The 288358-nt window shown below is 39.1% G+C and overlaps 2 protein-coding genes across 2 annotated transcripts in view; both read left to right on the forward strand.

Annotated features, from left to right (window-relative positions):
- Positions 1 to 29886: 29886 nt before the first annotated feature.
- Positions 29887 to 205539, forward strand: MAN1A2 (mannosidase alpha class 1A member 2). The gene is made up of 13 exons (XM_058538907.1): positions 29887 to 31442; positions 72750 to 73005; positions 86772 to 86868; positions 98758 to 98876; positions 104754 to 104834; positions 117724 to 117818; positions 140714 to 140837; positions 145292 to 145385; positions 164890 to 165005; positions 168789 to 169008; positions 174740 to 174912; positions 178477 to 178592; positions 202971 to 205539. The coding sequence occupies exons 1-13, from the start codon at positions 31141 to 31143 to the stop codon at positions 203101 to 203103; spliced, it is 1926 nt and encodes a 641-aa protein (XP_058394890.1). The 5' UTR covers positions 29887 to 31140; the 3' UTR covers positions 203104 to 205539.
- Positions 205540 to 278805: 73266 nt separating this feature from the next.
- TENT5C (terminal nucleotidyltransferase 5C) overlaps positions 278806 to 288358 on the forward strand; it is a 22205-nt gene continuing 12652 nt past the window's right edge. Inside the window, exon 1 of the mRNA XM_058538909.1 lies at positions 278806 to 278893. The gene's annotated coding sequence lies outside the window, so the exon portion shown is untranslated. The remainder of the gene's footprint in view (positions 278894 to 288358) is intronic.

Here is a 288358-nt window from a genome sequence, read left to right on the forward strand (position 1 = left end):
ATTCCCAAGTATGCATGACCAAGGGGGGCAGTTTCTGAGTGCCAGCTGCATTAGCAAGCTGGAGATGATGTGTACAAACACTCACAGGAATTCGTGGAAACAGTGAAAGAGTGGAACCCAGGAAAGACTGGACTCACGGCACTTCAGCCAGGAGATGGGGAGAGGGCGTTGCAATTTGGGTATAAAGGCCCACAAGGCCTCACAGGTTGGTGAAGTTTGAATATTATTATGTGTTATGGTTTCTTCCAGGATTTTTGTGAATCCTAATGCTGTACACATAGGTAGCAAGGACTAATTATTCCCTCTAAGAATTATAGTCAATTGGTATTTGGTAATGACAGTGATATTGTAGGAGGCCTAATGCATGGAAATAGATGTGGATTCTCAGTTTGTTTGGGAGTGCCAGGAAACAGTGAAGAGCCTGAAATTAAAAACATCTAACAGTCTTCTTTAAAGACTCCAGAAAAGAATAAAGTGCTTGGCAAGTTTTTCAGAAAGTAAGAGAAGGCAAATGGAGCCTTACTAGAGCTTAATTACTTTGCATTCCCTGGAGAGATAAGTATCTGGAAAGTGGTCTTTCAGCCCTGCCTTCTCTACCCTGAATACTGCATTTCTGCAAAGACTGAATCTCTTCCTGGATCAAGACAGGCAACGAATGTCAGACAGGACCAGAGTCCTTGGGTAAAAGATCACTCAATGGATTTAAACCTAAGCAGGCCACCTGCCATATGCACATAAGCTCATGCTCTGGGATGTGGTTTCCACTGGTGGAAACCATGGAGGGGTCAGGGGCAAAAGCTGGTGTGTTCCTCAAGAGTATTAGCACAGTGCTGGGGGAAAAAACATTTAAACTCTGACTAGGGAAAACCACTCAGACACAGCAAAAACGGCAGGTACCAGAAGTGAAATACTAACAGCACCAAACACAACCATGACAATAAGTCACAGGTACTGATTGCTTACTAGGTGTTAGGCATAGTATGAAGCACTTGACAAGCATTATCTCATTTAGGAAATGGAAGGAGGTTAATGGAGAGCCTTAGAGGCTCGACATTTGAGTCATACATATCCTAAGTCATGAGGCACCTCAGTAAGAGTGGCTAAATGTTTGAGAACTCTTGAGCAGGTATTTGGGAGTGATATCAACTGTAGAGCTACACAGGCAAAATTGCTAAATCATTAGCCAAAAAAGAGAAAAAAAAAGCTTACCTATTAAAACTGGAGACCTTATGATGGAAAAATGATACAGAAGAAGGTCTAGATCAGGCTTTCTGTGAACAAACAATTATTGGGGCTGCCTTGAGCAGGGTACTTCAACTGCAACTCCAGTTGCTAGTCCAAGAACAGGCCTCTAATTCCCTCCAGCTGTTAAGACGTGGGACAGGAAGCAAGGAGTCAACCAAACCAACTGGAACATCTACTGAAGTGCCAGGAAGGCAAAGGCCTGACCTCAGATCTAGGGCTTCTGAGAAGGTTTATAGGTGGCCTCCTGCCAGTCACAAGGTTCAAGCTTCCAAGAAGAAGTTCAGGGAGCAGTGCCCAGAAAATTGCAAAACAAAACTGCCCTTTAATGGGTTATCAGTGTAGGAAGCAAGGCTACATGAAAAAAGTCTGTGATCAAGAAGAAAACCCATCTTTAGTATTCCCAACATAAAAGAGCATCAGAGAGTCAGACATGGCAAAGTGGCCCAAGATGTGAATTGGCCCCATCCCTCACAACAGCGGTCACTAGGCGTGCAGAGATTGGAGGATATCAGAGTACAGGCAGAAGGAACAAGGAGGGATCTGGTGTTCAAGTGGTGCAGGGCAGTGGACAACAAGCAATTATTACCTTATTACCGCTCAGTCACTCCATGACCTACACCGACCCACCTCCGTTAATAAGGATTGGGTGGATTAGGATTACGTGGTTTTGGCACAAAGGTTTTACCCCTACTCACTTTGGAATTGTGAGCGCAAGGCTTGAGTTTTTCTGAAGGAGAGGAAGAGGTAGATGTGGATGGCAGTGGCTGTGTGCCTGAAGCGAGGAGGCAGGACCAAGAAGAAGCTGCATGGATAAGAACCTGCTCCAGTTTATTCAAAGTGCTTGCCCCACGCTGCGACAGCAGGCTGGAACAGAGATCTGGGAGTTCTCCCCCGACTCCTGCAACTGAAGCCTACAGAGAAGACAGGCTTGGGAAGGAGCCAAAGGCTTCTACTCTTGAGGATGTTCCAACTGGATCCCCAAGAATAAACTTAGAAATCTTAGAGAGTGCCACTGCTGGATGAAAAGAGAAGTTGAGGACAATGTAAATCCCTAACACCAAATTTTCCCTTTCTGCAAATAGGACTAAGTGGTCTTCAGGGAAAATAGGATAAAGAGAGCTGCGTGACCTTTTTTCCTTCAGGGAAAATTTTACCAAGTTTGCATTGCTTGGGATTAATGAAATCACCTCAAATAATTCCTAATTAATAAATGTCAAAGTCTTGATGTTCCATGGCCTATATGCTTCTTCATGGCTGAGGGAGGAAAATGGGAAAAAGAGAAAAATAAGTGTAGGTTTTTTTTTTTTTTTTTTTTTTTTGCTGAGGAAGATTAGCCCTGAGCTAACGTCCATTGCCAATCTTCCTCTTTTTGCTGAGGAAGATGGGCCCTGGCCCCTCTTCCTCTACTTTATATGGGATGCCGCCAGAACATGGCTTGACAAGCAGTGCGTTGATCTGCGCCTACTATGCAAACCCAAGGACCCTGGGCCGCCCAGTGGAGCGCGCAAACTTAACTGCCACACCACTGGGCGGGCCCCATAAGTGTAGATTTTAGCACTCTGAATAGGCTAATTAAACCAAACCACTGTACCCAGACTGTCTGCTGGAACACCAGTGATTTTTGGTGTCTATTTGTAGAGAGGCTTGTCAAAACCCTGTGATTGCAGGGAATTAAAAGAGACCATGAAATGGTCTGTGTGTCATTTCAATTGGAAAAATCTGGAAGTAGAATGACTTGCATCTAGACCTAGATGTTATTAAAAAATATGCTTTGAAAACTAACATGTGATGCTGTAAAGCAATAAGAAAATAACCAAAGTTGATGGAGTGATTCTAGGCTGGTATTTCCCAAATGTTGAGGTGCTACCACCCTCAATATTTTGGCCATTTCTTTGTACTTACTTCACTTAACCCATTTTTCTTTAAACTGATCTGCACTGTAAACTTACATATATCTTTTTAAAGAAGAAACTTCATATCATGACTGTAAAAAGAAAACCGATATCACTTGCCAAAATTGGATGTAACAATAAAAACCAGTGTTTACGTAATAAAAACCAAAACAATGTTGTAAAACTCTAGCTGGGTACAATTACACGCCAAAGGCTCTCAGCCTGAGGCCTGCTCTCTCTTTTAAAAAAGGAGATTAGCAAATGATAACATACAAGGACCACATGGAAACTTTTTCCTTGAGGTAATCAGCAGGGCTGAGAGAGAATTGGAAAGGGACTAACAATCTCTCTATGTGATTTGATGTCACTTAGTGTCCGTGTCTGGGTACCACTGCTAATGGTCTCCGGTGCCACTTACGTCCAAACCACGGTTTGTGTGCTGTACACTTTGGGAAACACAGTTCTTGGCCCTCCCAAGATGAAGCAAACCTCATCCACCCTGAATGGAGTAGAAATAAGATGAGGAATCAGAGAAAGAAGGTATAAAAAAGTCCAAAAAGCAGATTAGGAAAATTATGAAGCAGAAGCAAAGCGGGAGCAAAAGACAAACAAACATAAGACAAAACATACAAGAGGCTGAGAGGATTCAAACTCCTGTTTGAATGGAAACAAAGACAACTAACAAGAGGAAGAAGAAAAGCTCTTTAAAAACAAAGTGGCTATGAAGTGACATCACACACAATCAAGATAAGCGCGAGCAGAAAGGCAGAAAGTTATCCAAATGAGCATGTGGGTCAACTCTGCAGGCCATATCAACTGTTATTCACTTACCTCTGTCCCTGAGGGGAAATGGAGGAGGTGCAGGGGAGGTTGTCATTAGACACCTCCAATTGCCCTCTTCTAGGTCATCTCATGGTAGAGCTAGCTGGCTGAGGTGATAGGACCGACTGGCCAGTCAGGTGTTTCAGCTACTTTAAAACAAACACATTCTTCATGCCTCCCCTCTACCCCTGGGAAAAAAATCTGAATTTGTCCAGCTGAGTTTTGCTACTCAGATAGCTATTTTTATTTTTGCATGTGGAATGTGAATTACCCAACACTTAATTTGTTTTTCTAGAAGGTAATAAAATGTGATTTATAACTGGTAGGGTCAGTGGCCAGAGAGAGTGATAAAATTCCAAACCCAAAGCATTGGTATTCAGCACCTTTAGCTATTCTGCCGTATAATCTAGTTTACAGCAAAGCAAAGACGGCTCGCTTGGGGATCCTATAGTTGTCACTTATGTCTCGGAAAATAATTTCTAATGATTGGGGCAGGGTAAATAAACGGAAGACCAATAAAGCTCAAGGTAAAAGCTATGCTTATATCCCATCAGAAGCTACACATATGCTAACTAACATAAAACTGTGTTTTGTTGCTTTAAAAATTCTACCATCTGGGTTATAACAGTGACTCAACACAATAAACATAAACATGTAATAATATACTTAATATATACGTAATATAAAAATATGTAAATATACATATTTTTTAAGCATCAAAATGCTGTTTTTCCAGTACTGTTCCAAATGTGCTTTTCCAAATTTTCAAAGTCCCTTCCAATTTTGGTTTGTTCTCACACTGACAGAATAAAGCAGAATGATAAGCCTTCCTAGATTTTAATATAAATTTTTAAAAAATAATAGTTTATATTTAGATAGTGCTTTGCAGTCTATAGAGTATTTTTTTCCCATACATAACTTATCCTCACTGATTTCTCCATGACCCTATGAGGCAGGTAGACTTTACAAAGGAGTTAACTGGCTCAACAAGATTAAATAACTTACCCAAACTCACACAGCCAGTAAATGAAGTTGACGTTCAAATTGAGTGTGGGTTGAAGCTGGTGTGTTGCCAGAGGAGGAGAGGCTGGCTGTCTCCTCCGAGTCCTCACAGGTGGCCTTACTTCACTGAGACTCCAGGTTGCAAGCTCTGTTCCTAGCTTGTTAATGTCAGAGAATTTTGCTGTCAAAGTCAACTGAAGCACGCTGACCAAATCCGTAGGGGACCGAAGTCTACACAGAAGGCTGGTTTATTTATTGTGAGAAATATTACTACCTTGTGAACCAGATAGAATGCAGTTGCTGGCACACCACAGTACTCTCTCCCTGTGGGCAGAATTACAAGGGATGTCAAACTAAAATTGTGAGACTGAATGATGGGCATGAAGGGAGGGGAGGAGGCAGATGTTGAGGAGTGGGCAAGGAGAAAAATGACATGTATTGACACTTACAATCTGACTATCATTATTGTTATCAATTCCATTACTACCGGGACTTATTATCATTATCTGTCCTATTCTAGAAAGGAGGAAATTTAGACATAAAGAGATTAATTGACTTGCCCAAAGTCACACAACTAGTCTGAGAGACAGGATTCAGACCCAGGTCTATCTGCTTTCAGGCCTCTTGGACCTCCTAGGAGGGAATGTGGTAGTGATTATACGGGATGGTGGTGATGGTGGAAGAGAGGGAAGAGGAAGGAGAAAGAGAAGGTGAGGGGGAAGCAGAGGGGAAGAGAGGAGGAGCAGTGTGGAGGGGGAGAGGTAGGATAGAGATGAGGAAGGGAGAGAGAGGGAGGGGATCAAGGAAAAAAGGAAAGAGGAAAGTGAAGAGACGGGGGAAGGAGAGGAGGGCCAGGATATAGGCTCTAAATGAAGTAAATCTCAACACTTTCTAGAGGCACCTCACAGTAACTCGAGCGTGAGCAATCAGCAGGGCAGGGTGGAGAGTGCTGCTCTGGTTGGTCTGTGCTACCCTGGGGAGCAAGGCTATCTTTCTGGGGCCAGAGGTGGGGTGAGAGCATTGCGGGGAGAGCCAGGTAGGCATTGCCGCAGCTAGTGCCAGGGTGCAGATCTTATTCCGTCTTGTGATTGGGCTAATCTGCCATTGGGGATTTGTAGAGCAACTAATGACAAGAAGAAATTCTAGCCCAGATCACTTAGAAGTGACTGTACTGTATCACGAGACCACTAATTTGGGATCCTGGCCTCGCTGTTAATTTTCTAACTTAAATACATCATCACTTAAACTTTCTGAGCCTCATTTCCCCATCTGTAAAATGGAACTAAAACTACTTACCTACTTTCCTTATAATATTTAATATTTCTTAAGCACTTACCAGGTGCCAGCACTGTGCTCAGTGTTCTCTCTATAGGCACTGTTGTTTTTAACACTTATAACAATTTTGAGATTCACAAAATAAATTATGATTAGACTTGTTTTATAAATGATTAAAATGAGGCTTAGCGAGGCTGAGTATCTTGCCCGAGGTGGTACTGGTGTACCTTTGTTATAAAAATCTCCAAGATTTAGCCTAAAAGTTTTTTGACTCAAAGAATAACTTTTTTTTTTTTTAATCCTAGCCCATGGCACCACGGGAACCTCATGAGGAGTAAAGCATTTGTTTGGTTTAATTTCTAGATACTGCCTCTTGAGATGGTGTTCTCATACTTGAGCCAGAAGCTACTTGTTTTGAATCACAGCAAAAAAAAAAAGATGGAAGAAAGCACTTCTCATATAGAAGGTTGGGGGATACAAGCTTGCAAGGAGTAGATCTGTCCGGGATAAAACCACCATGTTAAGGGTCAGGTTGATTCCCTTTGGGTCTCGGCTCTTTGACCACAGCATCAGTGAATTTACTTAGCCGGATGCTTCATACAAAGCCCAAGACATTTAAACGATGTCCTCTGAAATGTAGTCCTCTCCGTAGTGGAGCAGGTCTGCCAGACTAGTCCTGGTTCAGGACTTGGATTTAAAGTTTTCAAAAACCTTTCTGAAATTCTTTTTTGAAAGGTGACAGAAATACCCTATTACTAACATATAATTTGATGAGCAGTCATAGGGGACCCTTATCTCTGCTCCTTTTGTAATTTTATAGCTTCCATATTATTTTTTAGAGGTTTAAATATATCATCTCTTCAGGACTCTGTAGATTTTAATTACCAGAGCAGCTACATCAGTTATTACCAAAAGCAGAGCGACCTTATTTTATAATTGAAACAAAGCTCAAAGCTCGGCCCCGGCAGAAGGCAGTTAATAGGTCATTCCATCAAGATTTATATGTACTTCGCGGACTGAGAAGAATTTCAGAGAGGGTAAGTCAAACTTAGGGATTCGCTTACCTTGAATCACTTCAGGCAAATTAAGATTTCCTCCCGTTTGAGGCCGTACCTGGTTAAATGAGGTTTGTTTTTTATGAAGACTCCAAAAAACACTACCCTTTAACAATTTAGAGAATAGTAAATACAGCAACTAAATTTAATATACCTATAGAGGAAACAAAAAACAACCACAAAGTTTTCTTTTGTTTTAGCACAAAGGTAGCTTCATGTGGGACTAGAGAAACAGGCAGTGTTTCATAATTGCATTTATGCACCTGACATAAGAAAATATTCCTCCAAAGAGAAAGCAAAAACTTGGACAGAAATAGCTGGGTGTTGGAGGGAGGTGGGTATGTGTGTAGGAGAGGGTGAGGGGCTCTCTTCTATTATCTCTTGGATTTAACAATAGCAATGGCAACCCACGTTTCAGCTCACTTTGCCGCTGTGGAATTCTCGAGGGAAAAATCTGCCATTAAAATCCTCAGTCTCTGCATCTCTATTCCCACAGCCGCTATCCTCTTCCTCAAAAAAATCTGTTGCTGGTGGCTTTGCTATGATCCTTTCTGGTGTGGGTTTTCTCTCTGGAATAACAGCTAAATCAGGAAAAGGTCTTGACCATAGCTCACTGCTTCAGTGACTACCTCGAGGCCAGCTGGGGACCGGCAGCTCAGACTCCAGCCAGTCGCCACAGATGCAACTGCTTTGAAAAGCAGGTTCCCGTTCCCGCTAACCTCACGCAGAAAAATGAAAATGGGAAACGCAGTGATATTTTCTTCAGTTTCCTCCTGCTCATTCTAGGCCATAGAACCAAGGCAACGTATGATTGGAGTGAAACGAGGTTTTTCTTAGCAAATAAACATTCCACATGCAGAATCAGTACAAATGTGGTTTAGAGAGTATTCTAGAAAACATTAAATGGCCATTCCTCGTCTTCCTATCAGTGAGGGGCTGGGGTAGGGGTTGTAAATGCTTGATGAGAATAGGCCTCATTATTCTTGCTTTTGAATATAGCATTCGAATGTATATATGCTTTACAAACTGTAATTTTGTCGTCATGGATAGAAGTCTCCCTTAAGCATATTTTGGGTGAGATACGAGGAAATGTGGTTGTTGTGATGTTTTGGGATCTAATTAAGACAATTAGAATTTTCTGCAATACAGGGTATCCTTCGTCTGTAATATGAAGCTCAGAGCACCTTTCCTCTTAGGGAGGGATATCAGGAGGGCTGGGCCTCGAAATGAGAAAGACACCAAGAACAAGTGAAATGGAAGTGGCAGTTTGCTACCAAACATAATCCACATCTTTTAGCCCTGCCACCGTGAATATACCTTTTCCGAATAACCTGCCTTACTCCCGGCTCTCTCTCCCCCACAGCTCACTCTGTCTGTTAATAGTCTTCTGTACCCGCCTGAGTGGCTGTGTCCCATCAGTGGGGGAGCTCGCTGGGGCCTGCAAGCCTAAATAAGCAGAGAGAGGAGTTACCCAGCGTAATCCTGCCACGAAATCACAGCGTTCTCTTCACTGTGGGACGGGCAAGGGCCAGGCTCCCTACAATCCAGATGCCATGTGAACCAGCAGTAAATATCACCCTGATTAACCAGACTGAGAGAGATGCTGCTTAGCCCAGGGAAGCCTCAGAAGAGCTCAGCCTCAGAAACCAGATTCTGGAACTAGATGGTACGTCAGGACCGGGGCCAGCCCTGCCTGGCCAGTGGGAGAGAAGGCTGGTATCTCAGGAGGCAGTTCAGTGAAGTGGTTACAAGTCCAGGCTGTGGGGTCAGACAGCCTGGTTCCTACTAACCAGTTGATCCTGGGCACGTTTCTAAACCTCGATAGTTTCAGCAGCAACCCTGAGTTTCCTTATCTCTAAAATGGAAATAACCGTGTTCTGACAATTATAAGAGATAACATGCACAAATTGTCTGGCATGTAGTAACACTCAATAAATGTTAGATGGTATCATCATCAAAAGCAAAACAGACACAGATTTTTCATATGGCATCTGATGTGTGACTGACGGTTCTTTTGTCCCTGAGTCCAAGTTCTTGGAAGCGTGAGCAGAAGGGCATGTTTAGCTGGGCTTTAAATTACGTCTGTTACTTCAGTTCTGCAAATGTTGATTTTGTGTTGGATTAATTTCTGTGCAGAGGACCTGAGATGAAAGCAGGCTCAGTTCTCAGTTGGGCATTTTTCCTTTATGGTCTACCTGGTCTCTATAAGTCGTCTAATGAATATTAATGAATCAGTATTAACAAATGTCTACCCGAAAGAATTGCAGAGCAGTAACCTCTGTCCTGTCATCCTGTCTCCCCTGTTTTCTGGTGTTTTTTTTTTGTGTGTGTGTGTGTGTGAGGAAGGTCAGCTCTGTGCTAACATCTGCCAAGCCTCCTCTTTTTTTTTGTTTTTTGCTGAGGAAGACTGGCCCTGGGCTAACATCTGTGCCCATCTTCCTCCACTTTATATGGGACGCCGCCACAGCATGGCTTGCCAAGCGGTGCGTCAGTGCGCACCTGGGATCCAAACCGGCGATCCCCAGGCTGCCACAGCAGAGTGCACACACTTAACCGCTTGCGCCACGGGGCCGGCCCCTCTGGGGTTTTGATGGTGACAATTATGGCTATAACATCCATTTTTATTAAATAAGAAAAGAGACAAAATTAGGAAAATGAGTCTTGGGCGCACTTGGCTGTGCTGCTTGTTTAAACGTGTATTAACTAGTAATGTTAACTTTGTTCTGGGCACTGTGCCAGCTGTTTGCCTCGTGCTCTATCCTTTATTCATTGCAAGAACCTACCAGGAAGTAATTTTAGCTCTACTTTACTGAGGATCAGAGAAGCCAAGTAGCCTGCTCCAAGTTACACAGCTGTGAGTGGCAGAGTCCTAACCCATCAATAGCCAGACCTATATATTCACTCCTCAAATATTTTTGGAGTGCCTGCTACGTGTTATTATTCACTGCGCTAGGTGCAGAGGACATAATGGTGAGCTAGACAGATCCAGTCCTGGTCCTCTCAGAGCTTCCAGCCTGGAAGACTGACAGTAAATAGGCAATTGTAATTCAAGATCACGATACAGAGAGTGTTCAGTGGAAAAGGCATTCCAGGCAGGAAGAACAGCCTCTGCTAAGCCCCAGGGGCGGAAAAGAGCAAGGCCCTTTTGGGGAACTGCAAGTAATTCACTGAGGTGTTAAGTGTTGTGTAACAAATAAAGGCACAGGCAGAGGACTGTGGGCTCTCAGGGAAGGAGGCCACTCTCTGCTCAGGGAGAGTTAGGCTGAGTTTGAGTTTATTTGGCACATTGTGCTGTTGGACTCTCTGATGTTTTCCAAAGCAGTAATATTAGGCTTAAAGGATGATTATGTTTCATTTCTTTGATTAGAACTTTCCTAAAAAGAGCAGGACTCCAGGTTTCTCCAAGGTTGTTCCGTGTTCCTGTGCCTCAACATGAGCCGAGGAGCAGCCCTGACTGGGTCACAGCACATCAAATTCACCAAAGAAGTTATCAAAACAAGACACAGTGTGTGTATGTGGGCCCAGTGTAAGGTCCTAATGTCCCAGAGGAGCAAGACGTCTCTCCTAAAAATATCAGTCAACCCTGTACATCTAACACTGTGCCGGGCTATGTTCTCCAGCTGCACAGGGACCAACTTATTGCGTCTTCGTAATAACCCTTTGAGGTAGAAGCAATTACTCCTAATGCTTCAGATGAGGAAACTGAGGCACAGAGAGCTTAACCAGGTAAGACAACCATGCTCACACAATGAGCAGGTGCTGGAGCCAGTGTTTAAACCAGGGCAGCATGGCCCTAGAGTCTGTGCTGTTATTCACAGTCCTGTACCTCCTCCTCCCTTCCAACTCTTGGAAGTGTGCTCGAATTGCCAAACATTCGTGAAATCATCTATGTAAATTATAGAAGTTAAGCCATAGTTTCATTTTCTGGCAGAATATGAATTTAAACCATTTATAGGCAATCTTGTGGATAAATCTACCACCACCCACACCCGCCTCCAGTGCTTGTGACTCACTACCTCTATACCTTCGTCAAACAACCAGATGTTGTAAAGCTGTTACTTTCAGTGGAGCAGTAAGCAAAGGCATCCTGCTCAAACCTTGATGATCTTTCACAGAACTGGAGTCATTGCCTGTAGGTGGGTGTTTTCTTCACCCAAGCCTGAACCCTGGCTCCTCCTCAGAGAGCTCCAGACAGGCTCAACCTAAGGTGGATGGCAGTGACATGTGGCAGCCTTTTGTTCCCAGTGAAGCACCTTAGGGGTTATTTCATGACCACGTCCTGCCCCAGGAGATTCTAATTTTGTGTCTCAGGGAAGGGGCTGGGGCATGCAGATTAAAAAAAACAAAAACTCCATGGGTGATTATGATATACAGCTAGAATTGAGAACCACCGGAACTGATCAATCAGTTGGGGGTCATTAATCTGCCTGGTTAACAGAGAAAGGTGAAGAAAGCCTGACACCAATGAGGACGACAATGATGATAATATTAATAATAAATTAAATTAGTTGAATGAATGAATGAATGAAGTAATGCTTCCATGAAGCCTTGGGATTTAAATGCTCCCAGACTAGTTCATTAGAATTGAACATAGAGTTCCCTGCCTTTGTTGGGCCACAATCTCATCAAGAGACCGATCTCTTTTATGGAAAGTTACAACCAGGGACCTCTGTGTCCCTCACCCATAATCTACTCGAAGCTCTGTGCCCCTTGGTCCATCTTCCCTCCAGACTTTATTCGGATTGCTCCCCAGTGTTCTTTTTTCCATATTTATGCAGTGCTTAGCTTGATTGCTTACCTTGGGGTTAGTGGTTACCCCCCAGCTCTGCTTTTATCTGCATAAGGAATTTCTGCTTCTCCTGTTACATTAGCCTAAGTGAACTTGAGGCCCAGGAGATGCTGTGATTAGCATTTTCCCCACTGCCTACAGGAATCACTGGGAGAGAAGTTCAGTTTAGATGCAGAGAACAACTTTGTATGAGATAGCAAGGCACACATCTGAGGAGTCTTCATTTTCCCCAAATTCATAAAAAAAGATAATCAATGTCTTGTGGGGATATTGGGTATTTTGCTGAAAATTTAAAGAAAGCACTAAAGATTTTTCCAGCTTCCTTGTTGTTATGCTATTATAATGATTAACATTGCTACTGTGGAAATGATATAATTAATTTTTTTCCTGTTGGGTGCTGATTCTACCTTCAAATCTTGATGAATCTTTCTGTGTAGTGTCTACAAATCTTGAGCATTATTCACATCTCCTGTGCATCAGTTTCTTTCTTCCTTGAACTGAAGGAAGTACAAAGTACAAAGATTTGAATTAAAAATTACCACTAACACAAAACCAAAAATAATAAAGCCCTCAACTTTAATACATATCTGGCTCAACTGGAAATATAAAGAGCTAAAATTTTATTGCTGTGGCCTAATTTTTTCCATGCTGTTTAAAACTAACAAGTTGTTATGATTTTGAAAAATAGCGGAAAAGCATTGCAAAACTGATGCATTATATCAGTTCTTTCAGCTTACACAATAGGGAGGAAGAACCCTACGACATCTTGATAGCAGGACCTCTGTGATTTTAGCATTTCTGTTAAGAGAGAGATGTCTATATAGCATGATGGTAACCAAATCTTGTTTTAGGTTGAGTGATATAGCAACTGGCCCTAAAGGAGAAGAGCCCACCTCACTATTTTCCTTGCACTGCCCCTGAATGCAGAGGGATGCAATTAAAGAAGTGATACGGTCTGAAGTGAAATTATATGATAACGGTTCGTAATAAACAGCAGACTCCGTGTGTGAAATTTAATGCAATATTAGCCCTCAAGTAAGTGTTAACTTTAAACATCAGACACAAAAAAGATTTTGTCTTTTCAAAACACGTCTTTGCCATCATTTGAGAGGCAACACTGGAGTTACACATCTCATTATGGCTGTATTATTACCAGGAAACTTCCAGTCTGCAGACTCCCAAGCAGATTCCCATTAAGGTTCCAAAGTGTTTCACGGCTGTTTGAGCAGTCCTGTTCTGGATTACAGGCTCAAACTTTACTCGATGCATTAGAATGTTAGGTTGAAATTGCACAGCACATTTGGATCTTTTTAAAATCCCGTTTGCATTTTGGAATGGCTGTAAAATAAATACAAAACCTTAAAATTCAAAATTGGAAGTCTTAAGTTCTTTACACTTTTTTCATGCTTGAAGCTACTAAATAAAGTGCCTTTGGAATAATAGCTCTTTAATTTTCAGCATTTATAAGTAACCTCAGTTTGGCTGTATAGTATGTACACCTGTCCCAACTTCAGTCAACATGAAATCATTGTTCTCTGAAGGATAAACACACATCGTAAACTCTAACATTAGTTTAATTAATAACAACTGGGAAAAGGAAAGGAGTTATGTGCCAGGAAATTTACAACTTTCTGTAAGAATTCACAGGTCAACAGATTGGATTTACTTATTCTTAATACCAGCTGTGCATTAAGGAAAGTCATGACTACTTTATTATTTGAGTAGCTAGGCATATAGTTGTGTTTAAAAATCCATTATGTATAGAAAAGTATGAAAATCTGCAATAAAAATGTAACTAATCTTAAAGGACTATTATTATATGGAAAATGGTTATTTAGAATATACACACATTTTTCTGGTATTGTTAAAGTGTAATTTCCCCCCTGATTATTGAAACATCCCCTAAGCACCAATAGTTTAAAATAGAATACTTTTTGATAGACATCTTTTAAAATTGATTTACATGCTCCTTGTATATTGAATACAATTTAACCTTTTAATAAACCAGTTTGAATGTCAAATTGCGGGGCTGAGAGGTAAGAGGTATAATCCGAAAAAAGGAAACAATATCTTCTCCCCCCCAAAAAAACCTTGCTCTTCCTCCTCATTGCCATGCATCAAGTTTTCTAGGGCAGGAATATGGATGCTATCTTTGATCTCCTCCCTGCTATCCAATCAACTATGCTATCTGAATCCCTCTTGAGATGCCTGCTCTTCTTCTCCGTCAATGACACTACTATAGTTCAGGCCATTACTATCTCTTGACTAGGTGGTAGGAAGAGTTTTGTAACTGGTCTCCCTGCCCTTACGTAGTGGGACCACCCTGAAGTCCATTCTCCATTGTATAGCCAGAGTGATCCTTCTAAAACTGCACATCTGATCTAATCATTCCTCTGCTCAAAACCCTTTAAAGCCTTTCTATTGCTCTCAGAATAAAAGCCAACTCCTTAATGTGGCCTCCTTAGAGGCCCTTCATGATTCAATCTCTATTCTCTCTGTTTTTTGTCTGCTTGATCTAGCTGTGTCGGACAGAGTGTTAATCTCCCGCTCAGACGGTGGGCTTGTCAATTTCTCTTCGTACTTCTGGTGGTTTTGCTTTCTGTAACTGAAAACTATGCCATTAGGTACGTTCAACTTCTTGATAGTGACTCTCTTTTCCTATTAATACATTTGGTTTAAAAGACTTTTTTGTCTGATACTAAAAATGCTTCATCAGCTTTCCTTTTGACAGTATTTTGATAATTTATCTTTTTTTATCCCCTTATGTCCCATATTTCTGTGGTTTAGTTTTGTGTGTCTTTTGCTAGCATTATATGCCTGAATGTTATTTCAAACCAATCTGATAATGTCTTTTAATAAGTAATTTAAATCTGTTTAGTTATTGTGGTTGCTGATATATTTGGACCTAATTCCACTATTTTGTATGTGTGTTTTGTTTGACATGTCTGTCTTTTCTTCTTTTTTTCTGTCTTCTATTGAATGATCAGTTTTCTATATCAAATCTCCCCAACCCTTAGCCACTCTTCTCTCTCTGCAGGTTTAGAAGCTCTAGATCAGTTTTTATTAATATAAAATATCTTATAGACAAGGTATTCAGACAAAGTCATTATTTCTACTCTTCTAAACATGACAAAGGCTTTAGCCTGCTTAAACTACCTATTGTTAATTTCCTTCCTTCTTGTTATTTTTTTAACACTGAAGTAGTTATTTTTAATTCTACCATCACATTTTATTAATTTCCTCCCTCACTAGTATCGCTTGTATTCTATGCTTTCCCTCTGGGCTTATTTTTCTTATTGGGAGAAGTACATTCTTCAGTAGTTCTTCTGGTGTAGGTCTCTGGGTGGTAAACTCTCTCAGTCTTTTACAATTGAAAATGTCTTTGTTTTACCCTCTTCCTTAGGTGATAGTTTATCTGGAAATCAAATTTTTGGTTGACAGTGTTCTATTTAATACTTTTCAGATATTCAATTGTCTTTTTGTTTCTGATGTTGCTTTTGAACACTCTAGTTATAGTCCCTTTGTAGATAATCAGTGTTTTCCCTTTGGTAACTTGAGATTTTATCTTTATCCTTATTGCTCTGTAGTTTCATAGAGAAACAATGTGACAAAAGTATCAGTTTTTTATTTATCTTGCTCAGTACACATGGTGTTCTGATGTTTTGATTAGAAAACCTTCAGTCATTTCTTTCTTATTTTTTTTTGAAGTATAGCTTCTCCACTCTTCCCTTCGATTTTCAGTTTTTCCTTCTAGAACTCCTATTAGACATGTTGGAGCTCCTCAGTGGAAACCCATAACTATTAAAATTTTTTTCCACGTTTTTCATTCTCTTTATTTTTATATACTGTTTTCTGGGTGAATTCTCAGTACATTCCTTTAATTCATTACTTTTTCTCTTCATCTTTGGCCGGCTCCACAGTTAACCCCATCTATTGACTTTCTCATTTCAATGATCAAATTTCTATTTTCAAGATTTCTGTTAGTTCTTTTTCATATTTACCTGTTCTTTATTCAGCTTGTATCTGTTCCCTAATTTCTTATCCTCTTAAAATGAGTGCTATGCCTTAATTAATTACTTTGACAATACAAAAATATTAATTTAAAAAATCTCTGTCATTTCCATAGAATTCATTTTATCTGGAGTAAATTCATGTTCTGAGCATTCATTTTGTTGGCCATCTTTCTTAGCATTAGACATCTGTATGTGTTTGCAATTTGGTGGTCAAGCTCATTTTGAGTGGGAAGTTTTTATTCACATTTTTCTGTCTTGTTTTAGTTTAGTGCTGTTTGTTTTCCTCTCACCCCCTCTGTGCTCACCCCTCCATGTTCAGTGATTTTTGCCTCCACCTGCCTCCCTGGACCTCCATTCTAGAATCAGATCTAATGTTGGCATTTTTTTTTTTTAATTTTTTGTTTATTGCAGTAACATTGGTTTATAACATTGTATAAATTTCAGGTGTACATCATTATACTTATATTTCTGCATAGATTACATCGTGTTCACCACCCAAATACTAATTACAACCCATCACCACACACATGTGCCTAAGTATCCCTTTCACCATCCTCTCCCCTCTTCCCCTCTGGTAACCACCAATTCAATCTCTGTCTCTATGTGTTTGTTTATTGTTGTTATTATCTACTACTTAATGAAGGAAATCATATGGTATTTGACCTTCTCCCTCTGACTTATTTCACTTGGCATAATACCCTCAATGTCCACCCATGTTGTCACAAATGGCTGGATTTCATCGTTTCTTATGGCTGAGTAGTATTCCATTGTGTATATATACCACATCCTCTTTATCCATTCGTCCCTTGATGGGCACTTAGCTTGCTTCCAAGTCTTGGCTATTGTGAATAACGCTGCAATGAACACAGGGGTGCATGTATCTTTATGCATTGATGTTTTCATGTTCTTTGGATAAATACCCAGCAGTGGAATAGCTGGATCATATGGTAGTTCTATCCTTGATTTTTTGAGGAATCTCCATACTGTTTTCCATAGTGGCTGCACCAGTTTGCACTCCCACCAGCAGTGTATGAGAGTTCCCTTCTCTCCACATCCTCTCCAACACATGTTGTTTCCTGTCCTGTTAATTATAGCCATTTTGACGGGCATGAGGTGATATCTCATTGTAGTTTTGATTTGCATTTCCCTGATAGTTAATGATTTTGAACATCTTTTCATGTGTCTGTTGGCCATCTGTATATCTTCTTTGGAGAAATGTCTGTTCAGGTCTTTTGCCCATTTTTTAATTGGGTTGTTAGTATTTTTCTTGTTGAGATGCATGAGTTCTTTATATATTTTGGAGATTAACCCCTTATCAGATGTACGGTTTGCAAATATATTCTCCCAATTGTTAGGTTGTCTTTTCGTTTTGTTGATGGTTTCCTTTGCTGTGCAGAAGCTTTTTAGTTTGATGTGGTCCCATTTGTTTATTTTTTCTATTGTTTCTCTTGCCCATCAGACATGGTGCTTGAAAATATATTGCTAAGACTGATGTCGAAGAGCGTACTGCCTATGTTTTCTTCTAGAAGTTTCATAGTTTCAGGTCTTACATTCAAGTCTTTAATCCATTTGGAGTTAATTTTTGTGTATGGTGTAAGAAGGTAAGGGTCTACTTTCATTTTTTTGCACGTGGCTATCCAGTTTTCCCAACACCATTTGTTGAAGAAACTTTCTTTTCTCCATTGTATGTTCTTGGCTCCTTTGTCGAAGATTAGCTGTCCATAGATGTGTGGGTTTATTTCTGGGCTTTCGATTCTATTCCGTTGATCTGTATGTCTGTTTTTGTGCCAGTCCCATGCTGTTTTGGTTGCTATAGCTTTGTAGTATATTTTTAAATCAGGGAGTGTGATACCTCCAGCTCTGTTCTTTTTTCTCAAGATTCCTTTACCTATTCGGGGTCTTTTGTTGTTCCAAATAAACTTTAGGATTCTTTGTTCTATTTCTGTGGAAAATGTTGTGGGAACTTTGATAGGGATTGCATTGAATCTATAGATTGCTTTAGGAAGTATGGACATCTTAACTATGTTAATTCTTCCAATCCAAGAGCACGGAATATCTTTCCATTTCTTTGTGTCTTCTTCAATTTCTTTCAGCAATGTTTTATAGTATTTGGTGTACAGATCTTTCACCTCTTTGGTTAAGTTTATTCCTGGGTATTTTATTCTTTTTGTTGCAATTGTAAATGGGATTGTATTCTTAATTTCTCTTTCTGCTACGTTGTTGTTAGTGTATAGAAATGCAACTGATTTTTGTATGTTGATTTTGTATCCTGCAACTTTACCGTATTTGTTTACTACTTCTAAAAGTTTTCTGGTGGATTCTTTAGGGTTTTCTATATATAAAATCATGTCATCTGCAAATAGTGACAGTTTCACTTCTTCCTTTCCAATTTGGATCTCTTTTATTTCTTTTTCTTGCCTGATTGCTCTGGCTAGGACTTCTAGTACTATGTAAAATAGGAGTGGTGACAGTGGGCATCCTTGTCTGGTTCCTGTTCTTAGAGGGATAGCTTTCAGTTTTTCACCATTGAGGATGATATTAGCTGTGAGTTTGTCATATATGGCCTTTATTATGTTGAGGTACTTTCCTTCTGTACCCATTTTATTCAGAGTTTTTATCATAAATGGATGCTGTATCTTGTGAAATGCTTTCTCTGCATCTATTGAGATGATCCTGTGATTTTTATTCTTCGTTTTATTAACACAGTGTATTACGTTGATTGATTTGCAAATGTTGAACAATCCCTGCATACCAGGAATAAATCCCACTTGATCATGGTGTATAATCTTTTTAACGTATTGTTGTAAGTGATTTGCTAGTATTTTGTTGAGGATTTTTGCATCGATGTTCATCAGTGATATTGGCCTGTAATTTTCTTTTTTTTGTGTTGTCCTTGTCTGGTTTTGGTATCAGGGTAATGTTGGCTTTGTAGAATGAGTTAGGGAGCTTCCCCCCTCCTCAATTTTTTGGAAGAGTTTGAGAAGGATAGGTATTAAGTCTTCTTTGAATATTTGGTAGAATTCACCAGGGAAGCCGTCTGGTCCTGGGCTTTTATTTTTGGGGAGGTTTTTGATGACTGTTTCCATCTCCTTCCTGGTGATTGGTCTATTCAAATTCTCTACTTCTTCTTGATCCAGTTTTGGAAGGTTGTATGATTCTAAGAATTTATCCATTTCTTCCAGATTGTGGAATTGGTTGGCATATAGCTTTTCATAGTATTCTCTTATAATCTTTTGTATTTCTGTGGTGTCTGTTGTAATTCCTCCTCTTTCATTTCTGATTTTACTTATTTGTGCCTTCTCACTTTTTTTCTTGGTGAGTCTAGCTAAAGGTTTGTCAATTTTGTTTATCTTTTCAAAGAACCAGCTCTTGGTTTTATTAATTTTTTCTATTTTTTTTTTAGTCTCTATTTCATTTATTTCTGCTCTGATTTTTATTATTTCCCTTCTTCTACTGATTTTGGGCTTTGTTTGTTCTTCTTTTTCCAGTTCCTTTAGGTGCATTGTTAGGTTATTTATTTGAGCTTTCTCTTGTTTGTTGAGATAGGCCTGTATTGCTATAAACTTCCCTCTTAGAACCGCTTTTGCTGTATCCCATAAATTCTGGCATCTCGTATTTTCATTTTCATTTGTCTCCAGGTATTTTTTGATTTCTTCGTTGACCCAGTCGTTGTTCAGTAGCATTTTGTTTAATCTCCACGTATTTGTGGCTTTTCTGATTTTCTTCCTATAGTTGATTTCCAGTTTCATACCATTGTGGTCAGAAAAGATGCTTGGTATTATTTCAATCTTCTTAAATTTATGGAGACTTGTTTTGTGGCCTAATATGTGATCAATCCTGGAGAATGTTCCATGTGCATTTGAAAAGAACGTGTATTCTTTGGTTTTTGGATGGAATGCTCTGTATATATCTACTAGGTCCATCTGTTCAAGTGTGTCATTTAAGGCCAATGATTCCTTATTGATCTTCTGTTTGGATGATCTATCCATTAGTGTAAGTGGAGTGTTAAAGTCCCCTACTATTATTGTGTTACTGTCTATTTCTGTTTTTACGTTTGTTAATAATTGCTTTATATATTTAGGTGCACCTACATTGGGTGCGTAGATATTTACAAGTGTTATATCCTCTTGTTGGATTGTTCCCTTGATCATTATGTAATGCCCTTCTTTGTCTCTTTTTACAGTTTTTGTTTTAAAGTCTATTCTGTCTGACATGAGTACTGCTACCCCAGCTTTCTTTTCATTGCCATTTGCGTGGAGTATCTTTTTCCATCCCTTCACTTTCAGTTTGTGAGTGTCTTTAGGTCTGAAGTGTGTCTCTTGTATGCAGCATATATATGGGTCTTGCTGTTTTATCCAATCAGCCACTCTATGCCTTTTAATTGGAGCATTTAGTCCATTGACATTTAAAGTAGCTATTGATTAAGTATGTACTTGCTGCCATTTTTACGTATTTTTTTTCTCAGTGTTTTAGTAGTCTTTCTCTGTTCCTTTCTCCTTCTATACAGAATTGATGGTGTCTTTAGTTTGACCTCTGTCTGAAAGCTCTACTCTTTAACTCCCCTCCTCCTTCATTTTATGTTTTTGATATCATATCTAACCTCTTTTTTGTGCATTTTGTATCCATTACCCTTTATCATGGAAATAGATAACTTTTCCTATTTGTAGTCTTCTCTTTTCCCCTTAAATCAGTCCCTTTAACATTTCTTGTAGCACTGGTTTCTTGGTGACAAACTCCTTTAATTTTTGCTTGTCTGGGAAATTTTTGATCTCTCCTTCCATTTTGAGTGATAACCTTGCTGGGTAGAGTATTCTTGGCTGTAAGTTTTTTCCTTTTAGTACTTTAAATATATCATGCCACTCTCTTCTAGCCGTAAGGTTTCTGCTGAGAAGTCAGCTGATAGCCTTATGGGCTTTCCTTTGTATGTAACTTGTCTCTCTCTTGCGGCTTTTAGGATTTTCTCTTTGTCTTTAATTCTGGACATTTTGATTATGATGTGTCTTGGTGTGGGCCACTTTGGGTTTATCTTGTTTGAGGCTCTCTGTGCTTCCTGTACCTGGATGTCTGTTTCCTTCCTTAGGTTAGGGAAGTTTTCATCTATTATTTCTTGAAATAGATTCTCTGCCCCTTTGTCTCGCTCTTCTCCTTCCGGGACACCTATAACACGGATGTTAGTGCGCTTGATGTTGTCCCAGAGGTCCCTTAGACTGTCCTCACTCTTTTTCATTCTTTTCTCTTTTACCTGTTCAGCTTGGGTAATTTCTTCTAGTCTTTCGTCCAGCTCACAGATCCGTTCTTCTGTATCCTCTACTCTGCTTTTGAGTCCCTCTAGTGAATTTTTCATTTCTAGTATCATATTCTCCATTTCTGATTGGTTCTTTTTTATATCTTCCATTTCTTTGTTGACATTCTCACTGAGTTCATCTATTCTTCTCCCCACATCAGTGAGCATCCTTAACACTCTTAGTTTGAACTCTCTGTCGGGTAGGTTGCTCATTTCTGTTTCAGTTAGTTCCTTTTCTGGGGTTTTGTCCTGTTCCCTTACTTGGAATGTATTCCTTTGCCTCCTCATTTTGCCTCTTTCCCTGTGCTTGTGTCTATGTATTAGGTAGGTCAGCTACGTCTCCTGCTCTTGGATAGGTGACCTTATATAAGTGGTGCCTTAGGAGGCATGCAGTGTGCTTCCCTCAGTTCTCAATGTTCCAGGGGTGACCCCTGTGTGGGCTACGTGTTTCCTTCTGTTGTGGCCTGTTTGCTCTCCCTGTAGGTGCCAGGGAGGCCGAGTTATGCTCCTGGTCAGCTGTTGTAATGCTCAGCTGTTTGTAGTTGTTGTGGGCCCTTCAGTCTCTTTATCAGGTGTGGGGAGCCCCAGCACAGTTGGCTGCAAGTTCTAATACCACATTTGTGTGGCAGTATTTCTTTTAAGTGAGTAGGCCCCCAGCATGGCAGGTTGTTAGGCTCAGGGCCTTACAATTGCTATAAGCCTCCAGCCTTTAGGTCTCTTGTCTACTCTCTGAGGATTGCAGCTGGGTGAGACTGGCCTCAGGCACAGGATCACCCAACTGTTTCAGGCTTTGTAAGGTGGGGCAAACCCCCTATGTCTTTGAGAAGCACAAGTCTTCTGCAGCTGACAGGCCCTGCCACCCACAGGTCCACACACACAGTCAACACAGTCCTGCCCCATGTGCTTGCCCTGACCTCCTCAAGTGGACCCAGTCTCTCCACGGCAGGAGCCCCACACTCTCCACCACCGTCCCACACTCTCCACCCGCTCCTTGTGCAAGCCCTGCCCCACAGAAGTGGGCTCAGTTGCCAGGCTGCAGAAAATCCAGTGACCAATCTATGCAGGCCCATGAGTTGCCTGAGGGCTTGTTGTTGGGTGGGGCCAGTCTCTAGGGTGGGCTGCCTGCCCTGGCTGAGCTGGATTAAATCGGTGCTCTAGTGGGTGGGGCAGACCTGGGCTAGCAGGCCCCAGGGAGAATTCCAATGGCATCTGTGTCAGCACGCCCACACCAGGCCATAACAATGGCCGCCACCAATGTCCCAGTCCCTGGAGAGGTCTCACCTCTCACCGAGATGCACTCAGGGCCTATCAGGTGAGTCTCTTTTCACCACAGCACTGTGCACCTTTCTTTCTGGTAATTTTAGGTTGCTTTCTGAAACAAGTGAGTTTGTGCGTGGGCCCTTTAAGAGCCAGTTTTAATTTCTTTGTAAACCAGCCTTTCTGGGGGTATTCCCCAATGTTTTAGTAGCAGGCAAAGTCAGATATTATGCCACTTGTCTTGATTGTGCTGGGTCCACCAAATGCCCACAGTGGGAGTGCTCCCTGGCTCAGGGCCCCGCTCCTCCAAGGAGGGCTGTGTACCTGTGGGCTGCTCCCGGGCAGCTGTGAAGCTGGCGGCTTGTGAAGGCAGCGTTTTTTCTCTCCTGAAGGGAATTTCTTCCTCCACCACCTCAATTGGGATTGTCCTTAGTTGCAGGAGTTCCTCTTATCCAGTTTTCAGTTCTCCTTCAGGGGTAATTATTCCACGAGTAGTTGTATATTTGCTGTGTCCGTGGGAGGAGGTGAGTTCAGAGTCTGCTTATGCCCCCATCTTGACTTCTACCTCTAATGTTGGCATTTTGATGCTCCTACCTACAGTGATGCTGAGGATATCGCAGAACCAGTCACTTGGCTAGCTGCTTGGCTTGGTTCCCAATTCCAAGGCTGTGTCTTTGTCCTTCTCCTTCCCTAAGCAGTGGGTTGCCAGCAGTTTATTTTCAGCCTCCTTTCACTAGCTCCTGACTTCAAGAACAAAGCCTGGCTCCTTTCCTCCACCTTGTTTGGAGCATCTTAAGTTCTTGTCACCTTGCTGGAGTCAAAAATCTTGGCTTTCGAACCTGAGACCCTGGTGGGCCTGTGGCCTCAGACTTGCTAAGTGCTTTCTGTTTTGGTTCCATTTCTGATCTACAGAAAGGGTTATTTTGTTTCTGAGCCTGGTTATATCTTTTTTGTTTTCTATTCCTGCATTTTAACTATCATTAATATTTGCGTGGAGTAAAGGGAGTGGATCAAAGCATGACCTTATTGTACCAACTTGAGCAGAAATCTTTCTGTTTACCGCTCTGGCTTTCTCTCTGACCATCCCTTCCTCTACAATCTATGTTCTAATCATAGTTAATCACTTTAGAGGATCAATATATTGCATGCCTTTTCTCCTGCCTGCCTCCCACGGACTTTTGATGAAATAAGACATAGAGCATAGTCAAGTGGAGACTTTTAAAATATCAGCTTTATTACAATAAGCTAATAAAGAACAAGGGTCTAGATCTGTAACTCAAAAGAGCTTGCCAACACTCTGTTGACTCCCAACCCCCACAGAACTTAGCCTCAGAATAGCCCACCAAAGGGGAAGGTTGGGTCTGCAGGGCAGACATGTTTACCCATAGTAGGTACTGGTCTGGGGTAGAATGGAAACAAGAGAATAAATCCTCAGTAACTGGGGCGTTTTAGTAGATTAGCTCTATCCAGTCAAGAACTATGAGCCAGTGAATGTAACAGTACTCACCAATCAAGTAACTCACTCCTGAGTGTGAATGATAGTGGTGTAAGGAGCCAAAAGTTATATTCTAATGGAACACTCTCCTACTCTCCCCGCTCCATGGGAAAATGAGGCTGAGGGAGAGGAGGTTCCCCTAACACATGCCATGCTCTTTCTCCTTCCTCCAAGTCTTTTCCCATGTTCTTCCCACGTCTTTCACCTGCCAATTCCTACTCATCATGATGCCTTTAATAAAAATAATAATAAATATTTATGGTATCTCAACTATGGGGGAAGCACTATCACATGCATTATCTCCTTTGATCCTCATAACAATCCTATGAGGTATGTGTTGTTATTTTAATCTATGGATGAAGAAACTAAGCATAAGGAAGGTTTCCAATGTTTCCAAGACCACACAGGTAAATAGTGGAGACAGGATTAGGCCCAGGATTCTCTAGTTCCTATATTCTTTTATTCCTCTAGCCTATATTCTTTTCATCATATGCAGCTGCCTCCCATGTTTTATTCATCTTTGAATATCTAGAACACAGCATACTACCAGCAGAGAGTGGATGCTCAATAATATTTAATAAATGAATATATAAATCAGTGAAATATATTCTCAAGCTAACTGCCTGGAGTGGATTAAAAACAACATTAATATGAGGATTTATAAAGAACAGTTAACCTCCTTTGGCATCAGATTTCTCTTTATAAATGTGGATATAGAATCCAATTTTGAAGGTTTCTGTAGGGGCTGCTAAGTTTGATATATCTCTGCTGTCACTTTCAATTTTAGGTCTTCTTCCCTTGGATGCCCAAGAAGACAGTTGCTCTCTCTTGGTTCTACCCCACTTTTGTCCCTGGCCCAAGCCTGTTGACCATCTGAAAGAGTGGGTTCCTTCTGGTCCCTGGTCCCTTAACACTTGTAAAACTACTGATGCTTCACATACTACCGGCAGCCATAGCACCTTCATGCAAAGACATGCTGTGTATTAGTCAAGACTCTTTACATGGCAAGCCACAGAAACTAATTCTGACTGAAAAAGAAATCTACAGGCTTGCAAAGTTCAAAGAAGAGAATTTCAAAGCATGAACTAGCCTTAGATATGGCTGGATCCAGAGCAGAAGTAGATTTACTGTGAGCCCAGTGAAGCTTAAGCTTATGGGTTCCTCCTTGTTTGGCCCTGTCTTAGCCACTGGGAGAGGCCCTAGCAATGTGTTTACAAAATCATATGTTTTTCTAAAATTTGAAAATTTTGTAACTGCGGGCCCTCCAGGACCAGTTCAACTAACCCCATCTCTTATCAACAGAGTGATTAAGAATTGCCTTTCAGAAAATTTGCAAAGTTACGTAGCCAGAGCATGTGCAGAAGAAGAAATCTTGACTTGAAATGATCGCAGCACCAAAGATTCTCCTCCCCACGGAACCAAAAGACGGGGACGTGACTGGAACTTAAAAGTTGGAGTCTTAGCAGAAGCCAGCGATCTGCCAGTCGGGAGGATCTGGTGATAAAATTCCTTCTCCACCTCATCATAAATGTTTAGAACCTTACCATAAATGCTTGAAGCCTATCAATCAAAACCTGTCCTGCCAGTGTTTCCACGTGCCAGCCTGTTCTCCCTATCCTCTTAAATTTCTCCCCAAATCCTGAATCAGGGAGACAGACATGAGGGCACAGGCCCCCTGTCCCCCTGCAGATCCATCTCGCAGAATAAACCTGATCTCTTTTCCCAAAGGCTAATGCTGTAATTAATTGGCTTGTTTATGCCCATTCGGCAAGAGAACCCCAATTTTGTGTGGTAACAATTTCAGTTTCCCAGTTCAAGAGTATCGGGGGATTAGGGTCAGGCAAGCTATTTACTGGCAGAGTAAAGCAGGGGAGGGTTCTGGATAAGTGTCAGGAAAAAGCAGCTAGGGGTGCCTGTGCATGTTCTGCTTGCTGCGTTGGAACACCACCCTTCTTTCCTCCTGCTTAAATAAAGGCTCAACTCAGGTGGCACTTGATCCAGGAACCTTCCCTAACACACTGCCAATCTCCCTACCCTCACTCTGGTGCCCCTTCAGTGCTCACATGAGCCCCCGGGGCTTGATTCTAACAGCACTCTTCCCTGTCATGTAATTGTCAGTGCTCACCTATCTCTCCACACCAGACCTGAAGCTCACTGAGAGAGGGATTTGTACTTCACTAAATCGCTGGCACCTAGTAGAGGGTATGTCATACAATGGTCCTTATAACAAATATGCCTTTTATAAGCAAGTGAGCCTCAAATACTTTGGCTCAGAGAGACAGCTGAAGCTTTTTTGGCTTTGTTGACTTTCACAGAGCTAACCTGAGAGCTTCATAACATTGAACTTCAGCTTATCCCTGACATTTGAGGAAAAAGGCTTCATAGAAGAATGCAAGAGTGGAGAGAGCATGGCCTAAGCCTGGTTATTTCTCTGTACATTTAGTGGTCATGTCTGTTAATTTCTCCTTGAACATCTTCCTTGGATACTTTGTGAACCAGTTGAAACTAAGAAGGAACAGGTTAAATAAATCAAAAGCCTATTTTTGTATACCAGCTGTATTTTTTTTCCCTCTAGCATATGAGTTCATTTTCACTTAAAGCAGAGCTAGATGGTGTGTGTGTGTATGTGTGGGTATAATAGATGTTAAAATTGTTTCAATAATGGAAAAGTTACCATATGATTGAACAAATACAAATAACTCACATTGCAATACATAAGTGGATCTCAGTCATGGTCCTATAAATCCGAAATATGTAGGGGAGAATTTTGTTTTGTTAGGAATTTAATAATTCTAATTTCCTAAAATATTAATTAATTTATATGGATTTGTAAAAGGGAAATCACTTTATCTGCCACTTTGGAATCTTGTTTATGCCTTTGATCAATGAAAACGAAAAATTCTCTTCACACTCTCTAGAACGAGATTCTTCCCTGTTGCGTATAGATATATGCATATATATATTCATTTATTTCACGTACTCTCTGCTTTCTGTTGCTTGCCCTCGGATGTGTGTTCACCTTGATACAACTGAGTCCACCTATTTCAAATCTGACCTTAACTTTGAGAAGTTGAGAAGCACCAGTTTCTTTAAAATTATTTATTTAATTATAAAAGTAACACATACAGAACATATAGGGAAAAAATCATATGTAATGTCAACATGTTAACACAACGGCTATAATCTTTTTCAAATATTTCCTTTTAATCTTTTTATATGCATATTTTTATATAATTGTAATCATAATTTATGAATAAATTTGCAACTTGCTTTAAAAAACCCCCAGCAAAACAGTACTGATTCTTTTAAAATTCATTTGAGAGGGAACTAGTCTTTAGAAGAGAATACACACACACACACACACACACACACATACACACACACACACATGCACACACACAATACTTTTTGATGCTGGTGTAGGATTACAATAGTCCCCCTATATCTGCGAGGGATACGTTCCAAGACCCGCAGTGGATGCCTGAAACTATGGACAGTACCAACCCTATATATACTCTATTTCTTCCTCTACATACATACCTATGACAAAGTTTAAAGCATAAATTAGGCACAGTAAAAGATTAACAACAATAGCTAATAATAAAATAGAACAATTATAACAATATAATGTAATAGAAGTTGTGTGAATGTGGTCTCTCAAAATCTCTTACTCTACTGTACTCACCCCTCTCATGATGACGTGAGATGATATGTGATGAGATGGAGTGAGGTGAATGACGCAGGCATTGTAACACAGCATTAGGCTACTAGTGACCTTCTAACCACATGTGAGGAGGATCATCTAGCTATAATGATGTCGATGGTTGGAGATCCAACAAAGGGATGATTCACGTCCTGGGTGGGACGGAACAGGATGGCTCAGGATTTCATCACGCTACTCAGAATAGCACGCAATTTAAAACTTATGAATTGTTTATTTCTGTAATTTTCCATGTAATATTTTCGGACCACAGTTGACTGCAGGTAACTGAAAGGACGGAAAGCAAAATTGTGCATAAGGGGGACTACTGTATAATGAAATAACTGGGAACACCATCAATGGCCTTGGAATTGCAGACTGCAGTTGGGCATGTGCAATAACCCCTAATTTAAACAATGATGTTTTTACTCTCCTGAAGGAAAAATGAATTTTGCAAAACAAGTAAGGGCAATAAATAGGAGGGGTACATATAAGCCTTCTTCACTGGCTGTGAAGTTGAGCCTGCTTAAGTTACACTTGTCAACTAGCTTATGGTATTTTTCATATAATTGATATCTCTGTGGTTAATGATTTGGTGTCAACCTAGAAATATTCACTTTTCAAGACTGGTAAGCATAACTCACTATTTCATTTAGAGGTCAATATTTATTTCCCCTGAAATTCCCCTCTATTTCACAGAAAATAATAACTTCAACAGTAGGAAACCAAAGTGTTTCTTTTCCTTTGGCTTACAGAGAGGCGCAGCATTAGAAACTTATAAAATTGGCTCATTTTATAAAGACACACTAGGAAGGCAGGGAGTTTCCTACATTTACTATTCATGAGTGTCCAGCACAAATCTCACTTTGGATTGGGCACTCTTTACTGCCAGCCTGACTGGGTGAACTCGTGACAGGTGGCCTTTAACATTTTTATGTCTTTATTTGGTGAAGCAAGGTCAATGACAATGACTTCTTTTGTCATATGGTAGGTAGTTAGACATGCAGACCTTTTGGAAATAGTGTAGACTGGAATGCACTTTGAATTGTGCCAACGAACATGAGGAGTTTTTGCTTAATTTTTAACCTAAGGCTGACCTTTCTTCCCCTGCCATTTAATTTCTCCAATTCCCAGTTACCAGTAAGGATGTGCTGAGGGGATGACAACTTATCTTAATATTAGAATAAAACACAATCTGCAAGTAAATTGGAAGCGAGAATATATATTAGAGAAACTTTTTGTACTTAATCACATGGTTCTTCTCAATACTACGGATAACAGAATTGACTCAGATTGCTTTTAAGCCTGAATTTAAACAATACTGTCTTTTTGGATTTTAGCACCTCCTCCTTCATACTTTTCTCTTTTCTGCGAGGGGTGGTGGTGGGGAGTGTGAAGAGGACGGCGCCAGAACGTCTTCCAGAAATTGAATTAGGAGCAGGCTGCTGTCATATAGGGTCACCTAGGTTGCTATCATAGACTCCTCAGGAAGCAATCCTAATCAAAAGGGCAAGATCGCCATTTTATTTCTAACACACAGCCTGGCACATAGTTGGTGCTCAGCACTGAAGAATCAAGCCTGAGGTACCCAACAACGTGCACACGGACTGCATGGAAGACGTCTGAGACCCTGTCATTGAGCACTAGGGACCAACAGTCTATAATGGAAGACAAGACTTCCACAGAGCAAGATTAAACGTTAACCTTAGCCGTCAGAACCCGTTAATTCCAGTAACCCTTAATTGCAGTAAACCTTCGCGACCCGAACCCTCCTCCTTCTCGCCCAAAGGCCGGGTCAAAACAGCTGGCGATGGCAAAGCGCTTGGCACTGGTGAAGTTATGACTGAAGCGCAGACGGGCGACCTTCTCCCCTCGCGCGCCCAGACGGCGGCGGCAGGCTCTCGGGGGGCGCGCGGGCGGCGGAGCCCGCAGCGGCGCGAGGGCCGAGCGCGGGCGGGGGAGGGGCGGCGGCGGCGGCGGGGCCGGGAGCGTGCGCGCGCACCTCACACTCTGCCGCCCGGGGACGCCCACTCGTGAGTCGGGGCCGGCAGGCCGGCTCGCGCCATCCGCCACCCGCACCGCGGGCCCTCTCAGGCGCGTGCCCAACGGGTTTCGGCGCCCGGCCGTTCTGCGCTCTCTGGGCCGAGGGAGGCAGGGACGAGGCCCGGGCCGCAGCCCCGCACCGCGTAGACGCGCTGCCTCTCCCGCAGCCGCCGCCGCTGCGAGCGAGCCGCTGCGAGCGACCGGAGGCAGCGCGGAGGAGGCCCCACAGCGGCCGGCGACCGGGAGGAAGGAGCCGGAGCCGACCTTTCCCCGCCCCCGGCGCCGCTGCTCCCGCGCGCCCGGGGCCGCCGCCTCCCCAGGGCTGGGCGAGGAATGAGCAGGCGCCTGCCCCAGGCTCTCGGACCGAGGGGCCGCGGCTCGGCTTCTTCCCAGCGGCGGCCTCGCTCGCGGAGCAGGCGCCAGCGCTGACTTAACCGGCGGCGGGGAGGAGGAGGAGGAGGAGCCGGGCGGGGGCCGCCGCGCCTCCCTTCCCCCCGCGCACGCCGGCGCTGCTCAGTGGCCGCCGGAGGAGGAACTTCCGTTCCTGACAGAGCCGGGCGGTAGCAACAGCGGCGGCGGCGGCCGCTGCGAGGGCAGGTATTTCGGACGCGAATGCCCTTCGCGCCGGCCGTCGAGCGGCAGCGTCGGAGCTCGCGCGGGGGTCCGGAACCTGGGGGCAGCGTCGGGAGGCGCGGGCGTCCGAGACCCGCTGCCTCTCCTGGCGCCGCTGCTTGGGCTTCAGCGAGGTGGGAGCCCTTCCTGCCTCCCCGTGGGCGGACCTCCGAGCAGACCCTTATATTTCCACCGCTGAGGTGAAGAGATCCTGGAATCGCAGCCGCAGAGGGGGTTAAGTGGACCTTCTACAACTCCTCGCATCCTCATCAGGCTCCCTTTTGGGGCGGGAGAGCACATTGGAGCATCTCGCTGGGTGCAGGAATGGAAGAACCCACCTTGCATCGTCCCTGCAGTGCTGCTTGCCTGTTCTACCCTTCGGAATGAAGAGGGGACTTGTAGTAACTCGAGGAGGTACTGAAAGCCAAATGGCAAAGAAAATAGAACAGTAAACTAGTGATCGTTTGGGGGCCGCACGCGTTTCTGAATGTAATTGGACGAGCGTGAAAGAGGTGCCCTATTAAAAAAGCACAACAGTCCTTTAAGAGGAGAAAAATTGAGTTTCCCCATTTTTGCCAAGATTTTGAAGACCGTTCAATGTATTGTGCATTTGATATAAGATGAGAACTTTATAAAATATTCTAAGAGCGTAAACGATGACTACCCCAGCCCTGCTGCCCCTCTCCGGACGAAGGATACCACCTCTGAACCTGGGGCCGCCTTCCTTCCCACATCACAGGGCCACTTTGAGACTCTCTGAGAAGTTTATCCTCCTCCTTATTCTAAGTGCCTTCATCACCCTGTGTTTTGGGGCATTCTTCTTCCTTCCGGACTCTTCGAAACACAAACGCTTTGATCTGGGTTTGGAAGATGTGTTAATTCCTCATGTAGATGCCGGCAAAGGGGCTAAGAACTCTGGAGTCTTCCTGATCCATGGACCCGATGAACATAGACACAGGTTTGTTTATTTCAGAAGTTCTGGTATTAACATTTGGCAGAGCAAGGTATGGCTTATTGCGTCAAATCGGTCATTTTTTCCCATTGTAGTTTTGAATGTAATTTTCCCTGAGTTGTAAGAGTTGCATTGTTATTTCACAACTGAATTCTTCTAATTTGAGCAATGAAATACATTTCAAATTAGAGATCATTCAAATAATAAGTTTAAAATGTGAGACATAAAACATCAAACTAATGTATAAACATTAACTTATTTAAAAATAATTCAGAAAGATAGCGTTTTAACATATGGTTGAATAGAACCATAAACTGAAGGACGCTTAGAGCCCCATCTTAAGTCCAGGTCCTTCGTTTTATATAGGAGAAACATTTGTGCTCAGAGATGTTGTGTCTGATGTGAAAAATTGGAAATGGAGATATGCAAACTTAATCTAAAGCAATAGGAACGTATGCTGTGCCTTCCTTTCTTAAGAATGTGTTGCATTCAGTCATTGTGCCACCCTGGGAAATAGATCCATAGAATCCTGACATCTCCTATGGGTTTGTTCTTTCCCAAAGGGCACTCATTCTCTGGCTGGTAGTTAAAGCTTAGTAGTGAATCTTAGCTTTTTAGGAAGACAAACATGAGCAGAATATACCTATCATTTCTTACCATGCAAAAATATCCTGATTTTTGTTATTTTCAGGGGATGTGTTTTGGTGTTCTTTACAGAATCAGTTAAGTTAAAAGATACCTTTGAATCTTAAATCATTTCACTTTGTGAGTCTTGTAGACAAGATTTGATTATGTTTTTTAATTTAATTTTGCTCTGATTTTTTTTTTTAATGTGAAGAGATGGAGTATGTCAAGTTAACTGTTAGAATTTGGTTGATTGAAGAGTTAGCATTCTTTCAAATCATCAAATCTGAAGTGAGCTCTTGGGAGAGTATACCCAAATTAGGATAAAATGGGAGCGCTAGTTACATTCCCTTTAAGTCATTTATGTAATTTGTATCAAAAGAAGAGTTTGGGAAAGGACTCTACTTTTTTGAAACCTACATTTTTTTTTTTTTTTTACCTGTTAAATCTTTCCCCTTTTTTCTCTATTTCTTAAAATAATTTTTGAGTATGTGAAAAAAATCATATACTTGAATTCTGTTTTCACCTGACTTTAGTTTTAACTTTTTATCAAGCACCAGGTTTTTGAAAAAGCTTAGCTTCAAATGTGAACAAAAGTTAAATACTTGGGAAAATGCACTGTTGTAATGAAAGCTGGTTTTTCCTTTTTCTCAATCTAGTTAATTCATTATTTGCTTGTTGGTTCTTTGACTTTTGGCTGAACCTTATGGAGTAGTTACTTCTGAAATTGTTTCATACCATTCTCTTGTCACTAAATTAATATGGACCTTTTGTGATCTTTTTCAACTTGTGTACCCTTTTGCATTTGTTTCTTTTATTTTGCCCTTTGCTCTTTGTGACTTCGAGAAAAATCTGACATGATCTGTGAAATATGTTGCTGAAAAATTAACACTGAAAGTACTGTTTTCCTTGAAAATCTTATTTCTCATGGTCTTTGTAAAGCTATATAATATTTGAAAAAAAAGATGTAATGTAACGTTAAAATTATTTAACACTATTATAGTAATCTGTCATGTAGTAAACAGTTTCCTTTATATTTTAAGTGTGGTCTAAAGATTAAAAATATATGACAACATTCTAGTTTAAAAACATTCACATAGAAAAATTTTCAATTGAGTGGAGTTAAAATTTAAATTTTGAGAGAAACTACAGATATATGTATTTTATTCACATTTTTAAAAGCCTACTTAAATCTCTTAAACAAGAATTCTTAAATTTATATAGCCCATGAATACATATGCTTGTGTATTGCTATCCTAAACTATTGGGTTCCTGAGTTGGGGGTGAGAGATTGGTTATTCTGATGGTGAGGGTTGGTGACTGAGCCAAATCCTGAGTTTTGGATAGTAAGAGTCCAGATAACAAGTGGTATATATGAGAATTAATTCAAATCTGTTTGGTTCCTGAGTTTTGGAAAGAAAGAATCCGAATATTGTGAAAGTTCAGGTAGCGAGGGATGCCTGTATTATCTCTTTGCATATTTCTGTGATTGTATCAGTTTATTTTTATATTTGCTTAGTGTGTTATCAATTGTCGCTTACCATATCTGAAAACACAGTTTGTAGTGATAAGAATTCTTCTAATTTGAGCAATGAAATACATTTCAAACTGGAGATCATTCAAATAATCAGTTTAAAATGTGAGACATAAAATACCAAACTAATGTATAAACATTAACTTATTTAAAAATAATTCAGAAAGAGCATTTTAACAGAATTAGTTGGTACTAAGATCATACCTATTTTGGGTGTGGTCAAAAAAATCTTTCTTAATTTGGAAAATACAAATTGATAATTTATATTAATTTTGTATGTGTGGAGAAGGGTGCAGGATAGAGGGATGAGGAACCTTCCTTTAATGCATAAATAATGAAAAATAAATCATGGCCATTATTTCTTAGTCACAATATTTAAGAGGTATTTGTTGACTGGCTTTTCTTTATTAATGAATTATTTTAGTATAGTAGTTAGGTGCTTACGCTCTGGAGTCAGACTGCATGGATTCATACCTTAGTTTGTTATTGATTAGATATGTGATCTTGGGCAAATTTTTACACTCTGTGCCTAAGTTGCTTCCTCTGGGTGACAATGGCACCTACTTTACAGATTGTTGTATTGAATGGGATAGTACATGCAAAGTGGTCAACATAGTTCCTAGCATTTAGTAAATGCTCAATAAATATTAGCTATTATTATTATCAATAATTATAGTTTTAATTGAATATTTTAATTCTGAGTCTACTTACCTTTAAATACTGTGCATGTTTCTGAAAAGTTGGGTAGAGATTAATTAATATTTTAAAAGTACACCAGAACCTTATTGTCTAAAGGAACATTTTATAACCCAACCTAGTTAGCAACAAATGTGTATTGTATATCTACTGTGTGTCAGGCCCTGCTTTTGTGGAGCTTCCTATCTAGGGGGGATGATGGGCATTAAATAAATAAACTTATTTTTGAGGTGTGATGAGTGTTATGAAATTGTGCTCAGTGCTATTAGAGCACATAATGGTGTGATTTAGCCGGTGGGGTGAGGGGGTGGGGGGCAGTGGGAATAGGGAAGGGAAGGCTTCGTTGGGGAAGCAATGGCTCAGAAACTTAGAACAGGTAGGAGATCCATTGCTAAGTGAAGTAGAGATGTGGGAGAAAGTGGTCAAAGCAGAGGCACAACATGTGTGAGAGCCCTAAGGTAAAAGAGCTTGGCATCATTGAGGATCTATGAAATGTTCAGTATGCTTGGTGTTGAGATTAGTGGTGTGGCACTAGGTGAAGGCACTGGATGGGGGAGGTAAGCCTCCTTATTGTTGTTTGAAAAGTTTGAATTAGTTGCCAGCATTCACGTATCAGGAGATTTCACATTAAAGTCTGGATTTCTGATTTCTCTTGAAAAATTAGAGGATATGGCAACACCCAGGTCTGTACTTTCAGATGGCAACACTCAGTGGGATCTGGGCAGCAGCTACTCCGTCTAGAGGGGCATGTGCTCTTCATTTTATGCCACTCAATTAAGTTGCCAGATAAGTAAATCTATCTAATGAATGAATATTTAACCTGGTTGTTGAGTTTGGAATCCCTAGGCAGGATCCTGGAGAGTTTGTAGTTAAGTATTTTGGTTTTTATCCAGGTACTATAGGAAGTCTTGAAGGGTTTTCATTAAAGCAAGGGAATGATATAATCGTTTTTTAAAAATTTAAATCCAGCGTTTGCAGTGTAAACGCTGGATTGGCGAGGAGCAGGAGGAAATGTAGTGAAAGCAGATGGGGGGACCAGGTCACAGAGGATATTGGCTTAGACCAGAGCGGTGATAGTGGAGGAGAGAACTAGTGGAGAAAAGTGGTGGATTCAAGAGATGTTCAGCTAAGTTTCACAGAAGTTGGTGTTTGATTGAATATGGGGGCTAAGATAGAAGGAGGGAGGAGTCCAGGATAACTCCCAGTTTCTGGGTGACATGGCTATGGATTACTAAGAAATATACACTATATTTAATTAATATTTTAATTTATAGAATTGATATTACATGAATTTAAGATAAAGTATCTTCATGAGAAAATCTTTGTTCCCTTCTATTAAGTGGTTCATAAATAATCCAGAGTTTTCAAACAATATGTACCTTTCAGATGATAATAACATAAAATGTGTAGTTTGATGTCGATGATAGTCATGTTTAGCATCTGTGATTTTAAAGTAACCAAAAACAGGTATTGGTTGTAATGGACATGAATGTTGTTATAAATATACACTGATATACATAAAGTATCGTGTTCATAATTTGTGTACATAATAGACTTATCTAACTAAAATTTTACTTATTAATTTCACTTTTTTGAAACTGACATTGGGCTTTGTGGTTTTGTTTTTTAAATATTTATTTGAATTGCCAGTAAGTTTCATCCTCTAGTCAGGATTTTGTGAGTCTGTGTTGAGTACTTGAGGGTCAGGTGTATGTTAACTTCTGATAGTTTCCTCACATGGAAAGAACATAGGCTTTGGAGTTAGGAGGACCTAAGGTTGCATCTTGGGTCTACTAACTAGCTGTGTGACATTGTACTAGACATAATCACTCTAAACCTGTGCTGGCCAGTGTGGTTGTCACTAGTGACATGTGGCTATTGAACTTGACATGTGGCTAGTCCATATTGCAGTGTGCTTTAGTGAGAGTTTCTCAAGTTTTTTTAATCTACTGATTTGTATTTTTTGCTTGATTCAGTTTTGCTTTTTATTGCTAGTAGGGATTTTAAATCTCACTATTATGATTTTAATTTTCTTACTGTCTTTCCTCATCTTATCCCTCTTTCATGCCTTTTTTCCCCTATCTTGTTTTTTTATTTTTTTGTTGGTGAGGAATATTGTCCCTGAACTAACATCCCTGCCAGTCTTCCCCTATTTTGTGTGTGGGACGCCGCCACCTCATGGCTTGATGAGTGGTGTGTAGGTCCATGCCTGGGATCCGAACCTGCAAACACTGGGCTGCTGAAGTCGAGTGCGTGAACTTAGCCACTGTGCCATGGGGCTGCTCCCCCTATCTTGTTCTTCACTTAGGGCTTTCTGCTCCTGTTTTGGGGAGGTCACATCATTTTATCCTTTAAGTCTGATGGACTTTCTCTTGTAATATATTTACCCCCACTGGCTCATGGTTGTTTTTCCTACTTCCCTTTACTCAAATGTGAGTAAGGTGAGGTCTGTTTAAAGTTGATATTTATCAACAATCTGTGATGTAGGTGCCTTTGTTGCTTTTTTTTTTGGTCTACTTACGTATTGAGTGAATACCCTTTTCAGCTCTGTAGTCGGAGAACACATTGATCTGTACAGCTCACAGTTTATTTTACTCTGTTTTGCTATGACAGTGGCGTCTTTAGGCCTCTCAACTGTTTTGGTGCTGGAGTAGATATTTATGTAATTCCCAGATTCAGAGTACAATTGGCAGCTACTGAGATTCTTCTTGCCTTGTCCCTTACCACCCAGAGTACAATTTTTCAGTCTGCTTCTCATGCACTTACTTCCCCCATCCTCCAGGAGTTGTTCTCTGACAGAACCTAGCTAGTTAGATAATAAGGTAAGAATTGGGAAGAGACTGTGGGGAAAGGCAAGTTGAACAGTGCTCTGACAGCGTGGAGATCTCTGTCCCATTTTCTCACTGGGGCAGACCCTTGGGTCTTGGAGCTAAGTTACAGGTGAGGTAGAGTAGCTTGGGCATTTTTTGTTTCATTGAGGTTCTGTACAATCTAGGTATGGTTGTAATTTAGTAAAGAGCTCTTCCAGATTTTGACATGATGGCTCTTATTTCTTTGATAGTCTGCATTTTTATCATTTTCCGCATCTTTCGTAAATATTTAGTGGAAGAGGCTGTATTTTGGGGCTGCTCACCAGATGACATTTTGTATACTCTTATTTAAAGTCTAATTTTGATCCTAAGCAAAGTGACAGTGACTTTGTTTTTATTAATTCAGCATTATAAAATCACTGAATATATCAGTATGTTTTTCATTCTTCTCAGAAAAGAATAAAGTGTTAGTATGGTATGGTTCAAGTTCAGAATGCCAAGGTATAAGTCCTGATTTTCATGTTTGGTCAATGAGTGTTGAAAATTCCAGGAGACGACATATTGTACAATGCCCCAGAAATTGAATGTTAATAGGTGAACAGTATTTACTGGATGAAGTTAAATATTTCAAAGAAATAGAATTTGTTCAAGGGTTAGTTTATTTGCTTTAAAAGCTATAATAGCCTTCCCAGAATTTTTCCTAGGTTTTATAAGAAGTGTTCTAGGGCTACGAAATATTTATTTACTCTTATTTACTAATATTTCTTTTGAATTTTCTTCTTATTAAAGGATCAAACACAATCTTAGAATATTCCTTCCAAATTATTAACATAGACTTATCTAGATCATGAAGCATCTATAACACATAGTTTAAGATTAGATTTTATTTACTTTTTTTCTTTTTTCTTTTTTTTTTTTTTGTGAGAAAGATCAGCCCTGAGCTAACATCTGTCAGTCCTCTTCTTTTTGCTGAGGAAGACTGGCCCTGGGCTAACATCCATGCCCATCTTCCTCCACTTTATATGGGACGCTGCCACAGCATGGCTTGGCAAGCGGTGTATTGGTACGCGCCTGGGATCCGAACCCGTGAACCCTGGGCCGCCGCAGCAGAGTGCACGCACTTAACTGCTTGCGCCACCAGGCCAGCCCCTAGATTTTATTTTTTATCATCATTATTTATCGTAAATCTGTGCTTGAATTACCTTGAGCGATTTACATTTAATCTTATTTACTAATAGTGTTCTCTTACCTACAGGGTTCTTGTTAATATTAATTTACCCATTAACAGCTGAGATTGCCCAAATCCACATATAGATTTATTCCCTTACCTCCTCTGCCTTTAGGTAGTCTGTTTCCCATGTACTTCTTTCTCATGTATCATCTGTGATTGCGTATTTCCAGTCATTTGCGTACTTATCTCTCTCTCCCAATAGAACATGGGCTCCTTGAGGGCAAATGACTGTCTTTTATTTATCTTTTTTTTTTGATGAGAAAGATTAGCCCTGAGCTAACATCTGTGCCCATCTTCCTCTATTTTATATGTGGGACGCCTGCCACAGTGTGGTTTGATAAGTCGTGTGTAGGTCCATGCTGAGGATCCGAACCTGCTAACCCCAAGCCACCGAAGTGGAGTGAGTGAACTTAACCACTATGCCACCGGGCCAACCCCCTTATTTATCTTTATATCTCCAATGGTTGAAGTACATTCAGTCCTTAAAAAAAGTATATACCTATTGAATAAGTGATGTTCATGACAAAGTGACAGATTCAAGAGAGGGTATAAACAAAATGCAAGGGAGTCTTGAGAGAGAAGATGCAAAAGTAGGAGGAATGATGTCTTAAAGTGAGAAGGATACAGTCTTTATAATAAAGACCCTTTTGTAAAAAATAATTTAAAAAATTAGGGAATAATTTGTATTGGTCCTAATCTAGAACATAACTTAATCCTACAAATGTATCTAAGGTATTTTGCATACCCTCACATTGAACTTCTCCTTCTTTAGGAAAAAAGGAAGAAAACAATAGAGACTATGTGATAAGTGTTTTCACATATTTAACCTTTAGTCTTCACATCAAATCTGTAAGTTAGGTACTACTAATCTCACTTTTACAAATATGGTACTGTAAAATTTTGATCATGCTGAAAGTTGGAGAGTTGGTACCACAGAAGCTAAATGTCTATTCAAAATCAGTAGTACATGGTAAACATTAATTTAATTGATTAACTGGGTGAACTTCATGTTTACTGTTGTTTGAAAATTATAAAAATGTTTAACTTATGGTTTGAGCTGACTCTACATATTCATTAGCTAGGAAAATCATTTTGTTACTTTCATTTTCCATAATTATGCAAATTCTGTCAGAAAAGTTTATTTTGATTGCCATTGAATTTTTGCTGGAACTTTCTCCTTTTAGAACGTGGCTGTAGTGAAGAATGTATTTTCTGATTAGGTTTTAGGATTTATTATAAAGAATAATCTCCTTTAAAGGACATTCATTCTCGTGATCTATCTTGGAATTTTATGTAGTCCAGAAGGAAGGCATCATTGTATATTTAAAAGAACATTGGGCTCAGTATTAAAGAGATAGGGTTTCTAGTTTCAGCATTGTCCTTACTTTTTGGAGTGTATTTAAATAAGCTATTTAACTTCTCTTTGCCTTATGTATGAAATGAGGGAATTGATTGAATCCCTAAAGATTTCCTCCAGCTCACGCATATGAAATACTAGTAATTTTATGAAGTAGGGAACTGAAGAATGTGTAGTGATTTAGTTCAAGACATCACAAATACTGTGAAAATAAAACATATTATAAATAGGATTTAGCAGTGTCATTTTTATATATAACAATTAAGATTTTTTATGTATGTATAAAATAAATATAAAAATGACATAAAAATCATTTTATAAATGAATATAATTTATTTATATTATTATATGATTGTTTATATACAGTCGTGCACTGCACAACGACATTTTGGTCGATGACCGACCACATATATGACGGTGGTCCCATAAGATTAGTACCGTGTAGCCTGTCTAGTAGTATAGCAGGCTGTACCATCTAGGTTTGTGTAAGTATACGCTGTGATGTTCTCACAGCAAAGAAATTGTGTAACAATGCATTTTTCAGAACATATCCTTCATTAAGTGATTTGTGACTTATAAACCTGTACCAATTTAAAAAGTGTAAGTGAATGAAATGCTGTTTTATACATTCTTGTTTCTCATAAGCTTAAAAGTATAATTTATTGAACATTTTATATGCCAACCTGAAGGTAATAGGTATATTTATAAAAGTATTTCCAGGTGTCATTTTTGAGCCCAGTTCACAATTACGTCTCTTAATTTGTTATCTAAGACTTTAGGATAGATTCTGTGGAAAACAAGAGTCCTGAGGCAAAATTTTCTTTGATTTAAGACTGTAATTTCCTAACCTTAATATTGAGAGATGCCATTGAAAGTGTCTGTTCTCTTTTGTTCTCCATATCTTAACAAGAACTTTAGGGACAAGATATATAAATAGTTAAAAAAAAAAAAGGATATGAAGTAATCTGAAGACTACAATGGACAATGTTTGTATTGTTTTTCCTTTTACAGTTTTGACATTTACATATTTATAAAATCGACCTCTATTACTTATGCAGATCTCTTGGCCTCTCCTTAGTGGTATTGATGTTACCATTAAAAAATATTGGTCACATTCATTTATTCAGCAAGTGTTTTTGAGTTATTTATTATGTGTCAAGCATTATCCTGAGTATTGGGGATTATTGCAGAATGTTATAGAAGATTACTTTTGACTCAGAGATTACTGAAAAATTTGAATTTTAGATTCAAATCTTAACATCATTCTTAAAGCATATATTATCTGTGGAGTCCGATTCTAGGGGTCTTAGAGAAACCTTTTCACCTAATTGAGGCTCTGGTACATGCATTTAGGTCATTGACATTTTTTGAGAGTTCAGGTAAGTTATTGCTTTATTTCTCCTCTTTGTTTTTTTCTAACATGCATTTATATCATTAATTTATGCATTTCTGGCATATGGACTGGGTTATGTGGAGATAAGATGCTGTGTTCTGAAGCTTTTTTCAATCAGGAACCAGACCCTGGCATCTGAAAAAATATGCCAGTCATTGTGCTAAATTGAGGTGTGGCACAATTGTATGTAAGTATCTAAAACCATTTATATACAGCTATATATGGTTATAGTTGTACATTTATTTATAAAGTTATACGTGCATACATGACCTCTTCAATTACTTGACAGTAAGGTGGTATCTGATATAAAGTTTGTATCTGTTTGGTGTGTATCTGTTTTGTTTATAATAATAAATATCTTTCTGTTAATTTTTGATGCCATTAATGAACATTTGCTTTTTCATGACCTGGATCTTTTTCCTCTACTTAAGAAGATTGTTAATACCTAGGGCGCAGTGAACATTGAGCAGCTGGGCTCCTCTTGTGCTTACACTGTTGGTCTAAGTGTAAATTAATAGAATTTTTGTGGAGAACAATTTAGTAATACCAACTAATTTAAAGTACATATTCTTTGATTCAGCAATTCTTCTAAGAATTTATCCTTGGGACATCTTCACATTAGTGCACAAAGAAATGTTCGAGAAGGTCCCCTGAAGCTATAACATGACATATTGTAAATGATCTAAATGTCTGTCAACAGGGGATTAGTTAAATAAAAGATAATATATCCCAATATATAGACTTCTTTTTTTTTGAAAAAAAAAACCCTTATGGATCTTTCTGGTTATTCCCAAAAGTACCACACCATTTTAATTTTATAGTTTTATAATAGTGTGTTTTGATATCTGGTATAAGTCCTTTGTATCTTTCTTGTTTTTTAAAAAGTAAGCATGTATAAATGTATTAACAGAGAGTATTAATGTCACTGTACTCACTATTTCAAATGTTAACATTTTCCTATTTTAGTTCAAGATTACCCTTCTTGAGGTAAAGCTCTAGTCTGAGTTTGACGTGTCTTTCTCAGTACATGGTTTTATACTTCTACAGTATATATATTGATGTAAATTATATATATAAATAAATATAAATATATATAATATATATTTGTGTATTATATATACATTACATATATGTACTATGATAGTATATATATTACATATAGTATATATTATATAATGTATTATATATTATATGTATCATTCTGCAAGTTTTTTTTTGCTCAACATCTTTTAGTGATTTATGTATGTTGATATATATTGGGCTCTGGTTCAATTCCATTGTATGATTAAACCTCAAATTATTTATATATTCTCCTGTGGCTAGATTTTTAGGTTAATTCCATATTGTTACTGCAAAAAATTCTTGTACATGTGTTCTTGGGCATATGTGTTTTTTCTTCAAGGTAAAAACTTAATAATAGAATTATTGAGTTGTAAAGTATGTGTATCGTTGACTCTAAATTTTGTTGCTAAATTAGTTGGTAAAGTGGTTGTACCAATTTATACTCCAACTTGCATATTGCAAACCATGATGTTGTTAGATTTGAACAATCTTTACCAATCCAATGCTAATTTTAGTTTTTATTTCCCTGATTACTAGTGAGGTGGAATTTTTTAAAAGGTATTTATTGATTATTTGAATTTCCTAGTCTTCAAGTTGCTCGTTCACATTTTTTTTTTTGGGTTGTTCTTCTTTTTCTTATTTATTTGTAGGTATTATTTATACATTCTGGGTGAATTCTTTGTTATAAGCATTACACACATCTTCTTGCAATGGATACCTTATTTTTATATTTTGTTTATGGTGTTTTTAGTGTTATAGAAGTTTTAAATTTTAATGTAATTGAAATTGTCAGTATTTTCTTTTATAGTATTGCTTTTTGGATTTTGCTGAGGGAATGCTTTTCTACCCTCAAGTTATAGTGTTCTATATTTTCAATTCTAGTAGTTTTAAAATTTTGTTTTTCACATCTAGGGATTTAATCTACTTGGTTTTGATTTTTGTGTATGAAGAGGTAAAGATAGAATTTATATTTTTTCAAATGGGTGTCCATTTGTTCATTTGCTACTTATTGAAGAGTCTGTCCTTTCCCATGGATTTGTAATGTAATTTCTGCCATATAACAATTTTTCATATTTTCCTAGGTTTGTTTCTGGCTTCTCTATGTCCATTTATTTATTTCTGTTGTATTAGCATAGCACACTGTTTTAATAATAATATGTGAAATAATAAATGTAGCTTTAGATAAGTCTTGATAGTAGATAATGCTATGGACTGAAAATTCAGTCCTCCCAAAATTCATATGTTGAAATCTTTGTCCCCAGTGTGATGGTATTGGGAGGTGGGGCCTTTGGGAGGCAATTAGGTCATGAGGGTGAAACCTTCGTGAATGGAATTAGTGGTGCCCTTATAAAAAGACATGAGAGAGCTTGCTTTCTCTCTCTAGGCTCTTTCCACCATGTGAGAAGTCAGCAGTCTGCAACCTGGAAAAGGGTTCTCACCAGAACCCGACCATACTGGCACCCTGATCTCAGACTTCTAGCCTTCAGAACTGTGAGAAATAAAATTTTTCTTGTTTATAAGTCACTCAGTCTATGGTACTTGGTTATAGCAGCACAAACTGAGTAAGACAGGTAGGGTAGGTTCTTCTACCTTGTTCTTTAAAATTGTGTTTGCTCTTCTTGATTCTAAGCTCTTCCATAAGTATTTTTTTTTTTGATTGAGGTAAACTTTGCATAACATAAAATTAACCATCTTAAACAATTTAGTGGCATTTTATATGTTCACAGTGTTGTCAAACCACTACTTCTATCTAGTTCTAAAACATTTTTGTATCCCAAAACCATACCCATTAAGCGGTTACTCCCCACTCCTTCCTCTCTGCCAGCCCCTGGCAAACCACCAGTCTGCTTTCTGTCTCTAAGGATTTTCCTATTCTGGTAAATATTATTACTTATGTGGTAAATATTTCACATAAATGGAATCATTCTATATAAGACCTTTTGTGTCTGGCTTCTTTCACTGAGCATAATGTTTTTGAGACTCATCCATGTTGTAGCGTGTATCAGTACTTCATTCCTTTTTATAGCTGAATAATAATTCCATTGTTTATATATATACAATTTGTTTATGCATTCATCTGGTGATGGACATTTGGATTATTTCTACCTTTTGCTTATTGTGAATAGTGCAGCTGTGAACATGTTGTATGCATGTATTTGTTTGAGTACCTGTTTTCAGTTCTCTTGGGTATATACCTAGGAGTAGAAGTTTTGGGTCATATGATAATTCTATGTTTAACTTTTTGAGGAACCGCCAAATTGTTTTCCATTGCAGCTGAATCGTTTTACCTTTCCATCAGCAATGTCTGAAGGTTCCAATCACCTTCTCATCAACACTTAAAAAAAATTATATCCACACTAGGAAGTGTGTGTGAAGTGGTATCTCACTGTGATTTTGATTTGCATTTCCCTAATGACTAATGATGTTGAACATCTTTTCATGTGCTTATTGGCCATTTGTATATCTTTTTCAGAGAAATGTCCGTCCAAGTTCTTTGTCCATTTTTACAATTGGGTGGTTTGTCTTTTTGTTGTTTAGTTGTAAGAGTTCTTTATGTTTTCTGGATACTAGACCCTTATCAGATATATGGTTTGCAAATATGTTCTCCCTTTCTCTAGATTGTCTTTCACTTTCTTGATAATGTCCTTTGGTGCAAAATGTTTTGAATTTTGTTAAAGGCCAACTTATTTTCTTTTGTTGCTTATGCTTTTGGTGTCATATTGAAGAATCCATTGCCAAACCAAGGTTGTGAAGATTTATTCCTCTTTTCTTAAGACTTTTATGATTTTAACTTATATTTTTAGGTTGTGGATCCATTATGAGTTTTTGTATATGGTGTGAGATAGAGGTCTAACTTCATTATTTTGTACGTGGCTATCCGGTTGACCCAGCATCGTTTGTTGAAGAGACTATTTTTTCCCCATTGAATAGTATTGGTACTCTTGTTGAAAATCAGTTGGCTATACATGTATGAGTTTATTTCTGGACTCTCAATTCTGTTCCATTCATCTATATATGTTATCCTTATGCTGCTACCACACTGTTTTGATTACTGTAGCTTTGTAGCAAGTTTTGAAATTGGGAAGTGTGAGTGCTCCAGTGTTGTTATTCTTTTTCAATATTGTTTTGACTATTTGGGGCCACTTGCGGTTCCTTATGGATTTGAGGATCAGCTTTCCAGTTTCTGCAAAAGTAGCTGTTGGAGTTTTGATAGGGATTGCATTGAATTTGTAGGTCACTTTGGATATTATTGTCATCTTAACAATATTAAGTTTTCCAGTCTGTGAGCTCTGGACATCTTTCCATTGTTTAGGTCTTCTCTGATTTATTTTGGCAGTGCTTGTAATTTTCAGTGTACAATTGTTTTACCTCTTTGGTTAAATTTATTCCTAGATATTTAATTCTTTTGTATGCTATTGTGAATGAAATTGTTTTCTTAATTTCCTTTTTTTTGGATTTTTCATTTCTGATTTGTAGAAACACAACTGATTTTTGCATGTTGTTCTTGTGCCTTCAACTTTACTGAATTCATTTATTAGCTCTCGTAGTCATTTTGTGGATTCTTTGGGATTTTCTGTATATATAGGATCATGTCGTCTGTGAGTAGAGATAGTTTTACTTCTTCCTTTTAATTTGGATGCCTTTTATTTCTTTTTCTTGCCTAATTGCTCTGGCTAGAATTTACAGTATGATGTTGAATAGCAGTGGTGAAATCAGGCATCTTGGCCTTATTCCTGATCTTAGGGGGAAAGCTTTTGATCTTTCACCATTGAGTTTGATGTTAGTTGTCAGTTTTTCATAAATGCCCTTTATCATGTTGAGGAAGTTCCCTTCTGTTCCTAGTTTGCTGAATATGTTATTATGAAAAGGTGTTGGATTTTGTCAAATGCTTTTCTGCGTCGGTTGAGATGATCATGTATTTTATCCCCTTTGTTCTATTAATATGGTGTTTTACATTGATTTTTAAAAAATTTTTTTTTATTTTATTGAGGTCATAATAGTTTATAACATTGGGAAATTGCAGTTGTACATTATTATTTGTCCGTCACCATCTATATGTGCCCTTTTACCCCTTATGCCCACCACCCTTAACCCCCTTCCTCTCTGGTGACCACTAATCTGTTCTCTTTGTCCATCTGTTTGTTTATCTTTCATATATGAGTGAAATCATATGGTGTTTATTTTTCTCTGTCTGGCTTATTTTGCTTAACATAATACCCTCAGAGTCCATCCATGTTATTGCAAATGGGACAATTTTTTCTTTTTTGATTGCTGGGTAGTATTCCATTGTATGTATATATATACCACATCTTTATCCATTCATCTGTTGATGGGCACTTGGGTTGCTTCCACATCTTGACTATTGTGAATGATGCTGTAATGAAAATAGACGTGCATAAATCTCTTTGAATGGTTGATTTCAAGTTCTTTGGATAAATACTCTGTAGTGGGCTAGCTGAGTCGTATGGTATTTCTATTTTTAATTTTTTGGCAAATCTCCATACTGTTTTCCGTAGTGGCTGCACCAGTTTGTGTCCCCACCAGCAGTGTTTGAGGGTTTTCTTTTCTCCACATCCCCTCCAACATTTGTTACTTTTTGTCTTGGTGATTATGGCCGTTCTAACGGGTGTAAGGTGATATCTCAGTGTAATTTTGATTTGCATTTCCCTGATGATCAGTGATGTTGAACATCTTTTCATGTGCCTATTGGCCATCTGTATATCTTTGGAAAAATGTTTGTTCATATCCTCTGCCCATTTTTTGATCTGTTTGTTTATTTTTTCTTGTTGAGTTGTTTATTTATTTTGGAGATTAACGCCTTGTCAGATACATGATTTGCAAATATTTTCTCCCAGTTGGTGGGTTGTCTTTTCATTTTGTTCCTGGTTTCCTTTGCCTTGCAGAAGCTCTTTAGTCTGATGAAGTCCCATTTGTTTATTTTTTCTTTTGTTTCCCTTGCCTTAGTAGACATGGTATTTGAAAAGAACATTGATTTTTTTTTTTATGTTGAGCCACTTGTGCATTTCTGGAATAAAGTCCACTTGCTTATGGTATATAATCCTTTTAATAATGCTGTTGGAATTTTGCTAGTATTTTGTTGAGGATTTTTGCATATATATTTATAAGGGTTATTGGTCTGTAGTTTTCTGGTGGTGTCTGTCTGGCTTTGATATCTGGGTAATACTGGCTTCCTAGAATGAATTGGGAAGGGTTCCCTCCTCTTCTATTTTTTTGGAAGAGTTTGAAAAGTATTGGTGTTAATTCTTCTTTAAATGTGGTAAAATTCACCAGTGAAACCATCTGGTCCTGAGCTTTTCTTTCTTGGGAGGTTTCTGCTTCCTGATTCAAGCTCTTTTCCTGTTGTAGATCTATTCAGATTTTCTATTTCTTCTTGAATCAGTTTTCATAGTTTGTTTCTAGGAATGTGTCCAGTTCGTCTAGGTTATCTAATTTGTTAGTGTACAATTATTCATAGTATTCTCTTTAATCTTTTTTATTTCTGTAAGATTGATAGTATTGTCCCCATTTTTATTTCTGATTTTAGTTATTTGCATCATCTGTTTTTTTCTTTGTTATTTAGATAAAGCTTTGTCAAATTTGTTGATCTTTTCAAAGAACCAACATTTGGTTTTGTTGATTCTCTCTATTTTTTTTCTATTCTTTATTTTATTTCTACTCTAATATTCATTTTTTTTCCCCTTCTGATAGCTTTGGGTTTAGTTTGGGTCTTCTTTTCTAGTTCCTTAAGTTGTAAAGTTACATTATTAATTTGAGATTTTCTTTTTAAATGTTGACATTTACTGCTGTGAATTTCCCTCTGAGCATTGCTTTAGTTGCATCCCATAACTTTTGGTATGTTGTAGTTTTGTTTTCCTTCATCTTGTGTTTTCTAATTTGCCATGTGATTTCTTCTTTGACACATTGGTTGTTTAACAGTGTGTTGTTTAATTTCCATGTAGTTTTTGAGCTTTCATTTTTCTTCTGTTAGTGATTTCTAACTTCATTCCATTGTGGTCAGTGAAGATAGTTTGTATGATTTAATCTCTTTATATTTATTGAGAATTATTTTGCTGTCTAACATATGGTCTATCTTGGAGAATGATGTTCCATGTGCACTTGAGAAGAATGTGGATTCTGCTGTTGTTGGATAGAGTGTTCTATATATGTGTATTAGGCCCAGTGTACGTTTATAGTATTGTTCAAGTCTTCTCTTTCCATATTGATCTTCTGTCTAGATCTTCTAACCATTATTGAAAGTAAGGCGTTGAAATCTCCAAGTGTTATTGTAAAATTGTCTGTTTCTCCCTTCAATTCTATCAGTGCTTACTTCATATATTTTGGGATTCTCTTGTTTGGTGTGTCTATGTTTATAATTTTTATATCTTCTTGATGAATTGACTTCCATATGTATTTTAGAATTAGGTTATCAAGATCTCATCCTTTTGATTTCTAGTTTCCCTTTAGTACTTCCTATTGGCTGACCCTTATAGGAAACCAGCTGACGAAAGAGAGAGAGGTAATTTTCAGAGTCTAAGCCCTAGTATCGTGAAGCAGAGTATAGAAAAGTGGATTTGGAATTGAGGATTTTGGTTTACTCACTGGTGCTCTCTGGTTACTTTGTTTTTAGTATGTCGAGTTTAATTAGGTCTAGGTGAGCAATCAGTGGAGCAGTCTGTGAGGGGCCTCTTCTTTGCAGAATTGGAGTTGAATAGTTAGCAGCTCACCTCAGGCAAATTGGATGCTTATTGCGATGGGCCTTTTCTCTGGAGAGCCCTGCAGTCTCCCTAAGGTGATAGTTTTAAACTGGATAGATGATCAGGAGGACCTTTTCCCAGGAGTGACTGAGGAAGGCCCTCTCAGCCTATGCTGGAAGTTATAGCAGTTCTCAACTCAGGCATGTGAATATCCTTGAAGGAGAGCAGGCTCTGTAAGTTATTGCTTTGCTAGGTCCCAGTCTGTTCTCAGATTCCTGAAAGTACCTTCTATATGAGTGAGTAATAGTAAATAATAATTATGGGCTTGTCGACTGCCTTCCTGCATTCCACCATGTTCTCATTTATGCCGTATTCATAATAACTTGGGGTTCTAAGCATGTAGGTGAGACTTCTCTATTTTGCAGTGGTGTTGGTAGGTCAGAATTTTTCTATTCTGCATTGGTTGAATTGTCTTATCAAGAATTGAGAAGGAGAGAGTCAATGGCATGTGCGTAGGTCATAGTCCCAGAATACTTCTCTGTTTGCATTAAAAAGAATTGTAGAAGAGGAATCTTGGATAAAAACAGTAGAAACCAACTGTAATGCATGTAAAAAAGGTATTTATTGGAAGAATATTGGTTGGCTTTCAGAATTGATATAAAGTGTGGACAACTAGGTTTGGAAGATAGTCCAGCATTGAAGGAAGTCAGGTGTGCAAAACCATAGTGAAGGTTAAGGAACAGTTAGTGTACCACTGTCAGTGCTGCTGGTCACTGAGCACTGGTTATGGCTTTGTTACTTATGGACACGGTATTCCTCTGCTTTCTGAGTGATTTCTAAAATTGAGTCCTTGTTTCTTTATGTCACTTACTCCAGATCTCGAGTCCCAGCCAGAGCATCTGATTGCCTAAATGTAGGTGATAGGCCCTTGCCTTGCTGTTAGATGATAGAAAGATAAAGTATATTGAACCTTCTGGCTTCTATAGGAAGAGAAGGGATTCTGCTATCAATATACTGGTGAATTCCTGAATTTAGTTAGGGGATTACATACTAACATCTTAAGAAACATAAAGTGAACTGAAAAGAACCCTAAGTTTTATTACAGTGACTTGTATTATAGCAGGGGATAAGTTCTTACTTGTGCTGTACTATGTAGAAATGTAGATATAAATAGTCTTTCTAGACTCTACCCTTTCAGATACTACTCCCTTTAGAGGGTTCTTGGAAACATGGGGGTATTTTTTGGTTGTCACGATGATGGGAAGGGTGGCACTGTTAGCATTTAGTGGATGGGGTCCAAGAATGCTAACCACTCCACAGTGCCCTGGCGATTTCACACAACAAAGAATTGAATTATTTTGCCCTAATGCCCATAGTGCATTTGAGAAATACTAGATTATATGGATCATCTTAATAAAGGGCTACAAATTATTACTGGCCTCCTTTGCTTCACTATCTGCAGTCTCCAGCTTGAGCATTATTTCTCACTTCCTTGCTTTACTTCTTGGTGTCTTTCCTTAGTTCAAGGGAATTGATTCCTTTTCAAGCCCCCCCAAAATTTAAAATCTGGCTCTAACACCATATACAAAAATTAACTCAAAGTGGATCCAAAACCTAATGTAAGAGCTAAACCTTTAAAACTCTTAGAAGTAAACTTAGGAGAAAAGCTTCCCGACATTGAATTTGGTACTGGTTTCTTTGATATGACACCAAAAGCGCAGGCAACAAGAGAAAAAAAACGGGTAAGTTGGACTTCATTAAAATTAAAAACTTTTATGCCGTTTTCAGTTTGTGGACTGCAGGGCTTGGAGCTGAGGGTAGGAGTCTGTCTTAGTCTGCTTGGGCTGCCATAACAAAATACCATGGACTGGATGGCTTAAATAACAGAAATTTATTTCTCACAGTTTTGGAGGCTGGAAAGTCCAAGATCCAAGTCCAGCAGGGTTTGGCTTCTGGTGAGGGCTCTTCCTGGCTTGCAGATGGCCACCTTCTTGCTGCATTCTCACAGGGCCTTTCCTTTGTACTTGGGGCCAGGGGAGGGAGGGAGGAGAGAGAGGGGAAGGAAGAAAGGAAGGGAGATAGGAAGACAGTGGTGGTTAGAGTTTCAATATATAAATTTTGAGGGACACAAACATTCAGACTAAGAATGTGTCTTAGTGTCTTAGGGATAAACCAAATAAATCTAGGCAGACCACAAAAACAAGTTGTCAGTTTGAAGGTGCTGGATGGGAAAGGAAGATGTGAGCCAATAAGACAGAAATTAGAGAAACAAGAAGAGAAGGAAGATTCAAAACCAGAAAATGGGAAGGCAGAGCTTAGAGAAATTACCTGGAACAAGCAGAGGTGGCTACAGCATTTGTTATTGGGTCTTACTGCTTTAGGTGTAGGCAGGGGGAACTTGGTAAAGTTGCTTACAGTGAAAATAGCAGCTTTGGGCCAGGGGCTGCACTAAAGCCTGAATGGATAATGTTTTACTCCATACGAAAATAATGAGTGACGTCACAAAACCATTTTACAAAGAACGTTTTAAGTAAACTCTTTTCATGTCTTGAGAGATGACTTACAGTGACATTTTGTTTTGAGCTGATGATTTCTTATAATCAGCAATCTAGTATATTAGTGTTGTCTCTGGCGTCTCTCCATTTAATGGTAACTTTTTGATGATTATATATGATTTTTTGGGAGAGGATCTTTACAATAATTAGAAAATAATTCAACTTTTATCCTTAACGCTTCTTTAGTCAGTCAAAAGGACTACTTAAAACACCAAATCATCCTCTAAGACCAAAAAACAGTGCAAGTCTTATAAAATATTGAAAGCTGAAAGAAAGAGGAAGGAGGGAGTTGCTGTGTGCATGCTAGTTTCTTCTTTTTCCTTTGAGTTTTATACCCATTTTCAGTTTCTGATTCATCGCAGGAAGGCCAGGCTTTGTTTTATTTAGAACCTGTAAACTGGGGTAGTGATTTTACTGTTTTTTTTTTATTATGTATTTTTAAGCTAAAACAAAACAATTTGAAGGTCTTATAAAGTTTGTTTTATAATGGGTTTTTACATATATGGTTTAGTTATCTGTGTGTCTGCATTATATATGGTTAGATTTTAATCTCAGGCTATAGGTAAACCTGAGGGAAGAGAAGTGAATTGACAAAACATGTTTTTTTGCCTTCAAAATAACTTGTAAAAATTGGCTTGGTTAAAAACAAGATACATGAGAGAAACAACAATCAAAACAATCACATGAAGGAAACAGAAGCTTATACAGCACTATATTTATTGTAGGTGGATGAAATAGTATGGCCGACATAGATGACCAACTTGGAATAATACAAAGTCTGAGAGACATGATGAGAATTAAGGTGGCATTCCATGTGATCATTCATCCATTCATTTATTCATCAAATATTTATTGAGTACTGTGTTTCAAACAGTGGCGATATAATACAGAGTAAGATAATGCCCTAAACTCAAAGAGCTTAAGGAACTCACAGAAAAATGGTAAATACGAAAATAAGATTTATAAATAAGGGGCTATCAGAAGAGTGGCAGCAGCATCATGGCTGCATAAGACATTGCTCATTTTTGTCCCTTCCACCACCAACAAAATTTCAGCATCCATCCATGAACAAAAGTGCCTTTGTGGGTTCTGTGGGATCCAGCACCATACACCAAGGGATCCAGGCGTCTCACCCACCCATGCATTGGATAACAGGCAGACAGACCTCAGTCCCAGCTGTGGACCCTTCAGTGGCCTGAGAACTGACTATCCTTTCTGGGCTGCGGTCTGGAGCCCCTAGAGAACACTGACTTAGACCATCACCCATGGATGAGAGAGCCTTGGTGGACATCCAGGTTTCTGGAGAATTTCCAGCACTCCATTGAAACAAAAAATATGAGTTTGGACTCACTGGAGTAGGTAAGAGGAACAGCTTGATTTTACCCAAATCACCCCTTTCCCTCAAGGTGGCACAGCTTATGGCCAAAAGAGCGCATCTCAGCCTGTGATTTCTCCCACTGGGGTAAGGAATAGTAGGTGAAGGAGTATCCAGCTTCCCCAGCTGTGCAGGATGCTGCCAGAGAGACTCATTTTTCTCTCATCTCATCCAGAGTATTAAATTGGGAGCTCCATGATGGGGGGGTGGGGGGGGATGAGAAAAGACTGAGAGAGTGGCAGTAGATAGGACTCTTGGAGAACGTTAAAGGGACGTGGATCCTATTGACTGCTTCATGGACTACATCAAGAAGCCCATTCACAAGTTGCTGGGAAAACCTCACCTGCAGATTCCCCCAATTGGCCCATAGGCACCCCTGGCATCCCATGTGTCTCACTCACACACTCTCCCACTCTGCAGTTGGTTCTCTGTGCATGCTTCTGAGGCAGTGGTGAGAGTGAGGTTTGGCACACAGGAATCTGTGGGCCAGGGAGAGATCACAAATTTGAGCTGTAGTGCCACCTTTGGGAAAACAAAAGAGAGACTGTCAACACTTGGCCTGATGCATTGCAGGGTTGAGAGAAGGCATATGGGCTTAAGAATTCTGTGACAAGAAGGAAGAAGAAGCATGGGGCAAGCGTATCCGTAGAAGGTCTGAGAAAGCCTCAGAATCTCTAACAGGGCCAACAGAAGGTATTTCTCCCCAGAAGGCAGTAATGAAGACTGGAGGAGGTAACTGATACTTCAAATGCAGCGATGGGAACATAAAACCCCAAGGACCATGAAAAACCAAGGAAACGTGACACCACCAAAAGGTCACAATAATCTTTCAGTAACTGAAACTAAGGACATGAAGGTCTCTGATTACCTGATAAAGAATTCAAAATACCTACTTTAAGGAAACTCGGTAAGCTATGAGAAAACACAGACCAGTTAATGAAATCAGGAAAACAGTAAATGAACAAAATGAGAAGTTTAACAAAGAGAAATCATAAAGATATAGCAAATAGAAATTCTGGAGCTGAAGAATTTAATGAATGAATGGAAAAAGGCAGTAGAGAGCATCAGTAGCAGAATGGACCAAGCAGAAGAAAGAATCTGTGAGATAGAAGACAGGACCTTTGAAATTGTACAGTCAGAGGAGAACAAAGAAAAAAGAATGAACAAGAGTGAAGAAAGCCTCCATGATCCATAGGATATGATCAGAAGAACCAATTTGAGAATTATTGGTGTTCCAGAAGAAGAGCAGGAGAAGGGGACAGAAAGCTTATTTAAAGAAATAATGACTGGGAGGGATTTGGATATCCAAGTTCATGAACCTCATAGGTCAGCAAACAACTAAACCTGAGGAGGTCTTCTTCAAGACACATTAAAATAAAACTGTCAAAAATCAAAGATAAAGAGAAACCAGAAATAATAATGGGGGAAAGCTGGGAAATTCACAAATGTATTGAAATTAAACAACACATTCTTGAACAATCAGTGAGTTGAAGAAATCCAAAGGGAAATCAAAAAATATCTTGAAAAAAATGAAAATAGAAACATAGCATACTGAAACCTATGGAATGCTGCATAAGCAGTTCTTTTTGTTTTTTTTAAAGATATGTTCCACTTCTCTGCCAGATATTTATTTATTTGCTTATTTATTTATTTTTGAGGAAGATTGGCCCTGAGCTAACGTCTGTTGCCAATCTTCCTCCTTTTGTTTTTTCCTTTCTTCTCCCCAAAGCCCCAGTAGTTAGTTGTATGTCATAGTTGTACATCTTTCTAGTTACGCTATGTGGGACACTGCCTCTGCAAGGCTTGATGAGCAGTGCGTAGGTCCATGCCCAGGATCTGAGCTGGCGAACCCCAGGCTGCCGAAGTGGAGCATGCAAATTTAACTGCTGTGCTACCATGTCGGCCCCAAAAGCAGTTCTAAGGGGGAAGTTTATAGTGATAATCACCTACGTTAAGAATAAAGAAAGATCTTAAATAAACAACTTAATTTTATACCTCAAGGAACCAAAGAAAAAGAAGAAACTAAGCCCAAAGTTAGCAGAAGGAAGGGAATAACAAAGGTCAGAGCAGAAATAAATGAAGTGGAGACCAGAAGAACAATAGACAAGATCAACAAAACTAAGAGCTAGTTTTTTGAAAAGATAAACAGAATTGACAAACCTTTAGCTAGACTAAGAAAAAAAGAGAGAACTCAAATCAGAAATGAAAGAGGAGACATTACAACTGATACTGCAGAAGTACAAAGGATCATAACAGAGTACTGTGAACAATTATACACCAACAAATTGAGTAACCAAGAAGAAATGGATACATTCCTGGAAACATACTACCTACCAAGTCTGAATCATGAAGAAAAGAGAAAATCTGAACTGTCCAATAATGAGTAAGGTAATTGAATCAGTAATAAAAATTTTCCTGACAAGGAAAAGCCCAGGACCAGATGGTTTCACAAGTGAATTCTACCAAATACTTAAGGAGGAATTAATGCCGATCCTTTTCAAACTCATCCGAAGATTGAAGAGAAGAGAATATGCACAAACTCATTTAACAAGGCCAGCAGTACCCTGATACCAAAGACAGATAAGGATACTACAAATAAAGAAAATTACAAGCCAATACCCTAATGAATATAGAGCAGAAATTTTCAAGAAAGTATTAGTAAACCAGATTCAACATCACATTAATAGGATCATACACCATGATCAAGTGGGATTTATCCCTGGGATGCAAGCATGGCTCAAAATATGGAAATCAGTATATGTGATATGCCACATTAATAGAATGAAAGATAAAAGTTATATGATCATTTCAATAGATGCAAAAAAAGCATTTGACAAAATACAACATCCTTTCATGATAAAAACTCTCAATAAATTGGGTATAGAAGGAACATACCTCAACATAATAAAAGCCATATATGACAAGCCCATAGCTAACATCATACTCAACAGTGAAAGGTTGAAAGCTTTTCTTCTAAGAACAGGAATAAAACCAGGGTGCCCACTCTCACTCCTATTCTACACAGTATTGGAAGTACTAGCTAGAGCAGGCAAAATAAAGAAATAAGAGGCAACCAAGTCAGAAAAGAAGAAATAAAATTGTCTTTGTTTGCAGATGATATAATCTTAGTATAGAAAATCCACCAAAAAACTGTTAGAACTAATCAATGAATTCAGTAAAGTTGTAGGATATAAAATCAACATACGGAAATCAGTTATGTTTCTATATGCTAACAACAAACCATCTGAGAAAGAAAGAAAGTAATCCCATTCACAATAGCATCAAAAACAATAAAATACTTAGGAATAAATTTAACTAAGGAGGTGAAAGATCTGTACACTGAAAAACCACAAGACTTTGATGAAAGAAATTGGAGAAGTCACAAATAAAAGAGATCCCTTGTTCATGGATTGGAAGAATTAATATTGTTCAAATGTCAATATTACCAAAAGCCGTCTATTCAGTCAGTGTAATCCCTATCAAAATTCCATGACGTTTTTCACAGAAATAGAAAAACAATCATAAAATTAGTATGGAACCACAAAAGACCCTGAATAGCCAAAGGAATCCTGAGAAAGAAGAACAAAGCTGGAGACATCACACTTCTTGATTTCAAACTATGCTATAAACCTATAGCAATCAAAACAGTATGGTCCTGGCATAAAAATAGACACATAGACCAGTGGGACAGAATCAAGAGCTCAGAAATAAATCCTAAGATATATGGTCAACTAATATTTGACAAGGGAGCCAAGAATATTCAGTGCGGAAAGGTGTTGGGAAAACTGGCTGACCACATGCAGAAGAATGAAATTGCACCCCTGTCTTATACCACTCACAAAAATTAAATAGAAATGGATTAAAGATTTAAACATAAGACCTGAAACTCTAGAGCTTGTAGAAGAAAACAGGGAAAAAGCTCCTTGACATTTGTCTTGGCAATGATTTTTTGGAAATGATACCAGAGCACAAGCAAAAAAGCAAAATTTAATAGCTGGACTACATTACACTAAAAAGCTTCTGTACAGCAAAAGAAACATTCAACAAAATGAAGAGGCAGCCTATGGAATGGGCAAAAATATTTGCAAATAATACATCTGATAAGGGGTTAATATGCAAAATATATAAAGAACTCATACAACCCAGTAGCAAAAAGCCACACAGTGCAATTAAAAAATGGGCAGGGGAACTGAATAGACATTTTTCCAAAGGAGAAATACAAATGGCCAAAAGGTACAAGGAAAGATGCTTAACACCACTAATTGTCAGGGAAACGCAAATCAAAAGCACAATGAGATATCACCTCTCACCTGCTAGATCTGGTTTCAAAAAGACAAGCGATAACAAGTGTTTGGGGGGATGTGGTGGAAAGGGAACCCTTGTGCACTGTTGGTGGGAATGTAAATTGGTATAGCCAGTATGGAAAACACTATGGAGGTTCCTAAAATGGAACCACCGTATGATCCGGCAGTCCCGCTTCTGGGTATACATTGAAAGGAAGTGAAAGCAGGACGTCTAAGAGATATCTGCACTCCCGTGTTCATTGCAGCATTATTCACAATAGCCAGGATATGAAAACAACCTAAGTGTCCCTCAACGGTTACAGGGATAAAGGAGATATGGTATATATACACAATGAAATATTATTCTCCCATGAGAAAGAAGGACATGCTGCCTTTTGTAACAACATGCATGGACCTTGAGAGCATTATGCTTAGTGAAATAACTGAGACAAAGACAAATACTGTAGATGTCAGTTATAAGTGGCATCTAATAAAGCTGAACTCATAGAAACAGAATTAGAATGGTGGTTACCAGGGGCTATGGAGGGTGGGGGAAATGGAGAGATGTTGGTCAAAGAGTACACACGTCCAGTTATAAGATAAAGTTCTGGGTGATTATGCGTGATTATTATGGTTAATACTGTATTAGATACTTGAAAGTTGCTGAGAGCAGATCTTAAATATTCTTATCATGAATAAGAAATGATAATTATGTGACATGATGGAGGCGTTAGCTAACACTATGGTGGTAATCATTTTGTAATATATGTCTATCCATCAACATGTTGTACACCTCAGATTTACACAATGTTCTGTCAATTATATCACAATAAAGCTGGAAAAAAAAAGATGGGGGAGTATAGAGAATGCTGGATAGTGATAACATGTGAGTGGGATTTTGACGAATGAGCATGAACTCATCAGGGCAGGCGGGGAATATAGACAAATTCCAGAGGAGGGGTTACCATGTGTATAATCTGAAAGGTGCAAAATTGCAAAATGTTAGAGAATAGTCTGAAGCTTGAGCATAGGGTATTTCTATGCTAGGTATTTTCTAGCAGGAAATGAGGGCTGGTAAGAGAGGCTGAGTCCTTTGTAGAAACAGGGATTGCCTGCCATACTAGGAGTCTGGACACCATTTTTTAGAGAAAAGAGAATAGTAGTTTGTTTCAGTTTTTTTTTTTTTTTTTTTTGGTGAGGAAGATTAGCCCTGAGCTAACATCTGTCACCAATCCTCCTCTTTCTGCTGAGGAAGACTGGCCCTGGGCTAACATCCATGCCCATCTTCCTCCATTTTGTGTGGGACGCCACCACAGCGTGGCTTGACAAGCGGTGCATCAGTGCACGCCTAGAATCTGAACCTGTGAACCCCAGGCCGCTGAAGTGGAGTGTGTGCACTTAACCGCGAGGCTACTGGGCCCGCCCCTGTTTTTGAGTTTTAACAGATAAAACGTGCACAGCTATCCCAGTCATAAATGCATTAAAGAACCAGTATTACCAATCTTAGTATCTTCCTAGCCTAAAGAGGTAGAAAAGAGAACTGATATTGATCAGTTCAGTAAACATTAATTGCTGTTTGGTAGAGGCTTAAAGATAAGTAAGAATGTGCCCGTGCCACAGAGTGTAACTATCTTATTTAGTGCAAGATACACTCTTCAGAAGTTGAGGCATTTCACATTCAACAACAGTCCCCGACTTATGATGGTTCAACTTAATGATTTTTCAACTTTAGGATCATGCAATTTTATGCATGATAAATAGGAGCCATTCTTCTAACTGAATTTTGATCTTGTCCTGGGCTAGCAATATGCAGTACGATGCTCTCTTGTGATGCTGGGCAGCGGCAGCAAGTCCTCAGCTCGCAGTCAGCCACGTGATCACGAGGGTAAACAATCGATACACTTAACGACGATTCTGTACCCAGACCACCATTCTGTTTTTCACTTTCAATACAGTATTCAATAAATTACATAAGATTTTCAATAACTTATCGTAAAATAGGCTTTGTGTTAGATGATTTTGCCCAAGTGTAGGCTAATGTAAGTGTTCTGATCGTGTTTAAGGTAGGCTAGGCTAAGCTATGATGTTCAGTAGGTTAGGTGTATTAAATGCATTTTGGACTTATGATATTTTCAACTTATGATGGTTTATCAGGACATAACCCCATCCTAAGTCAAGGAAGATCTGTGGTAGATATTATTTAAATTTTATTGCTGAGGAGATTAGGGCATACAATTTAACTTATTCCAGATCACATAGGTTTCAAGTTTTTCTGATCACACAGACCATAGAAGCACAGACAACTGATACTTGTCAATTAGTCTATAGAATATAGCATAAGTAAATATAAGATTTTCATTAGACTTTTGAAATGTTGAAAATATCTCAGGGATCTTCATTGTTACCATCAGGGAATCCTAATACTCTCTGGATCCCAGACTGGAACCATTCTTTTTCAGTGTAACTTACTATTTTGTTTGTTTTTGACTTCAGAATACAATCTTTGAGGAGACAATTTCCTTTATGAACACACAGTATTATATCCTATGGCTATTTAGTTGTTTCAATTACCATTTCTGCAAAAGACTACTTTCTCCACTGAATTGCTTGTGCACCTTTTATATGTGTGTCTGTTTTTATACTCTCTATTCCATTCTGTTATTTGTGTGATTTAATGCTAATATTACACTGTCTTGATTACTGTAACTTTATAGTAAATCTTGAAATCAGGTAGTATAAGTCCTCCAATTTTGTTTCTCTTTTTCAAAGTTGTTTGGCTATTCTAGGTCCTTTGCATTTCCATATAAATTAAAAATCAGCCTTTCAACTTTTCTAAAAAAGCCTGTTGGAATTTTTGTTGGTATTGCATTGAATGTATAGATCAATTTGGGGAGAGTTGATATCTTAACAATATTGAGTCCTCTGATTCCTGAACATGGCATATCTTTTCACTTATTTAAGTTTTCTGTAATTTCTTTCAGCAGTGTTTTGTAGTTTTAAGTGTACAGGTCTTGCACATTTTCCTCTAATTCATCCCTAAAATAATTAATATTTTTTGATGCTATTGTAAACATTCTAAAAATTTCACCTTTTGTTTTGTTCTTTGCTGGTGTTTAAAAATGTAACTGATCTGTGAATATTGAGCCTGTATCCCGCAATTTTACTGAACTAATTTATTAGTTTTAGTGGCTTTTTTTTTTTTTAATTCCACGGGATTTTTCTGTGAATAAATACAGTTTTACTTCTCTTCTGAAGTGGATGCGAATTTTTTTTTTCCCTATTGCACTGGCTAGAACCTCTAATACATTTTTGAATAGAAGTAGTGGTAGTGGGCATCCTTCCTTTGTTCCTCATCTTAGGGGGTGTTCAGTCTTTCACCATTAAGGATGATGTCAGCTGTAGGTTGCCCTTTATTGGATTAGGAAGTTCCCTTACATTCCTAGGTTGCTGAGAGTTTTTATTAGGAATGGTATTGGATTTGCTCAGATGCTTTTTCTGTTTCCACTGAGATGGTCATATAGTTATTTTCTTTAAATAGTTAAATTCTTTAAATTTAAATCTTTAAATTTAAATTTAAATTAAAAAGAATTTATCAATTCTTTTCTGTTCATATGGTGAATTACATTGTTTGATTTTTTTGAATGTTGAACCCCATTTGGTCATTACATATTATTTTTTTAATCACAGAAGTAGTTTTCTGTGTTCATGAAAAATAATAGTCTCTAATTTTATTTATTTATCTATTTAGTCTGGTTCTGGTATCAGGGTAATGTTGCCCTCATGAAATGCAGTATTGAAGTATTCTCTCTTCAGTTTCCTGAGTTTCTGTAGAACTGATATTACTTCTTTCCTAAATACTTGGTAGAATTCACCAGTGAAATCATCTGAACTGGAGTTTGGTTTGTGGAATGGTTTTTAACTACACATCCAATTTATTTAATAGATATAGGCTATTCCCATAATCTAGGTCTTCTTGAGTTCATTTGGGTACTTTTTTTTTAAATAAGGAATGTAAATTGTTGAATTTCTGGTGTAACATTAATGATAGTACCTTACTATCATTTTAATATTTGTAGAATTTTAATTCTGCTACTTTCATTCCTGTTATTGTAATTTGTAACTTCTTTTTTTCCCCCCTTTTATCAGTATTGTCAGAAATTTATCAATTTTTTTTATCTCAAAGGACCAGCTTTTGGTTTTATTGGTTTTTCTCAATCTTCTGTTTTCTATTTTATTTCTTTTTACTTTTATCTTTATTATTTCCTTTCTTCAGCGAACTTTCTCTTTTTTCTTAAGTTAGAACCTGAGGTCCTTCGTGTAAGATCTTCTTTCTTTTCTAATATAGCTTGGTTAATGCTTTGACTTACCCTCTGACCTTTCTTCTTGTCTTCATATAGACATTTAGTGCTATGAAATTTTCTTTAAGGATTCCTTTAGCTTCATCTGCAAATTTTGATATGTTTACATTTTCTTTCAGTTCAAGGCACTTTCTAACTTCACTTTTTGAAAAAATAGCTTTTTTGAGATACAATTCCCATACCATAAAATTCACCCACTTAAAGTATACAATTCTGTATACACATTTATATGCGACCATCTAGTCATTTATAAGCAACCATCTACAGTCATCTAATTTCACTTCCGATTTCTTTTTTAACCCATGATTACCGAGAGGTGTATTACTTAGTTTCCAGATATTTGGAGATTATCCAGATACCTTCATGTTATTGGTTTCCACTTTAATTCTATTGTAGCAAACAACATACTGTGGATGGTTTGAATCCTTTTAAATTTGAGCCTTGTTTTAAGGCTCAGAAAATGTTCTATATTGGTAAACGTTCTGTTTGCATTTCAACAGATTGTGTATTTTGTTGTTGAGTATTGTGTTTTATAAATGTCAATTAGGTCAATTTGGTTGATAGTGTTGTTTGTCTTTTATGTCCTTACTGATTTCCTTCTGCTGCTTTTATGAATTGTTGAGTGAATGGTGTTGAATTTACCTACTATATTGTGGATTTGTCTACTTTTACTTTTATTTCTATCAGTTTTGCTTCATGTGTTTCAAAACTTTATTAGATGTGTGATGTTTAGTGTTGTTATAGTTTCTTGGTGTATTGACCCTGTTATTATAAAACCCTCTTTATCCCTGCTCTGAAAGCTACTGTCTGATATCAGTATAGCTGCTCCTGCTTTTTAATAAACGTCTTTATTGAAGTATACTTTACATACCATAAAATTCACCCAAATAAGTGAACAGTTAGGTGAGAGCTTCAGCTGCCTCCTGTAGGCTGATGATTTCCAAATCCATGTCTTCAGTCCTGGGCATCTTAACCTGTGAGCTTTGTTGGCTTTTTAAACTTAGCATGTCTAAAACCATACTTACTTATTTCTTTCTTACTCTTTCCCTTTATTCCAAGTCACTTTTTCTCTATTCTCTGTCTAGTTAATGGTCCCCTTTCTATCCAGTCACTGTAGTGAAATCATCCTTAACTCCTTTTCCTTTTTATGTTTAATCACTTACCTAGGCTTGTTGGTCTTGCCTTTCTAAGGTATCTGATATTTGGTTCTTCTTCTCTGTATCTATTTTATTTTATTTGTTGGTGAGAAAGATCAGCCCTGTGCTAACATCTGCCAATCCTCCTCTTTTTTGCTGAGGAAGACTGGCCCTGGGCTAACATCCATGCCCATCTTCCTCCACTTTATATGGGACACCGCCACAGCATGGCTTGCTTAGCAGTGCGTAGGTGCGCGCCCGGGATCCGAACCTGTGAACCCCGGGCTGCCACAGCAGAGCGCGTGCACTTAACCACTTGTGCCACCGAGCCAGCCCCTGTATCTGTTTTAGATAGATTTTATTAGGCCTTTGTCATTTTTTGCCTAGGTGGCTGCTGTGACCTCCTAACTCCATTTCCTACTTCCAGCCTTGTATCATCTCCCTTTTTACCTCCTCCTGCCAAGTCAATCCTGAGGAGGTATTTTTTCCAGGATTTAAGTACAGGTATACCATTTTCAAGTAAAAGTTTTTTAGTGGCTTGCTTTTGTCCTCAGGATTCAATACAAACTCTATTCATGACTGAGCTTTTGTTTTCTCTGGCTTCCTTGTTATGCCCAGTCTGTTCTACTCTACTGCACCCTCTCCCACCCTGCACACTGTACTTTAGTGGCCGTACCAACTTATTTGCTAACTGGTGTGTTGTGTTACTTCTTCCATATCTTTGTATACTCTCCCTTCTATGCCTGGCATGCCCTTATTTTCTTGATTTGCCTGGTAAACTAGTGTTTTTGCTTTTAATTTCTATTTGAAGATCGTGCGTTTCTAATACTATTTTCCTGTGTAATCTGTTTTCAAGTCATACTTGTGTGCTTAGCAAATGCCTGTTTATGGATATCTTACCTCTTCTCTCTAACCTGTGGTCACTGGTACCCCACCTGTAGTTATTTACTTCCTCTGTTGTGATCCACCCGTTTTGTACTTGCTTTGTTTACATATCTATTAGATTGTGAACTCCTGTGGGCAAATAATGTGTCTTATTTTTCTTTGTATTCCCTGCACCTAGCTCAGTACCCCTCACATTTGGTAAATGTTTGTTGATTATCATTGAATTAAGCTGAAATTAATTCAATGACTGGTAACTATTGAGTTAACCTGAATTTAGCATTAAATCAAACTAAAATCCCCTAAAACCCAAGATAGATTAATCTATAGTAGCTCTCTCTGTGTAAACAAAATCTGTTAATAGACACATAAATGACTTATATCTAACTAAATTTAAGATCGAGACAGTGAGTTTGTGTTGCTGGTCCGTGAGCTGCCTTATTAAAGTAGGAGCACTAAAGAACTAGGTAGTTTGTGGGAGCCACATGATCAAAGTAATTGAATTTGGTATAGAAGCGTGAAGGTCAATGGATTTCGCACTGTTTCACTTTGAATCTCTTTGAGCCTCTTTCAGGTGCTTGACCAATTACTTGCTTTGAGAAACAGTTGGGCTTTTCTATTAACATGTTTTCTTAAGAATGGGATTCACTCTTATGGAATAGGGAGTCCAAATGTGATAGAATTTGTTCGGTTTGGTGCTTAACTACAAATCAGTACACCAGAAAGTGCGTGGTTTAGCTTTTATTTGTCATTTGTATGACTGTGTTATTTTGTGCAAATAGAGTATATTCATTTGCTATTGAGAATCATCTTAGACTGTATTTGTGAACAACTCTGTTATTATAGTTGGCACTGTTTTACCACTTGGTTTCCTTGAGTTTAAGGAGTTCTTCCTCCATGACCTTGAAGGAGTGGTCTTTGGAAGGTCTTAAATTCCTTGAGGCACTTGCCGCTAAGCTCTGTAGAATACTGTTATTTCAGTATTTTCTGGACCAGTTACTGACTATACTGTAGCCATTTCCTAAAACCGTGCTTGGCCTATAATTGTGCTAAGTAGCTATTTACATAACTGCTTCAGCTATTTTTGTTGTACTTTCCTGGATCCTCTGAAATTTCTTTAGAGTGTTATTAAAATATTAGGATGTTTGAAAAGGTTATTTAATATCTAACTTTGTCATTAAAGAAAAGGCCATTGGATAGGCCGTTGTCATTTATCTTTTAAAAGATAGCATTACATTGTTGATTCATTCAGCATGTTTTTTAGTCAGTACATAGCGGCCTTGGTGAGTTATAAGAATTTGGAGATTAGTAAGAGTCAATTTAGTGAAATTGACTTACAATGGTTGAGAGTAGTTATCTGCCAAAGTCTTTAAGGGCCATCATGTATCTTAAATCTAAATCAGAAGAACACGGTCTGGAAATCTTAGCAATGAAATAATGGATGTGAATGAAAGCTGATGTGAACAATGGTGATACCATAAGAGGAGAGAATGTATCAAGAGAAGTTTAAATGCTTGGAGTCAAGAAAGATGAGACCCAATGGGTAGAAAGTGAAGGAAATTACATTTACTGAGTGCCTGCTGTTTGTCAGATCATTTCTTTCCCTTCCTTGCTGCACTCTTATTTATAATAACTTAAAGATTCTTTGGATTTTCTATGTAGAAATCACATTACCTGTGACAGAAGAAATTTTTTTTAAACTTTCTTTTTCTTATATTTTTATCTTATTTTCATTTTCTTGTTTTACTTCGCTGGCTAGGACATCTAGTACAATCAACTAGGAGCTGTGATAGTGAGCATCCTTATTTGTTTTCCTCATTTTGGAGGGAATGCTTCTAAAGTTTCACTATTAAGAATGATGTTTGCTATAGTTTTTGGAAAATATCTTTTATTAGGTTGAAATTCTCTTTTGCTATAAGATTTTAAGAATGGGTGTTGAATTTTATCACTTTCCTCTCTGTTTCTACTGAAGGATTTATAGTTTTTCTTCTTTAATCTGATAATAGGTAAATTACATAGATAGGTTTTTCTCATGTTAAACTATCCTTATTTCTGGGGTAAGTCCAATTAGTTATAATGTATTATCTTTTTTTCTATTTTTTAATGTTGCTGATTAACTTTGCTAATATTTAAAAATTTTTTTAAAATCTGTGTTCATGAGTGAGCTTAGCCTGTGATGATTGTTTTTTATCCCTAGTAATCATTCAGTTGAATTGGAGGTGTTTGGCAAATAGTCGATGGCAATGTCTTAGACAGTGTTAGAAATTTGGATCTGGAGTACTTAGTAACCAGGTAAAGGCTGACCATATGTATTTTGATATAATAGTTGAGAAAATGCAGTTGGATGATGTTGAATAGGAAGAGTAAGAACAGAAGTGAGGATGGAAAACAACATTTTTGGGGTGTATTGACCATGGTAAAGCCAATGATCAGAAGCTTGTGAGGAAGAGGGCATTTCAAGGGAAAGATAAATATAGCTATAAATTTTTAACTATAGTGGATAGAAGAGTGCTGTGAGGTTAAGAAAAGTGGAAACAGCAAGTGTAGTACTGTGAAAAAAGTATAGCGGTAAAAGGAAGGAAGGGGCATAAATGAAGGTGGAGGCGGAGGCAGTTTTGAGGGAAGTTTTTATTTATTTATTTATTTTTAAAGGATGGGTGAGGCTTCATATTTGTAGGTGAAGAGGAAAACTCTAGTAGAAAGGGAGAAAATGAATATAAAGGGGAAATATTTGTATATCTGCTTAAATCTTTGTGAAACAAGATTTCAGTGTAATTTTATGTATCCTTACGTAATCTAGGGTTGTATTTGTCCTTCAGAATGTTTCCAAACGTGATTTATTTAAATACTCTAATTAGAGAAAGAAATCTGTCACTTGGTTAGTTTATTTCTGGCAAATCAACCCTCAGATACTAATGAGAGTCTCAGGGAAAGAGAACATCTAGGATGGAGAGCGGCTCAGTTAAGAGTAGGTCATTTACTAGTCATAAAAATCGCAAAATAACAGTGGCTTAAAGGTAGAAGTTTATTTCTGATCTATAGGGCAGTTTCAATAAAGGAGGTTGAGAAATAGAGTTTTTATTTGGCAGGAGCCTGTGCTTAGGGGCTGTAGGACTACGGAAGAAAGGAGAAGAGATATTGAGAGTCAGGTATTAGGATTTACACAGTAAGAGACAAACTCTGAAATAAAATTTATCTCTTCTGTGAAAGGCAATATTTGCATAGTGTTTAAGAAGTCAAAATGCATGTGTTTGTATCTAGGCTATTTACTAGCTCCGTGACCCTGAACACAGTACTTAATTTTTTTCTTTGTGCCTTAATGTTTTCCTAATAAGATGGAGAACAGTGTTTAATAGAGGGTACATGATTTATTGGTATGAGGATTAAATAAAATAATCTAAGTAATTGACTAAGTCAGTGCCTGGTACATCTAAGCCACAATTGTTAGTTTTGTTTTCACATGCCTTTGCTTTTGAAGGACCAAGGGTGTGTGCAAGGACAGAACCAAACCAAAACCAAAACAAGACAACAAAAACACCCAAAGCTTTATGTTACTTACAGGATATCAAAAAGTGTGGTAATATTACATATTTAGATATAATTGAAACAAGTAATTTCAGATCTCATGAGAACTTGTAGACTTAAGACTAGATTTTCCTGGAAACCTTAGAAGGTACTCAGAGTTAGCCACAGTCCTCCACAAGACCACCCTCACTTCTGACACCACCTGTAATTTCAGGGGGCTTCCAAAACCACTCTCAGGTTCGATAATTCGCTAGGACTCACAGAACTCACTGGAAGCTGTCATACTTGTGAAAGGATTGTAGATTACAAGGAAAAGGTAGAGTTTAAAATCAGCCAAGGGGAGAAGCACATAGGGTGAATTCTAGAAAGTTTCCAAATACAGAGCTTCCAGTGTCCTCTCTTTGTGAAGTAAGGATGTTATTCTCCCAGTGTCAATGTCTGATAATACATATTGTCAACCAGGTAAGCTCACCTGAGCTTTGGTGTCCAGAGTTTTTATTGAGGCTTCATTGTGTAGGCATGATTGATTGATTGCCCACATGATTGAACTCAGTCTCTAGGATACTATGTGACCTGGAACCCTCACCCTAAGTCATATTGTTGGTCTTTCCAACATGACCAGCCACTACCCTAGGACTGTTGGATGTGACCAACCCCACCATAAACAAGGACACTTCTATCAAGTATGACAGGTTACCTTCCAGAAGCTGAGGATAAAGTCCAGACTTTTCTTTGGGCAAGGCCAAATTCTTTACTACACTGAAAGATACAAGGCACTAATGAAAAGGAAGACACATTTACAAATGGAAGTTCAACATGAGTATGATATCAAAGTTAAAAAAAAAAAATCTTAAAAATATGTAAGTAAAAGATCATCCAGGTGAAAATAAACATCCAAAAGAATTGACCCAGCTGGTGTAATTTAAAATCTAGAAATTTGGCCACTAAAACAAAATTTGAGGGGCCCCTTGAAAGGAGACCAAAATGAAAATAATTTAAGATATACAAGGAAGAAAACTAGCTAGAAAATTTGTGGTGCTGCTAAATGATTATTGTGAAAAGATGCTCTTAAAGAAGAAAGAGAAATTGGGAATAAAGTGCATTCTTTACTTTGGTAGGTGGGGGGATTGCTGCATTCACTTCTATTTTGAAATAGGTTAGAGGGGTTGCTATAATTTAATGGCTGACGTGTATAGAACATTACAATTTACTAAGTACTTTTACTTACCTTGGATCCCACTATTCGAGTAGTAATATAGTCAGGGTAGTATTAATACCTATTTTCCTGTCTTTCTTGAAGGAAGTACTGATCTTGGGGGTTTTTTCGTGGTTTGTGCCAGGTTGCAGAGGGACTCTTGGGGACAGAGCTGGAACTAGAATCCTTGTCTCCTGACTTTTGGATTAAGTCCTTTTACTTTAAGCACTTTTTTTCCAACCACTAAGTGATTCTTCTTGGCACCTAGTTAACAAGACGTCTCTCTGAATTCCTTGGACTCGCGTTCCTCTCAGGGACTAGGCTACTTGGTCTTTCTTTGAACTCTAGTTCATGTTGGTTATTCTGAAATGGTGAGTATAGTCACTAAACTCTTAAACAAATAATTCTTTTTGAGAATGTAAATAAATTTATAGACATTTTAGATTTTCAGAATGTCTTTGAATAAACCTCTGCACAATATGGTATTGTATAGGTTCTGATGAACAGTGTTTGGCTACCATAACAATAACTAAAGTGGGATAAGGTGACTGGGGCTTTCCTCTAGAGCACTAAAATTTAGAAGGTTCAATTTTTTATTTTTAAAAATGATTTTTAAAAATTGTGTAATTTGAAAATTATTCACACATACATGTTGCTATCAAATCTGCTTCTTTACTTGTAGAGAAACAATTGATCTTAGCATTTAGTTAGAAGAAGAATAAATGAAAGTAGGCTTCCCTGCACTCATGGCCACTGTGCCTTTAATTTCTAAGGCAATCCCAAAGGCCATGAGTGCTGTTCTAGACACCTGGACAAAGGCCAGTGCTGGCAATGGAGTCAGGAAGGTAGAGAGATGGCACAGCTCTCTGCCAATTCTATGAGTGGCAGGCCCCATTTTAAGAGCATTTGGTACCCTCTAAATCCTTGGGGGTTTGCCCAGAAGCGTTCTGTCACCCAGTGCAGGGAAGCTGAGAAGTAGCAAGATGTCATTGGATGTTGGTCTTGGTCCTGAGGACGCTGATGTTAGCTCAAATCTTAGATGGCTCTGTGTGAGCGTGTGTGTGTGTGTGTGTGTGTGTGTGTGTGTGTGTGGTAGGGGTGATGGTGGTGAGGAGGAGAGTAGATAGTAAGGGAAGGAAGGAAACTGAGTTGATAATGACTTTTCTGTACTCTTAGACTCATGTGTCATCTCATCTAATCCTCAGAACAATCTTGTGAGGTTGGCAGGGGTTCTTTTTTCACAGACAAGAGAAGGAGGCTCAGAGAGGTGACATACATCTAATGTCACAGAGCAAAAAAGTGGCAGGGTTCTACCAAAGGCTTGGTCGATGGCATAGTTTTAGGCATTTCCTCTACGTCAGTGTGTTCATAGCGTGCTAAAACGGGTTGTGTGCAAAAAAAGGGGACTGTGACTAAATAAGTTTGGAAAGTGTTGTGTTAGACAGGCATCTCTATTGTAGAATTTCTCAGAGGCTTTAAAATACCCATGTGCATTCTGAAGCTCTGGAGAGGGGATGTGGAATGAGTTGTGGCCCATATTCCTTGGCCCCTCAGGGTGGGCTCTGAAAAGTGGCATATAATACCCGACTCTTTATAGAGGTTCACTGGTGGGTGAAGATATTTCCACAGTGATGCCTACAAGCCATTGTAAATATGGTGAGGGCTTCCATGTGCCATTCAGCAGGTAACATGGTGCTTGGGGCTAGAAATGGCAAGCTTGATTCCCTGTGGAGACTCTCCCACTGGTTATCAGGACAGAAACTACCCTTGAAAGAACCAGTCATCCCTGTTTGTTATTGCTCTTCTTCCAGGCTTAGTCCCAGGCCCTCTGCTTTCCTGACCCTATGTACATGCTTGCTCAGTGAGCTAGTGAGTTGGGAAAATTCTCAGCTGGAAGTGACAGAACAGCCAACTGACAGTTACTCCACAGAATCTGAAATCTGGGAACTGGCAGTTGAGGGCCCTGGCTGCAATTCAATAATATCAGGAGGCATTTTCCCTCTTTCTCTTCTTCCCTGAACAGTGTTGAACATTTGTCCCAGGCTTGTTGCCTCTTGATTGAAAGATGACTATCACAGCTTTAGGCCTCATAACCACATTAGAAGACAGGCATAGGTGGTTGGGTAAGTTTGTTAGTAGCTAAAAGGCCCTTGTCTCAAATGGCTCCATTTTTTAATCTATAAAGGAAGATATTTCTCGGTAGTCCTCTTTTGTCTCTTTGGTTGGAATGGGGTTATGTGGCCACCCCGGCTGCTAGGCCATCTGGGAAAGACTTGCTGGGCATAGACGGATTATGATCTGTTCTCTGGGGCTAGGCACAGTGTTTTTCTGTTGGTGAGGAGAGGGGGAGGGGGATTGGAAGGCTGTTGGTGGTGCCTGCCTGTGTCTACCTTGGTTATCTTATCTAAGACTTCATTCTGCACCTGTGTGCTGATGATGCCCTCATCTGCCTGAGTCTCCTGAACAGATCAGCCCAGAATTCCTCTTGGATGCATTAAGGGCCAACCTTGGCTCCTCCCTGCCGGGTTCTTACTATATCTAGTCTGTCTGCAGGCCCTCCGGATTCTTTCTTGCTACCAGAGTGACTTTGTGTGTTTCTGACTTTCTGGCTCTGCTGCACTCCCCCTCTTTTCTCTTTCCTGTTTTCCTCATCAGCCCCTTCTTACTGCTAGCAATCCAGTGTTTTCTCTAAAGATTTAACATTTTATTTTTAATATTAGGCTGTAAATTAGTATTTTTCTCTTTTGATGTACAGTTCTATGATTTTCAACACATGTACACATGCGTGTAACCACCACTATAATTAGGATACGTAACAATGCTATCATCCCCAAAAAACTCTCTTGTATTATTACTTTATATGCCCTCTATCCATAACTCCTGGCAACCACTAATCTATTCATCATCTCTATATTTTTGTGTTTTTGAGAATGTCATGTAAAAGGAATCACAACCTTTTGAGACTTCTGCTTCTTTCACTCACATTATACCTTTGAAATTCATTCAAGTTCTGTGTATGAATAGTTTATTTCCTTTATTGGTGAGTAGTATTCCATGGTGTGGCTATACCACAGTATTAACAGTGGTCTGTTTAACCATTTACTTGTTGAAGGACATCTGGGTTGTTTCCAGTATTTGCCTGTTACAAGTAAAGTTGCTGTAAACATTTGTGTTTAGGTTTTTTTTTCAAGTTTTGTTTATTGTGGTAAAATATACACAACATCAAATATACTATCTTAACCATTTTTATCTGTACAGTGCAGTGGTATTAAATACATTCATGTTGTTGTGCAACCATCATCACCATCCATCTCCAGAACTCTTTTCATCTTGCAAAACTGAAAGTGTATACCCATTGAATAATAACTTCCCATTTCTCCCGTGCCCCAACCTCTGCCAACCACCGCTCTACTTTCTGTCTCCATGATTTTGACTGCTCTGAGTATCTCACATAAGTGGAATCATACATTATTTGTCTTTTTGTGACTGGCTTGTATATAGGTTTTTGTATGAACATAAGCTTTCCTTTCTCTGGGATAAATGCCCAGTGCAGTTGTTGGATTCTATGATAGTGGCATATTTAGTTTTTTAAGAAACTGCTAAACTTTTCCGGAGTGGCTGTACCATTTTACATTCCCACCAACAATGTTATAAGTCTAGCTATTTACAGAGTTTGATTAAATTTCCGGAGAATTAAATTTCTGGAGAGGTGACTCGGGTGACTGTTGGGTTAGATGTTTACCCTCAGAGTAGTCATCGTTGGCTGATTTTGGCAACAGTAACTACCACTCCTGTTTTTATTCATGTAGATTGGGGTGGAGGTGGAGAGAACATTGAACTCGAACAAAAGTTGGGTTGGGTGGAAGCCCAGTAGGTGTCCACTGCAGTAGTGATTTCCAAACCTGTGTGCACACCAGAATAGAGGGGAGCTCTTAATAGTACAGATTCATGAGTTTCGTATAGACCTGTTAAATCATAGTATGTCTTTTTAACAAGGGCACAAGAGAGTTTTAAGTAGTCATGCCCACATCAGTTGGACCATTGTGCTATAAGATCTGTGGTAATTCCAAAATGTAAAAGTTTTAGAAGCATATGATGTACTATATAACAAATGAAACATTTCTCATCCTTTTATCTTTTCCGCTTATCTCTTTCTTTGACCCTATGTTTATATTTTTGTCCCCTCTTGATATTTAATTCTATTTTTTATTTTCTCTTCCCCATCTAATTTTTCACTGGTTTCTCTCTCTCACTCTCTCTTTTTTTTTTCATGTGTCTACTGATAAGTTACTGATTGCTATTTTCTCTGTTCTCTCTTGGCCCTGAAATTGTAACTTTCTAGGTTCTCTTGTCTTCCACTGTGTGAAATATTTGCTCTTCGGCATCCAGAGTTCATTTTCTTTCTCATACCGAGATATATTTATCTATTCTTTGGGCAGGTAGATCTGAGGCTCTCTCACAGATCATTCTTCCTTTTTAATGGCAGGAGTAGAAAGCAACTGTCCGGGTTTGGTGGAGAAAACTTTAAGTTTTCAATTATGTTTAAGGATTGATGTTCTTAAGGGTCATTTTTACTAGTCTTTTTTTCTCCTCTTCTTACAGGGAAGAAGAAGAACGTTTGAGAAATAAAATTCGAGCTGATCATGAGAAGGCCCTGGAAGAAGCAAAAGAAAAATTAAAAAAGTCAAGAGAGGAAATCAGAGCTGAAATTCAGACAGAGAAAAATAAAGTAGTCCAAGAAATGAAGATGAAAGAGAAAAAGCCCCTGCCACCAGTCCCTATACCAAACCTTATAGGAATAAATGGTGGAGACCCAGAAGATAATGACATAAGAAAGAAAAGGGAAAAAATTAAAGAGGTAATAAGCTGAGATTTGTGATATGAAGTGGTTATGGATATGTACCTGACTGGACTTAAATATATATATTTATATATATATATATATATATATATATATATATATTTGTACCATCTATGGTGTCCTACTTTGATTTTGTTTGTTTGGGGGTCAAAGTTGTAGTTCAGTTTCTAAGTTGGCAGTAAGGGCTAGAATTCTGTCTCTTTCTTAATATTGATTATAATACAATTATTGGACACTTAAACATTGGATATAATGTTGTTTGGATGGTTACATCACTCACCCTGTGTTCAGAGATCTTTTGATATTCAGCATTTTATAAATAATGGAGAATAGATCCATAAATAATTTATCATTGACTAAGAAATTTCTTAAGTATTTAGTTACAAGGGACTCTCTTAGATACTATGCAAATCTTTTCATAAACATGTTTCTGAAGAATTAGCATTATATCTGCTATCTTTTAAGGAACATGTCATGATACCTCTCAACCATATTGCAGTCCTTCCAAAGAGTCTCAGTGGGTTGAAGAATGGGGAAGGATTGATCTCAGAATTTTTGAAATTTGTTTAGTCTCAGAAGTGTTTCAAGTTTTTATTCTAGGAATTACTTGGAGATAAAGAGAATACCAGAGGGGGGAAAAATCTAGTGAATATTTCAGTTGAACTTTGTTAATTAGAACTCTTGCTAATTCTGGGCAGAGTTTGCAGTTGTATGACCTATGAAGAAAAAGATTTTTGTCAGAGTGTAATAGCATCAACAGTATTTCAAAGGGATTGTTTATCATAAAATAGGACAATAAGTTTAGTTCAAATAGTCAAATATCTATTTGGGTATATTCTATTAATGAACATGGAAGATTTAGCAGATATTTTAAGCTTGGCCTTATGAGTTGTTATAAGACTTTGACTTTGAGAGCTGTATTCTGATTTTACCTCACCTTTGCAGTCTGTATTTTATGCACAGGCTGCTTAAGGCACTTCCTTTGTACATTGATAGATTTTTGTTGGGGGTAGATAGTGTTGGGGAGACATTGATAGATTTTTTTTTTTCAGATGCCTGACCTGCTTTTTTTAGATGTCATTAGAATTAATTGAATTACTTTCTCATGTACAAAATAATTCAGATAGATAACAGTGTGCATTTAGGGCACCCCAATACCACCCATAGGCTCAGTGATTCACTGGAAGTATTCACAGAACTCAGAAAAGCTGTTCTATTCATGGTTTTGGTTTATTATAGCAAAAATATACAGATTAAAATCAGTAATAGAAAAGGCACATAGGACAGAGTCCAGGAGAGACCAGGCCCAAGTTTCTAGTTTCCTCACACAGTGGAGTGATATGGACAATGCTTAATTCTCCCAGCAGTGATGTGTGGCATTGCTAACCAGGGAAGTGCACCTGAGCCTGATGTCCAGGTTTTTTATTGGGGATTCATTATATAGGCTTGGCTGACCTTAGTTCTCCAACCCATCCAGAGGTCAGGCTGATACCTTGTGCCCCTAGGCCCCCACCATAAATCGCATTGTTAGCATAAACTATCTGACAAGGCCCAAGGTTTCAGATAAACAAAGATTCTCTTAAAAGGCAGGATAATAAAGGTTTAGAGGTTATTTTCCAGGAGCCAGGTATAGGACAAACCTTTTTATGGGATGTGCAGGGTTTGGTCAACCCAGACCTACTGTGTTAATCTTTTAGAGCACACCATATTATCCAGTGTTCTTGTAATCACCATAAAACATGTTAAAAACCCCTGTGTAGGCCCCTGTTAAACATTATGGTTACTGACTTAGCAAGCAGAGAAAGTTGAAACCTACCCTGCAGGGGAAGAAGCTAACAAGAGGCAAGGTGATATGAACTGCAGAATACCTGAAAGTTTCAAGAATTAGAGACACCATTTACCTCCTATGTCAAGGGTATAAAATAAAGCTGGAAAAGGATTTTTTGTAAGTTTTAAAAGGAGCTCTTAAACCGTAGATCCTCAGTTCTCTAGCTTGTATATCCTGGCTACTGTCCTCCCTTCCCCAACAGAAGTCCAAAAGGTTACCTTTTGTTGGGATGAATTAGAGAAGATCTGAATCTTGGGAATACTCAGGTATGGCTGAACGAAAAGGGCAGAGGTTGTTCTAAAAAATAAAGACAGTGGTGGGGGTGGAGGGATTTAAGTGAAAAATGCATTCTGACTATTGAGACACTTTCTCCTGCTTAGCTCTAAGAATTCTGGCAGCTAGGTTTATATTCAATAAGCAGGAGAATGAAGGACTTCTCTCTGGGGAGGCTGGCCCAAGAGAAAAGACCTACACTATTAGTGAAACACGCCTGGATTTCACCTGATCTCCCTAAGATGAGGCTGAGTCAACAAGTCTTGCTCATTTACTGCCAGCCTCTGATTATCTTGTAAGTGCTTCACTCTTATGTGAGAAGCAAACCAAAGATCACCAGACATTTAAGGAAACTCTCTCACATGAGAGAACAAAATAGATGGAAGAAAGGAATTCAGAGGATACGAAAACAATACAGGGAGCAGAAAAAATATATCAAAAAAGAACATCTTTGGAATGACAAAAAAATTAACTTCATGAAATGAAAAGTTATAAAAAGGAACATTTACAGAATAAGAAAGGGCTCTTGGGAATTAAAAATGTGATAGAATTACAAAATTCAGTAGAAGAGTTGGAGGATAAAATTGAGCAAATCTCTCAGTAGGACAAAAAGATTGAGAAAACCAGAAAAACGATAAGATCAATCCAGAACATTTAACAAGTGATTGTTAGGTGTTGTAGCAAGAGAGTAGGGGAAATGGAGGGGAAAAAGTCAAAGAAACAATTAAAGAAAATTGGCTGAAACTAAAGGATGTGAGTTTCCAGATTGAAAGGACCTGCCAGGCATCCAACACAAGGAGCAAAAAAAAAGGCTCCTACCGAAATTTTAGAAAAAGGCACACAAAAAACAGATCCTAAAAGTTTACAGAGAAACAAAAATAGTTCCACCCAAAAGATTGGGATTGTAGATAATGGCACATCAGATTCCTCAACAGTAATATTGGAAACTGGAAGAGAATGGAGCAAAAGACTTAGAAAGAGTTATATATTCAGGCAAATTATGAATCAAATCTTAGCGTAGGGATATTTTTAGACATTTTCTCAGATTGCTAGAAGGAAATATGCTTTAGCACAAAAATAGAAAGGTAAGGGATTTTGGAAATGGGATCTGTCTCTAGAGAAAAAAAGGAAAGGCATTTTCAGGATTGTGAATAAGGGAATTAGCAGGATGACAGCTGTGCTTCAGGTTGAGAGAACAGAAGTCCAGTAGGAGGGTAGAGAGCTTCAGGAAGGATATGTCAGACAATAAAATGGCACTGATGGTTTTTCTGATGTGTTGTATTATATTGAGACAAGTTTTGAATCTCAAGTATAATTTGGAAGTAAATTAATAATTGTTACATTAAAAACTAAGCAAACAAACAACGACAACAAAAACACTAAACCGGGCCCTCCCAGTGGCACAAGCGGTTAAGTGCACGGGCTTTGCTGCGGTGGCCTGGGGTTTGCCGGTTCGGATCCCAGGCGCACACCGACGCACCGCTTGGCAAGCCATGCTGTGGTGGCGTCCCATATAAAGTGGAGGAAGATGGGCACGGATGTTAGCCCAGGGCCAGTCTTCCTCAGCAAAAAGAGGAGGATTGGCATGGATGTTAGCTCAGGGCTGATCTTCCTCACAAAAAAAAACAAAAACAAAAACAAAAACACTAAACCCTCAGACCAGTAGTTAACAGCAGGGAAAACAAAAGTTTTCCAAGTTTGTTCAAAAGTAATTTAATAATTATAATAACTATATTGGGAGGATGTGGGCCAGGGAAATATACATGGGGAAGTATATGTGGAGATGAGTTGATAGTGGTATAAGAGAGCTAAATTATCTTAACTATAGGAGAATATTGTAAATATCTAAAACTTAAAAAAAAAATCAAGAAATAGCACTATAAACTATATTTAGAAATATAGTGGTAAATGGAAAAAACAGATGGGAGAGTTTAGATAACTGGCTCAAGAGAGTGGGAATTACAAGTGGGGAAGTTATGGCAGGCTATTAGATTTTTTAAAAATTCAGCTTTATTGAGATATTAAGTAGTACTGGTGAGTTTTGACAGATGTTACACCTGTGTAACAACAACTGCAATCAAGATGTGAATATGTCTATAATCTCTAAAACAGTTTTCTTGTGCCCCTCTCCCATCAGACAACCCCATTCCTTGGCCCCAGGCAAACACTCATCTGCTTTTAGTCATTATAGATTAGATTTGTCTTTTCTAGAGTTTCAGCCAAATGGAATCCTAATGTTGGTGATATTTTGTTTCTGGGCTTTTTGCTCAGCGTAATATTTTTGAGATTCACCTATGTAGATTGCACATAAAGGTAATTTTTTCTTAGTAGTATTCCATTGTATGAATATACTATGATTTGTTTTATTCATTCATTTCTTGAACAGTTGTTCAACATTTGTTTCAGTTTTTGACTATTTTGAATAATGTTTCTATGAACATTTGTGTATAGTTTTCGTGTGAGCACATATTTTAGTTTTAGTTTTGACATTTCAGTCTGTAGTCTGTTGTGACTTAATTTTTGGTTTATTGTTTGTAGTAAGGGTCGTGCTTCATTTTTTCCCCATAGGGCTTTCTAATTGTTCCAGCACCATTTGTTGACAAGATTATCCTTTCCTGATTGAATTACCTTGGAACTTTTGTTGAAAATTAATTGACAAAATCAATAGGTTTTGAGTCTCTTTCTGGACTCATACCTATTCCGTTAATCTGTATGCATATCCTTAATGTGAATATAACACTGTGTTCATTACTTTAACTTATAGTAAGTTTTGAGATCAGGTAAGTCCTCCAAATTTGTTCTTTCTTTTTTTATTTAAGTTACAAGCATGTTGCTGAATTCATTTTTTTTAATTGAGGTAACATTGGTTTATAACATTATATGACTTTCAGGTGTACATCACTGTATTTCATCTTCTGTATAGACTGCATCTTGTTCAGCACCAGAAGTCTAGTTGCCGTCCGTCACTGTACACGTGTGCTCTTTTACCCTGTTTATCCTTCCCCCACCTCCTTCCCTTTTGGTAACCACCATTCTGTTCTCCATGTCTGTGTTTGTTTATCTTCCATATATGAATGAAGTCATATAGTAATTGTCTTTTTCCATCTGACTTATTTTGCTTAGCATGATATCCTCAAGGTCCATCCACGTTGTTGCAAATGGCAATATTTCATCTTTTTTTAAGGCTGAGTAGTATTCCATTGTGTATGTATACCACATCTTCTTTATCCATTCATCCATTGATGGGCACTTAGGTTGCTTCCAAGTCGTGGCTATTATGAATAATGCTGCAATGAACATAGATGAACATATCTTTTCGACTTAGTGTTTTTGTGTTCTTTGGATAAATATCCAGAAGTGGAATAGCTGGATCATATGCTAGTTCTAGTTTTAATTTTTTGAGGATTCTCCATACTGTTTCCCATAGTGGCTGCACCAGTTTACCTTCACACCAGCAGTGTGGGAATGAGTGTTCCATTTTCTCTACATCTTCTCTAAAAATTGTTATTTCTTGTCTTTTTAGTAATAGCCATTCTGATGGGCATGAAGTCATATCTCATTATAGTTTTGATTTGCATTTCCCTAATAGTTAGGGATATTGAACATCTTTTCATGTGCCTGTTGGCCACCCATATGTCTTCTTTGGAAAAATGTCTGTTTGTATCCTCTGTCCATTTTTTGATTGGGTTTTTTGTTTTTTTGTTGTTGAGTTGTATGAGTTCTTTGTATATTTTGGTTATTAACCCTTCATGGGATAGATGATTTGTGAATATCTTCTCCCAGTGGGCAGGTTGTCTTTTTGTGTTGTTGATGGTTTCCTTTGCTGTGCAGAAGCCTTTTAGTTTGTTGCAGTTCCATTTGTTTATTTTTTCTTTTGTTTCCCTTGCCTGAGGAGATATGTTCAAAAAGGTACTGCTAAGACGGATATCAAAGAGTGTATTGCCTATGTTTTCTTCTAGGAGTTTTATGGTTTTGGGTCTTACATTCAAGTCTTTAATCCATTTGGAGTTAATTTTTGTGTATGGTGTAAGATAATGGTCTACTTTCATTTTGCATGTGGCTGTGCAGTTTTTGCAGCACCATTTATTGAAGAGACTTTCCTTTCTCCATTGTATGTTCCTGGCTCCTTGTTCTCTGTCGAAGATTAGCTGTCCATAGATGTGTGGTTTTATTTCTGGGCTTTCAATTCTATTCCATTGATCTGTGTGTCTGTTTTTCTGCCAGTACCATGATGTTTTGATTACTATAGCTTTGTAGTATATTTTGAAGTCAGGGATTGTGATAACTCCAGCTTTGTTCTTTTTTCTTAGGATAGCTTTGGCTATCAGGGTCTTTTGTTGTTCCATATAAATTTTAGGATTCTTTGTTCTGTTTCTATGAAGAATGTCATTGGGATTCTGATTGGGATTGCGTTGAATCTATAGATTGCTTTAGGTAATGTGGACATTTTGACTATCTTAATTCTTCCAATCCATGAGCACAGAATATCTTTCCATTTCTTGTGTCATCTTCAACTTCTTTCAACAGTGTTTTAAAGTTTTCAGTGTACGGGTCTTTCATCTCTTTGGTTAAATTTATTCCTAGGTATTTTATGCTTTTTGTTGGGATTATAAGTGGGAATGTATTCTGGATTTCTCTTTCTGCTAGTTCATTGTTAGTGTATAGAAATGCAGCTGATTTTTGTATGTTAATTTTGTACCTTGCAACTTTACTGTATTTGTTAATTATTTAATAGTTAATAGTTCTTTTGTGGATTCTTTAGGGTTTTCTGTATATAAAATTTTACTTCTTCCTTTACAATTTGGATACCTTTAATTTCTCTTTCTTGCCTAATTGCTCTGGCTAGGACTTCCAATATTATGTTGATTAAGAGTGGTGAGAGTGGGCATCCTTGTCTTGTTCCTGTTCTTAAAGGGATAGCTTTCAGTTTTTCACTGTTGAATATGATGTTAGCTATGGGTTTGTTTTGTATGGCCTTTATTATGTTGAGGTACTTTCCTTTTATAACCATTTTATTGAGAGTTTTTATCATAAATGGATGTTGAATCTTGTCAAAATGTTTTCTCTGCATCTCTTGAGATTATCATGTGATTTTTATTCTTCATTTCATTAATGTGGTGTATCACGTTGATTGATTTGCAGATATTGAACCATTCCTGTGTCCCTGAAATAAATCCCACTTAATCGTGGTATGATCCTTTTAATGTATGTTGTATTCAATTTGCCGCTATTTTGTTGAGGATTTTTGCATCTATGTTTATCAGCGATATTGGCCAGTAATTTTCCTTCTTTGTGTTGTCCTTATCTGGTTTTGGTATCAGGGTAATGTTGGCCTCGTAGAATGAGTTAGGAAACTTCCTGTCCTCTTTATTTTTTTGGAAGAGTTTGAGAAAGATAGGTATTAAATCTTAGAATGTTTGGTAGAATTTACCAGAGAAGCTATCTGGTCCTTTTGTTGTGGGGGAGGTTTTTGATTGCTGTTTCAATCTCTTTACTAGTGATTGGTCTATTCAGATTCTCCATTTCTTCTGATTCACTTTTGGGAGATTGTAGTTCTAAGAATTTATCCATTTCTGGGTTATCCAGTTTGATGGTTGTATAGCTTTTCATGGTATTCTCTTATAATTCTTTGTATTACTGTGGTATCTGTTGTAATTTCTCCTCTTTCATTTCTGATTTTATTTATTTGAGACTTGTCTCTTTTATTTCTTAGTGAGTCTATTTAAGGGTTTGTCAATTTTGTTTATCTTTTCAAAGAATCAGCTCTTAGTTTTGTTGCTCTTTCCTATTGTCTGTTTAGTCTCTGTTTCATTTATTTCTACTCTGATTTTTACCGTTTCCCTCCTCCTACTGAATTTGGGCTTCGTTTGTTTTTCTTTTTCTAGTTCTTTTAGATGTAGTGTTAGATTATTTATTTGAGATTTTTCTTGTTTCTTCAGGTAGGCCTGTATTGCTATAACCTTCCTTCTTAGTACCAATTTTTCTGCATCCCATAGATTTTGGTATGTTTTATTTTCATTTTCATTTGTCTCCAGGTGTTTTCTGATTTCTTCATTGATCCAATAGTTGTTCAGTAACATATGGTTTATTCTCTACATATTTTTGACTTGCCCAGCTTTCTTCTTGTAGTCGATTTCTCGTTTCATACCATTGTGGTCAGAAAACATGCTTGATAAGATTTCAGCCTTCTCAAATTTATTGAGACTTGTTTTGTTTCCCAACATATTGTCTCTCTGAGACTGTGCCACGTGTACTTGAGAAGAATGAGTGTTCTGTTGCTTTTGGATGGAATGTTCTATAGATATCTATTAAGTCCATCTGGTCTAGTGTTTAATTTAAGACTAATGTTTCCTTGTTGACTTTCTGTGTGGATGATCTATCCACTGATGTTAGTGGGGTATTAAAGTCTCCTACTATTATTGTGTTGCTGTCAATTTCTCCCATTAGGTCTGTTAATAGTTGCTTTATATACTTTGGTGCTCCTATGTTGGGTACATATATATTAATAAATGTTATGTCTTCTTGATGGATTGTCCCCTTTATCATTATACAATATCCATTTTTTTTCTCCTGTTATCTTTTGTGTTTAAAGTCTGTTTTGTCAGATGTAAGTATAATTACACCCACTTTCTTTTGGTTGCCATTTGCTTGTAGTATTATTTTCTATCCCTTCATTTTGAGCCTATGTTTGTCTTTAGAGCTGACACGGGTCTCTTGGAGGCAGCATATTGTTGGGTCTTGTTTTTTAATCCATCCAGCCACTTTGTGTCTTTTTATTGGTGAATTCAATCCTTTACATTTAGGATGATTATTGATATATGAAGGCTTAATACTGCGATTTTATCTTTTGTTTTCTGGTTGTTCTGTATCTCCATTGTTTCTTTTTCCTTGTGTTTCTGTCTTCCATTTCAGTTTGGTGGTTTTCTGTGATGTGTTTCTCAGTTTCCTCTTTTTCTATGTTTTGTGACTCTGCTCTGAGTTTTTGTTTTGTGGTTACCATGAAGTTGGTATAAAAGATCTCATGGATGAGATGGTCCTTTTTCTGCTGATAGCATCTTATCTCCATTAGCCTATGCAGCTTCTATCCTTTTCCTTTTCCCCTTCTGTGTTTTTGTTGTCACAAATTCCTTTTTGTATTATTTGTTACCAAACTGAAGTGGTTATAATTATTTTTAATGCTTTCTTTCCCTTTGGCCTTTCTGTTATAATTAAGTGTTTACTAACCTATTCTTATATACTATTGCAATTTTTTGATTCTATCTGTCTGTTTATCATCTTGCTTAAAGCTTTGTAAACCTTTGCTTTTTTGTTTCAGGTAGAAGGGCACCTTTCAAGATTTCTCATAAGTCAGATCTAGTGGTGATGAACTCCCTCAGCTTTTGTTTGTTTGGGAAAGCCTTTATTCTCCTTCATATTTGAAAGACAACTTTGCTCGATAGAGTATTCTTGACTGATAGTTTTTATCTTTTAATATTTAGAATATACCATTCCACTCTCTCCTGGTCTATAGAGTTTCTGCTGAGAAATTGCTCGTAGCCTAATGGGGGTTCCTTTGTAGGTTATTATTTTCTTTTCTTTGGCCCCCCTTAGTATTCTTTCTTTGTCATTGACTTTTGACAGTTTTAATATAATGTGTCTTGGAGAATGTCTTTTTGCGTTGAGATAATTAGGTGTTCTATTATCTTCATATACTTGTATATACAGTTCCTTCCCCAGGTTTGGGAAGTTCTCAGCAACTATTTCTTTAAATAAGCTCTATGTTCCCTTTTCCCTCTCTTTTCTTTCTGGGATACCCATTATCCTTATGTCGTCTTTCCTAATTGAGTTGGTTATTTCTTGTAGAATTTCTCCTATTTTTAAATCTTAGTCTCTGTCCTCTTCTGCATAATTCATGTCTAAATTTCTGTCTTCAGGCTCACTGATTTCTCTCTTCCATATGGTCTGCTCTGTTTCCAATGCTTTCTCCTTTATTCTTCAGCTCATTTAGTGTGTTCTTCAGCTCCAGAATTTGTTTGCTTTTCTTTAGAGTTTTAATCTCTTTGGTGAAGTACTCCTTCTGTTCATTAATTTATTCCTCAGCTCATTTAACTGTCTTTTTGATTTTTCTTCTAACTTGTTAAGTTTCTTCATGACAGCTATTTTGAATTCTCTGTCACTTAGATTGTAATCTTCTGTGACTTTGAGTTTGATTTCTGGAGAATTGTCATTTTCTTTTTGTGATACTGTGTTACGATAGTTTTTCATGGTGCTTGATGTGTTGTTTCTCTGCTGTACATTTGTGATAGCAAACACCTTTCTTATTTGTGTAAGGCTTTGTTTACTTTGAGTCTAAGCTGCTTGTTTTTGTATATGAGAGCCTGTGTTTTCTACCCTCTACTGCCTGTGCCAGAGGTGTTGTCAGTGCCCTTGTTGTGCTGCTCATGCCTTCGAGGTTGCTGATGCCTTCCTGCTTACAATGTTGCTGCAGTCGTGGGTGTCACCACCAGGGTCACCAGGCTGGTGAGCACCTCTGCTGCTTCCAGGGTCACCTGGGTTGCAGGTTCCCCTACTGTGGCTGGGGGGAGAGGGAGAGTAGGGCGGGAGCTGGGGTCATGGGCACCTCTATCACATCTGAGTTTGTTGGGTCTGCAGGCACCACTGCTATGGGTGGCAGGGCCGAATTGGTGGGTATGTAGCTGGGAGATTTGGGTCTTGGGCTCTGCTGTTGCTGTCTCTCCATGGGCTTGGGTGCTACTGCTGTGTGCACCACTTGTGCTGCTGCTCCTGGGTTTGCTGGGGTGCTGGCACTGCCACTGCTGGGGGCACTAGGTTCGCAGGTGTCACTGCTGCTGCTGGGTGGGCTGGGATTGTGGGCAACACCACCACTTCCATGTGGGGAGGGACACCTGCGTTGTGAGCACTGCCAGGGTTCCTGCAGCCTTTGGTCTTGTGTGCCGGTGCTGTTCCTTAAACCTCAGGTCACAGGCGGCACCGCTGCTGCTGCTGGGGGCCCAGGGTCTTGTACGCAGTCCCTACTGCTGGAATGGCCAGTTTTGGAGATGCCACCACTGGGGGAAGGAGAGGGGCTGAGTTGCAAGTGCCTCTGTGGTTCCTGCAGCCTCTGGTCTTGGGTGCCGGTATGATTCCTAGAACCTCAGGTCACAGACACCACCACCACTGCCAGGGGTATTGGGGTCTTGGATGCAGCCCCCACTGCTGGGAGGGCTGGAGTCGACAGCACCACTACTGGGGAAGGGGGCTGGGTCACAGGTATCATCACAGTTCCCAGAGCCTCCAGTCACAGGTGTTACCGCCATTCCTTGAGCCTCTGGTCACAGGCACAGGCACAGTTTCTGGAGCCTCTGGTCTCGGGAGCTGCCACCCCTATTCCTCTGGTTCCACCACCTCCAGGAGGTATAGTCCACCCACCTTCAGATGTATGGATGTATGGATCTCGCAGGCATTCTGGTGTGCTATGTAGAGAGTCCTTTGTTGGTCTGTGGGTATCCTACGGATTGTAACTTAGAGGGGAAAGAAAAGGGAACAACTCACTCCACCGTGATGCTGACATCACTCCGCAACTTTGTTCTTTTTAAGAATTGTTTTGGCCAGTCTAGGTCCTTTGCCATTCTAGAATTAGCTCTCCTGCAAAAATAAAAGGTTGATGGGACTTTGATTGGGAGTTCATTGAATCTGTAGATGAATTGGGAAGAATTGTCATCTTAACAGTATTCATTCTTCCATTCCACGAACATGTTATATCTTTCCACTTATTTAGGTTGTCTTTAATTTCTCTTAGCAGTGTTTTGTAGTTCTCAGTGTATAGTTCTTACACATACTCTCTTATATTTATTCCCAAAGTAGTTTATGTTTTTTGATGCTATTGTAAATGGAATTGATTTTTAATTTCCATTTCTTTTGTTCATTACTTGCATGTAGAAATATATTTGATTTTAGTTTGTAGATTTGTATGCTGTTCCTTTACTGAAGTCATTTATTTTTTCTAGTCACTTTTTTTTTTAGATTGTTTAGGATTTTCCTTCTACATAGTCAAGTCCTCTGAATGGAGGTGCTTTTCCTTTTTCCTTTTTTATTTTTATGCCTTTTATTTATTTTTCTTGTCTTATTGCACTGGCTAGGACTTTTGGTACATTGTTGAAAAGAAATAGTGAGAATGGACATACTTGATTTGTTCTAAGCTTTAGGGGTTAAGCATTGTCTTTTACCATTAATATGATGTTAGCTGTACATTTTATGAAGATGCCCTTTAGTAGACTGAGGATGTTTCCTTGTAGTTATAGTTTACTGAGTTTTTACAGTGAATGGGTATTCAATTTTGTCAAATACTTTGTCTACATCTATAAAGATGATTGTGTGATTTTTCCCTTTTATTCTGTTAACATTGTGAATTATATTGATTGGTTTTTGAATGTTAAATTAGTCTTATATTCTTGGGTTAAACTGCACTTGGTCATTATGTAGTATTCTCCTTGTATAAGCTAATTTTTGTTAAGGAATTTTGCATCTGTGTTTTTGAGATACATTGGTTTTTTTGTTTCCTTGTAGTGTCTTTGCCTGGTTTTGATGTCTGCGTAATGTTGGCTGCAAAAAACAAGTTGAGAAATGTTTTAATGAGTAGTATACCATTAAATAAATAGATTTTTGGTACACCACAGTCTACTATTAAATAATTCAGCTGATATATAATTAAATACTCTGCTATTGTGTAGCTTAGAACTCCTTGGATTGTAAGAAACTCAGTTCAAATTAGGTGATAATTAAAAAATATTTATTAGCTTAGTGGCTCTTAACGAAGGCTTCAAGCTTTGCTGAATCCAAGTCTGTAGATGTTGTTGTCAATAGTATGCATCTGTCTCTGTCTCTTTCCTTTGTTATTTAGTTTCTTCATGGTGGGAGTTAGCCCCCATCAGCTGCAGGATTATATATTATGTACACCTTGAGAGTGCAAAATGAGAAAGTCCCTTTGTCTCCTAGTGTTTATAGCAATATGTGTAAAAGGACCTGATTGCCTCTACTTGAGTCACATGTACCCAATCACTTTGTCTAGATCAGGGGTTGGCACACTACAACCTGCAGGCCAAATTCTGCATGCCGCCTATTTTTTAAGATAAAGTTTAATTGGAACACAGCCATGCCGGTTTGTTTATGTATTGGCTAAGGCTGCTTTTATGCTACAACAGTCAAGTTAAATAGTTGCTGTACAGGCTGTATGGACTGCAAAACCTAAAATATTTACTTTACAATAAGAGTTTGCTGGTCTTTGGTCTAAAGGTGAGGGGTTCTTTAGCCAGGCTTTGTTAACTGGTTGTGGAATCAGAGCCCCTTGATTGACAGCTCTATCAAAATCACAGTGAGAGAGGAGGAGCTGTTTCCAGAAGGATTGCAGTTCCTAGAAGGAAAGAATGCTAGATAGACACCTTTCTCCCCAGTAAAAAGAACTTGTCTATTACATCCAATTTTTTCTTCTGTTGTGTAGACCAAGTTTAAACATGGTTATGTGTGTTTTCATACTGACACAGATATTAATAGAATAATATACTAATGTAGGAGATATAGGAGAATGTGGAAGGATACAATAATAGAATCCCTAAATTACATGAAATATAAAGATAATAGTCTGTGAATAATGTATATTGATGGATTATAATTTTTCTTTTCCCAGATGATGAAACATGCCTGGGATAATTATAGGATATATGGGTGGGGACATAATGAACTCAGACCTATTGCAAGGAAAGGACACTCCACTAATATATTTGGTAAGTTTACTTTTTCTAATTACTATTTATGTTTTCTACCTCCATTTTAAAAATAGAACTTAACTCTGTAAGTACTTTCTAAAACCTGACTATTTCTCTGGAACAATAATTTGAAGCAATATGTATTTTTTTTGTAAGTTTCAGTTAAGATTTAGTTATGATTGCTTTGGAATACACAGGTAAGATTTTCTATTTACATACAGCTGCTTTCGTCATGTATCAGAGTATTTTGAAGCTTCTTCTGCCTGTTTTTGCTTTAATATCAGGGAGGGTAGGTACCTATTTTTAATTTTTTTTCTTCAACACAATATCAATTCTGATACACATTATAGAGGAGGAGGGGAAGGATAGGAAATTCCAGTAGTGCTACATATGTTAAAAAAAAGTAACATGCCCAAGGTGATTTGCTTGGTAAATTGAGTTAGTTATGTTGTACATTCATAGTTACAAGGCAGAAATTAGCAATGTGAATGTGGATGGAGGTCTGGCGAAGAACTGTGTTAAACTTGAGTTCTCGCTCACTTTCTACCTCTCCTGAGTTCAGTCCACCTGTTAAACTTCTCAGTTTAAAAGAGCAAGTTTCGTTACTTAATTAACGACTTCTACTTAACCCAAGGATAAGTCTTGAGAATTATCAAGCTGTTCTTTATAGTCTTCACTTTCCTCCCCCATTTTAAATGCTTCTTGATGTGTTGGATATCTTTTAAGTAATGATAGGTGGTGGCAAGAAATTGTTAATGGGGTAAGAAGGCACATGCACTAGTCATATGCAATGCAGTTGTCTTTACTAATTGTAATGCACTACCACAGTAGTCCAAATAACAGCATTTTTCTTTGATTGTGACTCTGTGGAAGAATTTTTCTAGTGCTATGATTTCTCTTCTAATTTGTTCTTTGCTTGGTTGTTTGCTGTCAAAAAAATGACTGAAAAGATAATTTTTCCTGGGTTTGAGAGTTGTTGGAATGCAGGAATAATGGAAAAAATTTTTCTTTAGGTAATCAAAGACACCAGAGATCTCATAATAAGACATTTAATTTGGCAGCTATCATTTAAAGTTTATTTCCTCAGCAGAGGTTACAGATTGAAAAGTTCCCGTTGTTTGTGGATGCCACAATATGAGATATTAGTGCAATAAAAGACATTATATTTAATAATTTATTAAAATTAGATCCTATCTTCAAGTAACTTATCCCTTTATATCAACTCAGTGTTAAACCATGAGCCCTTTTAAAGGATTGGAGTATAAACATGTATTGAAAATAAGAGTTGGATGTTAATTTTCTGCTTGTTTTTTTAACCTTGTTTCTCAGAACATCTAATGTATTAACGTTTATCAGATAGATACTGGTCCTAGGCAAGGTGCTAGGTAAATAATATACATTATTTTATTTAATCATTGCAATAACTGTGTAAGGAAAGATTGTTTGCTGAATTTAAATCCAGAAGATAAATGAGCTTTCAGCTAACTTTTAAAATTGCATTCCTTATAAATCAACATAAATCTTTTCTTTTAGTAAGCAAAAGGGATGTTTCTTTCTTAACGTAATTTTGTTAAAGTTCTAATGGGGAAGTTTTGGCTTAATGTTTTTTTCTTTTTAAAAATAATAGCATTTATTTTTTTCATATACCACTATTATTTTTTATGAAAGGTGGTTTTTGTGGTAATTTTGTCAGACTTCTTCAAAAGTAAACTTTGTAGATCACTATTTGATTAGGTTGGTAAATAATGACTGGGACATGGCAGGTTCAGATTATTGTCAGGTGAGTTCTTGTCTTCTGGTCATTAGGAGCACTTAAGTTGATTTACTGGGTAAACTGAGAGTTATTTGTGAGAGCATAGAAATTAAAGGAGGTTAGAGTTAGGGAGATTTTACAAAATGAACTCTTTCATTCTGAGTTCAATGGGGACAGAAGCAAGATTTTGCCAGTTTTGATCCTCCGTTTCAGAGGGATCATCATGTAAATGAATAGCAATTGAGTATATTCCAATAAAAAGTTTTACTTTCTTTGTTGCCAGTCTGGCGTGAAGTCAGTTATTTGCTTTAGAGATTCTGTAATTGGGTTTGTGAATAAGACTGTATTTTCCTTTAGAACAATAGTCATATACACATTAATAGTAACAACATCAACAGTACTTATATAGTGCATACTGCTGTGGATTGAGTAGTATCCTCCTGCAAATTCATGTGCTGAGGCTCTAACCCCTAATTCGACTGTATGTGGAGTTAGAGCCTTTAGGAGGTAATTAAGGTTAAATGATATCATAGGTGTGGAGCCCTAATCAGATAGGGTTGGAGCACTTAAGAGGAAGAGACACCTGAGCTCTCTTTCCCCATGCACATGCACCAAGGAAAGGCCATGTGAGGATATAGTGAGAAGGTGGACACCTACAAACCAAGAACAAGGCCCTCACTAAAAACTAGAACATTGATCTTGGACTCCTAGCCTCCAGAACTGTGAGAAGATAAATTTCTGTTGTTTAAGCTCCGTAGTTTATGGTATTTCTTACAGCAGCCCGAGCAGACTAATAAATGTACCATATGGCAAGGACTGATTTGAGCGATTTATGTGAATGAGCTTATTTAGTACCCACAACAAACCTGTGAGGCAGGTGCTGTTATTATTGTTCCCATTTTATAGATGAGGAGACTGAAGCACAGTTAGGGTTAACGAACTTGCCCAAGGTCATACAGCTAGTAAATAATGGAGCCAGGATTTGAATCCAAGCAGTCTGATGCTGAGGTCTGTGCTTCTAACTGCTATTTTATACTGCTTCAGTAAACTTTAAAGATAGAAAAAAATTAATACCAGCACATGGGAAAAATCCAGTGTGAGAAGAAAAGTATAGTGAAATGGTAGAAAAAGTGAAAATGCAATCTGTAGAATTCTCAGTAGTCAAAAGTAGGTGCTTATATCTTTTATTGAAATTTTTGAGTGGTTACAAGTTTTTCCACCCAAATAAGCTAAGTAGAAATGGATCCTTTAATGTTTATTTTGTCTTGTTTTTAGATATGCAGTTAGTTTATTAAAAGATTAATAAACAAAGCTTAAGACTTGGTTTCCCACTTAGTCGCTTCCTTTCCTGCATCTCATATTCTTGCTAGTAAGTATGATTTGGGATTTTTTTTTAAATTGTTTTTTTTCCTTTTTGTTTAAATAGAAGAAGTCTAAGAGAGAGGCAGTAGTTCTGAGTGTCTCATTTGACATCCCAAATTCACTATGCCTTTACAGAATCTGAATCTTAGAGGTGGAGGGAACTTGAAAAGTCTAGCGTCTCTATTACTGTAGGAACATATAGGCAGGTATTGAACATTTACTTGCAATATTCTAGATTATAAGGAAAACAACTTAAAACATGTCCTTTTCCTTTTTCTTAACCTTATTAAAAAATTCTTTTATATGGTAACTGAAGTCAGTGTTCCTCTGACTTCTGTCAAGTTAGCCCTTGGCATCACAGGATTCTTTATGTGCAGATAAAAGAAAATCCATTTCAAAATGGCTTACACTAAAAAAGAAATTTAATCAGCTCAATGAAGTCCTAGAGTAGATCTGATTCCAGCTAAGCTTTTTACTTTATCTCTATTCTCTGTTTTCCTCTGTTTGTTGATGTCTTCAGGCTGGCTTCTTAGGATGGCTGCGGCAGGTTGAAACTTCCTATCTTCACACTAAACATCTGTAGAAAAGAGAACGCTGTAGAGAAGAGAGCACTTTGTTTTCTTAGAAATTTCATTGTTTCTTGTTGTCTCTAACTGGGTCTTTGGCCCATCCTTGAACCAAGTGCTCTACCCTGAAAGATGGAATATATTCATTTGGTTTTGCCTAGTTAGAGCTCACCCCTGGAACTTGTGAGTGGGGAGAGGGAAATGTTGCTGGACCTAAGTTAGCACTGATACTAATTTTTGCACCAGTGATTAATAGAATGAATTCTTTTTACTTATTCTGGGGACTTGAAAGAATTTTGTTAGGGATAGATCTTTTTACATTTAAAAGAAAGAATTTTGATTTGGAAAAGAGTATTTTTTGACTTTGCAGTGCTTTTTGAACTATGCCTTTATTTTCCGTGTGTGTGTATGTGTGTGTGTGTGTAGATTTGTTTTGTTATTTCTAACTTGCTTATGATTTCTAATATTTTATTGACGATTTTTGTGTTGTGATTCGGGAGGGATATTGTTTTGTATTTTTCTTGTACTGTCTGTCTTGTTTTTGTATCAGCGTAATATTGGCCTTACAAAATGCGTTTGGACGCATTCTCTGCTCTTCATTTTTATGGAAGAGATTGTTTAATATTGGTTTTATTTTTTCCTTAAGTGTTTGATATCATTCACCAGTGAAACCATCTGCCCTTGGAGATTTCTTTTTTCTGGGAGGTTTTTAAACTGCAAATGTAGTTTCTCTAATTGCAAGGACCATTCAGTTTATCTGTTTCATCTTGAGTGAGTTTTGGTAGTTGGTGGTTTTTGAAGAATTGGTCTGTTTCATCTAAGTTGTTGATGTTATGTGTGTAGAGTTGTTTGGAGTATTGTCTTGTTATTTTTTGAATGTCTGTGGCAGCTGTAGTGATAATCCCCTTTAATTCCTAATATTGGTAATTTATGCTTTCTTTCTTTTTTTCTTTGTCAGTCCTGCTAGAAGTTTATCAATTTTATTGGTCTTTTCAAAGAAACAGCTTTTGGTTTCATTGTTCTTTTTTATATTTTCTTTATGTTTTCAATTTCTTTGATTTCTGTTCTTTATTATTTCATTTCTTCTACATAATTTGGGTTGATTTTGTTCTTGCTTTTCTAGTTTCTTGAAGTAGAAGCCTAGATTATAGATTTGAGATCCTCTTTTCTGATGTAAGCATTTAGTGCTATAAATTTCCTGCTAAGTGCTGCTTTAGCTGCATACCAAAGATTTTGATATGTTGTGTTTTCATTTTCATTAAATTCAATATGTTTTAAAACTTCCCTTGGGTAAGTTAATTTCTAAATGTTTAGAAATTTTTATTTTTCTGTTATTGATTACTAATTTAATTCCATTATGATGAGAGAATATGCTTTGTATGATTTCAGTTCTTTTAAATTGTTTAAGATTTACTCTGTGACCCAGAATATGGTCTATCTTGGTGAATGTTCCATTTTTGCTTGAAAAGAATGTGTATATATATAGTTACTGTTATTGAGTGTAGAATGTTCTGTTGATGTCAGTTACATCCCATTGATTAATGAAGTTGTTCAGGCTTCCTCTATTCTTGCTGATTTTCTCTCTGGTAGTTCTGTCAATTACTGGGTGAGGGGTATTGAAGGCCCCAACTCTAATTTTGGATTTGTTTCTTGCTTCTTTCAGCTCTGTCAATTTTTTCCTTCATATATTTTGAGGTACTCTTGTTAGGTGTTCACACATTTAGGATTGTTATGGCTTCTAGGTAGCACCACCAAAACCCTAATACCAAAACCAGACAACAATATTACAAGAAAAGGAAACTGTATACCAGGTCTAATGTCCCTCATGAACACAGACACAAAAATCTTTAACCAAATTTTAGTAAATCTAATTCAGCAATATGTAAAAAGAATAATACCTCATGACTAAGTGAGGTTTATCCTGGGAATGCATGGTTGGTTTAACATTTGAAAACTAGTCAATGTAGTTGAAGTTATTTAGGAAATAAAAGAGAAAAAACATATGATCATCTCAGTAGATGCAGAAAAAGCATTTAACAACCCTCAACATCCATTCATGATAAAAACTCTGGGCTAACTCGGATTAGAAGGGAAATTTCTCAACCTGATAAAGGGCATTAAAACACCCCCCCACCAAACAAAACAAATAGAAAAAAATTCCCACATACTTAATGTTGAAAGACTAGACACTTTCCCCTAAGATTGTGAACTAGGCAAGGATGTCTTTGCTCTCCTACTTTTATGTAAAATTGTACATGAGGTCCTAGCCAGTGCCCTAAAGCAAGAGAAAGACAAAAAGAAGTACAAAGATTAGAAATGAAGAAGTGCAACTATTTTTACTTGTAGTCAGCATCATTGTTCGTGAAGAAAATCCTAGAGAATCTACCAAACAGTAGTAAGAAAATACTAGAATGAATAAACAAATTTAGTAAGAGCATAGGATACAAGTTCAATATACTGAATAATTATATTTCTGTATACCAGAAAGAAATAGTTATAAATGCAATGGAAAAATAATATCATTTGCAATAGCATAGAAAACATGAACTATATGTGGATGAATTTAACAAGATATGTGCAAAACCTGTACTCCAAAAACTGATTGTTGAGAGAAATTTAAAAGGTCTTAAATAGATAGAGAGATATGCCGTGTTCATGTCTTGGAGTACTCAATATTGTTGAGATGTCAGTTCTCTTGAAATTCATATTTAGATTTAAAGCAATCCCAATAAAATTGACTTTTCCGTATAAATTGATAGGATGATTCTAAAATCTATATGAAAGCACAAAACATGTACAGTAGTCAAAATAACTTTTAAAAAAGAAGAACAAAGTTGAGGGATTTACACTACCTGATTTTAAGATTTACTGTAAAGCTGCAGTAATAAGGACAGTATGGTTTTAGCATAAGGATAGACATAGAAATCAGTGGAAAAACATAGGAATAGAACTGCATATACATGGTTAATTTTTTTACAACAGAGGTGCTAAGGTAATTCAGTGGGTGAAAGGATGGTCTTTCCAGCGAATGGTGGTAGGTCAACTACATACATATTTGTGTAGGAAAATAATGAACCTCGACTCTTTCTTCAACGTTGTATACAAAAATTAACTTGAAATGGATTATAGATTTAAACATGAAAACTAAACGTATAAAACTTCCAGTAGAAAGCTTTTGAGAAAATCTTTGTGACCTTGAGGTAGGTAAAAAGTTTTTAGAATACAGAAACAATAAACCATAAAAGAAGAATATTGATAAATTGAACTTCATGAAAATTAAAAAATTCTGCTCTCCAAAAGACATTAAGAAAATGAAAAGGCAAGCCACAGACTTGGAGAAAATGTTTGTGGTATGTATATAAGGATGTATCCAAAACATAAATAATTCTTCACCAAAGAAGGAATATGAATAGCCAGTAAGCACATCAGTCACCAGGGAAATTAAAATTCAAATCACAGTGCAATATCCTACACACCCATAAGAATGTCTAAAATTTAAAAGACCATCAATACCAAATATTGACAAGGATGGTAGAATAACTAGAACTCTCATACGTTGCTGCTGGGAGTATAAAATGGTACACTTTTTTGGAGAGCAGCTTGTCAGTCTCTCATAAAGTTAAATATAAACTTATCATACAGCTGAGCAATTCCACTCCTAAATATTTTCATGATATTCACAAATGAGATCAGATAGTAGTTTTATTTTTCTAAGTTAGATTTTTGTATCAATAGTATGCAGAATTCATAAATCAAATTTTAAGCTCTCTTTTCCTGTGTTCTATAAAAGTTTAAGTAGGAGTTACCATCCTTAAAATTAGAGTAGAGTTTATTCTGTGAAACTTCCAGAGTATGGTACTTTTTTTTTTTGTAGAGGGTGGCTCTTTGAAAACGTCTCAAATTCCTCTGTTTCTTGGTCTGTTTGTTTAGACTTTCTGTTTCTTCTTTCATAAGTCCAAATAGTACCTATTTTCTTAGAAAATCATCAATTTCATTCATGTTTTCAAATTTATTGGGAAGATATAACTAAAATGGGCTTTTTATAGTTTTTGTAATTCCTCCATATCTGTCTGTTGATGCATTCTCGTTTCTTATTTTGTGCTTTTATATTCCCTTGACTGCTTTTTTTATTTAAAAATAAGTTAGTGGTAGATTTATTGTATAGTTCTTTTCATAGAACTATCTCTTGAATTTATTATTTTGACGGTTTTCTTCATGTCTAATTCATTAATTTCTGACTTGAGCTGTTCTGATTCTTCGAATTTGTTGCTCAAGTTTAACATTCTTTTTCTTCCTTCCTTAGTAGAATGTTGTGAATTCAATTATTTTCATTTGTTCTTATTAAATAGTATAAAATTTCAAGTTATGAGTTTTTCTCTGAGAACTGCTTTGGTTGATTCTTATGTTTTCATTATAGATTTTTTTTTTGCTGAGGAAGATTCATCCAGAGCTAACATCTGTTGCCAATCTTCCTCTATTTTGTATGTGAGCCCCCACCACAGCATGGCCACTGACAGACAAGTGGTGTAGATCTGCATCTGGGAACTGAACCTGGGCTGCCGAAGCAGAGCACTCTGAACTTAACCACTAGGCCGCCAGGGCTGGTCCTCATAATAAATTTTTATAAATGTTTTACATATTCTGCAATGTCATGTTTTACTTCTTATTTGACCCAAGGGTAGTTTTAGACCTTTTAATTTTTTCTACTTGAAATCTTGAGTTGTCTAAGTAAATACTCATAGTGATAGCCAGTAATTTCAATTTTGCCTTTCTCTTCCTTGGGCACTTACAGGACTAAATAAATAACTAGAGAACCGAGGAGCATAACTACCTATAAAAACTGAAATAAGAGCAAAAACAGGTACTCTTATGGATTTAAAATAAGCATGATAAATATTTTGGATGAAATACTAAAATAAAAAGAGAGACATATTCAAGTGATTATGTAAAAGATAGGGATATATTGGTGATTAAACGGCTTGATAAAGTTTTTGTTGTCTTAATAAAAAGCTAAGGAACTAGAAAAGTATGTCTGTAATAACCCAGAACAAATGTTCTAGTTAATATCAACATGAAGGGAACTGAGTGGGGAGAAGACAAAGGAATTTATCAGAGCGTGGTGGAGTACTTGTCTTGTTGCAGGAAGATATACTTATTGATAAGTTGAAGAAATTATTAGGAGCACATGAACAAGAAAATGTGATGTAAGTTAAGGATAACCATTTGAAGAACAAATCTGGATAGCTTTAAACCATCAGAAGAAAATGCTATTTATCTGGTAGAAAAAGGAATAGAAGAAAAAAGGAAAGAAAAGGAAGAATAGTAAATGGAAAAATATGAACTAAGTAATATTGAATGCTGACTCCTAAAATGTCACCAAGGTAACTTGTTGATAAGACAAAGCTGAGTTTAATGTTTACTTAGTGTTAAAGGGGAGATCACTACCTTACGAGAGCCTGAGTAGCCTGTAAGATGAGCAAGGACAAAGTTGAGATGTTTATTGAGATTTTAAGTCTAGTTTAACATGGGCCTTTCAGTTGGCAGAGGGGGTAGGGGCGGGATCCTTGGTTATGATTAGGTAAGGATCATGGTATAATAATTTAGGATTGATAAGTGGAGAATTCAGAGGCAAGGGGTTCAGAGGTTTGGGGTGTAAGCCATCATTTGATACTTTCAAGAGTTGCTGGGTCTTTCAGAAGTTCCTGGAATGAACAATAAACTTATTTTGCAACTTGAATCCTTCTGGGCAAGAGTCTTCTGGAAAAGTAAACTCATGTTGATGAGGACAGTATAATAGTAAAGTCATGTTAATGTAGATAGTAAGCTGTGTGGATGATTTTATTCTCAGAAGATAGGAATAATAATTGCATTTCTGGGGTTGGGGAGGACCCATCTGCTCCCAGTTATTTATTTTTTACTATGCTGCTAAATTTGTTTTGCCAGTCTTTTATTCAGGATTTTTGCAGTTATATTCATTAGTAAGATTGGCCTGTTTTCTTGTCATGTGTTTACAGTATCTAGTTTTGGTATCAATTAGACTAGCTTTGTTAAATTAGTTCCTCCCTTCCTGAAACATTTCCTTTAAGATCAGGATTATCTCTTTCTTGCAGATGGGTAAATCTTATTAATTTGATTTTCTCTACTCACATTTTGTTTTATGACTTACTTTTTCAGTATGATCCACCTGCTTTTTGATTGTTAAGGATTATTATAGTTTTTGTTTCACTGTGGTTATCTAGCCTTGTACTTTTATTATTATTTTTAAGTATATTTTTTGCCCTTTCTATGAATTTGGACCAGAAAAGCAAGGTTGTCTTATGACTCATTATCATCTTGAACCCACCACCCCCATTTCTTGAATTGATCCTCTTTTTGTACCCATCTCAGTTAAGTAGATAGATATCTCATATTCTGACCAGGAAGAAAATTGAGGAGAATTATAACTTTCGTTTTCCTTTATCTTCTATTAGGTATCAATGTCATCTTTAGGAAAATATATTAAACAATGTATATTATCTGTTCTTGTGGAATAGTAAACCATGTTGGGTATTCTTTTGGTCTTTATATTCCTACTTTGGTTTACTTTTCTTTTTTTTTTGGTGAGGAAGATCAGCCCTGAGCTAACCTCTGATGCCAATCCTCCTCTTTTTGCTGAGGAAGATTGGCCCTGGGCTAACATCCGTGCCCATCTTCCTCTACTTCATATGGGACGCTGCCACAGCGTGGCTTGACAAGCAGTGTGTCAGTGTATGCCCAGGATCCAAACCTGCGAACCCTCTGGCCGCCGAAGTGGAGTGTGTGCACTTAACTGCTGCGTCACCAGGCCAGCCCCTTGGTTTACTTTTTATATGTAAAAAATTAAAATAGACCTTATATAAAGCCTATCTTTTTTTTTTTAATATGTTTTTTTTTAATTGATGTTTTAATGGTTTCTAACATTGTGAAATTTTGGGTTATACATTTTTGTTTGTCCATCACCATATATATGACTCCCTTCACCCCTTGTGCCCACCCCCACCCCCACTGCCTCTGGTAACCACAGTCCAGTTTTCTCTGTCCATGTGTTGGTTTATATTCCACATATGAGTGAGATCATACAGTGTTTGTCTTTCTCTTTCTGGCTTATTTCACTTAACGTAATACGCTCCAGGCCCATCCATGTTGTTGCAAATGGGACGATTTTGTCTTTTTTTATGGCTGAGTAGTATTCCATTGTATACATATACCACATTTTCTTAATCCAATCCTCAGTCGAGGGACACTTAGGTTGCTTCCACTTCTTGGCTATGGTGAATAATGCTGCAATGAACATAGGGGTGCATAAGCCTCTTTGGATTGTTGATTTGAGGTTCGTTGGATAGATTCCCAGTAGTGGGATGGCTGGATCATAGGGCATCTCTATTTTTAATTCTTTGAGGAATCTCCACACTGTTTTCCATAGAGGCTGCACCAATTTGCATTCCCACCAGCTGTGTATGAGGGTTCCTGTTTCTCCACATCCTCTCCAACATTTGTTGTTTTTTGTCTTGGTGATTATAGCCATTCTAACGGGCGTGAGGTGGTATCTTAGTGTTGTTTTGATTTGCATTTCCCTGATGATTAGTAATGTTGAACATCTTTTCATGTGCCTATTGGCCATCTGTATATCTTCTTTGGAGAAGTGTCTGTTCATTTCCTCTGCCCATTTTTTGATCGGGTTGTTTGATTTTTTGTTGTTCAGTTGTGTGAGTTCTTTATATATTATGGAGATCAACCCCTTGTCAGATGTATGCTTTGCAAATATTCTCTCCCAGCTGGTTGGTTGTCTGTTCATCTTGATTGTGGTTTCATTTGTCTTATAAAAGCTCTTTAATCTGATAAAGTCCCACTTGTTTATTTTTTCTTTAGTTTCCCTAGTCTGGGTAGGCATGTCATCCGAAAAGATTCCTTTATGATCAGTGTCAAATAGTGTGTTGCCTATATTTTCTTCTATGAGTTTTCAGGTCTCACCTTCAGGTCTTTGATCCGTTTTGAGTTAATTTTTGTGAATGGCGATAGCACATGGTCCACTTTCATTCTTTTGCATGTGGCTGTCCAGTTTTCCCAACACCATTTATTGAAGAGACTTTCCTTTCTCCATTGCATGTTCTTAGCACCTTTGTCGAAAATTAGCTGTCCGTATATGTGTGGTTTTATTTCTGGGTAAAGCCTATCTTTTTAATTTCAGTTTTTTCCCCCCAAATATAGGAAGTTCACAAATGGGTGCTACCATAGTAGATGCTTTGGATACCCTATATATCATGGGACTTCATGATGAATTCCGAGATGGGCAAAAATGGATTGAAGACAACCTTGATTTCAGTGTGGTAAGTATACAATTGATAATTTCTTCAATTGACTGAAAAGACACAGTGTCTAACCATAGTAGTTTTGAGCATTATACTAGCAATTTAAGGAAATTGTAAGTCCCCTTTCTTCTTTTGGGATTATCAGTTGTTTAATTTTTGTGTAAAATACACACCCTTTCTCACTATCCTCCTCTTACTTTTCTTGCCCTTATCATTTGAGGCAATGTATTAAGTGTGTTAAGGCAATAGTTGGGGGAAAAGCACGTTGAATTAGAAATATCAGGAAACCATAAAATACTTTATAAATAATAAATGTTTTCTTAATTTTTTGAGATTTAATGATTTGGCACAGCTTTGATGAGCCTCCGTAATTAGGCCTATGCCCATCCTTCCAGCGTTTTGGCATAGTCGTTAAGTGGTACTGCTTAGGTTTGAAGCTCAGCACAGCTACATTCTAGTGCTACTTGGGAAAGTTCCTTACTCTGAAAATCTGTCATAGAATTGCTATCCCATTACAATATTGTGAGGATCATTTGAGATAATCTGGTACACGTAAGTGTTCACTAAATGGTAGCAATTCTTTGCGTTATTACTAGTCTTAACCTAAAAGATGTGTGGAATTTTGTCATATTCATTATCATCTTCCATGATATTTGTGTTTGCTGTTCCTTCTGACTGTAGTCAGAAGTCACTCCTTCTCTGTGTCTTTTTCTCTTTGGCAGACTCTGCATCATTCAAGTTGTGATTTAAATCCATAATTATTTCTTCTCTGATGCCTTTCCTGATGCCAAGTAGATAAAGACTGATTGCTTTCTTTTATATTATTTTAGCAATTTGAATATATCTCAATTAGAACAATTTTTATTATCAGTTAGGTTTAGGTTTGGCTATGAATGGCAGAAAATCCAAAATAAAATAGCTTAAAGAAGATAGATGTTTTTCTCTTTCATGCAAATCAAGTATAGAGATAAGCAGTGTAGGGCTGGTTTGGGTAACTCCTTGATGACCAAGAACCTAGGAACCTTTGTTGTATTGCTCTGTCAATTTCATGGTACAAAATGGTTCCTCAAGATAAGGTGGATAAACCTTCCAGCTGTAGAAAGGAGGAAGGGACAGAGGAAAGATATGCGACTGTTGTTTTAAGAACACTTCTCGGGAGTTGATTACCCCATTTTTACTTGTATATTATTGAACATATGGCTCCATCTTACTGTAAAGAGAGGCTGAGAAATGTAGTCTTTTTTTTTTTCCTGTAGAGCTATGTAGCCCTTATAGGTTGTGCTTTTTGTATCTTGTTTAAGAAATCCCTACTCCAAGGTCATGAAGATATATTCCTATATTTAATTCTAAACGTTTTAAAATTTTGCTTTTGCATTTAGGTCTTTAATCTATATGGAATTGATTTTGTGTGTAGGGTGAGATAGACAACTATCCATTGATCCTAGCACCATTTAGTTCCCCACTATTTATACATGCCACATTAGTCATATGTTAGTCATATTAGTCTGTTCTTTTCTACTGGCTTTTCTCTTTATCCCTATATAAATACTAAACTGTCTTAACTACAGTATTTTTATAGGAAGCTTGATATCTGTATCTGAATTTTGATATCTAATCTTGTTCTATTAGGAAATTATCTTAGCAATTCTTAGTTCTTGATTCTTTTTTTTTTTTTAATAATTTTATTTATTTATTTTTTCCCCCAAAGCCCCAGTAGATAGTTGTATGTCATAGTTGCACATCCTTCCAGTTGTATGTGGGACGCGGCCTCAGCATGGCCGGAGAAGCAGTACGTTGGTGCGCGCCCAGGATCCGAACCCGGGCCGCCAGCAGCGGAGCACGCGCACTTAACCGCTAAGCCACGGGCCTGGCCCTCTTTATTCTTTTAAGCTCTAGAAAACTGCATTGAAATTTTGATGAGGATTGCATTCAATTTACAGATTAAGTTGGAGAGAATTGGCATCTGTGCGATCTTAAATACTCCTGTTCATTAACATGACAGCTTTATTATGCCTAATAATTCACTGGTACATCAGTGTTATCAGTTAGCTTAATCAGGAACCAGAACTATACTATTTATTTTAATTAGAGGATTTAATGTTTAAATTGTTAACCAAGTAATGGGGAACTGAAAAGGGAATATTGTGGTATTACAAGTGGTAGTAACTACAGTAAACAGCTACCACCCCTGGAACTTTGAGAACAATGGGAACAGGTTGGGTTCATTAAAATTTAGTAATTTGGGACTCAGTTTCTGGTACCTTAGGGGTTCTTAGAAGGGCTCTCTCAAAGCTGGGACTCAGACCTCTGAGGAGGGGGTACACAGCTAAAGCTTGGTATCTCTAAGGGGCACAATGAGGCTGATTTGGGGAATGTGTATGTGTGGCAGGGGAACTGTAACCTGGAACCAACTTCCACTGCCAGGGTGAAGAACCATGGCTGGTTTGACACTTTCAGAAACTCGAGGTAAACCGGAGGGAATAATAAGTCCCTTCTTCCTCCAGCCTTCTATTATCTTTGTGGAATCTCCCATTGGCAGGGCCTGTAAGGGCCAGCTGGCAAATGAGAAATGAATTTGCAGAGTTTCAATTCTAGGATACTGAAGTAGAGTATAGAAGGATGGATTTGAACCTGAGAAAAAATAGCTTAATAATCAGCACAGTCATTTTCCATCCCTTTACTTTTAACCTTTCTGTATCATATATTGTAGATGTATATTTTGCATATAGTTTATATTTGCATTTTGTTATTTTTTCCAGTCTTGGAGTCTTTTAACTGTTAAGCTGGAAATATTTACATTTACTATGGTAACATATATTTGGAGTTGGGTCTTTCATCTTTGTTTTGCTACCTGTATGATTATTGTACTTTTCATTTGCTTTTATTTTCTTATTTGGGATTAAATTACTTTATATCTCTTTTTTTCCTCTACTAGTTTTCAGTTCATGTCTCTTTTTCCCTCTACTGGTTTGACATTTATACTTTCCATTTCTAGTCCTTTTGGAGTTATCCTTAAAATTTTAATATATATTACTTATCAAAGTTTAAAATTAATCAGTTTTTCTGTCGTCTTGAATAACATAAGGATCTTAGAATGCTTTACTTTAGCTCATACTCCTCCTGTCTTATGTTTATGTGTTGTCTAGCTGGTCCCAACTTGTATTTGATACTTCCAAATTAAGTAATGAATAAATAAATATCTTTATTGAATGCCTCCTCTGTGAGAGACACTGTTCTAGATTCTGTGGATATAGTAATGAACAAAACATAATCTTATCTCTTTCTTGAGTTTATTCTCTAGTTTTGGGATAAAAACAGTAAATAAACATTCAAGTTATATATAGTATGTCAGTTGGTGATAAGTGCTGTGGAGAACAGTAAAGAAGAGTAAACAGGATTGGAGTAAGTAGTGATGGGGGTTGCTATTTTACATCGGTGGCTATTGAAGGACTGTGTTTGGTGAAATTTCTGAGAAGAGACCCAAGGGAAGCCGCTCTCTTCTAGTAGATATTATAGCTGAGTATAGAATTAGAGCTTGGTGATTATTTTCTCTTAATCTTTTAAAAGTACAGTTCCATTGTCATCCTATTTCTATTATGCTATTAAAAAGTTTGCTATCAGTCTAATTTTTAAAAGGTAATCTGTCTTTTTTCTCTTGTTTCAATATTTTTTTTTTTGCTTTGTTGTTCTGTAATTCCATTACCATGTGTCTATATGTGGGTTATTCTTTAAAGGACTCATAATATTTCATCAGTCTAAGGATTTATGTTTTCATCAATTTAGGAGGATACTCAGTTATTACTCCTTTGAATAATGCCTCTCCCTCATGTCCCTCTACAACTTCTCTTATCTTCTGTCTCTCTTGTGAGAGAAGTATGAATTTTACAAATAAAGAGTTATATAGTAATCAGATGATGATCAAGTGTTAATTGGGGAAATAAGGGTAAGATATATTACTTATGAGAGATTACTTCACTATTTTATATCGTGTGGTCAGAAGAACTTTCTAATAAGTGACATTTGCTCAGAGACCTACAGAGTAAGTGTAAAGACTGACACAGGAGTGAGTTTGACAATTCTGGAACAGCAGGTAAACCCATTTGGTAATAATAAAGTGATTCAAGGGGATATTGGTAGGAGATAACGTCAGAGAGGTTGTGGGGAATCTGATTATGTTGGGTCTTACCAGTCGTTTTACTCTTGAGTGTAACCAGAAATCATTGTAAGAGTTTGCACAGAGTAGTAACCTAAGGTGACTTAAGATTTAAAAGGCTTACTCTAGCTTAGGGTACTGAAAGAATAGAGTGTAGAGAAGGGGATAAGGATGGAATCAGGGAAACTGGTTAGAGGGTTATTGTTCTGGTGAATGATAGAGGCCCTCCTCCCTTTTTCTCTTCCTCTGTGTATTTTGTGAATGTTTGCTATGTGCCCTGCAGTATGCTATATATTGGGAATATATGAAGTAATAGAAAACACTTTGCTTTCAAGGATGGGGTGGGGTGAAAGTTATGTTATTAAAAAATTACAGGATAGGGGCCGGCCCGGTGGCGCAAGCGGTTGGGTGCGCGCGCTCCGCTGCGGCGGCCCGGGGTTCGCTGGTTCGGATCCCGGGCGCGCACCGACGCACTGCTTGGCAAGCCATGCTGTGGCGGCGTCCCATATAAAGTGGAGGAAGATGGGCACAGATGTTAGCCCAGGGCCGTCTTCCTCAGCAAAAAAAGGAGGAGGATTGGCGGATGTTAGCACAGGGCTGATCTCCTCACAAAAAAAAAAAAAAAAAAAAAAAAAATTACAGGATATTGTGAACTTTCTATCTTAGAGAAATATACTTGTGTTAGCAAATGATGTATTCTGCCTATGAATGTTGGAAAGACTTCAGGGTAATATATATTTACTTTTAATTTTCATTTAAAAATTAATTATGAATTTTATTTTTATATTAGTCAATTATATATAATCTGTGGATTCTTTGATCATATTCTCTGCTACTTCTACTTTTCTTTCCATGTGTTAGCATTTTTCTCAGCAAGATTTATATCCATATCTGAATACAAACATACAGACTCTGTATAGTAAGTTTATTAATAATGCTATGTTTGTGGCAAATTTTCTTCTGTTGTTTGCGTTTTAAACTTATTCATGATTTTTTTCTTATAGGTAATTTACATTATGGGAACATTCAAGTCTATCTTCATTTATTATCAATACTATTGATTTTATGCTTACAAAGTACCTGTTTTCTCAAGAAAGTTTATATATTGTCACATTTTTTCTACTTTTTATTGTAATTTTTCTACGTTTATTTCTAAATCATTTGGATTTTATTTTGATATATATGTGAAATGAATATCCAAATTAATTTCTTACCTAGGAGCCAGTTTTTTTAACATTATTAATTGAAAAATCCATCATCCTACCATTATTTTTGGTGCCTCCTTTACCATTTATTAAGTTATTATATATACTAGGAAAAATATTTAAAATTGATGAGGCGAGAGAGAAGTAAAAATGGACAGTATACTGTAGTGATTAGAACAGAAGGGAAGGGACCAGTAGAGAGGGTGCTATTCCAGAATTCAAGAAGTGGAGGCTTTCATGAGGAAGGGAGAATAGTCCACAGCATCAGATATCTTGATAATTTCACAATAATATGTAAGGTACATGAAAATTGCCCATTGGTTTTGGCAATTAGGAAGCCGTGGTGACAGTAATAAGAGGAGTTTCAGTAACATTAACGAATGGGAGATGAGATTGCAGTTGGATGACACGTGAAGATATAGAAAGTGGAAAAAAATTCTCCATAGGGTGTTTGCAAGAAAGGTATGAAGTATTGAAAATATTTTGAAAACTGTAAATCTTTATGTGTATGTGAATATTTTCAATGTGTTTTCACAGAATTCCGAGGTGTCTGTGTTTGAAGTCAACATTCGCTTTATTGGAGGGCTCCTTGCAGCGTATTATCTTTCAGGAGAGGAGGTAAGCAAAATCAAGTAATATTTTGTTTGTTTTGGGGGAAGGAGTTGTGAATAGAATTTAATAAAATGAAAGATTTCCCTAGCAGCATATCGTTTTTCTAAATTGTCTAATATTGAACTAATCTAAAGGTTTCTCAAAGAAGTGGATGCTTCAGATAGAACTGTTCCTTGGGAATAATGATTTTTCCACTTTGAGAATCTCAGTAAAACATAAATTCATCACAGATCCTAGCTTAATATACACCACATCTCCTTTGCAGGAATGGTCCTTCTCCAGAATTTTGCTGTTGCAATTAATTACATGATTGAAACGAAAGGAGAAAAGAAATTAATAAGACCAGAATTAGGGAATGAATCAGAAAGAATGAATATGGATCCTTCTAAGACCAAAAATTAATTAATAAAACTGCCTATTTGGAAATTGAATGAAGTTTATTGCTATAAATTGAAAAAACAAAATATAACAACAACAACTCTGAATTCTCCTTCCTGGAAGTCTTGATGTAATACTCACAGACACACTTGAGACCTATGGTGATGGGGTAGTGGGTGTGGGAAATTCCTTTTTACTACTCAGATAGGTTAAAGGATGGGATTGGAGAGTGGGAGAAAGAGAAACTAAAGGAAGAGATAATAAGTCATTTGTTTTTCATTTTCTGAGAAACTTCTTTGCGTATATATTTAATTGGTTAGTCTAAATGATTGTAAGAGCTCTTTGCAAATTTAAGAAAATTCATCTTTTGTTATATGTGTTGTAAAAATGGATTTCTATGTTATCTTTAGGTTTTTTTTTTTTTTGGTAGTTAACTTTAAAGTAGTCATTTTTAGGATTTTTTTCCTTTAGAGCTTCTAGATTTTGGTCCTTAGAAAGCCTTCCCTATGTCTGTGTTATTACAAAATAAAAATTGCCAGTTTTCTTCTGGGTTTTTATGATTTTATATGCTTTTTATATATTTCATCTATCTTTGTGTGCTTGTGTGTGAAAGAATGAGATATCCATGTACTATTATTTTTTTAGAAGAAATATGTTTGAAGATGCTGATATTTAATATATAATATTAGATAAATACATTTTATCTTATTTAATGTGTAATTTTACTGTCAGACTTTATTATGTAACTTGATTAAACCTCCAACCTGTCTTTCTATTGTCAGAACACTTCAGTTCATATTTAATAAAATAAACAAGAGTGATTTATATTCTGATGAAGAATTTTTCAAACTTCAGTGTGTATCAGAATCACATGGGGTGTCTTGTAATAATGAAGACTCTAAGCCCTACCCACAAGACTGTGATTCAGTTGGTTTAGTGTGGAGACCATTATTTATGTTTTCTATCAAGTACTCCTTGTTAAAGGTGATTTTGGAAATGGTGGTTATATACTTTGAGAAACTCTGACCTTGCTTATATGAATAAAATCATTGTAAATTTATTGATAGGATTTTTTTTAGTCAGGCTTATTGAGGTATTACTTATTACATAGAGCAAAATTCACTCATTTTAGTGTATACTTCTATGAGTTTTGATAGTGCATACAGTCTAGTAACCACCAGCACAATCAAGGTATAGAAGAATTCTATCATCCTAGAAAATTCCCTTTTACCACTTTATAGTCACCCCACCTGCTACTGCCAGCCTCTGGTAAGTACTGATGTGTTTTCTGTCCCTACAGTTAGGAATACTGGCTTCTTTCAAGTAGCACGATGCATTTGAGATTTATTCGTATATTTAATAATTCATTTCTTTTTACTGCTGTATGGTATTCCATTATGTGGGTATAACACAGTTTATAGTTTTGGAGATTATGAATAAAGCTACTATAAACATTTGCCTATAGATTTCTGTAAGACCATAAATTTTCATTTCTCTTGGGTAAATATCTAGAAGTAGCATTGCTGGATCAAATAGTAAGTATATATTTAACTTTGAGAGAAACTGCCAGACTCTTTTCCAATAGTTGCCTTCTATCATGACTAGTATTTGGTATTGTAAGATTCTTTATTATTTTTAGCTATTTTAACAGGTGTGTAGTAGTGGTTTTATTTTGTTTTTCTTATTGAGGTTTTATTTTACTTTTCTCTGATGACAAATGATGTTGAGCACCTTTTTCTGTGCTTATTTGTCATCCATATGTCTTCTTTACATGTCTGTTCAAATTTTTGGCCATTAAAATTTTTGTTTGTTTTCTTCTTATTGAATTTTGAGAGTTCTTTGTATATTCTGGACATAGGTCTTTTGTCACTATATATTTGCAAATATTTTCTCCCTGTCTGTGGCTTGTTTTTTTAGTGACTTAGCAGTATCTTTTGAAGAACTGAAGTTGTTACATCTTGAAGAAGTCCAGTTTATTAGTTTTATCTTTTATGATTCATGCTTTTGGTATTATATTTAAGAAATGTTTGCCTAATCCAAGATCACAAAGATTTTCTCTTACATTTTCTTCTAAAGGTATTATAGTTTTACTTTACTTATACTTTTAAATCTGTAGTCCATTTTGAGTTAAATTCTATATATGCTATGAGGTATAGGTTGAGCTTCATTTCATTCCGTATGGATATCCAGAAATTCTAACACCATTTGTTGAAAAGACTATGTTTTCTCTATTTAATTGGCTTTGAACATTTGTTGAAATCAGTTGACCAGTGTGGGTCTACTTTTAGACTTGTTGTGTTGATCTGCGTGCCTATCCTTTTGCCATTACCACATTGTGTTCATTATTACAGCTTTATGTAAAGTCTTGAAATCAGGTTGATTGAGTTCTCTGGCTTTGTTCCTTTTCAAAATTGCTTTGGGTATTCTAGTTACTTTTATTTTCTGTGTAAATTTTAGAACCAGTTTGCTGATTTCTACAAATATCCTACTGGGATTTTGATGAGATTACATTGAATTTATAGATCAGTTTAGGGAAAATTGATATCTTAACAATTTTGAGTCTTCCAATTTATGAGCATAACATATCTCTCCATTTATTTAGTCCTTCTTTAATTTTCTTCATTGGTGTTTCTAGTTTTTAGCATACAGATCTTATATGTATTTTGATAGATTTATACCTATTTTATGTTTTTTGGTGCTGTTATACGTAATACTGTATTTTTAAATTTCAATTTCCAATTATACGTTGCCAGTATATATAAATACAGTTGACTAAAAAAAACTTTTAATAAAGACTTTAATTTTCAGCTGCCTCAAGACATTTGTTTCTCTCTAGATAACCTCCTGATACTATAATTTTTTTTAAAAGTTTTGGTAAAATGTACGTAACATAAAATTTTCCATTTAACCATTTAAAAGTATACAATTCAGTGGCATTAAGAACATTCACATTGTTATGCAATATACAATTGATTTTTATTTTGACCTTATACTGAGATTTTCCTAAATTCACTAATTAATTCTAGTCACTTTTAAATAGATTTTTTTTTTTTTTTTTTTTTGTGAGGAGATCAGCCCTGTGCTAACATCTGCCAATTCTCCTCTTTTTTGCTGAGGAAGACTGGCCCTGGGCTAACATCTGTGCCCATCTTCCTCCACTTTATATGGGATGCCGCCACAGCATGGCTTGCCAAGTGGTGCGTCAGGGCGCACCTGGGATCCGAACTGGTGAACCCCGGGCCGCCGCAGTGGAGCGTGCGCACTTAACCGCTTGTGCCACCGGGCCGGCCCCTTTAAATAGATTTTAATAGATTCATTGGGAATTTCTTTGTAAACAATCATGTCACCAGGGAGTAGAGATATTTTATTTCTCTGTGTAGAGAAGAGTTTTATTTGCATAGTTCTTCTGTTGCTTTTTCTTGCCTTACTGCATTGCCTAGAACCTCCACTACAAAGTTGAATGGGAGTGGTGAGAGTGGACATCCTTGCCTGGTTCTTGATCTTAGGGAAAGAGCGTTAGTCTTTCACCGTTAAGCCTAATGTTAGCCATAGGTTTTTTGTAGATGCCCTTTATCGTCTTGAAGAAGTTCCTTTCTATTCCTGATTTTTTTTAAAATCATGAATGGATGTTAAATGTTATCAGATGTTTTTATGGCACTTAATAAGATGATTATATGATGTTTCCTCTTTATCTGTTGATATTATGAATTACATTGATTGATTTTTTTTTATGTCAAACCAACCTTGCATTTTTGAGTGGAAAGCCCACTTGGTCATGGTGTATTATCCTTTTCATATATTGCTGGAATTGATTTGGTAATGTTGATAATTTTTTGCATCTGTGTTCATGTAGGATATTGATCTATAGTTTTCTTTTAATATCTTTGTGTGTGTGTGTGTATTTTGTATAAGAGTAATTCTTATCTCATAAAATGAAGTGGGAAGTGTTTCCTCTTTTTTTTTTTTTTTAACTGGAGAAGTTTGTGTATAATTTGTATTATTTCTTCCTTAAATGTTTGGTAGAATTCCCCAGTGAAGCCAGGTGGGGTTGGAGTTTTTTGTTTTTGTTTTTTCCCCCCAGTATAAAATGTATTCAGTTTTTTTGGTAGATATGGTACTGTTCTGGTTATCTCATCTTGAGTGGCTTTTGTAGTTTGTGTGGCTTTTTTAGTTTGTGTATTTCAGGGAATTTGTCTGTTTCCTCTAAGTTGTCTAATTTGTGGGCATAAAGTTGTTTGTTATATTCCATTATTATCTTTTTCATATCTGTAGGATCTTTACTAGTGTCCCCTATTTCATCTTCTCCTTTTTTTGTTGGTCTGGCTACAGGTGTATTGATATTACAATATTAATTACAATACAGTATAAATAACATTCTTTTCAAAGAACTCATTTTTGGTGTCATTAATTTTTCTGTTTTTGTGCATTCAATTTTATTAATTTCTGCTTTTATCTTTATTTACTTCCTTCTACTTGCTTTGGGGTTAAGTTGCCCTTTTTTTCTTGCTTTCTTACATTTGGAGCTTAGATCAGTAATATGACAACTTTCTTTTTTTTAAATAAAAGCATCAATGCTATAAATTTGCTTCTCAGTCCTTCTTAAGCTGCATTCTGTGAATTTTGATTTTTTTTCCTTTCACTCAAAATATTTTCTAATTTCTCTTTCTTTTTGATTCCTGAGTTATTTAGAAGCATGTTGTTTAATTTCCCAATATTTAAGCATTTTCCTGATATCTTTTTATTATTGATTTCTAGTTTAATTATTTAATGAGCAGTGAATAGAGAAGAAATCTATTGAATTTGTTGAAGTTTGTTTCATGGGCCAGAATATGGTTTATCTTAAAAAGAATGTTTGAAAGGATGTGTATTCTGCTATGCTTATGTTAAAATATCAATTAGGTCAAGCTAGGTAATAGTGTTGCTCAGATCTTCTGTGGTTTTACTGATTTTATGTCTGCTTGTTCTGTCACATACTAAGTGAGGAGTCTTGAAGCCTCCAACTATAATTATGGATTTGTCTGTTTCTCTTTTCGGTCCTATCGGTTTTTACTTTATGTATTTTGGAGGCCTGTTCTTAGGTGTGTACACATTTAGGATTGTTATGTCTTTGTGGTGAATTGATTCTTTTGTTGTTTTTTAAATTTTCTCTTTATCTCTGGTCGTAGTCTCTGTTCTTAAGTCTAGTTTGTCTGATACTGATATAGTCACTCTGGCTTTCTTTTAGGTAGTGTTTGCATGGTGTATCTTTTAACCTATATGCTTTCATATTTAAAGTTGGTTTTCCTGTAGAAATATTTGACAATCTGTTTTTACTTTGTGTTAGACCATTTACATTCAGTCTAACTGTGATACAGTTATGTTAAAATCTACCACATTATTAGTTTTCTATTTGTCCCATCTGATTCCTTGTTCCTCTTTTCCTTTTTTCCTGCCTAGTTTTGTATTATTTTTTGTGGTTCAATTTTATCTCTATGATTGACTTTCTTTTTACACTCAGATTTTTTTAGTGGTTGCCCTTGGTTTACTATGTACATCTTTAATTAATCCTGATTTACCCTTAATCAGTATTATACTGCTTCACTTATATTGTAAGAACCTTACAACAGTATATTCTCAATTCTTTTTTTCTCCTTTGTTGCTATTGTTTGTTATTATACATTTTTTAATGCTAAAAACTCATAGTACATGGCCACTAATTTTTGCTTTAGATGGTCAGTTATTATTTAGAGCTATTAAAAATAGAAAAGAACATGCCTTTTTATCTTCATTTCAGTCATTTTCGTTGGTCTTCATTTCTCTGTGTAGGTTCAGGTTTCTGTCTGGTATATATTCCTTTTGTGTGAAGAGCTTCCTTTAACATTTTTTGTAATGTATGTCTGCTGGTAGTGAATTCTCTCAATTTCTGTTATTCTGAAAGTCTTTATTTCTTCTTCATTTTTGAAAGATATTTTCTTTGTGTATAAAATTTAGGTTGACAGTTTTTCCTTTCAACACTTTAAAGATATCACTGCATTATCTTATAGTTTGCAAAGTTTGTGATGAGAAGTCTGCTAATTCTTTGTTCTTCTGTACGTAGTTTGTCTTCTTTGTCCTTTGGCTGCCTTTAAGATTTTCTGTTCATATTTTGTTTTGTATGAAGAGTCTGAGTGGTTTTACTTTTCCTTTTTTTGGAGGGGTGAGTGGAAGGACTCATTTATCTTGCTTGAGGTTCTCTAACGTTCTTAGATCTATGGTTTGATATCTTTATTTTTGAAAAATTCTCAGTCATTATCTTTTAAATACTTTTTTTTCTGCCTCCTTTGTCTTCTGGGATTTCTGTTACAAATAGACTATTTCTGATTGTCTCAGAACTTTTGAATTCAGTGTTCTTTTTTGTCCCACCCACTGCTTTTTTTCTCCTTGTATTCCAGTTTGGGTAATTTTTATAAACCTATCTTCAAGTTTGCTAATTTTTTCTCAGTTCCATTGAATCTACTTTTGAGCCTGTTGAAGACATTCTGCATCTCTGTTACCTTGATTTTTAAAAAAAATTATTTCTAGTGTTTCATTTGACTTTTACAGTTTCCATTTCTCTGCTAAAATTCCTCATTATCTTCATGTGTGTTTTCCGCTTTATCCACTAGGTCTTTTAACATAGTAATCATAGTCATTTTAAATTCTGCTTGTTTCAGCCTCGCTGAGTCTGGTCTGTTACTCACTTTGTTTCTAGAAAGTGGATTGTTTTTTCCTGCTTTATTAGGCATTTCATAATTTTTCATTGAATGCCCAATATTCTGTATGCAGATGGGACAGTAAAGACTAATATTTATGCCTGGAATAGCGTGCCTGTGCTGGTAGCATTGGGAGTTGAGTCAGTTTACTTTGGAGTTGAAAGAGCTTTGGGTTTTTTATTGCTAAGACTAATTTCAGTGTACTACCAGCTTCAAATTCCTCTGACATTACCTTGTAATTAGAATGGGCTTGGTTTGCAGGCAAGTTTTTCTGAATGATCTTGCTCTACCCTCCACTTTAGTCATTCCCTGAATGTCTGCGCCTCAGGGGGCCCTCTCTCTGCACCCTTGCTCTTCCCCCAGCCATGGACGGTGTTGCTTGTTACTCCATGCTTCCTATCCTTTATGTCTATACTCTTCTGTTTTGATCATGAATTCACACCGGTAAATAGCTTTAATTTCTACCCATAAGAAACAACATAAGGTTCATTCTAGCTCTCTGCCTTTTCATATTTCTCATTCTTTTTTTCTGATAGTGAGAAACCTGCCTCCTATTATTCGTAATATATTTAGCTGTTTGCTTAGTCCTGCTGCATAAAACCACTTTCCTGACCTCACCAGGCTGCTGCCTTGTTCAGTGCATCTTCCTCACGTGGACCTCTCTTGGACTGTCTCCCATTTGCTTGGCTGGCTTCACTTTCCACAGGTTGGTCCTAATTTCTCTCCAGGACATTGCTGCCCACCCTAGGCGTAACTTCTGGGCACAGACACCTGACTTCAGGAGCTTCTGGAGTGAATTATTAAAAAATGAAGGGAGAAAGAAAACAGAACTATTTTCATGCCTTAAACTTCAGAATTCTTTTTTCCAGGTTAGGCATTTATAAGAGGTCCTTGAGATATGAGAGCATTGTTTTTCCCTTACTTTCATTTTTATCTGGCTATGTAGAGGAAGTACTAAGTTTTTTGGGTATAGTTGACATACTTGATTAATTTTCATACCAAAAGGCATATGATTCAAAATTAGTTATGAGCAGCTTATGAAAGAAAAGCGTCAGCTTTGGCTGTTTCACGTTTGTTTCACATTAGGCTCCGTATCTGAAGGTTGAAGCAGAATGTTGAAATTTTGGTTGCTGTTGTCATAGGAAAACACCAAAATGCTGAAGAAGTATTTCGATTTTTGCAATTTTTATGCCTCAAGAAGAAACATTTTGGGGTGGAGGGAAGCGTATGTACTTGAGAGTTAGAGGTTTGAGTCCCTACTGTGCCTCCCTTTCATCATGATATTTGGCAAACTATTTACCTTCTATAACTTAAATTTCTTCATCTATGAAAATGTGCAAGAGTTCATTGAGAGTAGTTATGAGGATTAAATTATGTGAGAGTGCTTAACATAACACCTGACTCAATAGATATTACTTTACTTTTCTTTGTCCTCTGACTTTTCCCTATGTGGTAAATATTCTGTGTTTCTAATGGGTGGGGAATCTTTTTACTTGTTTAAAAGTAGAAATCATAATTTATTAGAATACAGTCTGCTTTACTAAAAAGTAAATAGAACATTGGGGCCGGCCCGGTGGTGCAAGTGGTTAAGTGCGCATGCTCCGCTGTGGCGGCCTGGGATTCGCTGGTTCGGATCCCGGGCGTGCACTGACACACTGCTTGTCGAGCCATGCTGTGGCGGCGTCCCATATAAAGTAGAGGAAGATGGGCACAGATGTTAGCTCAGGGCCAATCTTCCTCAGCAAAAAGAGGAGCATTGGCATCAGATGTTAGCTCACGGCTGATCTTCCTCACACACACAAAAAAGTAAATAGAACATGTTTTACTTTTCTGATTTTCTTATACAATAGAATTTTACTTTTTTGCTTCTTCATTTTGCATAGAAAGCTCTGATCCATATCTGTTCTGGGAAACCAACAATAAATCCCTGCACTCTGCTAAAAATAAATAAAACATAGAAAAATAATTTGAACATGATATTATTCTAGTACTGGATAGGCAGTAAATTCCTACATCTCACATAAGCCAGAAAATTAACTATAATTTATAACATGGTATAGTGCCTTTCTTATATTAAGGTAGTATGTAACTAGAATAAAGAACATTTTACATGCATCCTATTTTCTTATATTGAGAACCAAATGAGGGTTATAAGCCATCCTAACAAAGTATTCCTGTCTCCTGTTGATTTATTAATATCCTAAATGTGAAGCTTTATCATTTTATTTTCTTAGAACAAGGCTATTTATATTAAATATTCACAAGTTAAAAAATCTTGATGATTTATTATGTTTATTTGATGCTAGCTTCAAATATATGGCATTTCTTTTACAGGATTGTCTCTTCTCATTTTTTAATGGTTATCAAAGTGGCATCCCTTCCTGAATAAGATAACAACATAATTTATGTGGATAACTGCATCCAAAATCTGTCAGATAAAAAAGAGAAATGATTATGTGGAGTTTAATATGTTTCACAGATAATAAAAAACAAAATAAGAGAAACAACAACAATAAAATCTCTCTTTACCAAAACAAATATACTCTATTGCCTATATAAGTAAGATCGTTTCTGAATAAGTTCAGGGATATTTTCTGAGACAAATAGATTACCCTTTTTTGACCTAAAGTCTTTAAAGTTCTGAATAAAAAAAGAGAAATGTTAGAGTATTAATTTTTCTGGTTTAAATATTAGCCATTATTGTCCTTATTGTCCTAATTCTCATTTTATTTTTGAAAAACCTGATTTTGCTCCAGAAATTGCTGCTATTCCTCCTGAAAATTTGACCTCTTCATTTTCTATAGACGTGCTGGTAATTGGACAAAACTTTTCCAGTAAGCTTTGCTGACCCAGATAACATTTTTAAATGTACTCTCCAACATTTTCCTCTTAAATGTGTGAGTTCATCTATATATTTGTACACACTCATACATGTTTAAAGTCACAATACGAATACCAATTCACAGTTGATGATTATGGTTATGATTACTGGTTTGATAAATCAGCAGAGAGAGTTTGGAGCTACCACAGAAGCTAGAAATTTAGGGATGAAATTCATGATAAAAGGGAGCTACGGAGGAGGAGCCCCCAAATTCTACATACATTAAACTATGTATTTAGACCACAATGTTTTATTTCCCTATATGTTTATAGAGCTATACTGTAATTTTCCGCCTGAAGCAGATTCTCCCTCTTCCACGTTCTCTGTAAAGAACTTGAAGGCCCAGCTCAAAGATTATTTTACACAACTCTATTGAGGTTAATTTACATACAATAAAATGCACCCACTTTAAGTGTATAGTATGTAATTAAATGTATAGTCTGAATTTTAACAAATGTATGATAAGCTGTTGGAGGGAATACAAATGATACAACCTTTTTGGAAAATAATTTGGCAGTGTCAAGTATACATTTAAAGCTTAGAATACTCTTTGATCCAAGTTAACCCACTTCTAGGAATCTATTACCTAAAAGTAACAACATGGATGCATAAGGTATACTTACAAGGATATTTCATTGTAGTGTTTGTAGTAGCGAATGTTTGAAAAGACCTGAATTGTTACATCTGTTACTGTAGAGTACTGTGCAGCTGTGAACGTAAGTTTGATATATTTTAACCAGGAAAAATATGCTTGATATATTCAGCAACAAAAGCAAGTTATAGACCAATAGTTACAAGTTATAGCTTGGTGTGTGTGTGTGTGTTCCATTCATCCAGTCAGTTAGCCATTGCAGTATTTTGGGCAAGAAATAATGGCAGCTGGGACTAAGATGGATTGTAGAGATGAGAGATATAAATGATTTCAAGGTATTTGTGAGGTAAATTCAAAAGGATTGGGTGATATTTTGGAGGGAGAAATGAGGCAGAAGGAGGAGTTGGTCCTGTCTCCAGGTTTCTGGGTTTTGGTACTTGACTGATGGTGGGACATTTAATAGATAGTGAACATTTTAAGAATAGTAGATTGGGAGAGGAAGATCTTCAGTTTATTTTAAGTATTTTGAGTTTGAGGGGATTTTGCTATATATGTAAGTGGAAATAGATAGTAGACAGTTGTAATGGATCTGGTGCTCGTTGGAGAAGTCTTGACTAGAGAGATGAATTTGAGAACCAGTTGCTGTGTAGCTGATAACTGAAAACAAGCACAAGTGAAATTGGTCAGGGAAACACTTTAAGAAGAGAAGGGGACCTAGATTCAAGCCTCAAGAAACAGAACGTTAAAGGTCAGATATGAGGAGGATGAGTCAGTGAAGAAGGCAGGGAAATTGTGGGATTATTGAACACAAGGGAGAGAAGTATTTTAAGGAGGAACTGGTCAATAATGACTGAAAATGCTCTTTGCTCATATGTGTGGCTAATTGTTAGCAAGAGCCATTTCAGGAAAATAATGGGCGCAGAAGCCATGCTGGATTAGGTTGAGTGAGTGGGAGGAGAGGAAATGGATACAGTAAGTTAGACAATTTTTTAAAAATTGGAAAAGCTTCTTATGTTATTGTGTTAGTAGCAGGAAAAGATAGGATAAAAATCCAACTACTTAAAAATTGTATGTATGTACAGAAAAAAAGAGGGTAGAAATAAAATAATAATGAGTTCAGAATAGAGGAACTATGTATGAATTTTAAAGTTTTTCCTTTTATTTTTTTCATTTTCCTGGATTTTTAAAATAAGCAAATATTTAATAATAGATCATAACAAAATATGGATTATTTATTTATTATTTATTAGTCAGGGTCCATTTAAGAGACAGAAACCATGACAGTTATGTGAACAGAGAGAATTTAATATAAAGAGTTATTACCTAGGCATAAAGTTAACTGGGTAAGTGCTAGATTCAAAAGAATAGTCTAAGGTATTGTGGAGGTGGCTCCTGAAGGAAGCAATCAAGGCTGAGAGATTATGGGGGAGAGATTTTAATTTCTGAAACTTAGAAACTTTAAGAGGAAGTGCTGTGTTCTAGACCTTCAATTACTTATTTGAAGAATCTAATAATATTTTATCAAACACATTTGACTGCAGTGAAAAGATGGAACCTTAAATTGGTTGATCAATTTGAAATCAATTTGAAAGAGAATAGGCTTGAAGCACATAGGAAAATGGAGCCACTTTTCCTAATTGGATATGATGACCCAATCTTATTTTGGAGTCTCTGAAGTCAATAGTCTCCAAAGTGAGGTACACAAACCTACCTGTTGGGATATGTTAAGAATATTAGAAATTTTACTGTATATGTTTTGGTAATAGTACATGGTTCTAAAAGTTTGGAAACCACTGATACTTTGCAATTTATTGTTTTGGGTAACAAAAAGAGCAATTGGGACAGAGAGGTGAAGCATTTATAACACTCAAAGTAAACTTGAAATGTGAACTGAAACATTTTCTTTCCTTTTAATAATGTGGTTAAATCTTGATGGAAAATGTTGAGACATAAACATGCTTATAGTAATTCAAGGGCATTTATCCAAATTGGGTTGTATCTCTTTTTTTGTTTTGTTTTAATATTTGTACTAAGCTTTTATACCATGGATGAAAATTTCATAGCCTAATGTTTTCTCTTAGATTTTTTTGCCAGCTGAAAATACAGATAATATCAACACCAAAACTAAGTCCTTCTCTTTCAATTAATTGTAGTTGCTTTCCTCAGTGTCCAGCTTACATTTTCTCTGATTGCTGTATGCTCCATGGTACCAAAGAGATGCCTTTTTCCCCCCTTTACTTCTATGTATCCAATACATTGAAGTATGCATCCTTTGAGAGATTAGCAAATACTTAGTGATGGCTATAATTTACGAATATTCGTGTTTTACCTCAGATATTCAAGATTAAAGCAGTCCAGTTGGCTGAGAAACTCCTTCCTGCCTTTAACACACCGACTGGTATTCCCTGGGCAATGGTGAATCTGAAAAGGTAAATTCTGTTTTTATGTGGTTATTCCTGTTTTAAAAGAATTAGATTAACTGATTTTTTGACCTTTTTAGTCATAGAAATTTCTAATGATTTGCCTCTACCTTACTTTTTAAGACTTAAATTGTTTTTCTCTGCATATATGCAGAAGTATATTTCTTTAAAACATTTTCTGATTTTTTTAGATATGTTCTTTACTTTGAAACAGTTCACCTGCTTTAACTGTATTCCAGTTTCTACTGCTTGTTTCTCTAAATCTAAATTTCTATTCCTCACTTATATGGTTATAAAATATTTATTTCTTTTATTTGCTTATTCATTTCCATTTAGTGCTATAATGTAGTCAAAGTGCTTTTCTTCTCTTGTTTTTTGTACCCCACCTGTTGATCTTCTGAGTCAAAATTGGAACACAGTATACCTTAAATTCAGGGCGTGCTGTTGCTGAATGTCTTATAATGATAAGGGAAGACGTAATTTGTGATGTTGACTGTAGCGTCCTTATTATAGTATTTACACTATTGAAGTTCAAAGTGAGCTCTTAAAACATTCTTTGTAATCTGTTTTGTTCTAATAGAAAACACTGGTTTCACTTACAGAAATACGTGAAATGTTTTCTTTGGACAACTTTGTAAGTCATGCAAAGATATACAATAAAATTTGAATAATATCAACATATTTTAGCTGACTGAAATTTTTGCTGCTCACTTTTTCTCCAAATGAAATTTATTATTCATCTTAATGTTGAAGCTTGGAAATTATGTGAAAATTTGACTTTTACTCCCTTTGCCCCCAGATCCTTTAGAACAAATTTAGGAGCATTTATTTTTCTGGAGGCATGATTCTGTGACAACTTTATTTGGGAAAACCTAATCTACTTTAGTCATTTCTTTCTAATAGAGAACTTTATAGAGTTTAGATTTACACTGAGAAGTCAGCATTTAATACTGAACATTAAATCTAACTTTACTATTTTCTGATTTCATGCACTACATATAATGTAAATGACCTCATTGTGAGGAAAAAGCTGCCTGGGGTTCCAGAGCAACCTCGACAAAAGAATATGGCCAAATGATGTGCTTGTGCACATACCTGTTCTCTTTCTTTAGTTTCATGACGGATTTTCTGATGTTTCCTTAAGTACCATTGTCAGAGTCATATAACTTTCTTAGATAATAAAAAATGAAAGTAATTTAAAATTTAATTCTGAGATGAAGAAAGGCTGCAGGACATTTTTTTTTTTGTCTATGTAGAAGAAGAGAACTGAAGAATTAAGCTTAAACTGCAAAACTTCAAACTTAGATTGAGATGAAAGATTTTCAAGCATCATATCTTGAACATTTTATAGGTTTAATTTTCATTTAGTTTCTTTGTATACGTACTAATACATATTTTACTTGAGTTTATAGATTATAAATGTAATTAACTATTTTTTAAAAGTTATTTTTTTCCTCTTTTTTTGGTTGAGGTCTATACATGTCCCACATATAGGCCTTCGTCCTCTCTTGCTGCCTGAAAGCCAACCCATGTTAACAGTCTAGCATGTGTGTCTTCTACGATGTGGTGCAGTGTGCAGTAACACAAACATGTATACTGATGGAGCTTTTAAAAATTTTTATGGTTTGTTTGGATGCTTGCTTTTCTACTTATTTTTCTCACTCAGGAATATCTCATGGACTATCCCATATTCCAGGTCATCTGATAAAGCTTTAAGTCAGTCTTTGGGATGACTACATATTGGAACGTAGGGTATACTATAATACATAGGTTAGGTAACCTATACATAGGTTATACCATAATTTATTCAGTCATTTCCATATCAGTGGTATTTCTTTCCATTATTTTGTTACCATAAACATTGTAACAATGGTATCCGGTTATATATGTGCTTGTATAGTGGGGATTTTTCTCTGGAAGTGATTCTCAAGAGTGTGACTGCTGGATCAAAAGGCATATGTCTTGTTCATTTTTATGGCACAGATTCCAAAGTGTGGGATTGCTGGATCAAAGGGTATATATGTATCTTTAAATTTAATAGTTACACCCAAAATGTTTTCCAAAATGACTGTAGTTCATCATATTTCCACTTACAATGTGTGAGAGTATCTAAATGTCTGCAGGTATAAGTTCTGTTTACTTGTTGACAGACAACAGATGGCTATAAAGTGTTACTCATTGTTATTTTCGGTCTAGTGAATTTGAGGATCCTTTTTTTTTTTTTAAACTTTATTTGTTTTTCCCCCCAAAACCCCAGTAGATAGTTGTATGTCATAGTTGCACATCCTTCTAGTTGCTGTATGTGGGACTCGGCCTCAGCATGGCCGGAGAAGCAGTGCGTCGGTGCACGCCCGGGATCCGAACCCGGGCTGCCAGCAGCGGAGCGCATACACTTAACCGCTAAGCCATGGGGCCGGCCCCTTGAGGATCCTTTTCATAAATTTGTTGGACACTTAGATTTGCTTTTTTGTGACATACCTATTCCTAAGTGTTCATTGAGTTGTCTTTTTATAGTTAGTTTGTAAAAGTGCTTTGTAGATTATAGAATTAATTCTTTTTTCCCTGTTGTATTACTTGTCTGTTGTCTTTATTTGCAATAATTTTTCATTCATATGTTTTAGATTTTTATATATTCAAATATGTCTTTTATAACTTTTGGGTTTACAGTCTTGGTTAAAAATATTGTTTCCACCATGGGGCCAGCCCAGCGTAGTGGTTAAGTTCACACGCTCCACTATGACAGCCTGGGGGTTCACAGGTTCGAATCCCAGGCACGGACCTATGCACTGCTTCTCAAGCTATGCTGTAGCAGGCATCCCACATATAAAGTAGAGGAAGATGGGCACAGATGTTAGCCCAGGGCCAATCTTCCTCAGCAAAAAGAGGAGGATTGGCATCAGAGGTTAGCTCAGGGCTAATCTTCCTCACCAAAAAAAAAAAAAAAAGTCTCCACCTATATTTTCTAGTCTTTTAGATTTCCATAAAATGTTTTTACAATATTGCTTTTTAAAAAAAATTCATCAAGTATGATGTTGTAGATTTCTCATCATTTGCCTTTATCAGATTGAGGAAGTTTCTTCTATTGCTGTTTCACTGAGAGTTTTTTTCATGAATGGGTGCTGAGTGGCTATATATATATTCAGCCATTCCTTTTCATGAATGGCTATATATATATTCAGATTTTGTTTACATTTTTGTCAGTTTTAATTAATCGTATTTTTAAGGAATTTCTCCATGTCACGTAAGTTATTAAATTTTTGGGTGTACAGTTGTACATATTACTTTCTTATGCCTTTCATGTTTCTAGTCTTTGTAGTGATAACCCCTCTTTCATTCCTGATATTGGTATTTTGTGTTCTCTCTTTTTATCATTCTGGGTAGGCATTTGTCAATTTTGTTAATCTTTTTAAAGAACTAACTTTTGTTTTTAGATACATTGAGTTAACATTAGTTCTATTTTTTTGTTTTCTGTTTCAATGATTTCTGCTTTATTTTATTGTTTCCTTCCTTTTCCTTATTAGAGTTACTTTGCTTTTTTTTTTAAGCTTTTTTAAGTTGGAACCATAGGTCTTTGATTTTAGACCTTTCTCTTTTTTTCCCCCTAATAAGCATTTTTTCCTGTAAGAATTTTAAAGCTATAAATTGCCCTCTAAGGACTGCTTTGGCTGCATCCCAGAAATTTTAATATGTTTTTTTTTCATTATCAAAAAATATTTTCTAATTTCCCTTAGGAGATCTTTTTTGACACATTCAGTTATTTATAATTATGTTGTTCAATTTGCCAAATTTTAGAAATCTTGGATATCTTATTGTTTTGATTTCTAATTTAATTTAATTGTTACCAGAGAAAATACTCTGTATTTCAGTTCTTTTAAATTTATTGCAACTCGTTTATGCCTCGGTATATAGTCTTTGTTGGTAAATACATAGTCGTGTGTCGCTTAATGACAGGGATACGTTCTGAGAAATGCATCGTTAGGTGATTTCATTGTTGTGTGAACATCATAGAGTGTACTTATGCAAACCTAGATGGTATAGCCTACTACACACCCAGGCAATATGGTACTAATCTTATGGGAGCACCATTGTATATGCGGTGAGTCATTGACTGAAACATCATTATGCAGCATGTGACTATACTTAAAAAGAATGTATATTCTACAGTTGTTGGGTATAATGTTTTATATTATATTGTTAACCTATAGGAGGTTATCAATAAGGTTAAGGTAGTTGATAATGTCATTCAGATCATCTGTTTCTCCTGATTTTTAATTAAGTCAATCAATAAATTAATTGAATTAATTAATGGTATGCATGTTTTATGAGTTGCTAAGATGAGGTGTTAAACTATTCCAACTGTGATTGTGGAATTGTCTACTTCTCTATTTCTGTCAAGTTTTTGCTTCATGTATTTTGAAGCTTTACTCTTAGGTACTTACACATGTATGATATGTCTTTGGTTTCACTCTTTTATCATTTTGATGTGTCCTTCTTAATTTCTGGTAATATTTTTGTCTTGAAGTTTGTTTTATCAGAGGTTATTGTAACTCCTCCACCCTTCTTATGCTTACTGTTTTCATAGTATATCTTTTTTGAGTCATTTGTTTTCAACCTCACTGAATTGGTATAATTATAGTTCTTCTTTTAGAAACAGCATATAGTTGGGTCTTGCTTTTGTTTTCCAGTCTGACAGTATCTGCCTTTTAGTTAGAGTGTTTGATCCATTAACATTTAATTTAATTATGGATGCAGTTTGATTTAAGTTCTCTGTTATTTCTTCATTTCTCTTTTCCTAACTTCTCTTGAATTGGTGAATATGTTTTAGAATTCTATTTTAATTTATCCATTAGTGTTTTTATTTAATGTATTTATTTTCTTTTTTTTAGTGATTGCAACAGGAATCACAGTGTACATAATTAGTTTTCCAGTTAACAGAGTTAATATTTTACCACTTCATGTAAAGTATAGAAACATTTCAGCCATACCTATCCATTTACACCCATCCTTTGTGTGCTATAGTTGTCAAGTGAATTACATCTAATATACTATAAATCTCAAAATACATTGTTAAAATGTTTATTTAAACAGATATTATTTCAATGAAATTGAGAGTAATACTAGTCTGATATTTATCCAGGTGTTTACTATATCGAGTGCTCTTCATTTCTCTTTGAAGATCTGAGTTTTAATCTAGTATCACTTCACTTCAGCTTTAAGAACTTTATTTAGCATTTCTTGTAGTTCTAATATGTAGGGGTGAATTCTTACTCTTCTTCCTTGTTTGAAAAGTCTTTGCATTCATTCTTAAAGGATGTTTTTAGTACATGTGAGATTTTTGGTTGATGAGTTTTTTCTTTCTACACTTGGAAGATGCTGTTTTGCTCTCTTCTGGTTCCCATTGTTTCTAAGTGAGAATTTGAATTGTTTTATATATAATGTCTTTTTTTCTCGGAATGCTTTTAAGATTTTCTCTTTATTTTTGGTTTTCGGCAGTTTGACTAATAAGATGGGCCACAGTGTGGTTCTTTATGTATCCTGCTTAGGCTTCGCTGAGTTCATACACAGAATTGGGGGCTTCTCCTCTCTGGCTTTCTCCTCTCCAGGATTCCTCCTCCCTCTTTTTTCAACAGCTGTAAGAATCAAGCTTCTGATTCTTCAAGATAGAAAGTCTGCTAGTTTCTATCAAATTTTAGCTGTTCTGCCTACTATGGACTTTGTCTTTGGGCTAAAAGCTATAAGAAAATGGGTAACTTACCCCATTTTCTTGCCTATTTTCATAGGTTTCTACTATCCTTAGAATGTGTCTGCTTTTCTTCATTCTTCAGTGACTCAGGTCATTGTTATTTTGTATTTTGTCCAGAATTTATGTTTTTTTTCCTGCAGGAGAGACAAATTCAGTCATTAGGAGATTTCAGGGTGTTAATGGGAGTAGAAGTTAGAAAAATTTTGTTGGATTTATTCTTAGATTCTTGATTTTTTAAAATACCATTTACTGCTGGAACATAGAATACACTTGCATTTGTAAACTTATTTTGAATTCAGCAATTTTGCTGCATTTGAATTCTCTTGTTAATATCAATAATTTATCTGAGATTATTTTCCATTTAGTTTATATTATACAATCATGTCATCTGTGAATAAGGACAGTACCTTTCGCCCCGCCCCCCCTTTTACTGTACTGGCTAGGACCTACGGTACAATATTGAATAGAAATGGAGATCAAGGACTTTCTCGTCTTAGTAGAAAGTGAGATTTTCACTGTTAATTATGATGTTAGCTATTGGTTTTTTTGTAGATAACTGCTATCAGGCAGTTTAAGGCAGTCCTATTTATTTCTAATATTTTAAGACTTTTTAAAAATCTTGTATTGTTGAGCTTTTTAAAGCTATTTTGCTGTAGTGATTGAAGTGTTAAGAATTTTGTTCCTAGATCTTTTTATTGCAGCCATTTACATTGATTTGTTTTCCAGTGAGAAACCATTATTAAATTCAAGGAGTAAACCCAATTTGATCATGATATACTATCATTTTGTTTGCTAATATTTTGTTTAGGATCTTTGCATCTTTTTTTTTGCATATGAGATTGGTCTATACTTTTTCTCTTAATAGTCTTATTCAGTGTTTTTTATTTTTTATTTCTTTTAAACTTTTTTTTTTTATAATTTTATTTATTTATTTATTTTTCCCCCAAAGACCCAGTAGATAGTTGTATGTCATAGTTGCACATCCTTCTAGTTGCTGTATGTGGGACCGCGGCCTCAGCATGGCCGGACAAGCGGTGCGTCGGTGCGCGCCCGGGATCCGAACCCGGGCCGCCAGCAGCGGAGCGCACGCACTTAACCACTAAGCCACAGGGCTGGCCCTGTCTTGTTCAGTTTTGATATCAAGGTTGTGCTTCTCTTATAAAACATGTTGGATAGTGATCCTTCTTTTTCTATTCTCTTGAAGAGTTTGTATAAGAATTTTGTTTTATCCTCAGATGCTTGTTAGAGACTTCTGGTAAAGTCTCTTGGGTCTAGAATCTTATTTTGAGAAAGTTTTTATATTGCTAATTTAATGTCTTATATTACTTAAATAAATTACATTAGATAATTTGTTTTCTATTTTAAGTAAATTTTAATAAGGTATAGGGCTCTGTCCATCTGATATAATACATTATATCCTGGTATTATTTGTTTACTCTCTGTATTATCTATTTCTCTTTATAATTTATATTAATATCATACACTCAGTAAAGGATGGCATTTAATTTTTTTCTAGATACTGTAGATATTTTGAATGAAAAGACACAATTCTCACTTTCAAAGAACCAATCAGGGCTATGTGGTTGTGATATTCAGTGGAATGACACATGGCAAGTACCCAAATATTATGTTATAATGTAGAGGGCATCAGTGTGCAAGCGACCTGAAATGAGATCATCAGAGAAAAGGAAGTTTACTTTCATATAAGAAGATCAGGGCTTTTTCATGGAGCAGTTTAGTTTGCTTTTGTAAAGGAGTAAGATGTTAGTAGATGATACAGATGGGGTAGGGCATTTTGAGTGTAGAAAATAATTTAACCAAAAAGAGATACACAGATGAGAAAGTATAGGGGAGAAACTTGGGCTTTTAGAGGAAGGGCTGGTGATGAAATATGTGAGAGCAGTATATATGAACCTCCAAATGCCTCAGCCAATCCTTTAAGTATGGAGATTTATAAAAGGGCAGAAGTGCCATTTCTATAAAGAGGCTTAACCTTTAACTGGAAAGCTTGCCTTGGAGTTACTGAGATAAATTTCATTATCAGGAGACTGAAGGAAGATCTGGAAAGTGTATTTGAAATTCTCTCAGAAAAAGTAGCAAGACATATATGGGGCATAAGTAAAGAAGGTTTAGACATCATCAATACCCCCTAATTTGGAGGGATAAGTTGCGGGACAAACTAGAAGCACTTTTCTTGGCATCCTTTGCCCTCCTGAAGGCAACAACATTCAAAAGCAATGATACTTAACCCTTACACTAGATTCAGTCCTCTTTCTATGTACATCCGTCAACAGAACCGTGCCTGTTTTGTTCACCACTGTATGCTTAGCACTTAACATGACAACTACATGCATCGTGTGCAAATAATAATTATCCCAGACAAAAGTCTGGTAAGCAGTGTTATGATTCTGACATGGTTGGCAAAAGCACAAGGAATGAAGCTAAGCTGAATATGCAGAATAGAAGCTGAGCCTAGCAGAAAACCATATATGGAAGGCTTCATTAAAAACAGAGAAGGAACCACACAGAGATTAAATTTCCCAGCCAGCAGTTTCAGCATCCTCTATATAACCCTCAAACTGCTGTATCACTGAATTTCTGCATCTTGACCACAGAAGGGAATTCTGTTATCATCCAGTGTTCATTGAAGGATTCTAAGAGGAAATTGTCTACTGCAATTTTGGATGAATACTTAGCTTGAATTGATCTCTCATTATTCAAGAAGGAGTACGTGGGTAAAAATTAGGACCTTTATAAAGATTTTACACCTTAAAATTTTGAGAACCCAATCTAAGAGGCAGAGAAAGCAGGCATTTGACAAAGTTTTACTTCAGGAAATATTTAAATTTTAAACATATGCTTCTCTTGAATTTTTCAATCATGTTGAACGTAAAGATCTTAAATTTAAAACATCATGAATAAAATTTAAGGGAAGTAAACTAGGAAAAATGTTAGTGGCAATAATAGTATTGATAGCATATGAGTATCATTCTTAATATATAAGTAGCTTTTTCAAACTATTAAGAAAAATACCCACCAATTATTTAAAAAGCTGCTAAATACATGAATAGTAATTCAGAAAAGAAATACAGTTGAAAGATGAACATAAAAAATCTTTAACCACTGTAGTAATCAAAAAAGTTTAGATTTAAAATAAGATTCCAGGGCCAGCCCCATGGCTTAGTGGTTAAGTGCGCGTGCTCTGCTACTGGCGGCCCGGGTTTGGATCCCAGGCACGCACCGACGCACCGCTTCTCCAGCCATGCTGAGGCCGCATCCCACATACAGCAACTAGATGGATGTGCACCTATGACATACAACTATCTACTCGGGCTTTGGGGAAAAAAAAGGAGGAGGATTGGCAATAGATGTTAGCTCAGAGCCGGTCTTCCTCAGCAAAAAGAGGAGGATTAGCATGGATGTTAGCTCAGGGCTGATCTTCCTCACAAAAAAAAAAATAAATAAATAAAATAAAATAAAATAAGATTCCAATTTTTTGCCTAGAAAATTGACAAAAAGAGAATGATGTTATTTAGGATTGGCAGAGTGCGGAAATGAAAACCACATCTAGTCGTTGGAATTGGAAATTTGAGTAACTCAGAAGGTAGATTGGCAGTAGCTTACAGAAACCTTGAAATATGCCTGCCCTTTGACTTTGTGATTTCACTTCTAGAAATTTATCTTAAGGAAGTAAGTGAAAGTATGCACAGAGGTTTAATTGTAAGGATGTTTCATGGCAGTGATGTTTATATTAATGAAATAGAATGAAACACATTAATTACAGAGGAGGGACATGTGCATATGGTGGAATGTGACATAGCCATTTGAAAAGATGTTCTGGAAGTGAATTTTTGAAGAAAGATAATGTTTGTGATGTATTAAGTGAGAAAGCAACATATACAAGAATATGACCCTATTTGTATTAAATAAACATACTCTATCATGCTGGCTACCCGCTTCTAAGTAGGAACCAGAATTCACTTTCTTACTGTCTCTTCCCTTTCTTCTCAGACTACACAAGCAACAGTAAAATAGATTCCTCCCTCCCTCTCCTTCCTCTCTCTCTCCCTCTCCCTTTCGTTTCCCTCTCTCTGTCTCCACTCACCCCCATTTTCTCTTTTCTTTTTATTTAACTAGATGTTTTAATTGAAAAAAGAAATACATGTATTGGGTGAATGTACATGTATTAAAATAGCATATATTCACTATAAAGTAAGCTTCGATTCCAAACCCCTAGCCCTTCCAGGAAACTGCTATTACAAGTTTCTTAGGGGCCGGCCCCGTGGCTTAGCGGTTAAGTGCGTGCGCTCCGATGCTGGTGGCCCGGGTTCGGATCCCGGGCACGCACCGACGCACGGCTTCTCTGGCCATGCTGAGGCCGCGTCCCACATACAGCAACTAGAAGAATGTGCAACTATGACATACAACTATCTACTGGGGCTTTGGGGGAAAAATAAATAAATAAATAAAATTATAAAAAAAAAAAGTTTCTTAGGTATCCTTCCAGACATGTTACGTACTTATATATGCACGCGTGCCCTTGTATGTATGTATCGTTTGCTTGCCATTTTCATTTAACAATAGGTCTTCAGAATTGTTCTATTTCAACACCTTATATATAGTTACCTCATTCTTTATAACATACCTCATTCTTTATAAGAACTTCATAATAGTATGATTATAAAAACACCATAGTATATTTAAAATGAATCTCCTATTAATGAACTGTTAGGTTATTTCCAGTTTTTTGCTATTAAAAAATGCTAGAGGAATTAGTCTGCATATGTTGAGAATCGTGTGTGTGCATATTGTGTGTGTGCATATGTGTACATGTAAATGTGTTCGTATATCTTTGGTAGAAATGCTGGACCAAAGAGTTATGTGAATTTTTTGTATTGATAGACACAAAGAGGATATACCAGTTAACATGTCCATAATAAGTGTGTAGGAATGCCTTCTGGGGCCTGCCCAGTGGCATAGTGGTTAAGTTCACACACTCTGCTTCAGCGGCCCGGGTTTCACTGGGTCGGATCCCAGGCGCGAACCTGTGCACCACTTTCAAGCCATGCTGTGGTGGCATACCATAGAAAGTATAGGAAGATGGGCACGGATGTTAGCCCAGGGCCAATCTTCCTCAGCAAAAGGAGAAGGATTGGCAACAGATGTTAGCTCAGGGCTAATCTTCCTCACACACACACAAAAAGAATGCCTCTTATCCAACATTTTGCAAATACTGTTTATTTTTATTTATCAGATAAAAAATGAAATCTTATTTTAATTTTTATTTCTTTGATTTTTGAGTGAGTTTGGATATATTTTATTCAGTGCACAGCCTTTTCATGTCCTTTTCTGTTTTCTGTTGGATATTTTAGAAGTCAATCGTTAAGACATTTTGTATACTAGCTAAATTAGTACTTTGTCATATATATTGCAAATATGTTTTGCTATTATTTATGAGAATTTTTTCTTCAAAAATTTCCATCTTTTTCTGTACAATAATGGTTTAATTTTTTCTTTTTTGTCTTTGATCCATCTGGAATTTATTGTGGTGTAAGAAAGAAGATAAAAATTGAGCTTTATTTTTTTTTAAATATTTACATTATTGCTCTGACATTACTTATTGAATAATTCCTCTTTGCCCACTGAAGTAATAATTTTATGATAAAATATAATAAAGTATAAAATGTATTTCCATATTTTTGTTAATCTATGTCATAGACTATCTTCTATTGCATTAATTAATGTGTTTATTTTAGCTCTAGTTTATTGATTTAATTATTATACTGTAATTGGCTTATTGTCTGATAGTACTAGTCCCTTTGGTATCCTGTATTTCAGTATTTTCTTAGCTGTTCTCACGTTTATTTTCTTTATATGAAATTTAGAATTACTATGTCTAGTTTGTTTTTGTGATCTTTTATATTTTGATTGGGTTTGCATTAAACTTAGAAATTAATTTAGGGAACATCTTTACATTAAATCTTCCTTCCCTATAATAAGTTATGTCTTTTCATTTATTGAAATCTTATTTTATGTCAGTCAGTAGAGGTTTTTTTTAAGGCCTTTTTATGTAGATTCTGAACATTTCTTAAATTCACTTCAAAAATGTTTAACCTTTTTAATTTTTATTGATAATCTTTTTTGATGCAAAATACTAGAGGAAAACATGGAGAATGATTTTATTTATGTAATTTTGAGGCATGAGGCTTTCCTCACATGATACAAAGCCTGGAATTTGTACATCCTTTATTCAACAAAAGATTTATTCAATTGTTAGACCTGTCTCATTAAAACCAAGAATAAGACAGTGTTTAACATTTTACTGGAGGTTTTAAGAAGTGTAACCAAATAGCAAAAATGAGTAAAGATAATGGATTGGAGACAAAATTGTAATTAATTACAGATCATATGATTGCTTTCCTTGAATAAAAAAGATGATCGATTAAAAAACTATAAGACTAATAAGAGAGTTGAGTAAATTGGCCAATTAAAAATTAGAACATCTTTTTGAACACTGAGGATATTGGATTGAACTACAGAACGATCATGCCTTAGTAAAGAGCTAAACTAGCCATAGAGTAAGGCAACTGTAGAACTATCCTAGCAAAGTCGGAAAACAATCCTTGAAAGAACTAAGCTATCCACAAGTTATTTAATTGTCTCTCAAAAGAAAATTGAAAATGCTTTAAGGAAGAAAATAAAATTCAGATATTCAACAATGTATTTTCATACTGTCCAGAATCTAATAAAAAACTACTAGTTATGCAAAGAAGCAAGAGAATGTAACCCATAATCAGGAGAAAAAACTGTCAATAGAAACATACACAGAAATAACAGAGATGATAGAGACGTCAGTAAAGGACTTTAAAATAGCTATTTTAAGTATGCTCAAGGATTTAAAGGAAAATGTGAACATAACAAGAAGAGAGATTTTAAAAAAAGACCTAATGGAACTTCTAGAGCTGAGAAATGTAAGAAATAAAAAATTTGCTTGGCAAGCTTTACGGGAGATTTGACAATGCATCAGAAAAGATCAGTGAGCTTGAAGACATAGCAATAGAAACCACCAAAACTGAAGCACAGAAAGAAAAATGCAAGGTGGAGGTGGTGGGGAAGAACATGGCCAGTGACCTGTGGGACAATATCAGATGTTTAACATATAATGGACATACATAAAATGGAGTAGTTGGGGGCAGGGGGCAGGAGGAGTGGCAGAAAAACTGTTCGAAGAAGTAATGGCCAGAAATTTCCCAAATTCGATGAACAAGTATGAACCCACAGATCCCAGATGCTTGATGAAACCTTAACAAGGTAAATATAAAGAGACATAATGAAAAATCAATGAAAAAGAAAAAAAAAAACTTAAAAACAGCCAGAGGAAAAGAGACATACACAGAGAACAAGGGTAAAAATACTGCTGGCTTCTTGTCTGAAGCAGTGCAAGCCGGAAGACAATGGAGTGCATCTTGAAAGTGCTGAAAGAAAGAAGTCAACCTAGGATTCTGAACCACTAAAAATATTCTTTAAAACTGAAGGTGGAATTAACACATTTTTAGACAAATAAAAGCTTAGAGAATTTATTGCCAGCAGGCCTCTGTTATCAGAAATGTTAAAGGAACTTTTTAATGACATGGTAAGGGAGATCTACATAAAGAAATGAAGAGCAGTGGAAAGGGAAATTATGTGAGTAAATATAAAAGGCTTACTTTTTTGTTTTGGTCTTAGAGTTTTATTTAAAAGAAAATTGACTGTTTAAAACAAAAATAATAACTTTGCACTGTGAGGTCTATGATATATGTAGAAGAGAAATGTGTGACCACAGTAGCACAGAGAATGGTATGCAGATATGAAAGTATGCTGTTGTAATTTTCCTACATTACATGTGAAGTGGTATGATATTTAAAGGTATAAGTTAATGATGTGTATTATATCCTTCAAGCAGTCACACATACAAAAATAAGCCAGTGGAGAAACTGGAATACCGATATACCTTGGAGATATTGTGGGTTCAGTTCTAGACCATCACAATAAAGCAAATTTCGTAATAAAGCAAGTCACACAAATTTTTTGGTTTCCCAGTGCACCTAAGAGTTATATTTACACTATACTGTAGTCTATTAAGTGTGCAATAGCATTATGTCATAAAAAACAGTGTACTTATCTTAATAAAAAATACTTTCTTGCTAAAAAATGCTAGCCATCGTCTGAGCCTTCAGCGAGTCGTAATCTTTTTGCTGGTGGAGGGTCTTGTAAAAAAGGCAGTATCTGTGAAGCACAATAAAGCAAAGCGAAATAAAATGAAGTATGCCTGTACTGAAAAATACTCAATATAATGAGACAGGAAAGGAGGACTAAAGAACTGAAGAAAAATAGATATCAAAATATCTATATTTATAGGAAAAAATATCAAAAAAGCATGATGATAGACTTATGTTGATGGGATGTCAGATGGTACAGCCACTTTGGATAACAGTTTGGCTGTTTTTTAAAAAAACTTAACATAGAATTATTATATGACCCAGAAATTATACTCCTAAGGTATTTATATGCCCAAGAGAAATGAAAACGTATGTTTTTATGAAGGTTGTTCATAACAACCTTATTCATAATAGCCCCAAAGTGTAAACAACTCAGATGTTTATCATCAGGTGCACGACTTACTAGTTATATTCCTACAATGGAGCACCACTTAGCAATAAAAAGAATTGAACTACTGAGGTGGCAGTTTGGATGAATCTCAAAGACATATTGCATGAAAGAGTCAAACACAAAAGAGTGGGGAGAGAAGTCAAGATGGCGACGTAAGCAGACTCTGAACTCACCTCCTCCTGCGGACAGAGCCAATTTACAACTACTCGTGGAAAAATTACCCTGGGGAGAGAACTGAAAACTGGATAAGAGGAACTCCTGCAACAAAGGATAATCCTGCCTGAGGTGGAAGAGGCAGAAACTCCCTTCTGGAGGGAAAAAACACCACCTTCACAAGCCGCCAGCTTCACGGCCGCCCAGGAGTAGCCCAAAGGTATGCAGCCCTCCTTGGAGGAGCGGGGCCCTGAGCCGGGGAGCACTCCCACTGTGGGCATTTTGTGGACCCAGCACAATCGAGATGAGTGGCATAATATCTGACTTTGCCTGCTACTAAAATGTTGGGAAGTACGCCCAGAAAAGCTGGTTCACAAAGACATTAAAACCGGCTCTTAAAGGGCCCACGCGCAAACTCACTCGTTTCAGAAGGCAACCTAAAATTACCAGAAAGAAAGGTGCACAGTGCTTTGGTGAAAAGAGCCTCACCTGATAGGCCCTGAGTGCATCTCGGTGAGAGGTGAGACCTCTCCAGGGACGGGGACATTGGTGGTGGCCATTGCTGGTGACTGGTGTGGGCGTGCTGACACAGATGCCATTGGAATTCTCCCTGGGGCCTGCTAGCCCAGGGTCTACCCCATCCACTAGAGCACCGATTTAATCCAGCTCAGCCAGGGCAGGCAGCCCACCCTAGAGACTGGCCTCACCCAACAACAAGCCCTCAGGCAACTTGTGGGCCTGCATAGATTGGTGACTGGATTCTCTGCAGCCTGGCAGCTGAGCCGACTTCAGTGGGGCAGGGCATGCACAAGGAGCGGGTGGAGAGTGTGGGGCAGTGATGGAGCATGTGGGGCTCCTGCCGTGGAGAAACTGGGTCTACTTCAGGAGGTCAGGGTGCGCACACGGGGCGGGACTGTGTTGACTGTGTGTGTGGACGTGTGGGTGGCAGGGCTCGTCAGCTGCAGAAGACTTGTGCTTCTCAAAGACCCACATAGTAGGTTTGCCCCACCTTCCAATGCCTGAAGCAATTGGGTGCTCCCATGCCTGAGGCCAGTCCCACCCAGCTGCAATCCACAGAGAGCTGACAAGAGACCTAAAGGCTGGAAGCTCACAGCAGTTGTAAGCCCCTGAACCTACAACCTGCCATGCTGGGGGCCTACTCACTTAAAAGAAATACCGAAACACAAATGTGGTGTTAGATCTTGCAGCCAACTGTGCTGGGGCTCCCCACACCTGATAAAGAGACTGAAGGGCCCACAACAACTACAAGCAGCTGAGCATTACAACAGCTAGCCAGGTGCATAACTCGACCTCCCTGGGCGCCTACAGGGAGAGCAAACATGCCACAACAGAAGGACACACGTAGCCCACATAGGGGTCACCCCTGGAACATTGAGAACTAAGGGAAGCACACTGCAGGCCTCCTAAGGCATCACTTATATAAGGTCACCTACCCAAGAGCAGGAGACGTAGCTGACCTACCTAATACATAGACACAAGCACAGGGAAAGAGGCAAAATGAGGAGGCAAAGGAATATATTCCAAGTAAGGGAACAGGACAAACCCCAGAAAAGGAACTAAATGAAACAGAAATGAGCAACCTACTCGACAGAGAGTTCAAACTAAGAGTGTTAAGGATGCTCACTGATCTGGGGAAAAGAACAGGTGAACTCAGTGAGAATATCAACAAAGAAATGGAAGATTTAAAAAAGAACCAATCAGAAATGAAGAATACAATACTGGAAATGAAAAATTCACTAGAGGGACTCAAAAGCAGAGTAGAGGATACAGAAGAACGGATCTGTGAGCTGGACGAAAGACTAGAAGAAATTACCCAAGCTGAACAGGTAAAAGAGAAAAGAATGAAAAAGAGTGAGGACAGTCTAAGGGACCTCTGGGACAACATCAAGCGCACTAACATCCGTGTTATAGGTGTCCCGGAAGGAGAAGAGCGAGACAAAGGGGCAGAGAATCTATTTCAAGAAATAATAGATGAAAACTTCCTTAACCTAAGGAAGGAAACAGACATCCAGGTACAGGAAGCACAGAGAGCCCCAAACAAGATAAACCCAAAGAGGCCCACACCAAGACACATCATGATCAAAATGCCCAGAATTAAAGATAAAGAGAGAATCCTAAAAGCCGCAAGAGAAAGACAAGTTACTTACAAAGGAAAGCCCATGAGGCTATCAGCTGACTTCTCAGCAGAAACCTTACAGGCTAGAAGAGAGTGGCACGATATATTTAAAGTACTAAAAGGAAAAAACTTACAGCCAAGAATACTCTATCCAGCAAGGTTATCACTCAAAATGCAAGGAGAGAGAAAAAGTTTCCCAGACAAGCAAAAATTAAAGGAGTTTGTCACCAGGAAACCAGTGCTACAAGAAATGTTAAAGGGACTGATTTAAGGGGAAAAGAGAAGACCACAAATAGGAAAAGTTATCTATTTCCATGATAAGAGGGTAATGGATACAAATGCACAAAAAAGAGGTTAGATATAATATCAAAAACATAAAATGAAGGAGGAGGGGAGTTAAAGACTAGAGCTTTCAGACAGAGGTCAAACTAAAGAGACTATCCATTATCCATTCTGTATAGAAGGAGAAAGGAACAGAGAAGGACTACTAAAACACTGAGGAAACAAAAAGGTAAAAATGGCAGCAAGTACATACTTATCAATAGCTACTTTAAACGTCAATGGACTAAATGCTCCAATTAAAAGGCATAGGGTGGCTGATTGGATAAAAAAACAAGCCCATATATATGCTGCATACAAGAGAGACACTTCAGATCTGAAGACACTCACAAACTGAAAGTGAAGGGATGGAAAAAGATACTCCATGCAAATGGCAATGAAAAGAAAGCTGGGGTAACAATACTCATATCAGACAAAATAGACTTTAAAACAAAAACTGTAAAAAGAGACAAAGAAGGGCACTACATAATGACCCAGGGAACAATCCAACAAGAGGATATAACACTTGTAAATATCTACGCACCCAATGTAGGTGCACCTAAATATATAAAGCAATTATTAACAGACATAAAAAGAGAAATAGGGGGCCGGCCCGGTGGCGCAAGCAGTTAAGTGCGCGCGCTCCGCTGTGGCAACCCGGGGTTCGCTGGTTCGGATCCCGGGCGCGCACCGACGCACTGCTTGGCAAGCCATGCTGTGGCGGCGTCCCATATAAAGTGGAGGAAGATGGGCACAGATGTTAGCCCAGGGCCGTCTTCCTCAGCAAAAAATGAGGAGGATTGGCGGATGTTAGCACAGGGCTTATCTCCTCACAAAAAAAAAAAAAAAAAAAAAAGAGAAATAGACAGTAACACAATAATAGTAGGGGACTTGAACACTCCACTTACACCAGTGGATAGATCATCCAAACAGAAGATCAATAAGGAAACATTGACCTTAAATGACACACTAGAACAGATGGACCTAGTAGATATATACAGAGCATTCCATCCAAAAACCGAAGAATACACGTTCTTTTCAAATGCACATGGAACATTCTCCAGGACTGATCACATATTAGCCCACAAAACAAGTCTCCATAAATTTAAGAAGGTTGAAATAATACCAAGCATCTTTTCTGACCACAATGGTATGAAACTAGAAATCCACTATAGGAAGAAAATCAGAAAAGCCACAAATATGTGGAGATGAAACAACATGCTACTGCACAACGATTGGGTCAATGAAGAAATCAAAGGAGAAATCAAAAAATACCTGGAGACAAATGAAAATGAAAATACGAGATGCCAGAATTTATGGGATATAGCAAACGCGGTTCTAAGGGGGAAGTTTATAGCAATACAGGCCTATCTCAACAAACAAGAAAAATCTCAAATAAACAATCTAACAGTGCACCTAAAGGAACTGGAAAAAGAACAACAAACAAAGCCTAAAATCAGTAGAAGAAGGGAAATAATAAAAATCAGAGCAAAAATAAATGAAATAGAGACTAAAAAAAAAAAAGAAAAAAATTAAAACCATGAGCTGGTTCTTTGAAAAGATAAACAAAATTGACAAACCCTTAGCTAGATTCACCAAGAAAAAAAGTTTTTGAATTTTAAATTATATGACTGTATTACATCCCTCTCCCAATTAAATGAAAATGTAACAAAAATGAGATTTCACCTTAAAATCAAAATTAAATAAACCTGTTGCATTCATATTCTGCCAAATAAGGAAGGTTTTAACTTTTTTTTAAACACTTAACATCTGTTGTAGATAAGGATGTGGGAAGAAGACCATTCTTACATTGTAGCTTTACTTGTAAACTGCATCTTTGAAGAACAGTTTATCATTATGTATTAAACGCTCTTAAAATGTGTTCCTTTTGACCTAGCAATTCTACCTCTGGTAATTTACCCTAAAGAAATAAATTAGAGGCCTGGACTAAGCAAGATTTATATACGAAGTGTTGTTTATCATAGCATATTTTATAAAAACAGAAACACAAGTACACGTTGAATGTCCAAGAGGAAGATGATTGGTTAAGCAAATTTTAGTAGTTCATAAGATTAAATAATATGCTGTCACAGGGAAGATATTTACATTATACTAAACTGAAAAAATCAAGATGTGGTATCATATAATGAGGGTAACCATACAGTGTGTTATTCGTAAGTGTACAATTCGAGAATGAATGGAGGAGCTAAAATAATTAAAATAATTTAATTTTTTTCTTTTTTTTGTGAGGAAGATCAGCCCTGAGCTAACATCCATGCTAATCCTCCTCTTTTTTTTTTCCTGAGGAAGACAGGCTCTGAGCTAACATCTATTGCCAATCCACCTTCTTTTTTTTTCCCCCAAAACCCCAGTAGATTTTTGTATGTCATAGTTGCACATCCTTCTAGTTGCTGTATGTGTAACGCGGCCTCAGCATGGCCGGAGAGACGGTGCGTTGGTTCGCGCCCGGGATCCGAACCCGGGCCGCCAGTAGCGGAGCACGCGCACTTAACCGCTAAGCCACGGGGCCGGCCCAAAAATAATTTAATTTTTAAAGTATTTATTTAATGACTGAAAAATTGGCTTCATTTTATTGAATGGTCTATAAAATAATCCCATTCAAAAACTGTTTTCCAAAATAAAATCATTTCTGAACAAAAAAAGACGTACATCCTGGTACATTTATCCAGATTTAAAATTGACACCTTCAACTGACTATTTTGTATGCTTTTATTTGAAAAAATATTCTCTCTACAGTTGCTCAGAATAAATTCTGCTTAAAAGCAGGATATTCTCAATTTTAAATTTTTGCATGTTAAAATGTATAAACATTTCACACCAGATATTTTCACACATGGCATTCCTTTGCTTTCATTCAGAGTACCTTCTACAATTTTTACATTGAAAAATAAAACTTTTTATTTTTAATATTTCTTCCAATTTAAATGATGCAAAAATCATAAGTTTTCAATCAAGTTTAGCATTTTAGATTGTTCCTGTGAGGCTGTGTGGAAAATAAAAAGTGAAAAACCTTGTTTAGAATTTAGTATTTTGAAAAATGGTTAAATGCACTATGAATGAAACTTTCATTTGGGACCTTTGGCCAGAAAGTTTTTATAGGGAAGAGTGAGCTGTTGGACCTCCTTGGGGCTTTGTGTTTATATTCAACCACACTATAATCCATTCACCATGCTGATGCCTAGGTAATCTTTCTAAAAGGTATGCTTTATTCCTGAAATATTATGTTCCATTCTTTAAAATCCTCCATGACTTTTCATCACACTAAAAATAAAAATTCTGAAATTTTACCATGGCCTACAGAATTCTTACATAGTCTGAATTATACCTAGTTCTCTAACGTCATCCTGTATCATTCACTTGCCCTTCTTGAGCTGGCCACACCAGCCACCTTCTTTTTCCTCAGGGCCATTGCATTTGCTGTTTTCTCAATGGGAATTCTCTCCTCCAAGATCTATTCATCACTGGCTCCTCCTCGTCATTCAGGTCTCAGTTTAAATTGGGTCATTTCGGAAACATTTTCTTTGAACATTATTCATAGAGTTTTTCTTCTAATTCACTTTCTATCACTAGTACTCAATATTTTATTTCTCTATTTAATTTTCTTCATAACAATTATCACTATTTAAAATGCTCTTGGGGCCGGCCCGGTGGCGCAAGCGGTTAAGTGCGTGCGCTCTGCTGCGGCGGCCCAGGGGCTGCAGGTTCAGATCCCGGGTGCGCACCGACGCACCGCTTGTTAAGCCATGCTGTGGCGGCGTCCCATATAAAGTAGAGGAAGATGGGCACGGATGTTAGCCCAGGGCCAGTCTTCCTCAGCAAAAAAGAGGAGAATTAGCATCGGATGTTAGCTCAGGGCTGGTCTTCCTCACAAAAGAAAATTTATTTATTTAGGGAGCAGGAATGTTATATGTCAGGTTCACTAATGTATCTCCCAGAGCATAGTAGACACCTAGTATTTGTGAAATGAATGACTGTCCCATACAGTTACTATATCCATATTTCTTCCTTGATTCTCATGTCTAGCTACAAAAAAATTTGTTAGAGGTGTTTGCCTACTGTAATTTCAAAGACAAGGTAAAAATAGCACTAAACAATTAAAAAACTTTAAGCAAGATAGTGATATGTCCTGATCTCTATTTTAATGTTTTCTCAACACAGATAAATAAATTATAGCATATTGAATTGCCAGTATACAGGTGGATATAAAATGAGAGAAAGATTTATATTTTTACTTTCTCTTTAAGTAGAAAAGACCCTAGAGAATGGTTTAGAGTTCTAGTAGGAATAACCCATGAACTCTGCTACTGGAGTAATTAATCTAGACTTGCAGTTCCAGCCATGGAATAGCTTATATCAGACTAACCCTCCCACCAAAAACAATCATAAAAGCTAGACAAAATGGTGTGAAGGCATTGGAGGGCAACTTAACTCAGGTAGGACTTGAGGGACTGTGATCCTAAGAGAAGGTCGTCTCCATATAAACATTGAATTCTTCCCTGAGGGCATGTTCTAAATCATGGTGCAGAGCAATAGAGGCCAAGCCTAAAGTGGTGGTCGTTTGGGGCAGAGAAGATTATGCTCAGGTCTTGGAGCTACCAAAAGGGCTGAGATGTGAGGGACAGAATCTCAAGATGGAAGGAATTGCAGAGGTAGAGCCCAAAAATTTATGTATAAATTTCCCTCAAGTTGTTGGCCGATTCTATAACTGCACATGCATGGGGCAAGACTCAAGGAAACCAGAAAACAGCGTTTGGAGGCTAAAGGGCAAAGGAGAAAATTAACAGCTATGTGGTACTGGGGAGACAGAGGTCGGTGTTTAAAGCTGCCAAGGTGGAGGGAGGGCCCTTAGTAAACACCCCGGGTTTTCAGCTGAGATGCCAGAGAGCCACTCCCTAGAAGTAGAGGTAAAACTGAAATAGACTACCCTTAACAAAGCTTAAAACCAAGGTAATCTGCTTGTGCTCAACCTGTGTTTCAGAAGAAACTTAACCTTCTTAGACAGAAGATAACATCCAAAGCTTCTATACTTTTTCATTTATGTGGTCTGGCTTCCAATAAAACATTATAAGGCTAAAAAAAAAAGCAGAAGATAGCTTAGAGATATACTGCACAAATAAAATGTACACAAGATTATTCATTGTAAAAGTCTTCATAATAGCAAGATATTAGAAATATGCCAAAGGACCACCAATTGAGGATTGATTAAATAAATTATATCTATTCATATAATGCAGTAGTTTTCACACAGGCACTGAATTAGGGGCAGGACAGTTCTTCATTGTATGATCCTGTGCTGTTACATCTTTGGTGCCAGCACAATAAATGCAAATTAAGACGACTCAAAATTTTCTCACACATTTTCGTATGCCTCTGGGGTGGCGCATTCCAATTGAAAATTATTAATGTCATGGAATTCTGTGCAGCTGTAAAAAAACAAAATGAGAAAATTGTTTATGAACTGATATAGAAATACGACTGAAGTCTATCTTAAGAGTAAAATGCAAAATACAAAGAAGTAAGTATACTTTGTTATGTTTTAAGAAAGGAGGAAAATAATATATATTTGGATTGCTTATATATGCATCAAAAATTCTGTACTAATACATAAGAAGCTAATGAAAGCGATTATATGTGGGGCCTGGTGGGGTGAAGAGAGAGAAGAATGAGGTAAAATATATTTACTGTATGCTTTTCTGTATTTTGATTTTTAAAACACGTAGATGTATTACCTGTTCAAAAGATTTTAAATTAATAAAATTTTACATATAAGTAAGCTATTTTGTTAGATATAATCATTTCTAAGAGATTTATTTAAAATTTATGTATTTACTTAAAAAATGTTTTGGTTTTTTCCTGTCTCCTTTTACCTCTGCTTTCATTCAGTGGAGTAGGGCGGAACTGGGGCTGGGCATCTGCAGGTAGCAGCATTCTTGCTGAATTTGGTACACTACATATGGAGTTTGTCCACCTCAGCTACTTGACTGGGGACCCAGTTTACTACAAAAAGGTTAGTTTTTTTGCCTTCTTTTCTTTGTTTATTATAAAAGAGTCTTTTAAGCTTTACCCAAATACTTGATTAATGCTTAGAAGATGTTTGCCTTTCTAGAAGTATGTTTATCAGGACTCTGGCCTTCTTTTTCTTTTTAAATTATCTAAAGAAATGTCCCATTTAGAACATATTTAAAATATTTACTGTTATTTGAGAAATTGTAACCACTAGCATGTTTTTAAAAAATTCCATTGCCATCTGTATTTAGCATTGTGCTGAAGTTCCTCATCAGCATGGTAAGACAAGAAAAACAAAATGAACAAAAAATTTAAGAATTGAAAAGGAAGGAAGACAACAGTAATTATTCACAGATTATATGACTACCTAAAACATTAAGACAGTCTACGTTTAAATTAGTAGAAATAAGAGCTTAATATATTTTTTGAATAAAAGGTCAATGTAGATATTAAAAATCAGCAGCATTTCTCTGCACCAGCTACAGCAGACAAGAAATTATCATTTATAAAAATATACCTTGTGTGGTGGCAACAAAAGTGTAAGTTTCCTACAAGTAAATCAACAAAAGATAAACAAAGTTCAAAACTGTTGAATGACATTGAAGAGGACCTAAATAAATGGAGAGATGTATCGTGTTCATGTATAGGTAAACAATATCATAAAAATGATCTATAGCATCAAGTCAATGCCAATCAAATCCCCATTGGCTTTTTTTTTAAAGGAAAACTGTAAAAAGTTGACTAGACACAGAATTTATATAGAAGAGAAACTTTCATGATACCCCTGAGGAAAAACATTTTGGGTGGATTTGCTTTACCCACTTTTCAACACTGACAGTGTAGTAGTGATGCACAGAGACAAATTGATGAATGGAATAAATAGCCCTTAAACAGACCCATATATAAGTGGAAATGTTACGGCAAGTGTAGCATTGTAGATTATAACAGTTAATTCCAGGAGCATTAAATGCTTACATTTAAAAGATGAAAACCTAGTAATGTTGAAAATACATATACCCTTTAACCTAACAGTTCCACTCTTTGTTATGTATGTTTACATCATATACGTGGAAGCATTGTTTGTATTAGCAATTTATATAATAAAATCAATACAGCAGTAAAAAAATGAATTGTTATATTTATCAATTAAAAGGATATGATACAACTGTAATAAAGTTCAAAACAAACAGAGCTGAAAAATATATTGCTTAGGGATTCAGAAGTGATTTTAGTAAAATCAAGATAATGACAAACATAAAATTCAGGACTCTGACTACATCTAGGACAAAGGCAGTGATATATGAGTGGGTAGCAGTAAACAGCATCAAAGGTGTTTGTAGTGTTGTATTCTTAAATTGGAATGTGAGTAGACTCTATATATATTCCTTTCTTTGTATGCAATATTTTGTCACTTGAGAAGAATTTTTAGGTAAAGATAGCAAAATGAAGCCAGATCACAGAATTTCTCCTTTACTGACTAAATGAACAATAACAACAAAAATAGTAAAGACCAGCAAAAATTCATCAACAGCAATGAAAGAAGGAAAGGCTGCAACCTCATGTCATAAACATGTGACAGCCAAAAAAAGAAGAAAGAGATTTCTGGCATGGTACTTAAGTTTGTTTCCCACCCTATCCGGAATCCTTACTGGGCAGAGAAAGTGAGTCAACAAATTCCTGGTATTCTCTATTAATATTACAAGGGAGACTGGTGCCTAGGATGTCCGATATACAATTGCCCACAGCTCCAGAGGGGTTCTCACCTTCCATCCTCCTTGAACACATAGGCTTCAGCAAATCAGACAATACACTGGTACTCCGAATCTCAGATTGTATCCAGGAGGGGAGGAATACCCGCCACACACAGTAAGAAGGAATTCAAGGACAGTTCAACTAGACAATATCAAATCAAAGTTCTGGTCAGGGCTGACCCTGTTAAATGTGAGCAAGATGAAAAGAGAAAGCATGGAAATTATGCAAACATTGCAGGAAACAAAAGCAAGGTGGTAAGTAGTATGTAAAAGACTGACAAAAGAACCTAGTTTCAAATTTTAAAAAGTCACCATGAATACTTCATTCTATTACAGAAATTGAATTCAACAAAATAGGAACTCAAAAATAAAACAATAAAATGATACAAAAAGATTGAAGAGCTAAAGAAACAAATTGAGACCTTAAATAATATATTTCTATAAGAAATAAATGAAAAAGAACAAAGAACTTACTGAGCATAATTGAAAACTGAATTACTGACATGGGATAATAGCAAGAGATAATCATAGTGAAAACAAGGAAAAAGATTAAGCAATTAATAAGATGATAAATTCATAAAGCAGAGATAATCTAACATATGGTATTTCTGAAGTGGAGGCGCTAACACACATAGGAATCAACCTAAAAGCAACAAGAAAGAGAAACAGAACTGTAAACTCCATTTTTAACAAAAGTAAGAGAAACTTGATATTTCACATCACAAAATAGGAAAAAAGGTTGTCCTAAGCAATCAGAATCAGAGAGAAGTTTGAGAAACTGAAGAGAGGATGTTTACGGCTGCAGATTTCAAAAATAAAAAGGCAGTAGAGCACAGTTCTCTAAAGTAACTGGTACATCTTGAGGTACAAAACCAAAATCCTCGTTAGCAACAATGAGAACAGGATCACAAGCTGATGGTGGATGCTCCTTTGGATCCCACTGAACAAGATGCTCTTGAGAAGCTAGAAAAATAGAATTCAGTGAAGACTTACAGACAAGCTGTATTTTTGCCTGCAAACTTTGGTGAGGGAAGAGAATAAATGACAGCTTCTCTCTTATGAGCAGTGCTGCATTGCCAGTCTCAGTTTTGTGGGGAGAAGCAAAGGCTGAAAAAGCACATTCACATCTGGACTCTACCTGGCTTTTTATGTCAAAAAACTCTTATGAATAGCTGGTTCAAGAAAAATAGTAATGAGTAAATCATCCAAAAAGAAGTACAGAATTTATATACAAAAATATTACCAGAAAAAAAGAGGGAAGGAACATGAAAAATAAATTATGGCCAAAAAATACTTATCAGAAAATAGCAATTGAAAATGCTGACCAAACATCACCATGAGAGAGACGATAATGGAGCTTTCATCTCTATAAAACAAGTATATATTCAAGAGTTACAAGTGCTCGGAGACAATAAGATATGATATCAGTAACAAAGTATAAGAAAAAATAAAGTTATCAGCAAAATGAAGGCCAAAATGGAATCAATACAAAGAAAGTTTTCAAAATATGGTAAGGGACTTAGAAGACAAACTTGAGACAAGTTACTAAACGTGTGGAAATCAAAAAAGAGATAGATAAAAAGATTTAGAAGAGAGGCAGAGAGGATTCAATGTATGCATAATTTTCAGAAGACAAAAGAAGGTTAATTTTTTCATCTTTGCTGACGACCTCATTCCGAACCGACTAAACCTGGTTTATGAAATTATTCAGACTGAGATTGTTGTACACAGAGTCGGTCTCAAACATGAAAGAACACAGGTAATGTAGCATCCCTGAGCACATTTCTAAGATTTCATGATGACAAAATCCAGCCAAATGAAAGATGATTGGAAACTTTGTGTTAAAAGGATTAGTGCTATGCTCAGAAAATAGTGAAGTATATATAAGGTATGTGGGGGAAATGCCCAGAAAATAGTGAAGTATATATAAGGTATGTGGGGGAAAAAAGTTTTCCCAAGTCTTTTATACCAACTAGGTTATCCTCAGATGTCATGGTAACTCTCTCATACAAATAAGAATACAAGGAATAGGACATCTCTGTGCCCTTTTTTTTTTTTTTCCAGCACTTACAAAATCCATCCCATCTAGACATGAATCAAAATAAAGTCCCTGGGAGTGTCTCCAGCTTCTTAATATATTTCATGGTTTTTTTCCCCCTTAACTTCAGGGAGATCTTTTAGGACCTGAAAGTTTTGGAATTTTAGGAATTTAGGGATATCTATTATGGGATCAGTGTTGAAAGTTCAGCAATTTAGTTTTAGTTCATTTGCTTTTTTGTCTATTAAATTCAGATTATTTTCATACTTTTTATTACAAGTGTCATATTATGATTACATTTCTATGAAATTACTTCTGTTCTTATATTTAGATATGTACATATTGAATATATCTGGAATGATGTTCATCATTGATGTTTCTGATGTCTGTTTCTGGATAGTAAAATGTTGGGATTTAAATTGGTTTCTCTCTGTGCTTTTTGTATTTTTATTTTTGATTGACTTTTAAATAATGATCATATATCATCTTATAAAAATAATGAGTCATTTAAAAAGTAGAAGCCTTTCCTGACCGCCACACACACATACACACACGCGCGCGCGCGCGCGCGCAAGCCGGGGAGGTTCTGAGTGAGGAAAAAACATATAAAGCCTTGATGACATGTTATTTTTTGTTAATTGCATTCTTAAATTTTATGTTGCTTAGGTCATGCACATTCGCAAACTACTTCAGAAAATGGATCGTCCAAATGGTCTTTATCCAAATTATTTGAACCCAAGAACAGGTCGCTGGGGTCAGTGTAAGTATTCTGGTACAAGTGATACCTTGTTAAAAGGTTATTTGTCTGAAAACTTTTCCTTGATGTAGTGAAAAGTACTACATGTAGAGTTAGAAACTCTCAGGTAGTGTCTAACCCTGTGATCTACTAGTGCTGTTACCTTTGGCAAGTTTCTAATCTCTTGTAGCTTCAGTTTTTCTACTTGTAAGATGGAAACATTAATAACCTGTCTCACGTGAATATTTTATTTCATGTATATGTTAAGTACTTTGCTAAAATGTATTGTGGCATTTGGAAAGAGTTGTACTTTAAGCCCTTATTCATAAATCATATCTTCATGTAAATAAGTGTATTGCTTGGGATAAGTATTTATCAAAGGAATATGAAGAACAAATGAATATGTTAAATGACTAGAAAAGGGAGCAACTGCTCTTGGACAAGTTATGTCCGGTCATTCATTTTAAAAGAAGCTGTCAGTGTCTGTTATTTATCAGGCTCTGTGCCAAGTTCTTGGATGAGTCTGGAGATGGAGAAATAACATGTAGGACTTGGTCTGAATTCAGGGAGATCCCAGGCTGGCAGCGTAGGCAGACACACTTAGAAGTACTTGGAGTATAATGTGATAAATGTGATGGTAGAAGAATGTACCAATTGTTATGTGAGACTGTGGTAGAAGTAATTCCCTCTGTCTGAGGAGACAGTGTTTTGTTTGGGGAGCGGCTGATTTTCTTATTAGAACTTTAGAATTTATCTTTGAAGGAACTGATTTGTTAAAAACAATAAATAAATAAGTTTTTATGTGGAAATGTGGAACTTAAAAGAATTTTAATAAATTATGGGTTTATCCATGGTATTCTCTCTTAACAGATAGGAAAACTAAAATAAATAGTAACACTTGTGATTTTGCCCCTAGTGTAACATGTTTGCTTATTTTTGAGATTAATAAAATCGTAGTGAAATAGTGAATAAGAGGTAAAAGTAACAATCACTTAATTTTATGTATGGAAAACACTGTTGAATCTGCCAGTGAGAAATTATGCTAGTGTTTCCTACCAAGAGTAGGAAAACGTTTGCCATAGATTGTCTTTTGGGCTCCTCTCAAGGAAATTGTCCTTTATTCTATGAAAGGAAAGCAGATCAGTCAATACAATTATGTCTTTCATGGATCTGGGAATAGATATTAATCTTTTGACTCTTCTTATGTACTTTTTTTTTTCCTCTATCCTGAAATTCTTTACATGTAGCTCATTTTGATTTTGAATACAATATATGAAGGTCTAATGTCTAGACTGAGTGAAAATGATACTTTCTGAAAAAAACAAAATCCTGAGAGCAGCATTTCTAAAATATAAAAATGTACTTTTCTTATTCCAGATAAGGGTGACTGGTTTGGATATCTACTCAGTAATTTGGGTGAATCTTATTATAAATTTTTTCCTCTTAGAGTTATATTAAGATTTTGGAGTATTCTAACATTGGGGGAAAAATTATGTTCAGTTCCTTCCTTATATGCCAGTATATATTCTGTATGATAGAACTATATAACTATAAAAAATGAGACCATAAGGTGGTTGATTATATAATCAGGAAAGCATGTCACATAAAGCAGAAACCATAAAGAAAAAGCTGTCAGTTTTTACTCTGTATAAATGTTAATCTCTTACATTTTGTAATGAAAGACAAGTAACAAGGAAGTATATTTGAACATGTTTGGAAAACAAAGTTTTCATATCCTCTCTATATCAAGAACTCTTATAAGATCGTAAGAGAAAGATGACCACCCCAATAGAAAAATGGACAGAGAACAGTTAGTTCATGAAAAAATGAAACACAAGTGGACAACAAACAGATGTTCGTATTTAACCCTAAGTGGTTAATGAAGGTAAATGGTACCTGGAGACAATGTAATGTGACAACACATTTTTTCTGTACAGACTAGTGCCACTTTACTACCACTTACAAAGACTACTATCTTTGTAACATATTTGTAGCATCTCCATAGACTGGTCACCAGAGACCTTTGTCCCTCTCTTTTCCCACTTCACCACATCCCTAATCAAATCAATGCAGCTTTTAAACAGAAGACACTGTTCTTTATCTATTAAATTGGTAAAGGAAATAGACACATCACTGTATCAATTGCTTCAAAAAGTGTGAAAATTTGGATGCCCTTTGAAGCAGCGACTCATTTCTAGGCATGTATTCCAAAGAAATTTTGAGATATATATATATGTAAAGTTTATTTATAATAACTTTTGAGTTATTTATAATAGGGATAATTTGGAAACGTTCTAAAGCAGCCCTGTCCAATAGAACTTTCTATTATGAAGAAAATGTTCTATATCTGTTCTATCTAATACAGTGGTCAATAGCCACATGTGGTTATTGAGCACTGGAAATGTTGCTAGTACCTTTGTGGAACTTCATTTTAAATTTTATTTACTTTTAATTAGTTTAAATTTAAATAGGTACTTGTGACTAGTGCCTACTGCACTGGACAGTGCAGTTTTAAAACATCCTATGAAAGAGATTTGGTTAAATAAATTATAGTCCACCCAGATGTGGTATACTGTGCAGCCATTAAATGTTATGTTATAGAATGCTTGACATAGATAAATATGACATATATAGAAAGATATACACAAAGAGAAAGAAAACAAAAACTACAAGAATAGAAACCAGGGTTATCTGTGTTTTCTTCTGAATGTTCATTTTTATTTTCTTTTTGTTTACCTTTATTAATCTAAATTTGGTAATGAACATCTGTTACTTTTGAAGTAAGACTAAAAACATTTTTAAATAAAAAAGATGCCATCTTCCATGCCAAAAATCTTAGAATACTGAAAAAAAAAAATAACTGGGAATTGCCAGCCTTTGAACTGATCAACAGTATAGCATTGATGGCCTCTTAATTATTAAAAATATAGCTCTTTCTCTTTATCAAATGATGTTGTGAAAACTGGATGGCCACATGAAAAAGAATGAAGTTGGGCCCTTACCTTATACCGTATACAAGAATTAACTCAAAATGCATCAAAGACCCTAAATTTAAGAACTAAAACTATAAAATTCTTACAAGAAAACAGGGACAAATCTTCATGACCTTGGATTTGGCAGTGGTTTCTTCAAAAGCACAGGCAACAATAGAAAAAATTGGTAAATTGGATTTCATTAAAATTAAAAAACTTCTGTGCATCAAAGATCACTATCATGAGAGTGAAAGACAACTCACAGAATGAGGGAAAATATTTGTAAATCATATATCTGATAAGGGCTTAATATCCAGAATGTATAAAGAACTTCTACAGCTCAACAACAGAAAGACAAACACCCAATTAAAAAATGGGTAAAGGACTTGAACAGACATTTCTCCAAAGAAGATATGTAAATGGAAAATAAACACATGAAAAAGATGCTCAGTGTCATTAGTCATTATGGAAATGCAAATCAAAAGCATAATGAGATGCCACTTCACACCTCTTAGGACGACTGTAATCAAAAAGACAGAAAATAAGTGTTGGCAAGGATGTGGAGAAATTGGAACCTTTGTACGTGGCTGGTGGGAATGTAAAATGGTGCAGCCATTGTGAAAAACAGTTTGGTGGTTTCTCAAAAAGTTAAACGTAGCATTCCATATGATCCAGCTATTCAGTTCCTAGGTATATACCCAAAAGATTTGAAAACAAGAACTCAAACATATTTGGATGCCACTATTCACAGCAACATTATTTACAATAGCCAAAAGGTAGAAACAACCAAAGTGTCCAGTAGATGGATAAATAAAATGTAGTATATCCGCACAATAGAATATCATTCAGCCATAAAAAGAAATGAACTTCCAATTCATGCTACAACATAGATGAACCTTGAAAACATTATGCTAAAATGAAAAAAGCCAGTTGCAAAAGGACAAATATTGTATGATTCCTATTATATCATATATCCAGAGTAGTCAAATTCGTAGAGACAAAGTGGATTAGAGGTTATCAGGGGCTTGGGTGAGAGGGGAATGGAGAGTTATTGCTTAATAGGTACAGAGTTTCCATTTGAGGTGATGGTTGTACAACATTGTGACTGTAATTAGTGCCACTGAATGGTGAACTTAAAAATGGTTAAAATGGGAACTTTCATGTTACATATATTTTACCACAATATAAAAATTGCAATAAAAATAATTCTTTCGTTCTTCGTTTTTTTCCTACAAAATAAATTCAGATTACTTCTTCAGAATATATTCATTCTCAGCAGTTATTAATTTTGAGAATGTTATAAAAAGAGCTATTCACTGGTTATTTTGGCATGAGGTCTTTACAGTCCTGGGGGAGCTGCCCTGATATCACTTCAGCAGCTGCAGTCCTTATTCAGTTGTCCAATTTGTTCTTTTTAGTGTTTTTGTATGTTTTATATCAGCTTCTGAAAAGTATATCAAATTCCATTATTATCCTTGAGCAGTATACATCTGTCATATGTATAAATAGTCTGCAAAACAAACAGTGGATTGAACTGAAATGTAAGAGAACTGAAAGCAGAGTTCAGCTCTGGCTAACTGTATTATAATTAGAGGAATGATGATGTCTGTGACATGCACATAGCAATCACAGAATAATTACTGGTAATTACCTTCAGGAGAAGTACTTGGCAACAGATAGGATATAGTAAGGAATCTAGATTTAAAGGCACATCATTAGGATTTTTAATCTTTTTTTTTTTACTTTATTTTTTCACTGCTTTTCTAAGTATAATGCTTAGGTTATGCCGTTTAATGACTAAAGTGAAGAAAATTGAGGAAATTGGTTATTACTGATTCATTAAGTTTTATACTACTAAATTTAAAAATTGTGGGAAAAACAAGAATGGATATAATATTTGGAGTTAGAAGCATAATCTTATCTTTTCCTGCTTAATAATTTAGATAAATTATTTAACTTCTCCTTGCCTTTGTTTCTTCGTCTGTTCTAGTTGTACTTATTTAATAGGATGATGATGTGGGTCATATTTATGAGATAATTTATTTGAAAATGCTTCATAAACTATAACACTTGATACAAATATCAGTTTTTTTGTTTTTTGGGTTTTTTTTGTTTTTTTTTGGTGAGGAAGATTAGCCCTGAGCTAACATCCATTGCCAATCCTCCTCTTTTTGCTGAGGAAGATTGGCCCTAGGCCAGCATCCGTGCCCATCTTGCTCTACTTTATATGTGGGATGCACGCCACAGCATGGCTTGATAAATGGTGCGTAAGTCCGCTCCCGGGATCCGAACCCATGAACCCTGGGCCACCAAAGCAGTGTGCGCAAACCTAACCACTACACCACTGGGCCAGTCCCCAAATATTAGTTTTTATTCTAGAATTTCCTATAAGAACACTTCAAGAAATAGCTTCTGTTAGAAACCTGCCATTAACTCCATGACATGCTGAGATAGAGCATATGAATCATTGATATTTACTGGTGCTTTATAATGTATTATCAATTTCTGAATATCTAAAGGACCTTAGAGTGACACAGTGCCTCAAATTTGTCACCTCGGCAGGCGTGGTTCAAGTGGTTCAAGTAAGTAAGTCAGACTACAGGGTGATAAATTCTATAGTTACCATAGATCTCAGGCTTCTGCTGTATATTCGTTTATTAAAAATATAATCTTCCACTGGAGCAACAATAGAAAAGCTGGAAAGAACCTGTCAGGCTATAGAACGTGCTATAACCTAAGTAACCTATAACTAAATCTGTAAACCCTGGCAATAATTCACAGATCTAAAAAACATTTCCCCTAATCCATGATGCCAAAGACTTGCCTTTCTTAGCTTTTCTCCCTGTTATTTCACCTCCTTTAATTCTGTTATATTTTTATCTTGTTTTCTTTCCTGCTCATTTGTTAATCCTTTCTTCAGATCTACAACATATCCAGAAACATATGTATGAGGCCAAAGTGCAAAAGTAAAAAAATGCCCTATATGTTATTTTAACAACTCTTACTTGTGTAAGTGTCATGCTCTAAAGTACTATTTATGTTCTTTAATCATTCCATACATTTCTCTCTGAGTGAACTCCCATGGCTCAAATCCATTTTATATTATTGATAACTCCCAAAGGTATACCCCCAACTTAGCCCCTCTCTGGATTTCCACATATCTGATTGCCTGTTTGTCATGTCCATTTAGATATCCAACTAGCACCTCAAATTCAACATGCCCCAAATTTAGACTCCTTCCACTTCAAGCTGTTTCCCCCTCTAGTATTCCCAATTGCGTTGAAGAGCACTATTGCCCTTTGTCCAAGCAGAAATCTAGACATCATCCATGATTTCTCTTTCTTCACTCTTTCAGTAAACACTTGATATAATAAAAGAGTATGGTAGAGTCAAGAAAGATAGATTATTTTAAGATGTTAATAATAAGCATTTAGATGCTAAGAAGTAGATTCAGTTCAAGGGTAGAAGTTGAAGATAAACCAAGATGGGGAGGATTCCTGAGAAGGAAGCGGAAGTGGTTAGGGTCCAGAGCTAGATGGAGTGTAGAGAGTGAGAACTAACATTTCTTCCTCTTTAACAAGCAAAGGGAACAGATGAATTGATAGGTCGGGTGCAGAAAGTTGAAAGATATGTTTTTGGGGGGTTTCCTCCCTCCTCCACCAACGAGCTGCATTTTTTCTGTGAATTAGAAGGCATGTTTGTCTGCTCAGAGTAAGGGAGAAGGTAGAGCAGTAGGGGACTGTGGAAGAAGAAATTTCAAATTTCTGCTTTAGGAAATGGGAAAGAGCACTAATCAAGGAGTCATAGAAAAGTTGACAAGTAATGTTGGGATTCTTATTGATGGTGAAAATTGTGAATTTGGGGATAATAGTAGAAAAGACTGACAGCTGAGCTGATCTTTTACTGATTGGGTGCAACAGAAGAACGATGGAGCAAGGATCCTCAATGTTTGGACAAGAGGATTACCTTATTGCTTCCTTTCTTCTGTAGCCTACATTGCATAGGTTCCAGACCAATGTGGGAATATTCGAGTACATTTATCTTTCTGTGGTATCTATCCTGTAAATCCCAAAGCTTGTGTCAACCCAACCATCTGCCTTTCTCATTCATGTACAGAGTCAGCTGAGCATTGCTGATGAAAATCATCAGTAGTGCAGATTAAAGTCACTACAAACTTATAATTTCCAATTCCAATTGGATCACCAGTACCCCTGACAACTCTTTAACTTTGATCAGTTCACTTTCCTATTCCTTACTCTCCAGAATACTGCTCTCCATGCCCAATTATCTTTTGACCATTTCTTTAGTTTCAATTTCCTGGGCAATTTTAGTTTAGGTGTGTCTTTAGTAAAAAGTATATAGATTTAAAAAAAAATTTTTTTTAATTCCAATATGAGTGTCTCAGTATTTTAAAAATTGAAAACAAATTAAATTTGTTGATGTTACTGATAGGTTTGAACTGATTCCAAATATCCTTTTTGTTTTGTTTACTTGCTTTTTTAAAAACAGCTTTTAAGGTATAATTGACATAGAATAAAATGTACATGTTTAAAGTGTACAATTTGGTAAGTTTTTAAATAAGTATACACCTATGAAAACAATCACCGCGATCAAAATAGTGACTATATCTATCACATCTGAAAGATTTCCTCATACCCGTATATGATTCTTCCCTTACTTTCTTTCTCACTCCTTCCTCAAGCAACCAGTGATCTGCTTTTTATCATTGTAGGCTTTTGCATTTTCTAGAACCCTGTATGGAATCCTTTATATATACTCTTCATCTTTGTCTGGCTTCTTCCATTCAGCATAATTATTTTGAGATTCATCCATGTTGCATATATCAATAGTTCTGAACAGAATTCTGCTTTGTGAAATGCCACAATCTGTTTATCCATTCACCTGTTGATGGACATTTGGGTTGTTTCCAGTTTTGGGCTGTTACGAAATAAAGTGCTATGAACATTCACATACAAGCCTTTGTGTGGACATATGTTCTCATTTCTCTTGAGTAAATACCTAGGAGTGGAATGTTTATGTCATATGATAGGTGTGTATGTTTAACTTTTTAAGAAACTGCCAAACTGTTTTCCAAAATGGATGTACCATTTTACATTCCCATTAGTAGTGTTCCTCCACATACTCACCAACACTTTATATGGTCAGTATTTTAATTTTAGCCATGTTCATAGGTGTGTAGTTGTAATTCACTGTGGCTTTAATTAGCATTTCCCAAATAGCTAAAGATGTTGAACATCTTTTCATGCTGTTTGACATCCATTTATCTTCTTTGGTGTGTTGTCTTATCAAACCTCTTTCCAATTGCCCATTTTTAAAAAATGGATTGTTTTCCTAATTTATGAGTTTTGAGAGTTTGGTATATATTCTAGACACAAGTTCTTTATCAGATATATTTTTGGCAAGTATTTTCTCCCAGTCTTTGACTTGTCTTTTCCTTCTCTTAGTGTTAAAGAACAAAAGCTTCCAATTATCAAGTCCAAATTTATCAACTTGTTCTTTTATGAATTGTTCTTGGTGTCATATTTAAGAAATCTTTGCCTAACCCAAGATCACAAAGATTTCCTCCTATATTTTCTTCTAAAAGTTTTATAGATTTAAGTCTGAGATCCACTTTGAGTTGATGTTTGTTTAGAGATCAAAATCGTTTTTTTTTATTTGCATATGGGTATCTATTCTAGCACCATTTGTTGAAAAGGTTATCCTTTCTCCACTGCATTGCCTTTACACCCTTGTAAAAAAAATCAGTTATCATATAGATGTGAATTTATTTTTGGATTCTTTTCATCTGTTTATCTATCATTATGTCAATACCATGCTGTTTTGATTAGTATAGCTTCATTACAGATCTTGAAATCAAGTAATGTTAGCTCTCCAAATTTGTTCTTTCTCAAAATTGTCTTGGTTATCTAGGTCTTTTGCATTTCCATATTAATTTTAGTATCACCTCTTCAATTTCTATAGGAGAGCTTGGATTTTGATTGTGTTGAAATCTGTAGGTCAATTTGAGGAGAATTGACACTGTAACACTTTCTTAACACTGTTGACATCTTTCAATCCATAAATGTTATATCTGTCTGCATTTATTTAAGTGTTCTCTATAATTTCTCTCAAAAAGTTTTTGTAGTTTTCTGTGTACAAGTCTTTTACATGTTTTGCCAGATTTATCCATAAATATTTCATATTTTTGATGCTATAACAAATGGTATTTTTTATTTCAATTTCTGATATTTTGTTGCTAATATATGGAAATAAAATTAATTTTAGTATATTAATCTTGTATCTACAACTTGCTAGCCTCACTTTTTAGTTCTAGTAGCTTTTTTGTCGAGTCTATCGAACTTTTTACACAGATGATCATGTTATCTCTAAGTAAAGACAGTTTTACTTCTTTATTTCCAATATGGCTGCCATTTATTTAAATTTATTTTAATTAATTAATTTCTTTTTTGGCCTAATTGCACTTGCTAGAATCTGCAGTCCAGTGTTGAAGAAAAGTGATGCAAGTGAACATTCTTGTCTTGTTTCTGATCTTAGGGAGAAAGCATTTAGTCTTTCTTGTCTTTACTTATCTTTTTGACATAGGTACCACAGTTATAATAACTTTTAATGTTCTTCTCTAGTAATTCTACCATCTTTGTCAGTTCTAGATCAGTTTTGACTGATTGATTATTCTCCTCATTGTGAGTTCTTTTTTCCTGCCTCTTTGCATGCCTAGTAATCTTGGATTAGATGTCAGACATTATCAGTTTTACCTTGCTGGATGCTGGGTATTTTTGTATTCCTAGAAATCTTATTGAGCTTCCTTCAGGCATACAGTTAAGTTACTTGGAAACTATTTGATCTTTTCCTGTGTTGCTATTATGATTTGTTAGGGGTATCTGATGCATTGCTCAATTCAGAGTTAGTTATTCCCTCTACTGAGACAAGATCTTCCTGAGTACTTAATGCCCCGTGAATTATGAATTTTTCTAGTCCGGCTGATGGGAAGAGGCATTATTACCAGTATGCTCTTTGTGAGCACCAGGCAGTGTTCCCTCCAGTCCTTTCATGTGGTTCTTTTCCCAGTCTCAGATAGTTTCCTCACATGCAGGTGCTGCTCAGTACTCTGCTGAACACTCAAAGGGAATCCTTTGCAAATATCCAAGGTTCTCTTTCTGTGCAGGCCTCTTCTCTGGTACTCTGGCTTGTGAACCCCAGCGGTGTTGGTCTTGCTGGACTATGCCTTTATTCCTCCTCCCTGTGCCTCTGCCTGGAAACTTTCCTGAAGCAGTAATTTGGGGGCAGTCATAGGACTCACCTTGTTTGTTTTTGATCTCTCAGAGATCTCTGTTCTTCGTTGCCTGATGCTCAATGTCTTGAAAACCATCATTTCATGTATTTTGTTCACTGTTTTTGGTTGTTTCAGGTTGCGGGGTAAACTCAGTCCTTGTTACTTCCTCTTGGTCAGAAGCTCAAGTCTTTTTCCTTGGTAATTCCTATTGTCTTATTTGGGTTTTTTTTCTATCATGCATTCTTAAAATATCCTTCCCCATGCTTCTTTATGTTTTTTGTTTCATTGTGTCTTTATTTACTAGTTTGAAAATTATATATATAGTTCCATCTTTTTCTGACAGTTGCCCTTGAATTTTAACTTATGTCCTGATTATTTATATTTTTGTAATGACATCTAGAATTAATCATTACTGTATCTTCCATCTGAACAAGGTGAGAACTTTAACACACTTGTACTGCTCCATTGCCAAACCTCCTCATGCACTTATGGTTCAAAATGTTAATTCTCTGTTCGTTATTGCTTTTTGCATATCCCACTCTACTCTCCTAGATTACCTGTTGATTTTTCTCGTTTGCTTTCTGTTTACTTCTTAATAAATTGTATCTCTACCACTCCACTAAAAGTAATTTCTTACGTGGCCCAGTGACTGCCCTATCGACTAGTCCAAAAAGGACAATGTATTAGTTAACTATTGCTGAATAACAAACCACTCTAAAGCTTAGTGGCTTAAAACAATTTATTATTTCTCCAAAATCTACAGGTTTACTGAGAGGTTCTTTTGATCTGGCTTGGGCTCTGCTGATCTTACCTGGACTTGCTTATGTGTCTCTAGTTAGCTGGCAAGTTGACTGGAGGCTGGCTGATCTAACAAGTCCCCATTTGAGAAGACTCAGCTCTGTTCCATGTGATAATCTATCAGGCTATACCATGCTTCTTTTCATGGCAGTATAACAGGGTCTCATAAAAAGAAGTGAAGCGTGTAAGGCCTCTTGAGGTTTAGACTTGAAACTGGTACACTGTTATTTTTTACCACATTCAGTTGGACAAAGTAAGATACAAGGCCAGTCCACTTTCAAGGGATGGGAATTTGTTTCCTATTCTTCTTCACTTAGCTTCTTAAGTGTTGATATTCCTAGGAATTTCTACTTATTCCCCTTTCCATTTTTGCCTCACCAACCCCTTCTCTTCTTACAGGATGAACTATGTCCTATATGTTGGTGACGTTCAAGTCAGTGATTGACAAGCTATGACAGGCTAGCCTGTGGCCTGTTTTTGTACGTCCTTTGAGTTAAAAATGATTTTTACATTTTTAAAGGATTGTTTAAATAATTGTCATCATCAGCAACAACAACAAAACAGAGGAGCATGCAGCAGAGCTTTATGTTATCTGGCCCTTTACAGAAAAAATTACCACTCCCCCCCAGCCCTGATGTAAATCAGTATTTCGTTACTGATTTTTCTTGGGCTTTAAACCTATATTCCCACATGTACAGGATATTTGTTCCTGAATATTTTGTAGGTAACCTTAAAATCAATATGTACAAAATTGAGCTTATTATCTCTTCTTTAAAATTTACTTCTCTTCATGATTTCTTATTTTACCCAGACTCTACATAGTCTGGCCTGTGTCAGAAACCTGACAATCTGACCACCCTCCAGTCCTGTTGTTTCCTACGTTCTTAGTAGCTCTAAAATCCGTTCCTTCATTTTTTCTTCCTTCAATTAATTTAGGCCTTCAATTATCTATCTCAGTTCAGTATTACCCCTTTCTAGTTCATCTTCCACAATGCCCTTTGCATGATCTAATCATTTTATTCCCACATTTAAAATTTATTTGATGTATTGGGACTGAGAAATGACTGTTAAACTGTAGAATGCCATTTTGGTTTGGTTATGTGGTGTATGCTAGAGCCAGAATGTATGGGGTTAAGGAGCAAGTAAATTATGAGAAGGAAGCAACAGTAAGTTCAAACTCTTTTAAGAGAGAGGAGAGGAATGGAATTGGGTGTTTGGGTATTTTTACAAAATACATTCTTACTACAGTCAACTGAGCAGTTTGAAATATTTCGTCTGGACATTGAGCTATGAGAAAATTAAAAAGCTTTAGGCACAAAGATACGTTTATAGAAGATTAAAAAACTCCAAAAGGAAAATTTTAATATGAAGATTTTTATGTATTTTTCTGATAATCCACATTAATGACATATGATAAGTTGTTTTTTATTATGTTTTCAATGGATATTTCATGTAACAGTTGATTATACTACGATTATAGACATCTTAGTATTGGGGGAATTAGGAAAGTGTTTAAAAATGTATACATGGAAATTTTATTAAAACTTGTAAGCATGAATACTTCAGGTATTTAATGCATTCATTCTGCAAACATTTTTTGTTGAACTTTTAAGTATTAGGTATTATGCTAGGTATTACTATTTACCCCATAATCCATTATTTGTTTCCCTAAATTGAAAAAGTGAGAGACTATGAAAATGGATTCATTTCTTTTAAAAAGGTGGTCCAATTAAAAAAAGAAAAAGTACCTTAAAGACAGGTTATTATAATTGTGAAATGCTATTTATACTTGAAAATGGAAATTAAGCCATTCATTTAATAACTGCTTATTGAGCACATGTTACCAAAAGTGAGAATTATGCTAGATGCTATAGGATATGTAAAGAAGCTTAAGCCATAATAAGATTGTCTGTTGTCAAGTTGCTCATAGTTTAGCAGAGAGTTTAATTTCCTTTAAGATAATTGAAACTTCACAGTATTTGAAACAAGACTGTTCTTAGATTCATTATGTAATATTTTTCTGACTGATCTATGGTTTTCAAATAGGTATATTAAAATTTCCTATATTTGCAATTTTTCAATTTAATTTTATCAGTTTTGGCTTTATATGTTTACTTTTTCTCTTAGAATACTTTTTAAATATACTTAGTTTAAACTTATTTTCAGAAGGTTGCTCCATTATTTGCTTTTGCTTGGTGTAGTGAATTCTCCTTTTTGTATAGTTGAATTTGTTAGCAATTCTTTTATGACTTTAGTTTTCCTCATGTGCATTGAAATTTTCATTTGCAAGCTCATCTTGTGTCAGAGCTTCATGATATGTATGTTGTTCTTTCCTCTCTTTACTCACTCCTCCATTCCTGGCAGTTTTATTAATACTGGCTCACCAGTTCAGAACTTGGTCTTTTTTTTTTGTACTGGAATCTCAACTCTCTCTTCTCCTGAGGATATTACACATCCAGTTCCCAGAATATATAGTAATTTATCCCAGTCTCTATTCTGCAGCTGTTTCTACTGCCTCTTCTAGTCTACGAAGCTCATTTCATACCGAGGCTGCACCACAAGTGAGTGCTTTGAACCCCATTACCTTGGAGGAAATAGACTTCTAGATGTCTTTATTTACTTCACTTTCGAGAAATAGAAACTTCTGCTCTTAACAGTATGAGTTTCTTTGTATTTCTCACCTACTACAATTATTATTTTGTTTTTAAATATGGCCATGCCTTTTTAATAAATATTTCTTCTTTTATTGTTGGTGTGTGTTTTAGGGAGGGGGTGAGATATTGCATGAAGTTAAAAGACCATCTTGACATGAGTCATTATATAACTATTACAATTTTTAAAAAGTTTTTCCACGTACCACCTAAAATAATCTTCAATAACACAGTGGTTACATGCTTCCAAGTCCCACACCATCAAGAAATACTGGAGTAAATTAAGATTCCCTAAGGTCCCACATGCGTTGGTTTTTATTCATGATAGGACAAACAATGGGAGCAGATTAGGAGACAGGGGAAGGAGAAATCAAACATATATAGCGTTAACTAATTGCAGAGTTATCCAGAAAGAAGTTATCTTGAGAAAGTTTTATTAGGGCTTCTGCTTTGTGGTAGAAGATTGGACTGTAACTTCACCACTGTGGCCAACCATCCTTCCTGAGACCACAATGAAGTAAAAGTATAGAAATGTAGAAAGGAATAAACCCATAATAGTGAAGAGATTTGGAGGCAAGTGGGAGATCATAAGGGACAAGATATTTCAACAAATTTGCAGAACACATTATGGCTAGGAGTGGATGAATAGAACCGAGAAAGGCACAGCCTAAAATATACTACACGGGGACCTCAGAAAAAGTAACTGATGTAATCTCAGAGCGATTTTGGGTTCATAAACAATAGGTGCGAGTAACTGAACACGAGTGAAAAGTAGAACTAATAGCAAGTATTTATTCAAGGTTGTTATAGGGAACGTGGACTCCACTTGAAATTCTTATCCACCACCTCATTCCTGGCATTTACCAGTACATATAACTAACCAGCTAGTCTTTTAAAAAAATGAATGATTTCATTGAGGAAAGGTAAGACTTTCCATATAGATATTGGTCCCCCGGCATAAAGCCTCCCTTCATTCTAAAATTCAAACAGATCCACAGTTTCACAAAAAAAAACACTTGTTCCTGACTCTACAGCAAAGCCTGCCAGTTAGCCCACCTTTCCTCAACTTAGCCTACACAAAAAGCATCCAGTCATAATTCCCACTCAGAAGAGAGACCTAGTGACAAATAGGCCTACTCAGTGGAGGAACATCTGCTTTTCAGTGGAGGAAACCAGAACTTCAATCTTAAACATAGTTAAGTAAATAATGGTTGATTGACACAATGGGATATCATACAGCACGGCGTGTAAATGATATACAGCTATATACAGATATATAGCTATATACAACAACATGGTGAATCTCACAAAGTGTTGAGCTGTAGAAGCCGGACTCAAGAGAATAAATGATGACATTTAAGTATACCAACAGAGTTGGCAGAGGGTATTAGATGGTAACTGTATAAAAAAATCAAAGTGATTACCCCCAAAAATCAAGATGTTGCTTATCTTTGCGGGGTTGGGGATTGTGATTGAGAAGGGATGCGTGAATGCTTTTGGGGTACTGGCATTATTCTGAGCAGAGATTATACACATGTTCTCTATAATGAGTGTAACATTTGTATGTTATATGCTTTTCTATATGCATGTTAAATTTCACAGTAAAAACTGTTTGAAGTCAAAAAGAGAATCCGAGAGGAGACTGAGGCATTTCTATAAATAAACATTTTTAATCCTCTATTTTATTCAAAGAACTCTGAGAAAATATATTCACAAAATATGAATGGGATACTATGAAAAATAAGCATTTAGAGACAGAAAAGAGCTCAGAGATTAAAAGTATGATTGCTGACATTAAAACTTCGGTGAAAGAACCAAAAGATAACATTGATTTTTAAAAAATTCCCAAAATATAGAAAAAAACTAAGAGACTAAAATTTGAGACAAAGAGTAATAGAGAATCAAAGCACGAGGTCCAATTTCCAGCTAATAAGAGTTTCAGAAGAGAGAATCAAGCAAGTGAAGTGGAGGAAATAATCAAAGAAATAATAGAAGAGAATTTTCCCAGAGCTGAAAGATAGTAATCTTTAGTTTGAAAAGTGCCCAGCACAATGAATGTAGGAAAAAATTTAACCAATGTTGAAATGAAGATTCTAAAGCTAAGAAATGCAAGTTGGTGTGAAGAAGGGAGATTGAGAACACACTGAGCCTATAAAATAACATCAGATTTCTCACCAGTCATACTGAATGTTACAAGACATTGGAGCAGTACCTTTAAGACGCTTTGAGGGAAAATGATTTCCAACCTTGAATTTGATATCTATACAAAATAAAATTAAGAGGGAGAGCATTAATAAGGACATTTCAGACAACACAGTTGCATCTCACGTGCTCTTTCTTGGGAAATTATATGAGAATATGATTCAGTGAAACAGTGTAAAGTAAGACATAGGATTGAGGAAATAATGGATATAATTCAGGAAAGCACGAAAAGAGAGGTTTCAAGATGATAGCCATATAGTATGTTTAGACTGTGCAGATTGGGAGGAAGGCCACTAGGGGAATAAGAGGGGCAGGGGTGACTCAATGATTGAGAGGCTGGGAAACAATAAAAATGATAAAAGAAAAAGATGGGAGACAATAGAAAGGCAGCTAGAAAATCAAGGGAAAAAACTAAAAGCCATACAAGAAAGTCATGGTTAAAATATGAGGACAACTTAAATACAGCATAATTTTAAGCAGTTGATGAAGTCTAAGAGAAGACTGAGCAGCTGGTGAGATAGTAATGGGATCATTCACTGAGTGAGTCAAGACATTTTGACATAACCACAAAATTGAGGGAGCGGCCTTGATGGACTATTTTGTCATAGTTGTTTTGATACAGCTGTTTTAAAATAATTGTTCTCCAAATATAAAATCACTGCTTTCTTGTTCATTACCAAATAATGTGCCTCAAAGGCATCCTTAATCCCTTCTCTATCCCAAATGTTCATTAATGTGGAACTTTCCCTGTCTACTCCATTCTGTTTATTTTACAAGTATGTGTTGTCTTTTATGATTTTTTGTGGTTATAAAATGTTTAAATCTGTTAGAATTAATTTAGCATCGAAGTGTAATTTATCCTCTAAATCCATCATCGTATGTTACCATCATTTAAAATTCTTAAATGTAAGTATGGTGAGTATTGAAAGCTATTAGAAGTTTAATTGTGATTTTCTTGTGCAGTCTGAAGCTTAGGATAAGGGATTATATTGTAACTCTGTCTTAATTCCTCTAAGTGTCATTTCTAATACCCAATCAGTTAATGTTACAGATTCAGGAATGCTACATGAAGCAGAGGTGTCCTTCTTCTAGATATTTAGATGGAAGACAAAGGAGAAAATTGTTAAGCTAACAAAGCATAGTTAAAAGTAAATTGCCATTTTATATGAATGGCCATTTTTTCTGAACTTGGCAAAACAAATCTGTGGTGATAGAGGTCAGAAAAATGGTTATCTTTGGAGGTTGGGTATTGGTTTTGAGGGCCACATGAGGAAGACTTTTGGGATGCTGGAAGTGCTCTATATTTTATCCTGGTGGTGGTTTTGTGGTTGTATACATATGTAAAATTTCATCGAAATGCACACTTATGCTTAAAGAAAATGAGAGATAAGAGCATTTGAGATGTAGCCTATTTAAGGTACAGATGAATTATTAGAGTATCAGCAGACATATTGCTTAAAGTGAGTGATGGCACTTTTCTCCCATTTATTGCTTTCTACAACAAAAGACGACTTAATTACCTAAGTTAGATGTATTCTAATAATACATAAGTATGTAAAGTAAAAATTGAAGGACTCCTTCCTTAGAGGTAATGTCTTTTCATACCTTTTCTGTGTGTACTATAACATTTTTAAATGTACAAATTTTCGGTAGTATCAACCAATATTAATAATTCTGAAACTTGCTTTTTTCCTCCCCACTCAACAGCATATAATAGATATCTTCCAATATCAGATTACAGATTCACCTGATTCTCTGTAATGAGTGCATGATCCACTATAGTATGTTTATACCGTAATTTATGTAGCCACTTCCCTAGATATTTGAGGTTATTTTATTTTTTTACTGATGGAAATAGTGCTGGGATGAGCTTTTCTCTTTTACGTCTATATTTGTGTATTTGTGCAAGTATTATTATAGGATAATTCCAGAACTAGAAAACCTAGGTTAAATTTTGATGGCTATTACAAAATTGCCCTCCAATCCCAGCAACTATGAACAATAACCTTATCAACATTGGATGTTATCAATCTTTAAAATGTTCGCCGTGTGGCCGGCTCCCTGGCGTAGCGGTTAAGTGCGCGCACTCCGCTGCTGGTGGCCTGGGTTCAGATCTTGGGCGCGCACCGATGCACTGCTTGTCAAGCCATGCTGTGGTGGCATCCATGTAAAGTGGAGGAAGATAGGCACAGATGTTAGCCCAGGGCCAGTCTTCCTCAGCAAAAAGAGGAGGATTGGCATGGATGTTAGCTCAGGGCTGATCTTCCTCACAAAAAATAAAATGTTTGCCGATTAAATAGACAAAAATGGAATCTCATTGTTTTAATTTGCTTTTCTCTTCTCACTAGTGGAGTTGAGCTTCCTCTCTTCCATTAATTATCAATTTGTGTTTCTTTTTTTGTTAATTACTTGTGAGTGGCTATATCAATTTTCCTTATTTAGTTGTCAGAGTTGTTTGTGTAGACCGTTAACCCTTATTTCTGTTATGTGTGTTGCAAATATCTTCTCCCATTCTATTTCTTGTCTTACAGATTCATTTATGGTAGCTTGTACCATATGGCGCTATAAATCTTTTCCTTTATGGCTTCTTTGTTTTGTGTGTTGTGTAAGAAGATCATCTGCTTAGGAAGAGCAAACATTTTCGTATCTTTTCTTCTGATATAGTTTTGTGTTTTACTTTTAAATTAACCCACCACGTATTTATTTTTGTGAGCTAAAGGTATAAATGTTAATATACATTTTCACCCAAACAGATAGCCAATTGTTCCCATAAGCCGCTGAATAGTCAGTCCATCCTTTCTTCACTAATTTGAAAAACCAATGATAGTACTATATGAATGATTGAAGGGTTATAAGAAATGTTATATTTTTCTTTTCATGCAGGGAGGATGTGAGTTTTGAAACAAAGTTCAAAGATGTAGGGCAGGATTTATAGAAAGTCAGTGATAAAGTAAGTATGGTTGCCTTGGGAGTTACAGTGTTAAACTGGATAGCATTAAAGGTATAGATGGGCTAAAATAAGGATATACCTAGGACAAACAAATATGTACTAATAGCTGTATAAATAGTAATCAAGGGTATCAATTCAATGGCTTATTACTTTATGCAAGGTGGCATTACAAAGGACTTCTTGGGCATTTTTTCTTTGTAGGTTTAATTTATTGCCTATGGCACAGAAATCACCATTAACCATCCTATACAGAAATGAGCTGGTTTTGGTTAACATCAGATTTAAGTAAATCTCTTACATTTAATCTTGTATCTTATATAGTTAAAGCCATTAATATATGAAAGATAATTATTTTCAGTTCTGGAGAAGTTTGGATGTGTGACAATGTACAAACTGTGTGACTGAAGCAAAAGACTACTAAATATGCGAAATACTGCATCCAGCAGAAAAAGATTTTGTAGAAATTTGGATACACATGTAGAGGAGAGTGATTATGGTATGCTCTTATTGGACTAAATTTAGAGCATATTGGAAATAGCGCTGTCAATATAATTTTTAAATTATTGACCTGTAATATAGTTACTATAATTGAAAAACATTATTTAATTGTCTCCTGTCTTCTCTTTCCTCCATCTCCATCCTTCTCTTTTCTCTTTTGTTACAGATCATACATCAGTTGGCGGGCTGGGAGACAGTTTTTATGAATACTTACTGAAAGCATGGTTGATGTCAGATAAAACAGACCTTGAGGCAAGAAAAATGTATGATGATGCTATTGAGGTAATTATTGTCAGAACATATTACTTAACATATTTAATATACATATTTGACAGTGACTAATGAACATCTTATACACATTATATGCATTCACTATGGAGTTTGTTAGTATTTTAATATAAAAGTCTTATATTAAGTTTTCCTTTATTGTGGTATGTTAAAGAAATTGTTGAGGAAAGAATTTAGTGTATTGTGTTTATGTATGAAAATTTTTTTTAATTACTTTTAGTTATTGTCTAGAGACTGGAAAAACTTCTGATTCACATACATTTCTGTAAACATTTCTTCTTTCTAATGACCCAGCGTACCTACGCGTTGAGAGCCTTATGGGTAAATAATAAGGGCAAAACACTTATATAGTACTTTTCACGTGCCAGGCACTGTTCTAACCCCTTTTACATATGTGAAATCATTTAATCTATACTACCATTTTACACATCAGGACCTTAAGGCACAGAGATGTTACTGTGCAACCTCTAAGTTACTTACTGAAGGCCGCATATCCAGTAAGTGATGGAGCCTGGAACTGAGCAGTCCAGTTGCAGAGCCTGTGCTCTTAACTACTGTACTATACTGTTTCATATTTATGTAATCTCATATCATGATGCTCTGACAGTTTAAAATTGGAACATGTTTCATTCTTGGAAACACTTAATATGCCGTATTTCCAAGCAAAAACTGTGAAATAGAGTTCTAAAAGAAAAATTTCTCTTTCAAAGAAAAAATTCTTTGTGAAGTCTTACATTTTGAAAAGTTGGAGAGTTTTGTTCTCTGTTATTAAAATTTAAACCTAGAAGTGTTTATAATGCAAGAAAAGTCATTATCTAGGAAGAATGTAATATTCTTAGAATCATGGTGTTGAAAATAGCCCTTAGTCATTCTCACTGACTGTGGGTTCCTTGAAGGCAGACTGATTTGTTTATCATTGTCTCAGAATCTAGCACAATACCTGAAACAGTAGGTTTGCAGTAAGTGTTTGAATGAATGAATGTATTTAATATTTTTGTTTTTGAGAAAGTGTGACATGTCATATACCATGTAAGCATTTTTTCTTCATATTTGCTGCTTTCTTGTAATATTTTTAATCTAAAACGATTTTTTCTTTTGCTTTGCTTAATTCTTTCTAAAGTAAGACGAATGTTATTTTATATTTGTCATTACTTTTTTAATCGTGTATACTTTGAAAGGCATGATCCCTGTTTTGAAAGTTAATCTCATAAATTAAAATTATTTCCATGAATCATTGGATATATGTTGTGTGTCCTAAAAATCTCTCCATTCTAATTTTCTGTGTCCTCTTTTTATTAGTTCTTAAGTCTAAAATGGACACCTGCTAAGTGTTTTTAAATAGCCAGTTGGCCAACTTTAATTTTGAGACATGTATGCAGTTTTTGCAATGTTAATTATCTTTGATAAGTATTAATTCTCTTAGGAGACAGACTATATACAAATTGTAAAATAAATGACATGGAATGCATGGAAGAGATAGAAATGATTCCTTAAGATCCATTCTAACTTGAGGTAAATAATTTTTAAAGTTTTCCTTTCTGAGCTTATCTATTTAAAATTCTTCCTTCCTCATCTCACCCTCGTCTGCGCTTACGGATGCCTGTGTCTCTGGTTCCTACGTCTTAGCTATCTTTTTAAAAATTATGTGCAGTTATAAGTTTCGTATTCTGGTCAAGTTTATCTTTAGTCTTTAATTTTTAAAATAGTGAAGAAAAAAATATATCTTTTAAAGGTCCTTTTGGAGCAAGAAAGTCATACCAATATTTGTGAAGACTTGTTTAACACTTTATTTAATAGAAGAGCAATAATATTACTCTTAACTGCCATTCTACAGTTTGGCATTTTATGTAAGTTGAACTCTTAGACATTTGTCATATTTTTAGAGAAGAGAGCTGGACAAGAAATTTCAGGGGTCTGTAAGTGAATTACTGATAAAAAGCCCTGTCTTTACCCACCTTTTACTTTAATCCTAGTAGGTCCGTGGGGATATGTTTGGATATCTTTTAATTATAACATAGCAAGATTTATGTTATAATAAACAAAAATAACAAAATGACAAAACTGTTACACAAAGATTTAGAATCCAAACTAAAGGTATCATTCTTTAGGCATTTGTTGAGTGACTTACATGTGGAAAACATGCTAGATGCCACAAGGTCCGCTAAGATGAAAAACGTTGTCTCTGTACTCAGAAAACTAATCTTTTCATTTGTGCTTCAGAGTAATACGGTTAAAAGAAAACAACAACAATAAAACTTATAATCCAATGGTGGTCTCTTATCATTTTGCTTATCAACCACACCTCACTCCCTAACAGGCCAAATACAGTTATCTCGGAGTACCATTTATTTATAAAATGACTTATTAATTACACATTTATTGAATGCATACTACACTTATAGGTCTTGTGGAGTATAAAGTGATGAAGAAGGCATAGTCCTTACAGTTCTGTAAAACAAACATTATTATTATAAAGAATATAGAATAAATTTTTCCAAAACTGATTGTTATTGAGCTTGTCAGAGAACAACCCACAATAAAAATGTGAGTTAATTCTTATTCCTTTTTGTTTTCAGAAAAGTGTCGTCTCTAGTCATATATAATAATTCTACCAGAGAGAACTGAATTACTGCAATTTCTTATGCTTTTCCATAGAAGTACCTAAAGAGAATTCATCCATAGCCCCTCTCAGCAAAGTCTGAGAACATAGTCCAAAAGAACAAAGCTCTTAAAAATCTCAATCTTAAAATTAAGTGTGATTATTGAACTCTACTTCATGTTATATTCAAGTTTAATATAAAATATTTCTCTCACCATCCTCACATCTTTTGAGTAAAATTGACATTCCAGGAGGAGGGGCTATGTTTGTCACATGGCCTCTCTTAACCATTGCACAGTATCTAAAACAAATGCCTGAGTTTGCAAAGTAAGGGACTAAGGTGTTAAGTTTGAACTTTCAACTAGTTTGGTAAGCTTTATAACATATAAGGTGTCACGCCTAATGGTGCCTTTTTTTTTTTTTTTGAGGAAGGTTGGCCCTGCGCTAACATCTATTGCCAATCTTCCTCTTTTTTCTCCCCAAAGCCCCAATACATAGTTGTATGTCATAGTTGTAGAGTTGTAGCTCTTCTATGTGGGACGCCTCCTCAGCTTCGCTTGATGAGTGGTGAGTAGATCCACGCCCAGGATCTGAACTGGTGAACCCCAGGTCACCAAAGTGGAACATGCAAACTTAACGGCTACACCACTGGGCTGGCCCCTAATAGTGCCTTTTTAAAGTACTTTGACAAGAGGTATAGTTACATGGAAAAGGAGAAACTATTTTAACTAATTATCAAAATCATATTTTTCTGGTTAACTTAGGTATTCTTCCTATTCAGTTTTTGTTGTATGACATAGAAAATAAATCAGTGGAGCCTTTTGGGTTATAACTTGTCATCGTGATCTCAATTGACTGATTATTATGAATTTCATTTACCTCAACAAGAAAAAACCTGTAATATGGGTAGTGTTATATTGAAAGATAGTCTTTAGACTAGTCTCCCCTCTCCCACCTTGTCTTGTTATAGTAGTGATTGGGGTATTTGTTCAAGATTGTATGCAACTTGATTACTCACTCCAAAACTTATTTATTGTAAATTAAATCTTCCAGGTTGGGAAAGTTACTACTTTGTAGAATATCATATTACTAAGGTTTTATGATAGCCATAAGGATGTAGTAAATTTGAACACTAATACTTTGGTTCTAAAATTTTGAATATCTTGTTTTTCTTGTAGGCTATAGAAAAACATCTTATTAAGAAGTCCCGTGGAGGTCTTACCTTTATTGGAGAATGGAAAAATGGGCACTTGGAAAAGAAGATGGGGCATTTGACCTGCTTTGCTGGGGGAATGTTTGCACTAGGAGCAGATGGTTCCAGAATGGATAAAGCTGGTCATTATTTAGAGCTGGGGGCGGAGATTGCACGTACATGTCATGAGTCATATGACAGAACTGGTAAGAATATTAATCATGCTAATTACTTAGTCTTAAATAACCTCTAAGTTAAAAATATGTCCAGGAATTAGAAGGAAAATAGACATTTTTCACTTTAAAATAGAATAACACAGTAAATCATTTTCTTAAGAATTTGAATTTCAATTCTGGAAATGTATTCCTGCATCATTTTTTAAATTATTATTCTGAATTCTGCTGCTGTTTTTGTTAATAAAGATTTTGAAGAAGTTGTTTTAAAGAAAAGAGGTAGGGCATTTGGAGATGTATGGGATAACATTATTTTAATGTAATAAGAATCCATGTTAGCCATTCATTTCAGCTTCTATAAAACCAGTTACTTAAAAGAACACAAAATTGGCTGATTTAGGTTACCTACCTTGCCTATCCTCTTGTGAAAATAAGAACAACCAAAAGATAATAGTAGTTATATTGAATGTATAATTGGTATCTAGGGAACTAGTAGTTTGTCTCTTAGTCAGTTCACCAGTAATTTTTGAGTTGTTTGTGCCTTTAACTAAAGAGATCCTCTGACATTGCTTTAGGCAAATATGTAATATGTCTGGGCTTCAGTGTCCTTACTTGGGAAATGAGATGATTCTCAACGGTGACAAAAATTGGTTCTTGGGGGTAAAAAAAATCTTTTTTATTTATAAAGCATAGCTATACATACAATCATAGGTAGGTAAACAATATATATTTATTATTAAAATTTCATGGAGGGGCTGGCCTGGTGATGTAGTGGTTAAGTTCGCACGCTCCACTTCAGCGGCCTGGGGTTTGCAGGTTCAGATCCCGGACACGGACCTACTCACCACTCATCAAACTGTACTGTGGTGGCATCCCACATACATAGTAGAGGAAGATGGGCACAGATGTTAGCTCAGGGACAATCTTCCTTGAGCAAAAAAAAAAAAGGAAGATTGGCAACAGATGTTAGCTCAGGGCCAATCATCCTCTCCCCGCCCCCAAAAAAAAAAATTCATGGAGAGAGAAGGCAATTAGGTTTTAACAAAAAATCTGTAAATAGAGTTGAGAAACACTGGACTAGACCTTCTGAGGTTTTCTCTGGCTTTAAAAATGTATGTTTCTATGTGAAATAATGGATAATGAGTTCCTTGAAAGACTAAAAACTAGTAATTTCTATTTGTGATTTTAGAAGTTGAATTGTTGCTTTTATTAAATAACTGAATTTCTGTTTTAGGGTTAATTTATCATCAGGTATCATGACATAAATACGATTGACTTAAAATTTATTCTAGTTTATAAATCTGTAAAGTTATTTTAATATAATAATGAGTTGAACTTATGGTGAAATTGACCCTTGAATTCTCTCGGTAACTAAATCAAGGATTCCATTTCTTGACAAAATATAACTAGGTCAAAAGGACATTGAAACATGTTATTTTAGGGTGGTTTAAGTGTTGCTATTTGTGTGCGTGTGTATGTATATAATACCTATAAAGTCAGTGATCTAAGTTACAAATAGATGCTAAATTATATTATGTTGATGATATAGAGTATCAAATATATACTTAAAATATAGCTAAAATCAGTAAGACATTGAGGACCAGAATGGATATTCAGTGTTTGTACTAGGACCCGTGATAAGACTTGTTGTTATGCAGATTTTGACCACAAATCAAATACTAGATCTAAAATAGTAGGATTTCATATAGCAGACATATTAAAAATATGATATACCATAATTATTATATTACTCGTTCACTCCATTAAACATAGAGTACCTGTTATGTGCCAAGCATTATGCTGGATGCTTACAGGTTAAAGTGTGAACAAGATGTATCCCCTGCCTTTGAGAAGTTTATAGAATACCAGAGTTATGAAAGGATTTCCTATATTATATTTCTGACTTTCACATTTCATAATGACCTTGCTGATGCTTATATGAAACTGTGATATTAGGGAAAAAAACATTTGAACTAGGATTCAAAAATCCCATGTTCTTACTATTTGTTATCTGTGAGCCTTAGACAAATCATTTAACCTTCCTACACCTCAAATGCTCCATCTACAAAAAATTGGGATAACAATACTTACCGTGTCTTCCTCAGAATATTGTTGTGAGTGTAAATGAAATTTTTAAAAATGCAGTCCTGGTTGTCGCTGTCATGCTTGTTCTGATCGTCATTCTCATGTTGCAAGTCAATGAACCTGTGACCCTCTTTGCCCTGGTATGCCCAAAAAGATTACTATTTGATTTGTGTCCTATATTTTAAATAGTCTTTCACTGTGTTTACTTATGTCTAATCTCAGCTTAGATCCTTTAATTAAAAAGTACAATCCTAGTTTTGCTTACTTCCCCACCAGGTTATTACATCCTCTGCTGTGGTTTCTTATAGCTGTACTATAATTTTTGGCTACCTCATTTAAAAATATCCATCCACTTCTTAGCAGTTATTCCAGCTAAATTCATACAATAATTACTGCCTTGAAATTTCACTTTCATTTATTGTTGGAGTTAGAGGTACTCTTCATATATTTCACCTTATTGCTGAGCATTGCCTGCTGCGTAATATTTGGCTGAGTTTGTAGGAAAAATTGCTGAATCTGTTCATGAAACAGAGCAGTAACTTAGTGGTAGTTTCACACATTATTATATCTATAAGGGAAGCTAGATTGATACATTGTTTTAGTTTATTCTGAGGTGTAATGCAGAATTGGTGCCAAACCAGATCTTCGATTTCCAAAATATAGTACTTTCTAATATAGTACTTTCTTTTTTTGGGTTTCCAGATTAAAAAAAAAAAAAAATTATTGGGTCGGCCCCGTGGCTTAGCAGTTAAGTGCGCGCGCTCCGCTACTGGCGGCCCAGGTTCGGATCCCGGGCGCGCACCGACGCAGCGCTTCTCTGGCCATGCTGAGGCCGCGTCCCACATACAGCAACTAGAAGGATGTGCAGCTATGACATACAACTATCTACTGGGGCTTTGGGGGAAAAATAAATAAATAAAATTAAAAAAAAATTACTGAACATTCATTAAAATAATGACTATTATGTAATCTATTTTACTTCCTGTTGAAAGTGGGTAAAGCTTTCCTTAGACTAAGTGCTGTCACATTTGGGGGTAAAATTTAATCTTTTAAATACATGTAGCATATCCATTGGACAAAAAAAAAATCCGTTGAACATGGAGTATTGGACAGATTTTAAGTGTTTCTACAACTATTTTTTCCTTAAAGGAAGTTAACAGGAGGGAGAGGCACAGGAAAATAATTTAACTTCTTCCCTTACTATTAGCCCATACAAACTATAGTTAAATTGCCTGTCCCAGAATATTTCTTGTGCTTTTTATCTTCTGTTGAATTTCTTTTGCTGACTTGAGTGTACTTATTTTTTCATCTCTACAGATTCTACCTGTCTTGGAAGACTCATATTAATTGCATTTCCCCGTGACTTTACGAACTAACCTGCGCCGCCTTAAACTTAGCTTTTATTGTCTTACTACTGACCTTTATCACATGTGATATTTTACTGTAATTTTTTTTATTTGTGCATGTTTCTTTCCTTTACCTACCTTATATGATTTTTGCATCCTCTAGAGTTTTTTTACCTAGGCACTAAATTATTTATGGTTTCGATTCAATTTTTACTTGTTGGATTAGTTATTTTCCTTTTAGAAATGAAATATCAAATGTAAATGGGAAATTTAAGGTAGGAAATAGAAATTAAGTGCAAGGTAGAATGTATGGAAACTATTTTTTACAACATTTCTTAAACAAAAGACCACCTAAGAAATAATGCCCTCAGAAACATGAAACCAATAATTTGGCCAAAATAGTGGATGTGATATGTATATAATTTAGACTTCTACATTTTTACTCACCAGCTTCTCACAGGACAAATATGTTCTTTCTGGTATGTCTATTTTATGAGGTTATGAATGACTAGTAAGTGAAATATAATTTTTAGTGAGAAGTTTAAAATATTAGTTTTATGCAGCCAATTTCCTCTTCACTTCAGGCGATATTATTATTATAATTACAGAAGTTATTATCTAATTTAAAGTTAGCCTTTAGATTAACATTTGAAAATTCCATGTGATCACTCATAGTCTTTGAGAAAGGAAAAATATAAGAAATCCAGACAAAATGACTTACCTTACTTTTTTGTTGGATTACTGTCATCTCAGTGTTATGATACTTGACTTTTATCGTCATTTTGAAAGCATTTATTAAATGCCAAATAATATTTGATTGTATACCAGACCTTGTTAATAAGCTGGATAAAAGTTTTCTTACAAAATCATGATAATTTGTTGGTTATTCCTAACCTCAGATCCCATCGAGCAGCTGGTCAAAGTTTTATATGCACACATAAAGTTTTGCATACAGTCTCAGAGGCTTCTTGGAGACAACACTGTCTCCCTCTTCCAAAGCCTACCGTAGAGTTCATGACCCTCAGGTTAAAAACCCCTGCTTGAGTTCTGCTTTAGTTCAATAAGACATAGCAGTGAACAAACTGTGGTTATTAACTCTTCTGGGTCACATGTTTCGCTTTTAATAGAATTATCCTACCATCACTACTTTGTTTTTGGTTTTGTATTTTTTCTTGGGAGTGAGGGGTGGTAAAAAGACTTTGTTTTCATTTCCTTTGAATTGTGATTATTTGGAGCTTACACTGTCACCCTTGTAATACTGAAATTTGGCCACAGCAACACATGTCATGCCAACAACTATGGCATGATTTTATTTCTGGTCCACCAGCATTATAGTTCTGTGCTACCTTTTCTTTTTTGAGAAAATATAAAAGTGTCTAGCATTTCTTGAAAGAAATGAGAGACCTTGAAACTATTTGCCACTAGTACAACCTAGTAAAAAGAAAGATGGCAGCTGAGTGTGGTAATTGTGTTTGACTCCAACATCCCAGTGGAAGATGACTTTATATTGCTCAGGTTTAGGGTGCTAGGTGTGTTTAGAAAGAGGTCCTTTTTAAAAAAGACTTTCATGAAGTGCTATATTCCAGCCTGAATGGAAATCATATCATTCAAGGAATAATACATAATGTTGAAATATATGTGTAATGACCATGTTTTATTCAAACTGATAAATGGGCGAGTTGCTGATGAAATTCTTGGTGATTGGCAATTTGAACCTCTTCTTTGCTACTGTAAGAGAAGAGACTGTGAGAGAAGGCTGTAAGAGAAGAGAGTTTATTTTTAAAACTTGTTTAAGTTTTAAAATATATTGTTTCTTATATACTATAGTATGCTTTAAAAGAAAAGTATATAATCTGCAACTAGATCTAATTCAAGATCTGAGCTCTAAAATGTTTTCTTATGTGTGTATGTTATATTAAAAGAACTTTGAAATTATCTTTGATTTTTAAAAAATAATTCTACACAGTACATTATACGTCTCATTTTATTTTGGACCAAAATGGAATATGTAATGTGCTTATGTCTAGCTTTGCATTTGTTTCCAAAGGATTACTAGACTCTTGTTGGTATGGTTAGATTTAGCGATATGTTGATGTACGTTATTTATGATAAATATTTCATGTCAGAATAAAAGGAATATTTGTATCTGTTAAGCTGCTAGAAAACCAAATGTGGATCTTTGAAAGTCACTGATTTTGCAAAACAGCAACAATAAAAATAAAACAAACAACAGAAGTAACTTTACTTCGTATTCCCTTCTTTCAGAGAAGAGAAAAGCTCTGGCAAACACAAATGGTTTACTGTACTCATTTGTTTCTTTTGTCATGTTACAGCATTAAAGCTAGGTCCTGAATCATTCAAGTTTGATGGTGCAGTAGAGGCTGTGGCAGTGCGGCAGGCTGAAAAGTATTACATCCTCCGTCCAGAAGTAATTGAAACCTATTGGTACCTATGGCGATTCACTCATGACCCAAGATACAGGCAGTGGGGCTGGGAAGCAGCACTGGTAAATAAGCCAATATTTCATTTTATGTGCAAAAGTGTTAAATCAAGCCCTCCTATAGTGCTATGTGTCCTCATCCATGTTACCTCGTGTTCAGTAACTATAGGGCTACTTGCATTTGTCTGATGGAAAAACTCTGTTACTCCATCAATTTAAGGTTCTTAAGCAGTAGAAGTAAATCTTAGAATCCCGTTTGGTTCTCTATTAGAATTATTTTCCTACTAGTATTCATTCATTATTCTTATTGAATAACTATAAAGAGTCATTTAAAAGGCAATTTTTCACTATGATTATAAAATTTCTGAACTTGCCTATTAATTCTTAACCTCTGAAAAAAAAAATCATTGTAAAACTGTCCAGATTGACAGCCTGTGGATTACCCCAGTGGATCACCATAAGAAGGATCAGTGAATTGCTAAAATCTTTCTAGATTGAAAGAATATATGTATACACACACACGTACATATACATACACATACTATGTATAATATATATATTTGAAATGAGGACTTTTTAATGGTTAGTAAGTAAAAGAAGCAAGTGGTTTACTCTTAAAATACTAGCCTTGGCTGTCAGTACCTGGGGCAGAAGAAAATCATTAGTCTTTTCATGAAATTATAGCTTATTCCCAGGAGTAAGAGGGTGTTTTTATTCTCTAAGATATACTAATTATGATAAATAATACTAATTATGATGGATATTCATATTCAAATTGTTACCTTAAGCTTGCAGTCTAGATAGAATTAGGACATTCTAGGTGAGATAAGTAGTGTTAGTAAATTGCTCAGACAAGAATGTACAAGATATGTTTTAGGGCAGAATGTAGACCAATTTATGTAAACAGAAGGTTTCACAGTGGCAACCAGAGGGAGAGAAGTTTGAAGCCATTATGTAGATGACCGTACATGCCAGATCAAGGAATGTATACTTTACTCAGCGGTTCAGGAATAACACACATACACAGACACACAAACACACACTTCTCTCAGTTACTACATAAGTATTTGTCATATGGGAGGTGGGGATAGAAAGTCCTTTGCCTATCTAAAAAAGCCCGTCAGGTCTTCTTTTTCCTCACCATCTCCTACCCACCAAAGCTCCCTAACTTTAAAAATCCATTACAGGACTACTAAACGTTTTTCAAAGGGGAAGAAACTACTGCAGGCTTTTTAGTGAGGAGTAACAAAACAAAAGGATCTGATTGTAATCTGCAAATTGGTGGGTTTTGGGGACCACTGCAATAATCCAGGCTAATATGATAAAGACTTGAACTAAGGTGAGGACACTTATGTGTCATTTGTCATTCAGACCCAGGTAGTCCTTATGGAGTTCAACAGTAAGAGAATATTAATGGAAGCAAGGTGGTTACATAGAACAGGAACAGATGCAGCATTTATTGACCCCGCCTGTCCTTGTCCACTTGGCTCCAGAATTGGGAACACAGCTGCTAGTGAAACTCTCCATGCAGGAGGGTCCTACTGCAGTTGAGAAGATAGCCAGACTGTTGCCACAGTGATTCAGGAATAGAACACACACACTTCTGTTGGTAGCAATGGCTTCCTAACACTTATGTAAATCAAGCAATATTTTATATAGGGGAAATAGATAAGTAAAGAATTCCTGCAGTGAATGACTTGAACGTCCCATCATATTTAATGGTTCTTATTTAGAGGAATAAGGGAGCTATATTTGAATCATATGGGGCAAGAGGATAAGGAGTGGTGGCAGAAACACATTCTCTCATTGAGAAACACTATAGGATAATTTATCCTTTTCCTAAGGTCCTTTTTCCCTGTGCACCTTCTTAAAGTATGGCCCTACTCTTATCTATTAAAAGAGGTTTGACAAGCTCAAACTTTAACCCATGTCTGTCCAAATTTGAATGGCAAGAGTTAGAATCTTGCTTCTATAGCCTAAATGGACACACACAAACTCAAAGTATAAAGAACAAGAACTGAAATAATTATGCTTTAAATTGAAGTTGCAGAAGTATGCCATGATGAGAAAAGCAGGAGTGGAGACAAAATAGGAGGATTCGCATCTTAAATAGAATTTGCTTTTTCCCACCATTGGCCTACCAGGTAGGGTGTGAAGAATGTAAAGGGAAGGCAAGCTAAGATAAAAGAGAAGTATCCCATGTCTTCTGTAGCTTTAGCTATTCCGTTTACATCTTCAAACTTCCAAACTTGAATATATTATGCATGAAAACTTGCCTTCAAGAAATGCCTCTAAATTGCTTACAGATTAGTCGTGCCTCCCTGCTACTTTTTCAGTATCCTTAAACTGCTCTGATAGTTCTGTGGTGGTAAAGACACATGATCGTTGTGAAGAACATGGTGTTTCAAAACTCTTGTATTCAAAATACATTTAAAATATTTACACAGAGAAAAATGCCAAACCCTTTGGTAAGAAGATGTTAAAACCCAGCTATAATCAAAATGGAACTATATAAAAATGAATAGTTTGATTAAATAAACATTTTTAGCATCAATTAGCTTTTTGTTAAAAAGGAGGAAGACCAGAAAAGTAAGAAAAGTAGGAACAACAAGCCACTGCAGTAACAGTTAGTTAAATAGCCATACCTTCATTCACAATGTCTCAGGGTTAGAGTAGAGAAAGAAAAGAACCACATGTGCTTTCAGCTTTTCATGAATGGCTTAATTCTGGAGTGTGATAAACCTGCATAAGCAGGGTATTTGGTTGCTTTGAATTAAAAACCGGGTTTTGAATAGATTCAGTTTAATTCAGTATATTTTATTTAGACATGTTCAAAGATGCAAAAAGATATAAATTAAGAATATTAGCCCCCAATCAGGCAGTAGAGCACAGTAGTTAATAATAATGTGGAGCAAATTACTCTTTGCCTCAGTTTTCCTATATGAAAAGTAGAGCTGTAAAGACAACCTCATAGGGTTGTTGGAAATTTAAATGTTAATGCATGTAAAGCTCTTAGAAGAGCCTTTAGCACATAGTAAATACTTTATAATTGTTAGCTCTTGATATTGTAATTATTATTGTTGTGGATGTGTGGGTGGGCACTTCTGCTAGTTGGTACTACCTATAATGCCTAACTCATAGCGTTATGATAATACAATATCTGGCATATAGTGTGTTTGCAGTAAATATTGCTGTTACTATGGAGAGCTCCTGCATAATACTTTTTAGCATGTTTTGGATTATTGTTTATCCTTGGAAATGATAAAATTGCATTTAAAGATTTTAATTCAAACTGACCTCCCTCTTGATTTGTCAGAATTAATGAGGTTTTATTGTGCCAGACAGGTCTCTAGTTCAGTGCGAATAGCCGAAATTTGACTCCTAAGTTGGGAAAATATAAAATGTCTTAAAAAGATTAAAGAGGTTTGGAGAGGAAGAAATTCCACAGGAAACAGAATACTTGAGTTAATTTTTCCTGTGTGAGACTGTTTCCATTTGATAATAAATCTTATTCTTAAACTGTCAAATTCTCATCTAGATATCTGTGAACTTTTGACTGTGGTTCCTTAACTTGTCCGTCAAAACTTGAAATTCTATAGAATTGATTCTTTTATCTGATTTCTTTCACAGGCTATTGAGAAGTATTGCCGAGTCAGTGGTGGATTTTCTGGGGTGAAAGATGTATATTCCTCTACTCCTACACATGATGATGTACAGCAGAGCTTCTTTCTTGCTGAAACATTAAAGTAAGTAGATGCCTTTAAAAAATTTTGTATTGTAGGCTGGTTTTGCTATATAGTCACTCTATGATGAATTATGTCTGTGATATGTTATACTAAATTTTATTACAAATACCTTTTTGTGTAATTGGGACTTAAATTTTTAGCTGCATCTCAGGAAACATGACTTAGACTATGAGGTAAAAATCTTGTCAAATAAGAGTTTAGTAGCTTTATTTTGTCCTTAGTTCTTTAGTGTGCAATAGAAACACCTGGAAAACTTCTTAAAACACAGATAACTGGGTCATACCTGCAGTTTCTGATTCAGTATGTCTAGGGTAGAACCTGCGAATTTGTATTTCTGACAAACTCCCAGATGATGCTGATGATGCTGGTCCTGGGACCACACTTGAACTCCCTGCTCTAGCTAATGAAATCTGTTAATAAATAATCATGGAGTTTTGATGGTACTAGAAGGTAAACGACCATAGCCACCCATCCTCCTGATGAGGTTTCCTGTAAAGATAGATACACGTAAAGGGAACAATGGAAAAGAAAAAAGACAACTTTATTATTTGGGCTTATACTCAAAACCCCAGGCAGAGCTCTGTATAAATTGACCTGGAGGAAGGTGGAGACCTTAAGTATGTCCACTTCCCTAAAGACCTACAAAGTAAATATCTCTTGATACCTTCTCTTAAATTTTATATTTCTGTTTTCTGTCTGTCTGTACCTGAATGCTTCATAAACTGTCATTTCATTTGTTCACTTCATTTGTTCAAAAATGTTTATTTCCAGACATTGTTCAGGTTACTTGGGATATGTCAGTAGACATAAAGCAAAAAAATTCCTATCCTCTTGGAGTTTACATTCTAGTATACTTCTAGCTTACATTTTGGTATATTGTCTCAAACTCTGCTATACTAGTTTGAGACTGTACATGTTTCAAACTGTTTGTTTATCCTAAATGGCAATCTTTTTCCACTTCTTCTTTTATTATCCCTAGTACTCTTATTGTGCCATCTTTTCAGCTTATACATTGTAGTTACTTCTTGTTTTCTTTCTAACATATCGGTAAGTCTTTATGATTCTTGTTACATTCTTTATTTTGCCCCCTCCTTTCCGTATATATATCTACAATTGACCCTAACCCTGACTCTTATTAATGCTGAGATGGTTCAGAACATCTGCTTGGTAGTGAGTTTCTACCTCCAGTCCTTGCTTGTTTTGATGTATTCTGTATGATTAGGCTTGAGACTGTGTGAGATAGTTGAAAGAGCCCAGAACTGGAAGATAAAACCATAGGAGCTTTAGTGATACACTTGCTACAACCTGTGTGAATGAACATGACAAAATAAAATTTCTTGGCTTTCAGTTTTCATGTCTGTATACTGTGGAATTTGACCCAAATTATGTAAGATCTGTTATTTTTTTAAGACGAGAAAAATTGTAAGAACAGTACAATGAATATTTGTGTATCCTTCACCTAGCTTTACCCGTATTATTAATTTTTGCCACATTCCCCACCCCCGTATAAATATATGTATGTATACACTCACACACACACGGTTTTATTTTTTATTTATTTTATTTATTTACCCACTCTATAATTTGAGAGTTACTCACCAACATTCTGGTACTTATGCTAGAGTTTGAAGGAAAAAGGGCATAATCCTACATAATCACAATTCAGTTATCACATTTGGGAAACTTAACGTTCATATAATACTGTTGTTTAATGTGCAGTCCATTTTCAAATTTCTCAATTGTTCTAATAATGTACTTTATTTTTTTTAACTCCAATCCAGGATCCAATAAAGGATCATTTGTTGCATTTGGTTGTCATGTCTCTTTAGTCTCCTTTACCCTAGAACAAAGTTTCCCTGTTTTTCTTTTGTCTTTTATGATGTTGACATACATATTCAGGCTAATTGCTTTGAAGAGTGTTCTTCAATTTAGATATTTGTAATTGTTTCCTCATGATCGATTTAGGTTCACCATTTTTGGCATGAATATTATATAGATGATGTGTCATCATTACATTCTACAGAAAGGCACATAATAACATTTTAACTCATTATTGCTGATTTGAAGTTTGATCATAGGGTTAGATTTGATTATAAGATCATGTAAAGAGTCTTTTTTCTTTTTTTAATTAATAAGTGATCTGTGGAGTGATAACTTGGAGATTCTGTGAATATCCTTTTTCCAACCGTCTTTCATCCAGTATTGTTAGCGTTTTGCCTGAATCAAATATTACTATAGTAGTGGTAAAATGCTAATTTTGAGGCCTCTTCTAGTCTTAAAAAGAAATTACTTGATTTTCAACATTCATATACCGTTTTCTTCGTGTCACTCTCCTCATGTTCAAAAGCTACAATGGTTCATTCATCTTTAGCTTCATTTCTCATTTCTTTTACTTATAGATTCAGTCCTTAAACCATGCTAATCTATATTCAAATATTCATATTTATATATATATAAATTTGTTCTTTGCATTTCGTTGTTTATTTAATATTTTATTGGCTCTAGTGGCAATGCCTTTACCCTTTCTATCAATTAATGATCCTCTCTTGTTTCTAAATTCTGCTCAGATCTCACCTTTAGCAGATTGACTTTCATCATTAATTCTCAAATGCCTCGTCGTACAGACCTTGAGCACTCTAGCACATGGGATAGGGCTGCAAATACGTGCCATGCTGCCTTTCCCCTTCCAGTATGTGTATGGAATATCACCAGTTGACCTTGGTACTTTTCCCTCCAAGGTGAGGAAGAATTCTTCTCAACACAGTACTCTAGGCAACCAGTTATAATTGTTACACTACTCACTTGCATAAAAATATGTATACATTTACATCAATAAAAGTGGAAAAGGCCAAACAAGAAGAATCATACAGATAATTATAACAAAACGTAGGCTAAGAAAATCATCACAGTTGAGCACTACATTCAGCACTGAGCTTCCTGGCAGGTGAAGCAAAAAGGAAACATCCTGCTCAGTGTCATTCTCATCTTTTTGAGTTGGAAGAAAATATTACTTAGAAAGATGATACAAAGTTTTCTTACTGCTAAGTTATAAGATGACTTAATTTGATAGTTCATTATTAAAAAAATTTACTAAACTATTAGGTGAACCACATAAAATTGCCTTCTAAAAGGCAATTTGACTTCTAAAAGTCAAAAACAATTGAATACTGGCAGTTTCATGTGGTTCAACCTAATACATAACGATATCTTCAAACAGTGATGTTATATAAGATGCAAAAACACTCTTAATGTGACTTCTCTTTATAAAAACTGATGTCATAATATTAAAATGCAATTGAATCGAGTCATTTCTCTGAAGACTAATGTAGTTGTAGGCTTATATTTTTCTTATTAAGAAAGATATTAAAATTCTGTAGAGGAATGAAGATTAGCATGACTCCATAGATTTTTCTCAAATATCAATTAATTCAAATAGGCTTTTATCAGAAGCTGAGTTTACCTGTTAATTTAAGATTGTATATTCTATCAGTTGGTTGAAATTTATCGTAAATTCCTTAAAGGGCAACAATTCTTGTGTTTTAGCTACCGGAGGTGGCAACTGATTAGCTTGGCAGTGGCAAAGTTGAATGAAAAAGCCTGTGTTCTTGACCTAAGTTGAGGGCCATTTTACCTTTTACATATTGTCATGGATGCTCTACTATAGATATACTGTAGCTATAGATAGACATTTTTCGCCTGAAGGCAAGGTGCTATGTCCTCTGTTTCTTTTGTGTCCCTCAATAGTCCCAAAATCATTTATTCATTTAGCGTATATACTGATGGCACAACAAAAACTGTGTAATGTGGAAGGTCAGAGATAGATTCCTTCAAAGCCTGTTCCCTTAAACTCTTACACTCTAATAGAGGAAATAAAACACATGCGAATTTGCAAGAAATGTTAAATATATTAAATGCATAGGAGAAATGTTAATAAAGTGCAAAAGTCTTTTAGAAGAGGAAGAGTTTACTTAATCTGGAAAGCATAAAGGAAGACTTCATGGAAGTGGTGACATTTAAACCAGACTGAAGGCAGCAAGATGGGTATAGTGGGATGAATTGGTATTCAGGGGAGTAGCTATCAGGCAGGCAGTGGAATATTAAGAATGAAATAAGAGATCTCTAAAGGTGAGATTGACAAGCCCTACTATCTTATTAGATATAGGGAGTGTCAGTAAAAAGAAAGAGTCAGAGTTAGTATTCAAGTTCCCAGTGTGGGTAACTGTAAGGATTATGACACCAAGTTTCAAGAAGAAATAGATTTTTAGAAAAGATAATGAGTTACTTTTGACATATATTCCCAAGAGCATTTACAAATATAGATCTGGAGCTCAAAAGATAAGTTCAGAAAGACTTTGAGGATGAAGAGAAAAGAAGACATGTATCTGATCCTTTGAAGATGCCTACATCTAACAAATGAGAGGGAGTTCCCATTTAGCTTGGCAGAACGAACACCTGAATTTGTCCTCCACTCTCTGGAAAGCCATTAAAGTGACAGTAGAGGGCTAAGAAGGTGTAAAGGACAAGGACAGAAAAAATGAGAAAGAAATTAGCAGCAGACAAGAGACGTCAGCAAAGTTTTAGAAGACGGAAAACAGAAAGCTAAGTACCTGCATCAGGAGAAGTTAATTTAAAGCAAGCTTATGAATAGTTCAGAACCTTGGAAAGACTCGAGACTAGGGTGCAGGGTAGGATTGAAAACTGTGGAATTTTTTTTAAGTTTATATAAGGAGTAGTTAGACCCCAAATCCACCCCTGCCTCTTTCCTACCATGAATGAAACCAGAGATTTCTTGTCTGAAGAGGTTGAATCATGGAGGCTCTGGACTTAGGGATGCCAGGCAGAGCTGAAAGTAGAGAGGAGATTGGAGGATTCCTTTCCAGAAAGGAATTAGCCTACAAGAAAAAAAAACTATAGATACTGATACATGAGGTTCCTTCAACAAAATGGCCATGTCCTCACCCATCCCCCCATGGTGAAGCCACCAGTAAATGCCAACATGCCCACAGTTTCCAGTCAGCCGTGTATTGCTTCACTTTTAAATATGAGTAGACAGTAGCAACTTAGAAATATTTATCTCACTATAGACATATAAAATATGTGCATGTTTATGTATGTATGTTATACTTTGAGTTTTTACAGTTTATTTAAAAACTAAAATATGAATACAACAAGGTAATTCAAGAAAATATCCTAGAACTGAAGGACATGAGTTTCCAGATTGAAAGAAACCATCAAGATCCCAGCACAGTGGTTGAAAATAGACCCACGCCAAGGCACAGTGCCATGGAATTTCAGAACCCTTGGGGTAAAGAAAAGATGTAACAATTTCCAAAGAGAGGAGGAATAGAAGTCTTGAAAAAGTGGTCTGGAATCAGAATGGCTTTAGACTTCTCAAGAACAACAGTGCAAGCTAGAATGCAGTGGAGCAGTTCATTCAAAATTATGAGAGAAAATTAATTTCAGTTTGAATTCTAAGGTTTTAGCCATACAAGGTCTCAAAAATCTACTTCTATGCACTCTTTCTCAGTAATGTTTTGGGGGATATGCGCCATCAAAACTAAATATAAACCAAAAAGGAAGACATGGAATATAAGGAACAAGTGAAGGGAAGATTAAGAGGGTAATCAGTCCAGATTGGATAGGACAGAAGGCTCTGGAGAGATTTTTTCAAGATTAAATTCCTAGAATGTTTCTATCTAAATATTTGAGAGGAGATTTAGACAATTGAAGATTTTAATGTATTATTAGTAATAAATACAAGTCAGTCTGCTTTTTAGGTGAGAGAAGGAATTATGTAAGAAAGAAAAAGCTATGAATAGCTTTCAGCTAATGTGAAATTGTTTAACTTAAAGACTTTTGTTTAGAGTCTGGATTGTTTTACAAAAATAGGTAAATAATACTCTGCTACATTTCTCCAATTGCAAGAAAGAGAAGTATGTTCCTTGATAGTGGCTTTGTTCCCTCCAAGAACTATCTTTTCATTGGTTTTAGTGAAATAGCGGTTCATCAAAAGCCCCTTAACCTGAAAGAATTCCAAGGGATGTGGCAGATGGAACACCGAGACTTCGGGGAGTAGGTGTCTAGCAGCAGCCCTTGAATTGCTAAATGAATAGCTCCCGTTTGGATTCTCTATAGTTCTATCACTTTGTACCGTTTACTATCAGAAATCAATTCCTCTTAACAAAAAATTTGAAGGAGAGTGTATTATTTTATATCTGTACCTCAGTATCTACATCGATTAACCTAAGTCTGATTAGGCTTTCATCGAATCTCAGCTCAATTCTGTTGCATCTTTGTTTGAAAGTCTGATAAATTGGGAAAAGTGTACATGTTGACAATGAATTTCAATCAGTTTTTCTGAGTTCATATATATCAGGCATTAAATGGCGAAGAGAAATCACAGGTTAGTTGGAAACATAATCTTCTTAATAAATTTGTTATTAAAAGAAAGAGAAATACCATAAAATTAAGACCAAGTTTACCACCACAGTGTGTCTCCTTTCACTGGTGTCAGAATCTCTGGGGCAGAAATTATGTTTTGTGTGTGTCTATATGTGTATGTATCCATCTGTCTATGTATTTTGCTTGTGTACTTTTTTCCCTTACTATCTCTTAGAATTCAGACTTTGAATAGAATGGCAAAATTCTGGAAAGCTATGTAAGAGTATGTCAGGAATCTTAAATAGTCAAAGCTATGGAAAAAGATTTAAGGATGTTTGTTGCTGTTATAAAAATTAAGAGTTATCACATGTTCAATCATAGTTGAATGGTTAAATAAATTATGGCACGTCCACAATGGATATTATGGAGCCAATAGCAATTTTAGACTATTCATAGTATGGTATTAAGTAAGCTATTAAGTGTACATATACATATGTATGTATAAAACATATAGATGAACATCTTAATATGTATTTCAGCAACATCAAAGTTTGTAATGTGGTTTAGCCTAATTCATGTTATTTTTTAAAATACTTTTCTATTTTTGCTTTTGTAATCAGAAAAAAATTTTTTGAGTAAATTAAACTGCAACTGTATTTTCCTGCCTCAAATTCAGTTGCTGTCTCTGTGCCTAGAATCAAAAGCAATTTTTTGAGGTGCAAAAATGTAGAGGTCATTCAGTTTAACAAACACAGCCACAACCCATCTTTCCCTTCTACAGACATTCCCAATGCTAAAAGTCTCTTTAAAACTTACAGAATATTTTATCATAAAGTCTTTTGTTAATCTCTTCAGTTGATGGGCAGCTTAGTGCCTCATAAGGCCAACCCATTTCATTGTTCAAAAGCTGTTATTATAGAAGGATCTTTCTTATATTACATTAAAATCTGCTTCACTGTGAGTTTCGTTCAGTGTTCCATGTTTTGTCCTTTGGAAATATAGAGTCTTCTGCATGAATGTTCACTAAAAATACTTGTTTTTACCAGGCTAAAGATTGCAAGTTTCTGTACTATTTCTGTGTATGACACTAATCTGGTTGCCTTCTCTGGAGATGATTCCATGGTTTTCTAGACTGAACACTGCATTCAAGATGTGGTTAAACCAGTGCAGAGTACCAATCCCTAATTTGGTCATTATACTTTCATCAATGCAAGATAATATTATATTCTGTTTTCTGGTAACCCTGTCAATATAGCTTGAAATTTTGCTATAGGTCTTTTTTTTTTTTTTAACATGAACTAAGATAATTGATTTTTCCTCATATTTGGTGTGATCGATTTTTCTGAAGTTTATTACATTTTACCTGTATTCTTATTAAATTTTATTTTGTTAGGTTTAATACATTGTTCTAATTTACTGAAAGTTTTTGAACTCTTGAGTTTTTCGTTTAACGTATTAGCTATTCTAGCTTTGTCTCACTCACAGATTTAATAAGTATGCCTTCTTTGTATATATCCAAGTTAATCAGATGACAAAGACTTCTAACCGTGTATTCTTAACCAGTCCATATTTATCTAATCCTAACTCTTCCCCTTAATAGCTGTGTGACTTTGGACAAGTTATTAATTTCTCTGCCTCAGTTTCATTATCTGTAAAAGAGAAATTAATAGTGTGACTTCAAAGGGTTGTTATGGGGATTAATATAGTGAAGCACTTAGAATTATGCCTGGCACAAAATGCCAAGGTAGCAGGTGTAAAGTCGCTTTGGGACAGTAGGCTTAGCAGTCAGGGAAAAAAGATAGACGTGAAGCAAAGGGCAATGAAGACAAACTGGAACTCACAGGGACATACGATCCCATATCTGTGTCTCACTGCCTCCAACTTGGATAAGCAGGAGATTTGCAGAAGGAGCCTGGTACCTTTTGCCATGGGGCTATCCATGCCTGGCCCAGGAATTGGAGAAATTGATGAGGAGCTCCAAAAGGAGCTGCAGGAGTTGAAGGTCTGACAGCTGCCGCACACCTCCAAGGTGAGCCAGGCAATCACTGACAACGTGCTTGACTTTAGCAGCACGTGGCAACCTCACACTGTCCCTCAAAGCATAATGGTTGCCACTTTACTTCGGCCTTCAAATGTCACGCATATTTTTTCATAGCTAACCGTAACCCGGAACCATACAGAAAGTAATTCTGGCAAATGTAGTTCCAGCTTAGCTATGTTTACAAAGTACACAGTCACCACAGAAGACAAGCCCTTCCAGATGATGAAAAATATTATAAGCTACTTTAAATCATTTAGTAAAGAATATTTGTATATAAGAAGAGAATCATTTAAAAACTATTATAAAGCTATAATAATTAAAACAGTTTAGTAGTGGTACAAGAATAAATGGAACAATGGAACAGAATAGAGTTCAGAAATAGGCCCCTTATTTGTGGGAGTTTCATCTTTGAAAAAAGGCAGTTCAGACAAATCATTGAGGAAAAGTTAGATAATTTAATAAACGATGTTAGAAAAATTATCCATTAGAAAAAAATAATAAAGCTGGATCCCTGCTAAATACCAAAACTGACCTTATGTACAACATAGCTTTAAATATAAAAAATGAAGTAAAATAAATATAAAAAATGAAATAAATATAAAAAATGAAAAAAACTGCAAGTTTTTTTCCAACTCTGGGGGTGAAGATAGCATGACACAAAACCCAGAAACCATAGGAGAAATGACTAAAAATTTTAACTACATAAAAATGGAATACATCTGCAAGAAAAAAAGAACATTAAACAAAGTAAAAGACAGATGACACACCGGGAAAACATTTGCAATACATTTGATAGTCAATGGGTAAATTTTCTTAAAATCTGAAGTTATTAAGGGGAAAATATTAAGTTAAAGTAAGTAAAGGCATTTCACTGGAAAACAGCATAAAAACATGAAAAATAAATGTTTAACCCACTCATAAAGAGAGAAATGAAATAAAATTAATAACCAGATGCCATGTTTTACTATCAGATTACTTAAGATTTTAAAAGTTTGCATCTGGTGTTGGCAAGGATGTAAGGTTCTAGTCACTTAAAAACAATGGAAGTGAGAGTGTATGTTGTTTGATGTGGGGAGTGCAATCTTTGGAAAAGAACCTATTGAAATATTAGGTACACATCAATTTTGCTCCAGTAGTCTTACTTCTAGAACTTATCCTACAGGTATACTCCCCAAGTGAGAAAGATGGATCAAAAAGGATGCTGTTCATGTCTACATTGTTTAATCTTTTTTACTCTTATACTAAATAATTAAGTGCTGCATATAATTTTCAGTCACATCTCCTGCTAGACTACTTTCCCCATGCATTTGGTCCATACTGCCACTATGCATTTTCACTGATGTGTCTTTACTCTTGCTGTCCCTTCTGTGTGGAATTCCTCATTCCTTTTTTTATTCCTAACAAAATACTATTATATTTTCAAGGCCTAGCTCAGATATCACTGTCTCTGTGAGTTCTCTCCAACGCTAGGACAGAATTAATCCATCCTTAGGTATGCTTATAATACTTCCTTTGTCCTAATAGTGTACATGAAATATTAATATCCTCAGTCCTTAGTTTCATGTTTAGGTTAGAGTATACACTCAACAAATGTTTGTTGAACTGTACAGAATTAACAGCATAGCACTTGTCATATTAAAATTAGTCATATAAACATCTGCCTCCTCTATATTGTATAGCTTCTGAAAAATCAAGGCTAATGTGGTTGTTTTTAACATAGCTTATTTTTTAAATTATAAAAATAATATGTGAATATGGCAAAATGAATTAAATAGTATGGAACGTAAAAAATGAAAAATAAAAGTTTCTCTGTACCCCACATCCAGTCTCACTTCCCAAAGATAACTATTATTAATGTATATCCTTCTAATAGCCTTTTATTTTTTCCCCACAAGTATGATCATGTATACCTACTGTTCTGAAACTTGCATTTTTTCATCTTACTCTTTATCTAGAAAAGGTTTCCATATGGACACACTTACGTCCACTGAGGTGGATGTCAGAATGTTTAATCAGTACCCTATTGTTAGATATGTAAGTTGGTCCTAGTTTTTTGCTGTTATGGACGATGTTGCAGTGGATGCCCTTTTACATATATGTCTGCTCCCTGTGTGGGTATAATACATATTGGTTAGATTCCTAGAGGTAAAATGGCTGGGTCAAAGGGGATGTGCATTTGAATTATGGTAACTTTAATTAAACAAAATAAGCCTGGAGAGCTAACTCTTCACAAAACTTCTCATAGATAGAAAACTCTGGAAGTTTAGGGGGAAAAAATGTGTTTTAGAAAATTAACTGATTAGAAATGTTAGAATCAAAAGGGTATTCTGAGAAGTAAAGAAGCATTTAGGTAGTACTTGATAGCTGAAGTAAGGTTTGAATGAGCAGGTTACTTTTTTAAGTCAATCTTTAATTATTTAAAATTTTAAGTGCTTTAGAATAAACTCAGGCAAGAGAATAAATCATTTTTATTTTTTTCTATAGATTAAGAACACAGATAAAAAGTCAAACAATAAGAGGTTCTTAGGAAATTAATGGGGATAAAAGTTTCAGCATTTGTTCACCCTTTTAAACTATTATATCTTGGGATCCTTAATTCCACCTCCTTGCTCTGTATCTACATCTGAGCTCTGTTTCTTAATCTACATAAATGGTGATCAAAATATAGAGATGATACAGTATAATATATTAAATAATTCATCCAACAAAAACTTGCTGCTAAGTGTCTCATATGTGCCATATCTATTTCATGTGCTAGGGATACATCAGTGAATATAACAGAGAACAATCTTGGCGTCAGGGAACTTGCAAATCACATTCATATTCTCCCTAACTTATAATTGCTGTATTTATTTAGTGACTGCTCGTGAAAATCTGCTCTACGTGTATATATCGTCTGTACTCTCCATTATTCCCTTCCCTTGCCCTGCTTCATTTTTCTTCAAAGCACTGTTACCACCTGACATACGTGTTTGTTTTTTATCTGTCTCTGCCAGTAGAATGTAAGCTTCATAACTGCAGGGACTTTTCCTTTTAATTCCTCTCACCACCCTAGGACCCAGCACACAGTATATGAGGCCCTCAATAAATATGTGTTGAATGAATCTTTAGCCTGTGTTATATAAGAATTAAAAAATGGCTCTTTGCATCTGTACTCTGACTGCTCTTAAGTAGTAGAGGTTCTTCCCAGCTTTATTGAGATAAAATTGACATATAACATTGTGTATATTTAAGGTGTACAACGTGATGATTTGATACACTTATATGTTGCAATATCATTACCACCATAGAGTTAGCTAACACCTCTATCAGGTCACATAATTACCATTTCTTTTTTGTTGTCAGAACACTTAAGATCTACTCTCTTAGCAGCTTCCAGGTATATAATACAGCATTGTTAACTATGATCACAATGCTGTACATTAGATCCCCAGAACTTGACTCATCTCTAACTGGAAGTTTGTACCCTTTGATCAGCATCTCCCCAAACCACCCACCTCACCCTCTAGCTCCTGGTAATCACCATTCTGCTCTCTGTTTCTACATGAGTTCGACTTTGTTAGATTCCTCATATGGATATCACGCAGTATTTTTCTTTCTTTGACTTATTTCACTTAGCATAATGCCCTCAAAGTCCATCCATGTTGTCACAAATGACAAGATTTCCTTTTTTAATAGCTGAATAATATCCAATTGTGTATGCATACCACATTTTCTTTATCCATTCATCCACTGATGGACACAGGTTGATTCCATATCTTGGCTATTGTGAATAATGCTGCAATACACATGAGAGTGCAGATATCTTTTTGATATCTTGAGTTCATGTCCTTTGGATATATACCCAGAGTGGGATTGCTGGATCATATGGTAGTTCTATTTTTAATTTATCTTTATTTTATTATTTATTTTATTTTATTTTTGATTTTTTATATGAACCTCTATACTGTTTTCCCTAGTGGCTGTGCCGATTTACATTCTCACCAACAATGCACAAGAGTTCCCTTTTCTCCTCTTCTTCTCCAACACGTGTTATCTCTTTTTGATAATAGCTAAACATCTAGCAGGTGTGAGATGATATCTCATTGTGGTTTTGATTTGCATTTCCCTGATAGTGATGTTGAGCATCTTTGCATGTACCTGTTGGAAAAATGTCTATCCCATTTGCCCATTTTTAATCAGATTGTTTTTTTTAATTTGCTATTGAGTTGTATGAGTTCTTTATATATCTTGGATATTAACCTCTTATCAGATATATGATTTGCAAATATTTTCTCCCATTCTGCAAGTTGTCTTTTCATTTTTTTTGTTGTTTCTTAGGCTGTGCAGAAGCTTTTTAGTTTGATAGCGTTCCACTCATTTATTTTTGCCTTTGTTGCTTGTGCTTTTGGTGTCATATCCAAAAAGTTGTTACCAAGACCCATGTCAAGGAGCTTTTTCCCTATATGTTCTTCTAGGAGTTTTATAGTTTCAGATCTTAAGTAGTAGTTTTTAATTTATCTTTTTATTATTTTTAATTGTATTTTTTAAGGTACTCCCTGATCATCCTATATAAAATTTCAACTTACTCTCTTATTCCCTATCGTTTTCTGTTACTTTTCTTTTCTCCATAGCACCTATCTTCCAACATACCATGTAATTTTCTTAGGTATTCCTCAACTAGAATATATACTCCATGAGGGCAATGATTTTTGTATATTTTAGTTATGGTTTCCCCAGCATCTACGGTGAGGCCACACATGTGTGTTTCAGTATTAACTATTTTTTGAATAAAGGATCGAATCATTTGATTCCAAGAGAGACAGCTGACAAACAGTGAATTTGTAAGATCTTGCAAAAATGGAAGCAAGAAGAAGAAAAGACTAATAGATCTGTCTTATTTCCTGGTTGGGGCTCAGGGCTTGACCTCAGAATTCAGTTAGTGCTAGGAGATAGCTAATAATGAATGGGTCAAGGAATTTATAAAGCAAGAAGAAAAGACCCAAGGCAGGCTGTGAAAAGTGGGGGAATCAGGGCAGTGGATCTGTTTTTTAGTAGAGAGTCAAAGGTTAGGATGCCCACGTGAAGGAGAAAAGCAGAAATGGTACAAGCCAACTGGTGTTAGGAGTTACACAAAGTTGGTAAAGCTAGGGGAGTGGTTCTCAAACTTGAGCGTGCATCGGAATCACCTGGAAAGCTTCTTAAAACACAGATTGCTGGGCTACATTGCCATAGTTTCTGATTAGTAGGTCTAGAGTGGGGTCTGTCTGAGAATTTGTGTATATAACAGGTTCCTGGGTGATGCTGATGCTGCTGGTCTGGAGGATCACACTTTGAGAATCACTTTGAGAAATGGTGACTCAGTAAACCATTTATGAAAGCAATTAGGGATCAAGGAATTACCTATGCTGACAAGTAATAGCTAGTACACCATGAGATCAGGTGGACAAATCATTGCTTAACTGCTATATTTATGTAGTCCAGTCTCCTCAAATGGTATACTGAAGGACTAGAACTATGGTCTCCACGTATTTTGATCCCTTGTAGCACCTGTCATAGTGTCACGGTGCAATGCAAATATTAGACACTAGGGAACACACACACACACACACACACACACACACAGTGAATTTCATTTTTTGTTTCAAACTGTGTACTTTGAAGTAGCCTTGCCAATTTTTTTTGCCACAGTAGAGGGAGCTACAACCCAAATTGTACTTACATAGCTATAATACATAATAAGGTTACTTTCCTTTTCCATTAGTCCTTTTTTTTTTTTAACTTTAAAAATCAGCTTTATTGAAGTATTTTAAATGTACAGTTCATTGTATTTTGGCAAATATATAAGCTTGGGTAACTACCACCCCAGTTAATATGGAACATTTCCGTCCTAGTCTTGCAGTGAGTTCTGCACCAGCCCCAAGACATAGCTGCTTTCTGTCACCTTAGATTTGCCTGTTCTAAAATTTCATATAACTGGAAACATGCAGTATACATTTATTTTTTTGTCTGTCATTTTTTTCAGCATATTTTTTAGATTAATTGATGTTTTTGCATGTATCGGTAGTTCATTCCTTTCTATTGTTGTGTGGATATACCACATTTTGTTTATCCATTCACTTTTTGATGGTCCATTAGTCATATACTTTTGAAAGAAATCAGAGGAAAAAAAGGAATTTGTTTACCATTTGACTACACATAAATATCTTGCTCTTAATATTTTCTTTCTAGGAATTTTTAAATTCTTCCCTTAAAAGTAACTAATGTTATCTAAGTTGCTATTTTCAAGTAAATAATTATTATCAAATAGCTTACTATTATTAAATAAAATTCTAAATGTTTTTAATCTTGGTGCTTCTTAAAACAGAGATAGCAAAGATAGAATTGTAGGAGCTAAAATTTGTAGCAACAATCTTCCTCTCAAAACTCAAGCAAATATTGTTGCCTGAAGTTTATTGTTCTAAGTTTGTCCTGGTTTTTAAAAAATTTCAATGAGACTTCTAGTTCTCCCTTTGCAAACAATTTACTAAGCGAGTTTTTCTTGATATTTAGCTAGGTTTGCTAGTTAGCTGCTTTTTCAAAGGGGACTATTTTAGTACTATACAGAAAGCTAGTAATCCATGAATAGAGTAATAGATTTGTGATAAAGAAATACACCAAAATGTTAATAGTAGCGTCTAGGAGGTAAGCATATGTGGATTGCACTGTAAAATTCTTTCAAAGTTTCTGTACGTTTGAAAGTTTTATAATAAAATATTAGGGCAGGGGGGAAAGGGGAAAAAAGCTAGTAAATTGTTATCTAGGACAGATGTTGTTGCTGATGTTGTTGCCATATCCTCTAGTAGTTCTAGTTCTCCTTTTTATAGCTACTGTAATCTTCATTTGCCTGTAAAGTTATTCTCAGTATAAACGAATGCACAGTTAGCCAGCTATCAGATTATGAAAGCTAGTTCCCTAATGAACAAGGTTTTGAAGTAGGTTCAAAGACAGTTCTGAGAATGATTTGTCAACAAAGCATTAAGAATAGTATGACTTTTAAGTTTATAAGCAAAAATGTATAAGGAATGTTTTTGGGAGAGGGAGGAGTCAATGAGATCATTGTGGTGAGGATTCTTAGACAAGGAAAAAATAATTCAAGAAGGAATACTGAAAAACAAAGCCGCTGTTCCCTTCCAGTTATCTTTCATCTTTTGTCTTGTCTGTAACTGGATCCTAAAGTTAACCTCCTACCATGAGAGAAGGACTGTTTTTTCAGCAAGCTGAGAAAAGTAGCATCAAGTCTCCTGTTCTCTGCTATTCTCTGCTCACTTATCCCTGAAAGCTGATTTTCAAACTAAGTCAAATCAATACGTATTTATTAAGTAACTGCTCTCTTCTCAGAATTGTGCTATTTGAAGATTAAAGTGTATGAAACATATACTCTACCCATGAGGAGTTTACAGTCTGGTTAAGAAATCTCTTTCTTGGCCATGGGAAAATTCAGTAAAAATACAAAGTGTATATAGTCAAGTGCTAAATAGAATATAAATGTTTTAGAAATTCAGAGATGGGACTTGGATATGGGCTAGAGTAGTCATGAAGAAAGATTGAAATGATGCTAAATGATACAGAAGATGTTAATAGGTGAGGTTAAAGCAGATAATCATTTCATGGAAAGGTTTCATGAGAAAGAAATGCTACTACCTTTCTTGAAAAAAAGACAGTAAGAGAATGAAACTGAAGAATATTCACTAGAATTAATGGGAGATAGGATTGTAGAATCAAAATCAAGGAAGCAACAATATGGATGAACTTTCAGAATATTATGTTAGGTGAAATAAGCCAGTCACAAAAAGATAAATACTGTATGATTCCACTTAAATGAAGTTTCTATAATCAAATTAATAGAAACAGAGAGTAGAAGGTGATTACCAGGGGCTAGGGATGGGGGAAAAAGGGAGTTGTTTAAAGAGTACTGAGTTTCAGTTTTGCAAGATGAAAAAGTTCTGGACATCTGTTTCACAGCAGTGTGCATATACTTAACACTACTGAACTTACAAATGGTTAAGATGGTAAATTTTGTGTTATGTGTTTTTTACTGCAATAAAAAATCAGAGAAGCCATGGCGTGCTAAAGAGGGAATCATAAGATAAAATGCAAAGCATGTACACTTTAACTCCAAACCCCTCCTCCAACTCCTGTAGCTTATATGTGGGATGTAATTAAAGGAAAACAAATATGGCTGAGAGGAAACTAGAGACCTCAAGGATGAAAAATAACTTGTTATTTTAAATGATTGGAAGGATCCAAAGAAATTACATATCAAGATACTACTACAAATGTGATTTTGTAATCAATATTAATATTCTTTCAGGAAAGATGGAGAGAAACACAACAGAATAGATATATAATTTTAAAGAAGGGAATGAGAAAAATAAAGATAGATGAATTTAATGTCCATTTTCATAAAATTCTGGAAGTCATGGTATGAAGACTTTAGAGAAGAATTAGTGATCATGAAGAGCCAGGTGTTCCACAGAACAAGTTCTTGCTGGACCAACTCTAATGTTCTTTTTGAATTGGGTTAATAATAGACAGAGGATAAGGGATTCCATGAACATAGTTACATGGTATTCAGCAAATCGTTTGACAAAGTATCTCAAAATGGAAGAGTAGGACTTTTGCTTCCTCCATGATGGACTAACAAGGATCAGATTTACCCTTCCATCTGAAACAAACAGATAAACTCTGTAGGAAACAGTGGTTTTCAAAATACTGGACAGGAGGCAATGAAGGACTGTGACGTCTAAGAGATGGGAAACAAACCAGGTGAGCCATATGTTTGCCCCAGCCCACTGTCTTGGCAGAGTTTCCACGCCATAGCACAGGGAAGGGGACCTGGGGCAGAGTGCAGCAGACTCCCTGAGAAGATGGGGCGTGAGTCCAAGGAAACCAAGATAGCTAGTTTCACAGGAGAGTACTAGAGAGGAGAGAGCCACACAGAGAGAACCCAGGAGAACCCCCTGGAGTTCAGCAGAGTGAAGAAGTTACCTGAGTTGAGGGGAAGAATCATCTGTGAGGGATTAGAGGGAACAGTTTATGGTGATCACACAGGGCCAGGAATAGTGGCTATTCCCAGCAGCCTGACTGAAAAAACTCATAATTCATGGGGCACTGAGTAGAGTACCCAGGAAAGTGTGCTTCAGTAATGGGGAATAATCTACTGCTTTGGGTCCACATAGCAAATCATAAAAGCAAGACCTGAAAGGCTCAAACTGTTTCCAAGTAACTTATCTATATTCCTGAACAAAACTCGGGATTTATAGGAATACAAAAATATCCAGCAACCAACAAGGTAAAATTCACAATGTCTGGCATCCATGTATGCAAAGAGGCAGGAGAACATGACCAATAATGAGAATAATCAATTGAAACTAACTCATATAGTTGTTAGAATTAGCTGATGACATTAAAACGGTTATTATAACTGTATTCTGTATTCAAAAAGTTAAGTGGAGACATGGAATATATAAAAACTCAGATCAAACTTCGAGAAAGGAAAACTACAATATCTGAGTTGAAAAATATACCATATAGGATTAATAGCAGACTATTATCGAAGATATTCAGTAAACTTGAAGACATTGCAATAGGAATCAAAATGAAACAAGAGCAAAAACAGAACCTTACAAAAATGAAAAGAGCATCCATGAGCTGTGTAACAACTGCAAGTGACTTAAAATACATGAAGTTGCAGTCTCTAAAGGAGAGGACAGAGGGATGGATGAAAAACAGTATTGGCCAAAATCTTTCCAGACTTGATGTAAACTCTATACCGACAGATCCAAGATGCTGAACAAACTTTAAGGACAAAAGACATGAAGAATACTTTACCGAGGCACGTTATCATCAAATTGCTCAAAACCAGTGATAAAGGAGATGATGTTAAAAGCAACCAGAGGAAAAACACAAATAAGGCAAAAAGGAGCAGATATAAGAATGACATCAGATTTCTCATTGGAAACAAGACTAATATCCCTCATGAACGTAGATATAAAATAGCTAAAACAAGATTTTAGCAAATCAGATCTATCATTAAATAGATAATAGTTTATCCAAGGTATGGAGGTTTGATTTAACATTTGAGAATCAATCAGTGAACTGGGAAAAAAAAAAAAAGTATGGTCACGTCAATAAACAGAAAAATAATTTGACAAAATCCAACATCCATTGCTGGTAAAACTCTTAGCGAACTAAGAATAGAAAGGAACTTCCAACTGGTAAAGGGCATCTGTGAAAAACCTCCAGCTAGCATCATACTGAAAGACTGAATGCGTTCCTCCTAAGATAGGACCGAGACAAGGATGTCTGTTCTCTTTACTTCTGTTTAGCCTCATAACGGAGGTTCTAGCCTGTGCAGTCAGTTAAGAAAAATAAATAAAAGACATCCAGACTAGAAAGGAAGAAGTAAAACTATCTTTTGTCATAGAAGATGTGGTCTTCAATGTAGAAAATCCTATGGAGTTTACCAAAAAGTTACTAGAACTAATAAGTGAATTTACAGGATGGCAGATACAAGATTAATATATAAAAATCAATTGTATATACTAGCAATGAACAATCAGAAATCGAAACTAAAAAATATCACTTACACAAATAGCATAAAGATATGAAATATTTAGGAATAAATCTTGACAAAGCACATAAAAGACCTGTACGCTGAAAACTAAAAATCATTTCTGAGAGAAATTAAAGACTTAAATAAATGGAGAGATTCGCTTTGTTTATAGTTCTGAAAACACAGTATTGTCAGTTCTCCCCAGTTTGATATATAGATTCAATACAATCCCAGTCAAAATCCCAGAGGCTTTTTTGTAGAAATTAATAAGCTGTTTCTGAATTTCATATGGAAATGCAAAGAACCTAGAATAACCAAAACTAGTTTGAAAAAGAACAAAGTTGAAAGCCTAACACTACCTGATTTCAAAACTTATTATAAAGTTCTAATAATCAAAACACTATGGTATTGGTATAATTATAGACAGATATATCAATGGAACAGAATAGAGGGGTTCAGTGGGGAAAACCCTATATATATATGGACAACTGATTTTTGACACAGGTACAAAGGCAGTGCAATGAGAAAAGATAGGCTTTTCAACAAAAGGTGCTGAAGTAATTGGATTTCTGTGTGCATACACAAAAATCAACTCAAAAAACATCATAGACCTAAATTTAAAACCCAAAATATACAACTTTTAGTAGAAAACATAGGAGAGGATTTTTGTGACCTTGGGCTTAGGCAAAGTTTTCTTGGATATTACATCAAAAACAATCCATAAAAGAAGGAATTGATCAATTGGTCTAAAAATTAAAAACATCTGCTCTTTTGAAAGAGAATGAAAGAAAATGAAATGATGAAAAGACAAGCCACAGACTGGGATAAAATCTTGGCCAATTATACATCTGATAAGGGACTTACATCTGGGATATATAATAAATTCTCAAATAATACTTCAACAATAAGATAATGTATAACCCAGGTTAAAACCAAGCAAGAATTGAACATACACTTCACCCAAGATATAAGGATGACAAATAAGCTCATGAAAAAATGCTCCACATCATTAGTAGAAATTAAAACTACAATGAGATACACTACACACCTATTAGAATGTCAAAATAGACCCACACCTGAAGAGATGGGATGGCTCCTTTTACTTTCTAACTTGGGACTTTTTGTGTGGAAATGTAAGGCATGGAGCATCTTATAATTCTAAGGAGAAAGTCAAGAAAATCACGAGATCCTGATTACTGGGGAAAAAATTAAAAACAAAATCTCCTGCCAACCCAAAAAATCCTCTCCACAAATGTAGCAGAGAAAGAAAATATTTTTATCATTGAGTAAGCATTAAACCAGACTACAAATCACAGACAGATTGCAAAGACAGAAAGAAATCTCACCTTTCTGTATAACCAGGCAGATGCAATCCATTAGGTACGTGTTCTCAACATAAATGATCTTATCCTTCTGTAAGAGTACTTTCTCGACAGCACCATTTGCTATACATAGTTCATTCTAAATTCACGTGGTAATTGGGGTGGCCACTTGTGTTAATTAATTGCTTTTATCCAAAGGAAAAGTAATACTTCTATCTTTATGACAAGGAGGTAGTTACAGTTTAGAGAAAGGCACCTAAACTAACCTCCCACAGTGACGGTGGGGGGGGGTGCGGGGGGGGCGGTGGCTATCTTCCTCGGTGTTTACATTTCAAAGACGTGGCTCCTAGGCCTTTAAGAAAAACATTTCTGGATTGTAAAGCTGGCAAGAGGTTTATTTAGCTTTTAAAAAGATTTACATATATATCAAAGGGACAATTACAAGTTTTCTCGAAGCAATAATCTAAGAAAAGGGAAAGGGATAAGGTTTTTTGGCACCAGGAAAAATATATTTTTTATTAACTTTTACAAAACCCAGCGCTCTGACAGTGTTTTACTGCTGAATTAACTAACATTCGTTACCTCTGTAGTTGAGGTATCCTGTATCCTATAGGCAAAATCATCCTAATTTATCCAACCCCTAAAGGCAGAGGGAAATGAATTCCCCCCAGCTGCCTTATATCTCAGGAGAAAGCCTAAACCGTTGCAGCATACCAGAAATGTCTGCCCTCTTCAGTTTATCTGTAAAAAATGCAAGTATGTTTTGCATTTGAATCCAAAATATACTCACATTTGTTTCAATATTTTTTCTTCCCTGCCTCTACCCCCAAAATCAACTTTAAGATTTGAGAAATGATATGGGGAAGGGCAGAGAGGGGCAGATCTTTTGGAGAGATTAATAATTGTATGTTTTAATGTATCATCTTTTAGAATGCAGTTTTCCACTATCTTCAATTTAATTTGCTTTCTAACCAGTCTGTTTCAAAGACATTACTTAAACATTAGCAGTATAAATGAAATAGAAGTTTTAAGTAAATTATTTTTCAACCAATCTAAGGTATTCTTATGAGTTACTCAGTTCCTAATACAAGCCTCTTTAGAGTAGTAACGTCTATCCATAATGCACTGGACATTGCCGTTGGCAGCTGTGAAAAAGAAGAAAGACTCATTGATGCTCATTTGACAAATAAGCGTAAAGGATTGAGTAAGAACACATCAACCTGCTGGTTGGTTCTTTTAGCCTTACTGTTTCTCTGTAGACACTTAAATGTTTCTCCCAGATTTGGTTGACTTTTCTTTCTGTAAAACTTTCCTGTTTGGTTACCACCAACACTTATGTTGAGATGAATTCTGCCACCACCACCTCCTCTGAGTGTCTTGTCTTTAGATAAGAGAAGATAGAAGAGATGTATGTAAACAACACTTAAAAATAGCTCTAAAAAGTAAGCAAGACATTCAGTAAAACTGAAGTACTTTAACAGCACCTTTTTATATACCTACAGGCTTTTGTCAGTGCCATTTGTTATGTTATCTCTAAATTGAGCTATAGTTTTAAAAAAATCCTTATTAGAGGAAAAAATATCTAGTAGTCTGATAGCTAATTTAGATTGTAGAGTTTTCTCAACTTTCACAGCAAAGGTCACACTTCTCCAATAGTTCTATTTTTGAAATCCAGATTAAAAATCTTAAATTTAAATCAGTAATAGTGTACTGTCCTTGACATCCTCTTCTGAGTGTGTAATCCAAAGTTAAAATGCATTGTTTAGCTATATTACTTTAATTTCAAACATTGATTTTGTTATAAATTTTTAAATATATGTATATTTGACTCTCCAAGAAGTGGTCAGTCTTGTTCCAAACCCCTGGGACCAAGCAGCAGTGCTAAGGTCCAGGGGTATCCTAGAGGGTAAAGATGGAAGTTGTGTTAGTTTCCTAGGGCTGCCATAACAAATTACCACAAACTTGGTGGCATAACAGAAATTTATTCTCTCACAGTTCTGGAGGCCAGAAGTCTGAAGTGAGTTCTCTCTGAAGGTGTTCCTTGACTTGTGGCAGCATAATTTCAATCTGCCTCTTCACATGACCTTCTTCCTTGTGTATCTCTGAGTTCAAATCTCCCTCTCCTTTCTCTTGTTAAAGATACAAGTCATTGGATTTAGGGTCCACGCTAAAACCAAGATGATTTCATCTCAAGATCTTTGACTAATTACATCTCCTGAGACCCTATTTAAATAAGGTCACATTCTGAGGCTCCAGGTGGACATGAATGGGGGGAGGGGGCACTATTCGACCCACGCTAGTAGTTTTTAATTAAGATTCTTTTTTTTTTTTGGTGAAGAAGATTCACTCTGAGCTAACATCTGTTGCCAATCTTCCTCTTTACTTTTTTTGCATGAGAAAGATTAGCCCTGCGCTAACATGTGTGCCAGTCTTCCTCTATTTTGTATGTGAGTCACTGCCACAGCATGGCTTGATGAGTGGTGTAGGTCTATGCCAGGGATCTGAACCTGCAAACCTGGGCTGCTGAAGTGGAGGGCACCAGACTTAACCACTATGCCACGGGGCTGGCCCTAATTAAGATCCTTTTCTTAAATCATGGTTTAAAAATAATATCACTTTTTGTTATCTAAAACTTTCACATTCATTATCTTACTGATTTTTATAATATTTGTGTTTACATGGGGTACTTCCATAGCATCCTCCATAGAAAGGAGTCGTTTTTCAGGAAACTCTTGCATTTTCTCTCTCTATTCCTTCTCTCACTCCTCTCTCAAGAAGTGATGAGGTTAGAGTGAGCCTGACTCATTACCCCACATTTAACCAAGAGACCTGGAAGTGCACCGAACATAGCTCTCCTGGACACGTTTGTGCTCAGAACACCAAGAGCTTGTGCTTCTGGTATCCATACAGTAAGCAGACCCAGCAGAGTCTCTTACGATGTCCAACCAAGTCTGTTTATTCAGTTCTGACTTCTCTGTAGTCTGGTAAATAAATCAGAGTCGAGCAGGTGCCAAGGTCTAGGGTCAAGGAGTGACTGGAAGCCCTGTTACTCTCCATTTCAGCTTTATCAGTTATAAAGTTGATATGCAATCTCCATTACTCTGTCATCCAGAACTATAACAGTAATCAGTCAAGATATTAATGTGCCTGTTTTTAAAATAAAGAAAATTTAGCTAAAACACTGTAAAGGTATTCTTCACTGAAGTCTAGTAAGGCCCAGCTAGTTATTGCTAAAAATCAAGAGTTAGAACCCGGATTTCCTGACTCTGTCTAGTTGCTTTTTTATGTTCACTTTGAGGACCCCCTAATAGAATTCAGATTAGAATTTGCCCAACATTATAGATAAGAATCATTATGTGTGTTAACGCTGTCATTTTTAATTTCTAAGTGACCACTGTGGCTTGCAGTGTTCGTGGAGAGGTCAGGAATCCTTGCCTTCGTATAAACAATGCTATTACATATTAAGAGCAATTAATAAATTATTAATCCTCCTGTGAATCCATAATGTTTCTGAAACCTTTATTTAACAGTTTGCAGTACCTTCTCCAAGAACTGCAAAAACTACTCATGTATTAGGAATATGTAAAAGTCCTTGCTATGTCCAAATAATGTACTTTACTTATTTCCTTCGGTAAATAAATAAATGTGAGTTAATCAATTAATATCTAGTTATACTGTGAGCTCTGTAAGCTGCCAAAACATATGATTGATATATGTGATTTTTAAAAGAATGTCTGAAAAGTTATGAAGTGGTTTGTTTTATGCCATTTTACAGCATTGTTGTTTTCTGTGCTTCAGACAGGTGTGTGGAATTGTTTTTTAACTGTCTTATTTGAGAGATCTAGTTGTGCATCTTAATAGATTTTCTTATGCACTATTCTGGAACACATCATTTTTGTGTTTTAGATCATTTGAGTGACTGAGGTTCATTCTCTGATGTGTTTTTCATCAAAGCTGCTCAAAACAGTTTATTGGTTTTCTCTGCCATTGTAACTGAGATTGCTTGATCTTCTTGTTGAATCCTAATTGAAACTCATTTTTCTCCCTTTTATTTTCAGATATTTGTATCTGCTGTTCTCCGGTGATGACCTTTTACCTTTAGACCACTGGGTGTTTAATACAGAGGCTCATCCTCTACCAGTGTTACATCTAGCCAACACCACACTTTCAGGAAATCCTGCTGTTCGATGAAAGCAGCTCCAGAAAGACCATTCTCACCTGTGTTTTGTTTACATGGACCACTACAGAAATGAGTCTGGAGAGGGGACTTTTGAAAACCTGGACCTCTTAAGTCAGCATGGCAGGGTGAAACATGACTGTTCCCCACGAGACTTTTCAACTTGTAGATATCTCAACTTTGAAATGATTCCATTTTATACCTGACCAAAACATATTCTGGTATGTGTAGGACAGAGACCTGATGTGCTTTGATTCTTAATGAGATGGTCACATGAGAAATTATGCCTGTTACTACTATATTGTTTTTAGATTCCTGGAATCTGGAGGCTAGACTTCCTAAGAATAAGCCAAGAATATGGAGCATCTTGCAGGAGTTAGAGATGGCTTTGGAACCAGTTATATGTCTGTTTCCACCCCAAGTGGAGCAGCTTTCAAATCAAATATTTACTCGTTGTTTATCCCTTTTTTCTCCATTTTTTAATAATGGAATGAACGAAAATAAACAAGAACAGAAGAACAGTATAACTGCATCAGCAGCAGGAAGAGTCGAAAAAGAAGCAGAAGTACCTGTCCCTTTCTGAATTTTCCAGTTCCCCAATGGATGACCAGACTGGCAACCGTTTCAAATCCCAATCCATTCCACTGAAATTTCTTGGTTAAATTTAATTTTCTCTGAGGGCATGATCTCACAAAGAATACTCTTCAAGTCTTTGTCTCCATATAGAATCATTGAAACTGCTATTTATCATAACCACTGCTTAGACCGTGGGTTTGGGATTTTGTGCATGTTGTTCAGTCTAATGTTGGTAGCATGATAAAAAGTGGGGAAAATGCTGCAGTTTGTTGCCTTGAAACCTGTTCTAAGAGAAAGCCTTGGTTTTGTTGGTAAGAGATTATTTTCCCAAACCAGCAAATCTACCAAGTAGATTTTATCCATTTTTAACCTCATTATAAACTTAGTAGAATCCTTCAACTTACGACTTTATTTATATGGCTTGGCAAAACTCGTTATACTGTTTTGCAGCTCTGAATTTACCTTGATGAGTCAGGTTACGTTCACAACTTTTTAAATCAAAAACAAAATATAGTGAAACTTCCTTAAATATTCTATCTGGAGTGGGTACAAGGGATCCTTTATTTATTATCTCATCAGATAAGTGAGCTTTTCACAAATGTTTTATGTAAAAAATAAATTCAACTTTTACTTTCTCCAAGGATATTTAGAGGAATCCAAAGAATTAATTAGAATAGCTTCAAAATAATTTTTGCTGATAAAAGCATCATGTAATTAATTATATTACACAAAATTTGGGATATATCCAAGGGATTTTCTCTTACCATCAATAGATTTTGCAATGATATTTCTTTTTAAAGAAATTACTATTTCTTTATATTTTGGGGGAAGAACTTAAAGTTTATCAAGAACTATATTGTAAGATAAATATCTAAAGCTTATAAATTTTATGTCCCTTAAATTTATGTCACAGTGCAAGACACTTTTTTCTTCTTGACATTTAATCCAAAACAGCTTGCATTGACAATAAAAGTTGGGAGTAATAATTAGTTTAATATTTACTCTGAATTTGAAGATTTCATGAAACAGTGTTTGTGCAAGAAGCCCATCTTGGAATTCTGAAGGCTTATTTCATTTTTTGATAGCTTTTCTTTTTAATCTCTTATTAGCATGTAGTAGATTTAAATTGGGAAAAGATTTAATAAATTAATATAATTAAATATTTTCTAAGGGTAATCATCTTATATCACAAATAGTCAAACAATCCTCACAGTTTACCAAGTGATCCATAAATGATACCCACCCCAAGATTTTTCAGTATACATAGAAGACAAGGATGAAGAGCCAGTTGCATTATTTAAGTTTTTAAGAGTTAAAGTTTAGCACATATTTTGAAACTGTAATATCTTTTACTACTTGAAAAATTAAAATTTTTACATGAGAAAGGTAGATGACTGTAACTGTAGAAGAGAAAGGGAAAGTATTTGCTTCTCAAAAAAAGTTTGCCCTCATTTTTATCCTAAAAATAGCACAAGCCCACTTATGAGTCACTAAAAAAAGTGAAAAACTGGACTTGGCAATGACCCAGAGCAGCTGTGTAGATGGCAGCAAACCTTCTCTCACTTTGTTTAGAAGAAGGCAGAGTGAAGGGGCCTACCTGGTTGCCCAGGAACTTCTCAAGGAATGAGAAGACAGAACTCCCAGCCCAAGTGCTCTCTTTGTATTTCTCGGGTGACTGGAGCTTAAGAGAAGCGGAGGAGTGTGCAAGCACGGCTACTTCCGGTACAAGAAAAGAATTTGAGAGGGACAGCGGAAGGGTCTTTTTCATCACCCCCTACCTTCCTTGTGATGATGAGAAGACTAGAGCTTATAACAATGCTTCCATTTTTTTTCTTCTCTGAATACCAAAGGCAATTAAAGTCAGCTACAAATGACTTGCCAGTGTCATGTTTTATTTTTGTTACACGCGTACAACAATACGTTAAAAAGATTATACACCATGATGAGGTGGGATTTATTCCAGGGATGCAGGGCTGGTTCAACATTCGCAAATCAATCAACATGATACACCACATTAATAAAATGAAGAATAAAAATCACGTGATCATCTCAATACATGCAGAGAAAGTATTTTTGTTACAGATTTTTAAAATTGTTTCCTCCAAGATCAATCCTTGTCCTATATTCTGCTTAATCTCCAAGAATATTCTTTACTTTCTTCTGTCCTTTACAGTCCTTTGCATTTTGTAGACTTTAATACTCAGGTTAAATACTCATTACATTTATAAGACCTTCTGCAAAGAGCCTAGAAATGCTTCTTTCCAGGTGCCTCTTCAAAGAGCTGACACCTCACTTTTTGCCTTTGACACAAATGTGCAGAATAGATAGATCAGTTGGTACATAAAAGAAAAAAGAGAGATGTTGAATGCCTCTCTAACTTCTACATTTGTTTATCTCTTAGAATTTTAGAATCACACTTTTTGGTTCAAACCAGTATAAGTTAGAACCAAGACAATGTGGCCCTAACCAAAAAGAAGTCTCAGTGCTGAAAAATAAGTCCCTAGTCAAAGAGTTCTTACTTTCTGGTGAGTTGCACATATATGCTGTTTTATGTCTCTCTGACACCAACGTGTTCCTGTCTTTGACCGGATGTTTATATGTAAAAGTAAAACCTGGGTATTGAAAGAATGTATTCCTTTTGTGGAATATTAACCCTGATTCTCTATAATGTCGTCTAGGGCAACCCACGGAGATTGAAATTTTGATGAGCTGCTCATCTCCACTGTCCATTGCCAACACTGTCCATTGTAGTCTTTGTCAACACTACAAACTTGTTGATAAAAGATTGTGCTTGCCATGCTCGTTATGCAGTCTCTCCTTAAGCCTGGATTTCTTTGAATGAATGCGTGAGTGAATGAGAGAATGAATGAACAAATGTGGAGTACCTACCGTGTGCCAAGCATTGTGCGAGGTGCTTTCAAGCACTAGAACATTTTGTGATTCAAGTGGCATTTTCTGTATAAAAGTAGTTCATACCATTTTAAATGCTTTCCACATTACAAAATCCTTAATTTTATATTTCATTTAAATTAAAGAGGAAAAGAAATGGTTTATAATATATTTTAAACTGTGTTATTATGTAATACTAACAGCTATAATTCTAGTTAACTAAAGTCTCTTCGTAAATGTCAAAGAAATACTTGATTTCTGATGCAACTTTGACTAAAATATTTACTTTAGAAATAAAGACATTCTTATTTTGCTATATCACTTTAATTACATAATTAAAAATTAATGGTTTATAGAAGCACTGGTTATTTTATATTCAAAAAATTTTGTCACATAATTCATGAGTAAAACTTGCAGTTTTAAATTGGTGTTGCCCTGCTGTGGGTCCTACCAGTGGTTCCATGCTGTTAAATATAAAGAAAAATATACTAAAATATTTCTAAGTTCCAAATAACAGTTCCTAGTGATAGTATTTTGAGTTCTTTTCTTTAGGTTTCCTTACCCTCAAATTGGCTAGCTCGTATCTTATCCACTCTTTATGTAGGTATATACATAAATAATACACAGATTTTTTATACTGTCTGGGTTTGTTAATTAACAAACAATTGTTAACTGGTTTTGGCTGCACAAATTCTAAGCAGAATATTCAAGTAACCAAATATGATCTGGAGATATTTTAATGCACTTATTCTGGTTCAAGAACATTGGTGAAGATGATTTTCTGTTACTTTAGCTCATTCAGATCATGATGGAGATGTTCTTTTTGATCTATGATGGTCAGCAAGCTTTGCTGTAAACGGCCACATAATGAATGTTTTAGGCTTTGTGAGCCATACAGTCTCTATCTCTAGTGTTCAGTTCTGCTGTTGAAGCGTGAAAGCAGGTATCGACAATATGTAAATGAAGGGGTGTAGCTGTGTCCCAATAAAACTTGATTTGCAAAAACACTGAGGGCTGGATTTGGCCCATGGCTCGTAGCTGTTAATCCTTGATCCCAAGTTTACTTTGTGTTAAGACCCTGTAATTTTTGATTTGCATCTTTTCTTCTGTTTTCAGTCGCATAATTCATCTTTAAAGCAAAAAGATGTGTGTATGATTGTATGTATTTGTGTAACCTAAAGCTATATATTTTGTTGTCTTGAAAATAGATATACTCTTCTGGAGTCTGTTCAGGTTTCAATATGATGTGATTATCATGAAAGAGGCAGATTTTTTGTTCTTAGGATGTGCTATCAGCCAATATACTTGCCTTGTCATTTAATGCCACAATTCTAGAGTCCCCATGTAAAAGAAAGAGTCTCTGTGGTGTCAGAATATTCTCTCTAAGTTCTGCCTGCTCATTGACCTTTGGACCAGGACTCTGGATTACTGGAACTGCAAAAATTCCTCCACTTGAGTACTTTTAGGGTCCTGCAACAAGAATATGATAGAATTTCTGACCTTTGTGCTGTAGAAATCAATCTCTTGAAAATTTTTAAGCAACAGAGAATGGGTTATGTGCCTCATTTGCCATTTGGCAGCCACTGGTTCTTTTTTAGACTGCAGAAGGGTGCCGCCCCTGTTACCTCTGGAATAGCCTAAATTTGAGAAGTGCAAAGAAAAGATACATCCTAAAGGAGAGTTCCCCTTCTTCTTTTCTTGCGTAATATCTCAAATCCTTTACAAATCAGTAGCATTATTTCAGAATGTCAGTACACATCATATTTAAATTAAAGCATCCCTCAACCTCAACCTTGTTTAACTGTTTAACAACTAATCCTAAACTTTGAGCCCAGCAGAACTCATGAAATTACATGACACCTATTACTAGTATATGCATTGCAATGCACCAGTCATCCTGAGAGAATAGATTTTTCACTAGGAAGTTTATCAGATATTTCACTATTTTTGGAAATTCTAGAGGAGGGGAAGCCTGTATTCAGAGTGGTAGAGGGAGCACATTATAAATGAGCAAGGTTTCTAGGTCCAGCACACTGTACAGATGGCTTCAGCTCAGTGTGAATGTCAGTGTGAATATACAAACACATAAACCCACATGCATATGTGTTAATATGCAGAGGATTGTCAACAATTGCAAATGTCTTGCAGCTTTTTGAATGCTACAGAATTCTACTGCAAATTGCATACCAGAAAACTCCATGGAGATAAGCTCTGTCTTTCTTGGGAAAAATTATGTTTTAGAAAATTTAGAAATTATTTTTTGTTGGATTAGTTAAAGTATCTCCAGTTTTAATTACTGGATTTGGAAGTTGAAATGCCATTCCTCAATCTCAGTGGTCTCAAATTCACTGATATAATTTTTTCCTAAACTAATGAGTGGGGTAAGTATAACCTCCTAAATCAGTACCCACTGGCTACTCCTGACCTGATTTCCAGTCATGTTCTCCATGTGTAATTTTTACAAATTAAAGGTAATATTGTATATTAAAGATAAAATAAAGATGTTCTTTAAGTGAAAAGTTGTTGTTTGTGCTTCATTTGTACCCACTGATGAGAGCATAGTTCATTCTTCTTTCTATTTACAGAACAACTTTGGTTTTTACAGTAAATGGTAGTCTGTGGTCTCCCACATTCAGAGAGTATTTCTTTTTGGTTCAGCTAATCTTCATATTCTTTGATGTTATAGAAAGATGAAGAGCTTGCTTAAAGGGTAATTTTTATTCCATCTGATTTTAAGAAAACCTATAGACCTATGTGACTTAATACTATAAGATTTCATAGTATTTATTATTAGTAATATTACAGTATTATAGTCCAACCTCTGAGATCTTCAGGCTTAAAAATTGCCTCAGTCACTTTATCTCATTCTGTCACATTAAAATCTGACCTGACCCTGTTTAAGTGATTCTTGGGCAAAAATAGGCCCAAGGAGCTTGAGGATAGGATCAGCTAGACTATAGATAGTGGTTTAATCTATCGATACTATAAAAGCACAGGATATTTAAAACTCTGACTCATGGAGCATCAAATAAGGTAGTGGTAAACCCTCTGAAATAAGAGCCAATTTATATCCTTGAGGTCTAATTCTTCCTGGCAGAGTGGATGTCAACTTGATAAAAAATTTAAACTAGGAAATTTACGTTGTGGATGTATCAAAATCAGTGGGGACTTACCTTTTCGGAAGCAATTAAAACAGGACCAGATAAAAGAATAAGGATCTCTGAGTGACTAGTAGGACAAAATCTGGACCTCTCCGCCAGATACCTGAAATTTCCATCATTATTTCATCGAGTTACAAAAGATTTTCAACATGCACGTGACGTTCATGTTAAGAGTATGGGTTCATCATAGAAGCAGAGAGTAGATTGGTGATTGCCAGGGGCTGGGAAATGAGGAGATGTTGGTCAAAGGCTACAAACTGTCATCTGTGAGATAAGTTCTGGGGATATAGTGTACAGCATAGTGACTATAGTTAACAACACTGTATTGTATACTTGAAAGTTTGTGAGAGAGTAGGTCTTCAACGTTCTTACCACACACACAAGGTAACTGTGAGGTGACGGATGTGTTAACTAACCTTATTATGGTCATCACTGCACAATATATATGTATATCAAATTATGTTGTACACCTTAAATTTGTACCGTCATGCCAATTATATCTCAATAAAGCTGTAAAAAAAATAGTATTGGTTCAGATGGTGAGACACTGTACCTTGTCGGCCGACCTAACACAAATTTCCTTTTTAAAAAATTTTTTTTGTGATAAAATTTGCTATTTTAACCATTTTTAAGTATACACTCCAGTGGTATTAATAATTACATTAACAATGTTATGCAACCATCACCACTATTTCCAAAACATCATTCCAAACAGTCTCTGTGACCATTAAGCGTTAACTCACCTTTCTCCCCTTCTCCCAAGAAAATCTCAATTTTCTTGTCTGTTACAGGGGGATAATACAGAATTTTTAGGAGAATTAAATGACAAAAATCCATGTGCCTGGCCTGAACTAAGCTCACAACTTTAGCTGCTGTTTTTAATATTTTCATTAGCAGCAGAATGGAATAATCATTCCTAAAGGAATAGAAAAAAATTTAATATAAAGAAGGGAAGGGCAATTAGAACAGGGCAGTAAAGAGCCAAGAAAACCATCTGGTTCTACCTTCTTGTTTTATATATAAGGAAGTTGAAACTAAAAGGGGGTAAAATGAAGGCATTAAATGGTCTTTAAGATGGTTTTCCAGTTTTATCATTTGTGATTCTCTGAAATAAGACTCGTGTGGTTTTTGTTGTTATAACAAAACGGTTTAATGACATGCAAATATATTCATAATATATATGAACCAAGCAGCTTAAAAACTGTATAGTAAAAGTCACTTTTTGTTAAAACACATAACGCAGCAAAAAACTTACACTTAAAGTTAGCAGTTATCTTTGGTGAGGGTATGAGAATTAATTTTTTGCTATTTGCTTGTTTAACTTTCTAAAAAATGAACAGCTTTATTTACATTTACATAAAATAAAACTTTCTCATGGTAAGTGGGAATTTCAGCGATGTTTAGTAATCTTATAGAGTTGTACAACCGTCTCACAAAGATCCACAAAGATCCTGCATGCCCATTTGCAGTCAATTTCCGTTCCTGTCCCAGGCCCTGGCAACCACTAATCTGCTCTTTGTCTTTGTTGATTTGCTTTTTCTGGACATTTCATATAAATGACATCATACATATGTGGGTCTTTTGTATCTGGCTTCTTTAACCTAGCATAATGTTTTCAAGCTTTATCTATGCTGTAGCAAGTATCAAGAGTTTGTTCCTTTTTATTGCTGAAAATATTTCATTTTGTGAATATACCATATTTTGTTTATCCATTCACCAATTGATAGACATTTGGATTGTTTCCACTTTTTGGGTATTATTAGTACTGCTGTTATGAATATTTGCATACAAGTCTTTGTGTGGACGTATGTTTTCATTTTTCTTGGGTATGTACTTAAGAGTGGAATTGCTGGGTAATATGGTAAAGTTATGTATAACTTTTTAAGAAATATCATGCTGTCTTCCAAAGAGACTGTTTTTACATTCCCACCAGCAATGTACAAGGATGAGAGTACCAGTTTCTCCACATCCACACCAACAGTTGTTATTGGCTGTCTTTTTTATGGCCATTCTAGTGGGTGTGAAGTTGTAACTCAGTGTGGTTTTAATTTGCACTTCCCTAATGACTAATGAAGTTAGCATCTGTGCCATTAGCCATGCGTATGACTTTGGTAAAACGTCTATTCAAATATTTTGCCCATATAAAAAATTGGATTGTTGGTCTTATTGAGTTGTAAGAGTTCTTTATATATTTTGTATTTATTTTCTCCAAGATTATAGTTTGTCTTTTCACTTTTTAATGGTGTATTTTGAAATGCAAAATATTTTAATTTTGATAATGTGAGTTTATCAATACTTTCTTTTATAGATTGTCCTTTTTTGCCTACTCCAAGGTCACAAAGACTTTAGACATGCCTTTTCTTCTAAAAGTGTTATAGTTTTAGCTCTTACTTTTAGGTCTATGATTCATTTTGAGTTAATTTCTTATGTGCGGTAAGGGTCTAAAGTCATTTTTGCCATGTGGGTATCTAATTATGCCAGTACTATTTATTCACAAGAATGTCCTTTCTCTATTAAATTGCTTTGGCACCTTTGTGAAATATCAATTGATTGTAAATGTAAGGTTTTATTTTCAAGTTCTTAATTTTGTTCTATTGATCTGTGTCTTTCCTTATGGCAGTACAATATGTTGATTACTGTAGCTTTAGGGCTGTGATTGTCAACTCAGGGGTGATTTTGCCCTACCTCCCCCAGGAGACATTTGGCAATGTCTGAAGACAATTTTTTTTTCTTTTATTTGCTGAGGAAGATTAGCCCTGAGCTAACATCTTTGCCAATCTTCCTCCACTTTATATGTGGGTCACCTCCACAGCATGGCTGACAGGTGGTATAGGTCCATGCCCAGGATCCAAACCCGCAAACCCAGGCCACCGAAGCAGAGCATGCTGAACTTAACTACTGTACCACAGGGCCGGCCCCACATCTGAAGACATTTTTGATTGTCATGACTGGAGGGTGGTGCTACTGGCATCAATTGGGTGGAGATCAGGGACAAAGACAGTATTTACTGACTGCTTTTTTTTCCTGAAAATAGGTCACTCCTCTGTTTCTTTGCATATCTTGTAATTTTTTATTGAAAACTGGACATTTTAGGTAATAATTATTATAGCAACTCTGGATTCCGAGTGGCTTTCCTCCACTCAGGGAGGTGGTGGTTGTTGCTACTGCTGTTTTTTTTTTGTTTGGTTAATGATTTCCCTGGACTATTCCTATGGAGATTGTCTTTCCTATGGTGAATGCCACTGATGTCTCTGTTCAGTTTTGTATTTTTTAAATCTTATTTATATTTTTAAATCTGGCTTCCGAGGAGTCACCGCTGTGTCAGCATAGCTCAGTGGTCAGCCAATGATTTGTCAGAAGTTGCAGTCCAATACCTTTAGCCAGTGAGGGCTTCCACCCTTTGCCAGTAGATCTGTGTGTAGGTTGGGGAACACATGCAAAGTCTGGGCAGTTTACAAGTCTTCCCTAGCTCTTACTTCACTCTGGGCCTTCATGTGTGTTTTCTGCCTGTGTCCAATGCCTCATATTCAGCCAGGAATGTACGCAGATAGCTAGGGCTCTCTCTGGTCTCTCCTGAACATGTGCTCTGCCTTGCTCTTGCATGCAGCCTCCAAACCAGGGTATGTGGCAAGGTTTGACACTGGTTGTCTCATTCCATGGATGTATCTCCCTGTTAAATTTCTGGCTGGTGTGCCAATCTGTTGCTGGTCCCAGTAAGAACCAAATTCTCAGGCTAGCTGCATTGACCTTTTGCATTCATGTGCCACTCAGATTGCTTGTCTTTCTAACAATGCCCAAGGGAACGGAGTTTTTCACACTCCGGTCCGAATCAAGTCATCCCCTCCCAGCTTGTCCTGCCCTGGAAGAACTGCCGTGCTGATGGAGCTGGATGCGGGTGGGAGCAGTCCAAGGCAAAACACCACACTGTTCTTACCTGAGGGTCAGTAATTTCTCTTGAATAAATGCTTCTTGATTTGTTGTATGCCTTTGCTCAATTTCTAGAAATTTTGGCCATTTTATTCCTTTTGGGGGGAGGGTTTGCTCCTCACTCTGCCATTTGCTGTTCCAGGAATACATAGAAGATAGATGGATGGGTTGATGGATGGATGGATACTTTTATTGATATTCTTTATAATTTCCTTTACAAATTTTAGCCTTCTTAAAGCTTTACTCTTCCCACCTGAAAGGCCTTATCCATTTCTATCAAAATCCTACTCATCTTTTGTGTTCTCACACACTGAAGCTTTTACAGAACCTTCCCTGACTTCCCTAAGTTTGAGTGATTTCTTCCACATTTGCACATCCATCGTTCTTGTTCTTAGCTCTCTTAAGATTTATCACATTCTGCCTTACATTTGTTTGTGGCCACGCCTTTACCTCCTCTACTGGATTGTCTGCAGTATCCTAGTCATCTTTTTAATCCACTTAACAACTTAAATATCTGTTGGAAAAACACCCAGTTCTCAGACTTCAGTACTCTCCACCAGACCAGGCTGCCCCACGTAAGGGTGATTATAGTCCGTGTCTCTTGATTTGGAGTTTTCTGTCAACAAAAACTTTATCAAAGCCATAGACACTAAAAAAGTCTAAACATTATAAAAGGGATATGGCGTGCATTGTGTCCTTTTTACGCAAGTGTGGGAAATATGCAATGCTGTGGGTGCCCAGAATGTCAGGAGGGTCTGGTAGGAGGAACAGGGATCTCTGATTGGTCAGGAGTCCAAAATTGTACTCCTCCATCTTCCCCTGACTGATTGTGAGGCCTTAGGCAAGTTATTCAACTTCTCTGGACTTCAGTGTATTTTCTATAAAATGAGGAACCTGGATTAGAAAATTTAAATGTGATTCATAAGATAATTAATATGGTTATTATATTCCACACACATTTATTGAACTTTCACCTCCTGTTTCGAGAAGCTCTAATAAGGTTCAAGTATACAGAAATCAAAATCAAATCTTCACCCTCAAACAGGGACTGGTTTGCTTCATATTGTGACAAATGCTCTAACAGAGGAATGCGTTCTGTATGATAGGGTATCGTAGGAGGAGCATCTAATCAAGCTTAGGAAAGGTTTGGAGGGGAGAGGAGAAGCAAGAAAGATTGTTCAAGTAACTGACATTTGAACTGAATTTTCAGAGGAAGCAGTGTCTGAAGATAAGGGGGACAGGAGCTGTTTGATAAGGCAAAGATCCTTGAAGAGGCAGGGGGTGTGAGATCCAAAGCATGGGGGGAAGACTAGCCTTGAACTCGTGAAGAGACATCCATTTCACTGAGACCCGTAAAACAATCCTCTCATGCAATCATTTCAGGCCCTGAGGCTGCATTGTCCCTGGCCCAGGGTGGGCCAGTAGGGGCACCCACCAAGATCCTAGGAGTGGCTCCCCCTTCTGAAAGTCTGGTCTAGTCTACCAATACCAAAGCACCCATGTGGTGCAAAAAACGAATGTTATTTAGGAAGAGGTTAAGGGACTGCCCTGGAAACATCTTTCCAAAGTACTCATCAAAACTTTGGATGACTCCAAAACGAATTAGCGTGGGCAGAGTATTTCGAAACAGTTGAGCAGTTAAGAAGCCAGAAACGTATGCCACCAGAGGGCGATAATCTCAGTTTTTTTTTTTTTTTTTTTTATCTTCAGCTAGTTGAAGCCTGGGAGGCTAGAGATGCAGTGAAGCCTCTTGCTTCAGTTTTTCAATTCGCCCTGACGTTGCCTCGTGGAGAGATGCCACAGCCCTTGGCTGCTCAGGCAAGCCTGTGACTCAGGGCTTGCTGGGACCTTCAGCAGCCCCAGCACAGGCTTCCAACTGCCCCCGCCTCACCCCCTCTGAAACCAAGTCAGTGATGAAATGTTTGCCAAAGAGAAGACAAATATTGCCTAAAAAAGACTTTTCCATTTCTATCCAAATATGACCTCCCTTCCTTTAAAGGCTTTGAGCTAATCGGTAAGAGTTATTAGAAGATGAAAAATATCTCATATCAGAAGATAGACCTGAAAAAGTTCTAAGTTGAACCCTGCAAATGATTTTAGCTCCCATAGGACAGTAGATCTGTTGTGGAATAGTGTATTTAATGACATTTTATAAAGCAAACTCTAGTTGCTCACAGTTATTTATACAACTCTGCTCATGTCCTTTTGGAATTATTGTTTTCTTTAAACATTTATTAAACATCTGTGTGCTGAGAATCGGGCAAGGCACTGGAGACACAGAGCCAACCATGGCACTTAACCTGTGGATCTGCTGGGCTAGAAGAGGACAGACTGGCAAGCCGTAAATTAGGTTTTCTAGTAAAGGTGTGCACCAAATACTCCCGGAGCTCAGAAGAGAGAAACTGCTGGTGACGGGAGGGCAGGAGGATGTGAGAGCAACATAATTACTATCTTGAGCCCTGACTGTAAGGCTTCCCCTTCTGTGAAGCGAGGGAAGTGAGCTTACCTAAGCAAGGGTGAGGCTTGGGGGTGGCACTGTGCCTTTTGGAGTAGGCAGAGCTACTTGGTGGAGAAAAGAGCGTGGAAAGGAATCCAAACCATCCTCAGTGGAGATTTCAGAGAGGAAGCATTTGACTGAAACATGAGAAATGAGGAGTTTGTTGGATGTGGTAGGAGTTTGGCTGCAACAAACAAAGGAAAGAAAGACATTCTAGGAAAAGGAAACATCATACTAAAAATGCTAAGGTGAGGAGGAGATCACATTTTACGGCAACCAGTCCTTCCAGGCAGGGCTGCGGAATGGTTAGCACAGTGCACGACATATTTGAATGACTGGGGAGAGTAGAAGCGGAGGAGACCAGAGAGGTCACAGGGGCCCTGTCACCTAGGTCCTTGTGGTCTGTGGTAGAGAGTTTGGCTTTTACAGTGAGTGAGATAGAAGCTACTGGAAGACCGAGTGAGGTGTGGCATGACCTGCTCTGTGTTTTTAAAGGCTCGCTCTGGCTTCCGTGTGGAGAACAGATTGTTGGGGGGCCAGTTAAGAGGCTACTGAAATAATCCAAGTGAGGGATGATAGTGTCTTAGACCAGTAGTGAGAACAGTGATTTGGTCTATATTTTCAAAGTAAAGCTAACAGGATTTGTTCGCGGATTGGCTATGGCTATGAAACAAAGAGAGAAGTAAAGGTTGACTCCAAAGTTTTTGGCCTGAGCAACAGGCAGAATGGAGTCACCACTTACCGAATGGGAAAGATGGAGATTTAGGAGAGGTGCGATTAGGAATGTATTCTTGAACATGAAGCATAAATAGTTGACTCTGTGAACGTGGGGTTCAGGAGAGTCTAGGCTGCAGGTAGACATTTGGCCAGTCATCACCACATAGCCATTTAGACTTGCTGAGATCACTTAGGGAGCAGGTCACTGAGTAGAGACTGAGAAAAGAAATCACCCAAGGGCTGAGCCCTGGGCACTCCAGTGTTTAGAGGCTATGGGAGGAGAAGCGAGTGAGGTGGGAGGAGAAGGAAGTGGTTAAGGAAGTGGTTAAGGAGACAGGCATGAGAGCTGCCGCTGAGAGAGCAGGTAAAATGAGTACTGAGAACTAACCATTGCGCTCGGCAACATGGAGATCACTGATGACCTCGACAAAAACCACTCTGTGGAATGGTGGGGATAAAAGCCAGTCCGAGTAGGTTCAAGAAGAAATGAGAGGGGAAGAGATGGGGGCAGGGAGTGTCAACAACTCTTTAAAGGAGTTTTGCTGCTGGGAGGAGTATAAAGATGGGTGGTAGCCAGACTTAAGAGTTACAGAATCAAGAAAAGATTTTCTTTTCTTATGTTTATGTTCTGATGGAAATGTCCGAAGAAAGGGAAAAGTTGATGTTGCAGGAGAAAGGATTACTGCTGGAGCCATGTCCCTAGGTAGGCAATGGCATGGGTTCCAGTGCACAGGAGGAGACCACGGCCTCACGGGAGAGTCTGGAAAGTGCATGCATTGCAACAGGAGGGAGAGCAGAGTATGTGGGAAGAGACGCAGGTAAGAGAGTATTGGGAGGTGGGAGCATGTGGGCGTTCTCTTCTGATTGCTTCTGTTTTCTCAGTGAAATAGGAGGTGAGACTATTAGTTAAGACTGGGAATGGGGGAGGAGATGTTGGGATTTAAGGAGAAAGGAGAAGATGAGTAGAAGGATGAGAAATAGTTTCATAGGGAAGAGGGAGTATGAAGGTCTAGGGGAACTGCCCCACATCTACCATCTGTCAAACTGGACTAATGAGGTTACCCATGGACTTTCTATCAATTCTCACGCTGAGGACAATTTTAAAAAGCCAAAAGAGATTTAAAAAAGAAAAATCTTTTTTAAAGCATGTAAGAACTAAAAGCTAGCGAGGGATCCAGCATCAGACAAAAATCTTGGAGGAGTGAACCCAAAAAAGTCAGCCCAGCCCTCAAGGCCACCTTTAACGGGAGGGCATCCGGTAATAAGGAAGAAACGTCTGGACACTGGGTTCCTCAGCTGTGTTGGAGGGAGCATCAAAATCAGTCGCCTTGGATTCCCGGTCCTTTCGGCTCCCCTTCAGTTCTCCATGCATCTGTGGGACGCTGCTGGGCACCACTAAGCACTGTAGGGAGAGGACGATGGCAGGGCCTCTGTCTTACACTCCAGGGGCTGGGGAAGGGCAGTTCACGCAGTTGGCCCTGAGGCCCAGGTGAAAATGCACACATGACCTAGAAGTTGGACTGTTCGTTCCTCACATCCACCTCGGGAAGCAGGCAGCAGTGTGGCGAACGGAGAGGACCCAGATGAGGAGGGAGAAGAAAAGGACGCACTCGGGGTGGGGGCGGCGGTGGGGCCTCCCAGGGATTCTGCATGCAGGCCTCCTACCCTCTGCAGCACCGCCTTGCTAGCCTCTGGAGTAGGGAGCTGCAGAGCACCCCAGCCTCCGCCCCGCACCCCAGGGTCTTGTATCTGACCTTGCTCTTCAGGGGCTCTCTGTCCTCACAGGTGAGTCCCGGTCCTTCTGCGTAGCACACAAGTCCCTCCGTGCTCTAGCCAAGTCTTCTCATTTTTCTAGCCTTGTCACCCACCTGCGTCGCTCCTCACACTTCACCACACCAAAGTGGGCAGCTCAGTTGGCTGTCAGGGCAGGGAAATAAACCAGGCCCTAGGAGCCAGAGGGACAAAGAATGTACACGTGCCTTGCGTACATGCAGGATTGTACGTGTGGAAGAGGGTGCAAGTATATATAGGTAGGTGTTTCATTCTGTGACCCTTCAGAAGGGTTATACACGGTGGGGGTTGATGCCCTGGGCTGGCATCAGGACTCCCACCCCTCCTGACCACAGCCGTGCTCAGCTGATGGGGGCCAGCAGGAACCCCTATACTCCTGTGCTTAGTGAAGGGCATTTAAGCCAGAAAGGATGAGGCCAAAGGTCACCCTACCCAGCACATAGGGCCAGAAGTAGCAGCTGTGTCCTTTTCCTAGTCAAGATAGGCAGTCACTGAAGAGTGGCTGGATGTGGCATTGGGCCTGTGTCTGTCAGTGTTCTTCAATGCAAGGAGCAGGAACCAGCTCTGGCAACTTAAGCAAAAGGGATTTATGAGAAGGATAGACAGGGCTCAGACTATCTGCAGAAAGCTGGAGGCACAGGCTTGGAGAATGGGTGGGAACCAGGGATTCAGGAAGCTAGGCCGCAGAAACTCCTGGGCAGGAGGCCACTGTCAGACACAGCCTCCATTGTGGGACCATCGCAGACCTGTTCTTCGTGGCCCCTCGCTTTGCAACCTCATTTGAGGTTTGCAGTTTGTGTTTGGGGTGAACAGTGAAGAGGGGTCCAATTACTCACTCTGGCTAGCAGGGAGAAGGAGCTTTCTGCCCATTGAGACTCATGTAGTGAGGGGTTCCCTAAAACTTGGGAGGCTGTCTAGGTGCTGGCAAACAGCAACCAAAGAAAAGACAGATATCCTATAAAGTCAAACACTCGGGGTTCAAATCCAGGTCTGAACCACACATCTAACATCTCTAAGCCTCAATCTTCTCATCTGAAAAATGGAATGAAAATACACCTCTCACAGGGTGGTTGTGAGGATTAAATAGCTTGTCGCACATGACATCACTAGGCCAGACCAGCTGAGGCTCAGACCATCCTTGCTTCCTTAACAGCTGTCCTGCTGGACGGGAGCCCCGGCCCAGGACGCCGGGCTTGACTCACAGACTCTCCACATAGCGCCAGCCTTGCTCAACAACTCCTGGTCTACTTTTACAGCAGTCCCAGAGCTTTACAGGTGGAGGGTAACTGCCGTACTTCCTGCAAAAGCTATTACACTCTCTATAACTCAGGCTCATGTCATTCAGCTTAACAATAATGCCCTTGTATTCCAAGCCCTGTAAAATGCCAGGCACCCTGCTCACTGCATGACGAACGTCATCTCGTAATCCTCATAACAAAACATGAGGTAGGTGCTATGGCCGCTCCCATTTTCAGATGAGGAAACAGCCTCAGAGAGGCTGAGTAGCTTCCGCATGGTCATTTGAAATGAAAGCATATATTCCTAACCACTAGGCAATACCACCTCTGACAATGGCTGATTGACATTAGCCATGTTAGCTTACTTCGTGAAGCCAAACTCCCTCGAGAGCCAGTCCTCACTGGAAAAGTTACATGGATCCTGCAGTTTGTTTCAGAGCTGGGGGGGGCCTCTTCTTCCACATCCTGGTCCAAGCGTGTTGCCAGGCTACGTGAGTCCAGCTGGAGCTCTGGGCTGCCCACATGGATCTGCACCCAACTGAGATCTTGGAATCCTGGCCAGCCTCCTCCCTCAGGGGCTCAGAGGAAGCAGCACCAGAGGGGGTGGCCCACGTGACCCTGCGGTTCCTCTCTGCCTGGGCTGTGACTTTCAGGAGCCGTGCTGTCCAGGGTGCAGTCCCTGAAGACCTCAGGACAGAGAAGAGGACTAGACACTGCTGGGAGCCTCCCAGGCGTGTCGAGGATATTCTCTTGAAAAAGGCACCAGTGTGACGCAATGGTGTGCAGTTCCCTCTGGGCGTTCAGGGCCTGGCACTCCAGACCAAATACGGGGAAATGCAGCCCTGTTTGTGGAGGACGGAGGGAAGCAGCTCACACATGGCTCCTCGGAGATGGAGCATTTCATTTTACACCTTTGATGAAATGTTTCTAAGAAACATAAAATGAAACATTCTGAAAGTTGAATATTTTTCCGCGTGGCAAACGTCTATGATTTATAGGGCACATGTTACTCTTCGCTTCCTCTCGTCCTTTCCTTCTTCCTCCACCCACCCAGCTCAGGCTGAGGGCCTAGATCAGCTGTGCACACTCAGCTCACAGGGCCTTTTCCCCTTGGTGGCGAGGACGCTGGGAGACTGGGTAGAGAAGTACCAGCATTCACCCAGAGCCTGCAGCTTATGCTCACGGACAAGCAGAGTTTCTTGAAAAGTAAGAGCAAGGAGGCAGAGTCCTCCTTGGCCTCTCCAGGAGCCAGCAGATGCCAGAAGAGACCTCGGTTGACATGGTTCCTCGGTTCTCAGCAACATCAGGAGAGCAGAGGACACAAAGGGCAAAGCCACGCAGTGAAGCCACAGAGTGAAGCTCCCCACGGCTTTCAACTTCTTGGGCTTAACACCACCAGCCTCCTCTTCAAAGAAACCAGAATTTTTAAAAATCTAGGTTGAAGCTGTCCTAGAGACTGCCCTTGGAGACAATTTGCTAGTTAGGAAACCAAAAAGAAAAAAGACGGGGCGAGAGGGAGGAGGCTTTTTAAAACATTCATTCATGTAACATTTGTTTATTTACAAAGCACATTCTGTAATCATTAGTGCTGAATTATTGGAGGGTTTACAAAGATGAGTTATATTTAGTCCCTACTCTCAAGGACCTATCACTATATTGTCATTTCTACTTTGCTCTCAGGATGCTTTGAATCAGCAAAATTGCCCTGAAAAGGGCTTCATCCCATCTAGTGTTTTTGTCAATAAATTTTAAATCTGGTTTGTTTTGGCAAAAGTTGACTCAGTTAACAATTAGGCTAAAGACCTTTTTATTTGTTTATTTTTTTTGTTGAGGAAGATTGGCCCTGAGCTAACATCTGTTGCCAATCTTCCTCTTTTTGCTTGAGGAAGATGGTCCCTGAGCTAACATCTGTCTCAATCTTCCTCTATTTTGTATGTGGGTCACTGCCACAGCATGGCTTGAAGAGCAGTGTGTAGGTCTGCACCCGGGATCTGAACCCGCAAATCCCAGGCTGCTGAAGCAGAGTGCACGAACTTCACCACCACGCCACTGGGCTGGCTCCTAAAGACCTTTTCAATTAAAGTTAGTGTAGCCAATATGGGTTTAATTCAAGTCAACAAGCACTGAGTGAGCATCTGTGATATGGCAGGTACTGGGCTAGGCAGCAGGGGTGCAGAGGTGAAGGAGATATTGTCCCTGGTCTCAGGAAGATCACAGTCTAAACATATCCAAACTGCAGGGTGGAAGAAATGCCATAAAAAGCCAGGACATGCTGTGGGCAGAGAGAGGAAGACCACGTGGCTGGAAATGAGAAAATCTTTCTGAAGAAGGTGGCTTTAGAGTTAAACCAACCCTCCCAACTCTACACCCGCTTCTGTCTATCTGTCCCTCTTTCTCTCTTCCCAGCCAAGTCTATTTATTCATTTATTTAATCATTCATTCAGACATTCACCAAGTATTATTAAGCTCCAAGATGCCCTAGGCACTGTTCTAGACATGGGGATACAGTGATGAGTAACACAGATAAAGTCACAACAATCTGCATACATTCCAGTAGGGTGAGGATGGGTGACAGATACCAACAAATGAATAAATAAATATATCATAATGTCAGTGATGATGAGTGTTGTATGTTAAAATAAAATAGGGTGGAGGGGACAAATAGTGAGCATGGACGAGGAAGACCTGTGTGTTCCGTTTCAAATACGGTGTTAGAAAAGGCTTCTCTGAGGCGGAGACATTTGAGTCAAGACCTGAAGGAAGTGGCAGAGTGAGCCTGGGAGCTCTGGGGGAAGAATACTCCAGGCAGCAGAATGGCAAACACAAAGGCACTGAGGTAGAAACACGTTTGAATGAGCAGAAAGTTGGTGAGAGAACTGAGCAAGCAGGGGCCAGGCCAGGAAGGGCAAGGTAAGGAGTTTGGATTGTAGTCCAGGGGTGATGGGAAGCCACTGGAGCATTAGATGGTCTGATTTGTGTTTTTAAGAGATTATTGTGGCTGTGGGGCTGAGAATAAACTTTAAAAGGTCAAGGAGGGAAGCAAGGAGCACTTGTGGAATATTTTCAATTCAAGAAACAAAAAATAGAGTTGACCTTTCTGATACAGAGAAACAGCAAGAACAGTAAGGCTGCGGGTGGAGGACTTCAGAGGTTCAAGTTCAGACACGGCAAGTTTAAGATGTCCATTAGATGTCTGAGTGAGATGCTGAGCAGGCAGTTGAGACTTGGATCTGAATTTCAGGGAGTGGTCAAAAGTACCCACTGCCACCCAGAAGGCAAATTAGGTGAGGACTAACAAGAGTTCTTCAAGATTTGGTAAGCAGGAAATTATTAGAGCTTCCTCTGCCAGAGCAACTTCAGTAGAATGAGGGGGATAAAAGCTAAATTGTGGGTGTGAAGGCAGAGAGTACAGATTATTCTTTCAAAAGAACCAACTTGTGGCTTTGTGAATTCTCTTTTTCTTTGTTTTCTATTTCACTAATTTTCACCCTCATCTTTATTTACTTCCTTCTACTGTCTTTGAGTTTTTTGTTCTTTTTCTAGCTTCTTAGGATGGAGTCTGACCTAATTAACTTTCAGCTTTTCTTCTTTTCTGATGCAAGTATTAAGGATATAAAAGTTTCCAAACATCACATATGCTGCATTCCACAAGTTTTGATATATGGTGATTTCACTACCATTTACTTCTGAGTATTATACAATTTTCATTATGAATTCTTCTTTGACCCTCCCTCCTGTCTTATCCCAAACAAGGGTGCAATTACAAAGATAAGTTTATTGCAGAAGGCCAACAAAAATGGCAGACAGGTTTGAATAACAAACAAATGGAAATTGTAGGAATGAAAAATGTAACTACTAAAAATTACATTTAATAGATGAAACAGAAGATTAGACATATTGAAAGAGAATTTATTCAGAATGCAACAAAGAAATATAAGAATATAGAAAAAAATGAAAGAGAAGTTAAGAGACATCAAAGATACAATGAGAAGGCCTAAGATGTCTAATTGGAGTTCTGAAAAGAGAACACAGAGAGGATGGAGAAGAGGTGATATTAAGGAGATTCCAGAAATGAGGAAAAACACGGATGAACCCACAGATCCAGGAAGCATAGCATATCCTAAGCAGGATAAATGAAATAAATCCGTGTCTAGACACATTGTAATGAAATGGCAAAACATCGAAGACAGAGAGAAGACCTTGACAGCAGCAAGAAAGAAAAGACAGATCACTTTAAAAGGACAGTTAGAATGACAGCTAACTTCTCAACAGAACAGTAGAAGCCAGAAGATAGACCATAAAGGGTTAAGCAAAAGTAGCTGTCAACCTACAGCTACTCAGCAAAAGTACTGTTCAAGAATAAGGGCAAAATATTGGCAGGAAACAAAATTGAGAGCATTTACCACCAAAAAAACTATTCTAAAGAATAAACTTCAAGGGAGAAAATGATGCCACAGGATATAACATGCGAGAAAAAATGGTAACTGTATCAATAAACTCAAAAATTTCCTTTGCTGAGTTAAAAAATATTCTAAACTCTGTGAGTTCAGAGGGGGAGAAATGAAGCTAAATTCTAGGCAAGGAAGGAATTTATAGTTCAACTTTAAGACTTTAGGTTAAATATGTATGGTAAACTTTGAAGGTAACCACTAAAAGAATAGAAACAGCATGCAAACATTCCAAATGTGTAGAGAGAGAAAAATATGAAATAAAGGAAATAATTTGATCAATTTTTTAAAGAAGGCAAGAATGAGGAAAGATAGGAATTGTCAGGTTAAAGTAAAACAGCGGGATGCTATTTACACCAGGCAAGATGAGATGATAATGGCATGGAACAGTTAGGTGACCCAGTCGAGGGGTTTAACATAAGAAGTGACCTGATCAGACGTGCGCTTTAGAAAGATGAGACTGCCTGTAACACGGAGTGCGGACTGTGGAGGGACGAGACGGGAGGCAGGAATAACGATGAAAAAGCCTCACCCTGGTCTAGGCTAGAAATGAAGAAGGCCCGAGCCGAGGCTGTAGCAGTGACAGCAGGGACAGGCAGGGTGGGCTGGGGGGATGAAAAAGACAACTCAGTTATCCTGAGATAAAGCCAAAAATGGCCATGCTCTTAAAGTCAAAATGACAGCCACAAGCCTCTGATTTCAAACAGGGAAACGTCAGCACTTGTGCCAAAACCAGGACTGAATTCTGAGCCCAACATCAAGGCCTCGGCAACAGGGAGAGGCTGATCTTTTTACACTTCCAAGTGACATCATGTGTGCTCCAGGTCTGGGCCTTCTAATCCTGCCGTTGAGGGAGGTGGCTGTCAAATTGTCACATTGAGAGCCTGTCTCTGGAATTGTCATTTGAGGCTCTGCTCTCACAAACTAGAAAATCACTGGAGGAGAGAGAGAAACAGATACACACTCAATATCTTAAAACTACCAACTCGAATGTTACTGCAATAAAAGTTTCTCCCACTTGAACACAGCTTGGCTGCTTTCAAATCCCTGCTCTCACAAGGCCTTCAACCTCACCTTGTGAGGCGATCGTATTATTTTATTAGGCTGGGCGGGTATTATTTTTCACATTTCTTTTACTGATGAGGAGTCTGAGACCAGAAATTGATGTGGCTTGCCCAAGATCGCTCAACAGCAAGAAGCAAAGCTGCGAATGGAAACTAAGTTGTCTGGTGTGGAGCCAGTTTCTCTTTCTGCTGTCAGGTGTGAACTTGTTTCCGTAACAAGAGGGAGTCAGTGCAAGAGAAACTGGCCAACTCCAGCCTCTGTTTCCATCCACCCCCACCCACGTGTCTTCCTTCTTCTTTATGTAAAGAGGTTTGGTTTTTTCCAACAAATAAGGAAAATTTTGAGATAAATATAAAGCCTTGCATTTAGATTTTAACAGATTTCTGAAGTTCAAGTGGCAGAAGGCAGTTCTTGAGAAAAAGACCAACATCCAAATAACAGTAGTTACTGAAAGAGAAAATAGAGGGGGAAATCATCAAAGAGAGAATTTCCGCCAACTAAAAACATGAATTTACACATCGGCAAGACTCTCTGAATGCCCATCACAAAAGACGAAAATGGACTACATATCTGAAACTGTGACATTTCCGAACACTGTGAACAAAATAAAAATCTGAAGAGCTGCTAAAGAGAGTCAGAGGCATAAAAGTCATCTAAAAAGGATGAGGAATCAGGATGCATTTGGATTTCTCAACATTAAACCTGGAAGCGAGAACATATGGATTATTGCTTTCAATATTCTGTGGGAAAATGATTTCCAACCTAGAATTTTACATTTGGCCAAACTATCAAGCATGAGACTAAAATAAAGACATTGTCAAACAAGCAGGGTCCTAAAAATTTACCGCCTAATGTGAGATGCTGCAAAACAGCCAAAGTAAAATTGCTATTTGGCTGAAGCCAAAAATCACCATCCTTGAATGAACTTCTGGGACACATGACGAAACCAGAAATTTTATTTTTAAAGTTTCTTTATTAATACAATTTTATTATTACAAGTTTTAGAGATTGATTTTTAATGTTTCGTGTTGTAATGCAGGAGCAGTCTGTCAGCTTCAAGCTCCTGGGTTACTCCTGTGGTCACTGTATCTGTCACACAAACAGATGCTCACTTTCAACGGAGGTTTGGTAGAGAAGCGAGCCATTTTTAGTACAGGGCACCCCTGATGGTGACGTTGCTTCCAAGTTATTAATCTTTTCTTTTCTCTGTAGTAACTAGGGTAATGCTTATTTCTTTTTCAACTCCTGCTTGAAGACTTGCTTGTTGATGAAGATGCTATTTAATTGAAGCAGTGTCCCACAACTTGAAGTTTTGTACTATTGGAATACTTTCATAAGGAAACTTCAGATTTTTATTCTCACACAAATTTGTATTTCTTTAAACCTTGGATAAACAGATGTGGAAATGAAGTAACATAACAGGATTTCAGAATAACAAAATCTTCTACAAATTTTCATCTGTGTCTAAGGTTTTATTGCATGCACCCCAATTCTGGCATCTTGCCCAGAGAACAATGAAAGCAGGATCTTTTCAACAGGCATAATTTAAGAACAAGTTGCCCTCTCAAGGTCCATCATTTTGGTAACTTCTCCAGCAGACTTCAGCAAATGAATTAATTTCTCTGCAATCAACCCTTGGATGTTAGCAAATCCCACTAACTTGGTATTATTACTTGACACATAGAAAACTAAGAAGTCATTTCTTAAAAATGAAGCCATCTTTTAATATATGATAGCTGTTCCATCCTGTTGACCATCTCATATAAGTAAATGACAAAACAATCCCAAAGTCATGATATTTCTCTTTGGCTGAAGGAGAATGATGAAAATAGCCCATTATCTTTTTGCTTCAACCTATAATTCTGTTAACACTTACTGTTATAATTACATTCTTTTATTTTTTTATTGAGGTAACATTTGTTTACAACATTATATAAATTTCCGGTGTACATCATTATCTTTCAATTTCTGTGTAGATTACATCATGTTCACTATCCAAAGACTGATTACCATCTGTCACCGTACATGTGTACCCTATTACCCCTTTCGCCCCCTCCTGCCCCCCTTCCTCTCTGGTACCCACCAATCTAATCTCTATATCTATGTGTTTGTTTGTTGCTGCTGTTGTTGTTTTTATCTTCTACTTATGAGTGAGATCATACAGTATTTGACTTTCTCCATCTGACTTATTTCACTTAGCATAATACCCTCAAGGTCCATCCATGTTGTTGCAAATGGCAAGGTTTCATCCTTTTTTATAGCTGAGTAGTATTCCATTGTGTACTTAATACATGATGTAAGGATGTGTAGAAATTTTTTGATGATTCCTAAATCACTTATTTCTTTACTATGATTTTTCTATTGTCAACCTAAAGATTGTTTTTCTATTCTAAGAATATGTCTTCTATCAGTTTCACCATTCTGCTGGCGAGACTGCTTTTCCCCGCTCCCCTGCCTTACTCCTTGGCAAGCATTCATCATTAATCCATTGTGGTGACAATCTTTAAAAAACAAAGTTATGCTTGGTTCTGTACGTCTAAATCCCTGATGTACAGGTTACAGAAGTAGCACATGGAGTAACTAATATTATTAAAGTTTATACTTCCAATAATGGTGGGGTGGATCAACTTTCCCATCAAGAAAAAGTATAAGAGCAAGACAAAATACAAAAATGCATCTCTTTGAAGGAATCACAGAGTTAGATACAAGGTCACCAGGACTCGAAAGGCCAGATCCCTGAGAGAAAGAAGATGCATTGAGATGAACCCAACCTTCTGCAGGGCTTTTCCTGTGAGGCATTTGCTAGCTTGGGAGCAGCACAGGGCTGAGAGGCTAGGGAGCTGAACAGAGCTTTCAGTAGGCTAAAAAAGCTGAGGAAACAAAAATTTGAGTCCTGGGATCACCAAGAACAGACTCTAATAAACACCCAGACTTCCCATTGGGACCCCTAAGAGCTATTCTCTAGGAGTCAGGGCAAACCTGAAATGGATGGTACTCACAAAGGTCTGAAACCCAGACTTGAAGCAGTACAGTCTCAAACTGGATTGATATAATCTGTCCCTCCTCTAAGTCTCTGTCAGAAAGCAAAAGTAACTCCTCTAGAAGAATATAACATCAGCCAGAGCCTGAAATCCTCTCTACAATTTTTTATACACGATAGTCAGCGTTCAATACCAGGCTAGAAGTGGAAATAGAAAATAGAAGTACATAACTAAAACCAAGAGAAAAAAACCTTAAAATATAAACAGTCTCACTGATGATCCATGTATTGGAGTTATGAGACATGATTTTAAAAATAATTGTTTAAAATTTTTAAAAAGAGAAAACAAGATGGAGAATTTCACCAGAGAATTGGAACCTATAAAAAGAGTCAAATGGAAATTATAGGACTGAAAAAAAAATAACTGAAATTAAGCATTACAAAGATGACTTCAACTGCAAGTTACACACAGCAGAAGAGAGAATTCATCACCAGGAAGACAAGTTAATAGAAAATATCCATATTGAAGTGCAGAGAGAGGGAAAAAAAAAGATGGAAAATACATATTGAGAAGAGCATGAGACATATGTGAAATAGGGAAAAGGTGTAATATAAATGTAATTACAGTCTCATAAGGAGAGAATAAAGAGAATAGGCAGAAGCAATATTTTAAGGACTACTAGCCAAGAATTTTCCAAAACTGTGAAAGAATTCAGACAACAGATTCAAAAGTTCTATTAAATGCAAGTAGCATAGATACAAAGAAAGTCACACCTTGGCACATCAGAATGAAAATACTAAAAATCAAAGACTAGTGCAGTCTGAGGAGAAAGTACCTTCAAAAGAGTAACAATAGGACTGAATTTTCAAGAAAAACCATGAAAGATGAGAGATACAGGCATGATCTCTGTAAAGTGCTAAATAGAAAATGATTGCAAACCTAGAATATCCTTCAAAAATGAGGATGAAATAAAGAAATCTTCTTGGGGAAAAAACCTGGGAGAACTTCTTACTGCACTAAAAGAAATACTTCTTTAGGAAAAACAGAAATTATCCCATATGGAAGCCTGGAAATGCAGGAAGAATGAAGAGTAATGGACAGAGTACATATGTGGGTAAATCTAAATGAATATTGACTATATAAAACAATAATAATAGTTTCTTGTGGGGTTGAAAATATTTGTATATTTAAAATACCTGACAATAATAGCACAAAAAGCAAGAGGTGGTAAAGGGAATTAAAATGTTTAAAGGTCCTTACCTTATGAAAGGGAAAACATCCCTGTTTCCTCTACTGTTTCCTTTTATTACTACTACTTGCACCAATACTTCTGGTCACCAAATGTGTGGATTTTTTTCTCACACCAACCAATTCTCCAACACCAGCTGGGTGTCCTACAATTCAATTCCATTCTGACACTATCTACCTGGAGTTAGCCTAAGATCTCACAAGTTAAGGGCTCAGCCCCACGAGACTGTCCCCACTTTATACACCAATGGCAAGTGGGGGTCCCCAGGTTACTCACATTTCTGTTTGACTTGGCTACAAATCAGGAGTTCCCACAACCCCCTCCTCAGGTTTGTTATTTGCTATAATGGCTCACAGAACTCAGGGAAACGCTTACTTATGTTTATCAGTTTATTATATAATAAAGGATGTGATAAACCACACAGATGAACAGCCAGATGAAGAGATACATGAAGAGGTCTGGAAGGATCCTAAGTGCAGGAGTTTCTGTTTCTGTGGAGTTGGTGTGCACCACCCTCCTGACACACAGATGTGTTCACCAACCTGGGGGCTCCCTGAACCCCATAGTTCAGGGATTTTTCTGGAGGCTTCATCATGTAGGTATAGTTGATTATTAACTCAGTCTCCAGCCCCTCTCCTCTCCCTGGAGGAAGTTCCAAGCTTCTAATCATGGCTTGATCTTTCTGGTGACCAGCCCCCATCCTGAAGCTACCCAGTAGCCCACCAAGAGTCAACTCATTAGAACAAAAGATGCTCCTATCACCCAGGAAATTCCAAAGGGATTAGGAGCTCTGTATTGGGAACGTGGGTCAAAGACCAAATACTGGGACAAAAGATGCTCTTTGCACGTTTACCACTTAGGAGATTACAAAGGATTTTAGGAGCACTGACCAGGAGCTGGGGATGAAGACCAACATATATATTTCTTATTGTATCACAATATTACACCTTATCTGAGAAGTAGTAAAAGTCCAATTTATGGTAGACTTTAATAAGTCAAAGACACCTATTGTAAATTCTAAGGGTAATCATCAGAAGAAAAATAATAGCTAATGGAATGGAGGGAAGAAATTATATTTTAAAATCTTGATCAATTCAACAGAAGACAGAAAAGAGAGAAAAAGCCACATAGATCAGGTGAGACGAATAAAAAACAAATAGTGAGATGACAGATTTAAACCTAAATACCTCAACAAATACATTAAACATAAATTAACTAAATACTGTAATTGAAAGCAGAAGTTGTCAGCCAGAATTAAAAAATGAAAATCTCAGCTATAGGACGCTTTCAAGAGATTTAGCTGAAATAGAAGAATAAGAAACGTTAAAAGAAATAAAATACATTAAGATACACCATGGAAATACTCATCAAAAGAAAGCTGGTGTTATTTTATTAATATCAGAAGATGACTAACAATGTTACCTCTGCTGCATAGCAGATAATTAGGAGTAAGTTTTTTAGTATAATAGTTTTCTTTTAACCTGGAATTCCTAGATTGAACAAATCTCAAAAATCCATCATCTTTAATTACTGAAGATTGATAGCAATCTATTCAATTCTTTCAACAAGTGTATTATTTTCATTTTTAACCTCCAAGGACTCAAAACTGTAAGAAACTATCTTAACAGCACTCTTGTGTTGTCTGTTACTTTTAAATCTGATCAGTGAGAAGAAAATGTGTTTTGTTACCTCATTTTTTCCTAAAACATTTCTTTTCTATACACTATATCTTTTTTATGTCTAGATTGAAGATGATCTATCATGGACGATGTTATATGTGGTTTTGGAGTTTTTCCTTCTTATGAAATGTTAAGGGGACAAAGTACATACAAGCTGTGACAAATTTTCTTGAAATACCTTCAGCCTAAATTACATTAGAATTAAATAACAATTAATTCTAATAATTAGAATTAAATAACAAAAAGCTAAATATAGTTTTTAAAGCTTATTTTGTTAGTGTTATGAATGCTAGGACATCAAACCATTCTATAATGATTCGATTTATGTTATAATTTACCTCTATTATTCTTTCTTGTGGTATTTAGCTTTTTATTAACATTTTTGGTTCAAAAAGTTCTTTGTATAGTTATCTAACTACTCACTCTATCTCACCCTTCATATCAACTGACAATCTACTTCTATATATTCAACTATCCAAATATTTTTGTACATAAAATTACTCATTAATTATGGTAGCATTTCAATTTTGCAATAATAGATATACATTTATATTAAACTTATTTATAGAATTAAAACATATAAAGTACACAAGGATATTCTCAATCCAAAATACATCTAAAATAATTACATATATTTGAAGGTGAATGTTCTAATATTAATGATAATCTGAATGGCATGAATTATTCATATTACCGACATTTTTGCACTAATTAGATATGATAGTAACTCTCAAGGTCACGTGATTATTGATCATCACAAACTCACGGATGCCAGAAATTATGGTGAAGTATGGAATTGGCTCTTTGGCCTTCTTAAGGCTGAGACTTAATACTAAGGCCAAAATTGAATTAGTATGCCCCCTACACAGTCTGTGTCCCATTTCTTAGGAGGTCTTCTACCAAAACAAAGGTATAAAGCATGAAAGAAGAAAAGAGATTCAGGAAACAGGAGTTCCAGCTTAAGAGAGGGAGGAAGAAAATCTCCAAATGATGGTGAAAGGAGATTTTGGGCCAGCGGCTGTGCCACAGGTGGAGCTGGCAACCGGTCCAAAGGGGAGCGGGTCAAAAGGATCCAGAGAGAGAGCTCCAGGAAGTTGAAACTGCTAGGACACCTGATGTGTTTCAACGATGGAGGGGAGTTTTGGATGGATGGATGGGAGCTGAGGTTGCATTAGTGATAGGTATATGGAAAACTATTAGACACACACTCTAGGAGCCTCTTCTATCCATTCCTGTAGCTGGGCCAACTAGCCAGTCTGTGTCCTCTCATCACTTCCAGTGTCGGATGAAACACTGTGTCACAGGGTGTGGGATCTGGTATCCCAAGTGGGCAGCCCGTGAAGGGACTGGATAATGCAATCTGGAAGTGCAAGGGAATAAATTCACTTGGGATGAATTTTACCAAATGAGAACCCAGAGACAAGAAGGAAGTCTCACAAGGCTGGAATCAAGGTGTCACCTAGGCTGCATTACTTTCCAGAGCTAGGCATCCTCTTCCAGGCTTGTGTGGTTGTTGGCACAATTCAGTTGCAGCTGTAGGACTGACGTCCCACTTTCTTGCTGGCTGTCAGCTGGGGCCACGCTCAGCTTCTGGAAGCCCCCATAACTCCTTGCCACATGGCCCTCTCTCAACATGGCAACTTCCTTCTCCAAAGCCAGCCAGGAAGAGTGTCTCACTCCAGTCGGCTAAGATGGAGTCTTACACAATAAAACATAATCATGGGAGGGGCATCCATCACCGTTGCCACGTTCTCTTGGTTAGAAATAGGTCCTTCTCACATTCAAAAGGAGGGGATTATACAGAGCTCAGGACCAGGTGGCAGTGATCACAAGGGCCACCTTAGAATTCTGTCCACCACACCCCGTCACTGTAAGCCAGCAAGTCCCTTCCTAGGAATTCATCCAAGAGAAAAGAAAACATATGTCCACAAAAAAGAGCTGTACAGGAATGGTCAGAACAGCTTTGTTCAAAAAGCCAAAAACTGTCAACAGCCAGATGTCCACCAACAGAAGAATGGAAAAGCAAACTGTGATACATCCATGCAATGGAATATGACTCAGCCATAAAAGGGATCAAACTGCTGACACATCCTTCAAAATGGATGGATCTCAAAAATATACTGAATGAAAGAAGCTGGATGCAAAAAAAGTACACAGTACATAAACTCAATTAGGTAAAGTTTGAGAAGAAGTAAAACTAACGTATGGGGATAGGAATCCAATCAGTGGCTGCTGAGGAGGTGGAATTGACTAGGAAGGGGCACAAGGCAACTCTCTGGAGTGATGGAAATGTTCTGTGTCTTGATGTGCACTTATTAAAATGGATAAGTTTGAGCATTTCACTGTATGTAAATTACACCTCAGTTAAAACAAACTCAAGTTATTCCAGAGCAAGCAGGGTATTTTGGCGGGGGTCCTTAAACTTCAACATACATGAGAAGCACCGGCTTGCTTGTTAAAAATGCAGACCCCTGGGCTTCACCCCGAGGATTCTGGTGCAGTTGTCTGTTCTGTGCTGGGAGCTGCAGGGTTAATAAAGAACCCAGGCTGGTCTGCTGCTGCTAGTCCCTGGCCCCGTTTAGAGAGACACTGTTTATGACGATTTGATTCATCTCACTAGCTGGCTCGCTTCCTCCCACATTCTCATTCTGAGCATAGGTTTCTCCTGGTAATTATGCCATGGCAGAGGGGACCTCAGGACAAATTGCTCTCACCTTGTGCTTCTGCCTGGACTCTGGTTGGCCCAGGTACCCCTCACTCCCTTTTTTAATACACTTTTTGTGTGTTAGGGAGGGAAACTCTCTCGTGTGGAGCCTTCGTGGTGCCAGTGAGGAAAGCTCAGGTGTATACTGACTAGGCTCCGCCACGGACAGGCTGGAGAAGGGAGCAGCTGCCTCCTCTGTCTTGTGCATGACCAGCCTCAGCCCCGAGGATCCACTGAGGGTCAGCTCAACCCCAGCTGGGCCTGGGAGCCCAGCAGGTCTCAGAATGGGATGCTCTGAGTGTCGTCTGGAAGCCCCGGAGGCTTCCAGGTGCTCCATGTCCACACTTTTGTTTTGGCCTAAGATGAAATTTTACTCTTGCTCCAGACTACACATGAGACGTTTCCCCATGGTGCTTCCTCAAAAGTACGGCCATCTTGTCAGAACTTCGTGACAAACAGCAATGGGTGGAAAGGGTCTGTGGGGCCCTCTGTCCATCTGCAGTGATGTTTACATGAGTCAGACCCAGTCTGCACCCCTCACCCCAAGGCCACTCTTGGCGTCAGACACAAGGCTTCCACCTGTCCCAGGAGGATGGCTCTGCCCCGCACCCTGCAGGTATCGAGCTGCTAGCCAACTCTGGCAGCCAGCCAAATCAGAAGCCAAATGAAGGTGGGGAACAGAGCAACCTGAAAGCAGTCTCTATAGAAGGAGTTTCTTATGTGCCAGTGAAGAAACCTCATGGCTTTTTGGGATGGTGGTGTCCAGGCTGATGCCCAGGATGGTGTTTCCCAGCACCTGGACCCATGTGTGAGAGAGAGAATTGTGTTAGACCAGGAGACATCAACTACAGAACAGGAGAATGGACACTTGCGAGGCACCCACTAAGTGCCAGATGCTCTGCTAGGTACTTTAAGTGCGCTATCTCCAAGCCCCACAACAACTCTACAGGGTAAGCCTTGTTGTGCTATCTTGCAGATGAGAACTTGAGGTTCAGAGAGGTTAAGTAATTGGCCAAAAGGCACACAGCACTCAGTGGGGAATCAAGGATCCATCTACACTCAGAGCCCCACGTTTCCCCACTAACATTCCACTGGCCCCTCATTGGAAAGCCTAAAGTAGTGGCTGCTGGAGGTTGAGAGCTAGCAGTTGGTGCAGAGATTCCCAAGGAAAAATGTCCCAGAATCCATTTGCTCTCAGATCGCTGCCACAAGACTGGGCTAGAGGATAACTCAGCCCAACAGCAACATCTGGAGACCTTTGGCCAATGGCTTTCATCATCATCGTCGTGATTGTTGTCGTTGTAGTTATGCTGCATGTCTTGACAACTGATGGAACCCTTGCACATCCCTTCTTTTATTTGAACTTACAATACCCTGGGAACTTACGATACCCTAGGTGTTATTATTCTGCCCATTTTTCAAATGAACAGAATGACACTCAGAGAAATCCTCCCTCTGGGAACCTTCCTTTCTAGTGAGCTACCTTTGGGCCACAGAGCCCTCAGGGCAGCCCCTCTGAGGGCTGGGGTGGTAGGGCATGGGGCAGGCTCCCCACCTCGGGCAGTGAGGGGCCCTGCCAAATATTTATGGGTGTAAGTCCTCACCCAGATGAGGGAGGAAGAAGCCAGGCCGAGTGGATTACTGAGCATTTGAACTCAGCCTCAGAACAGCAAATATTGATTCAAGAAGCTGCCCAAAGGAGCTGACATTTTTATAGTCAACAAATAAAACCAAGCCCCTCCCAGCTCTCTTTAGTCAAAGGCCGTCTCTCCGCAGCTGCCAGAGCGCATTTCTCTCATCTGCGCCTGGGAAGAGGAGGAAGGGCGGGTGGGAAATGTCCACAGGGGCCTGGCTGACGTCATCACATCACCTTTAGAGAGAATGGGGAGCCCCAGGCCCCAAAGGGTGGGACCTTGAGGAACCAGCCAGCCAGCCTGACAGGTGCCAGAGTCCCTTGGGGTAGAGCAGAACCTGGCACCGGAGCCCCAAAGACAACAGACACGCCTCCCACACACAGCTTCCTCCTGTGGTGGCTCTCCGGCTGCTTACCACAGCTTGCTGCCCCGTTCGTGGATGAGGAACTGAGGCCCAAAGAGATAAACGACCCTCCAAGGTAAACAGCAAGATCTGCCCTGATCTTCTGTCTCAAGGCAGAGGGGAGGGTTGGCTCTCACTGAGCTGGAAACGAGAGGTAATCGTCCGGCGGACTGCGCCTGCCCTTGCGGCTCTGCCTACATGACCCGAGGCCTGGCCTTCAGCCTCATCCTTTGCTCAAGCAGATCCCTGTACATGGAATCCCATCCTTTCCAAATCCTTTTGGAACACTACTCATCGTTCACAGCCTTGTTCACCCATCAGCTCTTCAGGAAATCTTCCAAACTTCCTCCCACCCTGCTGCGCACATCTGGGTGAGCAGAAACCACTGCTCCCTCCTCCGTGCTCCCGAAGCACAGCCTTGCTACTTGTCTTGTCGCACTTGGGGGTGTTTCTCCTTAGGTGGGTGGTTCCTTGGTATTTGTCTCTCGGTCCTTCCAGGCCAAGAACTCCAGCAAGAGCAGGAGATGTGCTTGACCCATTCCTGCTGCCCCAAAGAGCCTAGGAAAGGTGCCTGGCATTTGGCAAATGCTCTATCAGTGCCGGTGGAATTGAATTAGAACAATCCAAGACATGAGACTGAGAAACCCAAGGAGCAAATTCAGCTGCATCTGGGCCAGGGAAGGAGGCTGACCAAGCCACAAGCAGACCCACCACAGGAGGGGAGGGGGCTTACGTCATTTGTTCCTTTACTTGCCCACTCAGCCTTCTCTTCCTCCATCTATCCATACTTAGGGGCTGAGCTTCTATTCTGGGTCAGGCCCTGGTTGGGTGCTAGGAAGACAAAGGTGAGAAACACGCAGCCCTGCACTCTGTCTGGTGCTTCTGGGGCACGCCGGGGTACATGGCCAGGGAAACTCAAGAGGCTCTTCTGCTCCCACCCTGGTCTGTGGGCCAGCCTCTGGGAGCTGTGGCTCTGGGACTTCATGGAGTCAAGGGCAGCTCTTCTCAGGACCGGCCCCGGGGCAAACTGTAGAGTAAGCTGTGGCACTCATTATTTCTGTTCACCAGACTCTCCACCTTCTAGGCATGTGGCAGGATTAGATTTCCCCACCCCTTGTGGTTGGATGGCTGCATGGAGCTAGTGTAGGGCAGAAGTGGCACAGATCCCTTCTGAGCTGGCTGTACAACTGGTACATTTCATTACCTGCAGAAGATCCTCAAGGACTCTCTTTTCTCCTGAATAGGCAGTTCTGCGTCCTGAAGCCATCCAGGGACCAGTAGTGGGGCAGCTCTGCTACCCTCCACACAGGGCCTCCACATCCGGGTGTGTCCAAGGCAACCGCCCCACGTGTCACCCATTCTCAGACAGCAAGAAGGGAAGAGGGGGGATGCAGGCCAGCAGCTGAGTTTTGGGAAGGTGACCCAGAGGTGCTTTGTTCACATCTGTCAGCCTAGACTTTGTCACATGGCCACATCTACCACAAAGGCATCTGGGAAATATAGTTTCTAGAGGGGTAGCCATGTGCCCATCTTAAACTCAGCAAAGTTTATTATTCAAATGAAAAGGGAGCATGGATACTGGGGGCAGTTAATGGTCTTCGAATTACTCACTGTCCCACTCTAAACAGTGCCTGGTTCTCCTCGACAGGCCCTGGCTGCCACGGCCCATCCCCTAGCCAGCTGGACCTGGGCCCTTTCCTCACCCTTCACCATCTACCTTCCAGCTCTGAACGACCTTGGGCAAAATGTGTCTCATCCCGGGGCTTCCTTGTCCTCACCTGTAGAAGAAGGGGTTTAGACCAGTGATCGCTGAGGTCCCTTCCAGCACTGGCATTTGACGGCTTTGGTTATGGGCAAGTTATTTCACCTTTCCGGGTTTCAATTTCCTTGTCTGGAAAACAGAGAGAAAAATGGTTCTTACCTCAGAGGATTGTTATGAAATCGTCTAGGGTTATGCCTGACATACAAGAAATAATCAATAAATGTTTGCTATAATGGAAAGAATCTGAGTTCCGTTTGTCAGTTCCTTAACGAGAATCTGATGAACTTGTTCATGCTAAGGCCTAATGCAGGGTCAGTAGATATTTGGCACAAGTCACGTCGTCATCCTCCCTCTGTAACAGACATCGCTAATCAATCAAGACATTCTCCGCATGAGCCAGGATTCAGCCTCAGAGTCCTCAATGCAGCGCTCCCGCAGTCCTCAGTCAGTTCAAGATGCCCTCCCTTCCTCTAGGAAGTCTTCCTGATTCACCCCCAGGTGTGTACCCAAAGCAGCCTACACATACCCTATCATGGCTTCCGTTACACTGTGTTGCAATTTTTTTTACATGTTGGTGCCCCGACTAGACTGTGAGTTCCATGAGGCAGGAATGCAGTTGGTCTCTCCGAGGTCCAGCCCAGCGCCTGGGACACTGTATATGTTAAAAAAAAAAAAAATGAATCCTAGATCCTGTGGCTGCAAGTGGGGAGAAGTCTGGGGGATGGTCAGTGGGCTACGGAACTGCCTTGCCGACGACAGCGTTCCCTGCCTCTGGAAGCTCGTGCAGGAGCTGTGGGGGAGTCTCCCCAGCCAGATCTCCCCTGCAGGGCTGGCTGGACACTTCCGAGTGAGCTGGGGCAGTGGACACATGTGGGGCCCAAACAAGGCCAGCAAACACGGGGCCTGCAAGGTGGCTCCGAGGAAGCCGCCCTCCCCAGGGTCCGCGGGTGTCTGCCTGCGCCGCAGGCTCCAGGCTGCAGGGCAGCTGCAACTTAGCAGCTAATGGACCTGGGAGAGCTCGGGCACCTGCTCTGTACTCTCGCAGACCGGCCCAGAATCTCCTTGATGACAGCGTGGAGAATGGAAGGCACAAGGGGGCGGGGCAGCTGCCGTCTGCCTGGTTAGCCCAGAGAGGTGCTCATTGCTGGGGGTCAGGCAGGCCAGGGCTGGGGGCAGTGGCCACAGCTGTCCTCGGGAGATCCTGTTGAGCTGCGTCGAGTGCTCGTAGACAAGGTGGGCTATGGCATGGCTGCTCAAGACCTTGATTTCCAGTGCCTAGCTCATGGCCACACGTAGGCACCTGATTTTTGGACTGTAAGGATGGTTACCAGACAGGGGTCCAATGGGGAAGCAGTATGTGATCTGAGGGGACCAGGAGGGCCTATGTGTGCCACATACCTATCCCCTGACCTGTCAGAAGCCTTGAGATGCCAGAATCAGGATGAGGCAAGGTCACCTTACTAAGAACACCTCTTGGCTACCCCATCTATTATTGCAGCCATTTTATAGATAAGGAACCTGAGACTCGGGAGGGCTAAGTGACTTCCAAAGGTCGCATAACTTGGAAACCAGGTCATGGTACCTCCAGGTGTAGAGCTGTCTCTCCATCCTACAGGCCTCTACAGCGAGGATCCCTTCCTGGAACCAGTCCTTGTTGCCACTGTCCCTGCAGTGGATCCAATGGACCAGGGTCACTGAAGAATGGTAACTAATTATTTAAGTATTTAAAATTTTCTGTCCCTGACCTCAGGTGATCCAAACAGCACCACTGGGCCAGATGCTGGGGATTCAGATAGCAGGGGGCCATGGACCCTGACTGCCAGGACGTTGGAACTGGAGGTGGACTCAAAACTGCTGGGTGGTGGCGCCTACAGAGTGTTCAGTGATGGGTTGGTGGCATCTCCACTGGCATCCTTGGGTTAATAATAATAACACATACATAGCATACATCTATTATATAGAGAGAAAATGTGTTGAACTGTGTTTGTGGGCTTTTCCTTCCCCATCCCTTCCGTATCTGCCACCAACCTTCTCAGGGTTCAGCCAGGGCTGTCCATTGCTTCTGGGAGTATTAGGATTGTTACGAGAAGAATACAAAGGAGAGAAAATCATTATGCAGATTTTGACTTCCAAAGAGGTTCTTAAAGCCCCTTTCAAAGTCAATAGTTGTGAAAGTCATCTCTGTCGACTTACAAAATCAAAGAGTATTGAGAGGAAAAAAGATTTTTTGCAAATCCAAATTTGCAAAAATTTGATCATACTCATTCATTCAATGAGTATTTTTTGAGAACCTATTTTGTGTCACACACACTGTTCTGGATCTTAAACCTGTTGTTTATCCATCTACACTGTGGGAAAGGAGGCCAGATAAAGAATTAATCAGCCTCCAGGAGGGGTTGGGGTTAGCCTGCCTCATGGGTTTGGGCAGGGGGGTTGAGGTGGGGGATTGTGGAAGGCAGAGGGGTCCAGTGGGGCCTCCTAGACCAGGGGTCCTTGGGGAGAAAGGGTCAGTGTGGGGGACACTGCCCAGCTCTGCCTGAGCACCCACAGCCTCCTTAGTTGGTGCTGCCCATTGAGCAGTCTCCATACCATCTGCGCCAAGTCCTGGACCATAAGAAGAGAGGTGACCATCCACACGCTAGACTTGGCTCAGGGCCTCTGATCCTGCATGGCAACGCTCCTCTTCAATGACCCAGGACACTTCGGCAAATTATTGGTCTTCCTGAGCACTGGTTTTCTCATCTTGTGATGTGAGGTTAGAATTCCGCTTTGCCTGGAATGTCCTATGTCCTCACCTGAACTGATTCCTCAGAACTGATGACTAGAAGTGGAAGTCATGGATCAAAGGGCATCAGCACTTTTGAGACCAGTGCTACATATTGCTGAACAATTTTCCAGAGAGATTGTACCAACTGAAAATTCCTCCAGCAGTGGGCATAAGCATTTCTTTCCCTGCGTCCTCTTCAACATGGGGAGTTAGCATTTCCAGATTGTTTCCAATTTGGCGCATAGAAAAGGCACCCCATTGCGGAGATGAAGCGTGGTTTGCTGGTTTAAGTGCACGTTCTGGGGGCAGACTGGTGGGTACAGTCATGCCCTGCCCACTACAGGCTGTGTGACCTAGAGCATGCTCCATGGCCTCGGTTTCTTCATCTGTAGGATGGGGATACATCATAGAAGCATCGTGAGGCTTAAATACGATAATGTAAGCTATGTGGAGCATGCTTAAGTGCCTAATAAGTGTATTTTTCCATTTATTTGGCTAATGGTAAAGTTGAACTTTCTTTTATATTTCTTGTCTTTCTTCTCTGACAAATAATGTGTTTGTTTTTTGCCCACTCTTCTATTGGAGTCCAGGACTTTTTCTTACTGATCTTTTAATAAATCTTTACCTGTTAATTATATTAACACTGGGTCCTCTAATTGTTAATACTAGATACACGTTGGAATCACCTGGGAGCTTTTAAAACTTAAATCAATCTTGTGGGTGAGACCTGGGCATTAGAATTTTTACTGCTCCTCAAGCTATTCTCTTATGTACCCAGGGTTCAGATATGGTGGTCTATTTTAATATCATCATTTGCTTGCTAATTTTGTTTATACAGTCATGGGTCGCTTAATGACGGGGATAGGTTCTGAGACACGTTGTTAGGTGATTTCGTCATTGTGCTAACATCACAGAGTGCACTTACACAAACCTAGAGGGGACAGCCTACTACACACCTGGGCTATATGGTATAGCCTATTGCTCCTAGGCAACAAACCTGTACAGCATGTTACTGTACTAAATACTGTAGGCAATTATAACACAATGATAAGTATTTGTATCTAAACATAGAAAAGTACAGTAAAAAAATACAGTATAAAAGATAAAAAATGGTACACCTGTATGGGGCACTTACCATGAGTGGAGCTTGCAGGGCTGGAAGTTGATCTGGGTGAGTCAGTGAGTGAGTGGTGAGTGAATGTGAAGGCCTAGGACGTTACTGTGCACTTAGGCTACACGAAATTTATAAAAAATATTTTTCTCTCTTTAGTAATAAATTAACCTCAGCTTACTGTAAGTTATTTACTTGATAAACTTTAAATTTTTTTTAACTTTTTGACTCTTTTGTAATAACACTTAGCTTAAAACACAAACACATTGTACAGCTGTACAAAAATATTTTCTTTATTTATATCCTTATTCTATAAGCTTTTTTCTATTTTTCAAATTTTTTTTTTTTTTTTTTTTTTACTTTTTAAATTTTTTTGTTAAAAACTAAGACACACACACACATTAGCCTGGGCCTGCGCAGGGTCAGGCTCATCACGTCACTGTCTTCCACCTCCACATCTTGTCGCACCGGAAGGTCTTCAGGGGCAGTGACACGCATGGAGCTGTCATCTCTTAGATAACAATGCCTTCTTCTGGAAAACCCCCTGAAGGACCCACCTGAGGCTCTTCCTGAGGAAGTGTCACTCTTTTCAGAAATATGTCCATGGTGGTTTCCTTGGTTTATTTCTTTTTCTCATCATAGATTTGCTTGTAGGCAGATAATGCACCATGAACATTCGTCTCTGTTAATGAAAACCTTTCAGTGTTGGGGTCCGTGTTTTCAAACTTTTTTGAGGAGCCTGTTGAGGTCTGCAAAAGCTTCTGCTAAACCTTCACTTGCGGGTTCTTCTTTTTCTTCTCTGGCAGTTTCCTTTTCTCTTGCCTCTTCAGTTATGTGTTCCTGTTTCAGCTCCAACAACTCCTCATTAGTCAATTCCTCGGGAACTGCCTCTAGGAGCTCCTCAGTGTCATCCTGATCCACACCCAGTTCAAAATTTTTGCTGTCTCAACCACAGCCTTGTTGATTTTTGCAACCTCCTCATCGTTGGCAAATCCTTTGAAGTTATGGGCAAACCTCTTGATTGTCTTCTGGATGCACTAGGTGATAAGAATTTTTCGGCTCCATTAAAATCGTATATGCAGCCCATCATTGATCAAAACATTGTTATGCAGCACATGACTATAGTCACATATTTCTTCTGGTTTCCTGTGGTGACTTCACCTCTCACTTCCTGTGTGACCTTGGCAGGTTGCTGAACCCATCTGGGCTTCTGTTTCTCCAAAATGAGGGGGCTGGGCTAAATCAGACTTTCCCAAAGTCTTCCAAGATGCTTTGTGGAGAAAAGGTTTCTTGGCCAAGTAAGTTTGGAAAATGCACATTGTGTCAAAAGTTCTAATAGTATAGTAAAGCAAGGTGACCCAGCAGTTCCACTCTTGGGTATACACCTTTCAAGAAAATTGAAAACATATGTTTGCACAGAGCTTGTACATGTATGTTCATAGCAGCATCGTTCATAATAGCCAAGAGATGGATATAACCCTAATGTCCATGAACTGATGAATGGATAAACAAAATATCCACCCAATGGAATATTATTCAGTTGTAAAAAGGAATGAAGTACTGATTCATGCTAAACATAAACCTTGAAAACATTTATTCGAAATAAAAGAAACTAATCATAAGAGACCACATAATATAATTCCATTTATATGAAATGCCCCGATTAGGCAAATCTATAGAGACAGAAAGTAGATTAGTGGTTGCCTGGGGCAGAAGGAGTTGGGGGGAAATGGGAATAGCTGCTGACAGGGACAGGGTTTCTTTTTGGGGTGATAAGAATATTCTAAAATAAGATTGTATTGGTGGTGGTACAATTCTGTGAATATACTAAAAACCACCGAACTGTACAGTTTAAAGGGGTGAATTTTATGGCGTGGGAATTATATTTCATAAAGCTGTTAAAAAAAAAAAAGAAAAGAAAGGTTAGGACTTTGGGAGAGACGGGTTCTTCCCAACTTTGTGTCTGCCTAACCCCAGAACCTTGAGTAAGATTTCTTTTTAACATCTTCAAGCCTGAGTTTCCTCATCTGAAAAACATGGCCTGCAGCACGACTTTGCATTGTGCAGTTGAAAAGACACTTCCACTTCTGCTCTTTGCAGCATCTCCAGGAAGAGGCTAAAGCAACAGAAATAAAATCTGAGGCCCTGTGAGGGCCACTTGGTTCACATAGCCGCTAAGGGGTGGTGTCTGGAATTGAATCCGTTTCCGTAAGGCTGGGTACGTTGAATAACGTCGGCTCAGCCAGGGTCACCGGGTTGCTGAGAGTTTGAGGCAATAATGTCCAAGAGTGTGCTCTGAAAACTGGAAGGTGCTGTGCAAACGTGAGCTCTCACGCTAGCCAGTGCCGTCGGGAGGGGAGTGCTCCGGAGAGTCACACTGCGACACTCACTGCTCCGAAGCTGGAACAGCGTTTTTGTTTCAACCTGTGGCCCCTGATCAGCTCCCTCACCGCTCCAAGCTTTGTGTTCCTTCTTGTTAAAATGGAAGGTGCCCTTGTCTCGTGGGAGGTGGTGGGAGCTGATAATAATAGCAGCCCCTTTCCTGAGGGCTTGCTCGGTGGCTTGCACGTCACTAGACTCAGTGCCTCGTTTAAGGTGCCCACGATCCTGTGAGTTTGGTGTGATCACCCCCTTTCACAGACGAGCAAATGGAGGCATGCCAGCCAGCTGTTTTATAGCCTGATTTTTTTCCATTTAACTTTATGCCCATTGTTCAATAGTCTTTGAAGAGATTATCAAAAGCTATATAATCTTCTATCAGAGGCATGTAGCTTCTTTAACTATGTCCCTAGTATTTGACATTTGTTCCTATTTTATTTTAAAAATACAAACAGAGCTATGATGGACAAACTTACACATAAAACTTCATGCGCCTCTCTGCTTACTTCCTTGAGGTCGATTCCTGGAAGTGCAATGACTAGGTGAGAGGGTATGAGCTCATTTACTGCTCTTCATGGGTGTTGCCAAGCAGCTTTCCAGAAAGAATGGCTTGGACATCTGCACTCCCATGAGCAGTGTTGGCAGTGCCAATGGAGGTGGATTAGTAACCAGCTTGGGCCTCTGTTCTTTCTCTCATCCATTTGGATCATCTCCTGAAGGCTGCCCTTACCCAACCTCACACTCGCTGAAGCTTATGTTAACTAGTAACCAGAAATAGTCAATTCTCTGGGTCTATTCTATAGGTCTATGGAAGCCCGCAGGGCACCTTCCCACGGAACCCTAATTGGCAAGGTAGACAGTAAATCAAGAGAGAGTTACGAGTCCTGCTGACAGTCCGGTATCAGAAACTTTGTGCTGAGGTCTCAGGTGTCATCGGCTCCATAAAAACGCCAGTTCTGGTAAGAAATACGGGATTTTGAATCCGTCATCATCAAACCAGCCAATCTATAATAATTCCTAACATTTATTGAGTATTACTCAATAAATTTATTGAGTAATACTCAATAAATGATGTGTATTAATTAATTTAAACTTTGTAATAATCCTATGAGGTAGATTTTATTATTATGCCCATTTTAGCAGTGGGCATGAGGAGACCAAGGCACAGAAATTTGAGTAACTTGTCTAAGGTCATACAGTTAGGAAGTAGGTGGTGGGTTAGGGATTTGATTTGGTTCCATATTGTCTCTACAGGCCACACCATCACCCACCACACTGTCTGGCCGATGGGCAACATGTGCCCTTGGTCAACCAGTCTTGAATTGGCAGGAGGGTGCAGAGGCCTGAGACCCCATGACTGAGGCTGGTTTCCGGTAAACTCTTGTGAGAACAGCACTCAGCAGAAGATACGGCAACACTGAGGCAATCTAATGAGGTACTGGTGTTCATCAGAAGAGTCAGGTGTAAAAAACAGATGGAAAATGGCTTTAATCCATTTTCCTTTGCATTTAGTGAGGAGGACATTTCCTTGTACCTCTTCCCTGTGCTACCAAGAGTGACCAGTGCTAAGAATTGATGTGACCACCAAGATCCTCCTGGATCTTGCCCAGCCATGCCTATCCCATTCTCCCTCCCCCTCAGCAGAGCTGTGAGGAGAGTAGTGTGTGTGTGCACACTTGTGCCCACATATGTCAGTTGTGCCCACTTCCTGGTTTGTTGGTGCAGCAAGGTGCGGCACTGGGACCTGGGCCTGGCATGGGAAGGAAGCACTGTGCTGGCCTGGCCTGCTGTCAGGCACAGCAGGTGCTCAGAGATGACGAAGGCAGGAAGGGCCTGATGTGTGCGTGGAGGGATGAGTGAAAGGATGGCTCAGGAAGAGTCTCAGCCATTTCTTCCATGAGTCTCCACTAGGCTGCGAGCCCTGTGAGAGCTGGAGCCCTGCTGCCTCATCCACCACTGTGTTCCCAGGGTCCAAAGCTACGTGACGTGTGGGAGATAGTTGACAAAAGCTAGAAGGATGAATGGAGGCAGGTGCGGTAAGACTGTCAAACGTATGAACCAAGGATTCCATTTTTTGTAATTAGGAAAATAGACATAAAGCCTGAGGAAGGGAAAGTGAGATGTGGAAGAACACAGCAGTGAAAGGAAGTAAAGTGAGACGCTGAGTTGGGGACAGGAATGACAAAGGGAGACCGAGTCTGCCTGCTGGGAAGATGGTAAGTGGACGTGTGGGCTGAAGGAAGAGCGTGAGCAAAGCAGGGTGTGGGCTGTGGTGAGAGAACAGGCTGGAGGTGGGGACTGGGAATCCGCCATTGTGGGGTGCATCGCAGTCCCCTGGAGGGCCTGTTAAAACAGTCTGCTGGGCCCCACCCCCAGAGTCTCTGATTCAGTAGGTCTGGGTTGGGGCCCCAGAATCTGCATTTCTTTGAGCTCAGCCTTCCTGCCTGAAGGGTCGGGGCACCCTGACCCTTCATCCCATGCTGAGCCTGGGGCTGAGAGCATCAAAGCTGGGGGGCTTCCTCCTATTAGCACATGAGGTAGCCTCAAGTGATAGGGACCCACGAGGACTGAGGCTGCCCTGTGGCTTCCTGCCCACACGCCAGTCACAGTGGTTTTTCTCCAGAGGTGGGGTCCTCATGGGAGCACACAGTGGAAATGAGACGTCAAGAGCAGCACAAAGCAGGGCCAGGGAGGTGCTGCCCCATGAGGCAGACTCACGGAAAACAAAGTGGGCTTTCCCCTGTCTTCATGCTGTCTGGGTGCAGACCACTGCAGATGCCAGCATTGGGTCTGGTTGGAGAAGGGCCAGGAGAGGAGGTTTTAGAAATAGTCTCCTTCCACAAGCACTGTCCCGAGAGAAGTTGAACAAGACTGACCCATTCACTTGCTCCGGGCTGAGAGAACCATGTCAAATGCTGACCCCTGAGAAGGAACCCCTGGGCCACCAAGACACCAGTCTATCCCTCTACACCCAGCTGTGGGGATGGGGAGTGGGTGTCCTCACACTGAAGATGGAGGGAGCAGGGGCTGAGACCAGGAGAAGCAGTGTGTCTGTCCAATGGGTTCGATGGATTCTGCAGTATAGGAGCTGGGCAGCCTCAGGCAAGTTACTAACCTCTCTGAAACTATGAAACCACATCTAGAGAACAAGGGTACTGAAGTTTCCAATTAAATAGGGCTGGTGTGGGGATAAAAGGGGATGGACTGTCTGTGGAGGGCCCTTGGTGACCCAGTGGGTCTTGAGAAGTCCCTGCATGCATGGCTATGCCCAAGCCCCGGCCTGCTTTCTGGGGGCAGGTCTGTGCAGGGGCCGAGGCCACTGCTCCTGCCAGCCGGCCCAGGAAGCCAGGCTGCAAAACCCAGCAGTGGAGCAGCAGGAGGATGGTAGGTGCCACCTTTGATCTGTCGGGTTTCCCTTCAGGGGAGGGCATGACTCACAGACTCTGAAGACTCAGGCCTCCTGCATTCCTGTGTGCAGGGGGCCTGCAGTTTGGGTTCCTCAAGGGCCCACCGTTCAGGCCCAGCTGCCCTGATCAGGCCCTTCCTTAGGAAGCTGGGGGCGTGGGGGTCAGGGATTCCATTAGCCAAATGTTCTCAAACTTGAATGTGCATCAGAATCCCCTGGAGGGCTTGTTGAAACCGACCGCTGGGCCCGTGCCCAGAGTTTCTGATTCAGTAGGTCTGGAGTGGGGCCTAAGAGTCTGCATTTCTAACCAGTTCCTGTGTGAGTCACACTTTGAGAATCACTGTATTAGGCTCATCTCTGCCAGGCATTCTCCCAGTTCCACCCCAAACGGTGCGATGCTGAGGTCTGGCTCTGTTTGGACCTGATGTCACCAGCATGGGGCTTTGGGAGCCTCTGCTGTCTGGTGGCTGTCATACGGCTCAGTGTTCAGGCCCTAATACCTGCTGTCACTGCAGTAGCTGCTTTCTGTTATGGTTCTGTCCCCGGATCCCTTCCCTTCTGCCATTTCCCCCAAACTGTTACTGCCCAAAAGTGGGTTCGTCTGCCCACTGCAAGACGTGTCAATAGTCAAGAGGCAAGGTGTTAGGAGAGAAAGGACTTTTTATTACAGCTTGCTAGCAAGAGGGAAGATGGCGGACTAATGTCCAAAAGAACCATCTTACGAAACAAAGACTACAGGCCAGTTATGTAGAGGGCTGGTCTCCTGGTGGGGGAGGCACCTGGTCTCAGGGTGGGGGCATCCATCTGATTACTGGGTGGAGGCATCTGGTCTCAGGGTGGGGGCATCCATCTGGTCTTAGTTCCTGGCAGTCTTTTGTTTTATTTGATATGCATCAGAGACTGGAGCAACGCCCCATACCCTGATATTTTTTCAGTTGTCATCGATGATGGCTATCAGCATAGACTCTCTGCCCGCGGGTCATCACGTTCCTAAGGAACTCAAGAGAACAAAGTTATCAACTTATAGCAGCTGGGAGGGGCCATAAAATCCAGAGTTAGTCAGAGGTCATCCCAAGTCACAATATGGTTTCTTTTCTACAATATGGCTTCCCTTATGTCAACCTTGTATTGAGCCGGTATCAAAACCACCTCTGCTTCCTTAGCCCTCTGCTCTGGAGGGGAGCCCAAACCTGGACTGAGCTTCTGGGGTTCCTTGCCTGATGGAAAGAAAGAACTGCTCGCTCTTTCCTCCTCCCTTAGGCTCTTGCTCAGGACACAGCTCCATCACACAGCCTTTGGGCTCTGCAGAGCCTCCTCCATGGGCCCTGCCCACCGCACCCACCTCAGGTCACTTCCCTCCTCACATGGCCTCTTTCTCACAGCGGCCTCCCTCTTGCATCCTGAAGCCCCAGTCCTCCCCTGACACCTCATTGGCCTGGGGCTTTATCCTGCTTGGCTCTGTGTTTGGCTAGGGCCCCGTATCCGGAGCTTTCCTCCAGCCCCAAAAACGGGGCAGTAAGGGAAGGGCTGAGGGCTCAGGAATGTGTTGGTCCTGGTGGGAAATGCTTGCCTCCTGTGGATCTAGCTGCAAAGTACATATGAAGCAATGATTTAACAAAGGGAAAGGCAATAAAGGAACTCAATAAATATTTGTTGAATAAGGAACCACAAAAGCCACTTTGCGAAACGCACACTCAGAAACGTCTCTGAGGAAAAAGACTTTGATTCCTAGCCCTGCAGGTGTGCACGCAAAGCCCTGATCCCTTGACCCAGAGTGGGAAACAGGAGCCCCCGAGGTAGGAAATGTCTCTGGTGCAGTGATTTCCAGTGAGTTCCATGGCAGCTAGTGTCCCAGCCTAATAGGTGCTACACACCCAATAAGAGGCCTGGGGATATTACACTTGGCAAACCCTGGGGTGAATAAATATCAGCTGGTCCCTGTGCTAGGGGGACTTCTCTGAGTGTGGATTGGGGAGGGGCTGCCTCAGGCCCTGAGGACAATGCCCCCAAGCCCGTTGCCCTGGGTCCTGTGTCTGCTGGATACCTACCTGTCTGGGAACCAGGGGCAGGGTCAGGGTGGGGCTGGAGTGAAGGCAGCTTTTTATTTTCTCACAGAGCCCTTCTCTGCCCAGAGGCTCCAGCATTTGTGCCCAGGAAGGAGAAGGTTTCCTTTCCTTCCAGGCTTCCATCAGCAAGGCCAGAGAGGCACCTCCCTTCTCCTGACTCCCAAAGGGATGCTGGGGCCTTGAGGGTAACTGCTGAGGACCACAAGTAGCCTGATGACCCGAGGTCAGAGGTCTCCCCATACACACACGTACACACACACACGCACATGCCAGGGTTGTGCAGGTGGCCAGCGCTGCAGCTCAAGGCCACTGGAAACAAAGTCATGGTCATCCCACCTGAGGACTCACGATCCCGAGGAAGACTCTGGTGGGAGTGTGGGCAAATGGGTGGGCGAGAGTTTGGAGGGGTGTTCCCACTGCCCTCAGCTCACGCTCTTGTCCTGCCACATCCTCAGGGGAGATGAGGTCAGGAGCACAGAACGGTGAGGGGATGACTCATTAGAGGGTGAGCTGGGAGCCAGGCACTTCCGGGAAGGCAGAGCCCTCGATGGCCCCCTGAAGAAACCACTGCTCCAGGGTCTGGCAGCCGGTTCCCTTTGTGCTATTTGAGGACCTACATCCCCCAAGGGGCTTGGTAAATGAGGGGGTGGAGGACAGCTGGGGATGGGGTGGACCCCTGGAGGGGAGGGTGGATAAGCCCAACTTGTCTGAGGCAGCAAGAGGAAGGGGTCAACACAAGCCCTCTGGCCTCAGGGGGCGCCCAGGGTACGGTGCCTCAGCTCTGCTCCAGAGGAGATGTGAGGCGGAAAAGGGGACGATGTCAGACTTGGTATTCTTGACTCTCAGGAGGGCAGATTGGATTTGAGGCTGAGGTGTGGGGTGGGGAGTGGGATGGGAGAGTGTGAGGTGGTGATTGTCCTGGTTGCTCTGGAGAGAAGCCTGGATAAGAGGAGGAGTGGGGAGGGAGTAGGGTGGAGAGGAGGTCTAAACTGGAGGCCCCTGAAGACCCTGATAATGGCTGTCACGGGCCCAGGAACCCAAATGCCTGAGTCAACAGTTGTCCAACAGGGAGCCCCTCTGGCCTGGAATGGACCCTTTCCTCCGCTGGTCAGTGGACATATGGCTGTGAGGCCTCCCATGAGGTCCTCTTCGGCCACCCTCCTGTGGGCGTGGGCAGTGTGGCCGCAGGTTAGGCCTATCCATCACAGCAGCCCCACCCTTCAGAACACTGGGGAGCCCTGCCCCTCTCTGCCCCTGTTTGTCTGGAGCTGCCTGAGCCAGACCTATCCCAGTGTGTTCTCACATCTGTCACCTCCCCCCTCCCAATCCCTGTGCCGTCAGCTCCTCTCTCTGCCTCCTCCATCCTCAGCTCGCTTCCATCTTTGGATTCTCAGCAGGCAGCTTTCAAGCTTCCAGAGCGAATGGGACATTCAGGAGAGGCTGCTGCCATGGGGATGAAGGCAGAGGTTCCCCGCACGTCCACTGGGTCGGAGTCCCCAGGCCTTTGCCAAGGAGACAGACACCTCATTAGAGAGGCATGGACAGGCGCCCTTGCTTTCCTCCATAGCAGCCACAGAGGACCACATTTGTCTAATAATAACTACATTTCCTGTTGCCTTGACTGTCACCTCAGGAAGACCTGACATCACCATTTCAGGCCACTCCTCCATTCTCAGGGGCCCTCACTGCTTCAGATTGTGGCCTCCCTGAGTCACAGCCTCTGCAGCAGACCATCAGTGGTGAAGTGTCCTCACACCCTGGAGCCCACGGGAAAGGTTGCGATGTAAAGAGACTGTTGGTGGGGTCTTTGTACAGTCAGCTAATCCCTCCACTCGTGGCCTATCTACGAGGCAGCGCTGGGGCACAGGTACTGTCCTGGCATGGCAGAGACTCCTGGGACTGTCCAGTTCCCCTAGTCTGATGTCAGCTCTGGTTTCTATGTTCTCATAAAGCTCTTCGGGCCAAATTCTTATGCAGAATAGAGGTATCCACCAACCTGGAAAGTGTCATTCACCTGCTAGGAAACTGGGACCGCATTTAGTCCCTCCCTCCTTCCCTAGAGGGCAGGGTCCCACAAGGCAGGATTGGCAAGGCATGGAAAGGCCCTGCTGTCCAGACGCCTCCTGTGCCTGCCGCAGGGGAGAAGAAAGGTCTGGGATCTGGGGCTCGGCTCTGCGCCTGGCTAAGCCTGAGGTCTTGAGCACAGCTTTCTCAACTCTCCAGAGCCTCAGCTCTCCCCTCTGAGCCGTGGATCAGTGAAAGAAGCTGCCCTGCCCTCACCGAGTTGCTTGAGGGTCCAGTGTGGTCCCAGTCAGTGCGTTTGCTGTGGTCACAGGAATCCTGGCCTTACAATGTGGAGGGTACTCCAGCATCGCAGACTTCACCCTTAGAGATGCACCTCTTTGCAATGGGAAGGTTTTAGATTATAAAATCTGAGAGCTAGCCCTTGAAGAGATGGGTGGAGTCCTAGCTCAGCCCAAGAACCAGGGCCAGGACTGAGAGGGCCACGACAAGAGAGATGGGAAGCACCAGGCAGAGTTCCCCACCTGGGACTGCACCCCTGTTTCCCAGTTCCTGGGCTCTGCTGGAGCCTCGGTTCACCCACACATGTAGGAAGTTCCCCAAGCCCTGCAAGTTCCATTCACCCAGAATGACTACAGGAGGACCACATGTGCAACCAGGCCCCCCAGGCCCTAAGTTAGGGGAGCAGAAGGAGCCCAGCTGTGTGTGAACTGGGGTTCCTGATGGGCAGTGCCACCTTCTCAGCAGCTGAGCAGCATGGTCCTGGGAGAGCTTGGAGCCAGTTGGCTCTCAGCACCGAGACACCCAGGGGCAGGACCTCTTGGAAATGTAAACCTGAGCTCCAGCCCTCTGCTCCAAAACCTCAAAAACTTTCCTCCCGCTTGCTTTCACTCCAGCTCCGTTACCCAGCTCCTCACCATCCCACAAGGCCCCCCCAGCCTGGCCTCTGTAGGCTCAGGCTCACCACACTCCCCACTCCTTCTCACTCCTTCAGCTCAAGCCACACTTACATTCCTATTTTCCTCTCACTAACCCTGCTGCTTCGCACCACAGGGGCTTTCATAGGTGCTGTTCCTTCCTTCTAGAATGGTCTTCTCACTTCTCTCTGCTTGTTACCTCCCACTCTCCCCTCAGATCTCCCTGACCAGGTCACATCCTCCTTTTAACATGTCCTCATTCTTTGAAGCACTTACATCGCTGCAATTTTGTGTGTGTTGTGCTAGGTCTGCCTCTCTGACTCAGCTGCAAAGCTTCATGATGACCTGGTTTTGGCCCCCAGAGTATCCCCAGTGCCAAGCACTGAGTAAGGCTCAGTAGACATTTGTTGGATGGATGGAAGAATGGATGGATGGATGAATGGATGGCTTTCACTCTCTGTTCATCTACCAGCCCCAGTGATGAAATGGATGTCCCCCAGCAGCCCCCAAACCAAATGGCCATTGACTGAACTCAAGACGACTTGCTTTGGGCAACTCAACTCTGAGCCTAGGAAACACAGGCACGGAGGGTATTTATTCCTTCAAAGGCTGAGATCCTGGCATCCTTGGTCTGGTTCTGCCACACTATCTGTGGTCAATTACTCAACCGCTCTGTGACTTGATTTCCTGTCTATAAAATGAAGACCCAGTCCCCTTGCAGGCTACAGTGACGACAAAATGATGACATATGTGAAATGCTGGCTTGGTGCCTAAAACATGGCATTTACTCAAGAAATGTTGGTTATCCTTTCCTCTAAAAGTCCGCCTTTTCCTCACATCTCTGCTTGCAGAGTCTCCAAAGCTGTGTTGCCTAAACCCCTAGTGAAACACACAGATAAGGATTTAATGTCTCTGCCAGATAACCTCACTTAATCTCCTCTGAGTTGCTCACTAGTCTTTTTCTACCCTCCTTCCTTGCTCTTGAGCACAGAGGAGGCTGGCAGCAACCAAGCTGAGGGCCGCTGGCCCACGCTTGGACTGGAGCCTTCAGTGTCATGGGGGAGGGTGTGGAACTGCACACAACTAGTGCGCCTTGAAGATTAATGCCTGGGCCCACCCAGAACATGGAACTGGGATCTGTGGGGCTCCCTACGATCTGTGCACATAGGCACACACACAAACACACAAGCATGCATGAAAGCCCATGTGCACAGGCATGCATGCAAGCCCATGTGCACAGGCATGCACACACCAGCTCGGCTCCAGTGGGTTTGCTCTGCCTTCTCCACAGCGGCCAGCTGTGGCTCCTTGAACCCTGCACAAACCCACCGGGCACACTCCTTTCTCCATGTTTCTATTGTCTGGGACATTCTTTTATGAAGTCAGGTTTATTGAGAAATAACTTATACAAGTATGTTCACCATTTTTAAGTGTATGGTTCGATGAGTTTGGACAAATGTATTCAATTGCATAGCCCCCCGCCATAGTCAAGATATAGAATATTCCCACCACCCCAAGAAGTTCCCTCAGTTATCCACGTGGCTGGCGCCTCACCTCCTCAGGTCTTATTTAAATCACCAGTGGCATTTATTCCCCTCTGCCCTGCTTCATTTTTCTCCCCAGTACCAACCATCTCACATACTTATATACACATCTTGTATACTCTCCATCTAGTACTCAACCTCTGGGTAGGCAGTGATTTTTAGCTGTTTGGCTTGCTGTCGTATCCCAGTGCTCGGTTATTGGAGCTCAGAATCTGGAGTCTGAGAGAGAGATAAGAGAGCTGGGGAGACGGGGCTGTGGGAACACTGGGCGGGGGGCTCCCTCAGCCAGCGGGGACAGACATGAGGACAGTGGGTGGAGAAGGGAGGAAAGGACGTTGTTATTTGAGAACCTGGGGTCCTTTGTTGGGAGTGGTGAGAAGTGGCTGGAGAGGAGAGTAGAGGGGATCAGGTCTGTCGGGCCGGGGGCTGGGGGCTGGGGGCTGGGAGTTTCTTGTGCATTTGACCCCCTGCCTTATCCCCCAAAGCTGCCTCCTCCAGATGAGGGGCGATATGGGAGATTTAAACAGGGTCTGATTTACGTGTTAACAGGGACCGTCTGGGAGAATCTCGGGGGCAAGCCTGGAAGAGGGACAGCCCCAGAGGCTGGAGCCTAGGACACTAGGTGGGAGGTGACGGTGGCTGAGAGGGAGCCTGGGGCGGTGGGTTGGAGAGGAGAGGACTCAAGGCAGTTGGTGGCAGCAGCGAGTGGGTGGCCAGTTGTGCTGGGGTCCGGGAGGCCAGGGCAGCAGGCGGTGCCCTGGCAGACTTGGAGCTGCTGCCTGCCTCCTGGTGCTGCCCATGGCACGGGGGTCCCAACAGACTCAGGTCTGGGGCTGGGGCAGCGCAAGGTGTTCTCTGGATTTGGAGTTTCAGTCCTGATGAGATCCTAGCTTGAGAGCGGCATTACTGGGCTGTTCTTTCGCCCTGGAGACCCATGGGGTAGGGGTCATGCCCAGCTCAGTGTCCCATCCAGGGCCGCTCCTCCAGCTGCTCCTAGCCTGTAAGTGTCAACCTCTCACCTTTGGCCACACTCTGCTTTTTCATTCTTCATGCTGCTGGTGCTTCAGATCTCCACCTGCTGGGATGTCCTTCTCACTGCAGGACACCAGGGGGTGACTTCCTTCTGGGCCCCTCTGGAAGCTTCCTTCTGACTCACCCTTCCTGAGGGGCAGGCACATCCCGATACCTCCTTGAGACTGTGTGATGTTTGGGACCTTGTCTTGATGTCCATATTAGATGACCAGCCACATAGAGGTCTTGCACTGGGAGTTTAGAGTTGCTTTGCCAGGGGGGCATGAAGGATTAGTCAAAAGATGTTGTTGTTGCTTTCCACTTCAGCAAATTTTAGCTGAGCCTTCACTCAGTGCCCAGCTCTGTGACAGGAGCTAGGGATGCGGAGATGGATAAGACACATTCCCTGCCCCGAGCAGAGCAAGGGAAGATGACATATGAGCCAATAAACCACAACACAGAGAGACACATAGATGCAGAGCACACTGTAGGACACCACAAGAGAGGGTGATTGACTATAAGAGGGAGTGTTCAGGGAAAGCCTCTTGGAGGAGGTAACATTCAACCTGGGTTTTGAAGGATAAATAGGAGTTCGTTCATGGTGCATAGTAGGGAAGGTTGGCAGGCATTCCAGCAGAAGGAAGAGCTTCTGCAGGGCCTGGGAGGACTGAAGGTGCATAACGGGTACAGAGCTACGATCATTGGTAAAGTCCTTGCTGGGTTGCTCGGGTGACCAAGAGTGACTTGGGAAGTGAGGCATTGATCTTGGAAAGCAGTGTGGGCAATTCTTCCCTGTCTGCTTTGCAGCATCAAACTATGTCTGATTGCCACTTCCCGGCATTCTGCATCATGCCATCCTGTAACTCCCCTGCCACTCTCTCTGGCTTTGCCCCTTCTATGATGGTCTGATACTCAGTGCAAGGCCCTGGGGGACTTTTCCAGTCATACAGCAGGGTCTGAAGCTGCTCCAGAGGCTCATGGAGCAGGACAGGGATCCCGGGAGGCAGTTGATGCCCAGGGGACTCCTGGGGATCTATCTGTGGGTGGCAGGACCCCAGCTGTGAAGCTAGGTATAGGGAAGGAAGGAACACCGGGGCCTGGGCATTCCCCTGCTCACTAATCACCAAGTGGGGCTCTGAGGAGGGCTCCACCTCGAAGGGCACCTGAGGTACCAGCAGGGTGGCTGGTCAAAACCAGGCATAGAACCAGGGCAGAGAAGAAGGAGCAGACCCCAGGGGGTACGGCGAAGGCATCGGTGAGGGATGTCTGCCCTGGGGAGAAGCATGGGGGTGCAGAGGGCAACCTGGGAGCCAGGGGCTGCCTGGTGGGGCTGAGCCTGTTGCTAGAAGACGTCCCTCTGACCTGAGACCTTCCTAAGGCTGGAGCCGACAGGCAGGAAGGAAAACCAGTTCAATCACCTCGGCAAGGGGGGTATTTCACACTTTTGGTGGTTTTCCTCCACAGTGTCGTAGGCTTGGTAGGTGTAACAAACCTGATGTTTCACATCGATATCTAATATTTATTTGGGGCTTTCCAGGTGCCAGGCCCTGTGCTGTGTTTTGAAAACATTGCCTCACTTAATCTGCATACCGGCTCTGCGTGGGAGGTGCTGTTATCATCCCTACTTAGGGACGAGAAACCACGGCACAGTTACACAATGTGGCCAAGGCCAGGACATTGTAAGTGGTGGCATGACTAGGAGCTGTGCCCCTGACCACCGCACAATGCCACCTCGTCCCCAGGGCACAGAGCTGAGAAAACAGAGCTGTGCCTGCATGGTCTGCCTGCCCTGCTGCCCCTCTGCTCCCCACTCTCAGTACAGCATTTGCTGATGGTGGATGGGCTGGGCTGGGTCACTGCCGTGAGTGGGGCACAGGGCTGCTCTAAGCTAAGCCATCCTGTTCCACCCTCTCCCCTTCCCAGCTAAGCAGAGGCCGGGGCCTGGGCATCTGTAAACTGGGTTGTCGCTCCTGGGGCTCAGGAGCCACCCAGAGCTGAGTCACAGAGATTTCCTTGGGATTAATGGTCCTCTGAGGTCCATGGTACCTGGTTGTGGTGGAGGCAGTCGGCTCTTCCAGCCAGGCATTAATCCTAGCGAAATACTTGGTATTTCCAGTCATTCCGGCTGGAATTAAACTTAAATTAAGCCCCAAAAGCACAGCCAGGAGAATGTGAGCAAACTCGCCAGAGAAACCAGGCACCCGGCCTGCCCAGATGCTGGTCTCTGTTCTTAGGAACTGTGAGCCATTCATGCCGTGTGCCCGGAGAGCATGAGGGGAGGAGAACAGACTCCCCACTGCACGCCAGCCATCTTCCCACCCTCGGCCCCACCTGTCTGGGCGTGTCCCGCGTAAACTACCACGTGGTCAGATAACGGGCATCTCAGCCAGGGAGCAGAGGGAGGCAGCTGGGGTCAGATGCTCTGGGGTCTAACCTGGACTCTGCTGCTGTCATGAGTCCCTTTACCCAGGGTTGCACGATTACAGCTGGTGGCAGAAAAGCCGCCCAGCTTGGTGGTGAGGAGTGGGCACTGGAGCCAGTGTGCCTAAACCTGACTCCACCATCCACTCTTGTGTTGTGTGACGACTAACCCGTGACCCTGTGGGCCTGTTTCCTTGTTTGGGAAAATGAGACACTAGGTAGCTCATCGGGTGACTGTGAGTATTAAGTGCGTTAATACATATAAAGAGCTTAGAACTGTGCCTGGCATACCGTAAGCACTGTGTGTTAGCTATTACTACTCTTAGGGCCTCAGTTTCCTCAGCTGCATGATGGGGCTGGGGGAGGGACCTCACCACCAAGGGCCCTCTTCATGCCCGTGTTCTCAGGCTGTGAACAAGCCCCCCCCCCCCCGGAGAAGAATGCTTACCCTGCAGGGGAGGAACTGGCTAGACAGACAGCACTACATGCTCCACGAGCCACACCCCATCCAGTGGCTGTGCATACACGGAGTGTGTGCATGTATGTATTTGTGTATATGTGGTTCATTTGTGTATATGTGTGTATGTGTGTTTGTGGATATATGTGTTTATATATACACATGGGTAAATGTGTGTAGGTGTGTATATATACGTGTATATATGTGTGTGCATGTGTTTATGCATGCATATGTGTCTCTGTGTATATGTACATACATGTGTCTTGTGTCTGTGCACACATACATGTGTGTATGTGTGTTTTTGCTTGTGTCCATGTGTATATGTATGTGTGCACCTGTATGTCAATGTGTTTGTGTATGTATACTGTGTTGTATGTATACATATACATGTGCATGTACAAGTGTATGTACACACGTATGTGTGTGCATGCATGTATGTGTGTGTGTACACGTGTGTGTGTCCCCAGGTGGAGAGTGCAGAGAGCTAGCCATTTGGGTTCTTTGGGGAAGTGCAGATGGGAACGTGCACCCCCCACCTCATCTCGCCCCTTGACAGGAACCTGTATGAGTGGTCAGTGGAAGTAACCCAAACTTAAGACGGGGATGGAGAGGTGGGGGCAGAAAGTGAAGGAGAGGAACAGAAACATTTTAACCAAAGAAATCCAGCAGGATTCAGAGTGGAGGAACTGAAGAATGAAAGCAAGGGCAGTTATTCAGCGGTGGACACTGTACTCTAAGCTCTGGGGCTCTTATGTCCCGGACAAGGAAGGTCAAGCTCAGAGAGGTCGAGGAGCCTGCCTGAGGTCATCCATGGTCAAGCCAGGACTCGAGAGCAGGTCTGTCTGACCCCCAGGCCTGGGCTTCTTTGCCACCCTGGGCTGCCCCTTGGGGAAAGGCAGACAGACTGGGACAGGTACAGTCACTAGGCCTCACTGTGCACGGCTCCAGGTGTAGGAGGCTCATTGCCTAGGCATTGGGAGGTGTTGGGGAGGGCCCCTGGCTCCAGGGTGGGGAGTGGTCAGAGGCTCCAAAGTGCAGGATGACAATGCCCCCAGGCCTGGTGCATGCGAGGAGCTGCTGAGAAGAAGAGTGCCCAGGGCCCCCAGAAACCAAGGCAGGCCAGAGGGCTCCAGGAGGGCAGTGAGGTGGTCAGAAGAGGGCCTTGGCTGAGACGCCAGGGTGGTATACACTTGCCCAATGCGTATCTTTGGGCAAGTCAAGTCACCTTTCTGAGGCTCAGTTTGCACATCCGCCAAATGAGGCCACTACCCGCCCCCCTGGCCTCATAGGAAGAAGCAGTGTGGCGCTGGGGTTAAGAGCACAGCCTTTGGTGCCCCAGGAGTGAATCCCAGCCCTGACCCTTAGCAGCCGTGTGACTTAAGGCAGGTCACTCAACCTCTCACTCAACCTCAGTTTTCTTAAATGTGAAGTGGGGATAACAGTGGAGTGGTCTCTACCTCTTGGGGCCGCTGTGAGGATGAACTCAAACAAGCCTATAAAACCTGCACAAAGAAAGGGATAGTAAATATTATTGCTGTTGAGATTGCTATTATTTCCTAAGGAGGAGAACAAAACGAGCTTGCACAGAGGAGACTGCTGAGCTGTAGAAAGACCTGTCGGAATGGCGGTAGGTTGTGCTACTGTTTGCACTTATTCATGCCCTCCTTCCCTTTGAGAGTAACGTACATTCTCACCCCACTGAATTTGGACTTGACCATGTGACATGATTTGGCCCATGGAATGTGAACAGCTGTGATGATGTCTTCCAGGTCTCTACAGAAGCTTTGAAATGCTCAAAAGAGTTTCCACCCGTTGCACTTGCTTTTCCTGCTGTCATAAGAATGGGCTGACCCAGACAGGGCAGCTCCTACAGCCTGGGCCCTGGAATGAGAAGACAAGGGGCAGAGCCACCGGAGCCACTGTTGACAGCCACCCACAAGTGATGTGAGTGAAAAAGAAATGTTCGTTGTTGTGAGCCCCTGAGGTTTGGGGGTTGCTTGATGCACAGCCAAACTGACAATACAGACAGTACTAAGAAGAAGAGGGTCTCCACGGAGGGGTCCCATGAACTACTGGAGGGGGGAGGGGCAAAGTCTGGGAAGCTGAAGTCAAGGAGGGGATTGAAGTGGACAAAACACATTCATACAGGCGTGTGCATGCACACACACACGAAACACGAGGAATCCCTCAACATTGTCTGCCCTTCATTTCCCTAAGACCTTGTACTACTTAGCTAGCTTTCCCACCCCCACCTACCCCAGGGGCTCCCTCACCCCCACCCCCCCAGGAGCTCCTCCCTTGTTCCTGGCCTTGATTCCCGGGGCGTTCTCATTGCGAAAGCCCAAGAAGCCCTTTGCATTGGCTTCTGTTTTGTTTGCTTTCACTTATGCCATCCTGTTGTGGACGAGAAGGAAGCAAGCCAACACCGGCCCCCGCCACAGACCAAGGGAAACATTTCCCGGCCTCCGTTGGATGTGGTTCCCTTCCTGTGGGTCTTCCTTCCAGAGCCAGGTCTGTGAACGTGGGGAGCAAACGGTTTGTTGCCACACGCTGTCTGGCCCAGAAGAGGTTTTTCTCAGCGGTCTCTGCTGTGTTGCCTGCCCTCTGGTCCCATCAGTCCTCACAAGTGGGCACAGAGGGTCTGGCAGACACCACCATCTTGCATTTTGGAAGAGGGGCTGCTCAAAGATTCTGACCTCACTGGTCTGGGCAAGTTTTCCATTTGGAGTGCTTTCCATCCAGGAGGCAAAGCAAACATCTGGCCACACAGTTCCCTTTCCCCTGCCAGCCACCCCACTTGGGGATTCCAGGCATTTGTTCCATCATTTCTCCATTTTCTTTCCATACCATCTTGCTAAGCTTTGGCTGCCTCTATCTTCCCTCCCATCCAGGGAGCCATTCACAGCCTCTCTCCTCTTGTGTCTGCTCCTGGCCCTGACGGGAATTTTCCTGTGGCTTTCTGTGGTCTCCAGTCCTGTAATTTACCACCCAGTGCTTGCAGGCTCTCCCTGCACTGAAGACTTTCCGAGCGAATCTTGGTCCAGTCTGGTGGCTCCGGGTAATTATCACAGACGGCCTTGGAGAAGCCGCCTCTGGAGCCCAGCAGCACCCCAGCCCCTACCCAGCTCATGGTAGATCATAGTAGCTCATGGCAGCTTTGCCCTTGTTTTTGGTGCTTTAGGGGTGCAAGGATCGGAAGCATACTTGGGCAACCCCAGGCACTGCCGGCAGGCTGTGTGGTGCAGGAACGAAGCTTGGGCTGTCTCAGCAGGACTTGTGGAGAACGGCCTCTTGGCTCCTCACCATTCAGCACGGCAGTCTGCGGCCACTCAGATGCTGCGTCTTCTCTTCCCTGCTCCTGTGTCTCCATCATGCTTGCAACTCAGCTTTTCTCGGCCGCTGCTTCCGGGGTTGCTGCTCCCAGTCTCTGTCCTCTCCTCTCCATCTCTTTTCTTCTGCTTGTTCGTGATGTCTAGTGCCGTGTGACTTCTGCTTCCTGCCATCCCCTGGGGGGTCTCTCAGCTCTGCTGCACGCTACAGACTGGAGCCATCTCTGTGAGGCTGCTATGGAAACTCCCTGAGAGAATGCAGTTGGGGTAGTTCTTTCTTTCTGGCATCTAGTCCTTGCTGGACAGAGTTCTGTGCCAGGCCAGCTCACAGGTCTCTGGTGTCCTCGTGACCAGCCCATAGAGGGCTCTCTTAAAGTCAGGTGCCGAGCCCCAGATGAGCTGACTATTTATGGCCCGAATTGCATGGCCACATGACCCAAAGCCTGGCAGTCAGTGGGTAAGGACCTGCCTGTGGCTGTCCAGAATGCAGCGTGAGTGTGGTGGGCACTCACGGACTCTCCAGCCATCTAATAGCACCCCCAACTGCATCCGGCCCTGGTTCCCCCAGCTCACAATTCAAGAGTGCCATTATCTGTCCCATTTAAGACTAGCCCACCTTTCTCCCACTGCTGCTTGACACACACCAGCTTCTCATGTATGCCCATGCCACCCACTGTCCAGAGTCCCCTGCCCAATTCCGTCCTCCTAGTACTCAAGCACTGGCTCAACCACTCCAGCTGCTCCTTGAAGTTTCCTTCCATCCCCCTTCTCTTCCGGGGTACCTATGATTCCTTCCATAGGGATTGGTCCTTGCACACGGTTTGTCCTGCACTGCTTTCCAAGTGTCATCACCACACTGCTCCTCAGTGGGGCTGACGCTTGGCAAGGGCCACTGTGGGGTGTCAGTCATCAACACCATGGTACTCCACTAACAGTCGTGATTTCCACCTGTGGCCCAGCCTCTAGAGACACAGAGAGGGAAGGGACAGGGGCTGTGCGTCTGGTGGAGAGATCAGACAAGAACCCAGGAGTGGTTCAACAACAGCAGTACTTGTGAAATCGGATCATGTCACTCCTTTACTTAAAACCCTCCAGTGCTTTCTAGCGGTACCAGGAGTCACATGGAGCCCTCTCTGTGGCCTGCAAGTGCTTGCATGACCTGGTCCCTGCTGACTTCTCTCAAGGCACACTCCTTCAGCCCACCCTGCCCCACCACCCTGGCTTCTCAGTTCCTCAAAGACACCAAACTCTGTCTCCTCAGCTAATCTACAAGCTCCATATGGCAGGGGCTGGGCTTTTTGATCCCCACAGTGACCAAGGTGATGCTTAGTAAGTGTAGGTGCTCAATAAACATTTTTGAGTGACTGAGTGAGCAATCTATGCATTGATGTGAATGGAGGGAGAAATCATTAGGTACATGTGAGGAACAGGGAGGAGGTGGGCACGGCCAGACTGAAGGGGGCAGTGATGGGAGACAGGCTGAAGGGGATGGGGTCAGATTGTAAGGCCATAATGTGCAGCCAGGGGCTGGAATGTCTTGCTGAGGAAGGAGCATGAACGGTTCAGGAGGAGGCCTTCGGCAGCCACTGGCAGGACAGAATGAAGCTTGAGAAACCTGGAAGCCTGGAGATGGGTTGGGAGGCTTTGGAACTAGTCTAGGGCCAGCTAAGGAGGCACATGGACTGGACAAGGCCCATGGGAATGGACGGGCACTGCTGCCTAGACCCCTGTTCCCACTCAATGTTTCCCTGCTCCTTGGTAATGCTTCTGACAAAACGTGTGAAGAGGCAGCACCTGAAGCCACTGCCCACAGCATGGCCCCAGGTTTGGCTGAAGATTCTGGTTACCTGGTGCCTCTTGTCTGCAGGTGGAGCAGTGGCACATCCACACCTAGTGACTGCAGTGACAGTTTCTATCAGCGGGAGACATTTCTCAGGCTCTCTTATAAGTGGAACAGCTCTCATGCTTCTGCAGAGCATCTCTGCTCCACCCTGGCTTCTGGAACGTGGGGCTCGCCCCCCAGTGGGTACCAAATCACCATTACGTTGCGTTTGTGTGACGCCAGTGCTTGGAAAGCGAGTCAACAGCTCTGACTCAGACAGAGCCAGAAGCAAGCCTGGGCCCTGCTGCTTCCAAGCAGTGGGTACTGGGGCTGTTCCTAAACTTCTCTGAGCTTCCTTTTGCACATCTAAACACACAGAGATAATGCTCATCCAGTCCCCAGCTTGAAAGTTCAGTAAACTAGTTAGTTATTAAAATTCATGAAAAAGTTGTCACATACATGACCACACTTCACCCTCTCAATAAATCTGTGGCACAGGTGAGGCAGCTATGATTATCCCTTTTTACAGAGGAGACAAAGGTTCAGAGAGGTGCTGTAGCTGGCTGAAGGGCGCCTAAGCCCAGGTCTTTCCACCTCGAAGCTGGTGCTCTGTTCCCTAGGCTGGAGGTTCCCAAGGAAGCCCTCTGGCTACTTAAGATTCAGATTTAGAAGGTGTGAGGTAGGTTCAAGAAATGATCTTTTAAACAATCCCCCCAGGTGGTAACCTGAGGAGCATTTACGAAGCTGGGACTAGGAGAGCTTCTGCAGCTCCAAGCCGAGGCAGGTATACTCAAGTCCCTCAGGAGAAAAGGAACAAAATATGTTGCCCTGAGCAAATAGTGGGAACTTTTTGAAGGAGAAGTCTGCTTCTCTCTGGGCCACAGCATTAAGTTCCAAGAAAGGAGGTGGAAAAGGGGTGTACCCAGAGCTGCCCAGGAGGTGTCTGGAGGTTGCCTCCTGACCTCAAAAATACCAGAAAGGCATTGCTCTTCAATAGTGACCAGCTCTGGAGCTAGATGGCCTGGATTCGAATCCTTTCTCCCTGATTCACTAGCCCTGTGGCTTTGACAAGTCATTTAATCTCTCTTGCCTCAGTTTTTCCATATGAAACAAAAGATCCTACCTCCAAGAAACAGCCCTTGGTAAGGCTTCCAGCGCACAGTGAGCACTTAACAATTGTGAGCTACTGCTATGAATATCACTACCATTCACTCCAGCAGCCTCTCCTTTCCAGCCTCTACTTCTCCACAGCTTACAACCAGACCCAGGTTGAACCAGACCTGGAAGAAACAGGCACAAGGACGAGCGTGGAGATGAGGCAAACCCAACAGAAGAGTCTGGACAGCTTACTGGAAAGATCTGTAATCTCCCCTTAGAGCCTTTCCTTGCATCAGTGTGACTAGAGGCCCATGGAACGCTGGCCAGATGAAGGGACAAGCCGGGCCGAGCCCCCACCCTCTGGCTGACATTGCCAAGTGCCACCTTGGAAACAACTGTCACTAAGAAGCTAGCCTTGCTGTCCTGGACATGCACCTCAGGGCAGGGGCATGGCAGGTGGCATGGACACGTGGCTGCTTGGCCATCGCTCAGAGCTGTGTCTCCTCTACACGGTACCAGAGACGCGAGGACTCTGTCAGCACAGTGGCAAGAGGCACGGGTCAGGTCAAACGAGTGCCCAGAGGAGCTGTCCACTTTTCCTCTCACTGTCCTGGCATCAGGAAGACTCAGCTAATGTTTTTGGTGCTGGAAACTACGTCCTCATCTTGGGCTTTCTCCATTACCACCAACTCCGCTCCGCTTGGATGGCTGCCCTCGGGAATTTGTTCAGTGCAAAACAAATAGAAATGTATTTTGTATGGGATCATTGGCAGCAAGGATGGGTTCTAACTGCTCTCTGGCCTGTTAAACTAGAACCAAGACCAAGCGTCATTCTACGGAAACGTGAAGGCCAGTTCCCTCACCCAAACATACAGACTGTAGGCTGGAAGGGCCTGGGACTGAGGGCCAACGCCCTTACTGCGTGGATGGGAACCCCAAAGCTCAGAAGCAACTTGCCCAAGATCACACAGCAAGTTCGAGAGAGCCAAGACTGGAGCCCAGGTCTCCGAACCTTCCCTACCCAGGTCCCCCGCTGGTTTTGTGTGAGATAGACACAATTCTTGGGTATTTGCCAGGGCTTTAGCCTTAATGAGGAGACGCTGGTTTACCCTAAATTCTAATGATTAGAAATGAGAATTTGGGGATTCTCAGATACAGTGATAATCATTATTCTTAATAAGGACAACAGAGCTTTGGAAGATTTTAAAGTAACTTCCTAATCCTCAAAGATTAAATTATGTTTAGTGGAGTTTGGGATTTGCCAGATGCTCTAGTATAAAGTAGCCATCCTCAAACATTAATGTGCATAAAACCAGCTAAACAACTGATTTGTACCATCTCCCAGGGAGCCCAGATATTTGACCACACAGAATATCCTATTTCTCCAATGGCTGGATACCAGTTCTTGGAATACTAATGGAAAAACCAGAGGTCTGACTTAAGAGTGCTCACAGTGGCTGCATGAGGCATCTGCACAGCTGCAATGTTGCTGTAGCAGATGTGCTCCTTGCTGATGGGTGTTCTGTTTGGGGGCCATGGAGGGTGGACTGTGGAACAGGTGTATGGAACACTGGGGGCTCCCAGGCAGAGGGCTTGTCCAGCTGAAAGAGAAAGGAGGAGGGTGTGATTGTGCTGGAGTAGGGACCACATTAGGGTTGACTTGTTTATCAATGAAGATTCTGAATGGAATAGCCTAAGCAGGCATTTCTTCACGACATCAGAATTAACATTCATTTCTGCAAAAAGAGCCCCTTGACAAGTACAGTTCTGCAAGTGAGTATTCAGTCAGACTTTGCCACCCATGGCCCCCCTTCCCATGCATTGAGAGCAGCATCTCATATCATTTATTCTTCCTAATGCCCCGATGAGGTCGATATTATTGTTCCCATCTCCCAGAAGGGGAGACTGAGGCATAGGGAGATTAAAGAGTTTGCCAAAGCCTACACAGCCAGCAAGTGGCAGAGCAGGGCTATGAATTCAGGCCTACCTGACACCAAAACATTCGTCTTAGACCAGGTTTCTTTAGGTGTGGTCCTTGGTCATCTGGGTCAAAACTATCAGGGGTACTTGTCAAAATCAAAGACCCTTAGAATAGGGGCTTTAGAATAGGAGGCTCTGGGTCTGGGACATGGGAATGTGCGTTTTTAGCAAGTACCCCAGGTGGTTTCAATGGTCTCAAAGTTTGGAGAACAATGTCCTAAATGAAGGAACAAACTTAATGCCCATGAATGGGAAGCACTGTCTTGGCACTTCATGTCAAGACCTCGGGGAAGGGCTTCCTCCCTGGAAGCTCAGCTGTTTCCAGTCTGAGAGACACCTCTTCCCCAGGTGACTGGCACCAGGACTGATCCAACCCAGTGATGAGCTCCTCCTTCTCCTTACAGGGGGCAAGCCTTGTCCGCAGTGTAGGTCCTCTGTGCTGATTCAGTACGACGACTAGAGCATCTTCTGGCATGCAGTTATGGTAGGTCTTCCCCTTACTGCTGTGACTTTCAGTTCTCCATGCTGTCCCAGCCCCCCACCAGCAAGAACAAGGGAGAGGTGTCACCTCAGCCAGGTGGTCGTGAACAAGACAGCTCAGACACAGGTTTCTAAACACTGTGTTGGGAAACCTGCGCCCCAGAGGCCGGGTTGCAACAGGCGTCTCACCCTCTGCGTTAGCTAATTTGTACAGATTGGGGCCAACATGGTTACAAAACCTTCTCTGTACAGTATGCAAGCACCAGGCTGTGATTATTTTAGGCTCTTTCATACAAAAACAAGCCCTTTGGGAGTCAGGCTATGACAGCTCCCAGGCTCTAATAGCACAATAATCCCTTTTGCTTTGGGGATGGCACCAGCTCGATGGGAAAGGATCCTTGACCTGGGATGGATCTGCCCAAAACAAGGCAATGAGAAAGGAGGGAGGAAGAAGCCCAAGCCTGGTTACGGATGTGTCACACTGCTGCTTGTAGCTAACCCTGCTGTCCCTGCAGCTGATGGCCCCATCCCGCTGTGGGGCCTCAGGCTCTCGGCCCCCCTCTGCTGTTCCTTGAGCATCTGGACCCTGTGATCCCACCCTGTGACCTCAGCTGAGCGCATCTGGCCCAGGGAGGCCAATCTAGAAGCCACCAGAGAGAAAGCACATGCCCACATAGAGTCATTGGTGCCAACCTCCCCCTCAGATTCCCTCTCTGGGAGTTTGAATTTTAGATTGCAAAGGAGTTGGGAATTTGTAGTGGGAGGAGACTCTAGAAAAGAGAGTAGCCAAGTCTCATTATTATCAGAAGTCATTAATATGGTGCTGAGATGACAATGAGAAAAATGAGTCCTGAGAGCTGCCAAGATATTTTAGTTCCCAAACTAGGTCAGCTCTCTTCTGCGTGGGGTCTCTGCGAGGCTCCTGTCTCCTCAGAACCCCAGCAGCTTTCAAAATAGTTTTCATTATCTGGAACCCAGGCAGACAGCTTGTTGTGTTGAACCTCAGGTGGCGCTCTTCCCAGGTCTGTTTCTCATTGCGGTGGCAGCTGGTGGCCTCAGGCTCCAGAAAGAGGGCGGAAACAAATATTGACAACACCATGAAGTGACAGGCACTTTATGACGTCACGTGGGTTATTTTAAGTAATCCTTGCGGTCCCTCTGACACATAGGGAGGGTGATCCCTATTTATGGATGAGCAAGCTGAGGGTCTACAGAACGACTCAGGATCTTAGACTCTCAAAGCCAGGCTCTTTGTGTGCCTGGCCCTGCGCTTGGTGTACGGTATATGTGATGATCAGCATGGACTGGCCCAGTGTTTCTCTGCTACAATTTCTACACGGAAAACAAAAACAAAACAAACATTGACATCCTCCCTGAGAGCCCTGCAGGCCACCTGACAGACAGTCCCTGCGACGTTTCTGAGAGCAGGGTGGCTTTGCATTGAGCGTGAGTGAGCTCTGGTCAGGGCCTCTTGCTCCTCAACAAGAGAACCTATGAACACGAGAGTGCCTTAGCTCCACTCTCTGCCGAGAGCAGCACATCAAGCTGGAAGGGACCCTGGAGGTCCTCTAGAGCATCCCCCTTTTGTCAGGAGAGAAGACTGAGTCCCAGGGAAGAGAAGTCTCTTGGAATGTCTCTAGCTGGCATTTTTTGAAAACTTCCTGTTTGCCATTCACATGCATGTTACATGAATTAGCTCGTTGAATCCTCACAACATCCAGAAGAGAGAGGTTCTCTTATTATCACCATTTTTTTATCATGAGATAAGAAAGCTGAGACTTAGCAAGGTCAAATAACTCTCCCAGAGGGACAGGCAGAGCTGGGACTTGAACCAGCAAGTCTGATCTGGGAGCCTGTCCTTCCAACCACTACGTGATTCATGTCCTTCACCTGCTACATTCTTTCTGCTACAGAGAACTGGACGTGGAGTTGGCTTAAGTGATCGTCATGATGCACGCAATCCTGCCCTCCTACCTCCGTTTTCCTTGACACTTGAGAAACTTTGACTGTTAAGGCTAAAGTCGCTGATGCTTGGTAACTGCACTATAAAACAAGGAAGGAGAGTTTTATTTGGAAAGAAAATCAAAACTAGTATAGGAAATGCCTATGTGTAAGGTGGAGCAGTGGGACTTTGGGACAATAAAGATGTCATTTGGAAGACCAGCATGAGTGAGGGTGATGTAAAATTAAGGATATCCTTAAATTGTCAGATTTGACACTTTTTGTTTGGTCAACGTGGTAGTCCTTTTCTCTGATAGTATTTGAGTTGGAAAAAAGTTATTTAATTATATCAGATGCTCATGGTCGCTAAGTATCAGAAAACACAGTTAAATTGGCTAAAATGCAGGGACTCATGGGCACTTGGAAGAGAAGAGTTTGGTGGCTTGGTTGTCCTTGAGTCTTTGGCTCTGCCCTTGCTGGTGTGTAGACTTCATCACACTTTGGCTTCTGTCATGGCAGCAAAATGACAGCAACCACTCCAAGACACATCTACACACCACCCTGACCACACAGAGATGAGCACTCACTGCTTGCCTTTCTCCAACCACTGAACACGAGCATGTGATAACTTCTCATCCCTCAATGATCACAGGGCAAGGGGATGGAATCACACTGATGGGCTTAAGCCCATCAATAGGGCACTAGGGCGTGTCCATGTCAATTCTACTCAAGCAACATGGCAGCTTCCCAATCAGGGAAAGAGAAATGTTTGCTAGAATTCCCACTACATGCATTTTACTATTTTCTCTTCACTTTTAAGTAAGGAATATCAATTATTTCATACTACCCCTAGTGTTAGATTCCAGTCTTTCCCCATGATTGGATAAAATTCATTTGTTACAATTCCCAATATCCATTAATTAAAAAGCTATTACTATTACTTATTCTTCACTTCATAGGCTGAAAAAGCTAGGGCACATTGCAATCATGTTTTATAAATCTTGACAGATAATTAAAATTGTACTCTTTTACTGAAAATCACAAAGCCTTGAACTTCTACTCTCCCTCACAAATGAGATGACAAATGTTACTAGTATGGTCTTTAAACTGGATACTCTCAATTCCCCTGGAAAATTTCAAACTCTGACTTGATGTGGACTTGGCCCAGGGGTCCTGGACATGACCTGCAGGGCCACCCCGGCAATCGGCAGGCCCATGAGGCAGCTAGCAGCAGAGAAGCCCACACCCCACCTGGAGCCATTCTCCCGAAAGCCAAGAAAATGGACCAGATGACGTCTCTGGGTTCTTTCGGGCTATATAATTTTCTAATGTAGAATCTGCCCTACACTTTCCTATGATTTAGCAAAGGAAACTAGTGATAATAAATTTGATCCAATAATCCAGTGAGATCCCTTCCGCACAGGAAAAGAGTGCAATGGTTCTCAGACTTTTTGGTGTCAAGACCCCTTTACAGGACCCTCATGACCACCTTGAGGACACCAAAGAGCTTTTGTTTATGCCAGTTATTTCTGAGTATTTACTGTATTAGAAATTTAAACTGAGAAAGTTTAAAAACACAAGAACACACAGCACACATTCCATCAGCCTCAGAGTGAGATCATCACATGTCATGCAGCCTCTGGGAACTCCATTGTGAGAGAATGAGAATACAAAAGGCAAATAATGACTTAGTACTGTTATCAAAATAGTTGTGATCCTGAACTCATTGAAGTAGAGCACAGATTTTGAGGAAATGGGCTTTTGAATCAGACTGTGCCTGGGTTCAGATTCCAACTTCACCATTTAACCTCTCCATACCTCAGTTCCTAAGTTACTTACCCTTTCCACGCCTCAATTTCTTCAGCTACAAGATGGGGATCATAACATGACTTACCGCATGGGGCTGTTGGGAGATTAAATAATATAAATAACCTATAAAGCACTTAGCACCAGTATATAGGAAACATTACCTATTATTAATAAATATCAATTACTATTGGCTTAAAATATTACCTTTTATTAAGAAATCACTATTATTAGTGTAGACGTTTGTGCCGCCCTCATGGGGGTTGCTCTCTGCCTGGTTTATGGCTATTGGTGTCATGCCCCTAAGCCCCCTCTGAGGCTGTAAGCTCCTGGAGGTCAGACCTCTCTGCTTCCTCCTTGGTACCCAGCATGGTGTCTTACATCATGGAGGAGGCCACATTGACTGAATAACTGAATAGCTGACTCTGCCTCAGATGAGTCAACAGAGAAGTCAGAGCTAGCAGCCAGGGCTCCTAACTCACTGTGTTGAGGGCAACACCACAAAATAACAGTTCACCCATTTGCTGTGGTGAAGGAGAGAATTAAAACAGAACACTGCATTTTCTAGATCTGGAATTCTAGAAATTTAAAACCAATTGTTGCATTTATAAACACACACGAGAAAGAGCATTGGACAGCCTCCACTTGCCCATCCAGACCCTCTCTCCACCCTTCTAGCTCTCCACTCTGTCTCAGGGAGGCTGACTTCTAGGAACTGCACCAACCTGCCTTGGGGTTGAGCTGGGCCGCAGGGAGGCACAGGCAGGAGATCTGAGGACACGAGGAGCAAGCAGTAAGGTGTCTATCCTCGGGCTCCCTCCCTGCTGGGAGCAGAGTATGGTTCATCGAGAGGGTACAGCTCCTGTCAGGCAGCCCTCTTCTGGCTGCAGTGAGTCTCCCCAGGTTCTGGTAACTTCTCTCTTCTCATCCCTTCAGGCATAGAGTGGAAATGACTCCCTGTCTATTGCCAGTCCTTCGGGGCTGCCTCATCCCTTGTTAAGGTTTCCCTTAACCTTTCCTGCAACTAGGTAAATGGTCCCTTCATCCAAGTAGTCTGAATAACTCTGTTTGAGTGTGCTATCTATTTCTTCTGGGACCCTGACTGAAGCAGGAACAGAATATGTGTGTGGGAGTGCATATATACACACATACTCTAGTGTGGAAGGACAAATACCAGTCTTAGAATTATTGCTGTGGGATTGGTAATGACTTATTTCTTCTTTCTGCTTCTCTGCATTTTCTGATTTGTATACTATTCAATATGTAGTATTTATATTAAAAAATTGTGTAAGAAATAAAGTAAACATTCTCAGATTTGTGAAATCCAGTTGTTTCTATCTAGGAGGATCAGGCTCAGGGGAGACTGGAAGCTCTCAGATCCAGGATCCAGATCCTTCAGGGGCAGATCTGGGCCCTGATCCAGTTCAGTGGAAAGAAACTAAAGACACTGGCCATTACCCCTAGATCAGATGTCATGAGGGTTAATAGGATAAAGACGTCTGCAGCTTGGAATTCTTAAGTGATTAAAAAGAAAATAAGAGGCCCATTATCATTCCTTGGCTTTGGAAAGGCCCTTTAACCTTGGCTGCCCCGAGTCTTGCTGCCATCCTGACTGTGATATAACCATGTCAGGTACGTAGAAGCAAGAGGGCAACTCTACCATGGGACAGGAGACAGCTCAGCCTGATGATCTTCAAGCTTCAGCAGGTATAGACTCATCTGAGGATGTGCTAAACGCGGATTCCAAGGCATCTACCCAATAGGGCCAAGATGGGGCCCAGGCACCTACATTTTAGAGAAGCTGGTCCCCCTCCACGCCCACGCGCATGCACACACACGCACACACACACACATCCTGAGGAATGGAGGGGCCCCAGCCACTGAGTTTTGGATGCAAGTCCTCCTTTGGACTCTTGTCTCTCAAACTCAGTGAGCAGAGGAAGAGAGAAAGGGGAGAGGAGGAGGAGAGTTGGGTGGCTGAGAGGGGCAGTCAGGGTAGGCCCAAACCAACCTGGTCATCACCAGGAGGAAACCCACAAATGGGACATTGAATCTGCCTGGGCGATTAGTGCTCCGGAAACCACGGGGGACCCACTGGAGGCTTTGACTGATGCCGTGTTCTTTTCCATTTCTTCTCTGATTACATTGATCCTGTACTTTTGCTGATGTTGTGACAGTCTAATTATAGACTTCTCGGCTGCTGAGCAAACAGTAGTCCCCTCTCGGTAAATCTGCCTGTTACACAAGTGCCAGCTCTGGGCCACTGTCATTATATGCAGCCAACCCCATGATGTGCTGGGCAGCACAGCCACACACCCTTTACCTCCTTCGTGTCGCTGCTGGAGCCATAGGTGATGGACGTAAGCCAGGCCAGGTCCTTTTTGTTTTTTTTTTTTAACAGATGGGGAAACTGAGGCCCAGAGCAGTGGCTTATGTAATGCAGAGCTAGGAATGAGACCAGAAACCGTGCGTGCGGGGTGACGTTATCCAAGGCCTCTTTCTTTTTTTTCTATTTTCTACCAAACATTCACTCGAACAATTTTGAAGAGGAAAAGTGTCATCTGGCCAAGAGCAGAGAGTATTGGCAGGGTGGGCCAGCTGGATGGCTTCTATCCTTGAAGCTTCTCAAGAATCCATTTCCTGGCCCTTCAACTTGTAGGCTTCAGAAACTTGTCTACATCTGTGTCCCAGAACTAGATGGATCAAGGGATGCTGATTCATTCGAGCGATGCTCACAAGAGACGGATGTAAAGGCTGGAAGGAAGAGGTACATGTTTTGGCCATCCAGCATCTGAACTCTCTTCCTCTGTTTGGAGAATCCCTTACCTTAAGAAGTAGAGCCCACTCGCCAGAGTTAAAGCGTAAAATATCAGATAATCTATTTGTGAGCCTCCTTTGCAACAGGGGCTTGCGCACACCATCTGGGCTCTGCCAGTCAGATGCTCCCACCCAGAAGCTAGTGATGGGAAGAAGCAGGGACACAAAGATTCTGATTATCAATGGGTGGTGGCAGTGATGGTGGTGGCAATTACATCCAGTTTCCAGAGGCAGCAGTGGCACCATGCACTGCCTATGTCTATGGTGCCATCATGGCATCTTCCCTGGACCAGTTATGCAGTATGACTTTTAAGCTTTGTTCCTGGTAGCAGAGCCAATTGGCCAAGTTCTCAGGCCATCCTGCTGATTCTGTGGGCTCCCTAATATCTTTTCAATAAATTCCATTTTGCTTAAATCATCCGGAGTCAGTTTTGATTGCTTGCAACTAAAAATCTAGACTGATGTGCAGACTGGAAGACCAAGGTTTGAACAATGAGAAACACATCTGGCAGGGAAGTTAGCCATTCCTAGTGGGTGCGTAGCCTCTTCCTCTGACAAGCTGTGCACGAATGACAGGAGTCGCTTCCCCAACAGGCGTGGACTCCAGCACTGAGAGTCTCAGGCTTTGTGGAAGCTGGTGAGAGAGACAGCCAGGCCTTAAACGTAAGGCAGGTTCAGAGTGGACCCAGTGGTTGGTCATGAGATATGAAGCGATCAGTTAACAATTTACACTTTCCTGGAATCCCTTTTCCCTGAAGGGAGATTTGAAAACATTAATCCTCAGATAAGAAACCTGGGGCTCCAGAAGTGAAGTGAAGGTAGCCACAGCAAGGTGTTAGAATTTACCCTCCTCTGCTCTCATTTGACTTGCCAAGCTGTCCTGACAGTAAAGTGAGACAAGGGCCCAAGGTTGGCAAAGAGATAACTCTTGTGAACAGACAACCGCTTTCACAGGCATTTGCCACCTCATCTGATCAGCACACACTTCCATGAAGCAGCGAGGCTAATTATCACTCCCATTTTCAGATTAGGAAGCCAAGACTCAGAGAGGTTAAGCCATTTGATAGGGATAAAAACCATTTGACTAAACCCTACTTTCTTTCTCCAGTGACACTGTTAGGGAGGTGGGCAGGAAGGGTGTCTAGAGACACAAGCTCAGAGGGTTAAAGTCAGCACTGTTCATCTTTGGCATACTCCTTTGTCTGGAGCGCCACCATCACCCCTTCTCCCCTTCTAGGCCCCCTATCTTACTCCCTCATGCTGCCCCCCCTGCCCCAGTGCCTCCACTGCCATGCTATGCTCGAGCTTGCTGCCATAGCCGTGCCCACAGGTGCAGCCCACTCCCTCCTCCCTGCCCCATTAAATCTGACCAGTCTTAGGTCCATTTCTCCTGTGCTTTGCTCCAAATAAAACTTACACCCTCTTACTCTAAACCTACTTCTCTTTCTGCGACACCCAAGAAAAATATTGGCCTGAAGAAGCCGGAGAAGAGACTGAGATTTACTGGTGAGAGCTCTAGGAGGGAAGTGGAAAGCCAAGTCATGCCTCGGCCCCACCAGAGGCTCACAGGGATGTGACAATGTCTCTGTGGGGGTTTTAAAATAGAGCCACAAGTCCTGTGGGGCTCCTTTGTTTGTGTGCCAGTGACACAGGTTTGTTCACGCTGTGAAAATTCATCGAGCTGTGTGCTTATGATCTGTGCACTTCTCTATACGTCCATATACATCAATAAAAACTTTGCTTAAAAACCATCTTAAGAAAGATAAGATATTTAGAGGAGGGCATTTGAATAAACATTTACCATGGCGATCCACCTTGAGATAAAGTAATAAAAAAACTCAAGACTTAAAGTGATAAACAAGGATAACTGGGCACTGTACAAAAGGTTTTCTTGCCTTACAAAAAGGATTAGTGATAGAATTTCTTTGCTTTGCTAAGTATTTAAAATAAGATTCTATTGAGACATAAAACTTTATCAGGGTCATGGCCACAAGAGAGGCCTGCATTTTAAAGACTATTTCCTCCCTCTGGTTTCCAGTCCTCAGCTTTCCTGGGCACAGATGAGTGAATCACTCAGAGTGCAAAGGTCTTTAAATCATTTTGATTGGATATGTGCCAGCAGAGGCTGGAATTTGGCAAGAAGGAGTCTCCAATAATCTTGGAAGGACAGTCTCAATATCTGCTTCCATGTCCAATGGGCAGTACCTGGCGACTTCCTAAGACGCCTTCCGGCTCCAAGATGCCATTGTTTCGTGAGGTAGAAAGAACACTGTGTATTCTAAGAAACAAACAGAAAAATAGAAATAAAATTCTAGAAAAGTCAAGTAATGCCCCAGGAATAAACAGGGGCCCAAGAAAACTATATACACATATATAAATAATGAATTTCTTTTCTGGTTCTTGGCTCTCCCCTTCTCCCAACCACAAAATTACCTTATGGTCAGGAAGCCGAACAAAATTTTACCTAAGCAAAGGTAGAACCAAACCATGCTAGATCAAATTCTAGGTAAGAATTTCTGACCTGTGTTCTACCCCGAGGCTACGTGTGCTAATGGTATCCATGAGGTACTGAAAAAGTAGAAAGGGTCCAAGAGCCAAAGTAATATAATTTGCATTAATTTTATTGTGATCGTGTGTCTTGGATTTTTCTGGACAATCTGGATTTTAAGTGACCAGTCACCTTGTTCTCTTAACCTAGCTTTTCATTCAACAAATATTCATTCTTTCAACAAAACTACTTGCCAATGGTGCTGAACTAATTGGATGTCCATAGGGGAAAAAATAAATCTTGACCCCAAACTGCACAAGAAGTTAATTTGAGATGAATCCTAGATCCAAATGTGAAGGTTAAAACAACGAAGTTCCTAGAAGAAAACAAAGGAGATGACCTCTTTGGCCTTAGGCTGGGCAAAGATTTCTTAAACAGGACATAAAAAAGATAAAATTAATAGTCATCATAATAATATTTAAAATAATAATTAAAGTCATAAAAGAGAAGATTAATAAATTAGACTTTTTTAAAACTAAGAATTTCTGTTCATCAAAAGATATCATTAAGAGAATGAAGAGAAAGCCACAGATTAGGAGAAGATATTTGTAATTCATATATTGGACAAAGGACTCATATCCAGAATATGTAAGGAACTCTTATAGATCATTAAGACAGACAATTCTCTACAAAACGGGCAAAAGACTTGAACGGACACTTCACTAAAAGGGTATAAAAATAGCCAATAAGCTTATGAAAAGTTGCTCAACATCACTGATTACTAGAGAAATGTCAATTTAAATCACAACGAAATACACAAATACACATCCCTTTTTGAAATTAAAAAGATTGACAATACCAATACCGGCAAAGAGGTGGAGCAACTGGAAATCTCCCTTCACTGGTCGGAGTATAAGTTGTTATACGACTTTGGAAAACCATTTGGCAACATATTTAAAGCTTAATATGTATATACTCTATGATCCTGCAATTCCACTCCTGAGTATAAACCCAACATAATGAATGCTATGTCCACCAAAAGATATATTTAAGAATGTTTGTAGATCAGAGGGTGCAAAGGTTCAGTTATGTGGGATGAGTAAGTTCTGGGGATCTAATGTACAGCATGGTGACTATAGTTAATAATACTGTATTATATACTTGAGATTTGTCAAGAGAGTTCATCTTAAGCATCTCACCACACACACACACACACACACACACGCACAAAAGGTAACTATGTGAGGTGATGGATATGTTAATTAGCTAGGTTGTGGTGATCATTTCACAACATGTATGTATAACAAAACATCATGTGGTACACTTGAAATATGTACAATTTTTATTCATCAAGTGTACCTCAATAAAACTCGGAAAAAAAAGATCATTTGTAGCAGCTTCATTCATGACAGGCAAAACTTGATACAACCCAACACCACTAGTAGAATGAGTACATAAATTATTGAATATTTACATAATGAAACAAAACAGCAAATGGAAAAGAATGAACCATTGTTACATCTAACAACATGGATGAATTTCATAGACACACTGTTCAATGAAAGAAGCCAGATTCAAAAGTGCACATACTATGTAACTGATCCATATCAAGTTCAAACATTGGTAAAACTAATCTATGGTGATAGAGGTCTGAATAGTGGTTACCGTTGTGGGACATTAAATGGGAAAGGGCATGAGGAAGGTGGAGACGCTCTATATCTTGATCTGGGTGGCTGTTACACAGGTGTACACATATGTAGAAATTCATCATTCTGTACACACAAACTTTGTGCACTTTACTGAATTTATACCTCACAAAAAGTAAAAAAAAAAATTAGACCATATATCCTGATTTCATGTCCAACAATAGAGTCACTGGGGCTTTGATATCCTATCTCACTGATGTTCCAGAAGACCTCCCCTTCCCCAAGGAAGGCATATATTTGATAACTCTTTGTATCCTGGCAGACACTGAGAACCACACTTATTTCAGGCAGGGATGAAAGGGCAGGGTAGGGAAATATTGCATCTGGGAAGTAATCTTTTTTCCCACCACCCAGTAGAGGATCAGTAAAAGCTCAATAAATGTTTATTGATAAATAACAACAGCTATTATTTGATATAAATAACATTTACCCCACACTAGTATCAGGCACTACACTAATAGCTTTCTATTTTATTATTTAATACTTATATAACCCTACAAAGTTCCATTTTTAGTCCCATCATACAAGTGAGGAAATGGAGATTTATAGAGGCTTGGTTAAGTTACTTGCCCAAGGCTTTTCGGAGCTCAACTCAGGTTAATGTGAATTTAGAACCTGGACTCTATACCGCTTGCTATGGAATGAACGGATGGCGTCCAAGCCCCGCCTGCATGTTATATAACATACACGACGGAGCCCTGTGCCATTCCGAGGAGGGCGGAAGCTGTCGCGGTTGCCAGGCTTGGCGATGGATTCGAGGGCTTTAGTCCCACTAAATGCACACAGGTGGGAACTGCGGCCAGAGCACCAACTGCGCCGGCCCTTTCCCCAATGACCTCCCGCCAATTTCCTTGGGGAATCGGGCAAGTTCCCCTGGCTCAGAAAACATAAGTTTTTTCCGACTTTAAAATACACGCCGAAGGTAGGCGTGGAGGTTTCACTCTCCACTCCTGGAGAGAGAGAACCAAAGCGAAAATCCCCAGAGAAGCCAAAGAAAAACAAGCCTGCGAGGGAGCAAGATAGAGAGGGGGAAAGCTTGGGGGAAAAAGTTATGTGTTAGGAAAACAGCGTAGTGGAAAATAGAAAGAGGGGTATCCCAGTAACTCCGAAGCGAAGGGGGTGTCGGCGCAGCCCCTCTCTATTGCGCCTGCGCAGTGCTACCTTTGGCACCCCCGCCCCTTCCCGCCGCCTAAGATTTACTCGTCTCTCGGCAACCATTCACCCGAGGAGCCAATCAGAGGGCACCTTTTGCCCAGTCCTCGCCGTCAGCGCCCAGGCGGAAGGATCCCTAGGGCGCTGGCTCCGCCCCGCCCCGCCCCTCGCTCCCCGGGGAGGGCAGGCTTAGGGGCGGGGGCAGCGGGCGGAGGCGTGGCCAGGCCGTTTAAGAACGGAGGGGGCGGCGGCGGGTCGGCTCACTCGGTGCAGCTGCCTGGGGGCTGTGGTGACTGCGCTGGCCCTGCTGGGGGCTGCCCACGCCAAGGACCTGCCTCTGTCGTCTCCTCTTCCGCCGCCCAGGTGAGTCCACGGCCCCCTCCTCTAAAAGCGCGAGGATGCAGCGGCCCCAGAGAGCCGCGCGCTATACCCTCGGGGGCCGTCCCCGCCGAGTGGAGCTCAAGTCTTCGCCGAGCCTGGAGGGGGCGTGGGGCTCGGAGGGGAGGGGCGGACAGGTGCCGGGACCCGGTGCTTTCTTCCCCTCCAGTTCCCGCGACGATAGCCCCCCTGCACACCCCGCTCCCGAGGACCAGGCGAGACGCTCCGAGACGGAGCTGCAACTTTCCAGAGACTTCGGCCCGGGCTTGGCAAACTTCAGCGCGTTCCTGCTGCGCGCGTCTCGAAGGCTGCGCGCTGGCCGGGCTCGGGCGGGGCGGCCGAGGAGTGTGTGATCGGGGGCCTTCAGCTCCTTCCCCGCTCCGACGGCGCCCGCGCCATCCCTGCCTCGCTTGCGGTCTCTCGGGTTCGCCCCGGTGCTCCGCGGGCGCGCACGCCCTCCCCGGCCGGCGGAGCGCGAATTCGAATGCGGTGGTTTCGGAAGACGCAGTTAGAGACGCAGCGGTCAGGGGCATGTGTCAGGCCGGGGAGGGGAGGAGCGCTTCCCAGGCTCGGTGCCAAGGCCGCGGTTTTGAGGAGAGGGCGGAGAACCCTAACTTTCTTTGACTCACTCTAAACTAGACACCGTGAGCAGCAAAGTGATCCAAGAGAGTGACTTGTGCGCTGCACGTCTCTCGGAAACTTCTGGGGAGTACGGTGTCTGTGACCTGGTTCCTCCCCTGTTAGGAATGAAACTTGCTTACCGTGTAGACCAAAAGCCATGACAGTCAGTTGATTCGGCTAGCGGTTCCGCGGGTGGCTTAAAGGCGCGGCTGCCCCGGGAGGTGTCGCTGTCCAGATCGCGAAGGTGGGAGGGGAGTCGGAGAAGGGGGACGCACCTGACGGCTCCAGGTTGGTAGCCTGTACGCCTCAACAAAGAACACCGGTGGGCGAGAAAGCAAAACGACGTTGCCTCGAAGTAAGAGAGGACTTCGGAGAAATGCCAGGAGAGCTCCTCAGGAGAACGCGAGTTGACACATCCTCCCTAGCACCGACGGTTAGGGCTGGACCCCGCGGGAGGGAGCAGCTCAGTCCCCTTCTCCCCTCCTTTCTGTCCGGAGGAAGGCTTCTGCTGGGTGACCAAATCCTGGTCTTAAGTAGGGTCCTGCTGCCTTTTTAACTTCTGTTTGTTTATGGAGTTACAACATACAAACAATTGAGTGCTTCAAGTGCACTTGTTACAGTGCGCGTTTATAAAGACTGTGTAATCATTTGTATTGTGACAATTGGTATTCAGGATATTTGGTAGGTCGGTTAGGAACCTGAACCTCCCCAGGAAATCAAGTTAAGATTATTAAATCCTAAAGTAGACTCCTGGCTTGGCCCAGCTGCTTTCAGGGGGGATGAGAGTGGTCATTGTTGTCTACCCAACGGGAGTAACTCGGCAAGGCATCCGTGAGGGTGGTAGGGGTGCTTACCGAGAATGGTGCTGTGTCTTAAATCCCCAGAGGTGTTATTGAGGGAGCAAGACCCTGCCATCGAAGGGGGTGGGGTGGGGATCAAAGACTGTTGACTTTTCTCTTCCTTTCAGGGAGGTGGTCTGAGCTGGACCAGCAGGGCTTCTGTCCTTTGACGTTCTTGTTTGAAGATGGAAAACTTAATATCCGAGGAGTCAAGCTTTTACTTGAGATAACTGAAACTTTGTGTCTTAAGGTGTACTCATATCTTTGTAGTACATTTATTCTCAATAAAGGGTTTTTAGGAAGATTTTATTATTTGTATATTGAGAGTCCCATAACATCAAAGTTAAAAATTTTTTTTCTCTGCCAGGAGGCCTCTAAATTGTTACCCAAAACAAAGGTCCCTAATTTCGTAAGTTACTGTGTGTACATAGAGTTAACAGCAACACTCTTTATGTTGAGTTTCTTCCACAGTACCTACCTTGTATCAAGAAGATAGAGTAGGGGTACCTCTGAAAGGAAGGATTTGTGATTTTGTTGGGCACCAGTGGCTCTCCCTACCTAGTTTCCTCAGTTCCACTGTGAGTACAGGTAGCTCACCGAAATCCCATCCTGAGTTGCAGAAGCTCGTCCTGCCCCCCATCTCCCAATAGGGCCCCACTCAGCCTACATCCCCCAGTGTTCAAGGCCGGGGCAGATGGTGCATATCTGGCGCTATCTGTCAGAGAACAGAGAAGTCCTCATACTTCTGCAAGTCCGAGGAACTGCCCGGCAGTAAAGATAACTTAGAGTGGACTGTAGTGCCCTTGTTCTCCCAGGGCCAGTAACCGGACACATTTGATAGAAAATTGGAAAATGACATTATTTTTTTAACTGCTCAAGTACGTAGTACTTTGTCTTTATCTTGAATCTTTGATATGTTGTGTGCATGGGGTCAGTCACTAAAGAATGACAAGCCAAGAGCTCTGATGTGGTAAAGCTTTTTTGTGTTACTGAGAGAAGTTGTGGAAGCCCAAGACTAGTTTCTTAAGTTAAATTTGTGTTGTTGTGTTTGGCTTTCTTGGTCTCACACCAGACTCTGGGCTGTGTCTGTTATTTTGTGTGTGTGTTTAGGGGTTAAGGGGAAGCCATGCGGTGTCTGAAGTGTTACTTGGGATAAAATATTACTCTGGTTAGCTAAGGTCCGTTGCATTTTTGTGTTGTCACTGAGGTAAACAAGGCAATATAGAAAAATGCTTTCTGTCATCTTGGAGTTTTGACTGTAGTACGTTAAATTGGCATAAGCAGTATTATGATGGAGCAGACACCTCTGTGTTTAAAGAAATGTTCGTGTTTAAAGCCACTTGGGTACAGCAGTATTGCTGATCTCTTGTGATGCTTCCAGGACTTCTGGTCTCAGACTCTTTTATCTTTTCCCTACATGCATTATAAGGAAGCTTATATATGAGATTTAAATGGTTTAGAGGAAGCATCTTTGTATAACTCAACTGTATAAGGAAGCCTTCTGAATTGTTTAGAATTAATAGATTTTGCACAGCTGACCCCTGTAGCCTGTTCTAGAACTGTTTGCAGAACTTTTTGGAACAACAGGAAAAAACTAATAGTATGAAGAAATAATTGCTGATGCTAAGCAAGGTAGGATGTTTTTTAGTCTCAGAGCCCTTTGGAGTCTTGGTCACTAAACTGCGTAAAGTGTTTATTTCGTGGATAACAGTGATTGAGTCAGTAAGTAGTTAAGTGCTTCCTAGGCAGTAGTTTGTGCCAGGTGCTGGGGAGGCCAAGGGAATGGTATGTGGAAAGGTCTGTGGAAGTGCTCTGGATACAAGAGGAGCTGGGTCAGCTTGACAGCCTACTGGAGTGCTCAGTTTTTGCTCGTTTGTCTTAGCCACTGGCATGTGAGCCCCAGGAAGGCAGGGATCTGTGCTCAGCCTGACTCCCCAGTGCCTGGAGCAGGGCCTGGCACACAGAAGGGGCTCCTGTTCACTGGATACAGTGCTCTGCTGGCACTCCATTGCCATTCCGCTCAAAGAGGGAGGCATACTTGAAGTGGGCGTCGTCCTGGTGGGCCAAGGTGCTGGAGCTTTTTGGATCAAAAACTGAGCCTCAAATGCAGGGCATTTTCTGGGCCTTTTTTTAGTGGAGGCCTCAATGGTGTAAGATTGGAGCTGAGGGGCAGTGGCTGCTAATTGGCCAACAGCTGAAACTCCTCAGGCTGCACTCCCGACCTGCTCCCTTCACGCGCTTCCCATCCTGCCCATCCGCGCAGCACCAGCCTCACCCGCTCACTCAGCCTTTCTCTCTCCACCGTCACTTGCTTGCTAGTTCTGCTGATTATTTCGCTTTTTAATTTTTTGTTTCCCACTGCCATCACTGACGTGGCTTTGGGCCCCACACGCTCGCCGAGAGCAGTGGCGGAGCTCCTGTCCCTGCCTCCGGCCAGTTCTGCGTCCCCTGCACCTCGGACCCCACCCCGTCCTCTCAGGAACTGCCCTTCCCTCTACAAGCTGAGCTCCTTCTCAAGACCTGTTCCTTTCTGACCCTCTGTTTATTCCTGACTCAAGTATTTGAACAAATTAATGCTACTCCTTCCTTACCAAGCTCTATTTTAATTCAGCTTGGGACCCTTCTCCGAGGCTTCTGGTCTTACCCGTCTGAGGTCCCCCTTATCCCATACCTCTCCTTTTCAATACTTGTTTACCGTTCTGCCTTATTTTCTAGTTTTTTCAAATCTTATCTTCAATTGGATGAGCACAAAAAGTTCCATATCTGTCTCCGTATTAGGTCCCTGTAGACACATTTTGAGAAGAAAATATCTGAATCTTGAACTGCTCCCACCCTATCATGTTGCGATGAGCTTCTCTCACCTTAGCCCTTATGAGTCCTCCACCTCGCCTGGCTGTCTACTCCTTACCCCCAAACACACCCTGTCCATCCTGACCTGTGCTTCTGAGGTGAAGGAGTGGGCATTAGGACCACCGCCCTCAGCTGGCTCTCCGTGGCCTTGGCCAGTCCCGTGGTCACAGGGAGTAACTATAAGGTGGGTGCGGTAGGAAGAGCGCTGATCCAGAAGGAGAGAGGTGGACGCTGAGCACCTGCCCTGTGTCCAGGTGCTGGCCTAGGGCTGTGGGCTGGGCACCAGCACTGCCGCTGTCTCCGTGCTCAGGACCCTTGTGGTCCTTACTCTTACCTCCTCCCTGTCTCGAGGCTCCTTAGTTGTGAGGACGCCTGGGTTCTGGTCCTGGCAACACCTTTATCTCTTCAAGCTTCAGTTTCTTTGTTGTAATAAGGACAGTAGACCAGCGCTGTCCAATAGAAATATAACAAGAGCCAATTAAGTTTCTAGTCGTCATGTTAAAAAGTAAAAATAAACAGGTGAAAATAATTTTAATAATTTTATTTAACCCATCATATCAAATAGTATTTCAATTTATAATCAATACAAAAATATTAATATTTTACTTTTTTTTTCCTCATACCAAGTCTTTGGAATCCAGTCTCACAGCATGTCTCTGTGTGGACTTGCCCCGTCTTAAGTGCTCACAGGCCATACGAGGCTTGTGGATACAGTATTGGGCAGTAATTCTCATTCTGCATGAGTGGGGCAGGAGTTAACAGTTATGGAAGAACAGTGTGAGCTAGGATTTAAGCTCTACAAGGGCAGAGGTCTGTGTCTCTTGCTTTCCCATGGATCATAAGCTCCTAGATCAGTGTTTGGAACACAGTAAGCTGTGTTCCACAGATATTTGAAAGAAGGAAAGGAAATTCAGTCATGGTGGCTGGTGATAATCATTCACCCTGTGAATCAGGCCTGACACTAAAATACAGGATGTTTGATGCCTAGTCCAGTGCTCCTTCTCTTGTTTTTCTATAGTTTCTTAGCGAATCATCATAAGGTAATAGAATTTTAAAGAACTGAAGATAAAATCTGCAGACTGGGAGGGGATCAGGACTCCAACAATTTATCAACAATTAAAAATTGAAAATGCAAGAGGAAATAACTTTCAAGTAAATGTGTCTATGAGATACCTAATGACAATAACACGTGACTTGGTCAATGCTAATTTAATGATAATCATTCTAGTGAGCTATGTTCACAGCTTGTATGGCTCCACACATGTAGAAACACCAAACAGAGGGTGGTTTGGCCACCTCAGGTGCAGTTGGTGCAGAAATAGGTACCACCCCATAGTGTAGCTCCTTCGCTTTAATCCCAACCCTCCACCCCCGACTCTGCCCACCTGCCCAAATTTCTGTTCTTAGTAGCATTTATAATGTTGTCAGAGGGACCGTTGAGCCTGGTGATGTTTCATTTGGGCTGCTGCCCTGTGCAGTACCTGGAGGTCAGGTACCTGCTACTTGAATGTTAACTCCACAGGGAAGGATCTATGCAAAGCTAAAACCTGGGTGGAACTGTGTGCACATTAGGCCAGCTCACCCTTAGACATATGTGAGTGGAGCTGAGTATATGTGTTCAAGTATGATAAGTGCTGCATTTGAGCAACTAAGAGTTGCTTATCCCTTTCCTGATAAGGCCCAGGGATGCTGCTAGTGACTAGGCAGGACTTTTAGCAGACTGAGGTCCTCATTTTGGACAACTGACAGCTATTCAAAGCTCTAAATTGGAGAGTTAGATGGTAAAGTAGCCTGTGGACGCAACCCTTGATAAAACCTGGAGGCTGTCAGGCCTTAAACCCTGTGGATTGTATGTATACTTGGTCATCCTTACAGTAAACAGTCTTCTTCTAGGAACTGCCCTGTTTTTCTTAGTCTAGTCAATCTCTAAAACAGTAGGGCCAGCTCTGGGGATCTCCTTAATGAGTTCAGACCCGTAACATCTCTGATTTAGAAAGAGGCTTTTGCGGGAGGGAGTGGACTACCAAGTTGCAACAAGAATTATTTCCAGTTCAAGTTGTGTATGTAGCTCTTAATAATGCTGGCACCTTAGAAAAGTTGACTTCCATCCTTAGCTTCCATCTGAAGGTGTCTGTGTTCTGACCTTGTTAATGTTTACATTTGTAGCGATTTCAGGGTATTCCTCTAAGCGCTTGAACTTATGTGATGTCCCTGTTATAATATCTGGGTCAGTGTTTTGATTCAGTTTCGTGCTGTTTTGCAGCCACAGCATTAGTTCTTCCAGTGTTATCTCTCCAACCACAGTTGCTGAAGCACCCTATTTTGAAAGACGGGAAAGAGCTTTCTGTTTGGACTCTTCTTAGGGTGGGTGTCTGTGGATAGAGCCCACTGATAACCATGAAGACTGTATGTTCCATCAGTGGGAAGGGAGAACTTGTGAGGGCCCCTCAAACTGGAAAAGCCTGGGAGAGAGCGAGGCGGCTCTAGGTTCTGCGGCCTGCCTCTGCTTCAGTCCGGGACACGCTTTTCCTTTAGCTCAGGCAGCATCCCAGTGGCTGTGGGAATTGAACCAAATTGCTTGGCTCTGATAAACATCACTGTTAAATGGCTGGGAGGATGCTGATAACCCTGAGAAAATAGATTGAGACCTCAACTGAATGTGGTCGAGCTGGGAGTGAGAAAAGACCATCTGCGGGTTTGCTGTCACTGAGTTAGAAATGTCTTCTCTGGGCACAGCTTTGTGGCATGAGTCAGTTATTTCTTTGAACTGAGGTAGACTGTGTTTGTGGGTGTTCGAGTGGGCAACTGTAAAAATAACTTCTTGGCAAAAGTTAACACACAATATATGGTCCTTTTAAAAAAAAGAAGGCATTATTTTATCTGGTTCTGTTGCTCTGGGCCATCTGCTAATCTACACTCTTTCTCCATGTACATTAAACACAGGTGTGTGCCTTCGTTATCTGAAACTTTTTTAATGTGTTTGGGGGCAGTGGAGGAGTCTCCAGACTGTGGCCTCGTCTCTGATGGTGGGACCGGGGGCCCTGGTGAGGGGGCTGGCAGCTAGCAGACAAAAGTCTTCCTCAGGCTGCCCCCTGGTCCTAGATAGCACCTGGCCTTCACCCCCCTAGGAATTCAAGGAGTAAGGGAGGATTTCTCTTTAGAAGGCCAAATCCACTTTGACCCTGGTTTTTCTCCTTTCTGCTCACTTATCTGCTGCTGCATATATCAAGTCCATGGTCATTCAAAGCGCCTGGCTCTTTTCTCAAGGATGAAGGAATCTCAAGGGTCAAACTACACAGGTGGGAAAAGTCTCACTGGCAGGTGGCCAGTCTCAGGTTCAGCATGCACGCATTCGTCAGTCTGTTCCTGTTTTCACTTCTGTTCCAGCTCTCCTTCCTGTGCCAGCCCTTGGGGTCCTGGTCACTTCTCACAAATTTCCCTACCTCCTCTCTGCAGCTCCAGCTGGGTTATCTGGTTTTAGATCTGATAAAGTTGCCCTCTTGTCTGCAGGGAGTGTCCTGTTCTGTTGCTGTATCAGCAGATCTGAGTTCCTGATCTTCCAGCCACCAGAGCGAATCCCAGCAGTTGTTCCTTTAATCTGCGAGCAGAGCAGTATGCCTTAGTTGCAGATCCAGATCAGCATCAGCCCATTCCTGAAATCTCCTTCTTGTGCCGTTATTTTTTCCCCTTAATGCTTGCCCAGCAGGCTGACTATCCAGCTCCTCCTTCTTCTGGGTTCTTGCTCACTTCTGGGCTTGCTTTCTCTAAAATCACCACAGCCTAGCAACCTGGCCAGCATCTTGGAGCTCCCTCAGAAGTGAGGATCCTGGGCCTTCATCTCTCAGCCATTGTTCCTTTAAAACAAACATAGTAGCATTTCCATACTTCATTACATTCAGTTCTGGTGGCTCCAGCCAGGCTGCCTACACCCCCCAAGTCCATGATGATTTTGAGGGAGAGAGTTTCTGTACTGGCGGTTGATACATACTTTAGTTCTGGTTGATACATACTTTAGTTCTAAATGCTTCTGCCTGCTTTCAGTACTTGCCATCTGGCCTTACCCCACTCAGGGGGCCTTAGCACATCTCACCAACTTCTTTCCCACCGTTTTATAAAATACCTTCATACCTTTCTCCCTTTTCCTTCCTCTTATTGCCGTCTACTTCTTGCAACTACCTGAGCTGCTAGCTTATTTTCAAAGCCCCACCACCACCCCAACACACACACCAAAGCTCTCCACCTCCTGGGAAGCCTCCTAAATCCCATTTCTGCCACTTCCCAGTGGTGCGTCCTTGGACAGTTAACAATTTGTGTATCCCCTTTGTTCCCCAGTTTTCTCATCTGTAAAGGGGTAAACCCTCCCTTACAGGGTTGTTGTAGGAATCAAACGGATTGGCCAAGATAAAGCCCTACTGCACTGTCTCTCTATCAAATAGTTTGGTGGCTCATTAGGGCACCTGGCTAAACATCTAGTCACATTTGGTGTCCCCTGGCTGTGGCTGTCTCTACACAAAGAGCCCCTGGAGAGCTCTGTGTCTGTCAGTACCTGCTGGAGCTTCTGAGGAAGTAGCAGTTGAACCCTGTGGGAGAAGGATGTGGGTAGGATTAGTGTTTTACGTTGTAAAACAGCTGATGTGCATCCCTGTCGAGAAGTGGGATTTCCCGTCATGGCCAATGAATTACCTTCTCTGGTGCCTCTCTGAGAGGCACGTGTAAGCCACCCTGGTGTCCTTGAGGATGAGCACCGACTCGTGTCCCTTGCTCAGATGGAGTCTGCACTGAAGCCGGCAGTGAAGGGTGACTGACTCGAGCTTTGCTGTCTTTGGCGTGTCTGGTGGGGGATAAGGAGCGATGGGGAGATAAAATGTCACAGTTATACAGTTAACAGAAGGTTGCTTTCTCCTTTTTTTTTGGATAGAACCAATAATATGTCTGTTTTAGAAAACATCACTTTAGTAGAAGCAGCCAGAACTGGTCGTGCCTGTGTGTGTGTGGGTTTGTAGCCTGGGCTCACTACCCTCACCCTGCCGGTGGCACAACCTGAGCTTGGTGGAAGTTGTGGCCAGTTCCAAGAGTTAGAAAACTACCTCAGGAGTTGAGAATCTGGGGTCAATTCACTTAATCTTTTCTGATCCTTCTT

Source organism: Diceros bicornis, chromosome 4 (genome assembly GCF_020826845.1).
Source record: "Diceros bicornis minor isolate mBicDic1 chromosome 4, mDicBic1.mat.cur, whole genome shotgun sequence".
Taxonomy (NCBI): domain Eukaryota; kingdom Metazoa; phylum Chordata; class Mammalia; order Perissodactyla; family Rhinocerotidae; genus Diceros; species Diceros bicornis.

Bases quoted from the DNA above. Each gene is read 5' to 3' on its own strand.
- MAN1A2 (XM_058538907.1), top strand. From the start codon at position 31,141: ATGACTACCCCAGCCCTGCTGCCCCTCTCCGGACGAAGGATACCACCT. The intron at 86,869-98,757 runs GTAAGTTTACTT...CCCCAAATATAG, and splicing joins ACACTCCACTAATATATTTG to GAAGTTCACAAATGGGTGCT. The intron at 98,877-104,753 runs GTAAGTATACAA...GTGTTTTCACAG, and splicing joins ACAACCTTGATTTCAGTGTG to AATTCCGAGGTGTCTGTGTT.